This window comes from Caretta caretta, chromosome 1, assembly GCF_965140235.1.
Source record: "Caretta caretta isolate rCarCar2 chromosome 1, rCarCar1.hap1, whole genome shotgun sequence".
NCBI lineage: Eukaryota > Metazoa > Chordata > Testudines > Cheloniidae > Caretta > Caretta caretta.
In genome coordinates this window covers 308,387,782-308,676,139 of record NC_134206.1, presented here as the reverse complement: position 1 = coordinate 308,676,139, position 288,358 = coordinate 308,387,782, and the positions used below count along the sequence as shown (strand labels likewise).

At 42.8% G+C, this 288,358-nt stretch overlaps 2 protein-coding genes and 2 long non-coding RNA genes across 16 annotated transcripts; 1 reads left to right on the top strand and 3 right to left on the bottom strand.

Moving 5' to 3' along the window:
• Positions 1 to 82,391: 82,391 nt before the first annotated feature.
• ANKRD26 (ankyrin repeat domain containing 26) lies at positions 82,392 to 277,742 on the top strand. 11 transcript variants are annotated; one of them, XM_048836167.2, is made up of 41 exons: positions 82,392 to 82,935; positions 87,757 to 87,871; positions 88,111 to 88,284; positions 101,297 to 101,403; positions 102,979 to 103,116; positions 112,041 to 112,189; positions 119,576 to 119,626; positions 124,771 to 124,804; positions 124,895 to 124,967; positions 132,884 to 132,944; positions 133,355 to 134,334; positions 135,336 to 135,462; positions 136,888 to 136,937; positions 138,557 to 138,659; positions 142,097 to 142,125; positions 142,225 to 142,312; positions 142,406 to 142,450; positions 148,687 to 148,944; positions 162,727 to 162,806; positions 166,470 to 167,516; positions 168,393 to 168,625; positions 170,696 to 170,854; positions 185,720 to 185,753; positions 186,012 to 186,153; positions 187,731 to 187,947; positions 195,541 to 195,724; positions 198,640 to 198,786; positions 200,694 to 201,647; positions 204,379 to 204,531; positions 207,471 to 207,646; positions 207,902 to 207,995; positions 210,830 to 210,907; positions 223,560 to 223,694; positions 232,021 to 232,133; positions 232,559 to 232,700; positions 238,848 to 239,138; positions 240,178 to 240,413; positions 246,510 to 246,756; positions 270,928 to 270,985; positions 275,508 to 275,553; positions 276,319 to 276,498. In XM_048836167.2, the coding sequence occupies exons 1-40, from the start codon at positions 82,724 to 82,726 to the stop codon at positions 275,537 to 275,539; spliced, it is 7,746 nt and encodes a 2,581-aa protein (XP_048692124.2). In that variant the 5' UTR covers positions 82,392 to 82,723; the 3' UTR covers positions 275,540 to 275,553; positions 276,319 to 276,498. The 11 variants fall into 11 exon arrangements, with proteins under 11 accessions (XP_048692124.2, XP_048692122.2, XP_048692120.2 ...); XM_048836165.2 differs by lacking the exon at positions 270,928 to 270,985 and having other exon boundaries at positions 166,470 to 167,453; positions 276,319 to 277,742; XM_048836163.2 differs by lacking the exon at positions 270,928 to 270,985 and having other exon boundaries at positions 170,699 to 170,854; positions 187,734 to 187,947; positions 276,319 to 277,742.
• LOC142070621 (uncharacterized) lies at positions 174,040 to 175,935 on the bottom strand. Its single transcript, XM_075124443.1, has 2 exons — positions 175,221 to 175,935; positions 174,040 to 174,833 (listed from the first exon to the last, which is right to left on the bottom strand). The coding sequence occupies exons 1-2, from the start codon at positions 175,798 to 175,800 to the stop codon at positions 174,313 to 174,315; spliced, it is 1,101 nt and encodes a 366-aa protein (XP_074980544.1). The 5' UTR covers positions 175,801 to 175,935; the 3' UTR covers positions 174,040 to 174,312.
• LOC125630361 (uncharacterized) lies at positions 244,402 to 258,210 on the bottom strand. The gene is made up of 6 exons (XR_007354645.2): positions 257,727 to 258,210; positions 256,787 to 257,438; positions 256,342 to 256,464; positions 246,963 to 247,032; positions 245,175 to 245,305; positions 244,402 to 245,011 (listed from the first exon to the last, which is right to left on the bottom strand). It is a non-coding gene; the product is annotated as an uncharacterized LOC125630361 (long non-coding RNA).
• LOC142070622 (uncharacterized) lies at positions 270,014 to 286,370 on the bottom strand. 3 transcript variants are annotated; one of them, XR_012666532.1, is made up of 5 exons: positions 286,006 to 286,370; positions 278,865 to 278,941; positions 274,271 to 276,434; positions 274,090 to 274,150; positions 270,014 to 273,493 (listed from the first exon to the last, which is right to left on the bottom strand). It is a non-coding gene; the product is annotated as an uncharacterized LOC142070622 (long non-coding RNA). The 3 variants fall into 3 exon arrangements; XR_012666534.1 differs by having other exon boundaries at positions 274,271 to 274,408; positions 286,006 to 286,355; XR_012666533.1 differs by lacking the exon at positions 286,006 to 286,370 and adding an exon at positions 285,803 to 285,954.
• Between the last annotated feature and the right edge of the window lie 1,988 nt (positions 286,371 to 288,358).

Below are 288,358 nucleotides of genomic sequence, written 5' to 3'. Positions count from 1 at the left end.
ATAGAGATTATAAGAATAATTCATTCAATACGTTTAACTTTTCAGTAAAAATGGTTAAAAGCATTTAATCATATTTAAAATCTTTTAACCCCCCTATTCCACTCCACTGAAGATATCTAGAATCGGATTTGTAAACATTTGTGGAAAAGGGTTGCTCAGTTGCAAGCTGGCTAAGAGAGTAGACAACAATTTAAGTCACTTTTTTTTGGTCCTAGAAGTCATGGCTGTAACAAACATTCAGTCTTAATCATAACACTACAGAAACACCACTATCTTTCATTACCTCAGGAGTTGGACTGAGGATCTATTTGCATTATAATTCAATTGTGTTGTAGTTTTAAATGAATGTATCTGAAGCCCAAACAATGACCTGCAAAATTCGAGAATACTTTAAAGCAAAAACTATGACAGTAATAACCTTTCTATGACAGGTTTCAGAGGAACAGCCGTGTTAGTCTGTATTCGCAAAAAGAAAAGGAGTACTTGTGGCACCTTAGAGACTAACCAATTGATTATCAGGAAAGTATTGTACTCTAAGAAAACTTGAAACATTACTGAGGTGGATCAACAAAATCTATAAATCTAACAAAGACAACTGCATTAGTCCTTCCCCATGTAATAGTGACAAGACAAGTTGCAGCCTGCAGTTCTCATGAATTTAATTTGTGACAGTTTTCCTGTTAAGGTACATCAACTGGTAATAGTTGGCTTTAGGCCTTCTGATACAGGCAGCAATGAAAGAGAGGGCAGTGAATTCTCAGAATAAAAATAGAAGTGCCGGGATTGGAAGCATTGCAACAACTACACTATCTTCAAATCACTCAGAGCATGGGGGTGTGTAATATAATCAAAGTTGCTTTTATGATTCACTTCACAAGATTGGGATGCACTGCACTATATGGGATAAAGTAAATAGTAATCTCTGACTTCATTTCCAATAAATTTTAAATGCTTGAATCCCAATCTCTTGATTTAACAACTGAAGCTTAGACATCTTAGAATATTTAACCTTAAGTACCCTGGGGAGAGATTGTGAATACTAAACTTATTGCTCTTTCCTTGTTGCACACAAAGGACTGTACCAGAAGTAAATAATGTGACACTTGTAATTAAAAACATTATCACAAACACATTAAAGGACAAATTCAGTCATCAGATCTGGGAAGTAGATCTTAAATGAGCAGCTTAAGGCCTGATCCTGAAGTTTGTCGCAAGCATGCAAATCCTGCACCTCTGGAGCCCCATGGACTTCAGTGAGGTATGTCTACACAGCAAAGAAATATCAGTGTTTGGCCCATAACAGCTGATTTAGGCTCATGGGGGTTGGACTGCTGGGTTATTTCATCGCTGTGTAGACTTCTGGGCTCAGGCTGGAGCCTAAGCTCTGGGACCCTCCCACCTTGCAGGGTCCTAGAGCCCAGGCTCCAACCCGAGCCTGGAAGTCTACACAGCAATGAAACGACCCTGCAGCCCAAGTCCTACAGGCCAGCTGTGGGTTTTTCTTTCCTATGCAGACATACCCAAGGGGCTCTTCATGAGGAGCTGCCTGCAGCAGTAAGGGACAGGACTGTAGTCATATGGAGAACTGGGGAAGCTGAAACATGTCAGTGGGGATTCTCCAACATGTCAAACAGTATTGTATGTGAAATCTACATTGGGATGGAGCAATTCTTGGAAAGCAAGGTTTTTAGAAAAACAAGGGCATTTTTAGTTCAATGCTTTATTAAATCAAAGACTTGCTGTCCTGACAGTGTCTTCCACTGAACCTTTTTAAACAACGATTTATACTAGTGAAAATTTTCCAACCCTGCTCTTTGAGGTTAACCCTTCAGTTAACGTAACTGTCAGGATGAGTTAATCAGAAGCCCTCCACATTTGGGGAGGAAGAGGGAGGGGCAGAACACAAACTGAGAACAGAGAGGCAGAGGAGAAAAAGCAAGCAAGCCAAGCAGTAGCCTGCGAGACAGTGAGAGCCTAGGGAAAGCTTGCAAGAGCTTTTGGGACTGTTGGATGAAGAGACCTAGGGCTGTAAGCTAAGAAACTGCTCCCCCTGTTTTTGGTTCCTTCTCTGAAGGGGTGTTGGAACTAGGGGTGCTGAGGGTGCAGCAGCACCCCCTGGCTTGAAGTATTTTCCATCATATACAGGGTTTACAGTTTGTGCAATAGCTTTCAGCACCCCACTATAAGAACTGTTCCAACACCACTGCTTCTGTGTGCAGAGAAGCAGGACTTAGTACATTCCTCATAAATAAACAAAACTGCATCATATCCATTCACATAAGCAACTGCTCCTGGCTCCTGCTGGAGACAGGATACTGGATGAGATAGACCATGGTCTGAATCAGCCTGGCAATTCCTATGTTCCTACATTCCTAGAATGTTTATCTGAAATGTGAGCATGGCTCGCAATATTTTCTGACCTGAGACATTAAAATAAAGGCATGCTTGTCACCCCTAAAGAGCACTTGTGTGACATGCTATCTCATTGCTTCTGCTGCCCAGAAATTTCAACTGAAACAAATACTGATCAGTAAGATAGAGGCAGAGAGACATTTTGGGGCAAAAACAATATCTCCTTTTTTCCACTTGTCCCATCTGGTGCTCAGATATGGGAAAAGTATATATAATGAATCCATACTTCATAATCAAGGGTAGAGGCCCAGGCAGAGACAGATGCAGCCAGGCATTCACCTCCAGGATGTGAGGATGGTGTCACCAGGAGGGCTTCAGCTTCCTTGACCACGGGATATTGTTCCAGGAAGAAGGATGCTAAGCAGAGATGCGGTCCACCTATCAAAGAAGGGGAAGAGCATATTTGGATACAGACTGGCTAACCTAGTGAGGAGGGCTTTAAACTAGGTTCGATGGGGGCAGGAGACAAAAGCCTATAGGTAAGTAAAAAAACATGGGGACCTGAGAGAAGGATCAGAATCTGGGGGAGAGTATGGGTCATTATAAGAGGGATAAAGGAGAGATGAGAGAACATGCAGGGTGGGGGAACAAAGCAGTGTCTTAGATGTCTGTATATTAATGTGAGAAGTATGGGGAATAAGCAGGAAGAACTAGAAATGCTAGTTAATAAACACAACTATGACATAGTTGGCATCATGGGTGGGGATAATACACATGACTGGAATATTGGTATTGTTAGCACATGTGACTCCATTTTGGTTTGGGGCCCACCATTGTCTAAAAGCAAGCACATCGTGCACCAGGAGGAGTGTTCCTTAGATATTTCATTCCTGTGAAAATCCTCCTCCTTGTCTCCAGCCTGCCTTGACTCCCGGTATCTGTTCTTTGTCTGTCCCTAACTCCCTATCTCCTGGCCTTTGATGTGAGGCTTCCCATCCTGATAATAAAAGTTACTGATGCATTGCTTTAGGACCATGCTGTGTAATTAACATACTAGTTTAGCATGAGGAATGCACCAAGCAGGGATAGGTGGTAGATAAGAAAAGGGTTTGTTTATTGGCTAAGGTTTCCGATGCATGAGGGGCAACATGCTTTGCTAAGAGGTGTATAACCTTTGTATAATCTGTATTCGGGGTCCCCTCCTGGCTAGCATGGGGGCACCACGCTCGAGCGTAATAAACTTGGTGTTTTTTGGGAACTCTGCAGTTGTGGACTTTGTTCATGTGCCTCAGCCTAGATTCGAACTGTGCGTGACCTACCAGGTATAATTGGCAGCATTTGTGTGCGTGTCCTATCAGGTATAATTCGTAACAGTATAGAAGGTTACAGCTTGCTCAGGAAGGACAGATGGGGGGGAAAGGGAGGAGGTATTGTCTTGTATATCAAATATATACACTTGGACTGAGGTTGAGATGGAAATAGGAGATAGACTTGTTGAAAGCTCTGGGTAAGGATAAAAGGAGTGTTTAAAAAAACATAACAAAACAAGGTGATGTCATGGTAGGGGTCTACTACAGACCACCTAATCAGGAAGAAGAGGTGAATGAGGCTTTTTATAAACAACTAACAAAATCATACAAAGCACAGGATTTGGTGGTGATGGGGGACTTCAACTACCCAGACATCTGATGGGACAATAACACAGCAGGGCACAGATTATCCAAGAAGTTCTTGGAATGTATTGGAGACAATTTTTTATTTCAGAAGGTGGCGAAAGCTACTGGGGGAGGCTGTTCTGGATTTGATTTTGACAAATAGGGAGGAGCTGGTTGAGAATTTGAAAGTGGCAGGCAGCTTGGGTGAAAGTGATCATGAAATGACAGAGTTCATGATCCTAAGGAATGGTAGGAGGGAAAACAGCACAATAAAGATGATGATTTCAAGACAGCAGACTTCAGCAAACTAGGCAAGATCCCCTATGAAGAAAGTCTAAGGGGGAAAACAGTTCAAGGAAGTTGGCAATTTTTCCAGGAAACATTAAGGGCACAAGAGCAAACTATCCCATTGCATAGGAAAGACAGGAAGCATGGCAAGAGACCATCCTGGTTTAACAAAGATCTTCAATGATCTGAAACTCAAAAAAGAATCCTACAAAAAAGTGGAAACTAGGTCAAATTACAAAGGATGAATATAACACTAGTATGTAAAGACAAAATGAGATTAAACTAGCTAGAGACAAAGGGTAACAAGAAAATATTCTACAAATATATTAGAAGCAAGAGGAAGACCAAGGACAGGGTAGGCCCATTACCCAATAAGGGTGGAGGGAATAATAACAGAAAATGTGGAAATGGCAGAAGTGCTAAATGTGTGTTTCAGTTTTCACCTAAAAGGTTAGTAGCGATTGAACATCTAACTTAACAAATGCCAGTGAAAATGAGGTAGGATCAGAGATTAAAATAGGGAAAGAACAAGTTAAAAATTATTTAGACAAGTTAGATGTCTTCAAATCACCAGGGCCTGATGATATACATCTTAGAATACTCAAGGAGATGATAGAGGTGATATCTGAGTGATTAGCTTTCAAAAGTAATGGAAGATGGGGAAAGAATCCAGAGGACTGGAAAAGAGCAAATATAGTGCCAATCTATAAAAAGAGAAATAGACAACCCAGGGAATTACAGACCAGTCAGCTTAACTTCAGTACCCAGAAACGTAATGGAGCAAATAATTAACCAATCAATTTGTGAACAGCTAGAAGATAATGTGACAAGTAACAGTCGGCATGGATTTGTAAAGAACAAATCATGTCAAACCAACCTAACAGCTTTCTTTGACAAGCCTTGTGGATGGGGGGGGGGGGGGGGGGAAGCAGTAGATGTGGTATATCTTGACTTTAGTAAGGCTTTTGATACTGTTGCATGACCTTCTCATAAACTAGGGAAATTCAATCTAGATAGAGCTACTATAAGGTGGGTGCATAAATGGTTGGAAAACCATTCCCAGAGAGTAGTTCAGTGGTGCACAGTCAAGCTGGCAGGGCATATCAACTGGGGTCCCTAAGGGATCAGATCTTGGTCCAATTCTGTTCAATATCTTCATCAATGATTTAGATAATGGCATAGAGAGTACACTTATAAAGTTTGTGGATGATACCAAGGTGAGAGTGATTGCAAGTGCTTTGGAGGATAGGATTAAAATTCAAAATGATCTGGACAAACTGAAGAAATGGTCTGAAGTAAACAGGATGAAATTCAATAAGGACAAATGCAAAGTATTCCACTTGGGCAGGAACAATCAGTTGCACACATACAAAATGAGAAATGACTGCCTAGGAAGGAGTACTGCGGGAAGGGATCTGGGGGTCATAGTGGATCCTAAACTAAAAATGAGTCAACAGTGTAATGCTGTTGCAAAAAAAGCAAACAACATTCTGGAATGTATTAGCAGGAGTGTTAGCAAGACACAAGAAGTAATTCTTCCATTCTACTCAGCACTGATTAGGCCTCAACTGAAGTACTGTATCCAGTTCTGGGTGCCACATTTCAGGAAAGATGTGGACAAACTGGAGAAAGTCCTGAGTGACAAAAATGATTAAAGGTCTAGAAAATATGACCTATGAGAGATTGGAAAAAAAATGGGTTTGTTTATTCTAGAGAAGTGCAGACTGAGCGAGGACGTAAGTTTTCAAGTACATAAAAGGTGGTTAAAAAGAGGGAGAAAAATTCTTCTCTTTAACTTCTGAAGATAGGACAAGAAGCAATGGGCTTAAATTGCAGCAAGGGCAGTTTAGGTTGGACATTAGGAAAAACCTCCTGTCAGGGTAAAGCACTAAAATAAATTATCTAGGGAGGCTGTGGAATCTCCATCACTGGAGATTTTTAAGAGCAGGTTAGACAAACACCTGTCTACAGGGATGGTCTACATAATACTTAATCCTGCCTTGAGTGCAGGAGACTGAACAAGATTTCTCGAGGTCCCTTCCAGTGCTGCACTTCTCTGATTCTATGATAATAAACCGTACAAAAGGGAGGTGAGGCCAGTGTGATAGTAACATTTTTTTTCTCCAGGGTTTTCTTTTCCCTAGGAAAGGGCAAGTAAATTCTTTTTTTTTTTTTTTAACATATTGCTGCTTTGGAGACTTGTCCTTGTGCCTCACACACACTCTACTGCCTACTTCACTCCTAGTGCCTACTGCACTCCTCTTATAGATAGACTTTTATGCACAGCCATCTCTGCCACTACTACATTTGCAGCCTTATAAAAGCCATTTTTTCCTTTTGTTGTTCTGGTTGTACATTTCTCTTTTCCATTCTATGACTCCATGCTTCACTTTTTTCCCTATGTCCACTTCACCTTCCAGTCTTAATCTCAATCTCCATTTGGCTGCAATCGCTATCCTACTTATGTGGCTGAATTGCTCTGAGAAGAGCAGTCAGTCAGGCGATGCACCATCCAGTTACACAAACCTGTCACTAGAGCAACTAAGCATATCCTAGAATAGTTCCCCTCTCCTGGAATGGGAGGAGAGGAGGGTGAAAGAAGCTTTTACTTGAGCAACATAATACAAAACTGCAGAGGCAATGAGGATAGGATCCAGCATCGTTTTTCAACAGGATCTAGGGATAGGAAATAGTTTAGGTTTTAAAATGGATTGTTTGTTCACTCCTCCATTGCATATATTGAGGTCCATGAAACAATGCTTTGTCAAGGAAAGTGTTACAAATCCAGTGTAATATGTTGTGGATATTGCTCACATTACAACTAAAAATTATGACTGAGTGCTAAATAGGTATTGTGAAACTCAAACTCTCTGTGCATGTAGGCAAGAACCATTCATTAGTGGGTAAGAAGACAGAACTCAGAGTAATAAAGGGCTCGTGTAGATGGAGAGTTAGTGCATGGTAAGTTGGGGCATAAATATACAGCATGCTAGCATGCCGTGCACTGACTGACCATGTGGACCCTACTGCCCTTTGTGTACTCTGTGTCCTTTGTGCATACCTGGCAGGTTTGACTGGGTTTGCACTTGTGGTTCTTCCTTTTGGGATTCTGTGGCCAGTTGTGTATCAAAGCGTTGTTTGTTTTTTTTCGTTTAAAACAAATCAAAGTATTCTTTGTTTTAACAATAGGAACAAAGCATTTTTTGGGGGAAAAAAGGATTTGAAAACAACCTTCTATTCCAGAGATTGGCAACTTTTGGCATGCAGTCCGCCAGGTTAAGCCCCTTGGTGGGCCGGGCCGGTTTGTTTACCTGCTGTGTCCTCAGGTTTGGCTGGTCACAGCTCCCACTGGCCGGTTCACCACTCCAGGCCAATGGGGGCTGCCAGAGGGAAGCGGCAGCCAGCACAACCCTCAGCCCGCACCGCTTCCTGCAGCCCCATTGGCCTGGAGCAGTGAACCACAGCCAGTGGAGCTGCAATCGGCTAAACCTGCGGATGCAACAGGTAAACAAACCGGCCCAGCCCACCAGGGGGCTTACCCTGGTGGACCGCATGCCAAAGGTTGCCGGTCCCTGCTCTATTCACAAAATCTATCTCCTGATGGTTGACAACATAGACTTAACTTCAGACATTCCCAGTGGATATGTCTGCATATCATCTGGCTTCCTGAATAACTCCCCAAACTACTAACACCCACTGCCACAACTCGTCTTGAGAGAGCATCCTTATTAAATAGCTTCGGTCCGTTTGATTTTCTGGTTCCCAGGCCTTGGGCCTGCTCATCAAAACCAGTTCTGTGCATTACTGCAACCAAAACTAATAATTCAGGAATTGTCTCTTTACAGCCCTTAAGTGTTTACTGAGGGGTGACTTATCTTGAGCCATCATGTCCCTTCCCTCTTATTTTCCTTACAGTCCCTGTCACAGGTACAAGGCTAACTACGATATGTGTTTTAATATAGCCAATGAAAAGTCCTACATCTAGGACCAAAGAATGTAGGCCATACTTACAGGCTGGAGGACTCTAGCCTGGGAATCGGTAACATTGAAAAAGACTTAGGGGTCATGGTGGATAATCAGCTGAACATGAGCTCCCAGTGCAATGCTGTGGCTAAAAGGGCTAATGCGATCCTTGTATGCATAAACAGAGGAATCTCAAGTAGGAGCAGAGAGGTTATTTTATGTCTTTATTTGGCACTGGTGTGATTGCTACTGGAATATTGTCTCCAGTTCTGCTGCAGAGAAGAGCCACAAGAATGATTAAAGGCCTGGAAAGCATGCCTTATAGTGACAGACTCAAGCTCATCTATTTAGCTTAACAAAGAATGTTAAGAGTTACACCATAGACTGAAGAACTATTATAAAGTTTTTCCTATCAGACAAGAGTAGAACATGATCCCCTGGCTCAAAGTGGAAGTTAAATAAAGAAATAAGGCTTTTGGTTAAACAGTGAGGGTAATGAACCATTACAACTTATCTAAGGTCATGATGGATTCTCAATCACTGGAAATTTTTAAATCCTGATTGAGTGGTTTTTCTAACCGTTCAAACGGATTAATTTACAGAAGTTCTACAGCCTGCATTATGCAAAAGGTCAGGCTAGGTGATCACAGTGCTCCCTTCAGGCCTTATAATGTAACTGACCTTCTGATATCTCCTGGTCCCTTCAAGCACACCCACTCAGGTACCAGGGTGGAATCACATGATTCTCCCATCTCACACCAGACCTTAGGCTGCAGTCCCCTGGTACGGAGCATGATATTCTCAGCAGGCTTGACTTGTCTTCAGTGGCTGTGGTTCTGCTCACTCTGGGCAGCAATGACAGTGGTATCTAGTAACCAAACAACCTTCTTAAAGCAAAGTATTATTTAGAACAAAAAAGTTTGAGAAAGCAGATCTTCAAACAATAAAGCAAGCTATACACATGGCTAGCTTACCACATGCCCCATCATCTTCCATATAGGAATCCTGGTAGGTCAAAGCTTCTCATAGGCCCTTCAAGATGGCTAAGGGTGACAGTCTCTTCCTTTAACTCACAAACCAGTTCTCTCTCCAACTTCAGGGAGGGTGTCCTATGATAGCTTCTTTGTCCTTTTGTTCACCTTTCCTTTCCCTTAGACAAGTCACTTTTTAAATGTTTAAAGCCCTTTGATCTGCTAGTGGTCATTGCATTGGCAAAACAAAGCTTGCAACTTGTTGGAAACGAGATGTAAACTCCTCAAAGCTGATATTTTCCCCCCATTGTCTTTCAGGCATGTGCCAGAGGATGCTTACCTGGGGAGCCATTGCATTGCTTTCCAGCTTGTCCTTCCCACATCCCTCCATTAAGCTAGATCAATTTATTAATTCAGGAAATTCTAATAACACACCATTGCTATATTCTAACTTTATCTCACTGACCAGGTCACATACAGTGTTCATGGCATTTATTACATATCAGTATTCCTAAATTATTACATTGCAGATTCACTGCTAATACAGTCCCTCTTACTAAACCAATATAGTCATACAGTAAACGTCTCAAACAACCTGAGCAGCTCCACTTCTGTTACAACTAGTCCTACTGAAGTCAATGGGACTATACACATGGGTAAAACCTCCAAAATCAGGCCCAACGGCATTTAAGTGACCCTTCCTGCTAAATGCTATAATCCAATGTGCAACCACTCAAAAGTACAGAGGGCTATTTAACACCCAGTTCTCAGAGCACATCGGCACAACATTATTCAAATCAACACAGATGTTTGCGGGAGCTGTGATATATTAGGAAAATGTAAAAAGTCCAATGGCCCTTAAATCTACATTTCTGCATCTTTGGTAGGCTCACCCAAAGTTAGTCTGTAATATTAGTGCACAGCATAAACATTTTAATTGTGACTTGCTGCTGCTGAAGGGTTTTCTTCAGTCATATTTGCTTTTTGTTCCTTTAGGCACAGTCTATAACTTGGGGCTGTGAAGTGATAAAACAAGCCATTTGATCCCCCTCACTCATTTATTTTAATAGAATTTGTACTGGAAAGCTTTGGAAGCTGGCTTGAACTACTCAGTTGCTTTTATAGATGAGTTGAAACCATTAGATGTACTTCAAGTCTTTCTGAGGCTGGATGCACTCCTCTGAGTAAGCCAGTTATTTGCTTATCTGTCAATGCATCACATACTTACTACTGACAGGTTGAGTAGTTCACCCTCTTTCCAAAGTCAGTTCCAATACAAATCCCATTAAAATCAAGAGCTATTCATCTGAGAGTGTTTTTTATGACAGTTGAAAGTTCCTCCTTTACAACAAACGACAGTAGAACCTCAATTACCTAGAAGTCTCATGGGACAACTGAAACCTTTGAATAATTAGGGTTAATTAAGTAGAGCTGGTTTTATGCACTGAAGCCATTACAATCATAGCTGTAGGCTAAAATTCAGCCCTGTCTCCACCACTCAGTGACTATCCGAGAAGCAGAACCTGTGCAGTTTTAGTGCACAAGTAGTAAGCCTGATGCACTGGGGGCTGAGGACACCCCTTTGTGGGGCATGGAGCTCGTCTCTGCAAGGGCCTTCTTACACAAAGTGTGCCAGTGTCAGGACAGATGGGGCCACAGCCAGAGATTCCTCCGCTACACAGATCGTCATGTACTCTACCGGATGGGGAAATGATTTCTTCCCAACTGAATATCTGTCTGGATCCCAGACCAACTACTTCAGCTGGCGACTGCAGAGGATTTTAGCTACACAGCCATACGTGCATAAAACCTCTTTGTCTCCAGCTTCCTCTCCATGTAGCTAAATTTAAGGAAGCTGGCTAACAAAGCTAAGGAAAGTCCACTCCTCCTCCTCTCCCTCAAACTCTTTCAGCTGGTTGCACTGGCAGAAAACCTTGAGGGACTTATGTGGTTTCCAGAGAATTGGGAGTATTAGTTAAATAGGCTTTGGAAATCAAAGTTACTGGGTTTTAAAGATTTTTATTTCATGCCACTCTTCCCCAGTGATAGCACATTGCAGACTCTTAACAGCCTGTTAAATACTGAAACCCATAGGATTTATATCCATTAAGACTTGCATCTGTCATTGACAGCTACTGAAATCTACACAATTCTAACAATTTTTCTCCTAACGGTAGCATTTCCCTCCCAAAACATGGAAACAGACGATGATTTGCCAAAAAGGGGAGGAACAGTAATTATTTTGAGTCACCTTGGACACTGGTTCATTGAAATATAGTGGGGTTTTTTTGTTTTAAAATCATTCGTATCACATTCTTTTTCTGTCGAAGGAGGGAGCATCACCTGGCTTCCAGGAGCAGTGTCATTAGAACTTTGTTAAATTCAGAGGCTGTAGGCTTAGAGCTGCAGGTGTCATTTTCACAATGGCATGTGCAAATATTGGGTTCCAGGAAAAAGAAATTGGAAGGAAAACATCTTTAAGGGCATTCTCGGCTATATTTTTGACATTGTGATTCACGAGAGTAAGGTAGGTAACAACTCCTGAACTCTGTAGTTATATTGGATACTTCCACAGTCAGAACCCCCAGAGGCCAATCACACCCCTCCTTTCATCATGTCCATTTTGAATTTAACACTATTCAGCCAGATTATTAATATATTTATGTATAGCATCCCAAATGTGCTTGCTACTTCAGACCCAGAAAGATAGGGCCTTGCTTCAAAAAGCTTACACTCTATGGCCCCAATCCTGGCATGAGCTCCAGGAGGACAGAACTCTGTACCCTCAAATGGGCTCTGTGCAGGTGCAGGGTTCCGTCTGCACAGAGATCATTGCTGGATCAGGACCTGAGTAGGTAACACACAGAGAAAGAAGTAGGGAACAGAATGAAAACAAAATATTTATTTGGTGTAGAATTTGTATTTATTTTCACTCTGATTTTCCTATTTTTATCACTTAAATCAACCTTTCCTTATTCATTTCATGTTTTCCCCAGCTTTGTCAATATAATTTCTACCCATATTTCTCACTCACACTCACCCCTAAGCCTCTCTTCCCCATTAAACACTCCTTTCCTCTTGCCCTGTCCTTTCACACTATGACCTCAGATCCTCTCTCAGCCTCATCCCCCTACCTCTCTCTCGGCAGACAATCCTTCTCCTACATAGACACCTGATGTTGATACCATCATAAGGGCTTCAAAAGTAGTTGTGGTGAGCTCTTTTAGTAACTTTTTCCTGTCTGGGGAGTCACTGCCTCTGAGGGTCTGGCTCTCCTTCTGTGAGGTGGTACTGGTACGGAGCCCCATGTGGTATCTTTGGAGGAGAGCCACTGGATTCTTGGTGTCCTTAGTCAGTCCCTGTTGTGTCCAACGTCTGGAGAGGAGTAAAAATGGAGATCTGCCTAGTTCTCCGCTCCTTCTCCTGATTGAGAAGTCTTTGCCTTTCAGGGGTCTGGCTCTGCCCCCAGGTGGACAATCTGAGGCTCAACCTTATGTCATGTCTTCAAGTGGAGCTTCTGGAGGCCCATTTGTGCTCTCTTGTATTAGGGGTGGAGAAAATACTAGCTGGCCCTTAGTCTCAACCTCCAGTAGCAACCTCTCCTGGCTGTTGAGTTTCTGTCTCTGCCTCTGGGAGATGGAGATGGGGCTCCAGCCCATCATGAAGCCTGAGCATACTGGAGACTCAATAGAAAGTTAGGTGTTCAATGAAAATAGTTTATATTTTCACTGGTTTCAGAGGAACAGCCGTGTTAGTCTGTATTCGCAAAAAGAAAAGGAGTACTTGTGGCACCTTAGAGACTAACCAATTTATTTGAGCATGAGCTTTCGTGAGCTACAGCTCACTTCATCAGATGTTTACCGTGGAAACTGCAGCAGACTTTATATACACACAGAGAATATGAAACAATACCTCCTCCCACCCCACTGTCCTGCTGGTAATAGCTTATCTAAAGTGATCAACAGGTGGGCCATTTCCAGCACAAATCCAGGTTTTCTCACCCTCCACCCCCTACACAAATTCACTCTCCTGCTGGTGCTAGCCCATCCAAAGTGACAACTCTTTACATAATCAAGTCGGGCTATTTCCTGCATAGATCAAGGTTTTCTCACATCCCCCCCACCCCCATACACACACAAACTCACTCTCCTGCTGGTAATAGCTCATCTAAACTGACCACTCTCCAAGTTTAAATCCAAGTTAAACCAGAACATCTGGGGGGAGGGGGGGGGAGGAAAAAACAAGAAGACACAGGCTACCTTGCATAATGACTTAGCCACTCCCAGTCTCTATTTAAGCCTAAATTAATAGTATCCAATTTGCAAATGAATTCCAATTCAGCAGTTTCTCGCTGGAGTCTGGATTTGAAGTTTTTTTGTTTTAAGATAGCGACCTTCATGTCTGTGATTGCGTGACCAGAGAGATTGAGAAAACCTTGATCTATGCAGGAAATAGCCCGACTTGATTATGTAAAGAGTTGTCACTTTGGATGGGCTAGCACCAGCAGGAGAGTGAATTTGTGTGGGGGGTGGAGGGTGAGAACCTGGATTTGTGCTGGAAATGGCCCACCTGTTGATCACTTTAGATAAGCTATTACCAGCAGGACAGTGGGGTGGGAGGAGGTATTGTTTCATATTCTCTGTGTGTATATAAAGTCTGCTGCAGTTTCCACGGTAAACATCTGATGAAGTGAGCTGTAGCTCACGAAAGCTCATGCTCAAATAAATTGGTTAGTCTCTAAGGTGCCACAAGTACTCCTTATATTTTCACTGGTTGCAGCACAGTCACCTATGTCAACACTCCACTCACCAAGAGAAGTATTTATTTGTTTTTTAAATCTATATTAACTATACCTAGATGAACTCTACACTACAGCAGCCCTTTCACTACTGGGCTCTCTTGTTACTAATGTCCTGGATAATGCAATGCTGTAGAGCTTTGTGGTACAAAAGACTCAGTGTCATAATTATTGAAGAACGTTTCTTTGGTGCTAGGCAACTCAGACATATTAGCCATTTCAAATGCTGTGGATTGCTTGGTGCATGTTACTCTTGAGATTTGGGCCCAATTATGCAGAGCTAAGCAGCATAATTAATCCTGTTCCATGACTGGCTATGTCTTCGTAGAGTAATTATTTATATATCCCTGACTGTTTTTGGTTAGTAAAAAAAAATAGTCTTAATACATGAAAAACAGTGTTAGGGTAAGTATACAACACTGTTTGACAACTGTGCTTTCCACTATTGGCCCATCCTTTAGCTGCTTGATCCATCACCCACTGAGAATTACTGAATGTTAGGGATTAAGGCTCCTGTGGGGGAGGGAGACAAGATATGAGAGAGAACAGTGCTGAGCCCCAGCATGGCTGCTGAGCATGATGCAGTACTACGCACAATGCAATACCCTGATGTATCTTTCTAAGGTATTTATCTGTCCTTATTAGTATCTGAGCGCCTCACAATCTGCAAGCTTTAAGTTGTTTCTGCCCACAACACCCTTGTGAGATCAGCAAATGCTCTTAGCCCCATTTCACAGACAGGAAATGGAGACAGAGAAAAACTATGGGACTTTTCTAAGGTCACACACAGGAAGTCTCTGAAGTGCAAGGCTAGTGCCCTAATCGCTGGACCATTCTTCCTCTCAACAATGAATTGATAGGAGCTTGAGCTGCCAGAACCCTAGGTCCAACATACACTGCGCAACAGACAGGAAGAAACAATGCTCCCTGGAAACTTCAGCAGCTTTCACCCTCTCCTGAGGTTAACGTTATGTTCATGGTACATCCACCATATCTACCAAATTCACAGACATGAAAAATGCATCATGCACTCTGAAATCTGGTCTGCCCCCACATGAAATCTTGTCTCTTATATTTTTACCCTGTACTATACAGATTTCACAGGAGAGACCAGAATTTCTCCTGACCCAATGGGAGTTGCAGGGGGGGGGGTCACAAGGTTATTTTAGGAGGGATCGTGATATTGCCACCCTTATTTCTGTACTGCCTACAGAGCTGGGTGGCCAGAGAGTGGCAGCTATTGGCAGGCGCCCAGCTCCAAAGGCAGCGCCCCGCCAGCAGTAACACAGAGGTAAGGTTAGCAATAGCATACCATGCCATCCTTACTTCTGCGCTGCTGCTGCTAGCGGTGGCTCTGCCTTCAGAGCTTGGCTCCCAGCCAGCAGCCGCCACTCTCCAGCTGCCCAGCTCTGAAGGCAGCTGCTGCTTGCAGCAGTGCAGAAGTAAGGGTAACAGTACTGCAACCCTCCTCACAACTCCTTTTCGGGTCAGGACCCCAACAATTACAACACCATGACATTTCAGATTTAAATAGCTGAAATCATGAAATTTACTATTTTGAAAACCCTATGACCATGAAATTGATCAAAATGGACGGTGAGTTTGGTAGGGCCCTATATATACACAAAGAGTTAAAAACAAAAACATAAGACAACAATGCAACACTACTTTATTCGTGAGAATTCAGAACTCTAATACACATCCACCAGGTTTTGAGACACATAGCAGGCTGCTCCCTAAGGCAGAGGAGGAACAGCTCAGCGCACCTTGCTCCAGATTAGCAGACTGACTGCTGAAGCCCCAAATTTAGGGTTGCCATCCCTCCAGGACTGGCCTGGAATCCCACAGAATCAGCATCAATGTCCCAGTGACTACTGAAAGAAATCCAGGAGATTTTAATAGGCTATTTTAAGAAAATGACATGTCATGTTGAGGGAAAAAAATCTCCTGGAATAGCTTCAGTCAGAGTTGGCAACCCTCCCCAAATTGCATACTTCCTTCAAAGCCCCCAAGCCTGCAAGCGGGACCAAGAAATCCCTCAGAATTTAAAGTGATAGCTTGTAATTTTAACACAGATTTTAATACACCATAGTTAACTCAAATGACTACACAGGCAAAGCAGTATTGCAGGGTGGCAGGAGAAGTATAAACAATGACCACCCACATCACTTGCATGCACAGGACTGACATGCAGAAAGCACTGTGTGCTAACCCACCTTTTCTCTGCTTCCCAGAGTTAGGTTGACATATCTAACTCAGTAAGTGTCTACACTAAAATGTAACTCACCCAATGTAACTACACTGACTTAATAACTCCACCTCCACAAAAGGCGTAGCACTTAGGTCAAAGTAGTTAGGTTGACACTGCATTGCTTACATCGACTGTTGCTGCCTTTCAGAAGCTGTCCCACAATGTCTCATACTGACAGTTAAATCAGTGCAAGCGCTCCTGGTAAGGACACAAAGCATAGTGCAGACATGCAAAAGCAATTTAATTACTACGGTGGCTGTAAGTCAACATAACTTAGCTCAACTTAATTTTGTAGTGTAGACCTGCCACACTGTGAAATGACAGATTTAAAGGTCATGTAACTATTGAAATCTGGGTAATTACACAGGTATAGAACCAGAGTAATGCAGTGGAGAATCAATTTAAAGCCTTGCTCAATTTGCTGAGCACTGCACACGTTTCTTGGCGCAGTGCAGAAGCTTCTTTAAACAGAGGCTGAGTGAAATCTGAGTACTCGGCACTAGAATTTTGCCTCTTTGTGTCCCATTCATCATGATGAAGATGGTGCAGGGAGTCTGCATGGTGGTGCAGGGAGTCTGCATGGTTGAGCCGTGAGGGAATAAGCAAACAAGCCATTGTATAAAGCAATGATATTGCATCATAAAATGTGCTTTGCTTATATAGGATCAAATTCTGACACGCTTACTCACAATGAGTAGCACCTCATGCCATGTGTAGTCCCATTGAAGCAAGATATTTTTTATTCAATATGCATAAGGGAATAAGACTATGACCCTTACTTGACCAGTGTTTTGTTTTATTGTTGATATTTTACAGTGCACTAATAAAAAATGGTCTATATATGACTTGTAAAAGTAATGAAATATTGGTAATGTAAGGCCTCATTACAGCATCTGCTATTACCCCTCACTGAGAAGTGGGGAGAGGCCAGTGGTTTGTGTGTGTTTGATTAGTGAGGTTTTTCTGTATCCTGGAATATGCTTCTGTAGATCTAACCTGGTTCTGCTTTAGTTGAGCAAATAGGAACAGTTCATTCTTAACTAAATGCCCTCTTCCTGATTCTCTCCAAGCCCTCAAAAGACTTTGATGAGCAAGATGACTGTGATAGATTTGACAAACCTTTTGGCACCCTCTAGAGGGGATTTTCCCCACCCATAATTAAGGCTATGTCATGCAAGTCATGTAATGTTTGACCTCCAGAGACCTGTGTGACATTTTCTACTTCAGCCCCAGGGGACAAGGGACTGGAGCTAGCAGCCAGCAGGGCCCCAGGAGGGTTCCAGCAACAGGCGACAGCCTCCTGAGGGGGCGTCCTCAGGGATCCGGCAGCGGGCGACAGCCTCGGGAAGGGGGGCACCTTGGGTGAGCGTCTGGGGGTGTCCCGTTTTCTCTTTGGGAAATATGATCACCCTGCAGCTCCCAGTTGCTGTGGGTGGATGGGGGGGGGTAGGCACTGCAGCTTTCAGCTGCCGCTGACAGAGGGGGTACCCCACAGCTCCCAGCCACCATGGTGGCCGGGGAAATCATGGAGCCGCACTAGCAAAAGTCAGACAGGTCATGGCTTCCATGAATTTTTGCTTATTGCCCGTGACCTGTCTGTGACTTTTACTAAAAATAACCATGACAAAATCTTAGCCTTCCCTATCCCAGTGGAATCCCTATGTGCAGTTTAAATTCTAAACCACTAAAAAACCAGAACTTCTATAAACACAAACAGTATGAAACAAGCCAACAGAGGAACATGTCTTTGAGTTAAATCTCAGCACGGGGTTTCAGAGTCAGCTCAGGAAGATATTCCCAGCTGGGAAGTAATTGGGCTCAGCTGAGCCTTGTTACCCGAGTATCAGAACCTTAAAACCATGGCTGGGCATTCAGGTGAGAGAAAGGAGTTGCTGTTAAAGTCAGGACAGGGAGCTTTAGCAACAACACGGTCTTCTGTGTGTTGTTTTGTGCTGATAGATGGTTCTGGGTTTGGGTTTTTTGTTTTCAAGGATTTAAGCTGCATGAAGGGAATGTGGTCCCTGGCTCTGATTTGTGTATGTGTTTTTAGGTGCACAATGCTCTTGCAAAAATAAACCAGAAACTCCAAGGAGGGTTCCTATTGTTTCTCTCCCACTGCACAGATGCATGCCCTACCACAGTGATCAAAAATATCTGCCTATTCTTTAAAAGTAGTGTTTATTATAAAACTAATAATTCCTAACATTCCAGTCTCTGCTATACCTTGCTGATCTAATTCACTCCAGTTTGCTTAACAGCTGGCGGGGGAATGCTTCCCCACTCTCCAAGGTTTTTGCACTTGCTCAAAGCTCTACAGGCTACTGAGCAGGGATGGGAAGGGGGCATTGCTTGACCGCTTTTACACAATGTCCTCTGTAAATCAGTATGGCTGCTGCCAGAGCGGTCTGGAGAAAATTTGTCCACCCCCTCCATACAAAGGCACTGTGATCTGGCACACTGGGTCACAGTGCCACTCAAATTTCGCCCAGCCACTGCTCTGGCCAGATGGCGCGATGGCTGGCCCAATGGTGTTTTGACCTGGGGCATGGGGAGTCTGTTTCTGTATGGTGGAGCACAGCAAAGGTCACCAAGAACTTGACTCAGGGTGGCACTGGCTCATGCACTGTGTGGGTAAGAGAGAGGGGAGATTCCCCAGCTGAGGGAGACCCAGGGTCCCTACAAGAAAAGGAAGAGAGACAAATGGGGATAGGAACGGGGTCCCTTCAGCGGGGTGTGGGGACCGGATTTGTCCCGCCCGACAAGAAATATCTCAGTTGATGCCATGCTCAGTGTACAATCAACAAAGAAAAAAAATCATTTTAGGGGAACTCATTCAGTCTATTTCCTGTTCACATAATTTGATGAATGATGTTAGTTTCTTAACAGCCCATTTTGTTAATGGACAAACATTTTGCTGAATCCAGAGATTGTCACTAATATTTGATCTTCCATTCTGTTATTGTCATCAGCACATTTAGATATCTTATTCTTCATTCCCTTATTTCTGTCATTTATGATAGATAAGGCACTCTAATAGCCTTAAAACTGCTCCCTATGGGTCCCTCGCTAATGATTGTCTACCAGCTTGAATATACCCCATTAATAACACTGTTTGATATTCTCTAACTAATTTCAATTTACTGTTTCTTTTCTTCTTTCCCATTCTTCCCCCACCCCCCCTTTTTTTTTTTTTTTGCCAGTTCCAGGAACCACATTTCAGAACCAAACTGTTGATCTAATATCTTGTCAAATTTGTCCCATTTATGTCTCATAAACCCAAACGACTAATGCCATTTCACAGATCTTTACAATATCTTCAAAACAGGCTATCATTTTAGTCCCTGATCTTGTAATGGATTATGTGTGCACAGAGCTCTGGGCCTCTGTGGAATCCACTGCAGGACTGGTGCTGTAAACAAATGTAGCAAAACCAACAAATTTCCTAGTCAGTTGGACACATATATGGAAAATACTTGAATCATAAATTAAATCCATGTTAAATATGTCCCTAGCAAGATCATGAGCTATTCCTCACATCTAAGGTTAGGTTGTATGTACCTGCAGTATAGGACATGGTGGTTTGCAGCATACTTATTTCATACACAGCTGTATTAGCATTACATTACCGCATTTTGTAGTAAAACAATGCAGTTAACTTGTCGATGCTGTAGATATGTTAACTATATATCATGACATGACATATATCATAGATGTCATGACTGAGAAGTGTTGACCCTACATGCAAAACTGCTGAAATTTGGTGTATTTGAAATTATTAAATAATCGCTGCTGTTTTGAAGTTCGTGTTTAGAAATTTTACAGATTTACTTCACATTCTTTATTTTCAATTATTTGAACTCAGTCTGTTTTGTAGTTGTGTAACATGCAAATTATATTTGGTCAAATATTAGAAATAAATTTCTTCATATGAGCAAATATACTCCTATCAGTAGGGTCTGCAACCATACTCAAATGAGTAAACCTTGAGCTTCGATGGATCTGCTTGCATGAGTAAGAGTTGCAGGCCCAGGTCTGTTGAGTTTAGCAAAAGTATATGTTCAGTGTAGTCTACAGAGGCCTTGATCCTGCTCTAATTGACAATCAAGCAAAAACCCATTGACTCCAAAGAAAAGCACAATCAGGCTTTTATTCTTTTTATTCTTGTAAGAACAATTACTATTTTTTATTTTTCCTTTAAAAATGAAGGGCCATGTCCTACAGTCCTTATTCAATTCTTACACAATCAAAACTCCCTTTGGAAACAATGGGATCTTTATCTGATGAGGACTTTGAGATTTGCCTCAACTGAAGCCGTGCCAAAGAAAATAGTCCTTTATTCTATTTTACTGACTTATCTGCATGATATGAGAAAAACCGAAATAACTATTTGAACAATAAAGTGAATTCCCCAGAAATTTGTAGCTTATCTGAACCCATTTACTCTTCACACTTTAAATGCTCCGATTTGCTGTCTCTAGCCCCTTAATCAGTTCGAGTGGCACTTTACTTCTCAAGTGGTTCCACTGATATAAATTGGACAATAGGAAAGTAAGGACTACTCAACATGCGTATGAGTGGTAGATTAACACGCATAGTTCATATTCTATAAAAATATAACCAGAGAATTCTTTAGTGATCATAGGCAAGAGAAGAATTAAACAGCCACATTGTGGAGACAAACTTTTCCTTGTTTATGGTGGTTTTTTTGTATTCTAAATGTTGGAGGTTTTAAACTACTGTTCTTTTTGGCAGGGTAGGATGGGTTCAGATATAATTTCAGAACAAAAAAAAATGGCTGCCTTTTGCTTCCTAAATGAAAATAAACCTGTTTAATATAAGTTGATGGGTATTTTTTCTTGAACCTGCAGCACGATTAAAGTAGAACTTTATGCTTAGACTCTAGAGACTATAAATACAATAAGAAGAATTATGTGCGTGGATGAAAACTTAAGAACTACAGATTTCAAATTTATTAGCAAAGACCTGTGATCCTCAAAAAAATGAAAAAGATACATATTTTGCTCAGCATTACCAGAAGGTGATATAGAAAAAGCCAAAAGAACCAAGATGCTAAACAAATATCATGGATAATAGAAAGAGCAAAGCCATCTATCTAGTGATGAATCTTTCTTAAACTGCAAGAAAGCAGGGATAGGTGCTACAAAAATTAAATTGAGACACTTATGCTCACTTAGTGATCAGGGGTATCCCTCAGCTTGCCTAGCCTTGTATAGTCCTTTGGTAAGTAAGATGCATTTAGGCTTGCAGGAAATAGTTTGGGGGAGGATGGGCAGATTCAGCTATTAGCTCAAGTCCATCAACAATTGGATTAATATTATATAAAGCTATGAATGAGCATGCATAAATGTTTGTAGGATTCAAGGGGGGACGACTTAGTTTCTCTGGTATATGAAAAGTATGTGGACTTAAGTGCACCCCAGAGCTGCGTTTTTCCCCCACGTTTCCTGGGTAATATGTCACCATCGGTTGCGCAATCATATCATGTTCCATTATTTGGAGTGATGCACGGTAACTATGACAGTCAGTTGTAACATGTCCCTAAAGGAGACACAACCTGGGAAAATGGAAACAAAAGTCATTATTCTGAAACCCATGAGCGAAAAAATTTATTAAGATAGTGTGAAATGTGCTTGAATAACTACAAAAATTGGCAATGGGTAGAGGTACCTTAAATTATTTCTGAATCAAGTTTGAAAATTGTTAGATAACTAGCTGATAATGTCTGTTTAGTTACAGTGGGTGCTTCCAGGAACTCATTATTACATTAAATTTGATCTACCTTATTGTCATCAAACAGATTTTCACTGTGGTATCCAAATGCTGTGTCTTTAAATAAAAAGAGCAGTCCAGGGAGGCAATGCGTCCTTTCTTCTGTTCTAGATATAATTAGGGCCCCTAATTTAAGTGCAGGATCAGCCCTCTGCTTTGTTCCAGATCAAATCTTGGGATGTTACTTTCAAATACATCAACAAATAATTTATATCTGTTTTTCCATTAGGTTAGCACAGCTGAAATAGAAATACTTCACCCTATCAAGGAACAACAGTTGGTGTTCCTTGTGTTCCACCATTAGATATTTATGGAACTCTCTCTTTTTCCATTTGTTTGCTTACCAGGTACAGTAATGTGAACAAGCTGTAAGTTTTCCCTTGACAGCTCCCTTCAATAAATCATAAAAATCTTTTGGTAGTAGCCCACAGTGAAGAATATTTTTCTCTCTCCCTTAATCTTACTGGCTACTTTCTTACCCTCTTAAGTACCTGTTTGTGTTCTGCTTTCCTCTCATCAGCTGTTACATGTGTAGTTTTTATCATTCCTTTGTTGTCTGTATCTTTCTTACTAGGCTGTTTTTTTTTTTCAGCCTAGCTCTGAGTATATTATACCTCTCTCAAGTGTGGCAAAACATCTACAGAGAACAATGAAAATGCCATGATCATACTGCCCAGATAACTGATTAAATGTATACCATTCACTTGTCCCAAAATTCTCATAATTTTGATCAAATGGATAGTTTGTATAATTTTTGTTCACATGGTAATCTTAACACTTGATTTTGTTCTTTTATTCTCATTACAGTTTTTATCAGAAGAATGGAATTCTGAGCCATTTTCTGTTTTCATTAAAACTTGATTAGATTAATGGATTAATTGCGTGTTAGCGTCTGCTTTCATTACAATCTTTGCTGGGAAAATCAGCTCAAATCTTTCCACCAGGAGGAGGAGTTATTTTTAAAAAAATTTTTTTTTAAATTTTATTTCTGAAGAATGTCATGGGTTTCAGAATAATGACTTTTGTTTCCATTTTCCCAGGTTGTGTCTCCTTTAGGGACATGTTACAACTGACTGTCATAGTTACCGTGCATCACTCCAAATAATGGAACATGATATGATTGCGCAACCGATGGTGACATATTACCCAGGAAACGTGGGGGAAAAACCCAGCTCTGGGGTGCACTTAAGTAAAGCTCTCTCTATCCCTTAGTACTGAATAATATGCTCATTGAAATAAACAAGCTTGAAAGTTGCATTTTAAGATTCAAGCATAAAAACAATGAAAGCTTTGATGTGCAGTAACGTGCATCGAGGATGGTTTTATGAGATGGCTTTAAGATTCTAGGCAAATGGGACAGGAGTGAGGAAAATAAACCATTCAGCTTCTTTCATAGATTTTAAGGTCAGAAGGGACCATCACGATCATCTAGTCTGATCTCCTGCACAACACAGGCCAAAGAACCTCACCCACCCAGTCCTGTAATAGCCCTGAATCTCAAATCATGATTTACACTTTGAATTACAGTGAATCCACTGTTTACACTAGTTTAAATCTGCAAGTGACCTGGGCCCCATTCAGCAGAGGAAGGCAACCCCCTCTCCCCCCTCCCCCCCAGGATTTCTGCCAATTTGACCCAGGGGGAAATTCCTTCCTGGTCCCAAATATGGCGATCAGTTGGACCCTGAGTACATGGGCAAGACCCACCGGTCAGACACTTAAGAAAGAATTCTCTGTAGTAACTCAGAGCCCTCCCCATCTAGTGTCCCATCACCAGCCACTGGAGATATTTGCTGCTAGCAGTCACAGATCAGCTACATGCCATTGTAGACAGCCTCATCTTACCATCCCCTCCATAAACATATCAAGCTCAGTCTTAAAGCCAGTTGGGATTTTTGCCCCCACTGTTCTCCTTGGAAGGTGTTCCAGAACTTCACTCCTCTGGTGATTAGAAACGTTTGTCTAATTTCAAGCCTAAAGTTCTTGATGCCCAGTTTATATCCATTTGTTCTTACGTGCTCTCTAATTCAGGAAAATGACTAATCAGCAATACAATTTTATTTGTATGTATCCTTCTGCCAAAGGAGTGTCAGAAAATGTGTTCTCCCAAGTGAAGATTTGGGAAGCCTGATAAATAACCACATTAGGCCCTTTAGCCTGCAAACACAATCTAAGGCTAAGAATGTGGGTGTTTACAGTTTGGAGCCTTAGTCATTAAACTAGTGCTAAGTAATGTCTGAAATGCATCATGATGTCAGGGAAGGTACAGTGCTGAAACCAAGATCCTATTATGTGCTGGATCCAGTGCAGAAGTGAGGGGTGAAATTTTATCCTTGCTTACACCCATACAATCCATCGGCAAAATTTAGCCCCTTGTTCCTTCAATGGGTCCAGCACATAGAAAAATCCTGGTTTTAGTACACAGTCAATGGGAAGGTTTCAGAGTTACAGCCGTGTTAGTCTGTATTTGCAAAAAGAAAAGGAGTATTTGTGGCACCTTAGAGACTAACCAATTTATTTGAGCATGAGCTTTCGTGAGCTACAGCAGCTCACGAAAGCTCATGCTCAAATAAATTGGTTAGTCTCTAAGGTGCCACAAGTACTCCTTTTCTTTTTAGTCAATGGGAAATTTGCCAGAATAGGGAGAGAATTCTGGATGCAATGTCTGGAAAAAAAAAATCTGTTCTAATTGGGTCAAATCCTGCACTCCCTCATTAGGCAAAACTCCCACTGACTTGTGCCCATTATTATTTTTGAAAAGGTCAGTTGAGATTCAGTTGGAACCTATTCTTAAATATTGGAAAGCAAGGACTGCTTTGGATTTCTGTAAATTCTGGATTTAGGGACCTTAAGGGTATGTCTACACTACGGAATAAGGTCGAATTTATAGAAGTCGGTTTTTTAGAAATCTGTTTTATATATTCGAGTGTGTGTCCCCACAGAAAATGCTCTAAGTGCATTAAGTGCATTAACTCGGCGGAGCGCTTCCACAGTACCGAGGCAAGCGTCGACTTCCGGAGCGTTGCACTGTGGGTAGCTATCCCACAGTTCCCGCAGTCTCCGCTGCCCATTGGAATTCTGGGTTGAGATCCCAATGCCTGATGGGGCTAAAACATTGTCGCGGGTGGTTCTGGGTACATATCGTCAGCCCCCCGTTCCCTCCCTCCCCCCGTGAAAGCAAGGGCAGACAATCATTTCGCGCCTTTTTTCCTGAGTTACCTGTGCAGACGCCATACCATGGCAAGCATGGAGCCCGCTCAGGTAACCGTCACCCTATGTCTCCTGGGTGCTGGCAGACGCGGTACGGCATTGCTACACAGTAGCAGCAACCCCTTGCCTTGTGGCAGCAGACGGTACAGTACGACTGGTAGCCGTCATCGTCATGTCTGAGGTGCTCCTGCTCGCCTCTGTGAGGTCGATCAGGAGCGCCTGGGCAGACATGGGCACAGGGACTAAATTTGGAGTGACTTGACCAGGTCATTCTCTTTAGTCCTGCAGTCAGTCCTATTGAACCGTCTTATGGTGAGCGGGCAGGCGATACGGACTGCTTGCAGTCGTACTGTACCATCTTCTGCCGAGCAGCCATGAGATGTGGATGGCATGCAGTCCGTCTGCACCGTCTGCTGCCAGCCAAAGATGTAAAAGATAGATGGAGTGGGTCAAAACAAGAAATAGACCAGATTTGTTTTGTACTCATTTGCCTCCTCCCCTGTCTAGGGGACTCATTCCTCTAGGTCACACTGCAGTCACTCACAGAGAAGGTGCAGCGAGGTAAATCTAGCCATGTATCAATCAGAGGCCAGGCTAACCTCCTTGTTCCAATAACAACGATAACTTAGGTGCACCATTTCTTATTGGAACCCTCCGTGCAGTCCTGCCTGAAATACTCCTTGATGTACAGGCACCCCCTTTGTTGATTTTAGCTCCCTGAAGCCAACCCTGTAAGCCGTGTCGTCAGTCGCCCCTCCCTCCGTCAGAGCAATGGCAGACAATCGTTCCGCGCCTTTTTTCTGTGCGGACGCCATACCACGGCAAGCATGGAGCCCGCTCAGCTCACTTTGGCAATTAGGAGCACATTAACCACCACACGCATTATTCAGCGGTATATGCAGCACCAGAACATGGCAACGCGATACCGGGCGAGGAGGCGACGTCAGCGCGGTCCCGTGAGTGATCAGGACATGGACACAGATTTCTCTGAAAGCATGGGCCCTGACAATGCATGCATCATGGTGCTAATGGGGCAGGTTCATGCTGTGGAACGCCGATTCTGGGCTCGGGAAACAAGCACAGACTGGTGGGACCGCATAGTGTTGCAGGTCTGGGACGATTCCCAGTGGCTGCGAAACTTTTGCATGCGTAGGGGCACTTTCATGGAACTTTGTGACTTGCTTTCCCCTGCCCTGAACCGCATGAATACCAAGATGAGAGCAGCCCTCACAGTTGAGAAGCGAGTGGCGATAGCCCTGTGGAAGCTTGCAACGCCAGACAGCTACCGGTCAGTTGGGAATCAATTTGGAGTGGGCAAATCTACTGTGGGGGCTGCTGTGATGCAAGTAGCCCACGCAATCAAAGATCTGCTGATATCAAGGGTAGTGACCCTGGGAAATGTGCAGGTCATAGTGGATGGCTTTGCTGCAATGGGATTCCCTAACTGTGGTGGGGCTATAGACGGAACCCATATCCCTATATTGGCACCGGAGCACCAAGCCGCCGAGTACATAAACCGCAAGGGGTACTTTTCAATAGTGCTGCAAGCTCTGGTGGATCACAAGGGACGTTTCACCAACATCAACGTGGGATGGCCGGGAAAGGTGCATGATGCTCGCATCTTCAGGAACTCTGGTCTGTTTCAAAAGCTGCAGGAAGGGACTTTATTCCCAGACCAGAAAATAACTGTGGGGGATGTTGAAATGCCTATATGTATCCTTGGGGACCCAGCCTACCCCTTAATGCCATGGCTCATGAAGCCATACACAGGCAGCCTGGACAGTGGTCAGGAGCTGTTCAACTACAGGCTGAGCAAGTGCAGAATGGTGGTAGAATATGCATTTGGACGTTTAAAGGCGCGCTGGCGCAGTTTACTGACTCGCTTAGACCTCAGCGAAACCAATATTCCCACTGTTATTACTGCTTGCTGTGTGCTCCACAATATCTGTGAGAGTAAGGGGGAGACGTTTATGGCGGGGTGGGAGGTTGAGGCAAATCGCCTAGCTGCTGGTTACGCGCAGCCAGACACCAGGGCAGTTAGAAGAGCACAGGAGGGCGCGGTACGCATCAGAGAAGCTTTGAAAACCAGTTTCATGACTGGCCAGGCTACGGTGTGAAAGTTCTGTTTCTCCTTGATGAACCCCCCCGCCCCTTGGTTCACTCTACTTCCCTGTAAGCTAACCACCCGCCCCTCCTCCCTTTAATCATTGCTTGCAGAGCCAATAAAGTCATTGCTGCTTCACAGTCATGCATTCGTTATTCATTCATCACACAAATAGGGGGATGACTACCAAGGTATCCCAGGAGGGGTGGTGGAGGAGGGAAGGAAAATGCCACACAGCACTTTAAGCACAGCACTTTAAAAGTTTACAACTTTAAAATTTATTGAATGACAGCCTTCTTTTTTTTGGGCAATCCTCTGTGGTGGAGTGGCTGGTTGGCCGGAGGCCCCCCCACTGCGTTCTTGGGCGTCTGGGTGTGGAGGCTATGGAACTTGGGGAGGAGGGCGGTTGGTTACAGAGGGGCTGCAGTGGCAGTCTGTGCTCCAGCTGCCTTTGCTGCAGCTCAACCATACACTGGAGCATACTGGTTTGGTCCTGCAGCAGCCTCAGCATTGAATCCTGCCTCCTCTCATCACGCTGCCGCCACCTTTGAGCTTCAGCCCTGTCTTCAGCCCGCCACTTACTCTCTTCAGCCCTCCACCTCTCCTCCCGGTCATTTTGTGCTTTCCTGCACTCTGACATTATTTGCCTCCACGCATTCGTCTGTGCTCTGTCAGTGTGGGAGGACAGCATGAGCTCGGAGAACATTTCATCGCGAGTGCGTTTTTTTTTCTTTCTAAGCTTCACTAGCCTCTGGGAAGGAGAAGATCCTGTGATCATTGAAACACATGCAGCTGGTGGAGAAAAAAAAAAGGGACAGCGGTATTTAAAAAGACACATTTTATAAAACAGTCGCTACACTCTTTCAGGGTAAACCTTGCTGTTAACATTACATACATAGCACATGTGCTTTCATTACAAGGTCGCATTTTGCCTCCTCCCACCGCGTGAACGGATTTTGGTTGAATGCCAGCAAACATACACTGCAATGCTTTGTTCTACAGTGATTCCCGAGTACGTGTTACTGGCCTGGAGTGGTAAAGTGTCCTACCATGAAGGACGAAATAAGGCTGCCCTCCCCAGAAACCTTTTGCAAAGGCAGAACCGCAAATGCCAGGGCAAAGTAATCCTTTCACATGTTTGCTTTTAAACCATGTATAGCATTTTAAAAGGTACACTCACCAGAGGTCCCTTCTCCGCCTGCCAGGTCCAGGAGGCAGCCTTGGGTGGGTTCGGGGGGTACTGGCTCCAGGTCTAGGGTGAGAAACAGTTCCTGGCTGTCGGGAAAACCGGTTTCTCCGCTTGCTTGCTGTGAGCTATCTACAACCTCCTCATCATCATCTTCTTCGTCCCCAAAACCTACTTCCATATTGCCTCCATCTCCATTGAAGGAGTCAAACAACACGGCTGGGGTAGTGGTGGCTGAACCCCCTAAAATGGCATGCAGCTCATCATAGAAGCGGCATGTTTGGGGCTCTGACCCAGAGCGGGTGTTCGCCTCTCTGGTTTTCTGGTAGGCTTGCCTCAGCTCCTTCAGTTTCACGCGGCACTGCTTCGGGTCCCTGTTATGGCCTCTGTTCTTCATGCCCTGGGAGATTTTCAGAAAGGTTTTGGCATTTCGAAAACTGGAACGGAGTTCTGATAGCAAGGATTCCTCTCCCCAAACAGCGATCAGATCCCGTATCTCCCGTTCGGTCCATGCTGGAGCTCTTTTGCGATTCTGGGACTCCATCATGGTCACCTGTGCTGATGAGCTCTGCATGGTCACCTGCAGCTTGCCACGCTGGCCAAACAGGAAATGAGATTCAAAAGTTCGCGGTTCTTTTCCTGTCTACCTGGCCAGTGCATCTGAGTTGAGAGTGCTGTCCAGAGCGGTCATAATGGAGCACTCTGGGATAGCTCCCGGAGGCCAATACCATCGAATTGTGTCCACAGTACCCCAAATTCGAGCCGGCAACGTCGATTTAAGCGCTAATCCACTTGTCAGGGGTGGAGTAAGGAAATCGATTTTAAGAGCCCTTTAAGTCGAAATAAAGGGCTTCATTGTGTGGACGGGTGCAGGTTTAAATCGATTTAACGCTGCTAAATTCGACCTAAAGTCCTAGTGTAGACCAGGGCTAAGAGGAGTTTCTCACACAGCTGAGCAGAGCCAGGAAGTGACTTTCTGCAGTGCCCCACACCAGAGACATAATTCTGCAAGTGTTTTAATAACTGTGCAATATATGGTGCCCTCTCCTTTCTGTGTATTCCTGTTCATATCTATTGATTATTAAACAGACCCCTGCTTCATGTGCTTTTACTGAAAACTCCATCCATATTGTTTCTAAGATTGCACACCTACAAACCACAGCTTGTCTTCCTTTCCAAATGCCTTTTTCACACTGATTGCTTTCTCACACTGCTGTGTCAATATCCCTGTGAAGTATGGATAATCTCATTGTAAAACAAGGGTTCACCAAAGAGAAAATCTTCACAAATTATGCCTGTCCTCTACAATGTACTGGACAGAAACCATATATTAGGAAGGAAATGGAATTATATTCCTTTTTATTAATATTTTCTCCAGTGTTGTAGAATAGATAATAATTATCTGCAAAAATCTGCATTTATCTATTGATTAAGCTGAGATCTTAAGAACAGAAGAATGGCCATAATGGGTCAGACCAATGTTCCATCAACCCTAGTATCTTGTTTCTGACAGTGGCCAGTGCCAGATTCTTCAGAGAAAATTAACAGAACAGAGCAATTTTGAGTGATCCATCCCCTAAAATTCACAAATTCTTAGCAAAAGAAAATGGTCTTATTTGTGCCTCTGCTGAACCAGATAAAATTAATCAAGACAGAATATTTTACATTGTGACAAAGTTCCTCCTCTGCCTTGGTGGGTCCTGTGCACGTTGGCAGATTTGCTTGCCTCAGAGATTCACGGCAGCCCTCAGTTTGGCCACTTTTGCAAGTGGCTCAAACCTGCCGTTCACTCAGCTAACCTTAACGCTGGCCAGCATGGGAAAAAGGAAGGAGAACAATCCCTGCAGCCTCTGCTGATCCACCATGTGGGTTGGGGAACAGCCCAGAGACCTTCCCCTCTGGCCAACTCCTCCTGTGTCTGATAAGGAGTTGGGAGGTTTGGGGGGAACCTGGGCCCGTCCTCTACTCCGGGTTTCAGCCCAGGGCACTGTGGAATGCAGCTGTCTATAGCGCCTCCTGGAACAGCTGCGTGACAGCTACAACTCCCTGGGCTACTTCCCCATGGCCTCCTCCCAACACCTTCTTTATCCTCCTGGTGTCTGATAATGCTTGTACTCCTCAGTCCTCCAGCAGTACGCCTTCTCACTCTCAGCTCCTAGTGCCTCTTGCTCCCAGCTCCTCGCACGTACACCACAAACTGAAGTTTTTAAACCCAGGTGCCCTGATTAGCCAGCCTGCCCTAATTGATTCTAGCAGCTTCTTAATTAGCTCCAGGTATCCTAATTAGCTTGCCTGCCTGAATTTGTTCCAGCAAGTTCCTTCTTGTTCTGGAACTGCCCCTGTTACCTTACCCAGGGAAAATGGACCTGCTTAATCTGGGACTAATATATCTCCCTTCTAGCACTCTCCTGTAGCCATCTGGCCTGACCCTGTCACAACATGTAAAGAACAAAATACACTGACTAGAGCAGGAGATGAATAATTAGAATTACACAAATAACCTAATTTTGTATCATATGTCTTTTCCTCGTATTTTCCCTGTTTTTGAACAGCTTGTGATTTAGCTCTTGTTCACTGTCTTGGGTAATTGTTACTGTGTTTTATTTACTGTCAGTAACTACAGTGCCCATATCCATGTTACACTCCTGTAGCTTTAAATAAAATTATATTGTAGACTTCCATTACATTGTTGGATCATATTAAAGAAGTTCTGTATTAAAATCACAAATGAGTTTGATTCCCCAGAGTTTAAATTCCAGGGTATTACTAATTAAGAGGTCTCTTGGTTTTTGGTACTGTTTCTCTCCCTCTATGTGTGAAACTTGCAAGCTGCTAATTGTGTTAGTACATTCTAAGACAGAGTCTATTCTCAAAGCAATTCACACAGAGAGAGACTCAAAGCAATACTCTAACAACAGAAACAGCACCCAGAGACTCCCCGCCCTTTTGTTGTATTAACAGTTGTGATTAAAATAGAGATAGAGGATGTATGTGGATGGATGCTTGGTGTAGATAATAACTGAATGATCAGGGAGGTGCCAGCCTAAGAATCCAGTGTCCATCGGCTGAAGAAGGCATCAAGTGGAAATAACCAGAGGACCCCCCGGAGGGCAGACTGGAATCCACCCAACAGCCTCAAGAATGGGAGAACCAAAGAACAAGATAACATCTTGGAGCCGTCAGGAATGTGCTATCTGCTGATTGATTCAGCAACAGCATGATGAAGCAATTCCCATAGACTGGCATAGGAAGAAATTCCTATAAAAATAGACTCTAAAAAGTGAGAACTTTGGGGTCTGATTCTGCAAACCAACTTCCAGGAGCATCAGATGAGCATCTGACAAGGCCCTGCTCCCTCCTCATGTCCAGGCCACCTGGCCAGTGGCTTGGCATGAGCAACTCTAAGGCTGGTAACTATGATAACAACCTTGCAGAACCTGTGTGTGTGTGTTTGTATGAATGAATGTGTGAATAAATATGAGATTGAATGGCATGTTATAGCTATAACTAACTGCTTACTATGATTCTTTCTGTATTCACAATAAATGTGGTATTTTGCCTTTTTCCCTTTAATAAGATCCTGCTGGTTTTTATTTTATTGGTACAACAACATAAAACTTGCAATATTTAATTGCCTTCATGCAAGAAGCAGTTTGAATGTAGGGATTTTGTGTCTGAATGAATGTTCTGTATCATAGCCGATATCAACAAGACTTATAATGTTTCTAGTTCGCAATCAAATTAGTTTGTCACCCTGAAATGATATGATCTTTTGGAGAAAACCAATCAACCAACCAAAAACCTGAAAGCCAAATGCTCGTTTCTCCATAATTCTTAGCTGCCAATGTGTTCCTGTGTGCACCTCCGTGACCTTTTCCAAAGACATCTCCTGTACTCTATTCTCACTATGTCTGGTGTTAGCTCTCCCAGTTTTATATTTTGAATATCTGGTCACCATATTTACTCCTGTGTGAAGTAAATACAGTGCCACTTGAATCAGTCTCCATGCCTATTCAGCCCTTGATCTCTGTGCTGAAGGGCATTTTTTGTTGGCTGTGATAGTAGCTTTGTGATTGCTCCAACTGTTACTACCTGCACACAAACAGCATGCCTAATACAGTTGCCCTTTAGACACACTGCTCTGAAACTTAAGTGTGTCTGACTCCGTGTAGGCATGACCCTGGAATGCCCACTGTGCACAAACAAAAGCTAGTGTATCTATTTAGGCATGCCTAAATAGGCTAATCTGAAAATGTTGTGGACATGTAGGTTCCTTTTTGTACATATACAGTGAGAATTTAGAGATGCAAGCATCTCATGTCCTTTCCAGTATCTGGCCCCTACATATACCTATATACCTTCTCACTAGTGGGCAATCTTGGGCATTTTTACCATTGTTTGTTCAGCAAAAGTGCTGCACTATTAATTTGCACTAATTAATTATACCTGCAATTGCTTACTTACTGTAACTAGAAAGCAAATGTGTTATACGTGGGAGTAATGCTGTGAAGTTACAGAATAACCTCAATATTGTTACAACTGGCATTTGAGCATTAGAGGTGGTGTGTGGTGCACAAGGGGAGATAGCCTCTGACCCGTAGATATTCTGATACATGTCCTTTTGTGTATCCTTTGATGTGTTTTTATTGAATGCTTCTTGCTTTCCACCATTGAAAGACAATATATCCCAAAACTCTTTTTTTAAAACAAGTTGCCTTTATTTAAAATTACTATGAAGTTGTAATGAGATTTATAACTTTGGAAAAGACAAATGCTAAGCCCACATCTCTCTAGCATAATTACACTTTGGCTCCTGTCAGGCAGGACCAGCAATACTGACTGCCTAGAGCTGTAGAGTCATCACATTTGGCAGGTTGGTGGTACTATAATAATACTGATTGCTGATCCTGTGTGAGGTGTTTTAATACTCACACATCTTTTAGATACAGTACATACAATTATCCTTTTGCATGTTAGTGTGTAATTTAACCAAACAGGACTCTCAGAAAGATATCTGTGATTATCGCAAGTCCTAAGTAGAGACACACAAAATTTGCACTCATTTTGGTCCTGAACCAGCAAAGCATTTAAGCACATGTTTAACTTGGACCCATGAAAGTAGTCCCACTGATTTCAATACGACCACTTATCTTAAACACATGCATAATTATTTTGCTGGATTGGGGCCTCTAGCTACAGTACTAATGAAAGGACTTAATCATGTCCTTCCATGTAAAGATCTAGAGGAAAGCCAAAAATAGGGGGGAAACTTCTAGTCGTGGAGGCAGAGAACGTTGTCTTTCAACCACATAGAGGTACCTGGGGAAATCTGCAGATCTTAAAGCATCCACTGTGGGTTAGGGAATTTGTGCAGTATCCCAGCCCCTTCTTAATCTTTGGGAAATTTGACAGCTCATAGCATGAGCGACACCAAAGAGGAAAAACATTATCTCACCCAGGGAAATCTCTGCAAGCTTGAAGGAGTATGATGTCACAGAAAATGATTCATACCCAACTCCTGCCTTCCTCACCTAGCCATACGTACCTTTAAAACATGAAGCTCTAGACATGTAGAGCTAGGTCCTTAGCTGGTATAAACTGACATAGCTTGTCAAAGTAAAGTTGTGGGTAGCTGGCCTAGTGGCTAGAGCCACAGTCAGATGCCAAGAATCTGAGTCTATCTAAGGTCAGACACCAGGGGCCAGAGTCAGGTATCAAGGTCATGTTGGTGCTGGCAGGTAAGACCGAGGTCAGGAAGCTGAAGTCAGAAGCAGGGAAAACCAGATAACAGAGTCAAGAGGTAAAGCCACAGTCAGGAACGGGGCATCAGGAGCAGCACACGGAGTCTGTAGCACTAGCTAGCTGAGGTTTCATCTAGTTGCACAAACAAACTTCCTGTAGCCTCCTTGGGCTTAAAACGTACATCCGGGCCAATCAGGAATTGGGAATGTCCTGTCAGCCGGGCATTCTGCGGCTGGCACATCCTGTAGTGTATGCATCCCCGATACTCATGCCCCACCAAGCATTTCTACTGGTAGAACTGTTAGGTGAAGGTGGTCACTGACCAGGGAGTCTGCTGATCTAGGTTCTAAACCTGCTGCTCCACCCCCTCCCCCCCAGAGGAGTGACCCTTCAACATCATTGGGCTTGGTTTCTTGGGATACTTTTTGTGGAAAGTCTCCATGAGATTGGGGGTGCTTATGCGGTGGGCCAGTTCCTAGGACCATTCCTTGGGACCACACCCCTTAGAGTCCATAAGATACCATATTTGACTCTGCTTGATCCAGTATGGCCCAAACTAGGTATTCTTCATAGCCCTGGACCTGGATGGGTAGTGGAGGTGGTTGCATTCAGCCACAGGTTTTCCGTGAATGGCTTCAAAAGGGAGATATGGAAAACGGGGTATATTTTAAGCAACCTTGGCAGGTGGAGTTTAATGCTGATGGGGTTAACAAGTTGGAAAATCTGAAATGGTCTGAGATACCGTGATCTAGTTTATGGGACAGTTAACTGATTTCAAGAAGTTTGATTGATAGCCAAACCTTGATTTTTGGTCCTCTTGCCTCCAGTGAGCTGCATATTGCTTATAGACCTGCTTTGCCTCTGCTGGGTGTTCCTTGAGCTCTTCCCGGATATAGTGGATTTACTGGACCATAACGCAAGCTGCTGGATTCTTGGAGATGGTTGGGAACATGAGATGAAAACAGGGATGAAATCCATATTTGGTGAAAAAGGGACTTTGGCCTGTGGTGACATGGTCAGTGTTGTTATATGTGAACTAAGCATATGAGAGAAGAGTGGATCAGTTATCTTTATAGTACAGTAATTGGTGAAACACCACAGGTATTGTTCTAGTATTTATTTTACGCTTTCTGTTTGCCATTTGTCTGGGGGTGGTACATGGATGATACGCCGGTACAGATGTTTAAATAGCTGGCAAATCTCATGCCAAAATTGGGGATGAACAAACTGGGAAATGAACTGGGACTTTGTCAGATGTGATGCAGTTAGGGAGCCCATGGAGATAAAAGATGTGTGCAAACAGAAGTAGAGCAGTCACTGTGGCTCTGGGCAGTTGGACTCAAGGAATGAAATGCATCATCTGAGTCTGCTGATCTACTACTGTGAGTATGGTGCTGTATCCATTTGATTCTGGGAGTTCCATGATAAAGTCAAGGATGATTGCTGTCCAAGACTGAGATAGGTTTATAGGGTCATAAAGGTGCTAAGGAGTTTTGTGTACAGAACTTTGGTGTGAGCATATACATCACAGGAATTGACATAAGTCTAAATCTCTGTCTGCATCCTGGGACATCAAAAGAAGCAGGATGCCAGACCTGGGGGGCATCGTGGCATATACAGGGTATCTCTATCTGGGGGCACCCTGGTAGGACATAGATGTAACCATTCATGTATGTTATTCTATCACAGAATGTGGTCTCTTGGAACCACTACCAGGTTGCTCTGGGGAAGCTGCAGTTTCCTTGGTCAACAGGTCGCCTTGAGAAGCTGACCAAATCAATCAGAGTAAGGAGATTCCATTCCACCGCAGCATCAAGGAATTTGCAAGGTTTGAGGAGGAGGAGGGGCTTTTCTCAATTAGGGTTTTCTTGCTCCTTGAAGTATTCCCCCTTATGTGATACAGTATCAGCTTTACCATTCTTGGTTTCAGGTCAATACATAATGCCCAATGAAACTGTCTTTAGTTCAGGGCTTTGGCCTTGCATAAATACTCAAGGTTCTTGTGGTCTGTATATACCTTTGAGCTAGTAGCATTCTTTGTTGGGAATCTGAAAGGACAGCTTCTAAGAGCGCTAGGTACATGGATGCAGTAATTGTTGGGGTCCGTGTCTCTGCGAGACTATGGCCCCAATAGCCTCACTGGATGCATCAGCTTCTATTACAAATGCTTGGGTTGGATCCAGGTGTACCAGGATGGGAATGTCAATGAAAGCAGCTTTGAGTCTTTGCAGACATAGTCAATAAAAGAAATGCCAATGCCCTGCTCTCACATAGGCATTACGGCTGCCCCACCAATCTCTAGTCAAGGGCCAAAATCCCCTTTGGGTGAATTTATTCTTTGTCAGAACCTGAACTCAGGGCCTTATGGGAATACCTCAATGAAAATCTAGCAAAGAATTTTATCCATCCTTCTACATGTCCCCCTTAGATCTCAATCCTGTTTGTCAAGAAAAAGGATGGTACCCTGAGCCTTTGCATAGACTATCGACCTCTGAACAATATCACCATCAAGAATAAGTATCTCTTGCCATTGATCAACGAACTACTGGAGAGGGTAGGCGTGGATAAAATTTTCACTAATCTTGACCAATGCAGCACCTAGAACCTGGTGCACATCTGAGAAGGCAATGAATGGAAAACAGCCTTTCACACTCTGTATGGGCATTTTGAGTACCCAGTTATGTCTTTTGATTTCTGTAATGTCCCCAGCACATTCCAGCACTTAATGATATCTTCAGGAATGTTCTGGACCAGTTTGTTGTAATCTACCTCGATGACATTCTTTTTTTTTTTCCAGAGAATCAAACCCTACATGACCAGCATGAACAATTTCGAGCAAATGGTCAACCTGAACAGAAACCTGAGAATGCAAATTTGATCGCACCCTGGTGGTGTCTTGTGTTATGTCATCTCTCCAAATGGAGTAAGCATGGATCTAGGAAAAGTCTTGGCAGTTTTGACGTGGGCTACACCCAAGAGCATCTGGGATGTCCAGTGCTTTCTAAGATTTACCAATTTCTATAGATTCCTCCCCAGGCTTGAATAGTATTTCCAGGTATCATGGTTTGGAGGTTCAACCAGACCAAAAGACTGTGTACCCTGGCTCAGAGACCTGACACCAGCAGTCTGCTTACAGCATAGTTACCTCACCCTGGCTTCCACCAGTCTGGTTACTCCTTGCACGGTGACACCTACAGCACTTCCAATCCGGAGTTTCCCCAAAACCATCTCTGCAGTGCTCAGCCCCTTTGACTGTAGCACTTACAAAACCTTATCAAGTTTGCTGCTCCTTTAAAGAGATAGTACACAGCACCAGCCTATTAGTTTGGTTGAAGATTTTACTCTTCAGTTTGAAACATGGCACTGATACAGTTGTATAATGAAACAAGATTAATTAATTAACAAAGGATTGATATTTAAGTGAAACCAAGTAGAAGGAATTCGGATAGAAATGGTTACAAACAAACAGAAGGAAAAATATGCTTCCAAGTTCTAAGGCTAAAACCAAACTTAAGAAACTACCGTCTTCTTTTCAAAGTGATTTTTTCACCCTGGTCATTCTTCCAGCATGGCTGGCTACTTCTTAGCCAAGATCCAGCACAGAGCTCAAAGTGAAAGACACCTTTTAAATAAATATCATGACAACAATGTGTGAGGTGCACTGAGCTGATCAAGATTCATTGATACATACCAGAAGACCCTTGACCTTCTATCATCGGGGTGCTCTTATGGTCACACTGGGCCAGGCAGGAAGGTCCTGTCAGTCAGGCCCTCTGTGAATGGCACAGCATTTGATGTGTGGGCCCCCAAGGCTCATGATCTGGTCAGTCTTTCTACTGCCAGAGTTGTAAGATAGCAATATGAAGGCCTTGTCTGCCTAAGGAATCTGCAGACCTAGGTTCTAGACCTGCTGCCCCTTATGCTTAGATCTGTATCGCTTTATACTGTGCAAGGATCTGGCCTGGTGGGTGGCTTTCATGAGGTTGGAGGGAAGTGGGTATGATGCAGCAATAAGTGAAAGGAATGACATGGCCCCAAGCAAACAACAATGTAAATATTCTAATTCTGCATAACTAAAGGAAGAGCTATGGAATTTCCCCTTCAAACATGCTGGGAAAATTGATAGACAAATGTGTAGTAACAGAAACTGCGTGTGAACTAGGCAAAAAAGTAAGACAGACTAGGAGAAGGATAAAGCACTTGTCACATATTAAAATAACTTTGGGGGGCATTTGTGATGTTATTGAAAACAGTCTGATAGTCCCAAAATTTCCCTTTATTCACCTTCTGAAAACGATACCAAAAGTTTTAAAAATGGAACGTTGGAAAAAGTGTTCTTACATTTGCTGTTAAATTGGTTCCATGCCTGACCTGGGCACTCAATTTGCCAATAGCATCAGAAACACTAACATAAAAGAGTCCTAATTTTCATCTTCACTCCTATTCATTATCCAAAGGATAAGAATACCTTTTAATAGCCAAATGAACCATTTTGAGGAAAAGTATAAAATGCACATATTATAGCAGGGAGTGGCTAATATTCCAGCAGTTTAAGTAAAACAAGAGATGGAGCGACATCTGTTAGCCAATATAGGATAACCTCTTTCTTGTCCTCTGTTTTCTTCCGTTTCTCAAAACCCATCTATAAACTGTGCTTGAGTTATGAAATTGCTCTTCCTAATGATTCAACAGCCAGCAAAAAAAATTCAACTCCCACACGCTTCTTCCATGATAAAAGTCTACACAACTGGTGTCATTTTGTTTTGGTATATAAAGGAAAATGTATATCTTTATAATGAATGCTGCATTATGTATTAAAAGTGGATTTTCAGCATTGCTAAAAATGTACTGTAGCTGTTAGCCAACAAACTAAACTAAATATTGAAAATGTATCTCAGACATTCCTGAAAGTACATATCTATCTAATTTGCACTAATGACTGGAAGATTCAAATTAGAGAGTAACTGAACAAACACATTAAAAAAGCAAGGACAGTGAATCACCTAATTTTTTTTAATGGATTTGATAAGTACAGTTTCGTAGTAAAGATTATTAGGAGCTAGATGAAACCTTATTATGGGATTGAGACTGATATGTGTGAACTTACCCTTCAGTTAACATAACTGGAAGCATAAAACTCACCTAAAACAAAAGTTGTGAACTGGCCCAGGAGTTTTGCTGAGTATTGTTTTGCATAGGTGTGTCGGTAAGATTACATTTATGTAAACTAGGAACCGTTTTGGTTTCTGCCTCCAGCATCCACACAAGGGAGTTATAGCACAGCATTTTGGTACGCACTGCTATGCACATCCTCTTAGCCCAAACTGCAGGGCAGTGTAGACAAGCCCTGAGAGAAAGGGCCTAAAGGACCAGCAGAAAGCACAGTGGCTGATCCTGGAAGAAAACCTGGGGAGAGGTTCTCGGTTCAGGTGTGCACACTGAAAAGGGTGCTTTACGTGCTGTGAGCTAACAAAGCTGCTTCCTGCTATTTGATTCCTTCTGTGTTCAGTGACACGGGACTTTGTATGTTCTTTGTAAATAAGCAAAACTGCATCAGAGAAGTACCTATCACAAATTTCTGCTCCCAACTGGAACACCCATGGGGTCCTAAACTTTGACTAGCCACTCAGATCAAAAGAGGCCACAGTATTTATTTATGATAATAGCACATATAGCACACTAGTAAATGTTATTTAATGTATATTCAGATAAAAGTAATGGATTTTTGAATACAAGACCCAAAACCAGAACCTGGATGTTGCGGAGAATTATTATTAGTTATGATTTGTTTATGGTAGTGCTCACAATTTTCTAAATGCTTTCCAAGCAGACTAGTGTGCACCATCCCCACCTCATGGAGCTCACAGTCTAAGGACAGAAAGACAGACAAGTAGACAGAACTTAGGGAGAAGGAAAAGCAACATATAGTGAATGTACATTTTAGCTAGAATCATTGTCTACAGTACGGCAGAAGTGGGTCTAGATACATTTTGGCAGTACATTAGAATTGGGACATTACGGGCCTTACATTCATTGCAGGCCTTATGGACGAAGTGGGTGTAGATTCAACGTAGATGAAATGACACAAGTGGTTCTTCAAGACAGATTTGAATAGGTTAAGGGTTGTTGGAATCACAGAACAATAGGACTGGAAGGGACCTTGAGAGGTCATCTAGTCCAGTCCCCTGCACTCATAGCAGGACTAAGTATTATCTAGACCAGAGGTTCTCAAACTGTGGTCCGTGGAGGTTCTTAAACCAGTGGTCTGCGAGCTCCATTCAGGTGGTACATGGATAGTTCCCTCTAAGGTGTGCGCCTGGGCGGCTGCACATGAGACAATGAAGGGTCACACACCTAATTAGTGAAGCCACGCAGGCGTGGCTCCACTAATTAGGTGCCTGGACCCTGGAGAAGATGAACATGTAAGATGAGGTGGTGGCCTTGGGGGGGGGGGCAGTGGGGTGAGAAGAGGAGGTGGGGGGTGTGATGGGTTCAGTCACAGAGACTCCCTTGGGACTGTCACCTGATATGCTCAGACTACCTCTGAGCCCGTTTTCTCTGCCAGTTTGGGCCTTCAGAACCTTGTTGAGCTAGATATGCTAATCTGCTGCAACGCAGACCCAGGGTCTGACCCACGCCCCCAAAGCTGCAGACTTAACTGAAAACAGCTTAGCAAGTGCTCCTGTCTCTAGCACCAAGACATCCAGCTCCCAATGGGATCCAAACCCTGAATGAATCCATTTTACTCTGTATAAAGCTTATACAGGATAAACTCATAAATTGTCCGCCCTCTATAACACTGATAGAGAGACATGCACTGCTCTTTGCTCCCCCAGGTATTAGTCACTTACTTTGGGTTCAATAATAAGCAAAAGTGACTTTATTAAGTATAAAAAATAGGATTTAAGTGGTTCCAAGTAATAACAGACAGAACAAAATAAGTTACCAAGCAAAATAAAACAAAACATGCAAGTCTAAGCCTAATACAGTAGGAAACTGAATACAGGTAAATCTCACTCTCAGAGATGTCCCAATAAGCTTCTTTCACAGACTAGACTCCTCCTTAATCTGGGCCCAATCCTTTCCCCGGTACAGCTCTTGTTAGTTCCAGCTCAGGTGGTAACTATGGGATTTCTCATGACTGCAGCCCCCTTTTATAGCTTTGGCCCAAGACGGGAATCCTTTGGTCTCTCTGGGTTTCTACCCCTCTCTCTAAATGGAAAAGCACCAAGTATAAGATGGATTCCAGTATCAAGTGACATGGTCACATGTCACTGTAAGACCTCATTCTTCATTACCCACAGGCTGGCCCCCACATCCACAAGAAGGCTTGCAGGTAAATAAACCATCTACAGCCAATTGTCCTAGTCAATGGGTGCCATCAAGATTATAAACCACCATTAATGGCCCACACTTTGCATAATTACAATAGGACCTCAGGGTTAACTTCATATTTCTAGTTTTAGATACAAGAATGACACATTCATACAAATAGGATGAACACACTCAGTAGATCATAAGCTTTATAATGATACCTTACAAGAGACCTTTTGCATAAAGCATATTCCAGTTACATTATATTTACAGTCATAAGCATATTTCCATAAACATATGGAGTGCAACGTCACAGGCGGAATTTGGGACATGCAGGGCTGCGGTGGCCAGAGAAAGAAGTGATTTTCCCCAGCTCCAGGGCTGTGGCTGCCGGGGAGAGATGGCCCTCCTTCCCAGCCTCAGCTCTGTGGCTGCTGTGGCAGAGGAGAGACCCATCCCCCTCCTTCCCAGCCCCAGCTTGGGGGCTGCCGTGGTGGGGGAGAGACCCCCTCCTTCCCAGCCCGGGGCTACCATGGCGGGGGAGAGAAGGAGAGACCCCCCCGCTCCTTCCCGGCCCCAGCTCAGGGCCTGCTACGGTGGGGAAGAGAGGGCACATTAATCCCATTAGAAAGGTAAGACTACTGATATTAAAATATGAGTTGTGTGCTTTTATTTGTAGAACAAAAAATGTTAATTATTATTAAGGTTTTTTTTAATATAGTGCTTTTATCCAAAGTGCTTTACAATAGTTAGTAAAGGTACAAACAAAATTTGGAAAGATCATTAAGTGGTCCGCCGAAACCCTCAGCAATTTTCAAGTTGTCTGCAAAAAAAAAGTTTGAGAACCATTAATCTAGACTATCCCTGACAAGTGTTTGTCTAACCTGCTCTTAAAAATCCCCAATGATGGAGGTTCCACAACCCCCGTAAGCAATTTATTCCAGTGCTTAACCACCTGACAGTTAGGAAGTTTTTCCTAATGTCCAACCTATACCACCCTTGCTGCAATTTAAGCCCATTGCTTCTTGACCTATCCTCAAAGGTTAAGAAAAACAATTTTTCTCCCTTCTCCTTGTCACAAACTTTTATGTACTTGAAAACTGTTATCATGTCCCCTCTCAGTCTTCTCTTCTCCAGACTAAACAAACCCATTTTTTCTATAGTACCTCATCGGTCATGTTTTCTAGATCTTTAATCATTTTTGTTGCTCTTCTCTGGACTTTCTCCAATTTGTCCACATCTTTCCTGAAATGTGGCGCCTAGAACTGGACACAATACTCCAGCTGAGACCTAATCAGCACGGAGTACAGCGGAAGAATTACTTCTTGTGTCTTGCTACAACACTCCTGCCAATACACCCCAGAATGATGTTACACTGTTCACTCATATTTAGCTTGTGATCCACTATGATCCCCAGATCCCTTTCCACAGTACTACTTCATACGCAGTCACTTCAAGAAACCTCTCCTCTGTACAAATGACAATGTATACAGATTAACAGAGTGCAAAGTTCTTCTGTAACACTTCTTTCCAAGATCTGACTTCTAACCTGGTGCAATACTGAAACTGAAAGATAGAGAGTATTCCTATAATAATGTTGGGGCAAGGATGACAATTAAATGTAAATTATGAATTACTGATATGACTGAATACTTGCATGAAAACCTCCATGGAAAGGACAGAGGGACAGATTCTGCTGTAGGTTTTTCATACCCCGATCAACACAGCTATGTTAACGTAACTTTTAAATATATAGCATGCCCTAGCCTGAGCTGTTGTGTAGCTAGCTGAAAACAATTAGTGAGGGGACTCGAGGGGGGACCTAACACACCTAGATAATTGGGTAGCACAATGGCAGATTCTGTTCAGTTTTGACAAGTTTCAGGTAATGCATACTGGAAGAAATAATTTGAACTCATACACCTCACTGGCTTCTAAATCAACTGTACTCTTGTAGGGAAAAGACCAGAGTGTCAGTTTGGACAGATTATGGAAAACATCTGCTTGATGTACAGAGCTGCTCAAAAGAGAAAACAAAATATTAGGATGCATTCAACTGAATAGAAGTCAATAATGAAAATATTGTAATGCTATTGTACAAATGGTGGCACACCCTCAGCTGGAATTCTGTGTTGAATGCTGATCATCTTATCTCAAAAAAAGATATAGCAGAACTAGGAGAAATTCAACTATCAAGCTAAAATAAGTATCAGGATCAGAATAAGCTACGGTAAATGAAATGGAGGTGATGCTAATGTATGGGGAAGCAGCTAGAGGAAATGACAGGAATACTGAAGATTCATCTCTTGGCAGATTAATATTTATTGTTTTTATTACGGTTGTGCCTAGAGGCCCCATCTGAGAGCAGACCCCTATTGTGACAAAACTGAGTAAAGAGCCCAGGCCTCCTGGGTCCCATTCCCATGCCCCATCCATTGAGCCACTCCATGCCAAAGGGTTTACCATCTCAGATACATTTGAACTATGGAATGTCCATGAGATGCTAGGCAGCTCTCTAACTCCACATTCTATAGGCCATTATCCTCTGATCTTACTGAGGATTACCAAAGGAAACTACACCATCTGCTCAAGAAACACCCTGAAAAAGCACAGAAACAGATCTGTGCAGACACATGCCTAGAACCCCGACCAGGGGTATTCTATTTGCTACCTAAGATCCTGGAAATCCTGGACACCCCATCATCTCAGGCATTGGCACTCTAACAGCAGGATTGTCTGGCTATGTGGATTCTCTCCTCAGGCGCTACGCTACTAGCACTCCCACCTAACTTCGAGACACCACTGACTTCCTGAGGAAACTAGAATCCATCAGTGATCTTCCAGAAAACACCCTCCTGGCCACTATGGATGTAGAAGCCCTCTACACCAACATTCCACACAAAGATGGACTACAAGCTATCAGGAACGGTATCCCCGATAATGTCACGGCAAACCTGGTGGCTGACCTTTGTGACTTTGTACTCAACCACAACTATTTCACATTTGGGGACAATATATACCTTCCAGTCAGTGGCACTGCTATGGGTCCCTGCATGGCCCCACAGTATGCCAAGATTTTTATGGATGACTTAGAACGACGCTTCCTTAGCTCTCGTCCCCTAATGTCCCTATTCTACTTGCGCTACATTGATGACATCTTCATCATCTGGACCCATGGAAAAGAAGCCCTTGAGGAATTCCACCACGATTTCAACAATTTCCATCCCACTATCAACCTCGGCCTAGACCAATCCACACAAGCGGTCCATTTCCTGGACACTACTGTGCTAATAAACAATGGCCACATAAACACCACCCTATACCGGAAACCTACTGACCGCTATTCCTATCTGCATGCCTCCAGCTTTCACCCTGACCACACCACACGATCCATCGTCTACAGCCAAGCTCTGCGATACAACCGCATTTGCTCCAACCCCTCAGACAGAGACAAACACCTACAAGATCTCTACCAAGCATTCTTAAAACTACAGTACCCACCTGTTGAAGTGAAAAAACAGATTGAGAGAGCCAGAAGAGTACCCACAAGTCACCTACTACAGGACAGGCCCAACAAAGAAAATAACAGAACACCACTAGCTGTCACCTTCAGCCCCCAACTAAAACCTCTCCAACGCATCATCAAGGATGTACAACCTATCCTGAAAAATGATCCCTCACTCTCACAGATCTTGGGAGACAGACCAGTCCTCGCTTACAGACAGCCCCGCAACCTGAAGCTAATACTCTCTAGCAACCACACAACAAAAACACTAACCCAGGAACCTACCCTTGCAACAAAGCCCAATGCCAACTCTGTTCACATATTTATTCAAGTGACACCATCATAGGACCTAATCACATTAGCCACGCCATCAGGGGCTCACTCACTTGCACATCTACCAATGTGATATATGCCATCGTGTGCGAGCAATGCCCCTCTGCCATGTACATTGGCCAAACTGGATAGTCTCTACGCAAAAGAATAAATGGACACAAATCTGACATCAGGAATGATAACATTCAAAAACCAGTAGGAGAACACTTCAACCTCTCTGGCCACTCAGTAAAAGACTTAAGGGTGGCAATTCTGCAATAGAAAAGCTTCAAAAACAGACTCTAAAGAGAAACTGCTGAGCTTGAATTAATATGCAAACTAGATACCATGAACTTGGGTTTGAATAGAGACTCGGAGTGGCTGGGTCTTTACACATATTGAATCTATTTCCACGTTAATTATCCTCACACTTTCTTGTCAACTGTCTAAATGGGCCATCTTGATTAACACTACAAAAGTTTTTTTTCTCCTGCTGATAACAGCTCATCTTAATTAATTAGCCTCTTACAGTTTGTATGGCAACCTCCACCTTCTCTGTATGTATCTATATATCTTCTTACTATATGTTCCATTCTATGCATCCGATGAAGTGGGCTGTAGCCCACGAAAGCTTATGCTCTAATAAATTTGTTAGTCTCTAAGGTGCCACAAGTACTCCTGTTTTTTTTTTGCGGATACAGACTATCATGGTTGCTACTCTGAAATATGAGATACAGTTTGATACCTTTGAGAACACAGAGCAGGGTTTAACTCTGCAGGCAAGCCTTAACTGAGGCATTGGCTTTTCTAGCTAACAGTGTTCAGACTTCTGGGTTATAACTTATGTATGTTTGTTTTTATCTGTGATGTGCCCAAAGGCACATGATGGGCAAGTTAGTGAAATAAAACAAAGGTCCCCGCAAAAGGTGAAAAAACCCAGGCCCTGCAGTTCTGCATGAAGAATTGCAGAGCTGTAAGGAAAGAAGATCTCCCTTATGCTGGACTGGCCCTCTCCATCTCTGCTGGAATTTATGGAAGTTCCTACAGATGATAGGGCTGGAGTAACTCCCCTACAACCTGGCCCCAAGGTGTGAGAGTGACAGCTCCTAGGTTTGTCTTAAGGGCCAGTTGTTTCTGTTTAAAAAAATAATACCCTTAAAAATATTCCCTAGATAACAGCCAGAGAAGCACCCTTGTGAACTTTATGGTGAGGGTTACATGCTGAGTGGAGTCAGGCTCATGGGAATGACCTCAGGATTCAATGACTGCATTCTCTGTCAGCTTGACATGGCAGGTGCGGAGAGAGGGGGCTTGTCAGATGTGACTTTACCCTAAAATGGGAATGTTTTGAGTGAACTGACATTTTGTGTTCTTTATGTAGTGGGGAAGCACCCTCTTGAAATAGGAGCAAAGCTGAGACTATTGTATACCGGATTAGGCCCCTGGTCAGTTAATTGTAGTAATCACAATAGCAAATTTGATTTCTTTTCTATATGAACAAAGAAGTGAGGGATTTTCAAAAGCATGTACGTGATTAGGAGCATAACTCCCATTGGAAATAAATGGGACTTGTGCCCCTAGGCCACTGAGGTGCTTTTGAAAATCCTAGCCTAAACCATTTTGTTTTAAATATATGAATAAATCCTCAAACACTGCATTGCATACATAGCAAAAGACCATGAAGTCAGTTATTTGTGATTTGAAATTTATAGCAAAAGACAACCCAGACTCCAATTTCCCTATTGGTAGTGAGAAATTGATTCAAGTATGATAGCTCTTTTGTAAATCCATGCTAGTAGAAACTAATCATGCACAGAAGCAAATGCATGGCAAAACAGTGGTACCCACAGACAGAACAAAGAAGTGCACTCATATGAAAGTGTTTTCATATACCATTTCAAAAATTATACTTTTCTTAAAACACTTCATATTTTCATCCTTAAAAGAAACCTTTCCATTAACCCATGTAAATTGCATACTCTGTATTTTTTTCCCCACTGGCATAACATTATACTGGGGTATCCACAAATATATAAATCAATGTTTTTAAAACCCTGATGCTGAAGAAACGTTTAACCTACATTTTCCAGTGTGCATGTTGTGTGGGCGTATTTTTCTTAGCTGCCTTTCAATTTTGTGGATGAAATGCAGATGCTAATAGCACCACTACAACTTAGAAAGATGCTGACCAATATGTGTCCATGTAACTTAGTATTTATTACTTATTCTCCTTTTACTCTGGTTATTTCAGTGATAGTTATTCTTGTAGCAAATATTACTTGGTATGCAAAATTATGGGGATTTTTGGAGTGGGGGTTGTTTGTTTTACACAGTTAAAGATCAAATTCATTTGAAAAATTAAAAGCAGCCCAGATATGGGAAATTATTATTGTTGTATTGTTTGTATTGCCGCAATATCTCCACCCCATTGAGCCAGGCACTGTACAAACATAACAAAAAGACAGTTCTGCCCCTAATCTAAATATGAGAGGTGAAATGACAGGTGAATGCAACAACTAGACGGGGTGAGGAAGCATAAGGTAACAAAGAGACAATTATGAGCAGCATAATAAGCAATGACACAAAAACATAACTGCTTCTCTGTGAGCATACCAGATATTGCTATTTAAGCACCATCCACTCCTGGAGGACTAGTGGGGTATTTCCAACTCATTTTAATGAGTCCTTCTTTTACATGACAGTTTCTCAGTTTGTCTCACTAACAGTGACAAATGCATAGCTGGAAACCAGTCAGACTCACCTGTGTGTTCGCATTGTTAAAATAGATAAATTATAAGAATGTGTATAGAGTTTAGACTTTATGAAATGCTTGTAAGTTGCTGCATGCATTAACCTCACTTATAATATCTATATCCCATGTTATAAGGTAATATTTAAGTATTTGCTCTGTAACCATGAAAGTGTTTGCTAAAACTGCAAGACCCCACAGTCAGGAAAGAAGCTTTACCAAGTGTGCAATACTAGTTTACAACAAGAGGTGTCATCTCTTCCCCAACAAAAGAAGGCCGAAAGACACCAGACAAACCACTATGGAACATCAATGGACAAAAGACTTTGCTGATTGCTTCTCCAACACCCGTGAACAGGGCACATGCACAAGCTGTCATCCCATCACAGCTTGAACACTGAGGGGAGTGCATAAAAATCCTTGTCTAGGAGGAATTATCACTATGCTGCTTGGAATTTGGAGAGAGCAATATTTCTAAGCATGAGCAAGGGACCCCCAAGCTGCTTAGCTTGAGTTAGCCCAAAAGGACACACACAACTTGCATATTACAGAAGCTTCTATTATCTGTTGAAACCCAAGACTGTAACTCATTTGCGTATGTATGTTTACTGGCATTAATCTTGTAAATAACGCATTTCTTTTCTTAGTTAATAAATCTTTAGTTAGTTTACTATAGGATTGGCTACAAACATTGTCTTTGGTGTGAGATCTAGGGTACAAGTGACCCGGGGTAAGGGACTGGTCTTTTGGGACTGGACATAACCTGAATATTGCTGTGATTTTTGAGGTAAGTGACCATCTATCACAAAGGCAGGTTTGCCTGCGTGGCACTAAATACCAGAGTGCCCATAGGCACTGTCTTGTTAAGGCTGTTCCAGTGCTTTAGGAGTTCACGCTTGATACCTGATTGGTGAAATTATAGAACATACAACCAGTTTGGGGTTTGTGCCCTGTTCCTTGACAGTCTGCCCTGAGGTTGGCACTCACACTTGTGAACTACTCCAGTCAGCCTGAGAACCAGTACCACTTACAATCATGTCACTGGCTAAAAATAACCAAGATTCAAGCCTATAAAAGCTTTACAATTTGAGTCTTTAAGTTTTATTCTGTGGTGTTTTTTTAATTAAATTAAGGGTTTTGAGGGTTATTTGTTGGAAAAGTTCCTCTCTCTGTTAATGCTGATGCAAACTATTAGCTTGGAGAGAGGAAGAAACCAAAAGGGGAATGGGAATGAGGAACAAAAACACCAATTTCCATAAACACTAAGGATATCTAAAGATAATATCCTTAACCCAGCGAAATATTTAAGCAAGTGCCTATCTTCAAGAACATGAGTAGTTCCACTGTAATAAGTCTAATGCCCAGAAACAGGAAAAATATTGTATTCCCTGTATACATAATCTCAAAGGTACACAAAAGGCTGAATTTCCTGCTCAGAACAGCACTTAACCATGTAAGGCAGTTAGGGTGACCAGATAGAAAGTGTGAAAGTCGGGACAGGAGGTGGGGGGTAATAGGTGCCTATACAAGAAAAAAGACACAAATATCGGGACTGTCCCTATAAAATCGGGACATCTGGTCACCCTAAAGGAAGTACAAAGTGGACAGAACAGGGGCTGAAAATCTGGCCCAGCATGTGTGGCTTTCTGATTGGGTAGCCATCTTCCTTAGGATATTTATGTAGCCTTGGTACCCACTATCTGTTGTAACAGTTTGTTGGGCTCAGATTTCATTTTCACTTATTATGCAAGATACAGTATGCTCCTTACATATATACATCCTTGGCTCCAAGATGACGTGATTTGTGTGTGCGGGTTTTTTTTGTTTTTTTGCTGGCCTTTTAAAATTCTCTCCAAGTGTAATCCACATGCTGGTACTGCAGCAATTAATTCCCCCCATTCTCTGCCCCTTCCCAAAGGGGAGAGAAGAGGTGGGGAGGAGACATGGATTTCTTTGCCGGTATGTGTCTCTGCAGAAAGCAGGTGTCAAGGTTCCTCCCCCACTCTGAACTCTAGAGTACAGATGAGGGGACCTCCATAAAAATCTCCTAAGCTTACTTTGACCAGCTTAGGTTAAAACTTCCCCAAGGTACAAATTAATTTTATCCTTTGCCCTTGGAATAGCCACTGCCACCACCAAACTCTAACTGGGTTTACTGGGAAACGTAGTTTGGACACATCTTTCCTCCCAAAATCCTCCTAACCCTTGCACCCCACTTCCTGGGAAAGGTTTGGTAAAAATCCTCACCAATTTGCATAGGTGACCACAGACCCAAACCCTTGGATCTGAGAACAATGAAAAAGCATTCAGTTTTCTTACAAGAAGACTTTTAATAGAAATAGAAGTAAATAGAAGTAAAGGAATCACCTCTGTAAAATCAGGATGGTAGATACCTTACAGGCTAATTAGATTCAAAACATAGAGAATCCCTCTAGGCAAAACCTTAAGTTACAAAAAAGACACACAGACAGGAATAGTCATTCTATTCAGCACAGTTCTTTTTTCAGCCATTTAAAGAAATCATAATCTAACATATACCTAGCTAGATTACTTACTAAAAGTTCTAAGACTCCATTCCTGGTCTATCCCCGGCAAAAGCAGCATACCGACAGACACACAGACCCTTTGTTTCTTTCCCTCCTCCCAGCTTTTGAAAGTATCTTGTCTCCTCATTGGTCATTTTGGTCAGGTGCCAGCGAGGTTACCTTTAGCTTCTTAACCCTTTACAGGTGAGAGGATTTTTCCTCTGGCCAGGAGGGATTTTAAAGGGGTTTACCCTTCCCTTTATATTTATGACAGCAGGGTACAGCACTTAAAAGGGCTCAAAGGCATTAGAGGAGAGGGGATCTGATAGTTTCTGGGCTCGCTCAGTAGCTGTCTCTGAAGTATGCAGAGGGTTTCTATTAAGGCAAAGCTGTCTAGCAGGTTCCATACTTCATCCGCCATCTAAGAGCTGAGCCAACTGGAGCTCAGAGGGGAAAATGTTATAAATGGGGAGGTGGGTAGAGAAAGCCCTGGGGATTCAGCAGCTAAACAACACAGGACTAATGGTTTGTCATCACTGCCGTGTTAGCTCCAAGGTATAACTTAAATGTTGCCCCAACTTGATTTTTGTCCACACACACAAATCTCTAGCTCCAGTTAAGTTGTGCTTTTAATTTGAACTAGTTGGACCATCTGTGTATGGGTTGAAGTTCCAGTGAGGATGCAACTACACGGTACAGCTCCAGTTAGCACAACTCATCAGAGACTAATCCAGTCACTTGGTGCTAACCCAAACACCTTATGTTGTTTCCCAGTGTGGTTGCTTTCATATGTGCTAGATCGAGTGGAGTAACTACAGCTAGATGTTGCAGTGAAGACAAGTCCTAAGATGAGTCTGCTGTTAGGGCTACATCCCAAAGCCTGTGCCACTCTGGATCCAGGCTAGCGACTCCCTATCTCACTGGATACTGAGGAGATGTCCCACAATTGACTTTGGGACTGAAAATTGCTGCTGGCTGTAAGGATCTTCTTATAGTTTTTAGTGAGGAAATTCTGAGGAGTTTAGAGGGGAATATGGGGGTGCCATTCTTCTCTGGCTTTGAGAAGTCCAAGTGATACACAGACACCTTTGATACCACACTGAAAGATAAAAAGTCATCTGCATGAGACGGTTGGAGAGTAGTATGGATGTATGTGAATGTACTAAGGTACATCTGAAACTGAAACGTTTGTAACAGCAACACAGTGGGGGATTCTGTGTGGAACTACCAAGAGAATTAGTGCATAATAGTTTTGTTTAAAAAAATTATTTACTGATTTCCAAATGCCCGATTGCAACTGTTTGTAAGCGTGAAATTTTATTCTCGGGTTTAACTCCATCATTCCTTTTTTTTTTCCCCAGGTTTGAAAAAGACTGAGCTCTGGTGCATCAGCAGAGATGTAGACTGAGGCACATGAAAGGTGAGCATATTATTCACATATTACCTCAGCACTCCTCTACCCTGTTACACAAGCACATACTTAATTTCTCTATATTACAACAACCTATTATGATTTAGATATTTTAATTGCTGTAATGCCTCACAGAACAAAACACAGACATGCCAAATCCAACGGTTAAGGTAAATGCTGAGATCCATGGGACAAGTTACTCCAGATGAATTACTAATCAGTATAATTTTTTTTACAGATGGAAAAATATATGCACTTTGGAACAAAGAGAAACATGTTGACAAAAAGGCACCTGCCTATAGAAGTCTCACATACTATTGCAGAATATTCACCAAGAACTAAAAGATACTAGGATATCTTTGCATTTTTTAAATCAGAAATTAGGCATAGTATCTCAATATGAGCAGAAATTAAAACTGCAGGAATGCTCATAATCTGTACTTTTATGAGCCTATTTTTTATGTTGCTTTATTCGAGCAAGCTATTTGATCGAATGAATGCCCTGCTGCTAATTTGGAGCTGCATTTTGAAATGGTTATACAGATGCTCTGCGACTTACATCATCGTTTCGTTCCAGCACACCTTGTGTAACTCAAATTTTGTGTAAATTGGAAACGTATACCCGACCATTACGCTACAAAAACAAACCAAAAAAAAAACCCCACAAAAAACCCCTACTATTTCTGGTTTACGGAACTTTTTCCGTAAGTGCGGATTTGCGTAAATCGGGTCTTGTGTAACCTGTGGAGCATCTGTAGTGTAATAGTGCTTCTAGAATTTAAAGCTATATTTTGGCAAAGTACTGAATATTTTCAGTTATAGCTGGAAAACTTAATCTTTAGAGCTGGTAGAAAATTGGAATCTCCATCCCTTGGTAAATTTTGATACTCCTATTCCTAATTTCTGAATTAGGATGAAAAATCAGAGTATCAAAATTTTTCTTAGAACAGAAAGTTCTAAAACATTTTGATTCAGAAATGTCAAACCGTTTCATTTTGGCTCAGTCTGACATTGAACTGCATCCAACCGAGCTGCTGTGGTATCTTATAGGAGTGGTAGTTTAGATGCCTCTGTGATGCTGGCAGACCAGGTTCCAGCTCATGCCAGAGCCCCAGGCCAATTCGCTTCTTGTATTACTGTAGATCAAAGTGATTGTTAAATGTAGAAGAGTGTATTGGGTGTTTAAACTTAATGAAAACTAATGGGATATCACTTGCATTGTTTTCACTTATCTGTATCCTATTGTAATGTAGTAGCAAACATTTACATTGTGTATACCTCAGAACTAAATAATCCATCAAACGAGAAAGAAGCATTATGGAATGCAAATGAAGAATTCTAACAGTGTACCAGATGCAAAGCAGAGATCCCCAGAGACAATCTGGGTACCCTGAAAAGACTTCTGGGAAACTAGGAGTTTATTACATCACTGCCATCATTTGGAATTACAAACTGTGACTCACCTGTGCATATATTTTACCTGGTTTAACATCTCAATAATTCTCACTTCCTTTTCTTAGCTGATAAACCTTTAGTTAGTTTACTATAGAATTGGCTACCAGCGTTGTCTTTGGTGTAAGATCTAGAGTACCAGTTGATCTGGGGTAAGCGACTGGTCTTTTGAGTCTGTAAGCAACCTATATGTGATGTGATTTTTGGTGTAATAGCCATTTTATCACAAAATCCAGTTTGTCTGGGTGACAAGATAGACTGGAGTGTCTAAGGGGACTCTTTGTGACTCCAGGATAAGTCTGGTATAGTGATCCAAGAGTTCACCTTTGTTACTGGTTTGGTGAAATCTAATTAGAGAACAGACCACCAGTTTGGGGTGTCTGCCCTGTTTTCTGACAGTCTGTCCTGAGGTAGGCACTCACGGCTGCGAGCCAGTCTAGACAGTGTGACAGCCTCATCCTCCCATTATTCTCTGGAATACATTTTCCATGATACACCAAGGTCACAGTTCTCTCAGGGCAGTTCAACCAGAGGTGGGACTGTAGTTCAACCAAGAGCCATACGGGAGTGTCAGAAATGAGGGCCTGGAATCAGCTAGCTAACCGCAGCTGAAACCTTTAATTGGCCAGATTGTCTGACTGGCTGAGCAGCATTGTCAGGACTGCTCTTATGCCCAGCAGTAGCATTTGGCCAGTGGCTGCTCCACACTTATGACCACAGCTGCGATCACTCCTGTTTCTGGCTCTGACTCTTGGCTCCCAACCACCACTGCTCTAACCATTAGGCATGACCACCCATGCCCTAGTCCGTGACAGTTTTAGCTGCCTAACAAAAAAGGGAGGTAAAGAAGGGGAGTAGAAATGAGTCTATTACTGGAATGGATCTCACTAAGGCCAGCATCTCCCTGTTGTGGTAGTGGGCACCATACAGAAGCTATGGACTCAGGCAGACCTCCTGCAGGCACAGAATGCTACACTGCAGGCAAAGGCCATGTTACCCACAACTCCTCCCCCTCGGGAACCTAAAATCCTCCTGCCAGTTTATGAACCTGTGCTGGCTCCTATTCCTGCTGCTCCCAGTCTTTACCTGCTGATCGGTCATCGTGGCTGAGACTTATCATTAGCCTGCTGACCAGGGAGACGCTGGCTTGGGCCTCCCCACTCCTGGAAAAGTCTAGCCCTCTCCTGAACCAGTCTGAGAACTTTGTTCAAGCCATGGCAGTAATTTTTGATGACCTGAGCCATGTGCACACAGCTGAGGCCACACTCCAGACCCTCCAGCAGGCTCATTGGCCAGTTATGCTGCTAATCATAGAATCATAGAATATCAGGGTTGGAAGGGACCCCTGAAGGTCATCTAGTCCAACCCCCTGCTCAAAGCAGGGCCAATACCCAATTAAATCATCCCAGCCAGGGCTTTGTCAAGCCTGACCTTAAAAACTTCTAAGGAAGGAGATTCTACCACCTCCCTAGGTAACGCATTCCAGTGTTTCACCACCCTCGTAGTGAAAAAGCTTTTCCTAACATCCAACCTAAACCTCCCCCACTGCAACTTGAGACCATTACTCCTTGTCCTGTCCTCTTCTACCACTGAGAATAGTCTAGAACCATCCTCTCTGGAACCACCTCTCAGGTAGTTGAAAGCAGCTATCAAATCCCCCCTCATTCTTCTCTTCTGCAGACTAAACAATCCCAGTTCCCTCAGCCTCTCCTCATAAGTCACGTGTTCCAGTCCCCTAATCATTTTTGTTGCCCTCTGCTGGACTCTCTCCAATTTATCCACATCCTTCTTGTAGTGTGGGGCCCAAAACTGGACACAGTACTCCAGATGAGGCCTCACCAATGTCGAATAAAGGGGAACAATCACGTCTCTCGATCTGCTGGCAATGCCCCTACTTATACAGCCCAAAATGCCATTGGCCTTCTTGGCAACAAGGGCACACTGCTGACTCATATCCAGCTTCTCGTCCACTGTAACCCCTAGGTCCTTTTCCGCAGAACTGCTGCCTAGCCATTCGGTCCCTAGTCTGTAGCGGTGCATTGGGTTCTTCCGTCCTAAGTGCAGGACCCTGCACTTATCCTTATTGAACCTCATCAGATTTCTTTTGGCCCAATCCTCCAATTTGTCTAGGTCCCTCTGTATCCTATCCCTGTGCTCCAGAGTATCTACCACTCCTCCTAGTTTAATATCATCCGCAAATTTGCTGAGAGTGCAATCCACACCATCCTCCAGATCATTTATGAAGATATTGAACAAAACCGGCCCCAGGACTGACCCTTGGGGCACTCCACTTGACACCGGCTGCCAACTAGACATAGAGCCATTGATCACTACCCGTTGAGCCCGACAATCTAGCCAACTTTCTACCCACCTTATAGTGCATTCATCCCGCCCATACTTCTTTAACTTGCTGACAAGAATACTGTGGGAGACCGTGTCAAAAGCTTTGCTAAAGTCAAGAAACAATACATCCACTGCTTTCCCTTCATCCACAGAACCAGTAATCTCATCATAGAAGGCGATTAGATTAGTCAGGCATGACCTTTCCTTGGTGAATCCATGCTGACTGTTCCTGATCACTTTCCTCTCATATAAGTGCTTCAGGATTGATTCTTTGAGGACCTGCTCCATGATTTTTCCGGGGACTGAGGTGAGGCTGACTGGCCTGTAGTTCCCAGGATCCTCCTCCTTCCTTTTTTTAAAGATTGGCACTACATTAGCCTTTTTCCAGTCCTCTGGGACTTCCCCCGTTCGCCACGAGTTTTCAAAGATAATGGCCAATGGCTCTGCAATCACAGCCGCCAATTCCTTTAGCACTCTCGGATGCAACTCGTCCGGCCCCATGGACTTGTGCACGTCCAGCTTTTCTAAATAGTCCCTAACCACCTCTTTCTCCACAGAGGGCTGGCCATCTACTCCCCATGCTGTGATGCGCAGCGCAGCAGTCTGGGAGCAGACCTTGTTCGTGAAGACAGAGGCAAAAAAAGCATTGAGTACATTAGCTTTTTCCATATAATTTTTTTCATAATTATGCTAAGTATGCTAATTTGGTATCTGGTAGCTGACACTGCATGAAATGAGGCTGTGCAGTGCTGCCACCTCCGGCTCAGCCTCAAAAATGAGATGAAAGATGAGCTGGCATGAGCAGACCCACTGGCTGGTCTGGACATCTTGAATGAGCTAAGCGTTAAAAACTGCCTAATGGAATGCTGACTAAAAAGAAGGTTGAGATCCTGACCCCTGCCAGGCTCACCAGGTCCAGTCTGCCAATGTCTCGCACTCTTGTCCCAGCCCGAAGCCATGCAACTCAACCAAGGCCAGCCCAGTCTCTGATACAGAGAAAAACCAGGATTGAACATCGGGCCTATCCTGTACTGCGATAAACTGGGACATTTCACATCAAACTGCCCTGCGAAAGCCCAGTCTGCATTTCCAGTCAGGAAATGGGATACAGGGGTCCAGGGTCAGCTGGCATCTTTCCCGGTTCAGGTTCTCCCAAAACCTCTTCCACTGGGTTCTTCAAGAACTCCGTTCGACTCCAGTCTCAAGACTCAGGTTCCGTTATTTGGCATCCATCAAAGCTATGCTGAGTTGATCAGACTCAAGCATAGGGAGTGGGCATAGGGCATACCATATATTCAAAGTTATATAGCAAAACTTTACCTTATACACATTTTTACTAACTCTAATAACACATGCATTTTTACCTGTACATTGCATCATATGCTTTATGATTGGCTTGGTTACTTTCAAGGAACCAATACCTGTACAGCATGTTTTGTCCATGTAAAACCTGATTTTTACATTCCCGACTTATCTTGTCCATTGTCCCTAGCACCAGGGTGTTCCTGCTTATTTTAGCTAGTACAGATATCCTGACTCCAGCATGCTGCTTGTTAAGCCCCTATTTACAACTTAACCTTCCATTCACCTTCCCATTCATGTCCAGTAAGAAATGAGATCTTACTTATGCTTACTTATACAAGTTACTTATGCTCAGCCAGGCCTGCACTCCCTTGCTCCGATACCTCATGTCAGCATGGTCTGCCAGAACTTTGGCAGCAGCTAATCATAGTCTGACATGCCTCCAACTCATGCTTCTTCTCCAGCACTCCGTTATGTTGGAGGTTAGCCTAAAAGCCATAGTGAACTCTGGGGCTTCAGGCAATTTCACGGATTTGGAGTTTGCCCAAGCTCATAATACCCTGACCCAGTGCAAAATTCCCTCCTGACTTTACAGAGGCCATTGACAGATCACTGTTCTCTTCAGGCCTGGTCATCCACCACACAGCCCCCTTAGAAGTCGTTATCCTGGTCCTCTAGTTGTGGTTGATCTGCTCACTGAACTCTCCAGTCATTTTCAGCATCCTATGGCTCATCATTAAGGCTTCATGTTTGTCAGAGGTCCTCTGCAGCTCTACCTGCCCCCCAATGGACCCTGAGACCAAAGGAGTTAGTCTGGAAGAAACCCCGGCAGCCTCTGTTACTCTCCCAACTGCCTTGGGAATACCTGCTGTTATACCAATAAAATAAAAACCAGCAGGATCTTATTAAAGGAGAAAGGCAAAATGCCACATTTATTGTGAATAGAGAAAGAATCATAGTAAGCAGTTAGTTATAGCTATAACATTCCATTCAGTTTCATATTTATTCACACATTCATTCATTCATTCATTCATTCATTCACTCACACACACACACACACACACACACACACACAGGTTCTGCAAGGTTGTTATCATAGTTACCAGCCTTAGAGTTGCTCATGCCAAGCCACTGGCCAGGTGGCTTGGACACGAGGAGGGAGCAGGGCCTGGTCAGATGCACATCTGACACTCCTGGAAGCTGGTTTGCAGAATCAGACCCCAAAGTTCTCAGTTTCTAGAGTCCATTTTTATAGGAATTTCTTCCTATGCCAGTCTATGGGAATTGCTTCATCATGCTTTTGCTGAATCAATCAGCAGATGGCACATTCCTGATGGCTCCGTGTTGTTCTTCGGTTCTCCCATCCTTGAGGTTGTTGGATGGATTCAAGTCTGCCCTCCGGGGATCCTCTGGTTGTTTCCACTTGACACCTTCTTCGGCAGATGGACACTGGATTCTTAGGCTGGCACCTCCCTGATCATTCAGTTATTATCCACACCAAGCATCCATCCATATACATCCTCTATCTCTGTTTTAATCACAATTGTTAACAAAGCGAGATAAATACAACAAAAGGGCGGGGAGTCTCTGTGTGCTGTTTCTGTTGTTACAAAGTATTGCTTTGAGAATAGACTCTGTCTTAGGATGTACTAACACAATTAGTAGCTTGCAAGTTTCACACAGAGAGGAAGAGAAACAGTACCAAAAACCAAGAGACCTCTTAATTAGTAATACCCTGGAATTTAAACTATGGGGAATCAAACTCATTTGTGATTTTAATACAGAACTTCTTTAATATGAGCCAACACTGCCAAGTATAAGGCTTTCACAGACGTATTCAACTAAAAAAAAGGCTGACATCTTGCCATTGCATGGCAGATATGATGGCCCCATTGACCTCCAGTTTGGAATGGAGGTACCTTTCAGACAAATCTGTTCCCTCTCAGAGCCAGAGCTACAGGCTCTCCAGAGCTATCTTAAGGAAAACCTACAAAAGAGTTCATCCACTCCCTCCACATCCCTGGCTGGGGCGCCAATCTTTTTTGTGACTAAGAAGGATGGCTTCCTGCATCCATATGTCTGGATTATTGGACATTAAATAAGATTATGATCTGGAACTGGTACCCCATATCCCTTATAAGGGAGCTCTCTGAAAGACTGTGCTCTGCTCAGGTCTTCACCAAGCTGGACTTTCATGGAGCCTATAATCTAGTTCAGATTTCACAAGAAGAGTGGAAGATCACTTTCCATACCAGATATGGGCATTTTGAATAACTACACAGGCTGAAAGGCATGACCAACACACCACGGACCTTTCAGCACTTCATTAATGATATCTTCTGAGACATGTTGGACCAGTTTGTGGTCATTTACCTTGACAATACTCATTTTTTTGGAGGAGCAGGATCTCCTTATGCATCATGTCTTAGAAAGACTCTGGCAAAACCTATACACAAATGTTGAGAATTACAGGTTTGACACGGACATGGTTGAATTCCTAGGGTATAATGTCTCCCCTAAGAGACTAACTATGAACCCATGCAAAGTGGTAGCAATATCCAGCTAAGGGCCATTGAAAAACATACAAGGGCGATAGTGGTTCTTGAGTTTTGCCAGTTTCTACCAGCATTTCATCAAGCGATTTTCTAACCTGATTGCCCCTATGCAGACGCTTCTGTGAAAAGGAGCACGGTTCTTCTGGGTCCTTGGAAGTTCAGACTGCCATTGATCAACAGAAGAGGGCATTCACTACAGCATCCATCCTTATCCACCCAGACCATTTACTGTGGAAGCTGACATGTCAAACTTTCCATAGGTATGGTTTTGTCCTGTAATCAACTTCACCCCTGTGCCTGGGAGTTAGACTGGCTGGTCTATATTTCCCTGGTCTTTCTTTTTCCCCTTTGTTTGCCCTTCTCCAGTCCTCTGAGACCTCACCTGCCCTCCATGAGTTCTCGAAGGTAAGCACTACAGTTTAAGAGACTGCTTCAGCTAGTTCCTTAAATACTATAGGGTGAATTTTATCAGGCCATGTCAATTTGAATACATCTAACTTATCTAAATATTTTTAACCTGCTCCTCCCTTTCCTGACCCAAGATCCTCCCTCCTTTTTAATATTAATTATGTTAAGTATCTGGTATTAATTTAACTTTTTTAGTGAAGACTGAAATAAAAAAGGTTTTAACCATGTCAGCCTTCTGCGTATTATCCATTATTTGCTCTCCTTCTCCATTAAGTAGTGGATCTTCAGATACCCTTCATCATTCTTTTACTTCTAATGTATTTATAGAACCACTTCTCAATTCAGTTTTTGAGTGATCCATCCCCTGTTCAATAAAATGAAGTATTTCAATTTGAGTCAACCTGAAAATGAAATATTTTGTTTTGATTTCCCAATGAAAAATCTAAATAGTCTGGAAAAATCAAAAATTGTGTGTAGAAAATGTTGATTTGGGGGAAATTGTATTTTCAGTTGAAAAAAACTGATGGAAAATTCCCAATCAGCTTTACTAATTATTAAGGCTCCATGTCTGTCACGGAGGTCATGGATTTTGTGACTTTCTGTGACTTCTGCAGCAGCCGGTGCAGCTGGCTCCGGGCTACCCAAGCAGATCAGGCAGCCCCTGGGCCAGTCGTACCAGCCACTACTGAGCAGTTTAGCTGTGGGACGGGCTGGGGGTTAGGGTGTGGGGTGGCACTTACTTTGGGGGAGGCTCCCTGAAAGCATCTGACATGTCCCTCTAGCTCCTAGGCAGAGGGGTCAGGGGGCTCTGCGCACTGCCCCTGCCTGGAGGTACCATCCCTGCAGCTCCCATTGGCTGTGATTCCTGGCCAATGGGAGCTGTGCAGCCAACAGGAACTGTTCAGCCAGAGCTCATGGCAGGGGCACGGAGCCCCCTTGGCCTTCCCTCCCCCAGGAGCTGCAGGGACATACGGAGCCAGGTAGGGATCCTGCCAGTCCCACCAACCCTCCCCCCACACCACCAGCAGGGGTCCCGGGCCACACGCTGCCGCCCCACCTCCCCAGCTCCAGCAGAGGTCTCGGGCCACCCCCCCAGAACACCTGTGGCATCCCCAGTCCACCGCCCCCAGAGCACATCCAGCCCAAGTTTTAGGCAGGGATATAGTACAAGTCATAGACAGGTCACAGGCCATGAATTTTTGTTTACTGCCCGTGACCTGTCCATGACTTTTACTAAAAATACCAGTGACTTAAAATAAAAAGAAAAGGAGTACTTGTGGCACCTTAGAGACTAACCAGTGACTAAAATGTAGCCTTACTAATTATCTATAGAACAAAAAGAGACAGCATGCCTAAACTGAATGGAAATTATTACCTATGGAAATCAGTCAAGGAAAGATGTCATTTATAGTTACAGTATTCTAAGAAGTCATATATAACTTCAACTGTTCAACATTTTACTGTACTGCTTGTTAGAAAAAGTAAGATTGGATATGCTAAGCTGATACGCTAAGCTCTTCAGAGCTATGTATCAACACTGCAGAGAAGCTCATTGCATGACAACACTTCAGGGTAGTGAAACAATATGTTACTGCCACTAGATGGCAAGAACTACATACTCTAAAATAAATGCAGGAACATATACTTCAGACTTCAAAATGAGACGTATTACGTACTAAATCCTGCCCTGTGCTGCATGAGTTTGAAGAAAGTGAAAAAGTATAGATATTTTGTCAGAGGGTGGGCTGGCCCTTTAAGTGAATTGGGCTCAGCCCCACATTTTCACACTGTGCTCACCCCCACTCCACTCCTCACCCCGCCCCCCATTCCATCCTTTTCCCAAGGCCCCAACCCACCTCTTCCTGTCAGTTCTACCCCCTCCCCCCAGCACCTCCTGCATGCCACTGAACAGCTGATCGTGGCGGGCGGGAGGTGCTGGGAGGAAGGGGGAGGAGTTAATCAGCAGGGCCAGCTGGTGGATGGGAGGGCTGAGGGAGAGGGGAAAGAGCTGATCAGTGGGGCGGCTGGTGGGTGCTGAGCACCCACTAATTTTTTTTCCATGGGTGCTCCAGCCCCGGAGCATCTCCGGAGTCAGTCCTTACGCTGAGCCCTACCTGTGCCTTAAGAGATGGGTTTTGGGCCCCATGGTTGGGTCAAGTGACCAAGCATCACATGACAGTAACCTGGAGCCAGTGCTTCCTATAAAAGTAATTCTGGGCATTCAGATAGAGGGAAGTCTTCTTTGCCATTTAAAATAAAGAAAAAAGATGGAGAGAGACCTGCAGAGAGCAGGAAGTTGGTGCTTTAGTAAAGACAGGTGGGTGGTTTTTTAGAGTGAATCAGAAAGTCTGCAGCTGAAACTGTGATATCAGGGTAGTAGGGCAGCTTTGAGGAAGGGATCAGTTGAACTTAAGAAGTCATGATACAAGAAATGGGGGAGGCCTGGAGGGTAGATAAAGGGATGCGGGGAGCTCTGGGTTAAGAACAGAAGGGTTTGTTTTGTTTAAATTTTTCTTTACCTCTGGAAGGGTAGGTGGATGGAGAACATTGCATGATTTGTCCAGAGAGCTAAATAATATAGAAGCATTTGGCCCCTCCAAGAACAGGAGATGGAGAAATCTGGATCCAGAAGAAGGGAAATGGAGGCACAGAGACCCATGTAATAAGGTGATGATGTCATGGGGCTTCTTTCCCCCCAAAATACAGTCAGATGGTATCACACCACATGTACTCCTTTGAGCACAAGGCTGGGGAACTAAAAATTCTACTGGCTCTCCATGAACCCCAAAATGAGGCCCTCTGTATCCTGTACATATGCTGCACTCAGCAGAATGCACCACAGGAGGGCACCTGATACTCCTGAGGGCATTCTGTGCCAAAAACTTAAAAATTCTGAGCCAAAAAATTATAAATTCTGCACACAATATTTTAAAATTCTGCAAAATTCTGCAAATTTTATTTGTCAAATAAATATGGATACTCCAGCACGGCATTGGGGAACACAGGCCACTGGCTGCACAGAGGTGGGAGATCCCTGTGCAGCTCCCCCACACCCCCTGACACGGATTCAGCAGTGAGGCTGCACCCAACCCTGACACAGCACGAGGACTGGACCTGCCCAATAAACACCCCAGGGGGATTCTGAGTGCGGGGGGGGGGGGGGGGGGGGGTTGGGCAGATGTGGGAGCAGCTCACTGTAGAGTGATCCCTCTCCCTGCATCTGAAGAGTGATGGGTTCAGGAAGCATGGAGGGGGAGTTTGCAGTGCTTCCTACAGCTGGTGAAGAAATCTGGGGGTGGGTCTGACACGGCCCAGGATGCTGTGCAGGGGAAGGGAAATCCCATCCTCCCCAGCCCAGCCAGGACTAGCAGCTGAGCTTGGTGCAGAATAGGAGCAACCAGCCAGGTCTTCCGCAGTGCCACCCCCTGCTCCACAGTGATTTACCTCTCTGCCAGCCACCCTGGGCACCCAGAACATACTGCTGGGGAGATTCGCATTCCCCCAGGAGTAACCTGATACTTCTTCTATCAACTTGCATCAACTTTTCTTTTTCCCTATACTATAAAACAGTAGAACTCTGTTTCAGTACCTCACTAGCCTGACAGGCGATACAAGACTTTTCAAAGTGTAACAACAACAGCAACCTCAAGTCTTGATTAGAGGCAGATACAATAGACTGGATTCTTATTTATGCGAAGGCCATTTTATGCCATTCTGAAAGTGTAAAGGGGCCTTAAAGTGGATCATAGAAACACAGAATATCAGGGTTGGAAGGGACCTCAGGAGGTCATCTAGTCCAACCCCCTGCTCAAAGCAGGACCAATCCCCAACTAAATCATCCCAGCCACGGCTTTGTCAAGCCTGACCTGAAAAACTTCTAAGAAAGGAGATTCCACCACCTCCCTAGGTAATGCATTCCAGTGTTTCACCACCCTCGTAGTGAAAAAGTTTTTCCTAATATCCAACCTAAACCTCCCCCACTGCAACTTGAGACCATTACTCCTTGTTCTGACATCTGCTACCACTGAGAACAGTCTAGATCCATCCTCTTTGGAATCCCCTTTCAGGTAGTTGAAAGCAGCTATCAAATCCCCCCTCATTCTTCTCTTCCGCAGACTAAACAATCCCAGTTCTCTCAGCCTCTCCTCATTAGTCACGTGTTCCAGTCCCCTAATCATTTTTGTTGCCCTCTGCTGGACTCTATCCAATTTTTCCACATCCTTCTGGTAGTGTGGGGCCCAAAACTGGACACAGTACTCCAGATGAGGCCTCACCAATGTCGAATAAAGGGGAACGATCACGTCCCTCGATCTGCTAGCAATGCCCCTACTTATACAGCCCAAAATGCCATTGGCCTTCTTGGCAACAAGGGCACACTGCTGACTCATATCCAGCTTCTCGTCCACTGTAACCCCTAGGTTCTTTTCTGCAGAACTGCTGCCTAGCCATTCGGACCCCAGTCTGTAACGGTGCACTGGATTCTTCCGTCCTAAGTGCAGGACTCTGCACTTGTCCTTGTTGAACCTCATCAGATTTCTTTTGGCCCAATCCTCCAATTTGTCTAGGTCCCTCTGTATCCTATCCCTACCCTCTAGCGTATCTACCACTCCTCCTAGTTTAGTGTCATCTGCAAACTTGCAATCCACACCATCCTCCAGATCATTTATGAAGATATTGAACAAAACCGACCCCAGGACCGACCCTTGGGGCACTCCACTTGATACCGGCTGCCAACTACACTTGGAGCCATTGATCACTACCCGTTGAGCCCGACAATCTAGCCAACTTTCTACCCACCTTATATTGAGTGCATTCATCCTTCCCATACTTCTTTAACTTGCTGGCAAGAATACTGTGGGAGACCATGTCAAAAGCTTTGCTAAAGTCAAGGAACAACACGTCCACTGCTTTCCCTTCATCCACAGAGCCAGTTATCTCATCACAGAAGGCAATTAGATTAGTCAGGCATGACTTGCCCTTGGTGAATCCATGCTGACTGTTCCTGATCACTTTCCTCTCCTCTAAGTGATTCAGAATTGATTCCTTGAGGTCCTGCTCCATGATTTTTCCAGGGACTTAGGTGAGGCTGACTGGCCTGTAGTTCCCCGAATCCTCCTTCTTCCCTTTATTAAAGATGGGCACTACATTAGCCTTTTCCCAGTCATCCGGGACTCCCCCCGATCGCCATGGGTTTTCAAAGATAATGGCCAATGGCTCTGCAATCATATCCGCCAATTCCTTTAGCACTCTTGGATGCAATGCATCCGGCCTCATGGACTTGTGCTTGTCCAGCTTTTCTAAATAGTCCTGAACCACTTCTTTCTCCACAGAGGGCTGGTCACCTCCTCCCCATGCTGTGCTGCCCAGTGCAGGGAGCTGACCTTGTTCGTGAAGACAGAGGCAAAAAAAGCATTGAGTACATTAGCTTTTTCCACATCCTCTGTCACTAGGTTGCTTCCCTCATTCAGTAAGGGGCCCACACTTTCCTTGACTTTCTTCTTGTTGCTAACATACCTGAAGAAACCCTTCTTGTTACTCTTAACATCTCTTGCTAGCTGCAACTCCAGGTGTGATTTGGCCTTCCTGATTTCACTCCTGCATGCCCGAGCAATATTTTTATACTCTTCCCTGGTCATTTGTCCAATCTTCCACTTCTTGTAAGCTTCTTTTTTGTATTTAAGATCAGCAAGGATTTCACTGTTAAGCCAAGCTGGTCGCCTGCCATATTTACTATTCTTTCTACACATCGGGATGGTTTGTCCCTGTAACCTCAATAAGGATTCTTTAAAATACAGCCAGCTGTCCTGGACTCCTTTCCCCCTCATGTTATTCTCCCCCCTGGGGATCCTGCCCATCAGTTCCCTCGGGGAGTCAAAGTCTGCTTTTCTGAAGTCCAGTGTCTGTATTCTGCTGCTCTCCTTTCTTCCCTATGTCAGAATCCTGAACTCGACCATCTCATGGTCACTGCCTCCCAGGTTCCCATCCACTTTTGCTTCCCCTACTAATTCTTCCTGGTTTGTGAGCAGCAGGTGAAGAAGAGCTCTGCCCCTAGTTGGTTCCTCCAGCACTTGCACCAGGAACTTGTCCCCTACATTTCCCAAAAACTTCCTGGATTGTCTGTGCACTGCTGTATTGCTCTCCCAGCAGATATCAGGCTGATTGAAGTCTCCCATGAGAACTAGGGCCTGCGATCTAGTAACTTCCGTGAGTTGCCGGAAGAAAGATGTATCTTACAATAATTTTAAAACAGTTTTATGCGGCTACAGTTCTGTTAAGGGACTATGGTATAAATAAGGATCACTCTGCATATCTAAGTTTCTGCTAGAACAGTGATGATTAATATTTATTTGTGACTCAGTAGCATTCAAAGGTCCTAATCAGTATTAGGCCCTCATTATGCTGACTACTGTCAAACATAATAGAAAAGACAGAACCTGCCCCAAGACTCTTACAATCTAAATATGTGTTTTGAGTTGAATAGAAAGTAACCCATATGCAACTAGTGCTATTGCTATAGTACTGGTTTATTTTTCAAATGTATATAATCATTTAGCACACTAGATGGCATGCTGTGTAGCAAAGAGTGCTACTGGGGAGGGAAAGAACACTTTGGTGAGATTATTCATTCAGGACAACCTGCCAAGAATGCTCAGAGGATGTATAAAAGTGCCAAGCAAGCTTCTTTCCCATAGTGACATTTGGATGAAACTAACAAATGCCAATAAGAAGTATTGCTCACGCTGCTGTCTGGATAAAATAACAGTATGTCAAGAAGATCTATCCCTTACCAAGACATTTGGAGATAAACATCTCTCACACAGGCTTACTGAATACCCTGATGTCTGATCAAGTATGATGGGTAGACTTATCACTGACAATGAAGAGTGGAGACAAGAGGCAAATACTACCTGAACTCAGAACCTATCTAAGCTACTGAAACAACCAGCTCACGGGACTCAATTATAACACTGATGTCCCCAGACATGCTTAGACAGCTAGATACTGTCCATACCAGGTATTTTAATCATGTTGAAGCAGGTCAGGGAGCAAGTGTGTTGATAGGGATACTGTCAAGTACTGTTGTTTAGTCCCTGAATGAACTTAACAGTAATACTGATAGACATTTTTGGCCATGTGATATTTTTTCCATACTAGCAAAAGAAACTAAACTGCCTTGGCCATTTTTGACATATAGATTAACCAGAAAACATTTACAGCATAGTGTTAAAATGGAGCCGTGTTTCAAATAGGTTGTGGTCAAAATTTGCAAGAGAATTAATGTTTAGAGAAAAGCATTGCATCCGCTTTTGTGGTGAATGTCACCCCAATACAAAGTATAAAGTTGCACTTTGATTCCACAGGCAAAATTCATGCTGATGCAATGAGCTCACACAAGGCCTTAAGTACCATGTAAGCCTCATATTAAGAGTAAAATTTGTTTCACCTGCATAAAAAACAATAAATTGGGCTTTACAATATGTGAAAGAATGCCACAGAGACGTTAAAACCAGGGCTCAAGTCTGCCAATGTAGCTCTTCTTTCCTGTGTGTGTGTTACTCTAACCTGTGGGCTAGAAAGGTGACTGCAACTTTTCTGCACCTCCTGTAAGCATAGATCCTGTGGTCCCTCGCTTGCCAGCCACCAACCTCTAATTCTCCCTGGCCTATGTTTGTCCAAGAAAGTGACCCATTCTGCAGGTACATACGCTTCAATTCTCCACTAAATCTGAGTACCATGACAGTAGATCCCTGATCCTCAGTCACCAAGCCCTTTAGAAGTTAGAGTGGCAGATGGACTAACTTTTGCCAGAGGCAGAAGCTCTGTAATGGAGCTTACACCAGCAGAGTATAAAGTGTAGTGCAGTGCAGCTCCATGTCCCAACCTGCCCCCTCAATAGCCCCTTATGCAAGGGCTGGGATGACAACTGGTGGACTGGAGAAGCCAGCCCATAGTGCGTAGAGGAAGTCCTGGGTAGTTGCTTTACCAGTGCTTCATCCAGATACAGTTCCAGCAGGGACTTGCACTGGCCCTCACCCAAGGTGAACTTCATAACCCTGTGCAGAGGCCCCCTTCATTTAAGCTGTACTTAAACCCTGCATTAACATCTTAAGTGATGAATAAACTGCTGTGCCCTGAAGTGAATCTCACCTTTGATGAAAGGCTGCCAATCTAAAAATTGCACTTTTCTAAGAAAACATTTATCTCCTACTGTAACAACACAAGAGATTGGATAAAAATAGCATGCTCTATTTTTCACTTTGTGTATTCGATAGCACTCGCTATGTAATCAGTTTTACTGTTTCCTTCTGTAGAGTCAGCTAGTTAGACAATGTCCCCTGTTGTTTGCTTGAGTTGTTCACACAGCAACAGACAACAGAAAAACAATTTTTAAAATACAAAAATGTCATTGTCAAACTAAAAAATTGGCAGAGGGACTCAAGAGAGGTGTAATACCTGATATGACTTCTAAGTAGTTTTCTAAATTGGTTAAATTTCAAATTGATAATGTCCCTTTAATGCTGGGCTTAACTGGCCAGTAGAGACTTGTGCAGGCTGTCTGCACTGCGGTAATATTTCCCCCCTGGGAAAAGCCATGAAGTGAAATATAAATAAAATGTATCTTTGTAAATTCAGGACTGGGTAAGATGTGCAACTGGATCTGGGAGGCAGTGCCACATCTCAGAAATCTCAAGCAATTTGTCCCTACAGTAGAGAGACAAGCGGTCAATCAAATGTCTTTTTATATATTGTTGGGAGGCCACATGTGAATCATTTCCAGATTTGTTGTGACAGAACTGGAGCAGCTCTGTAATAATTTATGCATACTGTATGTTGTCCTGGTTATTGAGATGTTTACTTTATGAACATATAGGTTTACTTTAATGAGGAGATAAGCAGGTAGGGAAACAATGGCTCAAGAGAAACCACCCATTGGTAAGGGTTAGTAAGAGATAATTCCTGAACTATTAGCTCTGGAGATCCTATCTCCTGGCTCTGGCCGATTTACAGAAGTGGTTTGTAAAAGCGGCAAAGAGTCCTGTGGGACCTTATAGACTAACAGATGTATTGGAGCATAAGCTTTCGCCTTGGGAACCAGAAGATCAAAAGGACTCTTGTAGTTCAAAAAGAAACATCTCTCAAGGGATGGAGCAGATGCTGTTCAGGGGAACGGGACTGACACACGGACATCACTAGCGTGTCTGAAGAAATCAGGCCTGCCTTGATTGCCATCAGGGGATGATACGCCTTTAGATAAAACAGACGTTTGTGTACTTTGTTTTAAAATCCTCTCTCTTAGGCCCTGTCTACACCAGCAAGTTTGTGCGCAGTAAAGCAGCTTTGAGTGCTGTAACTCCCAAGGGGTATATACTGCCAAGCTACTTAGTGCATAGAAATTGCGCACATGCAGCGCTCCAAAAAAACCACCCTGACGAGAGGCGTAGAGCTTTCTGCACCAGGGCTATAGCCTTGTGGTGCCTTGTAGACACCGTGGGGATTACAGCGCTGCGATTGGCCTCCGGGAGGTGTCCCACAAGGCCTGTTTTCACCTCTCTGGCCATCGGTTTGAACTCTACTGCCCTGCCCCCAGGCGACTGTCAGCCCCATCCCATACATTCCTTTGCAAATTTGAAAGTCCCCTTCCTGTTTGCTCAGTGATGCGTGAAGTGGTCTCAGTGCATCTTTCCAGGTAGCCATGTCTGCTCCACACACCAGGCGATCCCCCGCTTGGAGCAATGCCGAGCTGCTGGACCTCACTGGCATTCGGGGAGAGGAGGCAGTACAGTCACAGCTGCGCACCAGATGTCAGAATTATGATACTTGCGGACAGATTTCTAGATGCATGACAGAAAGGGGCCATGACCGGGACACATTACAGTGCAGGGTCAAAGTGAAGGAGCTGCAAAATGCCTACCACAAGGCAAGGGAGGCAAACTGCTGCTCCAGCGCTGCGCCCACGAGCTGCCGGTTCTACAAAGAGCTGGACACGATACTTGGTGGTGACCCCACCTCCACTGCGAAGGATCCTGTGGATACTTCGTTGGCTTGTGTGCCAGTCGAGAGTGGACCTAGCCAGGAGGAGGTAATCTTGGACGAAGAGGGGGAGGGGGACCCAGAGGCAGAGATGCATGCAGTCAGGAGCTCTTTTCTACCCCGGAGGAGGCTAGCCAGTCACAGCAGTTGGATCTTGGCGAAGCGCAAACAGGAGAGGAGGCCCCTGGTAAGTGGACCTGATTTTGGGAATTGCTGAAGCAAGTTGTTGGGGGCAAGAGGGTTGTAGAAAACAGGCTTGTCACCCACCTCATGTCTAGTCTGAGCCTCAGAACAGGCTGCTGATACACTCCCTCACTTCACGGGAATTTCCCTCAGAGATCTCCAGGAAACTCTCATGGAGAAAAAAGAACTGAAGGAGTGGTGGGACAGTGAGGAGAGGGACTGAAAGGAGAACGCGACACACCAGAAAGAGTCCACGGAGCGGCTCTTAAGGGTTATGGAGAGCCAAGCAGACACGCTCCAGGCGATACTAGCTCTTCAAACAGAGCAGCTCCGCACCCGCCCTCCCCTGCAGCCGCTGTCACAAAACTCTTTCCCATGCGCCCGCCCCCCCACACCGCCAACACACTGTTATCAACCTACTGGCCCCACTCTCTACCCACAGCATTCCACTCCTCCCTCCTCACAGTCCAGCAATGTGGACTCCCATTACCCACTGCACTCAACACCCATCCCTCTGCAGTTTTGCCCTGCTGAAGTACAGCACCTCCTGCATCATACTCCAAAGGAGAAGGTTGGATATGATCCTCGGACATACACAAATCTGTAGCTGTCCCAGGACCCCTCCTCCTCTTGAGACCTTCCCTTTCCCAATCCCCATCCCTGCTGATGATTTTTTTTCGTTTGACTCTCTCCTCTGGTTGCTATCTTTCAAATAAAAAAATTGTGTTTGAAAGCAATCATTATTCTATTAAGGGAAAGCAAAAAGAGCACTGCAAAGCAACATGAAATTATGTTAAGGCCCCTTCTTGCATCATGTGCACCAATCACCTCCTAGCATAGCAAGAAATATTTGTGGCTTTCAGCTTCAAATTGCTGCCTCCAAGCATCCCTGATTCTTATGGCCCTGCGCTGTGCCCCTCTAATAGCCCTGGTCTCTGGCTCTTCAAACTCAGCCTCCAGGCGCTGAGCCTCTGCGGTCCAGCCCTGAGTGAAGCTTTCATCCTTCCCTTCACAAATATTATGGCACGTACAGCACTCGGCTATAAGCACAGGAATTTTGTCATCGACTGTGTCCAGCTTCCCATACAGGTATCGCCAGCGGGCTTTTAAATGGCCAAATGCACACCCCATAGTCGTACTGCACTTGCTCAGCCTGTTGCTGAACCACTCCTTGCTGCTGTCAAGTTGCCCCATATATGGCTTCATGAGCCGTGCCATTAAGGGGTAGGTGGGGTCTCTCAGGATCACAATGGGTATTTCAACTTCCCCCTACGGTGATCTTCTGCTCAGGGAAGAAAGTCCCTGCTTGCAGCTTCTTGAACAGGCCAGTGTTACGAAAGATGTGTGCGTCATGCACCTTTCTGGACGAGCCTGCGTTAATGTCTGTGAAACACCCACGGTGATCCACAAGCGCCTGGAGAACCATTGAGAAATACACCTTGCGATTAATGTACTCGGTGGCTAGAGGATCTGGTGCCAGAATTGGAATGTGCATGCCATTGATCGCCCCTCTGCAGTTAGGGAAGCCCATTTGTTCAAAGCCAAGGTCACGGTCTTTCGGAGCAGGATGTGATTAATGGCCCTGCACGTTTCCATCAACACGACTCCAACGGTCAACCAGATCGGAATGGGAAAGTCAGCAACCGATTGGAAGCAGTCTGGAGCAGCCAGCTTCCACAGTGCAATTGCCACACACTTCTCCAGTGACAGGGCAGCTCTCAGTCTCGTGTCCTTGCGCCGCAGGGCTGGGGCGAGCTCATCACACAGTCCCATGAATGTGGCTTTCCTCATGCGAAAGTCCTGCAGCCACTGCTCGTCATCCCAGATACGCATCATGATGTGATTCCCACCACTCAGTGCTGGTTTCCCAAGCCCAAAAGCGGCGTTCCACTGTGGTCAGCACCTCCATGAATGCCACAAACAATCTTGTGTCATAGCTACTACACATGGCGAGATCAACGTCGCACTCCTCTTGACTTTATAGTTTAAGGAATAACTCCACTGCCACTCGTGATGTGTTGGTCAGTGCAAGCAGCATATTGATCAACAGCTTGGGATCCATTCCTGCAGCCCGAAAGAGGCGGGGTAGGGTGCGCAGTACACAAACCATTGAAAGATGGCGCCAAATGCGGACAAAGCACAGGGATTGCTGGGATGCAAGGCAATGCATCACGGGGCATTGAGACAGGACCCAGGATGCCCTGCAACCCCTTCTGCCTTCCCACAAGTCTTAGTGACAAAAGAGAAAGATGTGCTCTGTGGGATAGCTGCCCAGAGTGCACTGCTCTGAATAGTACCACAAGTGCAGCAAGTGTGAACATGCTATTGCCAGGCAGCTGTCAGTGTGAACACACAACAGTAGCTTCCCTTCGGCGCTCTCTGAGCGGCGTTGTAACTGATGGCGCTATAACTTTGCAAGTGTAGACGTGCCCTTAGTCTAAATGCTTTGTTCACACTGTTGAAACAAACAGTACTTTGGTTTAAGCACACTGGTAGCTCTATGCACCAGTGATCACAAAGTCCCAAAGGGAAGAATAGCAGGTCTACAAACTCAGTTGGACTTACTGGGTAATCATGGTTGATACACAAAGTACTGTAGCTCAGGGCCAGGACAGAGGTGCAACAAGCCCCATAACCAGTACCCTGGTTACTGGGCAGGGAAGGTAGCTGTACCATATGCACTATAATGTTTACACTTTTATTGACTTGGAGGCCTTGTATTATCTTTCTTCTTTTTTCTGTTAACAGCCCTACTGCTCCAGTTTCAATTATATTTGCTTGAGACTGGCACTATTTGAAATGCATCCACATTTTCAGAAGGTTATGAATTTTGTATGCAAAATGCCTCCCTTTTTCTTTAAATGCAAGGAACCTGACTGAGCATTACAACTTTGACAAACATTCTGGCCATATACACAACTGCACATGTAGAGAAAACAATTGCAATAACACCCCTTCTCTCTGCCACGCTGATGGTCAATTCTGTTTATTATAGTTAATGAATGCATGGGTTGTTAAGCTAAAATTGCATTTGGAGTAGACTTCATACACTGGAACAATTATTAGTGTCTATTATGCCACATTACAAAGAAGGGGAGCCTAATGAGGTAATGAAAGTACAGTAAACTTGCAACAATGATCAATTATATATGCACTAGGAGAAAGCTGTGTAATGATTTGTAATTAGATGAAATCTGATTGCTTTGTAGTATAATCAAAGATTATGCAATACAAGAGCTGCACTATTTGCATATGCATATAGATTTGGCAATATTTTTATGCTATGCTTTTGAGATTTTAAATATTAAAGCTCTAAAGTAGCTTAAAATCCAAGGGGCATTAATTAACCAATTCTGATTTATTTTAAAAATAGCTATTTAAAATTGTATGTTTGCGTCAAAAGGAGAAACGTTTGCCTGCTGAAGCTTTTTTTGGGGGGGAGGGGGCTTCCAGCAGGAGCATTTTAAGGCTCTGTCCACACTAATATTTGCAAATCTTGTTTAAAACCTGTTCGAAACACAACTGCAACCAAGTGCTTTTTGGAACAGCTGGCATTCACACTTAGGACAATTACAGACCATGTCAGAACCAGATAGATGGATAACACAGACTACCACTTTTGCCAACAAAGTTGTTTGCAATATTGTTGTGCGTTAGTGAATAGGTACTCTGTTCTGTTAACGTGGTTTAATGTTGAGGCCCCACATCTGCAAGTTTCTGAACAGATGATCATGGTTCTGACTGAACACTGTTGAGTAGGGATACCCAATGCCTACCACACATCAACAATGTGGATCCACCAAACTATGTTGAACAGAACTATGCTTGACAACTGTTTTTAAACACAATTCTAGCTATGATATTGTAGGGTACACTGGGTCTAAACAACTAGGATGATGAAGGGCTCAATTGTGGCATTAAGCCACAGCCCATAATAATAATAGTAATATTGAGGCATGGCATCCCAGCAGGAGTTGCTGGACACATCAGAAGCTGCACCATACTTGGAGCTCCCTGACACTCCTGGGGAGGGAGTCAGGACCATGGCATCACCTTCAAGATAGTCTATGGCTAAAATAGGTGCTAAACTAGAGAAGCCTTGGATTTAGGGAACATGTGTTGTCAGTGTGCCCGGCTCCTTGTGTATCCTCCCTCCCCTTACACATCTGCTAAAACTGGGCACAATTAAAAGCTTAGGGCTCAATTCTACAATGTGCTATCTCTGATCCAACACTTAAGAATGTGACTAATCCCACTGACATCAACAGAATTACTCATGTGCTTAAAGTTATTTAAGGGTTTTGCTGGATTGGATTCAGAGTGCTCAGTACCATGCAGGCTTGAGCCCTTAGTTTGGAAGGGCAAATAATTTGGAAGAATACGAGATCTGACAGAGGTACATAAAACACCAAGTAGTCATTTTTACCTTATGCCTTAATACTAGAACAAGACAGCCCTCAAAGAAAGGAGATATTTGTAATGTGTAATTAACTTTAGGAGCTCACTACTACTGGATATAATTGTGACAACTAGTTTAGTGAGGAGGCGTGGGGGGTTGGGGAGGGAAGAGGGTGTTAAATGACCATGGTTACAATCAGGGTCCAGACTCCCCAAACGGAGAATAAAAGGTTTTAACCCCCAAAATAAGAAATTAAACCAACTGATTGCACACTATATTATTATACAATTAAATATATCAAACAAGGTCTTTTATGAAAGCTTGTAATGTTCTAAACTTACTAATCATGGTGAGATATGTATACAGGCTGTGGTTATGAAATTTCTGTATTTGTATATTTAGAAAACTATGCTTATAACCTGTGGTGCAGCTTCAGTTCCACCTCTCAGCAGGGAGGTGAGCAGTCAAGGAGGAAAGCTCCCACGGCAGCACTTTGAAGTGCGAGTCTGGTTGCGCACAAGCGCTGGGAGAAAGGTCTGGTAATCCACCTCCACGAGGGGATTAGCTCCGAGCTCTGGGAGCACAGCTCCCAGCGCTTGGAGCCTGTCCACACTAGCACTTTAAAGCACTCAGATGTGCTGCACTCAGGGGGGTGATTTTTCATACCCCTGAGCCAGCAAGTTAGAGTGCTATAAAATCATAGAATCATAGAATATCAGGGTTGGAAGGGACCTCAGGAGGTCATCTCGTCCAACCCCCTGCTCAAAGCAGGACCGATCCCCGACTAAATCATCCCAGCCAGGGCTTTGTCAAGCCTGACCTGAAAAACTTCTAGGGAAGGAGATTCCACCACCTTCCTAGGTAATGCATTCCAGTGTTTCACCACCCTCATAGTGAAAAGGTTTTTCCTAATATCCAACCTAAATCTCCCCCACTGCAACTTGAGACCATTACTCCTTGTTCTGACATCTGCTACCACTGAGAACAGTCTAGATCCATCCTTTTTGGAACCCCCTTTCAGGTAGTTGAAAGCAGCTATCAAATCCCCACTCATTCTTCCCTTCTGAAGACTAAACATCCCCAGTTCCCTCAGCCTCTCCTCATAAGTCACGTGTTCCAGTCCCCTAATCATTTTTGTTGCCCTCTGCTGGACTCTTTCCAATTTTTCCACATCCTTCTGGTAGTGTGGGGCCCAAAACTGGACACAGTACTCCAGATGAGGCCTCACCAATGTCGAATAAAGGGGAACGATCACGTCCCTCGATCTGCTGGCAATGCCCCTACTTATACAGCCCAAAATGCCATGGGCCTTCTTGGCAACAAGGGCACATTGTTGCCTCATATCCAGCTTCTCGTCCAATGTAACCCCTAAGTCCTTTTCTGCAGAACTGCTGCCGAGCCATTCGGTCCCTAGTCTGTAATGGTGCATTGGATTCTTCCGTCCTAAGTGCAGGACTCTGCACTTGTCCTTGTTGAACCTCATCAGATTTCTTTTGGCCCAATCCTCCAATTTGTCTAGGTCCCTCTGTATCCTATCCCTACCCTCCAGCGTATCTACCACTCCTCCCAGTTTAGTGTCATCTGCAAACTTGCTGAGGGTGCAATCCACACCATCCTCCAGATCATTTATGAAGATATTGAACAAAACCGGCCCCAGGACCGACCCCTGGGGCACTCCACTTGACACCGGCTGCCAACTAGACATGGAGCCATTGATCACTACCCGTTGAGCCCGACAATCTAGCCAGCTTTCTATCCACCTTATAGTCCATTCATCCAGCCCATACTACTTTAACTTGTTGGCAAGAATACTGTGGGAGACCATGTCAAAAGCTTTGCTAAAGTCAAGGAACAACACGTCCACTGCTTTCCCTTCATCCACAGAGCCAGTTATCTCGTCATAGAAGGCAATTAGATTAGTCAGGCATGACTTGCTGTCAAGGTTCCTGCCCCACTCTGAACTCTAGGGTACAGATGTGGGGACCTGCATGAAAAACCTCCTAAGCTTATCTTTACCAGCTTAGGTCAAAACTTCCCCAAGGTACAAAATATTACACCCTTTGTCCTTGGATTGGCCGCTACCACCACCAAACAAATACTGGTTACTGGGGAAGAGCTGTTTGGAAACGTCTTTCCCCACAAAATACTTCTCAAAACCTTGCACCCCACTTTCTGGACAAGGTTTGGTAAAAAAGCCTCACCAATTTGTCTAGGTGACTACAGACCCAGACCCTTGGATCTTAAGAATAATGAACAATCCTCCCAACACTTGCACCCCCCCTTTCCTGGGAAATGTTGGATAAAAAGCCTCACCAATTTGCATAGGTGACCACAGACCCAAACCCTTGGATCTGAGAACAATGAAAAAGCATTCAGTTTTCTTACAAGAAGTCTTTTAATAGAAATAGAAGTAAATAGAAGTAAAGAAATCACCTCTGTAAAATCAGGATGGTAGATACCTTACAGGGTAATTAGATTCAAAACACAGAGAATCCCTCTAGGCAAAACCTTAAGTTACAAAAAAGATACACAGACAGAAATAGTTATTCTATTCAGCACAATTCTTTTCTCAGCCATTTAAAGAAATCATAATCTAACACATACCTAGCTAGATTACTTACTAAAAGTTCTAAGACTCCATTCCTGGTCTATCCCCGGCAGAAACCAGCATATAGACAGACACACAGACCCTTTGTTTCTCTCCCTCCTCCCAGCTTTTGAAAGTATCTTGTCTCCTCATTGGTCATTTTAGTCAGGTGCCAGCGAGGTTACCTTTAGCTTCTTAACCCTTTACAGGTGAGAGGAGCTTTCCCCTGGCCAGGAGGGATTTCCAAGGGGTTTACCCTTCCCTTTATATTTATGACACTTGCCCTTGGTGAATCCATGCTGACTGTTCCTGATCACTTTCCTCTCCTCTAAGTGCTTCAGAATTGATTCCTTGAGGACCTGCTCCATGATTTTTCCAGGGACTGAGGTGAGGCTGACTGGCCTGTAGTTCCCAGGATCCTCCTTCTTCCCTTTTTTAAAGATGGGCACTACATTAGCCTTTTCCCAGTCACCTGGGACCTCCCCTGATCGCCATGAGTTTTCAGAGATAATGGCCAATGGCTCTGCAATCACATCCGCCAACTCCTTTAGCACTCTTGGATGCAACGCATCCGGCCCCATGGACTTGTGCTCGTCCAGCTTTTCTAAATAGTCCCGAACCACTTCTTTCTCCACAAAGGGCTGGTCACCTCCTCCCCATGCTGTGCTCCCCAGTGCAGTAGTCTGGGAGCTGACCTTGTTCGTGAAGACAGAGGCAAAAAAAGCATTGAGTACATTAGCTTTTTCCACATCCTCTGTCACTAGGTTGCTTCCCTCATTCAGTAAGGGGCCCACACTTTCCTTGACTTTCTTCTTGTTGCTAACATACCTGAAGAAACCCTTCTTATTACTCTTAACATCTCTTGCTAGCTGCAACTCCAGGAGTAATCTGGCCTTCCTGATTTCACTCCTGCATGCCCGAGCAATATTTTTATACTCATCCCTGGTCATTTGTCCAATCTTCCACTTCTTGTAAGCTTCTTTTTCGTATTTAAGATCAGCAAGGATTTCACTGTTAAGCTAAGCCAGTCGCCTGCCATATTTACTATTCTTTCTACACATCAGGATGGTTTGTCCCTATAACCTTAATAAGGATTCTTTAAAATACAGCCAGCTGTCCTGGACTCCTTTCCCCCTCATGTTATTCTCCCAGGGGATCTTGCCCATGATTCCTATGATTCTATTCTATTATTCTAATTGTGGAAGAGCTTGGTGACAGAATGGCCTGATGTGGTGAATCGCTGGAGTTTAACCACACAAACTGGGTATCATCCCACAAATAATATTTGGGTCCAGTGTGAAAACAGTAATTCATTGCCCTCAGCCAGTGCAACACTGGGAGGCAGCTTTCAGAGCCAGACAGCCTAAAATACAATGCCACCCAATGTAATTTTTCCCACTACTATTTCCTCTACTTCAGTGGATTTTACACTATTTTACCTGAGTGGTTTTCTTTTACACAATAAAAGCAGGCTACCCCCCAGACTGCAGTCAGAATGAGACAGGGTATGTGGTGTAGAGTCCATAGTTTGGGGAGGAAAACACCGGCAGGGCTTGGCTTTGAACTGTGCCATGTGGAGAACTGAGGGTAGAAGCACAAGGATGGAAGAGGTGACCAGGATGGGGAATGTTTCAGTGTTCATCCTTATATAGATGAGCACTCCACTACCTAGGAGGAAGGAGGCTTAAGAGAAGGACAGTGTAGCATCCCCTGTGCTACCTCTTACTCAGAAGTATCTGTTTGAAGAATTTGAGTGTAGTGAGAATAGAATCAACTTGTTAATTTTACATAAATAAAATGTAAATATGTATGTAGATAAATATTCGATGACTTCATAATTTTTTTGCAATATGTAATTCATACTTAGGCCCTTCCCTCCCGTTAGCCTTAGGCCCCTCAGAGCCTTAATCAGGCCCTGCAGGTATATATACCCAAGCTGGAAATTACACCTCCAGCTCCAGTGTAATCATGTTCTAAACAGTGTCATTATTGGGGTTCCTCAGGTCCCGAGTGTTTCATTCACATAGCATGAAGCTGAATGCAAGTTAAGTTGAGCAAGGAGAACCTTACTAAACCCTGTAGACTGCTATGTCACATGGCTGAGTTGCTTGCAGCCTATCTACCTATGTTCTCGGTTCTACTAGTGCCTGGTCAATAACAGTCCCTCCAGAGAAACACTGGCCCTAGTCGACTCTAGTACAACTCATCATGATACATCTCCCTATTTTATACGGCTGTCAATTAATCACAGTTAATGTCTGCAATTCACTGAAAACAAGATTAACGCTTTTAAAAAACAGCTTTAATCACATACTTCTGAGCAGGGAGGGAGGCATTGGCTGCAGAGGGACCTGACAGTGTCTGGTCAGGTGCAGTAACCCAATCCGCCTTTGGAGGGCGGGAAGAAAAGAGGAAGCATCTCCCATCCCAGCTCCGGCAGAGAGGTAGGGATCCTAACCCCTCCATGCCCCATTTCCCCCAGCTGGCCTCTCACTCCCAGGATAGATTCCCCCTCCCCCATACCTTGCCGCATTGCCCCTGGCTGGCCACTCACTCTGGGGACTGACTCCTACCTCATGCTGTGCCCCACTGTCTTGGTACAGATATTATGACAACACTAGTCAAAAATAAATGTAATCCTGTTAGAATGGAAGGGCAGGCCACCAATGAATACATTTTTCCAGTTGGATAGTCCAAATAAAATGGGATGTGCTACAAGCAAAGTAAGTCTTAGAAATTGAGAAATGGGTGATTTTTTCTGAACTTTCCCTAAAAATTCATAATAAATAATAATAGAAACAACATTTATGCGTTACATCCTAGAGTCCTGCCCGTTCCAGGCCTAGGCCCACACAGTCCTTAACTAAAGTAGAAAAGAAATGTAAACAAAACTAAACCTTCAGCCTGGTTAGGCTCAGTTAACAGCCACCTCAGGACAGGCATGCCTTCGCTGCCCCTGACTGTCCTCCTGTCCTGTCTAATCATAGGCTTCTGTGTCTTGATCAGCCCCACAACCCAGAGGCTAGCACACTCCTCCCCTCACTTGAGGGTTAGCACAAGCTACAGCTCCGGGGGGGGGGGGGGACGACACACACCTTATTCCAGCCCACACACCTCTAGCATCCTGTCTACTCTGCTTCTCAGCCTTCTTTGCTGCTACTTCCTAGAGCAAGAGAGTGAACCTTCTCTACCTCCTTTCTTCTAGATCTCCCCTCCCGCCAACTGGCCTCCCCCAGCTCTTTAGGGCAACAAGCCCTGCCCTTCCCCAGCTGGGCTTTATTTTTAATTAGGCTAGCCCAGCCTCCAAGTACAAGCAGGCAGATTAATTGGCCCCTCAGGCCCATATTAACCATTTCCCAGCATGTGGGGAGTGAACTCCATCACAGCTTCATTTCACTCACCACTGAAATGCAGCTATGTCTTAGGATAAAACCAAGCAACAGGTTCATGGTCCTGGAGCATAATGCAATAATTTTAGGAAGAAATGAAGACTGAGGGAGAATTGTGGTAATAATATTATATAAGTGCTAAGTATTATTACTATTGTCAAATTTTCAAAATACTATATAAATATTAATTATGGACTTTTACAAAAACTGTCAAGGGATCATTAATTATAAAGTGTCACATACTACCTGAAAGTGGCTCCTCTAGTCATGCAGTGGCCCCTCATACCATGTTGAAACACTTCTTCATTACTAATTTAGCAGTGCCACCTGCTATATTATCTACCCTCCCTGCAGTATGTAGGGGTTTGGAGATCTCCCAGTCACCTACTTTACCAAATCAACTGACTTTCAATGAGACTCGAGCACCCTAAGTCACTTCTGAAAATGAAACATAGGCTGTTACCTATTGACAAATTTGCTTTGCAAGTCATAATTGCCATAATGTTCTTGTTATAGAACAATGTTCTACCTGGTGGGTTTGAGAACCATCAAGACCCTGTATGTTCCCAGAAACCATTCCACATACCTGACTTTTAGCTAGAATCAGATGGTTTACATTGTTTCATATGCAGTTGTCAAATAATTTATACAGGCCGTCCAAGAATGACTTGGAAAACTTTTGGGGCAGTGAGGTGGCTAGATCTGCAGACTGGCACTCTAATTATTTACTGTTAAAGCAATGGAAGAGGTAAGTGATTTTTTTGCTATTATAGTGTCATCTAGGAGGCCAAAGCAAAATTAGGTTATACTAACTGTGTATTTGTACAGAAGAGACAATCCTTGCCCCAAAGAGCTTACAATATAAATATACAAGAGACAAAAGGTGGGTGGGGCATTATTATCCTCATTTTACAGGTGGGGAATTGAGGCACAGAGATTAAGTGACTTGCCCAAGGCCAGAAAAGAAGGCTGTGGGAGGGCTGGAAATTGAACTTAAGTCTCTGGCATCCCTGTACAGTGCTTGAACTAAAAGAACATACTAAGCAAAGCAGGCAAGTAGACAGCTAAATGTATGTAAATGAGGTCTTACATGGTTTTAACGGGTAGTGTACCTAGGAAGAACTAATTTGAAATTACAGGAGATGCAGATAGCCTTTAACAAAGTAACCCCATACAGAAAATGTCTGGGGCCACTGTGAATAGGTCGATAATCATGTGTGATCAAGTAGCTGTAGTCAGGGGTGAATGGTAAAGTAGGTTGTACAATGGCAAAAAACACGGAGATAAAACCTAACAGAAAGCATTAGGCCAGCTCCATATAAATCACCTGACCGTGTGCAGGAGAACGGCGGAGGGATACCGGGGTATCCAAGGTCTATCGGCGGAAGGGGAAGAGGACATGAGGCGCTACCGACCGAGGAGGGCAGAGGTGACAGCGACAGGACGTGCTGCTGGCGGCCGGCCTTGGCTCGCCTCAGGCCCTGGGGCTCGCCTCAGGCCGCGGGGCGGAGGTCGGGGCGGACCGCAATGAGAACAAGTAGGCAGGGCCGAGCAGCAAAGAGTCTTTCGCGTTTGCGCGTCGAGCCACCCCCACCAGCAACCGCGTGTCCTGCGCATGCGCGTTCGGGATTGGGACGCCGTTGCCGTGGCTGCTGCCGCCGCTGAATGAACCCCAGCCCCTAGGGGTCCCCCGCCCCACCGTGAGGGGGCGCGGCCCTTCAGCCCCCGCCGTTCTCAGCCGGACGCTCCCCGCAGTGAGCGCCCGGGCCCGGAGCCGCCTGAGCGCGCAGCTAATCCGGGCTTGGCCGCGGCGGCGGGCGGAAAGTTCCTGACCCTGCGGGGCCCGGACGCCCCTGAGGCCGGGGCCTGTGATGGGCGGGCGGAATCCCCGCGGTCCTGCCCCCTGCCGCCGCGACCCCTGAGCTGGGGGAGCCGGCCCGCCGGAGGATGAAGAAGATCTTCAGCTTCGGGAAGAAGAAGAAGGGGCAGTCGCCGTCTAGCCGCGCCTCGCTGCCCGGTGTCCCCGGCGGCGGCGGCGGCTACGAGCTGCGGGAGAAGGAGCTGGGCAAATTGCACCGAGCGGCCGCCGGCGGGGACCTGGGCAGGCTCCAGCAGCTGCTGAAGAAAAACGACATCAACCAGCTGGATAAAGAGAACAGGTAACGGGGGCGGGCGGGGCGCAGCGCTGTGGCCCTCCCCATCCCAGCCACGGCCGGGCAGCGCGACTCGGAGCAGCCCCTTCACCTCCCTGTTGCCGGGGATCGCCACGTGGGGCCAGAGACCCTCCTTCCCTAGCTCCCGAGAAGCAGCACTTGCATAGGCACCAAGTGTTACTGTTGTTTTATTGTAAACCCAACCGTCAGCGGCTCCAGACCAGTGGGTCTCCACCCGCGGGCAGCTTGTGGCCCAATCAGCATGCAGCCGTGGCCCATGTGACATCCTGAAGGATGCCACAGGTAGTATATACAGTGTGTGGATGTGGTCCACATAACCGATAGACAGCTGCATATGGGGTCCACAGTGGTAAACAGGTTGAGAAACGCTGTACCCTAATGATGCTGTAGCCTTCCTATGCAGTATGGGCATGGGTCAGTTGCAATTTAAATTACTGTAAATGGTGGATTCTCTCTCTCTCTCTCTCTCTGTAACTTTTGAAGTCTTTAAACGATGAGTTAAGGACTTCAGTAACTCAGCCAGAGGTGAGGGGGTTAATTATAGGAGTTGGGGGGTGAGGTTCTGTGACTGAAAAGGAGATCAGACATTAGATGATCACACTGGTCCCTTCTGACCTTAAAATTTATGAGTCTTATGGCTAGGGTGACCACATGTCCCACTTTTAAAGTCCCATATTTAAGCTCTCCTGCAAGTGTCCTGACTTTTTCTTAAAAACGGGCAAATTGTCCCGTATTTTCTGTCCACCCCCAGCCCCCATCGTTACTGGCGGTTCCTGCTGCTGGCTCAATCTCTACTTGCCAGCCACCTGCCCACCAGCAGTGTGTGGGGTCCAGTGGCTGATGATGGGGGTGGGTGTGCGAGGCTGGTGGCGGGGCAAAGCTGCAGCGTAAGGCTGACCACTTCCCCTGGTGGTCCATCAGCATAGCTTCCACTGGGTGCCTGCTCTTGGCCAGCAGGGCCCCAACCCCCGTCCTATTTCCATCCAGCACTGGCTGCGAGCTGCAGTGGCTGGTGCATGAGGGCAGGCGCCAGGCATCAGCTAGTTAAGTGTAGCCCATGCATCTGTTCCTTATGTGCTCCCCCTCTTGCTGTCCTCTCCTTGCTTTGCCCCTTCAGCCCCTCCAACCCTGTTGCTCCTTCATATCTCTCTCCACCACCACCACCCGCTGCTGGTGAGCTTGGCTCACCAGGCTCTTGGCCAGCAGGCTCCTTCCCCCACTGCCTCTGTCTGGGCTGGCACCCCAGGAAAGCCCAAGACCCTCCAGCCCGGGGCGCTGGCCAGGAAGAGCCAAGCACAGCGCTAGTGCAGGGAAGCCTCTCCGCCCCTTAGCTAAGCGCTATGCCCCCCCCCCCCCGCCACTCCAGATATTTCCAGTGTGTTTGCACTCCGACCTTGCAAGCTCTACAGCAGACCTCCGAGCAGGGTCTTAGCATCCTCTTCACACACACCCCCACCCAGGGTCCTGCCGCCAGGGAACACAGGGATGCTCTGTCCCCTGGGCACCCTCCCCTGCTGAGCCACCTCTCTGGCCGGGTTTGCTGAAGCCCGTGCAGTCAGGTTCCCTGGGCCCTAGTGCACAATGCATACTCGGGGCTTAACCCCTTCCTGCCCACGCCATAGTGAGGGGATAGGAGGTGGTTGTGTTGTGTTGGTGGCCAACAGAAGCCTGGAAGTGTTAGCTGTCGACACTGTGCAGTCAGAAAGGGACAAGCTGCTTCCAGACACAAGGATGGGGAGGAAGAGATGAGCTCTGCAAAGACAGGGGCCAGGTAATCCCTTCCCAGTCCCCTGCTGCTGAAAGCAGCTCCTGTCCCATCTGTCCCTCACAATGCTGGAAGGCTGCTACTGGCCACATTCTGATGTGAACCCTGGCAAAAATCTGGGCAGGGGGGTGGTATGTGACCCTGCATGCTGCCCCCATGTGTTGCCTCGAGAAGAGACGGTGCCAGGTACCAGGAGAGGCGGGTCTGTCCGGGGCGGGGGGGCCCAGCCAAGCCAAGCATGGAGGGCGGAGAGCGCCGGGCAGGGAGGGTTGGGTCAGGTCAGTCGGTCACCACCCCGTGTGAGAGAGGTGTATGGGAGTGTGTGTATGTCACCTCTCCCTGTGTGAACCCTAAAGCCTTAAAGATAAGAAGGTAAATAAAAATAATCTAACTACTCAGTATTTCTTTGTAAAACAGGCTTAGTCAACTTGATGCTAATTTGAAGTTAGTTCTGATTGATTACCATTGAGCTTACTTGAATATGAATAATTTTACCAGGTGTTCTGTATTCAGCATAGGGAAATATGGTCACCCTACTTATGGCAAAGCTATTTTCCCCCTTGAAACAGAAGTTGGGGAGCCAGAATGGCTCTGTAATATACCTTAAATGTTACCAAATGTAGACACACTTTTAGATGGTTTCGTGCTTTTGAAAACTGCCAGTTGCTTGCAGAGCTGTAACAAAGCATTTTAGCTCCTGTGGTGAGCAAGCATATTTGTGCCCCCTAGATGCGACCTGTGGGGGGCATGTAGGGTCACATTCTCTTCCCCCCCCCCAATTTCTGCCTTCCGTTTAGCACAGAGGTTTTCAAACTGTGGGGTACACTTCCATGGAGGGATGCACCCCATAGTTCGAAAACTGTTGCCTCCCTGCCAGGAGCCAGGGTGTAATGTCAAAAACCACTACTGACAGATTTTGCTACAAGAAGCAGTTACTGACACCTCCGAATGGTCTTTTCCTGCCTTGTCATAATTTGCTACCTCTCACCTTTGAAATTCTCTTTGCTACCTCTCATCTTTGAAATTTGAGCCAGGGTTAGCAAATTCTGACAGATGGGGTCACCTGTCACAGTTCGCTACTTCTCAACTTATCCATCCTCTGGTCCAGGAGTAGCAAATTGTAACAGAGCATCAACCATGCATCACAATTTGCTAACCTGGGCTCCGGCCAATGCAGCTGGGCCCAATCTTGCAAGTGGCTGGGGGCTGATGCTACTGGGCCCAATCCTGCACGCCACCACATTTTTGTACCCTTGCTGGCTCTGCACCATGGGTGGCTGCTCTGCTCACCCTGCCATAGCTACAGCCATGGTTGCTTGGTGCAAATTATTTTAAGACTGTTCTTTACCTTTTGCATCCATTCAAACTCCTGTCCTGACCCTCCATTGGATGCTTATTCTCTCCTCTGTCTTGGAAGAAGTTTGAATGGAAGGAAAATTGTAAGGCCACCTGTGGTGCTAACATCTCCAGTAATCAGGAAGGTAGCTTTCTTATAGTACCCTGGCAAGCGCAATTAATGGAGCCATGAGGCACATTGTCTGCCTTTAGTTTTTGGAGTAGAAGTACCATTGATAATCCATTGGTATATTAAGACTTAAAAGATGCAGAAAGTTGAAGTGATTGGCTTGTTTAGTACTAAAAGAAAATAATCTACAATGTTTCAAATGCAAAAGATTCAAGGCGCATATGTGCAGTGTAGACAAAAGGAGAATTACAGGCTGAAATAAATTAAATATATTTTATTTATTGACACACTGCAATGTTGACTGGGTTTTCTGTTTGGTGAAATTGTGGTAAGGTAATGAAAATAACTATACCCTCTAAGGATGGTAATTAGCCAATTGTGGTTTATGTTTTGGAACAAGTGATCAACTGATATTGGAATTTTTGGATTCACACAACAATTCATATGAGAGGTAATGCTTTTGAATGATATTTCTTGCAATCAGGAACAGAAGAGAAGTTTAAATTATGCAGCCACTAACTTTCAAGCAGGAAGTACAAATTGCAAAAATGATTTTGTTGTCCCATCCTGAGAAAATCTATGCTCAATATTTCAAGCATCACGTGAGGCCTTCAGCCATGCTATTCTCATTAGAATCAATGAGAGTTGAGGCCGGGGATAAAATGTTTTACAGTATTCTGAATGTAGGGGGGTTTATGTAATATTTTGGTAGATTTTTATAAACGAATACATTAAGTTACACATCCTTGAATATTCATACTACATATTTAGTTTTGGCCTTCTTTTCAAGAAAAATGTTTTGTTTTGTTACATGGGTCAACTATTATGAAAATTACTTTGCCAGTTAGGCCCTGATCCTGCAAGAAGTTCTGCCTTAGAGAGGACTCTTCTTATAGCAGGATTCAATGTTAGGACTATGAGAGTTGAGATTGGCACAAAGACAGGACACTTTTTTTGTGTTTTTTGCTTTGTTTTTTAGTGATTAAAAATTAAAGGTGATAATTTCCTTATCTTATTCTGCCAATCAGAAGTTTTATAAACCCACTCCAGTGAGCATAGGCTTACATTTGCTGCAGTAGCTAGAAAATGTAATATATATTTTATCTTTACAAAATTCAGAACTGTCTTGACATTTTGGTACAAAAGCCGATATCCTAACACTTTGGACAGTTTCGGCATTTTAATTATAAAGAAAAATTGCAGGTTTAGTTGTTATAGACTAAGATTCCAATCCTGCAATCTGTTCTGCATTGGCAGAACTCTGCTTTGCACTGGGGTCCCATTGAAGCACCCTATTTGGGCACAGGAGTCCACCTGTATGGTCCAGTTGCAGGATCAGCATCTAATAAGTGTATTCTTTCAAGGATATTTTAAATAGTTATTATTAGTTTCAGATTCTTAGTATTGTAATGTTTTAAAGTACAGAAATGTTTTCCATTGGTAATATGGTTTCATTTAAAGCTTATTTTTACAAAATCTAAAATTTGGGCCAAATTTAAATTGACATTATTCCTGTAACATAAACATCAAACTTTTATTTGGTTGTTGTTAATCTGATGTATCATCTTATTTTTAGGACACCTTTGCATCTTGCCTGTGCTAATGGACATTCAGATGTTGTTACTTACTTAGTGGACAACAAGTGCAAACTAAATCTGTGTGACAATGATAACAGATCCCCGTTGATGAAGGTATGCACAGTATTTAATGCAGTTATGTAAGATGTACTAATATTATTTTTCCATTTAACTATAAATTCTGTATTATGGAATGTATAAAGTTACGTTACTGTCAGTGGGTATTTAATATAGTATATAAACAAAATGTTAATGCAGTTTTTTATTTATTAATTTCATTAAGTTGTGGCAATTCTAATAAGATGGAATTTAACTTGCAGAATTTATTCTCTCTTTTTCTGTTATATTCACAGGCAGTACAATGCCAGCAGGAAAAATGTGCAACTATGCTGCTAGAGCATGGTGCAGACCCTAATCTTGTGGATGTTAACAGCAGCACTGCCCTTCACCTGGCTGCCCAGACTGCTAATATATCTCTAGCAGTACTATTGCTTGAGTACAATGCTCATATTGAAGCACAGAATAAGGTAACTGCTTATTTTTAGAAAAAGAGAACAAGAAAAATTGTAGATTTCAACTTCTAATTTAATGTGTGTTTTCTAAAAAAGAACAACGCTCATTTTTGTCTTAAAACAGTATTTTTAAATTTCCTTTTAAAATCTGTTTTAATCAGAATCTTGGTATATAAATCATCATCGGTAAAGCAGCACTTTTGGGGTGGGGGTGGCTAGCCAAATGTTCCCCCCAGGCCTCCTGCGGAGCCAGAACTTTGGGGACATGGCCTCAGCAGTCTCTGTGATCCCTCCCAGGAGTACTGTGTGGCCTGGAGCCCCACACATAATTTTCCTGAGGCCGTTGAAGAGGCTGAAGTTGGTTCCTTATTCCTGGTTACATTTTCCAAGTTTCTTATTTGTGCTACCAGCTCCTTATGTGGCTCCCAGTTCTTTATTCCAAGGCCAAAATTACTTAGAAATATATCAATATTAGATTAAATTTTTAGAAAGGTCATCAAATTAATGAGATTCTGATAAATTAAATTCCTATTTACTTGTTTATTAATTAATCAAGGAGCTAGGATTTGAGTGGCTGTACATGATGAAATAAGTTTCAGGTCACCCCAAGTGATACATCTCTCTGACTGTCAGACAGTTCTGAAGGATTTGGGACATGCCACTTGCTGACCTGAAACTATGTTCGTGTGCAATTTGCTGCTAAATTCATGCTTCCACCCCGCTTCCATATTGTACAGAGGACTTGAATAAGGAACTGGGTTTTGACAGACAGTATCTGACAAAATGCGTTTTGCTCGCCCCAAGTGAAGCATCCCTGTGATTGTCAGACTGTTTTTGAAGGATCTGTGACATGCCACTCCCTGACCTGAAGCTTTTATTCTTTTTTGCAATATGCTACTTAATATCCCATCCATATCCCACTTCCATATCGTAAATGGTGCTTGAATAAGGAGCTGGATTTTAACTGGCTGTATGAGATAAAATAAGTCTCTGGTCACCCCAAATGACTTGTCTATAAGGGTTATACACTTCTGAAGTAATAGGGGCTGTCTATGGCAAAATAATGTCTTGGGTCATCAAAATGATATGTTCCAGAGATTGTTACTTTGTTAGGAAGAGATAAGGATATGTCACTTTTAGAGGTGAACCTTTATTTCTGGTCTGACAAGTATATTATCCCAATTTTTATTTTGTGTTTTCTTTCTTAGTTAACATGTAATATGCGTGTGGGAAAAACAACAAAAAGCAATATTCAATCAATTTGTTGCAAATCCAACTGTAATGTTTTCACAGAAATTATATGATAGTTACAAGTGAAAATGCTGGTAGGAACTTAGGTTTATTGTGAGATAAATTAAAAATAGGAAAAATGGCTAAATTTATTTAATTTTTTTTTTATTTTAGAGGGTTTTTTTGATCTTTACACAACAAAACTAATATGAAAACCCTGCATGGGCACAGTTGGCTCCCAAATAATCGTGTTTATTAACTATATGCCTAGATTAATGCATACTACTGTCTTGAGTGGTTTCTAAAATATAGAAAACAGTGAACACCACTAGAATGCTCACAAACTACTTCAAGGAATACTACTTTATTGCTGAATACTACAATTAGTTGAACCAGCTAGTATCTTTAGTGTTGCTGTAAGACTCAGGCAGCAGCTATGTGACTTGGTACACTTCACTAGAATTTGGAGAATTCTACCTGTGGCTCGAATATCTCCACCCCTTCCATTTTAATTCTAAAATTCTGTCATAGAAATGCCAGCCCTGAGGTTGAGCAAGTTTGTGGGAACATACAAAATTATTCTCAGTGTTGTATGTTATCGCAACAATCTGTGATAACACCTTTCTTTAATGAACTTTACTGTTTACACAAATAATGTTGATGACTTCTGTTGAATTAATCAATATTTGAAACTTTTCAGAGTAACAGCCATGTTAGTCTGTATTCGCAAAAAGAAAAGGAGTACTTGTTGCACCTTAGAGACTACCCAATTTATTTGAGCATAAGCTTTCGTGAGCTACAGTTCATGCTCAAATAAATTGGTTAGTCTCTAAGGTGCCACAAGTACTCCTTTTCTTTTTGCGAATATTTGAAACATTATTTTAAATATTAATGCTATATGCAAGTTACCTTGTATAGTTCTACAGAGAGGGCAGATGAAGGTTTTTCTTCTGGACTAGGGGCATTTCATTTTTGTCTAAATAATCAGCGATTGGTATTTGAAAAGATGTAGATCACTACTTTGAGATATATCCTCCAAAATGCATCGTGTTTTCTTTCAGCTTACTTGCTATCATACTCAGAAATCTCTGAAGAAAGTAGGCAAGGGTTAAATTTTTAAATCTTTCTTGTGATCAGACTTACCTGCAAGTGTAATTAGTAAGATGCATGTTTCACCATTAATGAAATGACATAATTAATGTAATCAATTGCACTTGTTCGCTTTAATTCTGAAATTGTGAAATAAGTAAATAATTTGCTATATATTGTAATACAATATTTTAATTGAACAATTGTTGCTGCTGTTAGTGCTGATCAGTGGTGGCACCTGTACTTAAGCATTCCTAAGGATTTGTGTGATAAGACACTGATTTACACAGATGGGAAGTTTCTGCATGAATTTCTGCATAATTTGGTGCTCTCTGCTCTCCATAAGGAAGGTCTTATGGTCTGTAATCCTGACACAGCCAACTACTACACCAAACATCCACATGGAGTGGGAAACTCTGAAAAAAGATATGTGTGCAGAAGGTTTAGTAACAGGGTTTGATAGATAGAGACATTTTTAGGTCAGAGGGGACCATTAGATCATCTAATCTGATCTCTTGTATATCTCCATAAAATTTTATTCAGTTGCTTTTGTATTCAGCACTGTACCAATTTGTGTTTGACTAAAATATATGTTCTAGAATGACATCCACTCTTGATTTGCAGATATCAAGAGATGGAGAATTCATTACTTCTGTTGATAGTTTGTTCCAATGGTTGATCATCCTCTCTATTAAAAATTTGTGCCTAATTTCTAATTTGAATTTGTCTAGCTTTAGCTTCTAGCCATTATTTCTTATTCTGCCTTTGTCTTTAGTACCCAGTTTTTTGTACACATGAAGGTCCTTACATATCATAATTAATTCATGTCTCAGTCTTGGTTTTTGATAAGCTAAACAGATGTAGCTCTTTGACTCTCACTGTAAGGCATTTTCTCCAGCCCTTGAATCGTTTTTGAGGCTCTCTTCCGTGCCCTGTCCAGTATTTCCCTATTCTTTTTAAAATGGGGACACAACTGAATGCAATATTCTAGTATCAGTCTCCCCAATGCCATAAACTGCCGTAAAAATCACCTCCCTACTCCTTACTCAGTACTTCCATTTGTACGTACGAGGATGACATTAGCCCATTTTTCCACAGAATTGCATTGGGAGCTCATGTTCGGTTGTTTGTCTACATCATTAATGACTTGGATAATGAAGTGTAGAATACATTTATAACATTTGTGGATGACACCACCCTGGGAGGGATTGCAAACTTTTGGTGACAGAGTTAGAATTCAAGATGACCTTGACAAACTGGAAAATTGGTCTGAAATCAACAAGATGAAATTCAGTGAAGACAAATCAAAAGTACTACATTTAGGAAGTGTCATGGAGTCACCAGGTCAATGCTCTGGAACTACTCCATATGAAGCCAGTCAGGACTGTGAGGAGCATGCCTCCTCTCTCTGAGCATACTGTCTCCAGGGCAAGAAGTGTACACAGCTTCGACCTTCCTGGGTCTGACCTCGGAGCATTCAGCATCCCCTTCCACACCGTGCGCTTCCCACAGTGAGTCCATCCGAGTGGAGTTCCTGGGGAAGCCAGAGGGCCCTGCACCCCAACTCTGCAGTCAGATGTGACTCTCAGCCAGCCGGTAAAACAGAAGGTTTATTAGTCGACAGGAACACAGTGTAGGCCAGAACTTTTTAGCACAGAAATAAGTGACTTTCAGCAAGTCCATCCTGAGGGAAAGGGAGTCCAGAGCCAGGGGTCTGGACCTCCCCCTGCGCCCCACACCAGCCGAGACTGATTCACTTCCAGTTGCCTGGCTCCTACCCTTCCCATTGCTCCTCCTCCAGCCTTTGTCTCGCTCCCCGGGCCAAGAGTCACCTGGTCGCATCCCCCTCCTGGGTCACAGGTTACGAAGGGGCAGCTATGCACCACCTAGACATTGGTGCAATATACAGGGAAACTGAGGTGCACACAGCATTCATGCAAAACAGTAAGACTCACATAGGCTCACATACAACATAACAAGGGAAACTTCCCACTTCATCACAGGAAGGAAAGATCAAATGGGGAATAACTGGGTAGGTGACAGTACTACAGAAAAGGATGTGCAGGTTAGAGCAGATCACAAATTGAATATGAGCCAATAGTATCATGCAATGGCGAAAAAGGCAAACGTAATTCTGGGGTTCATTAACAGGCGTGTTGTAGGTCAGATATGGGAGGTAATTGTTCAGCTCTACTGGGCACTGGTGAGGCCTCTACTCAGCACTGGAGTTGTGTGGCCAGTTCTGGGCACCACACTTTTTAAAAAAGATGTGTAGAAATTGAAGAGAGTCCAGAGGAGAGGTACAAAAATGATGATAGGTTTAAAAAACCTAATCTCTGAGATAAGGTTTAAAAACACTAGGTTTGTTTAGACCTTGAGAAAAGAAGACTGAGGAGGGACCTGAAAAGTCTTCAAATATGTTAAGGACTGTAATAAAGAGTATGGTGATCAATTGTTCTCCATGTCCACTTATGGTAGGACAAGATATAATGTGTTTAATCTATGGCAGGGGAGATTCAGGTAAGATATTAAGGAAAACTTTCTAAATATAAGGATAGCTAAGCACTAGAATATGTTATCAAGGGAGGTTGTGGAATCCCTGTCATTGGAAGTTTGTAAGAGTGAGTTAGGCCTGATCTGCTGTAGGCGGTTATTTTGGAATTAGCTGAGTTAATTCGAAATAAAACTGATTCCGTCCACACGACCAAACCGTTTTTTTCTATTTAAAGGGCTCTTTAATCTGATTTATGTACTCCACCTCGGCAAGTGGAGTAGCGCTAAAATCGAGATCGCAGTTCCAGGTTACAGGTACTGTGGACGCAATTCAATGTTATTGGCCTTCAGGAGCTATCCCAGAATGCTCCGTTGTGACCGCTCTCGACAACACTCTCAACTCTGATGCACTAGCCAGGTAGGCAGAAAAGCCCCGAGAACTTTTGAATTTCATTTTCTGTTTGGTCACCATCAGCAGAGGTGACCATCAGCACAGTCCACCATCAAAGGCGACCATGCAGAGTCCACTATCACAAGAGACCACGCAGTCCCAGATTCGCAGACGAGCTCCAGCATGGTCTGAACGGGAGGTACTGGATCTCATCGCATGTTGGGGAGATGAATCTGTTATGGCAGAACTGCATTCCAAAAAAAGAAATGCAAATACGTATGCCAAAGTCTCCAGGGCCATGACAGAAAGAGGCTACTCCTAGGGACACAGAGCAGTGTCGTACAAAAATCAAGGAGCTCAGGCAAGCGTACCAAAAAACCAGGAAGGCGAATGGGCGCTCTGGGTCACAGCCCCATACATGCCGCTTCTACCGTGAGTTGAATGCAATTACGGGGAGTGACGCCACCACTACCCCACCACGAAGCTGGCATTTCCGAAATTTTGATTTGGTTTCTGGACTTGTCCTTCCCTCCTCCTCCACGCTCCTAACCCAATTCCCCACCCACCCCCCCCGCTACCTTCTGATTTCTCTCAGTGTGTTTTTAAACAATTGTGACTTTATTTCCTTTATATATATATAGGGGGCGGGTAACTTCAAGAGAAACAAACGCAACTGTCACACCGTACCCTGGCCAGTCATGAAACCGGCTTTCAAAGCTTCTCTGATGCACATCGCTCCCTGCTGCACTCTTCTAATGGCCCTGTTGTCTGGCTGTGTGAAACTGGCCGCCAGGCGAGTTGCCTCAACCTCCCACCCTGCCATAAACGTCTTCCCCCTTACTCTTACAGATATTGTGGAGCACACAACAAGCAGCAATTACAGTTGGAATATTGGTTGTGCTGAGATCTAACTGAATCAGTAAACTGAACCAGTGTGCTTTCAAACATCCAAAAGCACATTCTACCACCATTCTACACTTGCTCAGCCTATAGTTGAACTGCTCATACTACTGTCCAGGGTACCTGTGTACGGCTTCATGAGCCATGGCATTAAGGGGTACGCTGGGTCTCCGAGGATAACTATAGGCATTTCAACATCCCCAAAAGTAATTTTCTGGTCTGGGAAGTAAGTCCCTTCCTGCAGCTGTTCAAACAGATCAGAGTTTCTGAAGATGTGAGCGTCCGGCACCTTTCCCAGCCATCCCACGTTGATGTCGGTGAAATGTTCCTTGTGATCCACCAGTGCTTGCAGCACCATTAAAAAGTACCCTTTGCAGTTTACATACTGGCCGCCCTGCTGTTCCGGGGCCAAGATAGGGATATGTGTTCCGTCTATCGCACCGCCGCAGTTAGGGAACCCCATTGCATTAAAGCCATCCACAATGGTCTGCACATTTCCCAAAGTCACTACCCTTGATAGCAGCTGGTCAATGATTGCATTGGCTACTTGCAGCACAGCAGCTCCCACAGTAGATTTGCCCACTCTAAACTGATTCCCGAATGACAGGTTGCTGTCGGGCGTTGCAAGCTTCCACAGGGCTCTGGCCACTTGCTTCTCAGCTGTGAGGGCTGCTGTCATTTTGGTGTCTTTGCGCTTCAGGGCAGGGGACAGCAAGTCACAAAGTTCCATGGAAGTGACCCTACGCATATGAAAGTTTCGCAGCCACTGTGAATCATCCCATACCTGCAACACTATGCAGTCCCACCAGTCTGTGCTTGTTTCCCGGGCCCCAAATCAGCATTCCACGGCATGAACCTGGCCCAATGCCACCATGATCTCCCAGACACCACATGCCAAGCTTCTAGGAACGTCTGCGTCCATGTCCTCATCAGTATAGTAATAGTGCTGTCATTACTTCCTCGCCTGGTTTTGCAGGTACTGCACATACTGCTGGATAATGCGCGAGGTATTTAAAATGGTCAAAACTACAGCGGAGATCTGAGCGGGCTCCATGCTTGCCACACTATGGCACCTGCATGGGTAATCCTGGAAAAAGGGCGTGAAATGTAGGAGAGCAGAGTGGCAGCGGAAGAGGTGCTGTTTGGTTCATAATAGCTGAAAAAAGGCGGGAAATGGTTGTCTCCTGTAGCTTTCATGGAGGCGGGAGCTCCGTGAGGTGAGCACGGAGGCGGGAACGTGGAGAAGCTCGGTAACGCAGCAAGAGTGGGAGAGCAGAGTTGGGGGCGGAAGCTGCGCTGCTCAGTTCACGATGGCCTAGCAGAGTTGGCAGCGGAAGCGGTCAATGAGGAAGAGAAAGAGTAGATACTTATAGAGGTTACATAGAAAGACGAGAGGAAATGCGAGGTGGATTCATAGTACCAGGAGCATGCAGACCCTACTGCACCGTCCGCTGAAAGCAGTATGGCGTCTACATGCCAAAAAGGCACGAAACAATTGTCTGCCATGACTTTCATGGGGAGAGGAGCGACTGATGACACACACCCAGAAACACCCGTGAAAATGTTTTTTTCCCCATCATGCACTGGGAGCTTAACACAGAATTCCAGTGGGCAGCAGGGACTGCAGGAACTTTGGGATAGCTACCCACAGTGCACCGCTTCGACATTCAATGCTAGCCTCGTTACTGTGGACTCACTGCGCTGAATTCACGCGCTTTAGTGGGCATACGCAAGACTGAATGTATAAAATCGCTTCCAAAAATTCAAATAGAATAATTTTGAAATAATTTTGTACTGTAGATGTACCCTTAGAAAAGCACGTCAGGGATGGTTTAGATATACTTGGTCCTGCGCCGGGGACTGGACTGGATGATCTCTTAAGATCCCTTCAGGCTGTACATTTCTCTGATTCTGTGACCACTAAATCCTTTTCAGAATCATTGCTTTCCGGGATTCAGTCCCCCATTCGGTAAGTTGTCTGAATTCTTTGTTTTTAGATGTATTAAAATGTATTTTGTTTGAATCCAGATTGCTTTGTAGGACTGCTTTGTCCTCATCACTATTTACCTCTCTGCCAATCTTTGTCATCCACAAATTTTATCAACAATATCTTTATATTTACTTACTGTTGGTGAAAATGTTGAGTAGCATTGGGCGTAGTCTGCATCCTTGCAGAACCCCACTAAAAACACCCATATTCATTGATGACTCTCCACTGACAACTACGGTTTGAGACCTGTCAATTAACCATTTCTTAATCCATTTAATGTATGCTTAATTGGTATGTTATAGCTCTAATTCTTTAATCAGAATGTTGTGTGGAAATAAGTCGAAGTATATTATATTCTCTTCCATAGAGGTCCTTATACTGCACTCATCACCAACATCTTCTAGTAGTGCATTAAGCAATGTGACTACACGTCTGTCATATGCTGTTTGGTCTCTCATCCTCCCCAGGGATAGCAGCAGAGTGTCTTGTTTTGGCAGTTTTTTAAGTTTTGTTTTTTATTAAACATACCTGTTGCTATATGTTTATGTTAGAGAAGGCAAGATCAAAGAAATGAGCCTTGCAATTTGAGCAGAAAGTGGTGAGGTTTGTGATGGTTCTTAGTTCCTGGGGGAATTCATTCGACAGTGTGGGACTAGCCCCACCGAGAGTTCTGTCTACTACACAGACAAGCTCTACCCTTATTGTAGAGAGTTCCATTGTGCTTGAGGATCAGAGTTATTGACCAATGTCTTTGTTTTGGAATGATGGAAATGTTTTAGATATCCTGGGTCTAGGCCACTGAGCTCCCTGAAAATAAGGTTGACACCTTAAACTTGATTTGAAATTCTATGGGAAGCGAGCGTAAAGAGTGGAAGAGAGCTGTGATGTCTTCATGATAGCCTTTGTTGCCGAGGAGGTGCACTCCAGCATTCTGTACTAGATGAATTTTCAAAATGCTGAAGTCTTCATGCCCCAGTATATCATGTTGCTATAGTCCAGCTGAGGAGTGACAAAGGTATGGATAACTGAGGCCAAAACATTGTCTGCTAGGATGGGATGGAGTCTCCTAGCCATGTGGAGAGCTCAGAAAGCATTACTCAAAGCTGCTGCTATGTGAGAGCTTAGCATCAGCGAGGAATCCAGGAGTATTCCTAAACTATGACTCTAAAAGACGGACTGTGGATGTGCATCTTCAGCCAAAGGAGACTGAACTGTGGCTGCAAACCCTTTGTCTTGATCAATCACATTTATAATGTCATCATAGAATGAAATTTGACAAGACTTATTTTCCATAAAGCATGTTGATTGGAATTAATTATATTCCTGTTCTTTAATTCCTTAGCAACTGAATCCCATATAAGCATTTCCATTTTTTTTTTTTTTTTTGGTATTGATGTCCTGGGATTGATGTCCGGCTTACTGGCTTATAGTTACCCAGGTCATACCGCTTGCACTGTCTGAATATTGGCACAGCATTAGTACTCTTCCAGTCTTCTGGAATTTCCCTGGGACATAGATCTCCTGAGTCAACTCTTTCAGGACTCTTGGGTGCAAGTTGTTAGTGCCTGCTGATGGACTGGAAAGCAATTTATCAGCCTCATGTGATACAAATACATCATCCTGCTTCTTTTCAAATATAGAACAGAAATATTTATTGAACACTTTCTGCCTCATTATTAACAATTTTACCATCTCCATCTAGTAGTATGCCTTTTGCTCCTGGAGGAATTCTGCACCAAATAATTAAAAATTCTGTGCACAATGTTTTAAAATTCTGCATATTTTTCATCAATTATTTTGGCAATTTATTTAAACTACAATACAATGGATGGAGAATGGGAGTGGGGAGCACTGGAGGAAGTCACCAACCCCCCTCTGTGTATTAGTAATGTAGCTAATATTCACCCTTCATGTTATTAGTCAACAAATATATGCAGCCATATGCTCAGTGTTAAATCATAGGCAACTGAAGAGAAAGTGAGGGCTGGGGACTCAAACTCACAATTTATACTGCTACTGACCACCACCAAAAAGGTCAGTAGCAAACAGTTCATCAGTTTTTCAGTCCAAAAATTTATACTAGTTCTAATCACAAAAGCACCATAAGCATTTATAAGGCCATACTGTCCTTTACAATAACGCTCCTTTATACCACTCTGGCAATGTAAAGGAGCCTTAAAATTTTTATACCTGTTTTATATTCCGTGGGGGAATTCACTAAGAACAATGGGAACAATTCACTGAGCAGACAGGCTGCTACATTCTGCTCTGCCTGAAGGAACAGAGACTGCCCCATACCTGCCTCTTTAGAAACACCTCAAAGCCCTGCCTCTCCACACCAAGAGTGCTGCAAAGCAAGCAAGAGGGACAGTGTGTCTCTCTCTTTCTAGCATGCATGACTTCCCAGCTCTCCTGCCCCCCCAGCACCAGGGAACAGGGTAAAGAAGTAACACCATGCTAGGAAAGCTTTGCTGGTACACTATATTGGCAAAGGGCTGCTAGTGTGGACACACATTATACCAGCAAAGTTGTGCTTCTTTTCCATCCTCGAGCAAAATAAGCTGTACTGGCAAAAGCACAGTTCTGCTGGTATAACTGTGTCTACACTTGAAGCTTTTGCCTGCAAAGTTACTTCAGTCTGGGATCACAGCGCTAACTGATGTAGCTGTGCTGCTGAAAGTTTGCAGTATACACGTGGCCTAACAACTGAGACCTCTGCTTTTGTGGTCCTTCCACAGAGCCATATCCTTGGGGGCACATGGCCCCAGCAGGCCGCCTTCCCTTTTAGCAGCTGAAAGGTGCTGTCTTTACAACCTCAGGAACTTTGATGATATCAGCAGTTCCAGACTGTAATCTGCTTTATGAGGTTGGGAGACTGACTGTCTGGTGAGGGTGATGTTACAGTGGAGAGGGGAGGAATAGTGGAGAGGGTGTAATTTATGGACTGTCGTCAGTAGCCCTTTTTGCCATTCTGAATTGCAGAGTTATCAAAGTATGTGCTGCATATTAATCAAAGAACCTTTTCCTCTGCTGGTATGTTATAGCTGCCAGGACCCATCCCTAGCCCTGAACAGTAGTAGAGGGGATGGGAGAGCTCTTAAGCCTCAGTGCCGAAGGCATTCCAGAGGAAATAGGGCTTTATGTACATTGTCTAAAGGAGTTGTGGGGATAGTTTGTTAGTTCCTTTTCATGAAAGGAAACAAGTATGTTTGGTATAGAGGCAGTTGCAGATCATTTTTCCATGTTCTAGCTAGACCAACAAATAGTATAAACATAATAAGCAAGTCCAGGTCACTTTTATGGGGATAGAAGTGGGAAATGTTAAGTGAGCGCCAGGTGTTATGATTTGGTAGAAAAAAATTTAAATGATCATTTGCTTTTAAATAAAATCCAAAAACAAAAAAAGTTAAATTATATGGAACTATCAAACTGGGGCCTTGTTAATTTTTATACTGCTATACAGTAATAGTTATTCCCTCTCCCCCCCCCCCCCCATTGTTCATTACTGGCTGTATCTTGTTTTATCCTAGGTTGTAATTTTCAGAAGCATGGACTATGTCTGCCATTGTGTTTGTAAAACATCCAGTGTTGGGGCATTTGGGTACTATCATAATATAATAAAGGTGTTTTTAATATTTTTAGAGTTTTTATTAGTATCCAGTGAAAAGAAACAAGATGAATATATACATCTTTCAGATGGTTCATGTTTAGAGTTCATTGGACTAACTGTCTGCTCTAATTTAAACTGTTGTAAATCTGGAGTAAATCCATTGAAATTGATGGAGTTATAGCTCTGTAATAGCAGTGTAAATAAGGAAACAAGCTGACTACTCTTCTGAATAAAAGAGGGCACCTATTAAATCTTGAAATTGCAAAATAAGAACTGAATCTTTCCTCAGTTTCTCTGTCTGTGGTGTCATTGAGGAAAATACAAGCTTCAGCAAGATACTGTAAACTGAATTTGGCATAAAAAATAAAATAAAATGTCTGAGCATGAGGTTATATGCAGCAACTTGCAAACCAATTATTCTATCATATCGTACTTGGTCAAAGTTAGCGATAGGTGATTGGAGCTGGGACAGGGATGCTTGTCTCAAGAATCAAGTTATGTAAAGATTAGTGTCTTGCTATTCTGATGTCAGTACATTCTAAAGTAGTATAGAAATTTAGGATTTGTAGCTTCTGTGTTGTGTAAAGTTCCTCAGAATTCAACGTTTTAAAATAGACTTTTTTCACTACTTTGAATAAGATTTTAGCTATCAAATGTGTTACGTTACTACTGTGCAGTGGTGTATGTGAAATTTTAATTTTTGGTCTCTGTAAAGCTTTAAGTGGAAAGTATACATATCATAAAACCTGCCACTATTATTCTGTTGGCAGTCTCACCACATATATGAATTAGATCAGCTTGGAAAGTGAACCTGCCTACTAGCTTTACCCTCCTATCAAGGATGAGGAACTTCAGTGGATCAGTATGGGAATCTTGTGCCACTCTGGCCTGTGCTATGTGTGTTGTATAGATAAATATTGTTTTATTTCAGTGTACAGTGTTGTGTTAGCAGATTTTATGATTGCAACATTCTATTTTTTAAAAAAATCCTTCAGTTATTAGTAGTGGTGTTTTAGCTGTGTTGGTCCCAGGATATTAGAGACAAGGTGGGGAGATAATATCTTCTATTGGCTCAACTTCTGTTGGTGAAAGAGACAGGCTTTTGAGCTACACAGATCTCTTCTGAAGGTTGTCTGTTTCACCAACCAAAGAGCTCTTTGTAGCTCAAAAGCTTTTTTCTTTCACAAAAGATTTTACCTCACCCACATTGTCTCTTTTTAGTTATTAATCATATTAAATCTAATTTTTATTTTAAATAGAAAGTAGGAGTGTGTGCATGTGCATAATATATCTATGGGAAAAATAATTTATCTTTATTCCATAGGATGGGTATACACCGCTTACTATTGCTATAACTGAAAATCACCAAGAGATGGTAGAGTTTCTTCTTAGAAAAGGAGCTGATGTACATGCTAGAGACAAGTCTAAAAGGTAAAGTATAGGTCAAACTATTATTGACTAATCTACGAAATAAGCAGTAGCCCCAAATGGTGGATGCTACAAAAGTAATACAGAGGCAGGTCCTCTGGTGTAGCTGATCTTCACAAAGTACAGATCAAAGAAAGATGTGTGTAAAAAGGTACGTTAAAGCCTGCAATCTGCATGAGGGAAGTGCTGTGTTGTAAGAAAACCTATGCCATCTAAGCAAAATCTGGACTATTCTTGCTAGATGTCTACTTTTGAGAATAACCATGGTCGTGAATAACCAATACAAATACATTTTAAAATGTTTAATCCTCCAATTTTGTATGAATTAGCCCAGCAAGGTTTATTTTTAGCAGAAGGTGATTGCATGAATAAGGAATTCAGATTATACCAAATTCTGATCAGGGGATTAATTGACACTCATCTTAGATGCTTCCTTTTTCAAGCAAGTGGAAGAAACCCCAATTCTGGATGGTTAGGAGTTATTTTACTGCATAGTAAGGCCTAGGAGAGCAGGACTTCATTCTTGCAGCAACTTCCGTTCTTTAACAGCTTGCTGTTGTGTGCCCTGGATACATGTCGTGTATCCTAATGAAGACTTAGTAGAAGGAAAGATCCTAGCACGTACAGCTCACAGGTGATCATCTTCCCAATATGGATTTAATTTGCTAGTGCAAAATCATGTATATTTTGCTGCTGGCAGGTCTCCCTAACATCAGACTTGTGATTGACTATATCTCACTTCAAGTGCAAAAGAGAGTAAATCCTCTCTGAGAAATTATATTTCTGTGGGTTGGCTGCCTTTTTATTTGTGCCTGTGCAGTGATAAATACAGAAAGAGTCTGCAGTTTGCAGAATACATGCCATGTAAGAAGTGTATGTCTATGTGATTAAAAAGAATCGCGTCTTGGTTCCTTGTCAGAAAGTAGTCTACTTGGAAGCCATATTGAGTATGAGTGAAGAAAGATTTTTCCTTGGTGAAATTTCAGTTCCTATATCTGTTTCACTGCACATTCAAAAATGCTTTGGCTATAACACGTCCCCTTAATATTCTTACAATCTGCTTGATTACGGGTATGGGAGAGCGCTATAAATGTTGTTAATTAAACAGCTAAGTATGCAAACTCCTTTCATAGTGACTTCTGGAAACTGAACTACCGTTCTTATCTTGGGTTCATCATCTAATAAGTCCTCTTCCACTGACTTCTGCAGCCATTCTTTTTCTATAAAGAGACTTTTAGGAAAGAATTCCCACTGGTAATACCAGACTGGTGGGAGGCCTACTAGTGAGTTGAATTAGTGTTAGTACAGGTAAGAATTTTTTGAAAAATTCCCTAATTCAAACATACTTTCTGTATTGTTAGTGTTATACTAACTTGTAAGAAGACTGAGTGCAGTAGTTTATTTTCTCTTCTGTTTACACTTGAGTCTGAATTTTTTGGGTGTCTTGTTTGGATTTTGTTTAACTTGCACTAGGAAGAAAGAGATTAGTTATGTTTTGAGAACAATTAGGGATTAAAAAAATGAAGATGAAAGATCATATAAACTGATATGTTAAATGTCATCTTGTGGTTGTTTTAGAACACCTCTCATGATTGCTGCCTCTGGAGGAGAGCTTAGTTTAATAAAAGTTCTCCTTCAGTATGGTGCTGACGTTACCCATAAAGATATAAATGGATGGACATCTGAGGACTATGCTCTTATTGGTGGATACTCTGGGTAAGTGTTTACACCTCTTTCAAAACTGTAAAGTCAGAACTACAGATTTGATAATGGAGTCCTTGGTAGCAACTCCATAGTCCAACGATGTATTGAAATTTTAATTTCAAGTTTGAAAAAGAATTCCTCTATTTCACACCTTAGAGATTGAGTTTAGTCTTCAAATTTGGCATGATAACTTGTCAAAAGACAGTTGAAAGTTCCATGTTGATCGAACATACAGTATTGATATGTATCTATTTAAAATTTTTCAGAGATTCCCCCACAAAATTTTTTTTGTTAAATTGGCATTTAAGTTGCTAGACTGCATATTGTGCAATACAAAACCTAAAAAGCAAGGAAATGAGCAGTTAAATCATTCAGCATTATATCTGGATTTCATCTGTCAGTTCTCCTTCTCAACCTCAACAACTAACATAATTAACCTGTAGAACTCATTGCTACAGTAGATCATTGAGGCCAAGAGCTTAGTAAGATTAAAAAAGATTAGACGTGAATGAGAACACACATAGATTAGAAAAGATAAATATTTGAAAAGGTTGTATTGTTACGTTTCAGGACATAAGCCAACCAGTAGCTGATGAGTATTAGGAAGAAAATTTCCTTAAGAATGGCAATTCCATGGTTGTCTGCAAGAACTGGCCACTGTCCGAGACAGGGAACTGAAACACTGGTCTGATCTAGTATGGAAATTCCTATTTTCCTAGAAAAGAATAAATATGTCCATAAAGTTTTAATCATCTACCCCTATCAGAGGCTTTTGCAGGCTTCCTAAGATCCCTGGGGTATCTGGCTGCTCCAGGTAGAATTTACTGCCGGTACTGACATCAGTTCCCAGTGTTTTGTAGGGTTTCTTGCCATTTCAGAGTTAGGAATTCCTCAGGGCATTGAGAAGATAATACTTAAGTTTTTTTTTAAATGAAGTAAAAAGATTCGTTGACATTTTAACAGGTTTACAAATCCCTGCTGTGTAGATATCAGAGACTAAATTATTACTACATTTTAAGCCTCCTGATCATACATTTGTTAAAAAATGTCAACAAAATGGGGTTAAATCTCATTTCAGATGAACAGAAGGAGTAAACAGGGATTTCTGTTTTTTCCTTTACTTTTGTACTGGCTATCGATCCTTTTGCACAGAGAATAAGGATAAATAAATCTATCCTAAGAATTAAACTTGCAGGAACACATCAGAAAATAGCTTCGTATGCAGATGATGTAATATTATTTTATTTATTTAAACCAAATAGTTCCCTAAAATTAGTTTCTAAAGAAATCCATGACTTTGCAAAAGCGTCTGGATTTAAAGTAAATTATGCCAAATCTGAAATGCTAGCTAAAAATTTGCCAAATTCTGAAAAGCCATTCCTTTAGAAAACATTTTGATACACATGAGCAACAAGTTATATAAGATACCTGGAAATTTAGATCTCAAACAGCCTAGAAGAGCTCCAAGATTTAAATGTCAAACCACTACTTTAGCAAATGAAAAAGATCTGGAGTGCTGGTGAGAGCATGCAATTTCTTTTTTTGGGAAGAAAAACCCATTCAAAACGAACATTTTGCCAAGGATAGTGGAATCTGGTCAATTAAAAAACAAAAAATTATAACTAATTTATATTAGGGCTGTCAAGCGATAAAAAAGTTAAGCGCACGATTAAACAATAATAAAATACCATTTATTTAAATATTTTTGGATGTTTTCTACATTTTCAAATTAATAGATTCATAGATATTAAGGTCAGAAAGGACCATTATGATCATCTAGTCTGACCTCCTGCACAATGCAGGCCACCAAATCTCACCCACCCACTCCTGTAATAAACCTCTCACCTATTTCTGAGCTATTGAAGTCCTCAAATCATGGTTTAAAGACTTCAAGGTGCAGAGAATCCTCCAGCAAGTGACCCGTGCCCCTTGCTACAGAGGAAGATGAAAAACCCCGAGGCCCTCTTCCAATCTGCCCTGGAGGAAAATTCCTTCCCGATCCCAAATATGGCGATCAGCTGAACCCTGAGCATGTGGGCAAGATTCACCAGCCAGATACCCAGGAAAAAATTCTCTGTAGTAACTCAGATCCCATCCCATCTAACATCCCATCACAGGCCATTGGGCCTATTTACCATGAATAGTTAAAGATCAATTAATTGGCAAAATCATGTTATCCCATCATACCATCTTCTCCATAAACTTAACGAGTTTAATCTTGAAGCCAGATAGGTCTTTTGCCCCCACTGCTTCCCTGCTGTTCCAGAACTTCACTCCTCTGATGGTTAGAAACCTTCGTCTAATTTCAAGTCTAAACTTCCCAATGGCCAGTTTATATCCATTTGTTCTTGTGTCCACATTGGTACTGAGCTTAAATAATTCCTCTCCCTCCCTGGTATTTATCCCTCTGATATATTTATAGAGAGCAATCATATCTCCCCTCAGCCTTCTTTTGGTTAGGCTAAACAAGCCAAGCGCCTTAAGTCTCCTTTCATAAGACAGGTTTTCCATTCCTCGGATCATCCTAGTAGCCCTTCTCTGTACCTGTTCCAGTTTGAATTCATCCTTCTTAAACATGGGAGACCAGAACTGCACACAGTATTCCAGATGATGTCTCACCAGTGCCTTGTATAATGGTACTAACACCTCCTTATCTCTACTGGAAATTCCTCGCCTGATGCATCCCAAGACCACATTAGCTTTTTTCATGGCCATATCACATTGGCAGCTCATAGTCATCCTGTGGTCAATTATAACGCAGAATACAAAGTGTAAAGTACTCACTTTATATTTTTTATTACAAATATTTGCACTGTAAACCAAAACAAATAGTATTTTTCAATTCACCTAATACAAGTACTGAGTGCAATCTCTTTATAATAAAACTTGAACTTACAAATGTAGAATTATGTACCAAAAAAAACCCTGCATTAAAAAATAAAACAATGTAAAACTTCAGAGCCAACAATGCTGTGATGTTGCACTCCATATTCTTATCAAAATATGCTTATGTTATGAATATGATATAACTGAGATGTACTTTATGCTAGATGGGTCTTGTAAGGTATCATTGGAAAGGTTATAATTTACTGAATGTGTTTATCCAATTTGTATGCCTGTATCATTTCTGTATATGAAGTTAGGAATATTGACTATGTATCTGTATATCAACTATGCTACTTTGGGTGACACCCACTGCTAACACTTCAGGTATAGCAATGGAAAAGCCAGACAGGGCTGATGGCCCGTCAGCGTGGACAGTGGACTGTGAAAAGGCTTGGCCTTCCTGTGGACGCTCCCTACTGCCACTGACTCATGGACGCTGTGACACTACAGAGTCAGGTGACCTGGTCACCTGATACTAAACTCCATCTTGGACTGCTGAACGTTTCCACTGGGAGGTGGAGAAATCAAAGGATTCCTGCCTTATGGAAATCCTATATAAGGTGAGGGAGGAAAACAATCAAGGTCTTCAGTTCATTTCTCCTCTGCCTCCCTGCCCAAAGAGATACTTGAAAATGGCTGGAAACAAAAGGACTGGAATGAGAGGGGGGTGTATGTATAGAACTGCTTGACCCAGGCTGGAAAGATACATGGCCTGTGAAGGAATCTACCTAAGACAATATCTAGGGTGAGGAATTACTATTTGTAACCAGTTTCTTTAGTGCATCAAGCTTAGTTTGTGTGCTTTGTTTTATTTGCTTGGTAATCTGCTTTGTTCTGTTTGCTATCGCTTTACCACTTAAAATTCACCGATTGTAGTTAATAAACTTATTTCTTGTTTATAATATAACCCAGTTTATGTAATTTCTAATGGGGTGGGGGGAAGCAGTTGTGCATATCTCCCTCCACATTGAGGGAGAGGGCGAATTTCGTAAAACCTTTGGGTTTGTACCCCATTAAGGGAGTGGGCACCAGAGTGCTGGGGCAAGTCCCTAAGGCTGAATCTTTCTAGAGCAGATCTCTGTCTCTCTGTGCAGCTGGGTGTGGCCCTGCCTGTGTGCTTGGCTGGAAGAGGTTTGTGAGCCTAGCCCAGCAAGACCAGATAAAGGGGACCCAGGCTGGCAGAATAGGCTGACTCAGTGGCATCCCAACACATCTGGTGGCATGCGAGGGGGTAGGGGGGAGCAGGCATACTGTCACAAAGTCCACTCAGTCCTATTTCTTGTTCAGCCAATCGCTCAGACAAACAAGTTTGTTTACATTTACAGGAGATAATGCTGCCTGCTTCTTGTTCACAGTGTCACCTGAAAGTGAGAACAGGTGTTCTCATGGCCCTGTTGTAGCTGGTGTCACAAGATGTTTACATGCCAGATGGGCTTAAGATTCATATGTGCCTTCATGCTTTAATCACAATTCCAGAGGACATGGGTCCATGCTGATGACAGGTTCTGCTCGATAACAATCAAAAGCAGTGCGGACTGATGCATGTTCATTTTCATCATCTGAGTCAGATGCCACCAGCAGCAGGTTGATTTTTCTTTTTTAGTGGTTCGGGTTCTATAGTTTCCGCATCGGAGTGTTGCTCTTCTAAGACTTCTGAAAGCATACTCCACACCTCGTCCCTCTCAGATATCGAAAGACACTTCAGATTCTTAAACCTGGGGTTGAGTGCTGTATCTATATTTAGAAATCTCACGTTGGTACCTTCTTTGCGTTTTGTCAAATCTGCAGCGAAAGTGTTCTTAAAATGAATATGTGCTGAGTCATCATCTGAAACTACTGTAACATGAAATATATAGCAGAATTCGGGTAAAATAGAGCTGGAGTCATACAGTTCTCCCCCAAAGAGTTCAGTCACAAATTTAATTAATGCATTATTTTTTTAATGACCATCATCAGCATGGAAGTATGTCCTCTGGAATGGTGACAGAAGCATGGAGGGGCCTATGAACGTTTCACATACCTGGCATGTAAATACCTTGTAATGCCAGCTACAAAAGTCCCATGAGGATGCCTGTTCTCACTTTCTCGTGAAAATGTAAATAAGAAGTGGGCAGCATTATCTCCTGTAAATGTAATCAAACTTGTTTGTCTGAGCGATTGGCTGAATGAGAAGTAGGACTCAGTGGATTTGTAGGCTCTAAAGTTTTACATTGTTTTGTTTTTGAGTGCAGTTATGTAACCAAAAAAACCCTTCATTTGTAAGTTGCACTTTCATGATAAAGAGATTGCACTGTGGTACTTGTATGAGGTGAATTGAAAAATATGGTTTCTTTTGTTTATCATTTTTACAGTGCAAATATTTGTAAACAAAAATAATATAAAATGAGTAGTGTACGCTTTGTATTCTGTGTTGTAATTGAAGTCAATATATTTGAAAATGTAGAAAAACATCCAAAAATTTAATAAATTTTCAGTTGGTATTCTATTGTTTAACAATGCAATTAAAACTGTGATTAATCACGATTTATTTTTTCAGTTAATTGCGTGAGTTAACTGCGATTCATTGACAGCCCTAATTTATATCTTTGCAGACAGCTTTCCTTTAAAAAAAAAAAAAAAAGGAAAAAAAAAGTATATATATAACACACTAGAAAAAGGACTGGGGTAGGCAAATTACCCCAGAGGAATGGGGTTTGATCTGCAAAAGAGGATCAGCATCCTCAGTCTGAAGCACAATGAAAGAAATTTCCTTTGAATTACTGTTTCAGTGTTATCTCACACCAGTCAGATAAAAAATATAGAGAGATTGGGATAAAGTTGGATAAATTATGGTGAAAGAGGAGATTTTATGTATATATTGTGGACATGTCCAGTCATTAGAGAGTATAGGAATGCAATCTGTAAGCAAATATCACATATTGTTGGATATTTATTACCAAATGATACTTTGGTAGTCCTCCTGGAGATTCTTGCGGAAATGATCACACTGAAGGAAACGAACAATTAATCTCTCATCTGCTAGTAGCTGCTTGGCTACTGATAGTCTCTCCTTGGAAAAAACAAAAATAGTCCAACCATAGAGGAATGGTTCAAAAAATATGAGAGGTGGTTGTTATGAAAAATTAACACTAATTATGTACCCAGCAAAATAGAGAACAAATAGATACTTAGATATTTGTATACCTTTTTATTCAAGTACATTTATTCAGCTGCATAACACCCCCACCACACCTGTAATTTTTTTCAAATATTAAGATTTGGTAGACATGCCTGGTCCGTTAAATATGTGTCATCAGAGATTTCACTCAATTTAATAGTCATTAGGAACAGCATGTCATAGGTGTTGTAATGATACTCTGTAATATGGTAACACCATGTTAAATAGAGATATCTGATAACTACATTCCTGTATAATATATCTTTAAACAAAAGCTCACTATTGTAATGATTATTGTATTGTTTCTGATATTTACATGGAAAAGACTTGCAAACCTGTTAATACTTTCTAAATAAATAGTTTAGGTTTGTTTGACCTTTTTTTTTTTTAAACATTAGAAAGTCTTTATGCTTTAATTCCCTAAAGGTTTCAAAAGTGCCTAAATCCCAATAAAAATCAATTACATGCTCTGGAAAATTTTTATCCACATTCTCTCTTAACTCACACCAAGAAAATCCCATCACACCAAGATTATTATCCTGCAATTTGATCTGTATTTGAGGAGCTGCATTGACATCAGTGTAACTCCATGCATGTTTAACGGTCTGCCAATGCAGATCAGATTGCAGGTTAGGTATCTAGATTATTAAAATATATATTTAAAATGGTACAGTTTACAATTAAAAATTTAAAAATAGCCTCTAATACGGTGAAATATTGTACATTATCCTTTTAAAGGTTTTAGAGTAACAGCCGTGTTAGTCTGTATTCGCAAAAAGAAAAGGCGTACTTGTGGCACCTTAGAGACTAACCAATTTATTTGAGCATAAGCTTTCATGAGCTACAGCTCACTTCATCGGATGCATACTGTGGAAAGTATAGAAGATCTTTTATACACACAAAGCATGAAAAAATGGGTGTTTACCACTACAAAAGGTTTTCTCTCCCCCCACCCCACTGTCCTGCTGGTAATAGCTTATCTAAAGTGATCACTCTCCTTACAATGTGTATGATAATCAAGGTGGGCCATTTCCAGCACAAATCCAGGGTTTAACAAGAACGTCTGGGGGGGGGGGGGTGTTTGTAGGAAAAAACAAGGGGAAATAGGTTACCTTGCATAATGACTTAGCCATTCCCAGTCTCTATTCAAGCCTAATTTAATTGTATCCAATTTGCAAATGAATTCCAATTCAACAGTCTCTCGCTGGAGTCTGGTTTTGAAGTTTTTTTGTTGTAATATCGCAACTTTCATGTCTGTAATCGCGTGACCAGAGAGATTGAAGTGTTCTCCGACTGGTTTATGAATGTTATAATTCTTGACATCTGATTTGTGTCCATTTATTCTTTTACGTAGAGACTGTCCAGTCTGACCAGTGTACATGGCAGAGGGGCATTGCTGGCACATATCACATTGGTGGATGTGCAGGTGAATGAGCCTCTGATAGTGTGGCTGATGTGATTAGGCCCTGTGATGGTGTCCCCTGAATAGATATGTGGGCACAGTTGGCAACGGGCTTTGTTGCAAGGATAGGATCCTGGGTTAGTGGTTCTGTTGTGTGGTATGTGGTTGCTGGTGAGTATTCGCTTCAGGTTTGGGGGGCTGTCTGTAGGCAAGGACTGGCCTGTCTCCCAAGATTTGTGAGCGTGTTGGGTCATCCTTCAGGATAGGTTGTAGATCCTTAATAATGCGTTGGAGGAGTTTTAGTTGGGGGCTGAAGGTGACGGCTAGTGGCATTCTGTTATTTTCTTTGTTAGGCCTGTCCTGTAGTAGGTTACAGGACAGACCTAACAAAGAAAACAACAGAACGCCACTAGCCGTCACCTTCAGCCCCCAACTAAAACTCCTCCAACGCATTATTAAGGATCTATAACCTATCCTGAAGGATGACCCAACACGTTCACAAATCTTGGGAGACAGGCCAGTCCTTGCCTACAGACAGCCCCCCAAACCTGAAGCGAATACTCACCAGCAACCACATACCACACAACAGAACCACTAACCCAGGATCCTATCCTTGCAACAAAGCCCGTTGCCAACTGTGCCCACATATCTATTCAGGGGACACCATCACAGGGCCTAATCACATCAGCCACACTATCAGAGGCTCGTTCACCTGCACATCCACCAATGTGATATATGCCATCATGTGCCAGCAATGCCCCTCTGCCATGTACATTGGTCAAACTGGACAGTCTCTACGTAAAAGAATAAATGGACACAAATCAGATGTCAAGAATTATAACATTCATAAACCAGTCGGAGAACACTTCAATCTTTCTGGTCACGCGATTACAGACATGAAAGTTGCGATATTACAACAAAAAAACTTCAAAACCAGACTCCAGCGAGAAACTGTTAAATTGGAATTCATTTGCAAATTGGATACAATTAACTTAGCCACTCCCAGTCTCTATTCAAGCCTAAGTCATTATGCAAGGTAACCTATTTCCCCTTGTTTTTTCCTGCGCCTCCCTGCCCTCCTCAGACATTCTTGTTAAACCCTGGATTTGTGCTGGAAATGGCCCACCTTGATTATCATACACATTGTAAGGAGAGTGATCACTTTAGATAAGCTATTACCAGCAGGAGAGTGGGGTGGGGGGAGAGAAAACCTTTTGTAGTGGTAAACACCCATTTTTTCATGCTTTGTGTGTATAAAAGATCTTCTATACTTTCCACAGTATGCATCCTATGAAGTGAGCTGTAGCTCATGAAAGCTTATGCTCAAATAAATTGGTTAGTCTCTAAGGTGCCAGAAGTACTCCTTTTCTTTATCCTTTTAAACCTCACCATGAATAATTAATGGATGTTATTGTTATAGTAAATATGATATATTCAAATGTCACATTACTATTTCCCTAATGTGTTTTCTTTCTTTCTTTCTATGGGTAGTCTTAGTAAACAACTTTCTGAGTATGCCAACTGGAAAAATGTAGAAAAACCTTCTCCAAACAATACAAAAGGAATGTCTGTGTTTAGCAGTCCAGACAGGGTTGGAGATGTTGGTTTTGCTTTGGGTGCACCTGCTACAGATAAAGAAGGTAGGATTGTTAAAAAAATTCAATTAAATGAAGAGTCAATAACTATTTTACTCACACATGCCTTGTTAAAACTGTTTTTAATCATCCAGCGAAGGAAAGAGAGTGACCAACCTAGGAAGTTTTGTACTTCTCTCGTTAGTTGGCTATGGATCTCAGCAGATTCTTGTTGCATCTCCTGTGGCTGGTTGTGATCTGTCTGCCAAAGGATTCCAGCCTCCTCCCCACCAGATCTCACTAGGATATATACCTGTCATAAATATAAAGGGAAGGGTAAACCCCTTTGAAATCCCTCCTGGCCAGGGGAAAGCTCCTCTCACCTGTAAAGGGTTAAGAAGCTAAAGGTAACCTCGCTGGCACCTGACCAAAATGACCAATGAGGAGACAAGATACTTTCAAAAGCTGGGAGGAGGGAGAGAAACAAAGGGTCTGTCTCTGTCTGTATGCTGCTTCTTGCCAGGGACAGAACAGGAATGGAGTCTTAGAACTTTTAGTAAGTAATCTAGCTAGGTATGTGTTAGATTATGATTTCTTTAAATGGCTGAGAAAAGCATTGTGCTGAATAGAATAACTATTTCTGTCTGTGTATCTTTTTTGTAACTTAAGGTTTTGCCTAGAGGGGTTCTCTATGTTTTTGAATCTAATTACCCTGTAAGATATCTACCATCCTGATTTTACAGGGGGGATTTCTTTATTTCTATTTACTTCTATTTTTTATTAAAAGTCTTCTTGTAAAAAACTGAATGCTTTTTCATTGTTCTCAGATCCAAGGGTTTGGGTCTGTGGTCACCTATGCAAATTGGTGAGGCTTTTTATCCAACATTTCCCAGGAAAGGGGGGGTGCAAGTGTTGGGAGGATTGTTCATTGTTCTTAAGATCCAAGGGTCTGGGTCTGTAGTCACCTAGGCAAATTGGTGAGGCTTTTTATCAAACCTTATCCAGGAAGTGGGGTGCAAGGTTTTGGGAAGTATTTTGGGGGGAAGGACGTGTCCAAACAGCTCTTCCCCAGTAACCAGTATTAGTTTGGTGGTGGTAGCGGCCAGTCCAAGGACAACGGGTGGAATATTTTGTACCTTGGGGAAGTTTTGACCTAAGCTGGTAAAGATAAGCTTAGGAGGTTTTTCATGCAGGTCCCCACATCTGTACCCTAGAGTTCAGAGTGGGGGAGGAACCTTGACAATACCAAAAAATACTGCTGTTTAAAAAAAAATGCGAACTGAAATATTATATTTGTTCAGGCAAGTAATTTTTCCTGCTGCCTATTCACTTCTGATGTGGTGAATCCGCTTACAGGAAACTGCAGATTAATCCATACTTTAAGTCAAGCGATTTCTTCTTTCTGCAGTAAGGAAGTGATAAATAATTCAGTATAAGAACACATGGCTCTATATTTGGCTTCCACTGAATTTGTGTGTGCGTATATATGTGCAACCTTAAGTAGGATGTTTAAAATAGAAAGAGTGGGTTAACTTTTATTTGTCACCTTCAGTCACAGTTTTCTGTTTCTGTCATAACTAAGCTGTTGTGAGGTTTTTATGATATTGCAAAGTATTATGGCTTTGTGTAAACAAACTCATAAACAGCAAAAATACATTTTCTGTGTATACTTATGTCCTTTAAAATAATTAGGTACATTGTTGGATAGAGCTTTGCTTTGTTTTTGATTCTTACATATCATTTTGTAAACTAATGTTTAATTTAGTCAAGTAATGCACTGAGTAGAAACACAAATTATGAATAGTTACATGATCAGGAAATTATATTAAATATCTTTATATGGCAAAAGAATTTATTAAGGAATTTACAAAATCTAATCTACAGCTACAAGCCTCTCACGCACTAGAAATAGATTCCATAAACAAAACTTATTTTCCCACCTTGAAATCCTCCTTTTCCATGTAAAGTACAAGCAATATAAATCACTCAGGTTTATTATTTTAAATTAAGATTTCATATTGTTAATGATATTAATACATAATCTGTAAATGTAATAATGTGGTGAGTGGACAGAGCTGATATCATTCAAATGCAGCAAATCACACAATTTTTGAAAATTTTGAGGAAGTGTGTGAGCAAAGCAAAACACAACAGGGTCACCCTTGCTCTCCTTTTTCCTTCCCAAAAGACTAAACCAAATTTAGGGCCAAATCTTGTTCCAGGCCTGCTCAGTGGCATAGAGCTGAACTCCTTGATCCTGCCTGATTCTGTATGTGGAGTACTATGTGTGCTGGTATCTTGAAGAATTAAATCTTGTGTTTACGGGCTCCACACACCACCCACACACAAATCAAATTGTAGCTCCCTCCCAAAAGACTGTGACGTGGCTCCTGACCTTGAGGGTTTGACGGCAAAAAGCAGTGCACATGCCTACTGATCCTGTAGTGACAGGTCTCATGGCTGACAGTCACACATGGAGTTTGTGTGGCTCAAAGAACAGTACCATCTTATAGTTCGAAAATGGAGCTACTGGCTGGGAGGAAAGGGTGAACAATTGGGCCAAATAACACCTCCATCTCCTGGGCAATTATTGTCATCTGTGGAACCACCTGGTATTGCTGTTACAGATAAACAGAACATGAGTGAAGACTTATCGAACTGTACATACCTGAATAAAAACATTACAGCTGAGAGAAAAAGGCTCAGGGAAGAATATACCATCCCCCCAATTTCCTGAGCCCAGGTCTCAAAGGTTCTTTTTTCTTCTTTGGTTGTGATGGCACTTAAATAATCTCCCTGGACCACTTCTCTCCTAATGTTGGATCTCTGAAGTGGTTAGTGCAGGTGTGTGATGGCACTGACCTGTGCAGACGCAGAAGGGTTGTCTGGAGATGTGAAGTTTATTTGAGTTCTTGGGCTCCTGAGCAGCTCTGGCAATTGTGACTGGAAAACAGGCATGGATCCTGTTCTGCTTACTCAGGATCATTCACACTGTTGCAAAGCCAGAATAATCAGGAATTGGGATCTAACATGCTTCCTATAAGAGATTGGAATTTGGCTTTTGAAGTCTTTTCAATGAAAATAAAAGGAGGTAATTTCACCATTTGTCCTTAGTGGAGAATATGCTATTAGATCAGCAGTTTGTCATATTCTTGTATATGCAGGAAATCTCACGGTCCATTTTGGTCAATTTCACTGTCATAGGATTTAAAAAATCATAAATTTCATAATTTCAGCTATTTCAATCTGAAATTTCAAGGTGTGGTAAGTGTAGAGGTCCTGACCCAAAAAGGAGTTTTGGAGGAGTCGCAAGGTTATTATAGTTGGGGTTGCAGTACTGCTTCCCTTACTTCTGCACTGGCGGTGGTGCTGCCTTCAGAGCTGGGCAGCTGGAAACCGGTGGCTGCTGGCGGGTATCCTAGCTCTGAAGGTAGAGTTGCTGCCTGCAGCAGCAGTGCAGAGGTAAGAATGGCATGGTATGGTATTGCCACCCTTACTTCTGCGCTGCTGCCTGCAGAGCTGGGGCCTCAGTCAGCAGCCACCGCTCTCTGGCCACCCAGCTCTGAAGGCAGTGCAGAAGTAAGGGTGGCAATACTGCGACCTCCGTAAAATAACCTTGCGACCCTCCTGCAACTCCCTTTTGGATCTGGACTCCCAATTTGAGAAACACTGGTTTTCCCCCATGAAATCTGTATAGTATTGGGAAAAAGCACACAAACGACCGGATTTCACTGGAGGAGACCAGATTTCATGGTCTGTGATGCGTTTTTCATGGCCATGAATTTGTTAGGGCCTTACTCATTAGCCATTCTGAGGCTGCTGTGTTTCAAGCACCAAGTCTTTATTGTAGTGAAGGGCTGTGATTCTCTCTTCCTTGTTTCTTCTTTCTTTGCCTTTCTCTGTTTGCAAACAGTTGTTAGTAATGAATAAAGAAAGTTTCTTTAAAGAAACACTTTGCAGGATTCCTTATCTCAGGGCTGATAAACCTCCCCTTTCTCTTAAGGTTTTTTTGGCCTTTGTAGGTTGGATCAGGAGCTAGGTCCTTACTAGCTGTTGAGCACCACCCTCTACCTACTTTAAATAAAAGAAAAGGAATACTTGTGGCACCTTAGAGACTAACCAATTTATTTGAGCATAAGCTTTCGTGAGCTACAGCTCACTTCATCGGATGCACTATGTCGCAAGGTTATTTTAGGGCACTATGCATCCGATGAAGTGAGCTGTAGCTCACGAAAGCTTATGCTCAAATAAATTGGTTAGTCTCTAAGGTGCCACAAGTACTCCTTTTCTTTTTGCGAATACAGACTAACACGGCTGTTACTCTGAAACCTACTTTAAATACTGTTCTAAAAACAGCCATGTAGGTTTTTTTGACCAAGTTTGTCAGAGGAGCTCCCCACAGGAGTTTGCTTCATCAGCTGTTGTTCTGTCTCTTTTCTGGATCCCAATGATGCCTCATTGTTGTATCCCTTCTTATCTACACCCTGCTTTCCAGCTGGGTCTGGTCAGGTGTCTAGGTGGTGTTTCAACACCTACCTTTTTTAAGTGCCTGCTTTCTTGCATAGATGTCATTAGTCTTAAGACAAGGAGAGCTCTGAGCATACAATATACCTGAAAATCAACCATACGTATCTCAAGTTGGGCATTTAAGAACTGAAGTACCCCAAATTAGTGAACACTTAAAACAGTTTGGGCCTTAACTTTGTACATCATGGTCATTCTCATTTGTAAGGTAAGGGAAAATGATAATCAAAACATAAATTGGACAAAATGGTTAAAAAAAATTACATTTTTCCCCAACCAGCTCACACATTTTTAAACTTCTTTAAGGTCCAGAAACTGCACTATACTGGCAAGCCAGCACAAGTGGTTGTAGGATCAGAAAACTTCCTTTTTATTTTCCTGGACAGATGACCTTAATTAAAAGCAATAAAACGGAATGAGATTTTAATATTTCTCTTTAAGAGCTATACTCTGTAAAATATGTGGAAAGTAGAGTGGCTGTAGTTTAATTAAAAGATTTTGTGGGGGAAGAAAGCATATTAGGAATTAGAGAAAAAATTGATGAGGTTCAAAGACCAAAAAATGCCCTTGCATGCCACTTTATTTCCTTACATTCTTCTACCCTTTTGCCCTTCTTGTTGGAAAAGATGTTCAGAAAACTTGAAATTCTTTTTGCATTTTAACATGTCTGTTTTAATGTTTTAAATTTTTATCAAAACAGTTCTTAAATGTACTGTTTTGATTCATCATTGCCAGATTCAGTAAAAACTCCATTTGGGCAGAAAAATATTTGATTAGAATACAAACCGTGTACAGGTCATGACAAATTTTGCTAATTTTTAATATTTTGTAATGTAAATTAAGCTAATGTTTTACAAATTGTGATTGATTAGGCACTACTTTATCTCAGAGCCAGTAAACATTATTAATTTTGTTTATTTTTGGGATCCCTAATGTGTACCAAATTCACGGCTGTGAAAAATGCATCACAACTGTGAAATCTGGTCTCCCCTGTGAAATCTGGTCTTTATTATACAGATTTAATGGGGAAGACCAACGTTTCTCAAATTGGGGGTCCCAACCCAAAAGAGGGTCATGGGCGGTGTGGGTTGCAATGTTATTGTAGTGGGGATGCAGTATTGCCACCCTTCCTTCTGCACTGCCTTCAGAGCTGGGAGGCCAGAGAGTGGCTGCTGGCCAGGCATCCAGCTCTGAATGCTGCATGCTGCCAGCAGCAGCACAGAAGTAAAGAGTGGCAGGGTCATACCATGCTACCCTTTACTTCTGCGCTGCTGCCATCAGAGTTGGGTCAGCACTCCCACAGTTACAACACCGTGAAATTTCAGATTTAAATATCAGAAAACATGAAATTTATGATTTTTAAAATCCTATGACTGAAATTGACCAAAAGGGCTGTGTATTTGGTAGGGCCCTATTAATGTCCCTTATTTTTTCCTTATTTAACTGTTTAGTCTCTTTTAAAAAGTCTTTAAAAGACTGTCAAGTAGATTAGTCACAAGATAATTACCAGATTCTAAATTCAAAGTTCACTGCTCTGTCAAAGAAAAAATATAACTTTGAAAGGGCATCATGTTTATAGTGCTTGCCAAATAGCATGGTCATGTTCCCCTGCTATATCTGCAACTGCAGTTACGGTAATTGATGAAGTAACTAACGTTGGCCAGTTTTCCCTTTCCGTGGGAAAACCCACTGCAGAGGCATGGGGAAGAAAGGCCTGTGAGGGAACCTGGTGGTGTTTCTTCTGAATTTCATCTGCCCGCACCTCCCCACTCATGAGACGTTCAGTCCATGGTTTCCCCTCAGGTTTGCGTAGACCTTGGGGTTGTAGCAGAGTCATAGGGTCTTTTGTGTGGAAGTGCAGAGCCCCTGCGTTGGCTCTGGGATAGTTGCCTCATTCTGATTTCTGCTTATGGCTACCTCTGGAGTTTTTTCCACAGCATGGAGCATTCTCAGAAAACTAATATAGCTCCAGTATGAATTACTTTTTTCAGACTAATTCCTGTGAAATTGGAGGTCAATGTGTGTCCTGCCCCTGTCCCCACCACACCTCTCCACACACTGTTCACTCTTCCCACTTGTGGGTCTGGAGTAGGAGGAATTCTCTCACCATTTTCACATGGGTCATGGACCAATATATGTAAAGAGGATCCCCTCCAGGCCCAGATTTAGGACAATAGGTAGGTTTTTTTATTATTTCAGGAGTGCACAAATAAGAGACGCTATTTTAAGGTGAGCTGCCTTAAAGCTACAACTTTATTAGCAAGTATTAGAAACATACTTAACCATGCCTATGGGGAACTGGTCTCAAACCATGTCACAACTAGAGAATGTGCCCTGATCCAAAGTGCCGGAGACCTATGCATGGGATCCTCTGGACTATGGAGCTCACATATTTAGCTTGCTGGCACAGACACATCAGCAGCTTTGGAGCACAGTATTTGTGAAGGGAATTTAGGCCCTCCAGCAGGCAAACTTTATTGTACTGCACTGATGGTTTCCCTGCATTCCATGTATATGGTGAAAATAAACATACCTGCAGTACAAGGAATGGGTGCTTATAGAAACATAATAAAATAGTTTGTGACAGACTAGAATCACATGAGTTCAGGGAGGCAGGGATTAGAGATTGCCAGTAAAGTACAGATCCTGATAAGGAAATGTTTTTGTTTTAATATTGAATTGAGGGTATTTCAGATTATGGAGAATAAGATGAAAATTAAACTTATTGGCACGGTATTAAGAGTCTAAACAAGTAGCATTTCTTGTTTGTTTTCAGCACTATCATAATTGCTCAATAGATTAATAACAGTCAGTAGTTGTGTATTTCTTTGTTTCATCTTCATATATGTATGTTTCTGCTTTACAACTTTATTTTCTGATTTCATTGTTTCATCTGTCCTTTCCATGCCTTTCCCTAAATGGAAATAGAAATGCAACAGTCTCCCAGCCAGACATCAAGAACAAGAGATTCAGGGAAAGGTATTCCATACAATAAGACTTCCAATGTGAAAATACCAAATTCAAGTGTTTATACATGTTTGATGGTTATTATTTTTGTGTGAATTCAAAAGTCCTTTAATGGCTTGATTTTACTTTTTAAATTGTTTTTTGTGGTGGTGATGTTATAGCTTTTGTTGTTTTGCAAATATTTAAGAACTAATTAGTCAGTTCTGGCATTCGTCATGTAAGAGTGCAGAATGTTGTGTGTTAATGTGTGTTGTAGCGTGACATTAAGTAATAGGGTGTTCTTATTTACACCTATTAATTTGATATTACTACAAACTTGAGATGGGCCTGAGTCAAAACAGTGGATATGAGCAACCCTCAAATACAGTTTGGATTTAGATCAAACACTTTATGGCTGGTCCAAACCAAATGCAAGGGTGTCTGAAACACCCAAAACTTGCAGCATGAATTTGTTTCTTATCTTCTAAAGAAAAATCATAATTCATTATTGTTGTAAAATATGTAACAATTATAGGTAACCATCAAGAATTGAGAACATTTTCAATTTAAATAAATGGATTGCAACAATAATAATAGACTCCCAACAGAAGTGGAACCCATTAGTCAAGACTTTCTACTTCATAGCTGCCCTTTCTCCTTCAATAAAGAGACAAATTGGTTAAAAATACATAATTTATGGGAATTCGTGCAAAATCAGGATTTTTTGTTTGTGTGTACTATAATCTTTTGGAAAAAACAATCAAAAATTAAATTTTCTCTGTCATTTTAAAAAAATATTTTGTTTTTGAAGTCAACTTTTGTAAATAAAACTTCTGATTTTTTTAAAGGCATAATGTGACTAAAAGACTGATCAAAATTGCAGTGCAAAAAAGAAACATTTTTAAGAACAACCAACAAACTACATTATAGGTTTCAGGGTAGCAGCCGTGTTAGTCTGTATCCGCAAAAAAAACCAGGAGTCCTTGTGGCACCTTAGAGACTAACACATTTATTAGAGCATAAACTCTTTTGGGCTACAGCCCACTTCAGCAGATGCACTGAATGGAACATATAGTAAGAAGATAGATAGATAGATAGATATACACACACACACACACACACACATACAGAGAAGGTGGAAGTTACCATACAAACTGTGAGAGGCTAATTAATTAAGATGAGCTATTATCAGCAGGAGAAAAAAACTTTTGTAGTGATAATCAAGATGGCCCATTTAGACAGTTGACAAGAAGGTGTGAGGATACTTAACATGGGGAAATAGATTCAATATGTGTAATGACCCAGCCACTCCCAGTGTCTATTCAAACCCAAGTTCATGGTATCTAGTTTGCATATTAATTCAAGCTCAGCAGTTTCTCGTTGGAGTCTGTTTTTGAAGCTTTTCTGTTGCAGAATTGCCACCCTTAAGTCTTCTACTGAGTGGCCAGAGAGGTTGAAGTGTTCTTCTACTGGTTTTTGAATGTTATCGTTTCTGATGTCAGATTTGTGTCCATTTATTCTTTTGCGTAGAGACTGTCTGGTTTGGCCAATGTACATGGCAGAAAGGCATTGCTGGCACATGATGGCATATATCACATTGGTAGATGTGCAGGTGAACGAGTCCCTGATGGCGTGGCTAATGTGATTAGGTCCTATGATGGTGTCACTTGAATAAATATGTGGACAGAGTTGGCATCGGGCTTTGTTGCAAGGATAGGTTCCTGGGTTAGTGTTTTTGTTGTGTGGTGTGTGGTTGCTGGAGAGTATTTGCTTCAGGTTGGGGGGCTGTCTGTAAGCGAGGACTGGTCTGTCTCCCAAGATCTGTGAGAGTGAGGGATCATTTTACAGGATAGGTTGTAGATCTTTGATGAAGCGCTGGAGAGGTTTTAGTTGGGGGCTGAAGGTGACAGCTTGTGGCGTTCTGTTATTTTCTTTGTTGGGCCTGTCCTGTAGTAGGTGACTTCTGGGTACTCTTCTGGCTCTGTCAATCTGTTTTTTCACTTCAGCAGGTGGGTATTGTAGTTTTAAGAATGCTTGATAGAGATCTTTTAGGTATTTGTCTCTGTCTGAGGGATTGGAGCAAATGCGGTTGTATCTTAGAGCTTGGCTGTAGACAATGGATCGTGTGGTATGTCCTGGATGGAAGCTGGAGGCATGTAGATAAGTATAGCGGTCAGTAGGTTTCCAGTATAGGGTGGTGGTTATGTGACCATCGCTTATTAGCACAGTAGTGTCCAGGAAATGGACCGCTTGTGTGGATTGGTCTAGGCTGAGGTTGATGGTGGGATGGAAATTGTTGAAATCGTGGTGGAATTCCTCAAGGGCTTCTTTTCCATGGGTCCAGATGATGAAGATGTCATCAATGTAGTGCAAGTAGAGTAGGGGCATTAGGGGATGAGAGCTAAGGAAGCGTCGTTCTAAGTCATCCATAAAAATGTTGGCATACTGTGGGGCCATGCGGGTACCCATGGCAGTACCGCTGACTGGAAGGTATATATTGTCCCCAAATGTGAAATAGTTGTGGTTGAGTACAAAGTCACAAAGTTCAGCCACCAGGTTTACTGTGACATTATCGGGGATACCGTTCCTGATAGCTTGTAATCCATCTTTGTGTGGAATGTTGGCGTAGAGGGCTTCTACATCCATAGTGGCCAGGATGGTGTTTTCTGGAAGATCACCAATGGATTGTAGTTTCCTCAGGAAGTCAGTGGTGTCTCGAAGATAGCTGGGAGTGCTGGTAGTGTAGAGCCTGAGGAAAGAGTCCACTTAGCCAGACAATCCTGCTGTTAGAGTGCCAATGCCTGAGATGATGGGGCGTCCACGATTTCCAGGTTTATGGATCTTGGGTAGCAAATAGAATACCCCTGGTCGGGGTTCTAGGGGTGTGTATGTGCGGATTTGATCTTGTGCTTTTTCAGGGAGTTTCTTGAGCAGATGGTGTAGTTTCTTTTGGTAATCCTCAGTCGGATCAGAGGATAATGGTCTGTAGAATGTGGAGTTAGAGAGCTGCCTAGCAGCCTCTTGTTCATATTCCAACTTATTCATGATGACGACAGCACTTCCTTTGTCGGCCTTTTTGGTTATGATGTCAGAGTTGTTCCTGAGGCTGTGGATGGCATTGTGTTCAGCACGACTGAGGTTATGGGGCAAGTGATGCTGCTTTTCCACAATTTCAGCCTCTGCACGTCGACGGAAGCAATCTGTGTAGAAGTCCAGAATGTTGTTTCGACCTTCAGGAGGAGTCCACCTAGAATCCTTCTTTTTGTAGTGTTGGTAGGAAGGGGTTAGTGGGTTAGTATGTTGTTCAGAGGTGTGTTGGAAATATTCTTTGAGTCGGAGACGTCGAAAGTAGGATTCTAGGTCACCACAGAACTGTATCATGTTCGTGGGCCTGGAGGGACAAAAGGAGAGGCCCTGAGATAGGACAGACTCTTCTGCCGCGTTAAGAGTATAGTATTTTTATAATAAAAATATTTTTAAAATGGAAAAAAAAATTTGGGGAAATGATTGTTTTTGAGAGTTACTCTTTTGGAGAAAAGGTCAAAATTCATTAAAAATATTTGCACTTACCTCTTATTCTTATTCTTGCTAATCAGAATTTTTTCAGTGTTTCATCTATGCCCAGAGTTGAAGTTACAACCATTCAGGCCTGTCGAGCAAAAATGACACAGTAGGTGCAAAGAGTAAGGCAAAATATGAAACTTCTGCTCAGATTATGAAAAAATAATCATCAGTGTACCAGCATTCTGGAGTTATGAAGAATATAATTACTGTCCTAGTAAAACAAGTTTATTTGTATTTTGTTTGGTTGTTTGTAGAACAGAGGACATGTATGCCTTGAGATGAACTTGGCCTATGCTTAAGTAACTAACATGTTGCTGTTAATTTTCAGTTTCCTGACTTTATTATGTTTATATCAGTCTTTTGTTTAAGACTATTAATTGTGCTTTGCTATTTGATTTCCATGTTAAGAAGTTTAAAAAAAATTCTTCATGGAAAGTCACAAAAGGCATATTAATTTTGTCTTTTAAAATAAGAATTACATGAGTTAATGCACAATGATATATCAAAAATCAATTTTTCTGAACATAGAACTGTATTTATTTTCTGATCCTGGAAATTCCAGAGCTCCCTCAAATCTCATTAAAGTCAGTGGTGTTGGGGAATCTCAACCATTTTCATTCTAATTACAATGTCTTGGATATCACACTATGATAAAGTCCCAAATCCTGCACACATGTAACTATGTTCTTAGTTTTATGAACAGTGTGTAGTTCCATTTATTTCTATTCGACTACTTGCAATTTGTAAAGTTAAGCACGTCTAAAATCTTCAGAGAGTCATTGCTGACTAATCTGGGCCCAATCTTTGGGTGTGCTAGAGCTGGCCTCGGAATAGCTGGGAATGGGGACGCATAAGTGGTTTTCCACCATCTTTTGGCCTCCCCAGTCCTGGGGGAAACATGGATCTAGTTTGGCCACTGATACATGTTACTGCTCTTCCACTAGCGAAGTGTGGTTCAGTGCAGCATGCTCTACTCACATCCTTTCTGTCCCTGTAATGCTCCTTACTCAGAGGGGTCAAGAGTGGGTGATGTAGAGCAGGCCCAATCAGCTTTACACCACCTGGCAATTTCCCTACACAAGGGTACTGCTCTCCATTCCCTATGCATTACCAGAGTAATGCAGAGAAGAGAGTGGTGCTGCGGACATAGTCCAGCATATGTCAATGTATAGCCCATACTGTAAATATAAAAAAGATAAGTTTCTATTTATATGAATTGCCCACAATTCCAAATTTTATAATCTTAGCAGTTTTACTTCCCTTTCACCACATCATGCCCACCAAAAATGATTAACTATGTTCCAATTGTTTGGAACTTAGTTTCATTTTTAAATTGTATGTCATATTTTGAACATAAGTACAAAAGTGCTTACCAAACTGAAGACCTTATTTGTTTCATCCTTTGAACATACAGATTTTTTCAACTGATAATAGAAAATGTATTTACATTCATACTACCCTTGATTAACATGTCTATACTAAGTTTCAGCCTTGAATTACTTGTCGGTTTGCTCATGCTAAATATTTTTACTTACCTTTGGCAGCTTCCAAGTCTTTTGCTTTTAATGCTAAAATTATTAATTTCTTTTTTATTTTAATCAATATTTGAACAGTTATAGATGACCTTTCCCAAGGAGATTCAGTAAGGTAAGATTTAAAAAAAAATAACATATTTTAGCAAATCGTAGAGAGAGAGCGCGCACCACTTATTATTGTCTTATGTTTTTGTTATTTAAGAAGCTCTAAAAAAGATGAAGGGGATGACAGCTGGCTTACATCAGAGGAGGAAGAACTAGATTTTACGCCTAAGGTATCATACTCTTATGGAAAAATATTTCCTAGATATAAGAGGAAGCATATATCCTTTTTTTTTTTTTCTTTTAACATTTGGGAGATTTTAGCAAAGATTATTTTTTTGCTGTGATTGAGAGACTTTACTTCTAGTCAGCCATAGTGCAAGTTTTCCCAAAATACAAATGCAGCTGACCTGATCTTCACCCTTTCCATTCCCACCTTGAGCCCCTTCTAAAAAGACTTTTAGTTGTGGCAGAGTGTATGAAGATTTTATGATTTGGATAAATATTCAGTAGATGATGAGATAAAGACCACCTCATATACTGTACTTATTTCTGCTCATTTAAACCAGGGTTTCAAGAGAATAAAGGTAGTTCTTTAAACCATACAATTACCTCTACTCCCTTCCAGAATTAAGAATTTGATCTTGAACTGTAGTACTTTTATGACAGGGTAACAGTGCATTAAAATGAAATTATTTATTTGCCTGTTGTTCTTTCCATCAGACATTTCTTGTACACAGTTCCACTTAAATGCTTCACCATGTTGACTGGTTCCCATTTCCTCAGCAACAAATTAATTGTTCCTCAAGTGGGCTCTGTCGATTACTCACTGAAGTGGTTCTACCTTCTACTTTGTTGTTATATTGCTCATGCTAACCTCGGGGTACTTAAATGTCCTCTTTCCTGGTGCTCTGATCATGTTCTTCCACCCCACTCCTAAAATACTTTTACTGGCTTTCTGATGATTTATCAGCTTCAAACTCCATTACTTCAACTTTAAGCATTTACACAGCTCGCCTTGCTTGCTTCTCGGCTCTCATTTCCTCTATAGTCCCACTCTTCGCCTTACTCTCTGCACACTCCTGCTGCTTCCATATTGTCTTTGTTTCTCCCTCTGTGACTCCCACTGTTTTTCTCATTGTCTTCCAACTTGGAATAGCCTCTTTTCTATGTAGCTAGCTATTTTCAAATCTCATTCAAACTTCCAGTCCCTTCTAAAATCTAATTTCTTCTGGTTAGTCTCTAATTTATAATCTTGAGATTGGTTTTGTCTATTACAGGGGTGGGAAAACTATGGCCCGCGGGCCAAAATGTTTTTATCTGGCCCTTAAGGTCCAGCCAGGGAGTGGGGTCTGGGGCTTGCCCCACTCTGGCACTCCAGCCAGGGAGCAGGGTTGGGGGTTGGCTCCACGCGGCTCTGAGAAGCAGCGGCAATGCAGCATGTCCCCCCTCCGGCTCCTACACGTAGGGGCAGCCAGGGAGGTCAGTGCACTGCCACGGCCCCAAGTGCCACCCCCGCAGCTCCCATTGGCCGGGAACCACAGCCAATGGGAGCTGCAGGGGAGGCACCTGCAGACGGGGCAGTGCGCAGAGCCCCTGGCCACACCTCTGCGTAGGAGCCAGAGGAGGAACATACCACTGCTTCCGGGAGCTACTTGAGGTAAGTGCCGCCTAGAGACTGCGCCCCAACCTCCTCCCCCTGCCCCAGGCCTGATTCCCCTCCCACCTTCCGAACACCTCAGTCTCAGACCAGAGCACACTCCTGCACCCCAAACCTCTCATCCCCAGCCCCATCCCCCATATCTTAGCCCCCTGCCCCAGCCCGGAGCCCCCTCCCACACCTGAACTCTTCATTTCTGGCCCCAGCGCGGAGCCCTCACCACCTCCCGTACCCCAAACCCAATTTTGTGAGCACTCATGGCCCGCCATACAATTTCCATATCCAGATGTGGCCCTCAGGCCAAAAAGTTTGCCCACCCCTGGTCTATTACCACACACATACTTGGTGATTTTGTTTTTAAAAGGGAGAAAATATGAAAGTGAAACAACTAGTCAGTTGTCTTTGAAGAATGTTACTCATTCATAAGCAGTATTCTTTCCCCCCTTGTTTCCTATCTCTCTTCCTTTTCCTCACCTCAGAGGTCTGCTGTCACTTTGTCACAGAGACCCCCTTGGGACTGCCACCTGATGTGCTGAGACTACCTCTAAGCCCATTCTCCCTGCCAGTTTGAGACTTCAAAACCCTGCCTTGTTGAGCCAGACACGCTAGCATGCTGCAAACACAGGTCTGAAGCACGTCCCCCAAAGCCGCAGACTTAACTGAGAACGGCTTAGCAAATGCTCCCGTCTCTAGCACCCAGACACCCAGCTCCCAATGGGATCCAAACCCCAAAGAAATCTGTTTTACTCTGTATAAAGCTTATACAGGGTAAACTTATAAATTGTTCTCCTTCTATCACACTGATAAAGAGATATGCACAGCTGTTTGCTCCCCCAGGTATTGATTACTTACTCTGGGTTAATTAATAAGCAAAAGTGATTTTATTAAATATAAAAGTAGGATTTAAGTGGTTCCAAGTAATAACAGACAGAACAAGGTAAGTTACCATGCAAAATAAAACAAAAACACACAAGTCTAAGACTAATACAGAAGGAAACTCACCCTCAGAGATGTTCCAATAAGCTTCTTTCACAGACTGGACTCCTTCCTAGTCTGGGTCCAGCAATCACTTACACCCTGTAGTTGTCCTTTGTTCCAGTTTCTTTCAAGCATCAGTTTGGGGTGGAGAGGCCATCTGTTAAGCGAGCTGAAGACAAAATGGAGGGGTTTTCAGAGCCTTTTATATTCTCTCTCTTGTGGGCGGAAACCCCTTTGTTCTTCTGTGCAAAATCACAGCAACAAGATGGAGTTTGTCGCCACCTGGGCAAGTCACATGTCTATGAGTGATTCAGTTTTTTGTAGGCTGACACCATTGTTTACATGTTAGTTTGAACGTTCCCAGAAAAGCTCAGATGTGGACTGGCATCTCCCAAAGTCCATTGTCAGTTAAGTGTTTTTTGATAGGACTATTCTCAGTAAGTGCCCATTCTCAAGAAGCTGACCAAATGCTTCACTGAGGCTACTTAGAATCAAAAACATTGAGATAGAAGGACATAGCCAATATTCATAACATCAAATACAAAAATGATACACACATACAGAGAGCATAATTATAACCAGCAAACTACAACCTTTCCGTAGACACCACACTTGACCTCCTCTGTACAAGACCTGGTGCCACCATAGGACCCTGGTTGCAACAATGATCTATACCGTCACAGTTCATGTCATTAATGTCACACCTACATTCTCATTGCTGTTGATACAAGAGTCTTTTTCTCTGCAGTTCTCACTATGCGGAACAATTTTCCGATATCCTTCAGCCTCATTAACAATCCATTTCATTCCCCTATATGCTATAAAAAAGAAATTATAAATGCAGAGAAATTTTACTTAGTTTTAACTGAAAATATACTCTTCTGTTTTTTGATGAGCACTGAGATATTTGCCTAGGCTGAAATCATTCAGTCTAGGCAAAAATTCTGATTATAGCAGTCTAAAAATCTTTATTAATCTTGTATGGATCATACAATCTATTTTCATGAGGCAAGAAAGCACTTCCAGAAATATCCAAACTTAGCAAAAATTGTGGTCTTAGAGAATTTAATTTTACAGTACATGTTAAACAAAAAGGAAATAGTTCTTCCATTGACCAAGTCACATTTACATTGAGGTTTGGGTTGACTTACCAGTGGTGTTCAGGAGTGTGAATTTTACGCACCCAAAGTAGCTAGGTCGATCTACAGTTTAAGTGAAAACCAGGCATCATATTCCAATAAAGAAGGACTGGGAAAACTACACCATGGATTTTGAAATATATTTAATATTCATTTTTATAACTCTTCTGTGTTGTAGAAAATAGTTTATATTTGAACAAAACCTATTATCTGTCTCTTCCAATCTGGGATCCTTCTGTAAATTCAACATGCTGAATTTTTTGAGTCATATTTTTTTTTATGTCCAGTATCTAAAAGGTCATGAAGTTTGACTTAAGTATTCATTTATAGAGTTAGGCAGGAGGAGAAGATGGACTATTATTCAAACACAGAGTCTTCAAAAAGAGAAAAGGGGATATTGGGATTGTTTAGTCTGCGGAAGAGAAGAATGAGGGGGGATTTGATAGCTGCTTTCAACTACCTGAACGGGGGTTCCAAAGAGGATGGATCTAGACTGTTCTCAGTGGTAGCAGATGACAGAACAAGGAGTAATGGTCTCAAGTTGCAGTGGGGGAGGTTTAGGTTGGATATTAGGAAAAACTTTTTCACTCGGAGGGTGGTGAAACACTGGAATGCGTTACCGAGGGAGGTGGTGGAATCTCCTTTCTTAGAAGTTTTTAAGGTCAGGCTTGACAAAGCCCTGGCTGGGATGATTTAGTTGGGGCTTGGCCCTGCTTTGAGCAGGGGGTTGGACTAGATGACCTCCTGAGGTCCCTTCCAACTCTGATATTCTATGATTCTATGACCCAGAGTAGTGGGTGGGCCCAGGTTCCCACCCCCCTCCCCCGACCACCACCAATGAGGAATTGGCCAGACAGTGGGCTGCAGTTGCCACTGAGGGAAGTGGCTGGACAGTGCACTGCAGTTCCCCTGGAAGGGGGGAGAACAGAGCATGACACAGCCAGAGGGCTGTGCCATGAAGACAATGACATGGTTTGGGGAGTGACATGGGTCCTGGAGGAGAAGTGATGGCGGTGAGACACCACCAGAAAAGGGTGCACTGGCTAGCAGAGCTAATCCCCAAGACAGCCAGCCGGAGGCACCACAATGGTGAGTCGCACCCCATCACAGAGACTTAGGCTCCTAACTTAGGTATTACAATGTCGAGGGCAGCAGTGCCTAAATACCTTTAAAAATCTGAGCCAAAGTGCTTTGAAATTGCAGGGGCGGGGAGAGTATATGTGCAGCAACATTCTACGAAGTCTTTCTCTCCCTTAAAGTTATCACACAATTCACCTCTTAAGTTGCTTGTTTACAGACTCAAAAAATCTTCATGAGCTTATATACCGTATGAAACAAATCAGCTACTTGTGAAGAAGCCACATACATTTTCCTTCTCCTCAGATCATATGCCTACTAGCAATTTCCTGAAACAAGAAGTTGTTCTTTGAGTATTTTTCTACATGGACCCTGCTCTAGGTGGGCATGCGCTGTGTGTGTGATGATCAGATTATTTTGGCCAGCAGTGCTCATTGGGGCTGCCCCTTCAACCTGCATGTGCTCGCACCAATCCACATGAAGCCATAGTGGGTAAAGCAGGCCCAACCATCTCCTAGTTCCTCTTATCACCCATGGCAGCGAGACTGAATTCAGCAGTGTTGGTCTGCCAAACCATAACTCCCTCAATTAATGTTAGGATTAGTTTAGTACTTAACATTTTATTTGCCCATTGGGCCAAAAAATAAGTTAGAAACTATGAGGATACTTGGTATGAAAGCATTAATGTCATGGCCAAGACAAAGTCTTTAGACTTTAAGTCCTGCCCTTCTTGTGAGGTGGCCACTCCCAAAATGATGGCCATTCTAAATGACTTTTTGCCTTAGAGAAGGCCACCTACTTCACAAGTGCTCCATCTGTAGATCTTTCTCTGAATGGATGCAGAAAGCCTGAGATGCTGCCTGAAATTGATTATTCCAGTAGAAATTATGAAGAGAATCTCTGACTCAGAGAATTGTGAGTTGAAAAATGGTTTAATTGCTCTTAAACCACATTCAGCTAGTTCTCTGGTAAACTCAGACACTATCCCTAGCACCCAGGGGACGACAGCTACCAAAAGACCTCAGACCTCATCTAGAGTTCATGATCGATCAATTGAGGTTTCCACAGGTGAGTCAGTTGTTCCTGCTGACCATGGTCAAAAACAACAACTGTACCAATCACCTTCCCTGGTACAATCAAAGAGTAGGCTGAGGAGTCCTTCTGTTTCCGATTTGGCCACAGTTCCTCCTTCAAAGCCTGACCCCCCAATGCTGATCAAATCTACTGTCTGATGCATGCTCCTCGGCTCTGGCCTCATGTCAGTTGAGCTCCATAATCAGCCCATCTAATCTGTACAGATTATATTGGTTTCATCCATGCTGACAATGTCAGATCACAATTGAGGACCTTTCATGTGAAAGTCATGATCTAGATAAAGAGTTCCACTCTTTTTGAAAGGCTATAGAAAGACACTTTGGCCCCTACAGTATAGTCCAGAGGAGGAGGCATGTTACACCTCAAATTTTTTCCAGGCTAAGGTTAACTTCTCTTACTGTTATCAACAGGAGTCCTCAGAGCTTCCCAAGAAAAGATCTCACTGTCAGTGAAGGAGAAGCTCAACCTTATCTTCTGTTAGAACCCACACATCACCATCTCTGAGACAAGAAATAGATTCTACGGTCAAGAGTCCTGGACTGATCTATACAGATCTGTTCACCCTGTTACTCTCTCACACACACCCTGCCCCTGCACACCTGTCCCTTATCAACCTCCTTTATTTCTTTTTGTAGGATGGTACTGTACTAGAATTAAGGATTGCAGGATCCTGGAAGTTATCAAACAGGGTTATTTGGTCCAGTTTCAGGCCTTGCCCACCCATCCCCATTCATTTTTTAGAGATTCCTCTTACAAGAAACAAGAGAGAGTCATTCTCCTACTGCTCGGTGCAGAAGTTTGTATTGCCATTCTGAAAAGGAAAGGAGGATGACATCTCCAACTCAACAAATTCATTTATCACTTTGGGCTCAGGATGGTCACTCTGGCTTCTATAATTCCCTCCCTAAAACCTCAGGATTGGTTTATGACTTTTGATCAGCAAACTGCATATTTTTTATGTATGCCTTCCCCTGTATTGCAGCATTCTTTAGCTTGGGATTCGATATTGGTGAAAGGAATGAGAAGTGATTGAGTTTGCTCTACCCTTTATGTTCTTGGGTGGGGGACATGAGGATGTGAAGGGTGCAGCCGCAGTCCCAGTGGAGATTGCTGGCCAAAAGAATCTGATCTTTCATGCTCCTGTGGGATCTATGTGGACAAAACATCTTGAAACAACAGGCATTGAAATGTAAGTAACTGTTCTGTATTTTGATTTCTCTTTTTAAATACAAGTGCTTATAGTATTAACATACCATTGCTAAAATACACAATAGGCTGTTAAGGAGCACTAGATCTTTTTCTAAGCACCACCACTTGCTGAATAATTTGATTGAACATGGTAGACACTAGAATTATTTATTAGGCCTTTTCCATTCTCATTAAGCATGGAACGTGAATAATGGAAGCACTACCTGCTGAAGGTCCACTCTTTCAACTGTGGTTTTCATTAGACCTTCTGAAACCTCCTTAGAAGTTGTACATGAAAATTTAGGAGTATGTTTTAAAAGCATTGCATAGGGAATTTCCTATGTTACACCAGTGAAGAAACACATAGTTAAATCTTCATGAACTTCTTTGAAAACGTACCTTAAAATACAGTCATTAGATTATCTGTCTGGATCACGAATTTCTTTTTATCCAAATTCCTGCAAACTTCTGCATAAGTATTTTTTGTATCAATTTGATGACTTTTCCTCTTCCACTCAGATGATAAATTGCTGAATTTCCACTGTATTTCACGTGCATTGTGTGTTAAAATAGAAGCAGTAACATCTTCCCATCATGATGTAGGAATTTTGATGTCATCAGGCAGTGGACTGGGCCATTTTAAGTGACTAATCTGTTGACTAATCCTAGGGAACCAAGTATTTAAGACTCTTAGACATAAAATTTAAACAAAACATCCTAAATGCCAGTATTGCTAATGCCGACTGGATTAAAGAAAAGATTTTGTAGACTATAATTCACTTAGAAATATTTTATTTAATAATATATGGGCTAAATCTTTTGGGCAAAACTCTCATTGACTGACTTCAATGAGAGTGCTGGCTGAGTCAGGACTGCAGGATGGAGACCTCAACTGGCATTGTCAGTAAGAAAATGTTAATGAATTTAGTCTTCAATATTTGATAAAAAGAGAGGGGTGTTGCTTACTATTCATGTAAAAACTCAATGTGCTTAAAGTTAACTTTATTTACAGAAACCACAGAAACCAAGTTTGACTCTGCTAATGAACTCTTCCCAGCAATTCAAGAAAAACAGTAAGCAATTGGGGGCGGCAGGGGGAATCTCCTTTACTACATTATATGTTGATAGGAAATTGTAGATTTATTATGTATTTTACTTCCTCTTTTAAGTATATTTAATCTTTGGTTTTTTTACTGTAGTAGGTGAGAAAAGTAGCATTATGAGAACAGAACATATAGCCATTTCACAGCAAAATAAATCTGATTGTGAAGCTGAAGATGTCATTGAATCCCCTCCTAAGCCTTTTTCCCAAGTCAAGTCCTACCCTCGACCTGTCCATCCCTCACCTGGCTCCTTTTCAAAACCTTCCCAGATGACTCCTCCTCTCCTGGGGTTTAAAAAGGTAAATTTTTGTTTGTGCAATTAATTTGTTGGTTCCTATGTTGTGTTTTTCTTTTTCAAATTCATCTATGATTTTATGAAGATGGCGAGGATATTAGAATTGGAAGTCCTCAGTCATCAAGGCAAAACCTCAAACAAGTAACCAGAAATCACACAAATTTGAATAAAAAAGAATGTAAAGAACTGACAAATGAAGATATTTCAGAAGCAAGCGAACAGGAGAAAGGAGAATTAGAGGAAGAAGAAGAGGAGGAAGATGATGAGGAAGAATTTAGTCAGGAAGAAAAGGAGGATGAAGATACAGAAGATGAAGAAGGAAGTCAAGATGATTACACAGAAGATGAGGAAGAGGAATATGTTGGAAAATTGGAGCATAAGCGTGATCAAGAGTTAGAAATCTTTAACAATGCTGTTAAATCTGAAAGGGAAGTTAAAAGTGGAAGCAAAAATATACACTATGGTGGTAGTCATGAAACATGTGAAGAGAAAGATCAGGAAATGCAGGAATCTGTTGATATTCCTGTGTCTTTTATAGCTGGACATTATGAAGGTTTAAAGGAAAATATAACTGCCATATCATCTAAGATGGTAAATAATGAAGTACCTTATGATTCATCAAAAAAAGATGATGGTAGTGAACATGAAGAAATTAATGAATTTCAGAATACAAATGAATTGTTACATACCGATGGAAATGAGAAAATCAGATGTAAGAACTGCTCTTCTTTTGAAGGTTCTGAAATGACAGCCTGGAAAAAAGGTGCATCTCCATCTGTCTTAAATAGTTGTTATATTAAGGAGGAAAACCCAAATATAGTAGATGATATCTTTGAAAGTGATGATGATCCTTGGTCAGAGACAGAAAATCCAAGGTGTGAGAACAGAAGACAGGACTCAGAGAAGCTTAGATTTGTAGGTGATCAAAATGCTGGAAAGGAGCAATGCAAGAATTCCAAGGAATTGGGTAATACAGTCTGTGAAACACTGGAACCAGAAAGTGAGAATTTGCCTGTAAATAGCGGTGATGAAAATCTAAAAGAAGCGTTTCAACCAAGCATCAAAGTAAGTAAAAAGGGACAAACCCAATAACAAGGATTTTTACACAGGTAAAGCAGAAGATAAGACACAAGGTACTTGTATTGTAACTGAATGGTTTGAATATAGTTAAATGAAAAACCTTTATACAAGATTGATAACAAGAATCATGTAACTCAAATTTAATCTGATCTTCAGCATTGAATAAAGAAATGACTGACCATAAACTTGTTTCCAATAAAGCAGAGTTTTCATGCATTAGTTAGGATAGTAATGAGCAGCATTTTTTTTATTCCAAATGTGGTTATGATGCTATAGAAGGATGAATTTTAGACTCATTGTTCTGAAGTCAGTATAATTTGTGGCCTAAAGAATGATGCATAAAATAAATAGGGTATTATCTGCAAGAGTAATTGGGCTCTGACAAAATCCAAATGTGTTACGAAAAGTAAATTGAACTATAACAGCATAAACTGAATTTTTTTTAATTTACTTTTTTTTTTAATACAAAAAATGAGTAAAAGAAGGTGGTTGGAATATAAAGTCACATTTAGAATCAGAAGGTTAGTTGCGCACCTCTGGGACAATACAGATAAAGCCCATTGTTAAGTGTGTGAGATCTGGGAATAAAAGCATTCTTGGTTGAGGTGATCAAATAAGGAATGAAATTCCAGAGGAGATTAGGTGAATCTGACCATCTTTAGAAAATGCTGCAAGAACTTTTCACCATAGCAAAATGATACTCTCAACATTGATACCTTCATCCAAACAAATTTGTCCCCATCCAAAAAAACAAAACAAAACCCACCTAAAACAAATGAATCATCCACCCAACTAAACAAACCCCATACCCAAGCAGAGTTTTTTGCCTCAAAAAGTGACTCTGCTATTACTGTTGATTTAATGTAGCAGGCACTCAGACACTACAATGATGAGTGGGAGTATAACATCTTAAAATAGAAAATAATTTGGTTTTGTTTAGTATTTTTCTTTGGGAAGATATTTTTCATTCAATCTCTTTCCACTAGGAAGAATCATCAGAGGAGGAAGATGACATAGAACAACCACAAATTTCAAATGTTGGAGATAAAAATTTGATTTGTAGTGGCAACCGTGAAGCACAGAATCCCTCAGAAGATACTCCTATTAGGAAAGGTAAATTAGTAAATAGTAACCCAAATGTTTTTCTTAGATTAGTTTACTGTGTAAGAGTACTAAGAAAAGATCATAATTTGCTGCCTCTGGTATTGTGAACCATGAGATGTTTTTCACTTGCCCTGGTACACTTTCAGGGAATGACTCAGCTGATAAATCACTTTGTTCCTTTGTTTCTGAAGGACTCCAAGGAGTACAAGACATACATTACACTTGAAGCACTTACACCTGTCTTGAAGCATTTATAATCTAAAAAAGGCATAAAGTAGATTGGACATATTGTAAAGCACAGAAATAGGAATAATTCAGATTTTTTATAGCCTACATTTTTAAATTAAGTCACCTCACAGATATGTCTAAAATGACATTGGTGAGTTGACGACAACAATCAGAAGAGAGGGTGAATGTTACATCCAACCCTTTAGTTGAAGTTGTATTTCTACAAATTATCTAATTTCACAACCTTCAGTTGCTTTTAGATGATCAGATAGCAGCAGTGGCTAGTACTGATGTTATTTTTCTTCTGTGTCTGGCAGGTAGGGTTCAAATCTATTTTTTGATGGGATGTAGCTTCCATCACCGTGCCTTTGTAACTTTTGAGTACTGCAACACACTCCAAATCATGCTACACCTTAAAACCATTTGTAAACTGTGGCTAGTACAGAATACATTTAGGTGGAGCTACTCAGTGGCAGCATGTAACACCAGTGCTCTATAAAAATCCTTATTCAATTGAATCTTCTATACCAGTTCAGATATTTGTTAAAGTTCCTCCCAACCAGCAGATGCAGCCAGAACACTGAATTTTGAGGATGTCATCATGCCTTCACAAATAAGGATTTAGGTATTTCTCAGGGTATGTCTACACTACAGCTGCTCAGCTACAGCACTGCATGTGTGCCAGCGTAGCACCGTAGTATAGATGCTTCCTGTATCAGCGTAGGAGTTGTTTCATCAGTGTAGGTAACCAACCTCCGTGAGAGGCTGTAATGAAATCGATGGAAGAATTCTTCTGTTGATTTAGCCATATTTGCACCCGGGTTTAGGTCAATTTAAGGGCTGCACTTAAGTTGCAAAATACTTCACAGCCCTGAAGGACATAGCTAAGTCAATGTAAGTTTTAAGTCTAGACCAGGCCTTAGCCTTCAGTTTCTTTCTTCAGCGGGTATGGCAGGTGTTTAGCAGGCTCCCACTGGAGGAGGGAAGAAAGATGGAGTCCTAAAGAAAACAGAGTGACACACTGTGGTGTGCAGCTACCTTAGCAGCACATGTGAATTATCTGTATACAGATTGAGATAAATTATGTATGCCTATTGGCTATTTTATGAATACAGGGTTTATCAGATAGAGAACAAACTAATGTGAAATGTTTATAAGAGAAAAGTAAAATTTCATATTTGTTTTATTCTGTGGATACAATGTCAGTATTAGGATTGGAAGAGGAGGAGGATACAGAATCACCCTGGGATTCAGAGGTACTTTCCATTAATATGGCTATTATGATCCCACCAATTGTATTCGATTCACTACCTCTCAAGAGTTTACTTTTATTGCATTTCTGACTTCTTCGCTGCTTAATGGATCATAGGGCTTGATGCTGTGGTTTTGAAGTACTTATGCTATATTAGGGGCTGATTAGTTAAGACTGCTAATAACCTAGGTCTCCTGGCAGTGACCCCCTTCCCCCCCCCCCCCCCGATTCAATTAGTATTTCTAGCATCATATTGAATTATTAAAGAGTTTAGTTGTTTTAAATGTTTTTGAAAGTTAAAAATATTAGGTATTTAAATCTTTTTTTTATTTTATTTTAAAAAAGACAATGAAATCTTGGCCCCATTTAAGTCAACAGTAAAACTCTCATTGAATGGATTTGGGGCCAGGTTTTCACCCTTTATCTGATCTGCAAGCATTGCCTCTATAAATCCCCTCTTAAGCTGATGCACATTATGAAAAAGCTGTAACCATTGGAGCTGCACATAAACCCTAGCTATGGTCTCTTGCCTCTCCCATATCCAGAGGATAGCCCCAGTTGCTACTCAGTTCTTGCAGACTGCTTTAGGAAGAAAGGAGAATGTAGTGGTGTTTTATCACATTAGTCTCCTTTTGAGAGCATTTAACTTTTATCCTTTTAAAATGTTAATCTTAAAGTTTTAGGATAGTTAGTGTTAGTGTTTGTCAACTTTTTGGCCTTGTTGGACTTTGTTTCTGCAGTCCTCCTCATAGCATTCCCTGTGCAACTGTGGGCCTATTGATTATCGTAGGGTGTATGCACAATTCCTATAGACTTGTGTGCTGAGGACATGAACATCACCTGCACCTACAGTATAGAGATACAAACAAACAATCATTGTAAAGAACTGCAATTATTATTCAAGCAGTCGTTTTTTTTTTCATTTTCTTGATTTGTTATCTTATTTCCCTACTTCATGTTACCAGTTCTTCTGTGTTTATCAAGGCTGGTTCAGACATCTTAGTTGACAGAAATTTTAACTAGCATTATATTAACACTTTAATTGAAAATATTCATAAGTATTACGATTTTTAAATAGTCTATATTATGACATTCCTTTTCCAAAGCTTTTTCAGAGATATATGAGTACTATGTATAGTGGCAGGTTTCAGAGTAACAGCCGTGTTAGTCTGTATTCGCAAAAAGAAAAGGAGTACTTGTGGCACCTTAGAGACTAACCAATTTATTTGAGCATGAGCTTTCGTGAGCTACAGCTCACTTCATCAGATGCATACCGTGGAAACTGCAGCAGCCTTTATATATACACAGAGAATATGAAACAATACCTCCTCCCACCCCACTGTCCTGCTGGTAATAGCTTATATAAAGTCTGCTGCAGTTTCCACGGTATGCATCCGATGAAGTGAGCTGTAGCTCACGAAAGCTCATGCTCAAATAAATTGGTTAGTCTCTAAGGTGCCACAAGTACTCCTTTTCTTTTTATGTATAGTGGGTAGAACGCAAAAGTATTTGGTTGTAAATCATTGCTGATACCCAACAACTAAAAATATTTATACTTTTTCTGTAGAAAGCAATTAAAAATGAATTGTATCCAGGTTATCATGCATATTTTTAATTAACCAGTGTGCTTCTGAAAGCCCAAGAAAACTACCAGTCAACCTGTTAATTTCATCTGCTGTCAGAACTGAAACACACATGCAGAGTATTTTTGAGGAACCAAATGAAGGTAATTTTATCATTGTATTGTTATCCATACTTCATGAGCTTTTATAGAATAAGCTTAATTTTCTATGTATTCCTTAGGAATTCTTCAAAAAAAGGAGGGGGTGGTTCTCTCAGTGGCAATAGAAAACTGTTTGTTAATTGTCATTATTAATAGATTTGGGTTTTTTTATTCTTAATAGGAGCAGAAAATGCTTTGACATTAATTCAGGAGGTGATCCATTTCAGAGGAACTCTGGTAGTTTGTATGTCCTTGGCCATTGACTAGCAGCTAAAATGGATAGTAATTGGAATGATACTCTCCTTAGTAGTTCAAACTCTGTTTTCACTAGACTTGTAAATGTTCTTCAAAATCTTGACAAGGTTCATTCTTTTTATTTGTATAGAAAGTTTTTTCTGACAGAAAAGATGGTATGCAAGATTTTTTTATGATCAAAAAGTGTTATGATTTGCTGCTGTTATATTTATTTCCTCTCTGTAGTTTTATTGGCCCAGGAGGTTTAGCCTAGGAAAGTTATAAAGAGATGGGGAGGTTTTGGCTTGATAGAATGTCTGACTCTGAATGACCTGAGATCATCCTTTGTGAATTACTTCAGGACCTCATAATCTCCATCCTGAGAGTGAGAAACCTTAAGGGGGAAGGAAGATTTGGGTGAACTCCCAGAGGCAAAGACAGAGTATTTTATTTGCTTAGCATCTGTGTGTCTCATAAATGGTACTCTCAGTGCCCAGCTATTTTGGATCCATTACATTTATATTTTCAAATATTCCACTTTCCAGAGCTTAACAGATGGTTCTAGATAGAAAGGAGTGAATGAAGTAGATAATTTTCTTGGAAATATATGATTTTTTTCATTTTCTGAATTCAGACTTTATCTATGAATACTAATTTATTTTTGAGTCCAGAAAGGGTAGTACTTGGCATCTGAGAAGTCTAGTTTTCTTAACTGTTCAAATGGCAAATGGGAAGTCTGTAGTTGTATCCCTTTTGTGTGCCAAATAATCTTTCTATAAATCACTGTAAAAGATTATTGCTCTATTCAATATTAAAAAAGAATAACAATACGAACCTTGCACAAAATAATGGTTAATAGTTACAGATGTCTTTTGATTGTTCAAGACATTTGACACCTCACATCTTGATTAGCATATTTGTGCAATACTTAATGCTACCTTAGTGGCCACTTTGTTTCAGTTTATGCAGAATTTGGTAGTCTGCATGGTTAGTGGAGCAGGTCCAGCTGGACCCATCATCCTTATTCTTCATTCATTCCAGTGGTTTTGGCTGCAATTAATATTATGTGTCAGTATGTAAAGCCCTACCTGGCTTAGAGCTGGACAATTTTGGACATATCAGACCAGATTTTCTTGAGTGCTGGGGCCCTTTGGCACTGCTTAGGCACATAAAGGTGCTGTAATCTGGCCACAAATTCTCAACAGAGGGACCATGGGAGGAACTCTCTGTTGGGTGTAACTTTGCCAGATCCAGGTCTGTGCCTTTTCTCCGTGCCCCATCTGGTATAGAGTTCCAATCTGCTATGGCAGGGGTTCTCAAACTTTTGTATTGGTGACCCCTTTCACACAGAAAACCTGTGAATGCAACCCTCCTTATAAATTAAAAAAAAATTGATATATTTAACACTATTATAAATGCTGGAGGCGAAGCGGGATTTGGGGTGGAGGCTGACAGTTCATGACCCCCCATGTAGTAACCTCGCGACCTCCTGAGGGGTCATGACCCCCAGTTTGAGAACCCCTGTGCTCTGCCAATCCACTATTAAGAATCAAGCCTCTTCTCGTTCTCTGTGCACCAACAAAATGTCTGAGATACCTGATGCACTTTTGCTTCCTGTCCCCAGAAGCGTGCTCTTGACACCTGGAAGAAACTGTTCTCATTTGAAAGTTCTGGGCTATGGAACTTGCTACTTCTGCTGGTTAGCCAGAGTTCAAATCTGTTAGCCTGTAGAGCAAAGACTGACTCTTTTCAACCCAGCATCTGCCTGATTCTCTAAACTTTGTTGGCAGTATCTGTCCTCTTTTGAATTTCTTGACTTTTCCTGGTGGGTGAACGTTGAACACAAAAGGGTAATACTTCCTCCTTTTGTAGCTACTTTTATATTGATCTCTCTCTTTGTTTTGCCTGGTAATGGATAAAATGTTATTTAATAAAATAATACATAAACCTTAATATTTAAAATAATAAACTTTCTGCATGGTGCTCTGTGACTACGTGCTTATGAGGAGGGCAAGAACGTTCTACTGCTAAGACAGCATGTTTCTTCCTATTTTTGTCTTTAAAGAATTCACTCTTATTGGAACATGATGAACATATTGACACAATTAAATGAAAATTTCATATCATATGTCATTAAGTTGTAGCCAAAACTTTTCCATCTTTTTGAAGGCTTGAAATCCTGTACTGCAGGGTTGCTTTGGGGAAGTCTTGCATTCCCTTTACTTTGGTATGATTCTGCTAAACTAAATAAAATGTTTTTTAAAAAGATCAAAAGACAATTGTGGAAATACATGAGAAAGATTACCGTATCACTGGACAGCAGTTTTGTTGAGATGAAGTAATAGTTGCTTATAAGAACACTTGAATGTTGGTAGTATTAAAATTGTGCTGTACATGCTTTCTAACATTTTATATTCCTCGTTGCAAAAGAGAATCGAGAAACTATATGATGACTAAGGTAGAGGCTACAAGAAGTGTAGATAGGCCAGTAGATCACATGGGTATGGAAATGATTTTATGCTAGACAAAAGTTGAAGCTGTTATTGAGAATTGTATTAAAAGTGGACAATACAGCCAAACAGAAGAGTTGTTTCTGTAAGTTCCTGGTAATCAAAGCACACTGATCTGTAGATCACTAAACTGAGATAACATCATTTAGAGGTCTCTGTGTTGAGAATTTGTTGCCAGATAACTGAACTGAGATGACATCTGTACTTGCATATAACTCTCCTCTGACTCCTCCCATCTACAGAAAATAGAGATTCTTCAACACACAAACACTTGTGGGATAATCATAATAATTGTACTGTTGCACTGCTTTATAACATATTAAACTACTCCATTCCACTTTGGCTTTTGTAACTTTCCACTCAGGGAATGGATTATTGCCTTCTAAGAAAGAATAAAGGTTTTATTTTTGTACTGTTGATCAGCATGGCCTTATTACTTCACATGAATTACTCTAGCTTGGTCACTTGAAATCTGAGATGCATGATTGAACAATCTTGAGTTTCTATAATACTAACGTGCTGGTTGCTATGATATATTTAGCCTAACTAAAAATAAGTCTTGTGAAATTAAAACAATGGTTGCAAATAGTCAATACATAGTTGTCACACAAGGTACTAATTTTGCATGAAGTTGATAACTATTACACTTCAGGATTTTAAAAGACACTAGATAATACTTTTTCCTCCTCTTTTTAGGATTTTGTGAAAAAAATCTTGATTCACAGGTAAGTGTCATTTATGCTAAGAATTTGTCTTACTAATTAAAGAATATATCATTATTTTGAATTTTATTTAATTTTTGTGTGTTGGATTGTCTATAATAGCCAAAGACCACTCAAGCAATTTTAGAAACAAATGACACCTCTTCTTGTCCTGCAAAGGGAATCGAGATTGGCAAAAGGCAAAAGTCAGGTAATATTCACTACATCAAATTTTGATGTGGGATTGGGCATCTTCATTAACAAATATTTATCTTCAACATTGCTTATTTTTTTTCTTTTGAAGATTTAATGGAAGAACTTGGTTTAGATGATGCAGATGATATTGAAGGTATTTATATGTTTTTTGTCCTTTTTTTTTTACTAACATGTTTTAATTGCAATTTATACAAAAAATGATTTACAGTCAATGTATAAAACTTCCATATTTAATTTGTTAGTATTCTTTGCTTTTAACATGCCTTGTGACATTTGCTAATTCTTTCTTGAAGAACACACAATAACTGATCCAAAAATACAGCCCCAGTTTGAGATCCTAAATCTTGTATAGAGAAAATGTGGACTTAAAGGATTTTTAAGTTTGGTTTAATTTACATTGATTTGTAATGTGTCTTTTTTTCTTTTATTTATCAGCCAAGAGCTGAATTCAGGGTTCTGTGTTCCCGCTGCAAAAATTAGGTGTTAAGCATATCAACTGAAATGGGGGAATACAAAACCTTGGATTCAGTTCTAGGCAGGTCAGTAAAAGAGAGAACTTTCATGTATTTTGAAATGCATTGTAAATAAAGTGTATATAGCGTACATGTAGTCTGTTTATGATTTAGGATCTCAAATTCTTTTTGTTTTTAAAAAGGAAAGGTACTTCAGTTCTCCCCACTTCGAATTCAATGGAGACTAAGCTTCTTTTTAGAGAAATTTGTAAATGTATGCTTGTAGTTTGAAAGCAGAACATGTGTTAAAAGCATGAGCTTCCATTTTTCTCATCTTTTTGCAGCATGTGCTTTTTTGGAAGAAGCTGAAAGAGTTGGATATTTTATTATTTGTATTACAGTAGCACTAGTAATAGACCAGGATCCCATTATGTTACAAATGCAGAACAAACAGATAGGCAGTTAGAGGCATATTTTTGTTGGCTCTTACTGTTCATCTGCTCAATGTTTTCCAGTAAGTTCCATGACACCTTATTCTCTTCAGTTTAACATTATCTCAAGAGTCAGACTTGAGAGAAATATTCACAGATATTTCTTTGTTTCAAAGCAGCTTTAAGCAGAGTTCATGCACATGGAGATGGTCTCATGTCACTAGTGGCTAGATGTTTCCAGTGTCCAAGGGGCCTAGGAGCACCTATTTCATTACTCTGTAAATCTGTGGGGGAAGGGAAATGTACTGCATTTGCCAAGCCTGTAAAAGACAGAACAAAGAAGATACTGTGATGCATGAGGATTCACACAGGCCAGTAAAGAGTTCAGTAAGGAGTTGGATCTCTGGGTACCTTAAATGCTATGCTGTTGCGGCTCACAGCCCTGACACCAACAGCCAGTATACAAGCATGCAACTAGTTTCCACCACCCAGTTACGCTTTTCTGGGGATCCTCAACAACCCTTCCATACCTGAGTTCTTCCCCAAAAATGTCTGTCTGTCTTGTTTGACTTCTCATTTCTGGTATTCTTGTGCAGCTTTTTCAGCCTCTCATTTTAGGGCTTTTTGCTTCTTTTCCGATATAGCCAGCTCTAAATTTGCAGTTGTTTCACAGTTGCTAATTTTAAACTTCCTTTATTCTATTTCCACACTTGAGATAATAAACAGAAAATAATTAAGCTGTAATCTTTCTTTGATTGTTTCCAGCCTTTTGACTTGTGAATCACTTAAAACTATTTTATTGTTGCTTGAAGTGTAATTCTCAAATAGCAACCTGTATGTGAATCCTGCTGCCTATGCCAATGTGACACTTAGGGGTTCACCCTGGCCAGTTATGGTGTTCAGTCAACGTCTGCCATGGAACTCTGGGTGACTTAAATGCTATGCTGTTGTGGCTCACAGCTCTGACACCAACAGCTAGCATGCAAGTTGTACCCTGGCTTCCACTGCCCAATTTCTCTTTGCAGGGGGAACTCCACAACCCTTCCAGCCTTGAGTTCTGCCCCAAAATCATCTTTCTCTGCGGTGCACAGCCCCTCCTATTGTAGCATCCACAAAACCGTATCAAGTTCGCTGCTCCTTTAAAGTGACAGTACACAGCAGCTTATTAACTTAACTGGGATTGACAAACCTTCCACTTCAAATAAATCACTGAGTTGGTTTATTGTAAAAGTAAAACAAGTTTATTAACAAAAAGACATAGGTTTAAGTGTTACCAAGTATAAAGAATAAGGTAGAAATGGTTACAAACAAAACTAAAAATATGTTTCTAACACTAAAAATCTACTTAAAATATTAACTAGAGTAGTTTGTCTCATCACTGACATTCTTCCAACATGGCTGGCCCATTCTTGAACCAGGACCCAACACACAGAGCTCAAAGTGTTTGGTTTCTTTGACTATTTGAGTGAAGGATAACTATGGGGTTCTCTTCCTTTCTTTTCATAGTCCAGTAAACTTTTAAAATGTATTCTGTGAAACATGAGCCCAGATAAAGTTTCTTTCTCCTTCAGGGGTGTAAATTCTATGTTATCTTCTCCCCCACTTTTTTGCTTGATAGTTTTGTTTACCTTATATATATCGGGATCTTCATTGTCTCTGCCTGACGACCAGGCTGGTCAGACAAACAAATACATATTCCTTTGTCCTGGACAGACTGGGTTATGCATTGTTGGTCAAACACGTTTTAAGAACATAATTCTAGAATGTATTTATAACTCTTTGTACACACTATACATATACTACACAATGATTTGGGGGGCCAGGTGTTCCCAGTTGTATATTATTCCTTACATGTGATACCTTTTAGAGACAAATTATGACAACAGTGTGTAAGGTTTAGTGAGTATGTCAGGCCTGACAAAAGTTGCTGACACAGAGTAGTGAACCACCAATGGGCATTTTTGTCACACCTCCCCCCTGACATTGATGCAGTACAATTAGCCATTCCTTAGGCGTTGGTCCTAAATCCCCCTGAGCCCAGGTTACGGGTCACCTTTTCCCCTCCTTACCCATCCATATTTCCCCAGCAGTTGCTGCACACCCATCTGGGTCACTTCGGCCAAAGGATTCCAAGAGCATGAAACCAGATCTTACCACCCTGACTCTGCCATGCTCCCAGAGGAATCTTGGCCCACAGCTATTTACGTAGCTCTACTAGTGATTCACCACTCCCAGCAGAGTTTGGGTCACAACACCGTCCAGCTGTGGCTCAGTTTCCCTGCTCTCAGTGGAGTGCTGGCTCATAGCTATTATCCTATCTGTGCTAGGGTCCTACCACTTCTAGCAGAACTTGGGCCACAGCACCTTTTAGCTGTGCCACAGACACACATAACACTGACTCAATTTCCCCAGTGAGGGTTTATACCCCTAATCACTGAGTGTGGTCATGACAGGTTTGTACCTTAGCCCTTGGGCTCAACCTTGTTATATCATCACAGAAAGTAGCACATCAAGAAAAAAACACTTCCCATGTTCACACGGTCGGAATAACATTTAGTGTCCATAGTGACTCAGGCTACAAGCGGAGTAACGGGGTCCACAATACACCTGTCTGTGTGCTAGCACCTGATCAGGCACATCATTATGTCCTTCCTCCAAGTTTCATTTGTGTGATTTACCCCCCTCTTCTGTTCAAGCCACCTATGTTTGTCCTGGTCAGTAAGCTTCTGTTGCTCCAGCTCTGTCTCCTCACTCTGACACACTTTGAGGTCTGTGGTGAGAAACTTATTTGAAGAAAAGACTAGTTTAAGTTGAAATTCAGTTGTAGAAGCATATTTTTACTTGTTATTTTTTGTAGTCGTTTCTAACCTTGTTCCTTATACTTGGTATCACTTAAACCAGGGATCGGCAACCTTTGGCACGTGACGTGTCAGGGAAATCTGCTGGCGGGCCGGGGCGGTTTGTTTACCTGCAGTGTCTGCAGGTTCGGCCGATTGCAGCTCCCACTGGCCGCGGTTTGCAGCGGATTTCCCTGACGGGCCGCATGCCAAAGGTTGCCAATCCCTGACTTAAACCTATGTCTCTTTGTTAATAAGCTTGTTTTACATTTGCCATAAACCAGCTCAGTGCTTTGCTTGTTTGTCAACTCCAGTTAAGTTAATAAGTAGGGCTGTCGATTAATCGCAGTTAACTCACTCGATTAACTCAAAAAATTAGTCATGATTAATGCAAGTATTTGTAATAAAAATAAATATAAAGTGAGCACTGTACACTTTGTATTGTGTGCTGTAATTGAAATCAATATATTTGAAAATGTAGAAAACAGCCAAAAATATTTAAATAAATGGTATTCTACTACTGTTTAACAGCACGATTAATTTTTTTAATCACTTGACAGCCCTATTAATAAGCTGCTGTGTACTGTCTCTTTAAAGGAGCAGCAAACTTGATAAGATTTGTGAATGCCACAGTAAGAGGGTCTGAGCACTGTAGAGAAAGATGTTTTGGGGGCAGAACTCAGGGCTGAAAAGATTTTCGATGTCCCCTGTAAAGAGTAATTGGGCAGTAGAATCCAGGGTGTGACCTGCTTGCTTGTACGCTAGCTGTTGGTGTCAGGGCTGTGAGCCACAACAGCATAACATTTAAGGTACCCAGAGTTCCAAGGCAGGTGTTGACTGAACCCTTTACTGGCTTGGATGACCCCCAAATGATCACAGATATTACTTTTCCATATTGCTTCCCTAGATACTGATTTTCAAATCATATCTGTTTTTAGAATATGGGGCTTTCAGAGCATAGATAAATATTCCACCATGGATTCACCAAGGGAAGGTCATGCCTGACTAATCTAATCGCCTTCTATGATGAGGTTACTGGTTCTGTGGATGAAGGGAAAGCAGTGGATGTATTGTTTCTTGACTTTAGCAAAGCTTTTGACACGGTCTCCCACAGTATTCTTGTCAGCAAGTTAAAGAAGTATGGGCTGGATGAATGCACTATAAGGTGGGTAGAAAGTTGGCTAGATTGTCGGGCTCAACGGGTAGTGATCAATGGCTCCATGTCTAGTTGGCAGCCGGTGTCAAGTGGAGTGCCCCAGGGGTCGGTCCTGGGGCCGGTTTTGTTCAATATCTTCATAAATGATCTGGAGGAAGGTGTGGATTGCACTCTCAGCAAATTTGCGGATGATACTAAACTAGGAGGAGTGTTAGATACGCTGGAGGGCAGGGATAGGATACAGAGGGACCTAGACAAATTGGAGGATTGGGCCAAAAGAAATCTGATGAGGTTCAATAAGGATAAGTGCAGGGTCCTGCACTTAGGACGGAAGAACCCAATGCACCGCTACAGACTAGGGACCGAATGGCTAGGCAGCAGTTCTGCAGAAAAGGACCTAGGGGTGACAGTGGACGAGAAGCTGGATATGAGTCAGCAGTGTGCCCTTGTTGCCAAGAAGGCCAATGGCATTTTGGGATGTATAAGTAGGGGCATAGCGAGCAGATCGAGGGACGTGATCGTCCCCCTCTATTCGACATTGGTGAGGCCTCATCTGGAGTACTGTGTCCAGTTTTGGGCCCCACACTACAAGAAGGATGTGGATAAATTGGATAGAGTCCAGCGAAGGGCAACAAAAATGATTAGGGGTCTGGAACACATGACTTATGAGGAGAGGCTGAGGGAACTGGGATTGTTTAGTCTGCAGAAGAGAAGAATGAGGGGGGATTTGATAGCTGCTTTCAACTACCTGAGAGGTGGTTCCAGAGAGGATGGTTCTAGACTATTCTCAGTGGTAGAAGAGGACAGGACAAGGAGTAATTGTCTCAAGTTGCAGTGGGGGAGGTTTAGGTTGGATATTAGGAAAAACTTTTTTACTAGGAGGGTGGTGAAACACTGGAATGCGTTACCTAGGGAGGTGGTAGAATCTCCTTCCTTAGAAGTTTTTAAGGTCAGGCTTGACAAAGCCGTGGCTGGGATGATTTAATTGGGGATTGGTCCTGCTTTGAGCAGAGGGTTGGACTAGATGACCTCTTGAGGTCCCTTCCAACCCTGATATTCTATGATTCTATGATCCCTTTCCCATAGTGTTTTTATGCAAATAAAATAATCAGTTCTTTTTTCACTCTGGAGTCACTGCAAGAATCCCTCTGTAAAGAACCCTTATTTCTTAGGAAGGAAATCTCAGTTCAGAAAGGAAAAAAAATGATCTCTCCCCTTAATCATAAGATAGCATCAAAAATAATGTTTTGTGGCTTGCTAAGGTACACGCAAGCTATGTTCTGTTAGAGTAATAGTCGCTGGATGTGCACAGATTGCCTTGAGATGTGTCTAAGTGGTTTTGATACTGTTGGGATAACTCTGACCTGTACATGTGCATCTGAGGGTAGAAAGATGCAGTCTGCTATATGGTGGTCATGGATAACTGAGTATGCTACTAGAATTTAGCATTACTGTCTGCATTTTAATTCTTTTAAATCTGATATTCTTTTCAGATGTATCAGACTGGGATTCTACTAGCATTTCACTTAAAAATTTACCAGGTACTAAAAGCCCCAACGTTTTGACATTTGGGAATCCTTCATCTTTACTACCAATGTTAACAGCAAAGGATGATGCAGCAGCCACAGCTTCTGAAGTTATTCCTCCAAGATTAGAAGAAATGTCAAAACCTCAAACTGTGACTGCACCAGAAAATACCCATTTATATTCTCTCCAAAAACAACTCCTGCCAGTAATACTAAAAAGCAAAGGTATTTGTTTGTTTGATATAATCTGTTATAATTTTTTCTTAGTTACAATTACTGTGGAAGAACTTATTTGAAAACTAGAATTTGGGGAGTGGAAGACCTTTGTGATCCTTCTATCTTGTCCTTTCCACTCTCTCTGTACCTTAATTTGGCGTGAGGAAGTGTGCCTGCATCCCATTTTCAGACATCACAAAGTCCCATTTAAATTCAGTGGAACTTAAGGCTTGTCTTCACTACAGCTGCTGGTCGATCTAAGATACGCAATTTGAGTTAAGTTAGTAGCATAACTCAAGTCGACATAACTCAAGTCTACTTACCGCGGGGTCCACACTACGCTGTGTCAACGGGAGCCACTCTCCCACCGACATTGCTTCTGCCTCTCGTTGAAGTGGAGTATAGATATTGATGGGAGAGCGCTCTCCCATCAATTTAGCGCAGTGGTGGGCAACCTGTGGCCCATCAGGGTAATCAGATTGCGGGCTGTGAGACATTTTGCTGACATTGACCATCCACAGGCACGGCCCTCTGCAGCTCCCAGAGGCCGAGGTTCATCATTCCTGGCCAATGGGAGTTGCAAGAAGCAGCGGCCGGCACGTCCTTGCGGCCCGCCGCTTCCTGCAGCTCCCATTAGCCGGGAATGGTGAACCGCGGCCACTGGGAGCTGCAGGAGGCCATGCCTGTGGATGGTCAATGTCAGCAGAATATCTCGATAACCGCTGCATTTGTTGCAGCAGTGCTGATTTAGCTCCATAGTGAAGACAAGACTCCTAAGAATCCTAACTCTCCTAGGTGCTTTTGAAAATGTTTCTCTTAATCACTATACTCTTTTTATATTATTTTTCCCTTATATATGTCTTATTGTTGCACAGTTATTCCTGTAATTGTTTTGGTAAGCTGTTTCACATACTGATTGTCTTTGCATTGTTGATATGTTTTAAAAATTGTCTTTGACTCCGAGTTTCTCAGTTTATATTCGCAAAAAGAAAAGGAGTACTTGTGGCACCTTAGAGACTAACCAATTTATTTGAGCATAATCAAGGTGGGCCATTTCCAGCACAAATCCAGGTTTTCTCCCCACCCTCCCCAACAAACCCACTCTCCTGTTGGTAATAGCTTAGCTAAAGTGATCGCTCTCCTTACAATGTGTATGATAATCAAGGTGGGCCATTTCCAGCACAAATCCAGGGTTTAACAAGAATGTCTGAGGAACAGAGAGGTTGGGGGGGGGGTAGGAAAAAATGGACACAAATCAGATATCAAGAATTATAACATTTATAAACCAGTCGGAGAACACTTCAATCTCTCTGGTCACGCGATTACAGACATGAAAGTTGCGATATTACAACAGAAAAACTTCAAAACCAGACTCCAGCGAGAGACTGCTGAATTGGAATTCATTTGCAAATTGGATACAATTAACTTAGGCTTGAATAAAGACTGGGAGTGGCTAAGTCATTATGCAAGGTAACCTATTTCTCCTTGTTTTTTCCTACCCCTCCCCCCCGTTCCTCAGACGTTCTTGTTAAACCCTGGATTTGTGCTGGAAATGGCCCACCTTGATTATCACACACATTGTAAGGAGAGTGATCACTTTAGATAAGCTATTACCAGCAGGAGAGTGGGGTGGGGGGAAGAAAACCTTTTGTAGTGATAAACACCCATTTTTTCATGGTTTGTGTGTATAAAAACATCTTCTGTATTTTCCACAGTATGCATCCGATGAAGTGAGCTGTAGCTCACAAAAGCTTATGCTCAAATAAATTGGTTAGTCTCTAAGGTGCCACAAGTCCTCCTTTTCTTTTTGCGAATACAGACTAACACGGCTGTTACTCTGAAATCAGTTTATATTTGAGTCACATTATTCTAAAGTTTGACACCAACTCAAAAATATAGCTGCAAGTCATTCATAAATAAGAGGCTTTGGACATGAACCTTTCTTCTGGATGGTGATGATGAGGATAACATTCTGGGTTGGGAGTGGCGGAGGAGAAAACTCTGACACAAAGATGCATCAGACCTGATTCACCTCAGGAAAGAAGCCCAGCTACTTGAAACAGTGCCTGGGAGATGAGCATGATGTAGTTGTGTATTAGGTCTACTTGGAGAATTGTGACGCTTCATGGAAAGCACATAATGACCCCTGCTTTGAAGTTGCTGTTATTAAGCTGTAAACGAGCATGGAAAAAACTAAGATCTTCAAAGTCAGAATACTGTAAAAAAAATAACTTTACTGTTCCAGCAACAGGATCTCATTTCTCACTGGTAAGCAGTTGGTTTTCCAGTAACTTCATTACACAAAATGTAGAAAGACAGAAAAATATTGAAAAGAAACATACAAGACCATGAATATCAAAAGATGGTAATAGTGTTCCTAGCTATCCTCAAACGGAAGATACCCAGCATTTAACTTTTTTACTATTTTAGGACTATACACTGTCACCTTTCCACTTAAAATTGATAATAATAGTCAAGTCCCTACTAGACTTTGCAGTATGTCCGGCACTTCACCCTTTTCAGGATAAAACCTCTGCCTGGGGTAGAGTTCTTTTTAAAAAAAAAATTGGTTGATTTGTTTTTGTTGGGTTCTTTTCACTTAGAAGGGGGAGTCAGAGTTGTGGTTGCCATTATGATGGAAAAGTCTTTTTGAAGAGCAGGGTTTGCAGTGTTTCCTAAAAACAGTAAGGCATTGGATTCACTAAGGGCTTGTCTACATGGGAAGTTAGGGACCAGCAAGGTAGAGTTTAGATTTACTATACACTAGCTACTCTATACTAACTCTCCATCTGCCCTCTTACTGTGTACTGAAAATACCTTTGTGCACTTGAGCTTAGTCCACTTTAAAGTGTTCTAAGCTAAACTGCCTAAGGGCACTCTTAGACCCGATCTGCATTATGAAGTAGAGCTGTGATTCCCAGCAAGTGTACACATACTTGCGCTAGCTAACACAAAGTGTAGTTGTGGTAGCATGGGCAGTGGCAGCACAGCTTAGCCATGCCGACCGTATACCCACTGGTTTCAGGTGAAAGATTGTTCTGTAGCTGGATTCCCTGAACTGAGAATGTCCTGCCCCCAGTACTTACATGCTTAGTCCTGGGTTTTGTGATCTGCAATGTCCCACAGGAGTACAGCTGTCTGAGCAGTTGATGGATTGCAGTTTGGTCTTTCACGTAACTGGGGTTTGATCCATTAATCACTCTAAGGATTGGGACAAAAGCCACAAACTGTCGTTGGAGGCTGACTGAGAGGACTTGAACATGGGCCTGATGTTTTTACAGCAACCTAATAGAGAAGGTGCAACTTTATTTCCTGATGTGGAATAAATGGGGTTATTCTTTGAGGCACTTGAGAGAATCCTGTAAGGTTGATAAGATACCAGTCCAGAATACTTCTAAAGGATTTCTCCTTCAAGCAATTTCCTCACTACTATCTCTCCAGTGGATGCTGAGATTTGGTATTGGTTCAGTCCTAGCAGCCCTTCAGGCTCAGCAAATGTGCTTCACCAGTTATCTTGCAAAGATTTATGCCATTCACAAAGCAAGGCTTCAGCCTATTGTTGCACCAAATTGGTTACTTCGGGGGGAATTATGTACCAAAAAATTAAATATTCTGCACACAATATTTGAAAAATCTGCATATTTTATTTGTCAAAATAAATCATGACAGTTTGAACTATTTTGGTAATTTATTTCAAAATATCTGTCAAGTATGTCTGTAACAACAAAAGAAACAAAAAAAAGATTCTTGTAATTTTTTTTGACAAATAGATTCCTTACTAGGCATATTAATACAGAACTTTGTGTAATTCATTTAAATTACCATACAGAACTGTATTTCCTGCACCTGTCAGAAGAGTGCAAAGGCTTGGGGGAGTCAGGGGTAACAGAGGAGCTGAGGGAGAGGGAAGGAGCCTAGGAGTAAACCTGGAGGGTGCTGGATGTAGATGTGGTGTTTGACACCATCTGTGTAGGCACTGTCATTACTAAAACAACCATGTCTAAATACCTGTCTAATATTGTATTACTGCTGTGACTGGGCAGGTCTGCAGTCACATCATGAACATGGCCCTCATTGAGGCAGAATAGCTCTGATTGCCAACCTAAGATGAGTTGTACTAGCAGATATGTTCAAAGCAGTCACATGGTCATCTGTGAACACTTCTGCAAAGCACTGTTGATTAAGATCACTGGTTCTCAACCAGGGGTGTGTGTACCCCTGGGGGTACTTAGAAGTCTTCCAGCGGGGACATCAACTCATCTAGATATTTGCTTAGTTTTACAACGGGCTACATCAAAATCACTAGCGAAGTCTGTACAAACTAAAATTTCGTACAGACAACAATGACTTGTTTATACTGCTCTATATACTATATACGGAAATGTAAGTACAATAGTTATATTCCAATTGGTTTATTTTATAACTGTATGATAAAAATGAAAACATAAGCAATTTTTCAGTAATAGTGTGCTGTGACACTTTTGTATTTTATGTCTGAGTTTTTAAGCAAGTAGTTTTTTTTAAGTGAAGTGTAACTTCGGAGTGTGCAAGACAAATTAGACTCCTACAAGGGGTACAGTAGTCTGGAAAGGTTGAGGACCACTGGTTTAGATTCTGTTTAAGGAGAGGAATCACAGTACATCTTTCAGTCTTCAGAACCTGTTTTTGAAAAGGGTTCCAAAACATTCCTACAGAGATCTTTTTTTTCAGTTATCTCTTACTTGAATTGGCCATTTTTTGAAGTTCTTAGGAACATTGGAATTGCCATATGAGATGTGGCTAGTACCAGATGCTTGGGAGACTCCCAAAGTGGATAATTATTCTGTAAATAGAGTGGATTAATTTTAATCAAAGTAATTTTAAATATTTGATTTTAATCTTGTTTTGCATTTGTACTTTTTAGTTCTTCTTCCAGTGATTGCTCATGTGTATTCCACAATAGATGTGCGTGCTCGTCACATGCAAGTTTTTCCCCTAGCAGTACCCGTAGTGGGGGGGAGCGCCCTCCGCGACCCCCGGAGTGGCACCTGCCTGGCGCAGTATAAGGGGAGCTGCGTGCTCCCCCCACCCTCAGTTCTTTCTTGCCACCAGTGAAGGTGTGTCGGAACTGCTCAGCTCCAGCTTTGCTGTAGCTCATCCCCAGAACTGTTCGTTCATTCAGCGTTAGTATCTATAGTTAGTTAGCTGTTTAGTTAGCCAGTGAGCCCGGGCCGGGGCATGCCCCGTGCCCCGGGGTTTAAGTTGTGCGGCTCTTGTAGGCGTTCTATGCCAAGAAGTGACCTGTATGCAGACTGTTTGCACTGCTTGGGAGAAACCCATATTAGCGAAAGGTGCAAGATTTGCAAGTCGTTTAAGCCTCGGACCAAAAGAGAAAGGGACATTAGGCTCCGGGCCATTCTGATGGAGTCAGCGCTGACCCCAACCCCGGCACGCTGCTCCGAACCGGCACCGCGGTACGTGGTGACCCTCTGGTGCCATTGACCAGTCGGCACCGGTCCCCGTCCATGGGGCATGCCAAGCGGGCCAGGAAGACTCCCTCTTCGCAGTGGCACTGAGGGAAGTCTGGGACAGAGGCTAGGCCCATATTGGGCAGGCCTCGATCCCCACCGGGCCCCAGGCCTCCGACTCACGTTGAGCAGAGTAGCCCAGCCCCTTCGGAACTGGCCTCTCTGGATGTCCGGATGCCACCTGAAGCCCTCCAGGCAGCCTGGGAGATTATGTCCATGCTGGTGCCCGGAGCACCGCCGATGTTGGCCCTGCGCTCCAGAGGCAAGCCGCCGCTGGGATCTCTGCAGTCGCCTCCATTCCGGTACTGATCTCGGTCGAGGAAACATTCCTGACGCTGATCAGCGCCCAGTGATCGCTCGGGGCAGAGTCCATGTGGATTGCCCTCGACGCCGACCAGACTGTCTGGCTGGGTTCCGGCCGGCCGGGACTCGTGCCACTACTCATCCTCAAGGAGCGAATATCGGCGGGACCGTGGCAGGTGTCGCAATCGGTCCTTGTCTCGGAGAGGGTACCACAGTCGATCACGGCACAGTCGTCGACACCATTCCCGCTTGGAGTCCCGCTCCAAGTCTCCGCCAAGACATCGCAGGCCTGTGTGTCGATCGCTAGCGTTTCGCTGTCGCGGGTCTGCCCGTCAAGACCGTTCGCAGAGCAGTTGTTACCGCCGGTACCGGTCCTCCATGTCGAGATTGCGGTCCCGTGGCCGTCATAGATCCCAGCACCGCTGCTCCTCCCAGTCCAGAGACAGCAGCAGATCTTACACCAGCCCGGCCTCCATTTGTAGCTGTCCTTCGATGGGCCAGGCCGGCCAACCCGAACAGCCGGCCCCGCCGATGCCACAGCAGGTGCAGTGGCACCGAGCGTCGTGGCCAGCCCAATGGTACCAGTAGGCACTGTGGCCTCCAGCGCAGCTCCCAGTGGGAGCTCGCTTGGTGGCCGGAGCTTCGGAGGCACCGTCGGCCTCCCTCTCCAGACCCCCGAGAAAGGAGGCGGTGGGACATGCGTCCTCAGGACTGTGCCCGGAGTCCGACCACGTGGTGGATCCTCCGGTGCAGGCCTACACCCTGCACCGGCCTCTTCGCCCCACCCGGAGGAGGCGATTGCGGCCCCGCCCCGCTCCGTCCTGCAGGAGGACTTCAGCGCACAACAAGAACTCTTAGAGAGGGTGGCAGCAAGCCTCCACCTTCAGGCAGAGGAGATGGAGGAGCCCTCAGACTCCCTGTTTAACATGTTGTCCCTATCAGCACCAGGTAGGGTGGCCTTGCCTCTCCATGAAGGAGTGGCTAAGATTTCAAATGCCCTGTGGCAAACACCGGCCTCGTTGGCCTCCATCTCTAAAAAGGCAGAACGCAAGTACTTTGTACCCATTAAGGGGCATGAGTACTTGTATACCCACCGGGCGCCCAACTCCCTGGTGGTCGAGTCGGTCAACCACAGGGAACAGCAGGGTCAGCCAGCCCCGACCCCAAAGAACAAAGACTCTTAGAGACTAGACCCTTTCAGAAGGAAAGTTTATTCATCTTCGAGCTTCCAGTTACAAGTGGCAAACCATCAGGCTCTCCTGGGCCGGTACGAATTGAATCTATGGGGCTCCCTGCCCAAGTTTGAGGACTCCCTCCAGGAGTGTGATAGGAAGGAGTTCAAGGCGCTAGCGGAGGAAGGGGCAAAGGCCGCTAGGGCGGCCCTGCAGGCAGCCTAGGATGCTGCGGACACGGCCACACGATCAATGGCCTTTGTGGTGTCCATGAAACAGGCGTCATGGCTCCTGCTCTCTGGGCTGTCCAGGGAGGCACAGTCTTCCATGCAGGATTTCCCGTTCGATGGGAAAGCTCTCTTTGCAAAGGAAACAGATACAAGGCTGAATGGCATGAAAGACTCCTGCACGACCCTCCAGACTCTGGGCTTCTGGGTCCCGACTCCGGCAAAACCTAAGTTCAAGCCACAGCAGACTCCTGCCCAGGCCGCCCTCCCAAAGTACGAGGCCGCCCATAAGATACAGCAGGACTATAAGAGACGCCCTCAGAGGCAGTCCCGGCTGGCCCCCCAGCCTGAATCCTCCAAGGGCAGGCAGGTGGGGGAAAGGCTTTTTTGACAGGATGCTCTCCCCCCCCCCCCAGTCCTCATCAGGGATCCACCCCCAATAAAGCTTCCCTTCTCCAACCAGTTGGGTGCTTTCCTCCCAGAATGGTTGTGGCTAACCTCGGACCAATGGGTTCTCAACACCATCTCCTGGGGTTACACCCTCCAGTTTACTTCCTCCCTGCCCAACCACCCCCCGTCCCATTTGGGGGACCCCTCGCACAAAGCTCTGCTCGAGCAGGAGGTGGGGCGACTCCCAGGTCTAGGAGCGATAGAGGCGGTGCCCGAGGAGTTCATGGGCAAGGGGTATTACTCCTGTTATTTCCTTATCCCAAAGGCCAAAGGGAGGCTCAGGCCCATCTTGGACCTCCGAGGTCTGAACTGGTACATGGGTGAAGCTCAAGTTCCTCATGGTCTCCCTGGCCTCCGTCATCCCCTTCCTGGATCCCGGGGACTGGTACGCTGCCCTTGAGCGAGAGGTTGCGTACTTCCACATCCACATATTCAAGGGGCACAGGCGCTTCCTCCATTTCGTGGTGGGACAGAATCATTACCAATTCATGGTCCTCCCGTTTGGTCTGTCCACTGCCCCCAGGGTGTTTACAAAATGCATGTCGGTGGCAGCGGCCGACCTCAGACGGTGGGGGGGTCCAGATATTTTCCCTATCTGGATGATTGGCTTGTCAAGGGCACCTCCCGGTCGCAGGTGAGGGATCACGTGGCTCTCCTCCTGTCCACATGCACCGCTTTGGGCCTGTTGGTAAACAACACCAAATCCACGTTAGTCCCGGTCCAACGCATAAAGTTTATCGGGGCACTCCTGGACGCAGTGTCAGCCAGTGCCTCTCTCCCACCAGACAGATTCGAGACCTTGAAAGGTCTCATTGACTTGGTCACAGGGTTCCCGGTGACAACAGCCAGGGTTTGCCTACAACTCTTGGGTCACATGTCGGCGTGCACATACGTGGTCCATTATGCCAGACTCAGGATGAGGCCCCTCCAGCTCTGGTTGGCCTCTAAGTTCTCCCAGGCCACGGACAGGATGGTCAAGGTCCTCACAGTGCCAGACTCTGTGATCACCTCCCTGCGGTGGTGGTCCGCCCCAAACAACATGCTCCAAGGGGTCCTGTTAAGGGACAGGGCCCCATCATTGGAGCTGGTGTCTGATGCGTCGGACCTGGGTTTGGGGGCCCATGTGGGGAACTTCCAGACCCAAGGCCTGTGGTTGGCTCAAGACCTGACCTTACATATAAACGTCAAGGAGCTCAGGGCAGTGCGACTGACTTGTATGGCCTTCCGCTCGCACCTCAAGGGCAAGGTAGTCAGGGTCCTCACGGACAACACGGCCTCAATGTTCTATATCAACAGGCAAGGCGGGGCCTGATCCTCTGCTGCGAAGCCCTCAGGCTGTGGGACTTCTGTATAGCCCACGACATCCACCTGAAGGCCTTCCACCTGCCGGGAGCCTGGAACAAGAGGGCACATTGCTTGCGCAGGGACTTTTCCTCGCAACTCGAGAGGTCCCTCCACCTGGAAGTGGCCCACTGGCTCTTCTGAAGGTGGGGAACTCCCCAGGTGGACCTGTTCGTGACTCGGCAGAACGAGCGATGGCCCCAGTTCTGCTCCGGGGGGGCGCCTGGGGAGTGGCACTATCTCCAATGCCTTTCTCCTGTCCTGATCAGGCTGGTTTCTCTACGCCTTTTCCCCATTCTCTCTAATCATCAGGGTCCTGGAGAAGATAAAAACGGACAAGGCCCGGGTCCTCCTGATTGCCCCGGCGTGGCCCAGGCAGCATTGGTACGGGACCCTCACAGGCCTGACGGTAGCTCCACCGCTGGACCAACTCTCTCAGGACCAGGGCCGTCTCCTCCACCCCAACCTGGTGGCGCGTCACCTCACGGCGTGGCTGCTCAGTGGTTAGGTGGAGAGGAAAGAACATGCTCAGAACAGGTTCAGTGCGTCCTCCTCAAAAGTAGACAGCCTTCCACTTGCCGCGCTTATTTGGCAAAGTGGTCCCAGTTTTCTAGGTGGGCGGTGGACCAGGGTATCTCCCTAGCGACTGCCCCAATCCATCTTATCCTTGATTACCTCCTCCACCTCAGGGCCCAGGGCCTGGCACCCTCGCCAGTCAAGGTGCACTTGGCAGCCATATCAGCCTTCCATCTGCCGGTGCAAGGGCACATGGTATTTTCCCATGCTTTGACTGGCCAGTTCCTTAAGGGTTTGGACTGCCTTTTTCTGTATTCTACATCCCTGGTCCCACAGTGGGACCTAAACCTGGTGTTGGCTCGTCTCACGGGGCCCCCGTTTGAACCACTGGCCATGTGCTCCTGGTCTTATCTCTCATGAAAGGTGGCCTTCCTGGTTGCAATCACATCTGCCAGATGAGTCTCGGAGCTCAGGGCCCTGACCTCTGAGCCACCGTAGACAGTCTTTCATAAAAACCAGGTCCAGGTCCAGCTCCACCCACACCCCGCGTTCCTCCTGAAGGTGGTCTCTGCCTACCACATGGATCAGGATATTTTTCTACCGGTCCTCTGCTGCAAGCCTCACTCATCCAGTGAGGAGTGCCGTCTCCACACGCTCAATGTGTGGTGGGCTCTGGCTTTCTACCTTGAGCGGACCAAGCCATTCAGAAAGTCCTTGCAACTGTTTGTCGCCTCAGCTGAGCACGCGAGGGGTCAGCCGATTTCCACTCTGCAGCTTTCCAATCGGATCACTTCATGCATCCATTCCTGTTATGAGCTAGCAGGTGTCCCCCCGCCACCCATTGTGAGGACACACTTGACTCAGGCGCAGGCCTCGTCGGCTGCCTTCATGGCCCGCATCCCCATCCAGGACATTTGTAGGGCCGCCACGTGGTCTTTGGTTCACACGTTCACCTCGCACTATGCTATCGTCCCCCAAACCAGGGATGACGCCGGGTTGGGCAGGGCTGTCCTCCGTCTTGGGAATTTGTGAACTCCTACCCACCTCCAACATATATAGCTTGGAATCACCTATTGTGGAATACACATGAGCAATCACTCGAAGAAGAAAATACAGTTACCTTTTCTGTAACTGGTGTTCTTCGAGATGTGTTGCTCATGTCTATTCCACATCCCACCCTCCTTCCCCTCTGTCAGAGTTATCTGGCAAGAAGGAATTGAGGGTGGGGGGAGCGCGCAGCTCCCCTTATACCGCACCAGGCAGGCGCCACTCCAGGTGTCGTGGGGGGCACTCCCCACTATGGGTACTGTTAGGGGGAAAACTTCCGGCACCGGTGCACATGGCAAGCACACACACCTATTGTGGAATAGACATGAGCAACACATCTCGAAGAACACCAGTTACAGAAAAGGTAACTGTCTTTTCTTTTTCTAAAGAGCTATTGATTCTCATTAGTTGATAACCATTAAAACATGTTGATTTGCAACTAAATTATAGTCTTTTAGTTAAATTTGGTACCTCTTTTTGCTTACCAGACAGATGCACTGTATCTATACACATTTAAGCAATTACATTGCTTAACATTTATTAGATGCTTAATTTTTCCTTTTTTTTTTCCCTTATGGTAGGAAATGGTGATGTTTCTTATTTACTAGATTAATATTTTTACTCACAATTTGTTTCAATCTCTATTTGGATGGGAAATAGAATTCAATTAAAAATGCACAAACAATATTTAAATAATTACCTTCAATGTGCTGGATACATTTTATAAAAACTGAATCAAAACATTTTGGTTTAAAACATCAAACCAAGGAATATTGTCTGTACTTCGTGAATTGAACTGATTGTTTCTGGTCACCATATCCTTTAAGATTTTAGTACTAGTAGAGCTCATCCTCTCTCACCTAATTTTTATTCTTACATTGGAAGAAAACAAGCTTTCCTGGTTTTTCAACTCCCAAATGGTTACTTAACTTTAAATGAGCTAGTCATTGAAATGAACTGTTTGAATAATCTTAAATGAAGAAAATATTCTCTCTGTCCCTGCTGTCAGACACTAGTTTAGCACTTCAACAAACTCTTGTTCCATGTGCTTGACCAGTTCTATAGTTTAGCTTTCTTTAAAACTTCAGAGCAAAAATGTACTGTTTAATATTTTTTATTTAATTGAATTATTTTAATAGATTATAGTAAATTTAGGCCTTGACGTAGGTTGTCATAATTTCAAATTTATTTTAAATAGGTTTATTTTTAAAAAGAAAAATATATTTAGCTTAAACAATTTTATTTAAATAAAAACTTATTTTTTAAAATCCACTTTGTCTATAACATGTCTATAGGGGCAACTTCTCATTTACTCCAGACATCTTAGTTGTGGTGAACATTTGTGAGAGTGGAATTTTAACTGGTATGGTAAATTCCTCTCCACTGCCCTCCCTCTACTCCTGTATTTTCATATGAATTTTTATTTTAAATAGCATTCATTTTATTAATACAGCTGTTCACACACACACATGTATGCACCATTAAAGGATCATTAAAGTTGCAAAGTTAGATAATGCCAGAACTAAGGTTGTCCTGGTAACACTAATTCAGACTCCTTGTGCATATGTATTACGATACTTTCTGGAATTATGTGATGACATCATATTTTTTCCACAGGATGCCAGCCTCATTTAGTGCACACAGTGGTCAGTGTTCACGTAATGAGCAGCTATTCAATATTTTGTTTTCTCTTCACTGTTCATTGTGTGGCCCTAGGCATTATTTATTGTGCACTATTCAAATCTTGTTCTGAACACAGAATTATTAGTTGCCTCATAGGCTTTTCTATGGCTCTCATCACTATAATTATTTGTGAGCACTCATATTAATTGATCTTCATGACACTCTTGTGAGGTGAGGTGGTAGTATTATCCCTATTTTATGGACAGGGAACTGAGGCACAGAGAAATTAAGGTCAAAAGTATACACTAACTTTTGGATGCACGATTTGAAATGCCTAAGACCTGATTTTCAGTTTATTTCCGTTGCAGCTGTGAGGGCACAGCACTTCTGCAAATCAGGCTATAGGGTCTCAAGCTGGGGTCCAGAAAATGAGGAACATACAATTAATGGCCATCTGTGAAAAGTTTGATTTAAGTGACTTGACTAGCATCACAGAGGAAGTCTATAGCAGAGGCATGGAGAGAATTCACTTCTTCAGGACAGCACTCGGGTATCTTAGCCATGAGACTGTTCTCTTTCTGTAATCCTATGCCTCATTCATAGGTTTTGAAGGATTGGATTTTTGTCAATAAATTTCAATTTCACCATGTGTATGCAAAACAATGAAAAAATATTTCCATTGATGAGAATCAAATCAAAGAAAAATGCTGTTTGAAAACTTCTTAGAGTTTGATTTAAAGATATTTGCTTTGTATATTTTGACATATGATGTTGACAGTTTATTTTTTAATGATTATAAAGCTTTAACTTTTTGAATCTCAGTGTCTGTCATTAAATAATTGTTTGACTCTCTCCCACCTCCCATAATTTCTCCCAACTCTGGAAAATTTAAATGTATAAAAATTGGAAAAGATGCTTAAAACCCATAATTTTTTTGCAGCTGTGAAAATGTAAATCAATAATTGAAAAAATGCTTAAAGATAAATGTTGATGTTATCCACTGAAATTATAAAAAATTGAATTCTGATAAGCCTATTCCCAATTTCTGCAACAAATGAGGCAGGGGTCCTGTAAACAGCCTCCTTTAGTACTCAGCCTTGATTGACCCCCAAAGCAGGTCCATCCTGTGCACTGAATGAGGCAGGCATCCTGTGGAAAAATGTGATCATGTAATTAGACGGTGTCATAATACAGATATGCAACAGGATGAGTAAGGTGGCATGAGCAACATGACTGAGAAATTCTATGTCTAATTTTCTATTTCCACGAGAGAGAGGAGTGATATGTGTTTGGCGTCTATTATTATAATGATCTATAATAGATTTCTTTCATACATATATAAAAAGGCAATTAATTAGAAGAAAGATTCAAAACTAAACCAGCTCTATCTTAAATCTACTTTTGTGTCAGTTTCTGCTTCAAAATTGCATAAGTTTATGAGAAACTTGAATTTTCCATTGATGTTTGAAAACTTCCTTGTTGTTTAATGTATATATATTAGCTGTAAGAATTGACCTTTTGCAAAGTAATATAGGCAGAAGTAAATGCTAAAGGCTAATGCCTTTAAGTTACAATTACAAGCATTTTTATTCAATATTAATATAGATGAACTATCCGAACCTTCCTTTAATATGCCATCACCAGATGAAGAACAAGAAGATGCAGGTGAAAACTGCAAGAAGCAGGTATGTAAAGCAAATTTGTTTTAATTTAGATAAGACTATCTTGAAAATTGTTTCACGCTAATGTTATACCAAATAAAATTGACCTTAGCCAGTTCACATGCCGAATTAGTGGATGATAAATGTCACAAAGCCTTTGCTAAGTACTTTTAAAAAACTGTAAATAAGCTTTAGAGTCCATGAATCAAATCAGCACTGTAGACTAAAATCATTTTATAGGTGGGGCTCGTAGTGCCACCTTTTATTAAGGGTGCCCAGCACTTCCCAATAAAAGAGCCTGTTCTCAGTTGCTTATAACTTTGTCATACTTTAACCATTGGAGCTGAGATTTTCTTTGCTGGTTTTCTGCCTCAGGCTGATTTTGTTTGTTTGTTTGTTTGTTTGGAAAATTTCAGCCAAAATGTGTCTGCCATTTTTCAGAGTGAAGCTAGGGAGAAAAACCTTGATTGGCCCATGTTAAAAGATTCTGGCAACGATTTCTTTGAAAAGCTCTGTGCTTTGGAGAAAGAACTTGAATTTGCAGGGAAGGTGAAGGGAAGAGGAAGAATAAAGGAGATTCCTTTTGCTGTCCCCATAAAAATCTTTGCAAATTTCACCAAGTTACAGGCTTTCGAAAACTAGCAGTTCACACATTCACAGTAGAAAATTTAGATTTTTGTAGCTGAATTCCCCAAATATTCTGTCTGTACTGAGCATGTTCTAGCTTGGGGCTGAGCAGGACTTACTCTACAAATGCAGTGCTGGACTGCTGCAGTCTTTTCTGGGACTAGGCACCTGAACTCAGAGCAGGGAGACTGTCTCCTGTGCTTTCAATCACGCATCCGCTCCCACCCCCATTTTCTCTCTCTGCCGTGGGCCCAGGCAGTGTGGAGGAGGAAGCTGCCTGATTTGAATACAGAGGCAACAAGAACTGAGCCTGAGGGCAGTGGGGTAGGTAGATTGGGACAAGAAGCCTGGAGAGATGGGGAGACTGAGACTTGGGGCTGGGAGGGTTGAAAACTGAGAATGTGAGAGAGGGACTGGGAGCTAGTAGATGGCAGGGAAACTGAGATAAGATGAGAAGCCAAGGGGAAACTGGGACTGAGAACCTATGGGTTGGGAGGAATGATGTGATGAGGGAGAGGAGACAGATCTGCCAAGGAGTCAGATTGTGGGGAGAGAACTGGGACTGGCTGGTCAAAGAGACTGGTGTAAGGACCTGTTATGTGTCTGTCAGATTGAACTAGCAGTCTTGGAAGGAAAATAGGGCTTTGGAGCCAGAGGGGACGGGGGAGGATAGAGGTGACTGGAGGCCAGGTTGCAGGAGATAGACTGGATGAGGAGCCGAGAGAGGAATTGGGATCAGTGGGCAAGGAGACCGGGGAAAAGGAGCTGGGGACTTCGGGGGTGCGACTAGAACTGGCTGGGCAAGAAGACTGGGACTGGAATAAGAAGCCTGAGGAGTGGGGACTGGAACTGGAACAAGGAGCAAAGATGTCGGAAAAAGATGGACAGAGACAGACCATTTGGAGAAGCGGGGCAGAAAAGGCCCCACTTGGGGGAATGGACTGTGTGTATATTCAGTAGTGCACACTCCCCATGGAAGCTGGAATGGAACTCAAAATTCCTGAGTGGCACCATTCCTCAGCTGTCAGCAAATATTTATGAAACCTGCTGGTAAAGTGTCTCATCCCCTTTTTGTGTTTCTGCTCATCGAAGCTGACAAGCTACAACTGCTATCAATTACTACATTAGCTCAAGTGGCAGAGATCTATGGATCTAAAGGTTTCAACCCTATTAATGATCCATGGCCTAATATGATGCCACATGGGAGGGTTTTTTTTCAGTTTGCTTATTTAAAAACCAAGGAAATGACACACACACAAAATGAGATTGCAACTGTAATAATGTTCTTTTAAAGTCAAGCACTCAGACTTTTGGAAATGCTAGAATTAAGGGTGCCTATGTAGCCTTTGTCTGACCCCCATGCATTATGACACAGACTTTAAATGTTGTGTATTTCGCCTTTGCATATTTAGATTTGTTTTTCATGGCTGGTTTTTGATTGGCTGAAGCAAAGATTCATTAAACAAACCATAATACAAACCTGTAAATTTTTATTTGTTACAACAATAACCTTATTAAAATGTAAATTACAAAATTGCAATTTTGGGACAAACCAATCGGAGTTCATGCAAAACAAATATGGTTAAATGGAAGAAGAAAAATAAAGGAATCATACAAATGAAGGGCCAAGTTCTGTCTGCTTTATTATGTGTACAACCCTATTGGCTTCAGTAGGCGAGCTCTCTTCTTCAGCCTGCCTGTTTAAATTGCACAAGATTTTACTTAGGAGACAAGATCTTACTTTCCTTTTCAACAACTTTTTGTTAAAGGGACATGGGTACTCAATATAAGCTATTTTTAAAAACCCTGTAACTGGAAGAAAACACCTGTTCAATAATGGTGCAGTAATTATTAGTGTATCATTAAACTAGGTGATGATCGCCAAAACATTAATTATTTGTATTGTAAAAATAAAGCCAATGAAACAGAATATTGCACAAAAGTTAAAGCCCCCTGCATTTTGCATGGCATGGAAATCTTGTGTCAATGTTTAAACCCATTGGGCATATTATCATTAATTTGAATAATTTTGTAGGTTTTAAAACTTGAAAATCAAGGTATAGTGAATTACAAATGTGAAGGATACATGCACATCACTGGAGCAGAACCAGCCTCCACCCCATCTGGTGTTTTCAGCAAATAACTAGAAATAGATCTGAGTCCCTTCTTTGTTAGAAACTGTGGGCAGGGACTTCTTGTGAAGAAATCTCCGCAAGGATTCCCTCACAGAGATTATCCCAATTATCCCAGTGGGAGTTGGAGTTTGCCTCATCACCACAGAAAGTTTGCCCCCTCAAACCTGGAGGATTTCAGGGGATCTGTGAGAGACCAGGCTATCTATGCAGCTGCATGGCCCCGTGAGAGCTCCACATCTTTGGATCTGTGTTACTATGACCTCCCCTTGGGTGGGGCAGATCCTAGAATTTAGGGTGAGGGAAGATAATTAACACAATCTGTGTACAAACTTTTACAGATGACTTCTGTGTTGAAATTTTCTCTAATTTCAAATATTTGAAAGGAGACATAGGGCCAGCATGGCTCCCCTTAGGGAATAACATGAGCTCTAGCCTCTCTCTTCTTCCCCTTTCTTGCTTTCCCAGTGCAGTCTCTGGACCATTGAGAGAGGGGTCTAGGTAGAAAGCCCTTCTGCACAGAGAGAAGGAGATCTGTATATGGGTAAACTCTTTCTCCACATGGATTTCAAAGGCATAATCCATTCCAGTGTCTGTGTTTAATTTTTATATATTTGAAATTACAGAAAGTAGACGGGTTGAAAATTTAAAATGGTTTAAGAAACCAAATTGCTCAGATAAATCCAATCCAGCCAAAATAAGACTCTATAAAATAAAAAATAAAGACTCCTTTTATAAAAACAACATTCAATAAACCTTTTTAATGTTTAGGGATTTTTTACAAGATTTGGTTACAGACCAGTTATTTTCAAGATTTCTTTGGCTCAGATTTGTGGTAGTTGGACAAGTTTGCAACATAAGCTTACTAGACTAATTGTAACTGCTGATCTTTAACTAATTTTTCTTTCTCCATACCTGCCTTCTTAAGGATAAACACATATTAGGTACAACCAACTTGACAGAAAAAACAGCATCTGATAATCAGACTGACAAAACAGAAATTTCATTTCCACATACAAAAACTGAGCCACTAAAACAAAATGAGGACTCACATGGTGATGATGTGCAATTAAATCCAAAACTTTGGGAAGAAAGATATGAGAAAATGTGGGTTGAAAATGACAAAAGGGAAGTGAAAACAAATTTTAAAAGCATTACAGCAGAGCTAAAGAAAATGTTTGGTGAAATTAAGGAAGTTCAGCAAACTACACCCATGGAAGGGACATTACAAGATGGCTTCAGTGAAGAATTGGAGAGCATTCACAAAGCACCACATAATTTGACAAAACCCACCAGTAGAATAGAAGAAAGAAGTGAATTTATGGACCTATGCTCTGTGCTTGAACAAAAGGCATCTAGCAATGAAAACGTAATTTCCTATGCTTTAAATTCCAGTTCTCATGAGCATCCCAATCAGTATATTATCAGGCTATGTGAAAATGATAACAAATTGTGTACTGAACATGTATGGAATGTAAATGAAGAGGGTTTTACTAACAATGCAGAAAGTACAAAAGTAGCTGTAAACAAAGAGAGGGGAGACCAAATAGCTGCTATGGAAATAGAAGAAAATGTAGATGGAAATATTTCAGATTTAGAGAATAGTCCTGGTTGTTCACAAAAACATAGTTTGAAAGAAAGCATTTTGGACAAAAGAGCTAATATTCCAGATGATGTAAGACCTGTTTCTACAGATGATAAAAGCACACTTCTTGCTGTAGCAAAAAACAAACTTGGAAAAGACACATGCTATTTTAATGATATTCCCAAAGACTGCTTTGTTGGCAATCCTAAAACTAGTAATACTGAAATTGAAAGTAATTTGGGAAACTCTCGACAATCTTGTGATGAAACTTTGAAAAGACTATTGGATGAAGAACTGGAACAAGATATGGAAAGATTTAAGAATGAGGTAGGAATGCTGCAGATAGTATTCCTGGCTTTGGAGAAAGAGAAAGTACAACTACAAAAAGAGGTAGAGGTTCACCTGCTGCTGCTTCATTTTCATTGGTCTTTGCTCCACATCAACCATCCTGTTCACTTCAGCTATTCATCATTTCAGAAAGGTTTCTTGTGCAAATTGGCTTTTTGTGCAATGCAAATATATTTCATATCTCGAAAGAGGGCAGATGGAGAGAATCTTCCTTTCCTCCATTATGTGGTTTAGAAGATTTAAGAAATCTAAAATTTAGTTATTCTTAATAGTAGTCTACAATTCAAACGTAAAGGACCACATTCAGTTTTGGTGTAAGTAGTTGGCACTCCATTGACTTCAAAGGAAATGCACACATTTACATCAGTTCTCACTTTGAACCAAAGAATGAAAATAGCATCTGAACAGGGTATTGACTAATCTTTGCATCTGCTCTGTTCTGTGCATGTGTATCTTTCATTACCCTTTGCTGAAACTCTTCAGTTTTCAGTGAAACAATTCTCTGATTAGGTGTTTTTCATTCAAAAAGAATTGTGTACATATTTCTGTTAATCATATCTATTATGTCTACATAACAAACACTATTCATTCCTTCTAATTTACTGTCATTAATACAGTTACGCTCTTCATTGCTTCATGTTTTAAGATGTAAATTGTATTTCAGTTTTAAAGGGTATGTTTTTATTAAACTTTTTAGTAGGGAGTGAATTCATCTTTTTTCCCCCAGTGGTGAAAGTATTCCCACTCCCTTGCTAACCTGTGTAACGGAATATTATGTAAGTGTAGTTCTTTTAACTTTTTAGTTTCTTTATGTGAATCATAGGAGTACAATTTAGTGTACATTTTGGCAAGAGTACCTCTTTATTAATTCAAGAAAATGATGACAAAAATGTTAAGCATCAAACTTTCTTATCCTAGGTAGAAAAGGAAAAGAGAAAGCAAAAATGTGGGGAAAGAGAAGATGCTTATAAGTCATATATGCAAACATTGGCTGGAAATGGTATTAACCAGCAAATGAAACAGAAGGGAACTGTAAAAGGGAACCAATATTCTACAGTAGAAAGTGGAGAAACCACAGAAGAAGAAAAACACACGAAGAACAGTATTTCCTCCAAGGAAAGAGAGAAGTTAATTCAAATACCTTTGAAGGGGTAAGATAGTACAAATAAATAATGATCTTTATTTATTTACATGTAAACCTAATTGTCTGAAGTATTTTTTATTCTGTAGCTTAATGAAATAGTCTTCCACCTGTGAAAACTTGGGGTACACATTGTGTTTGCTTACAAGTAACACTAAATTTACCTTCCTTCCTAAAAATCATTAAGGACATAATAATTTGTGCACTACCCATTGAATAAATGAACACATTGACCAAGATTTTTTTAAAAGGTTGCCAAAAGTTAGGCGCCTAAAATAGACTTAGGACCCTAAATTAGCTGCTTTTCTAAAAATGTTGAACCACCTAAAAATTCTCCTTGACTTCAGTATCAATATTCAGGCCAAATACATTTTCAAAGCCAAATTAGACCTCCAAATATACGATGGCATTGTGGAAACTGGTTGCAGACTTAGCTATAGAGAGACAGTGGCTCACAGTTTAATTTTTTCCTTTTCTGGTTGGGTGCAAGTTGTCTCTTTTTTATAATCAATAAGATTATAGATTTAATTGTCATTCTATTCATGTGTGTTTCGCAGGAATAAGGGGAGAGATGATACTTTTAATGAGTTACGCAGAGTTGGAATAGCATGCAGGTGGACAAAGGTTGGCTTGCCATCACACATGACCATTTCTTTTTAATTTTGCTGCTTAGTGGCAGCAGGGTTTTCTTAACTGCAACCTAACCTTTTAGTAACTTTTTTTCTTATACTTCTGAACTCAGCTGAGAGTATAGGCAAACACTAGTTCTCATCACCTTTCTTCTTTTCTTCCTCTTTTAGGCACAGTCATACTTTTGCCCTGAGTACGTGGTAGCACGTTGTTGGGTTGCCTGTAGAGCAGACCAGAAGGAACACTGTGACTCAGTTGTTGCACGACCCCTGGAGCAGACAGGGAGGCACAGTGAGTCACAGTCTGCTTTTTGGGTTCCCCCTTGCTTCAATAAGTACCCTGTACCATCTTTGTGCTAGCTGGTTGTACCAGGATAGCTATGCTAGCTGGTTCATGGTGGGTGAAGCCAGTGCTCTGCCTGCTCCCCATTCTGTATCTCCTACTGTCTTTCATTTATGTGGGGTACAAAGGATGAGCACTGTGGAGGCTGTTTTCTCTACCTCTGCCTATAGGTGCAAGGGAATAAGGGGGCATTTATGCCTCCCTGTGTACTTGTGCATCCATGAAAGTCAGGCCACAGTGACAACTAACAAGGATCAGAGTCTATCCACCTCATATCCCATCTATCCGAAAATGTGGCCACCTCTGGCGTAAGGGTTGAGACAAGGCAGGATGTAGAATGACAATATAAAGTATTTTTGTTATATTACATATAATTAATAAGAGAATTAAAAATAACCACATGATAGATTGATTAAAAGAGTAATTAAAAGAAACTAAACACTGCTTATATTTGAATACAAAAGTGTATTCTAGTAATCTAAAAAATATTTACAAGGTGAATTTCTTTTCTATAAATAGACAGAAATTTACAGTTTTCAGATATCTATTTCAACTTAACTTTAGCTAAAGAAATGGATTAGTTAGAGTCACATTTATGTCTATAAAGAATTCCATCGCTATTGCTTGCCCATACAGAAATCTCAGAAAATTGTTACCAAGTTGATCAAATTGCAGATAAGTAGTTCTTGGAATTTCCCAAACGGTAAGTAAGACCACTTTGTGGGGTTTGAGCCTGCAAGCTGCTGAGTCTTTTCCAGCAAACTGTGCTTAATTTAAAGCATGTGAGTAGTCCCACTGAAGTCCCATTGGAACTACTCAAGTGCAGAAGAGTGACATTTGCTCCTGCTGGGCTGAATCTGGCCCAGGAATTCTAATATATGTTGCCACATGCATGTGTGGAGAAAAATTTGTGCTTAGACTGTTGATGTGTCCTTCACTGTTTGGTGGAATCAGCTTCAGTACTTTTTCATAGAAGACATGTTTCTTTTAAGTGCTTCAGTGTTCCTGGGTATTGTCTTCTGTATTATTTTTGTATTTGTCTATGTTACAAAGTATTTTATTTGAAGATACTTAAGTACTGGATTTTTTTCTTTCTTCATGTTTAAAGTAGTAATTCTGCCTTGAATGTGAAGGATGCAAAGAAAAATGAAAACAAAAAGCGTATTTCAAAACAGAGAGGTAATCAGCAGATGAATTCTACCAATGAAAATCAATTCCAAATACTGGATGATAGCACTTTAAGTGAAACATCTCAGGATGAAGGAAGGTACAGAATATAACAATGCTGTATTTCTAATTTAAGACGATTAGAACTATAACTTATTTAAGGTAGAAATTAGCTTGAGAACTGACACTAACAATAAGTACTACAGTAGAACTTCGGAGTTACGAACACCTCAGGAATGGAGGTGGTTCATAACTCTGAAATGTTCGTAACTCAACAAAATGTTATGGTGGTTCTTCCAAAAGTTTATAACTGAACATTGACTGAATACAGCTTTGAAACTTTACTATGCAGTAGAAAAATGTTGCTTTTAACCATCTTAATTGAAATGAAACAAGCACAGAAACAGTTTCCTTACCTTGTCAAATCTTTTTTTAAATTTTCCCTTTATATTTTTTGTAGTTTACATTTAACACAGTACTGTACAGTATTTGCTTTTTTTTTCCCCTTTGTTACCTGATTGCATACTTCTAGTCCCAAAAGAGGTGTGTGTTTGACTGGTCAGTTCACAACTCTGGTGTTTGTAACTCTGAGGTGCTACTGTATTTGTTTTAGAGAAACAAGGTGGGTGAGGTAATATCTTTTATTGGACCAGCGTCTGTTGGAGAGGGTGAGAAGTTTTTTCCTCAGGTGTCGGAAAGGTATTCACTGTCACAGCTAAATACTAAGGGTATGTCTACACTACGGAATAAGGTCGAATTTATAGAAGTTGGTTTTTTAGAAATCGGTTTTATAAATTCGAGTGTGTGTGTCCCCACAGAAAATGCTCTAAGTGCATTAAGTGCATTAACTCGGCGGAGCGCTTCCACAGTACCGAGGCAAGCGTCGACTTCCGGAGCGTTGCACTGTGGGTAGCTATCCCACAGTTCCCGCAGTCTCCGCTGCCCATTGGAATTCTGGGTTGAGATCCCAATGCCTGATGGGGCTAAAACATTGTCGCGGGTAGTTCTGGGTACGTGTCGTCAGGCCCCCGTTCCCTCCCTCCCTCCGTGAAAGCAAGGGCAGACAATCATTTCGCGCCTTTTTTCCTGAGTTACCTGTGCAGACGCCATACCACAGCAAGCATGGAGCCCGCTCAGGTAACCGTCACCCTATGTCTCCTGGGTGCTGGCAGACGCGGTACGGCTTTGCTGCACAGTAGCAGCAACCCCTTGCCTTCTGGCAGCAGACGGTGCAATACGATTGGTAGTCGTCCTCATCGTGTCCGAGGTGCTCCTGGCCGCGTCGGCTGGGAGCGCCTGGGCAGACATGGGCGCAGGGACTAAATTTGGAGTGACTTGACCAGGTCATTCTCTTTAGTCCTGCAGTCAGTCCTATTGAACCGTCTTATGGTGAGCGGGCAGGCGATACGGACTGCTAGCAGTCGTACTGTACCATCTTCTGCCAGGCAGGCAAGAGATGAGGATTGCTAGCAGTCGTATTGCACCATCTTCTGCCAGGCAGGCAAGAGATGGGGATGGCTAGCAGTCGTACTGTACCATCTTCTGCCGAGCAGCCATGAGATGTGGATGGCATGCAGTCCTTCTGCACCGTCTGCTGCCAGCCAAAGATGTAAAAGATAGATGGAGTGGGTCAAAACAAGAAATAGACCAGATTTATTTTGTACTCATTTGCCTCCTCCCCTGTCTAGGGGACTCATTCCTCTAGGTCACACTGCAGTCACTCACAGAGAAGGTGCAGCGAGGTAAATCTAGCCATGTATCAATCAGAGGCCAGGCTAACCTCCTTGTTCCAATAACAACGATAACTTAGGTGCACCATTTCTTATTGGAACCCTCCGTGCAGTCCTGCCTGAAATACTCCTTGATGTACAGGCACCCCCTTTGTTGATTTTAGCTCCCTGAAGCCAACCCTGTAAGCCGTGTCGTCAGTCGCCCCTCCCTCCGTCAGAGCAACGGCAGACAATCGTTCCGCGCCTTTTTTCTGTGCGGACGCCATACCACGGCAAGCATGGAGCCCGCTCAGCTCACTTTGGCAATTAGGAGCACATTAACCACCACACGCATTATTCAGCAGTATATGCAGCACCAGAACATGGCAACGCGATACCGGGCGAGGAGGCGACGTCAGCGCGGTCCCGTGAGTGATCAGGACATGGACACAGATTTCTCTGAAAGCATGGGCCCTGACAATGCATGCATCATGGTGCTAATGGGGCAGGTTCATGCTGTGGAACGCCGATTCTGGGCTCGGGAAACAAGCACAGACTGGTGGGACCGCATAGTGTTGCAGGTCTGGGACGATTCCCAGTGGCTACGAAACTTTCGCATGCGTAAGGGCACTTTCATGGAACTTTGTGACTTGCTTTCCCTGCCCTGAAGCGCATGAATACCAAGATGAGAGCAGCCCTCACAGTTGAGAAGCGAGTGGCGATAGCCCTGTGGAAGCTTGCAACGCCAGACAGCTACCGGTCAGTTGGGAATCAATTTGGAGTGGGCAAATCTACTGTGGGGGCTGCTGTGATGCAAGTAGCCCACGCAATCAAAGATCTGCTGATAACAAGGGTAGTGACCCTGGGAAATGTGCAGGTCATAGTGGATGGCTTTGCTGCAATGGGATTCCCTAACTGTGGTGGGGCTATAGACGGAACCATATCCCTATCTTGGCACCGGAGCACCAAGCCGCCGAGTACATAAACCGCAAGGGGTACTTTTCGATAGTGCTGCAAGCTCTGGTGGATCACAAGGGACGTTTCACCAACATCAACGTGGGATGGCCGGGAAAGGTGCATGATGCTCGCATCTTCAGGAACTCTGGTCTGTTTCAAAAGCTGCAGGAAGGGACTTTATTCCCAGACCAGAAAATAACTGTGGGGGATGTTGAAATGCCTATATGTATCCTTGGGGACCCAGCCTACCCCTTAATGCCATGGCTCATGAAGCCATACACAGGCAGCCTGGACAGTGGTCAGGAGCTGTTCAACTACAGGCTGAGCAAGTGCAGAATGGTGGTAGAATGTGCATTTGGACGTTTAAAGGCGCGCTGGCGCAGTTTACTGACTCGCTTAGACCTCAGCGAAACCAATATTCCCACTGTTATTACTGCTTGCTGTGTGCTCCACAATATCTGTGAGAGTAAGGGGGAGACGTTTATGGCGGGGTGGGAGGTTGAGGCAAATCGCCTGGCTGCTGGTTACGCGCAGCCAGACACCAGGGCGGTTAGAAGAGCACAGGAGGGCGCGGTACGCATCAGAGAAGCTTTGAAAAACAGTTTCATGACTGGCCAGGCTACGGTGTGAAAGTTCTGTTTGTTTCTCCTTGATGAACCCCCCCGCCCCTTGGTTCACTCTACTTCCCTGTAAGCTAACCACCCGCCCCTCCTCCCTTCAATCACCGCTTGCAGAGGCAATAAAGTCATTGTTGCTTCACATTCATGCATTCGTTATTCATTCATCACACAAATAGGGGGATGACTACCAAGGTATCCCAGGAGGGGTGGTGGAGGAGGGAAGGAAAATGCCACACAGCACTTTAAGCACAGCACTTTAAAAGTTTACAACTTTAAAATTTATTGAATGACAGCCTTCTTTTTTTTGGGCAATCCTCTGTGGTGGAGTGGCTGGTTGGCCGGAGGCCCCCCCACCGCGTTCTTGGGCGTCTGGGTGTGGAGGCTATGGAACTTGGGGAGGAGGGCGGTTGGTTACAGAGGGGCTGCAGTGGCAGTCTGTGCTCCAGCTGCCTTTGCTGCAGCTCAACCATACACTGGAGCATACTGGTTTGGTCCTGCAGCAGCCTCAGCATTGAATCCTGCCTCCTCTCATCACGCTGCCGCCACCTTTGAGCTTCAGCCCTGTCTTCAGCCCGCCACTTACTCTCTTCAGCCCTCCACCTCTCCTCCCGGTCATTTTGTGCTTTCCTGCACTCTGACATTATTTGCCTCCACGCATTCGTCTGTGCTCTGTCAGTGTGGGAGGACAGCATGAGCTCGGAGAACATTTCATCGCGAGTGCGTTTTTTTTTCTTTCTAAGCTTCACTAGCCTCTGGGAAGGAGAAGATCCTGTGATCATTGAAACACATGCAGCTGGTGGAGAAAAAAAAAGGGACAGTGGTATTTAAAAAGACACATTTTATAAAACAGTCGCTACACTCTTTCAGGGTAAACCTTGCTGTTAACATTACATACATAGCACATGTGCTTTCGTTACAAGGTCGCATTTTGCCTCCTCCCACCGCGTGAACGGATTTTGGTTGAATGCCAGCAAACATACACTGCAATGCTTTGTTCTACAGTGATTCCCCAGTACGTGTTGCTGGCCTGGAGTGGTAAAGTGTCCTACCGTGAAGGACGAAATAAGGCTGCCCTCCCCAGAAGCCTTTTGCAAAGGCAGAACCGCAAATGCCAGGGCAAAGTAATCCTTTCACATGCTTGCTTTTAAACCATGTATAGCATTTTAAAAGGTACACTCACCAGAGGTCCCTTCTCCGCCTGCTGAGTCCAGGAGGCAGCCTTGGGTGGGTTCGGGGGGTACTGGCTCCAGGTCTAGGGTGAGAAACAGTTTCTGGCTGTCGGGAAAACCGGTTTCTCCGCTTGCTTGCTGTGAGCTATCTACAACCTCCTCATCATCATCTTCTTCGTCCCCAAAACCTACTTCCGTATTGCCTCCATCTCCATTGAAGGAGTCAAACAACACGGCTGGGGTAGTGGTGGCTGAACCCCCTAAAATGGCATGCAGCTCATCATAGAAGCGGCATGTTTGGGGCTCTGACCCAGAGCGGCTGTTCGCCTCTCTGGTTTTCTGGTAGGCTTGCCTCAGCTCCTTCAGTTTCACGCGGCACTGCTTTGGGTCCCTGTTATGGCCTCTGTCCTTCATGCCCTGGGAGATTTTCAGAAAGGTTTTGGCATTTCGAAAACTGGAACGGAGTTCTGATAGCACGGATTCCTCTCCCCAAACAGCGATCAGATCCCGTACCTCCCGTTCGGTCCATGCTGGAGCTCTTTTGCGATTCTGGGACTCCATCATGGTCACCTGTGCTGATGAGCTCTGCATGGTCACCTGCAGCTTGCCACGCTGGCCAAACAGGAAATGAGATTCAAAAGTTCGCGGTTCTTTTCCTGTCTACCTGGCCAGTGCATCTGAGTTGAGAGCGCTGTCCAGAGCGGTCAGAATGGAGCACTCTGGGATAGCTCCCGGAGGCCAATACCATCGAATTGTGTCCACAGTACCCCAAATTCGACCCGGCAACGTCGATTTAAGCGCTAATCCACTTGTCAGGGGTGGAGTAAGGAAATCGATTTTAAGAGCCCTTTAAGTCGAAATAAAGGGCTTCATTGTGTGGACGGGTGCAGGTTTAAATCGATTTAACGCTGCTAAATTCGACCTAAAGTCCTAGTGTAGACCAGGGCTAGGACAGATAGTTCTGCGTAAGTAGTTAGCACATACCAGTGGTTCTTGAAGTCAATGCAAACCAAAATTTCATACAGGCAATGACTTGTTTATACAGCTCTATATACTATACACTGAAATTTAAGTACAATACTTACATTTCAATCTATTTTATAATTATATGGTAAAAATGAAAAAGTAAGCAAGTTTTCAGGAATAGTGTGCTCTCACACTTTTGTATTTTTATGTCTGATTTTTTTCAATTTTTATTGGGGCATTTAGTGTACGTCATCCAGTGCACTACTTGCCTCATAACTATGTGGGTGAAGCCAGACAATCACTATGTTCTCAAATGAACTCTCACAGGGAAATGATAAACGACAAAAACATTGTATCACCTGTGGGTGAACGCTTTTAACAAAGAGGTTAGCTATAGAGTGATTGATCAGTCCTCATCCTCAAAGGAAACCTGCAAAACATTTTTGAAAGATGAGCCTGGCAGCTTAAATTCATACCTTTGCTAGACACTAAAAATCATAGACTTAATAAAGACACTGGATTCATAACTTACAACAACAATCTGTAACCCAGTATCCGCCCCCTTTTTGTCCTATGACTTATAGGGGTGTTAACAGGCCACTTCACCTTGAATGGTCCCTTAGTACATATTCTCACTCCTTATGCTAAATTATCTATTCAACCTTGTATTTAGCTCTGACACTCTGAGTACCTTTCCCAGACCTGAGGAAGAGCTGTGTAGCTCAAAAGCTTCTCTCTCACCAACAGAATTTGGTCCAATAAAAGATATTGCTTCACCTACCGTGTTTCTCTAATATCCTGGGAGCGACACAGCTACAACACTGCATACTGCTATTTGTTTTGTTGTTCAGGTACTAAATCAGTGTTACTCAGTCTGTGGCTGTAAGCTTAGCACACTTCTCTTTGAAGTATTCTAGGATGATTTTTGCAGTATATGACTATTCTCCCATCCTATTTCAGACATTCAGAACAATTTAGTATTAGTGAGCTATCTAAAAAGTATAGGTTTCAGAGTAACAGCCGTGTTAGTCTGTATTTGCAAAAAGAAAAGGAGTACTTGTGGCACCTTAGAGACTAACCAATTTATTTGAGCATAAGCTTTCGTGAGCTACAGCTCACTTCATCAGATGCATACTGTGGAAGCTGCAGAAGACATTATATACACAGAGACTCCTTACAATGTGTATGATAATCAAGTTGGGCCATTTCCAGCACACATCCAGGTTTTCTCACCACCCCTCCCTCCACCACCACCACATACACAAACCCACTCTCCTGCTGGTAATAGCTTATCTAAAGTGACCACTCTCCTTACATGTGTATGATAATCAAGGTGGGCCATTTCCAGCACAAATCCAGGGTTTAACAAGAACGTCTGGGGGCGGGTAGGAAAAAACAAGGGGAAATAAGTTACCTTGCATAATGACTTAGCCACTCTCAGTCTCTATTCAAGCCTCAGTTAATTGTATCCAATTTGCAAATGAATTCCAATTCAACAGTTTCTCGCTGGAGTCTGGATTTGAAGTTTTTTTGTTGTAATATCACAACTTTCATGTCTGTAATCACGTGACCAGAGAGATTGAAGTGTTCTCCGACTGGTTTATGAATGTTATAATTCTTGACATCTGATTTGTGTCCATTTATTCTTTTACGTAGAGACTGTCCAGTTTGACCAATGTACATGGCAGAGGGGCATTGCTGGCACATGATGGCATTTATCACATTGGTGGATGTGCAGGTGAACAAGCCTCTGATAGTGTGGCTGATGTGATTAGGCCCTGTGATGGTGTCCCCTGAATAGATATGTGGGCACAGTTGGCAACGGGCTTTGTTGCAAGGATAGGTTCCTGGGTTAGTGGTTCTGTTGTGTGGTATGTGGTTGCTGGTGAGTATTTGCTTCAGGTTGGGGGGCTGTCTGTAGGCAAGGACTGGCCTGTCTCCCAAGATTTGTGAGAGTGTTGGGTCATCCTTCAGGATAGGTTGTAGATCCTTAATACTGCGTTGGAGGGGTTTTAGTTGGGGGCTGAAGGTGACGGCTAGTGGCGTTCTGTTATTTTCTTCGTTAGGCCTGTCCTGTAGTAGGAGACTTCTGGGAACTCTTCTGGCTCTATCAATCTGTTTCTTCACTTCTGCAGGTGGGTACTGTAGTTGTAAGAATGCTTGATAGAGCTCTTGTAGGTGTTTGTCTCTGTCTGAGGGGTTGGAGCAAATGCGGTTGTATCTTAGAGCTTGGCTGTAGACGATGGATCGTATGGTGTGGTCTGGGTGAAAGCTGGAGGCATGTAGGTAGGAATAGCGGTCCGTAGGTTTCCGGTATAGGGTGGTGTTTATGTGACCATCGTTTATTAGCACTGTAGTGTCCAGGAAGTGGATCTATTGTGTGGACTGGACCAGGCTGAGGTTGATGGTGGGATGGAAATTGTTGAAATCGTGGTGGAATTCTTCAAGGGCTTCTTTTCCTTGGGTCCAGATGATGAAGATGTCATCAATATAGCGCAAGTAGAGTAGCGGTGTTAGGGGACGAGAGCTGAGGAAGCGGTGTTCTAAGTCAGCCATAAAAATGTTGGCATACTGTGGGGCCATGCGGGTACCCATAGCAGTGCCGCTGATCTGAAGGTACACATTGTCCCCAAATGTAAAATAGTTATGGGTAAGGACAAAGTCACAAAGTTCAGCCACCAGGTTAGCCGTGACATTATCGGGGATAGTGTTCTTGACGGCTTGTAGTCCATCTTTGTGTGGAATGTTGGTGTAGAGGGCTTCTACATCCATAGTGGCCAGGATGGTGTTATCAGGAAGATCACCGATGGATTGTAGTTTCCTCAGGAAGTCAGTGGTGTCTCGAAGGTAGCTGGGAGTGCTGGTAGCGTAGGGCCTGAGGAGAGAGTCTACATAGCCAGACAATCCTGCTGTCAGGGTGCTAATGCCTGAGATGATGGGGCGCCCAGGATTTCCAGGTTTATGGATCTTGGGTAGTAGATAGAATATCCCAGGTCGGGGTTCTAGGGGTGTGTATGTGCGGATTTGATCTTGTGCTTTTTCAGGGAGTTTCTTGAGCAAATGCTGGAGTTTCTTTTGGTAACTCTCAGAGGGATCAGAGGGTAATGGCTTGTAGAAAGTGGTGTTGGAGAGCTGCTGAGCAGCCCCTTGTTCATATTCTGACCTATTCATGATGACAACAGCACCTCCTTTGTCAGCCTTTTTGATTATGATGTCAGAATTGTTTCTGAGGCTGTGAATGGCATTGTGTTCTGCACGGCTGAGGTTGAGGGGCAAGTGATGCTGCTTTTCCACAATTTCAGCCCGTGCACGTCGGCGGAAGCACTCTATGTAGAAGTCCAGTCTGCTGTTTTGACCTTCAGGAGGAGTCCACCTAGAATCCTTTTTTTTGTAGTGTTGGTAGGGAGGTCTCTGTGGATTAGTATGTTGTTCAGAGGTATGTTGGAAATATTCCTTGAGTCAGAGACATTGAAAATAGGATTCTAGGTCACCACAGAACTGTATCATGTTCGTGGAGGTGGAGGGGCAGAAGGAGAGGCCCCGAGACAGGACAGCTGCTTCTGCTGGGCTGAGAGTATAGTTGCATAGGTTAACAATATTGCTGGGTAGGTTGAGGGAACCATTGCTGTGGCCCCTTGTGGCATGTAGTAGTTTAGAAAGTTTAGTGTCCTTTTTCTTTTGTAGAGAAGCAAAGTGTGTGTTGTAAATGGCTTGTCTAGTTTTAGTAAAGTCCAAGTCACCTACAAGATCTCTATCAAGCATTCTTACAACTACAGTACCCACCTGCGGAAGTGAAGAAACAGATTGATAGAGCCAGAAGAGTTCCCAGAAGTCTCCTACTACAGGACAGGCCTAACGAAGAAAATAACAGAACGCCACTAGCCGTCACCTTCAGCCCCCAACTAAAACCCCTCCAACGCAGTATTAAGGATCTACAACCTATCCTGAAGGATGACCCAACACTCTCACAAATCTTGGGAGACAGGCCAGTCCTTGCCTACAGACAGCCCCCCAACCTGAAGCAAATATTCACCAGCAACCACATACCACACAACAGAACCACTAACCCAGGAACCTATCCTTGCAACAAAGCCCGTTGCCAACTGTGCCCACATATCTATTCAGGGGACACCATCACAGGGCCTAATCACATCAGCCACACTATCAGAGGCTCGTTCACCTGCACATCCACCAATGTGATATATGCCATCATGTGCCAGCAATGCCCCTCTGCCATGTACATTGGTCAAACTGGACAGTCTCTACGTAAAAGAATAAATGGACACAAATCAGATGTCAAGAATTATAACATTCATAAACCAGTCGGAGAACACTTCAATCTCTCTGGTCACGTGATTACAGACATGAAAGTTGTGATATTACAACAAAAAAACTTCAAATCCAGACTCCAGCGAGAAACTGTTGAATTGGAATTCATTTGCAAATTGGATACAATTAACTGAGGCTTGAATAGAGACTGAGAGTGGCTAAGTCATTATGCAAGGTAACCTATTTCCCCTTGTTTTTTCCTACGCCTCCCCCCCCCCGACGTTCCTGTTAAACCCTGGATTTGTGCTGGAAATGGCCCACCTTGATTATCATACACATTGTAAGGAGAGTGGTCACTTTAGATAAGCTATTACCAGCAGGAGAGTGGGGTGGGAGGAGGTATTTTTTCATGCTTTGTGTGTATATAAAAAGAACTTCTACACTTTCCACAGTATGCATCCGATGAAGTGAGCTGTAGCTCACGAAATCTTATGCTCAAATAAATTGGTTAGTCTCTAAGGTGCCACAAGTACTCCTTTTCTTTTTGCTAAAAAGTATAGTAAATCTATTTATTCATGTCTGAATATCAGTAACATTGTAGCAGAATTTTTGGTAGCCTTCACGATCCATCGCTAACTTGAGCTCTCAACAGCTGACCTTCCAGTGGTCTGACATGCCCCATCCATCCATCTTGCTGTTTGTCCACTAGTACCATGACCATATACCATCCCTTCCATAATAATTTTCTCAAAAAGTGTGTAGTATGCCAGGAAATAAAGAGGCAAATGAATTGAGAGCTCACTCTCTCTTATCTATAAAAACCTTCCTCCTCTCCAGGTTCTTTTGCTTCCTTTTATTCAGAAGTGTGTAGCCCTCATTTTAGTACTGCTCTGTTCCCCTTCTCTTCTTTTAATGCTTAGGGCTTGTCTTCATTACAGGGGTAAGTTGACCTAATTTATGCTACTCCAGCTACGTGAATAACATAGCTGGAGTCGACGTAACTTAGGTTGACTTACCGCAGTGACTTCACTGTGCTGTGTCATAGAATCATAGAATATCAGGGTTGGAAGGGACCTCAGGAGGTCATCTAGTCCAACCCCCTGCTCCAAGCAGGACCAATCCCCAGTTTTTGCCCCAGATCCCAAATGGCCCCCTCAAGGATTGAATTCACAACCCTGGGTTGAGCAGGCCAATGCTCAAACCACTGAGCTATCCCTCCCCCCCAGTGCTTTCCCGTCAACTTACCTGAATCTTCTCGGGGAGCTGGAGTACTGGGGTCGATTTGGAGAGCGCTCTGCTGTTGATTTAGTTGGTCTTCACCCGCCAAATTGATCCCTGCTTCATGGATGGGTGGTACACTCCAGAGAATGTTGGGTGGACCAGGTACACCCCAACTGCAGCACATACATATAAGGGTTGAAGCAACAATTTAGTTGGTGTGTGAGGGGATATACATGGAATTCCTGCAGAAGGAATCTGTGGGCAGTGGCGTTGATCTCCCCACAGTGAAGACCAGCCTGTAGTCTTTTTCTTTTAGGGAAAAAAGATAGGAGTATAGGAGGAAAAGCAAAATAAAAAAGGAAAGAACCCACCTAGCCTTCCTTTTTGGCATCTTCATGGGGGATTGGAGCATGGTTAGGGTACTACTTTTCCCCATTTAAAGAACTTCACATGGTGTTTGTGAATGTGGACATTAGCCTTTTTTGATAGCTGCAGTAGAGATGAATTGATAATGAAGACTACCATTGTTAGAAGGGTATGCACTTGTATCTTCTAGCTCAGGTGTTTCTCATCCTTTTAGATAGCAGGGACCAGCTTGCTACCTTCCTAAACTGTGTCAGGGAGATCTTAGGGACCAGCGCTGGTTCATGGACCAGTCATTGAGAAACACTGTCTAGCTTACAAGAAGGCTGGCCATTACTCACCATTAGGAGGTTCAGTGACATTCTGTTATAGGGGTTGTCACTTTATCTGCTTGGATGACTGCCAGACAGTAACCTTGTTGTCTCCACATTCCTTCATATAACAATATGAGTTGAACTCCTCTGCATCCCAGTGCTCTCTCATTGGGCCTGGGTCCTTCAAGTATCGCTGTTAAGTAAATGTTGGGTTCTTGTCTCAACATTCACTAAATATCCTGAATGCATATTAGACGAGGGCAGAAGAAAGACTTACGAAAAGGAAAAGTTACTCGCTAGCATTTGTTTGTGATAGTTTTTTTTTTTTTTTTTTACATCTTATCCATTTCCCTGCTGGGGTAGGGTGGTGCTGCTCTCCTGTTCTTCCTTTGCTCTCAACTTTGCTATTTAACTGGTGAGAAGGGGAAACAGATTGGTGCTTAAATAGATAAGTGACAGTATCTCACAAATATTTTTGCCTCCTTGCAGAGCCCCACATGAGAAGATCACTGATTTCCATTATTTCATTGTGATATTACCCATTGCAACACATTTTCATGACATAAAATTAACAGCATAGTGTCAAAGTCATTCTTAGCTTATTTTTGTTGCTCTTGTAATTTTATTCGGTGACAAAGTTATTCTTCAGCTGTGAGTAATACTATAGACACTTGTTTGTAGCAACACCTTATAAAAGCAACTGCCGCTATGAGAAACACTTTCCCAACTGTGTCCACTCGGTAACAGCAACATAGCCATCGCATAAGATCAATATTTGTGACATTGTGATATCATATCCAGTGGTGGAGATTGAGGGGGCATGTAGGGGCACTGCCTCCCCAAACTGCATACTTGCACTCCCCTTGCGACCCTGGCCCTTCAGCGAAGCTCCAGAGCACACATCCCTGTCCACTTGCCCTGCCTGACAGAACCTGTGTAGAGAGCATGTGTGGGGGAGAGTTTTGGGGGAAGATCTGGAAGAAAGGGATTTTGGGGGGCAGGGAGCTGGGGTTGACGGAGCATCAGAGGCACAGCTAGAGGGCTTTCTCCGTTCCTCAGCGTCTGGCTTGGTGGGGATGGGGAGGCCGCTATTTTGCAGTGGAGACCCCCCGTGCACTGAGCTGGCAGTGGGGTGTGGGTATCTCGATTGCTGGCAGTGGGGTGTGGGTATGCTGTTTTACAGTGAGGGGTCAGGGCACTGACCTGTCCAGGGTGGAGCATGAACCTGCCAGTGGGAGCATCCTCAGCCTGGCCCTGGCAGCCAGGCTTGCTCAGCCATTTTGCCAACTGGGGGTTCCCCTGCCAAACACAGGGTTCCGCTGCCCAATTCCCCCCAAACTTGAGGTCACACACACACATACACACACCCTAACTTCCCCCTCACAATGTGGCTGCCACATCCCTTCCAAAACCCTCTTAACTCTTCATATGCTTTTGGTCAGACACTCCCCATAACAGCAACCGCCACTTAAGAGCAGCATAGGGAAAGGGAAATAAGGACAATCCAGGGAATTACAGACAAATCAGCTTAACTTCAGTACCCAGAAAGATAATGGAGCAAATAATTAACCAATCAATTTGCAAACACCTAGAAGATAATTAGTTGATAAGTAACAGTCAGCATGGATTTGAAATCATGTCAGACCAACCTAAGGGCTTTCTTTGACAGGATAACAAGCGTTGTGGCTAGGGGGGAAGCAGTAGGTGTGGTATATCGTGACTTTATTAAGGCTTTTGATACTGTCTCGTGTAACCGTCTCATAAACAAACTAGGGGACTACAACCTAAATGGAGCTACTGTAAGGTGGGAGCATAACTGGTTGGAAAACCATTCCCAGAGAGTAGTTATCAGTGGTTCACAGTCCAGCTGGAAAGGCATATCAAATGGGGTCCCACAGGGAGCAGTTCTGGGTCTGGTTCTGTTCAATATCTTCATCAATGATTTAGATAATGGCGTAGACAGTACACTTATAAAGTTTGCAGATGATAACAAGATAGGAGGAGTTGCAAGTGCTTTGGAGGATAGGATTAAAATTCAAAAGGATCTGGACAAACTGGAGAAATGGCCTGAAGTAAATAGGGAAGGAACAATCTGTTGCACACAAATAAAATGGGAAATGACTGCCTAGGAAGGAGTACTGCAGAAAGGGATCTGGGGTTCAGAGTGGATCACAAGCTAAATATGAATCAACAGTGTAGCACTGTTCCAAAAAAAGCAGTTATCATTCTGGGATTTATTATCAGGAATGTTGTAAGACAGACACAAGAAGTAATTCTTCCTCTCTACTCTGTGCTGATTAGGGGTATTGTGTCCAGTTCTGGGTGCCACATTTCAGGAAAGATGTGGACAAATTGGAGAAGGTCCAGAGAAGAGCAACAAAAATGATTAAAGGTCTAGAAATCATGACCTATGAGGGAAGATTGAAAAAATTGGGTTTGTTTAGTCTGGAGAAGAGAAGACTGAGGGGATATAACAGTTTTCAAGTACGTAAAAGGTTATTACAAGCAGGAGGGAGAAAAATTGTTCTCTTTAACCTCTGAAGATAGGATAAGAAGCAATGGGCTTAAATTGCAGCAAGGGCGGTTTAGGTTGGACATTAGGAAAAACTTCCTAACTGTCAGGGTGGTTAAGCACTGAAATAAATTGCCCAGGGAGGTTATAGAATCTCCTTCATTAGAGATTTTTAAGAGCAGGTTAGATCAACACCTGTTATGGGTTCAGGGGACTGGACTAGATGACCTCTCAAGGTATCTTGCAGTCCTATGATTCCATGATAGCAAAAGGGCACTGATATGTTGCTACTGATGAGTGTCTACTGTAGTACCAGCAGAGCTTAGAATTTGTTTTGCGAGGGACTTCGCAAAACAAATTCTAATGTCTCTACCCAAAGAGTTTGTAATCTAAAATAACAGTTCTCAGTGTTTTTCATAGCTTGGAATATATTTTAATACAGAAAATCCTCAGGGACTGTCTGCTATCCTATTTACAGATGTTTAGAGCATCTCTTCCTTTGTACAGATGCCTGACACACTGATAATTGCAACAAATAAATGGCCTTACTGCGTGAGACCAATGGTCCATCTTAGCGCAGTATCCTGTCTTCTGACAGTGGCCAGTGCCAGATGTTTCAGGTGGAATGAATAGAACAGGGCCATTAATGAGTGATCCCTCCCCTGTCATAAAGTCCCAGCTTCTGACAGTCAGAAGTATAGGGACTCCCAGAGCATGGGGTTGCGTCCCTGACCATCTTGGCTAATAGCCATTAATAGATATATCTTCCATGAACTTATCTAATTCTTTTTTGAACCTGTGTATACTTTTGACCTTCACAAAAACATCAGTTTTCCAATATCAAAATTTTATTTTTGTCTTCTAGACCTGGAGCCAGAACAGTAGATGAAAGGAACAAGGTACTGTAAAATAGCTTACTAAACAAAAATATTGCTTTAAATGTTAAGCATTTATATAGCACTTTATGCACTCATAAATGGGATGGTGTTTCACCAGATATGTAAATCACTGTCCCTTCTCTGAAGAGTTAACAGTCTATTATGTTTGAGACCACAATGTGTGGGAAATAGTTGAGTAAATTAATAATAACCCTGCTTTTGTTATAACGTACGGTAATTTGCATTTTTTTTACTCATGAAATTATGTCTTGTTTGTAGATTGGCAAACAGATGGATGTTGCAGATGATTTTGATGAATTAACTCAGTCTTCTGACACTGCTACAGAGGACTTTGAGTTGTCTGCCTCAACCTACAGAGATGCTGTGTTGCTGATAGAGCAGCTTAGTATGGATGGCAAAGGTAAAAGAGTTATGTTTCCATAGCAACAGAAGACAAATGATTTCAATTTCTGGACAACATTAATGCTTTTCACCTGTGTGTCTTGGAATTCTCATTGTAAATTAAAGCACATATTTATTTTTAAATCCTTGGTATTTCTAGCTATTTGTTCCCAAACTTATTGTCTCCTTTGACCATAAAGAAGGATATATTCCCTGGGAGCTCTGGCTGTCTGAAGCACTGATTCAGGGTAGTAAGCCAGAATAACCCTCATAGACTGGGTAAAAGGGCCTGTTCCACCTCCTAAAAGGTCTCTAAAAGCCCCAGAGCCAGCCACACAACAGGGGGAGGAAAATCCCCAGCAAAGGTATTAAGGGAGATAGCCTCTTAGAGTATGTCTGCACTGCAATTAAAAACCTGCAACTGGCCCATGCCAGTTGACTCAGACTCAGGACTCAAGGAGATGCTTAATTGCAGTTTAGACATTCGGGCTCAGGCTGCAGCCCTGAGGCTCTGTGACCCTCCTACCTTTCAGGTCCCTAAAGTCTGGGCTCTGACCCAAGCCTGAATGTCTACACTGCAATTAAACTGCCTGTTACCCCACGCTCCGCAAGCCTGAATCAGCTGCCATGGGCCAGTCGCAGGGTTTTAATTGCAGTGGAGACAAAGCTATAGAGATGCCACAGAATCTCCTCCCCATTCTCTGTAGATTTGCTGAGCTTTAGCTAGATATTTTCCTTCCCCCCTTCCCCTCCCCCCATTATTTGTCTAGCTTCCACAAGCAGCAGCCAGACACTACAGAATCTATTAGCATTGGCATTTAAAGAGACTATGGTATCCGGTATTGCAGCTGCAAAGGGCTCCTTTATCCCACCCCCAGAGCTAGGTATGTGGCCTCTGTAATACCTTTGTCAGGGGAAGTAGAGATCAAACTTAATATCTGTCTCCATTTTGTACAGAAGTGATGTAGCTTTACTGTATAATCTTTACTCTACAGTATCTTTACTTAGAACAAGCGATGACCACTTAACATGCCACAAAATTTCTTTATCAGGTATTGCAAGCGGAGATTCTCAAAGACATAAAAGACAGTTAGGTGCCCAATTCCTCTTTATGCCTTTGAAAATTGCCTCCTCACTGTAGAAGCATGCATTTTGTAGTATATAGAAGTTACTGAATTGGACATGCATTCACAATCACTGGAGGTATAAAATGTTTTATGTTCACACACGCACACAGAATATGTGTGTGTATAATCTGGTTTGTACTTCGCATAATGAAATAAAAATAAAAATAAAATTTTAACATTGCACTTCTAATGTAAATGATAGTTTATGTATTTTACATAAATTATACAGTGAACAGAAGTATTTTTAGAAAATATTTCTTCTTCGACAGAGATGCAAAAGAAATCTGCAAGCAAGTACTATGCAAGCATTTGTTATGTTTGTTATATTGGATTTTGAATAGTACTGAAAGAGACATTTACATTTGTTTCCAGATACAGTATAGAAAATTAAAGCAATCTGAAGTGCTTTTGGTTTTTTTGCAAATTGAAATCTGCACATATCTTTACATTGTTGATTTTCTTCACAAAGCAGATTCTATTAGTCTCTTGAAAATTCAGAACTTACTTCATGGATATGAACGATTAATAGAACGTGAAAAGGGCCGCTATACACAGCTTTTGGGAAAAGTAAGAAAGCTGGAGAATGAAAAGAAAGAGCTACAAGCAGTATTGGAAGAGACCAGAGAATTGAAATCCATGCTGGATCACCAAAAAGTGGAATGGGAAAGCGATGTCAGCAGTCTCAAGTACGGAATCTTAAATTCTAATAAGCATTTTACCAGGTTACTTTGTCTGAATGCAAATAACAAAAGGGATGCTGGAATTAAAGTCAATTGGCCGATTAACATGCTTTTCAGTGTTAAGTACATTCTTAAGTACTTTGCTGGATTGGGCTAGTTCTCAGCACTTTACAGCATCAAGCTCAAAATTGTTTGGTCAAAAGCTTACTGTTCGATAGTAGTTTTGCCTGGAAAGTCTACCTGCCAGATATTTTTCATGCAATCTTTTTTTCAGCTAATTGTTGTAACATGGAAAGGGAGGGAGTGATTTACTTGGGGATAAAGTAAGGAATAGAGCACAGCTGCCCTTTTGCTGCCTTTTGCTATCTCTTGCTCAGGTAAATCTCGCTCCATACAGTTTCCCCCTTCTTGGCTGCCATGGTGAGAACTACCCTTGTAACCTCTGTCACACTAACCATAAACAATCCAGTGTACACCTTATATGAAAGAGACTGTGTGGTGATATGCTGTTGGTAGAGTCTCTAAGTAAGATCTGTTCCAGGCTGTTGTTTTTCCAATCTTCAGAAACAAGTTGCTTATTTACAAAATTAGGACTTTCTAGACATTTTTTACATAGGATCATGAGTACACACAGTGCTTTACAGACAAATAATGTGACAAATCCGTGCCCCAAAGAATGATGGCAAACAAAAAGGAGATGGAGAGAGTATGGAAAAATGAGGGTTCTTTGAGTAGCTCTGCTATTTCCACTTATGGGTATTGCACTGCCTAGTGGAGCCTAATGGCAGAACTTTCTCAAAGCAGTGCCTGTTAGAGTCCTTGCACACCATCTCCTAGTCTTCCCCTCAGTGTTTCCAAACATTCTGAGGGTGAGGCTTTATAAGGGGGCACAGGTGCCCCCTACCACCTCAGTTCCTTCCAATTGCTGTGGCAGACAAAAATGAATCACTCCAGTCTGTTCAGGCCTGGGTTTTCTCCAGTTCTTAGTGTCTTGATAATTGTTTAGTGATAACCATAAGCAGGGATTTTGTGGGAGGGGGAAGCATTGCCCCCCCCCAACTGAATATGTCGCAGAGGGGATGCATGGGGGGAGCATACAGATTTCTTCCTTAGCCCTGCTTCCTCCCCGCGAAAGAACATTGGGGGGCAGGGGGTGAGCGGCGACACAAGGCACTCTGTGTTTGCCAGTCAGTTTGCCCATGTAGGTTGTATAAGGGGAGGGCAGGGATATAAGGGAGCAGCTCCTGTTGACTTACTGCACAGCCCACGTGGGGAAATTGACCAGCAGGCACAGAGCGCCTGGCATTGCTGCTTGTCCCCCCTCTCCCTCATCCCCTTAAGGGGGCACAGAGGAATGTTGAGGGAGTTCAGCCACGTGTTCTCTGCTAGCAGGTAAGTTTCGCCTTCATGATCTGTGTAAGGGGAGGTCAGGAAAGCAGTGACCCAGGAGAACCAGGTGTCTCAGCTGCTTTCACAGTGTACAGCCCAGGTGAGTGACAGAGTGAATTACTCTTGGGAGAATTGGAATTCTGCACCTGGCTCAGCTGCTGGGGGCGGGGGGACTGGAACTTTCTCTTCCTCTGGAGCAGCTGGGGCCAAATCAGACCCACCCCAGGAAAGGCCATTCCTCCCGCACTTCCTGACCACATTACTCCTCGGTCACAAGGAGAAGGGGTCACTGTATGGGGAGCTGCTCCCATGTCTGCACAATCCCCTTGCATTCAGACTCACACACACAGAGAACCTATTCCACTGAGCCCCCCGCCCCATCGAGCCACCCTCCCTGCACTTGAATCCCTAACCCACCAAGGCTCACCCCCTGCATCCAGAACTAGAGCCCCCCGCCGAGCCCCACCCATCCAATCCCCTGTTGTGTCCCCCCCACCCCTCCATATAGAAGTATAGTTAGTTAATATTTCAGTTCTGGATTGTGGTGGAACCGAAGAGAAAGAAGCTGGGTTTCAAGCCCAGCTGTCTTCCCAGCATCAGATGACCACATTCGGTGCCTGAAATGCTTGTGAGACAACTTTTTTCCTTCTGGGTGTTCCATCTGCTGAACTTCATGCCCAGAGTGCACGATGAGAGGCACAACAGATTACAACTGCTTCTCCTTAAGGAGCCTCCTGAGGCCAAACCATCCAGTTGCAAAATCTTGTTGGATCCAAGGTCTAAGAGGCCAGTCTTGGCTTCCATGACTTCCTCCAGCAAACTGAAGAACCTTAAGGGCTCCAGGAACTCTGTTCCGGCTGTGTCAGTTGTAAGGAAGAAAGCAAGGGTGAAGACAAGCACAGTTAGCAGTGACAGATCTCTTGTGTCATTTTTATCGGATCCATCTGATTCTGACAGGGCCTCTATGGCTACGGCTCTGAAACCCAGGCCAGTTCTAGCTTCAGCTTCAAGGACCAATGGAGTAGACCTGAGTGTTTCACTGGATCCTGTGCTGCTCAGATCTTCAGCTCTGGCTTTGACATGTGCTCTGGTTCCAAGTCCATCTTCGGATCCAAAGAAGACTTTTACTTTTGTGGCTGATGTATACCATTCAACTTCCAAGCGTTCCTCAGATCTAGATGTGAGAGTCTTCAAGAAGAGACAGGCTTCGTCGATTCCAAGGTCTGCATTGTCTTCACTTAAAAAAAAAGGGAAGAACAGAGGAGATTGTTGGTCTTTCTCCTGATTCACCTACACCTCCTCCTCCTAAGATTCTTACAGAATCTCCACAAACAGTTTTCTCTCCATCCTCCAGGTCTGTTGCTGTCTCTGGTGCACTCCGTTCTGTATCTGAGGCCAAATCTGTGTTTACAGGAGGATAGAGGAAGAATAAAGAGACTTGTTTCTTCCTGGCTCCTCCTCTTACAAGTATATTCTTGGAACCCAGTTGCTGGAGAAACGACAGTCCTGGGCTCCAGGGCCTTATTGGGTGAGGCTGCAGAAATTTTTCAGTTGTCTTCTTTATGAATGGAGAGATGATGTTTCCTTTGTAAAGAATTTGGTGGTGGAGAAATCCTCAGATCTGGTTCCACCGGATCTGTCTGCATCACAGACAGTGGTACCTGAAATTCTGTCTGAAGAAGATGAGGAAATAGCTCCTCTTTTTGAACATGAGCATGCTGACACAGACTATGATCCTGATTTATCACCAGATGAGTTTGTGGGAATAGCTTTCGCCACTTCCCTTTCTGAGGACTCTGCAGTTCATGGCCTGGTGGATCGCATGGCATCCACTTTGACGTTACCTTCAGTAGCTGTGGAGGAAACATTCCATCCAGTGTTCAACATTTTTGTGCCTATCTCCAAAAGTGGCATGTCATTGCCAGTTCTTCATTGTCTGCTGCAGCTGGCTAAGACTATTTGGTCCATTCCTGCCTCTTGCCAGCCTGTTTACAAGAAGGCAGACAAATTATATCAGATACCCTTAGAAAGATTTTCATATTTTAACACACATCCTATACCTAAATCACTGGTGGTGGCTGCTGTTAGTAGCAGGTTGAGGTCTGGACAAGCATATTCCACTCCTAATGATAGAGTCTCTACGGAGAAAGGTGTTGTTCTCTTCCTCTCTTGGTAGTAGGATGGCAAATTATCAAGCAGTTATGACCAGCTATTAATTCCACCTGCTGGAAAAGATGGCATTGTTTGTGAAGGGTTTGTCAGATGACAAAAGGAGATTGGCAAATGCAATCCTAATGGAAGATCAGAATGTGTCAAAGTACTCTCTCCTGGCTTTCGTCCTCTTCTCTGGTTCTGGATACTGGAATTAAGATGGAAGATCTCCCCTTCGAATGGGATGGTCTTTTCAGTAAACCTGACAAAATATATTTGTGAGTTTTGGTTCTTCTGTATGTTAACTCTGGCCTCCATAATCCCTTCACTTTCAACTATGGATTGGTTTGCAAGTCTAGATTTAAAAGATGCATACTTTCATATTTCTATCAGACACAGTCATAGAAAGTATCTGTTTCATGGCAGCGGGACAGCATTTTCAGTACAAGGTGGTCCCATTTGACCAAGAGTATATGTACAAAGTGTCTCTAGGCTCATTTGAGAAAGCAAGGTATTTTTGTTTACCCATATTGGGATGATTGGCTGTTGAAGGCTGCTATTTCATGTGGTGAAAATCTGATTCCCTTGTTTCAGCTTCTGTTCCTTGTATTTCAGAATATTTAATGTACTTAAAGACTAAGGGGTTATATTTAAAAGTTCAGTTGGCAGCTATCTCAGCTTACCATTTGAGATCACTGTTTGTGCATAATATGGTTAAAAAGTTAAGAAGGGATTATCTAAAATGTATCCCACTTTGAGGTATCCTGTCCCTCCTTGGGATCTTAATTTGGTTTTATCTACACTCGGAACCCTTGGCTGAGTGGTTTTTGTATCATCTGTCTCTAAAGATGGCATTCATTATTTCCATAATGTCAGCCAGAAGGGTAAGTGAATTAAATGCCTTGATGGCTGATTTACCATTTATGTCTTTTCATAAAGACAAAGTGTTTCTTAGACGTGATCCTAGGTTTTTGCTAAAAGTAGTTTTCTGAATTTCACACCAATCAGACAATTACTGTGCTGCTATTTCTTCCAAGACTGCGTACAAATAAGGGGAAATCTGTTTTAAATACGTTAGATGCAAGAAGAGTTCTTGAATATTATTTAGATAGAACTAAAAGTTTTCAAAAACCATTTAGATTGTTCATCCCTTGTGGTAAAAATCACATGGGTCATACTGTGTCTCACCAGACTATTTCTAGATGGACTAACCAATGTATTGCTGAATGTTACACATTAGCAAAAACTCCTGTACCTGTGATCTCATTCCAGTAGATCTGTGGCAGTGTTTTTTGCTTATCTTAAATAATTCCCTTTTGCTGAGATTTGCAGGACTGCAACCTGGAGTTCTATGCACACTTTACAAAACATTATGCTCTATATTTGGCTTCAGGGAATGATGCTAGATTTAATAGAACAGTGCTTCATTCTCTATTCAATTAGGACTATGTTTCCCGGCTTCATGTTATTTTCAGCACTGCTTAACAAATTATTCATAAATTGGAATATCCACAGCCACTCAAAGAAGAAATGAAGGTTACTTACTTGTAACCAGAGTGCTTCAAAATGGCTCTATATATTCAAATTTATTTGAGCATAAGCTTTCGTGAGCTACAGCTCACTTCATCGGAAGCATCTGATGAGGTGAGCTGTAGCTCACGAAAGCTTATGCTCAAATAAATTTGTTAGTCTCTAAGGTGCCACAAGTACTCCTTTTCTTTTTGCGAATACAGAGTAACACGGCTGCTACTCTGAAATCTATATATTTACACTTCTCACCCTCTTTCTCACAGTTGTTTTGTTCTTTTCTCTGTGTCGGTGGTGAAAGGAACTGAGTTGATAGAGGACTCTGTGCACCTTATATAGCCTCACTCTCAGACCATTTGGAGATGCTGAGGGGCACATGAGCACTCTAACAGATGCCATTTGGCAAAGGTTCTCCCATTAAGCACCTCTAGGTGGCTCAATACCTTAAGTGGGAATGTGCAGAGCCATCTCAAAGAACTCCGGTTACAAGAAAGTAACCTTCATTTATAATGATGAAAGCTCATGAGTTGTTCTTAATGTTAATGTTAGTGATCTTTGCAACTTTTTAGTTTAATATATGGTATTAGGAACTGTGGGTAATGTCTAGAATGAAGGCCAGGGTTGGGTTCAGTGCTGAAAGGCTGATGGAAACAAGCAAGTTTTGAGACAGAGGGCAGATACTCCTTTTTTAGATGGACCCCACCGTTAAGGAAGATCAAACTTTGGGCTTCCACCTGAGCAGTATCTCTTGACTATACATCTCAATAGTATGGTGTTTTTTGTTTTTGTTTTTGTTTTTTTTTTGGGGGGGTAGTAATTTTGTTTTGTTACTGTTTACATTAATAGACTGTTTTTAGAAGTTGATTTTTGTGTAACAAATAAGTATTAGTATTTAAAAGGAAACTTCAGTTTGATCCCAAATTTGGCATACTTTTTTTTTTTTTCTATTTACCAAATCCTTACACGCTGTTTATTTTCATAACAAATATTTGAATGTTATTTTTTTTTAAATAAAATTACAACTAAATGAATATCAGCTCTGCACTCATGAGCAGCTGTAATCTTGCAGAGTTACAGTAAGTATGGCATTGAACCCTTTATCTTTGAAGTTCAGATTCATATGTTACATGTCAGTGTTTTTCATAATGGGACACTTGGTCTTCCTTACTATTCGTAAAGTTTGGAGTTCAGACTCTGAAATATGAATCACTCGTATATTAGTAGTTACAAATACTTGGAAAATGTTTAGCAGGATTTTAAACCAGCCATTTCCTCGTATACAATCAGATTTTCCTTGTTGTCTATATGATCTGTGATATTGGTTAAAATATCTAAAAGGTCACCCAATACTCAAATGCTTTATTATTCATGTCATGGGAACAAGGAAACATACATGCATTGTGTTTTTCATTGTTCACTGTCTCTACACTTATAGATAATTGGATTCAATTATCAGAAAAGAAAAAAATAAAATTGCTAAACTCTCCTTAAGGCCTTCATTCTCTGTTAACCTAAAAATTAAATCGATGTTATACCTTAAGGTTCAGTTTCATGCATTTAAAAAAATGCTTGAAGCTTATGCTGATTAACTAGCAAGACTTTTCTAAACTTATTTTAGATTATTGGCTTCATTCTTTAAGTACACTCCATTATGGAAAAAAACCCTTGCAGAGGAGAAAACATTCTGCTTAATTACTACAAGGTGTTCAGTCAGTTTATTTGTACAAAAGCCATGTTTAAAATCTTGCCAGTTTTGCCTTAGACACTTACTTTACTGGTAGTATTACCTATACTTATTATTTGGAATTACTAGTGAATATTACAGGTTCAGAGTAAAGATATTTAGTTTAAAGTAGCTGCCAAGTTTTACCTTATTTAGATTCATTGGCCCATATCTTCAACTATAGTAAATTGTCATAGCACCACTGATTTACACTAGCTTGAGAATCTGGCCATATGTTTTATTTCTATGTTAATTGCTCTGTTTTAATATGCTTTGTTCCATATTACTGTAGAATGACTCAACATTTTGGATAGTACCTTTTTGGAAGGGGGCAGGGAAAAGCCCTTCCTTTCCCACTTCCATGGTTTGGGATAAGATATAGGATTTGGCCCTTATGGCATTGAAGATAATCAAAGTATGTATTTAATTTTAAGTAAGGCATTGTGTTCATTATGTAAGGAAATGTGTTTTACAACTTTGCCTTTTATAACTTTATAACCAAATATTGTGTTGTTTTAGTGAGTTTGTGTGTTATGTATCTTCATCAAAACTTTTGTACAGCTGGCACCTCTGAATGAGGTTACAATTTGCTTTAAAAGTCCGTTTCAGAGCCACACGATAAGAATTGAAGGTGGTAGGGATTTTAAAAATGTGCTTCTTCTGTTTGTTTGGTCTTCAGGCTACATACTGTGGAAAATTTCTCTTTACCAATTTTTTAAGTGGGCTGAAATATCAACAGTTGAAAATCATGATGGGTGCAAGCATGTTCCAGGGGTTTGGTTTTAAAATAATGTTGTGTTAAATACCAGGTTTACTTTGAAACAAGAAGAAGAAAAGAGATTGAGTATAGAAATGCTGTATGACAAAAACAGAGAACTTCTTAGAAAGAAAGAAGATCAGTACTGTAAAGAGATGGAGGAAAAACAACAGCTTGAGCTAACCCAAAGGAGTCTAGAAATGGAGTTGAGAACATTGAGAAATCACTTGAAACAGGTTATTATTTATTAAATCTTAAAATATGTAATTCAACACAATTTTCTTGTATATTTTTTTCCAATTTGTTTTAATTCAGATGTGTTGTTCTAATATGTTTTTAAAAATGGGTTTTAAAAAATTGTCAAACATACAATGGCAGTATATAATTCTCTACATACATGCTCATGAAACTATAATTGTCTTTCAAGAGCTGGCTCTGCAGATTCCAGCAATCTCAGAATATGCTGCTTCTACAGATATACCCCATGTTGTTTTTTATTTTTCTCAGACTGATCATATTGTTTGTTGAATATAGGCATAAAAGGGATTGTAGTCCCAGCAACCCTCAGTTTCTGTTATCTGACAACAACAATCCTGATCTGTGGGGAGGCTTATTCAGACCCCTAATGATCACTGCTTTCCAGATGCTATTGAGCTTGTGGCACTAAGCCATGTTCAAAAATGTGGATATGCCAGGGTGGTAAACTCGAAGAACTTCTTCATCTTCTTATGGACTCTCTAAAGTGAAGAAGATAAATGTCTGATAATTGTTCTTTTTAGGTTCTTGACAAAAAATATTTGTCATTTCACCCTGCTTCATTGAATTTAGAGGAATGACAAATGTGTATCTTGTTCCTTTGTAACCTTATGATTGAGAACAAACAAGAAATTGAGTAATAAAGATAGGCAGGTGTGGAGAAAATTTTAGTGACATCATAATTAGCCATGAAAGCAAAGCTCTAGTGTTTTGTGATGTCAGATGAACACAGCAAGAGAGATGGATGCAGATATGGATGTATCGTTATTTTTATGTTTCCATAATAAATTGATTACAAATTGGTAAAATTAAGTAGAGGAACATTGTTAGTTTACTGATTTTATTTTAAATTTGCCATATTTGCCTGTCTGAGTTCAATTTTAAGAATAGATAAAATACCTGCCTATTTTTCATCGCTCTCATACTGTCAGTATGAGAGGTAGAACTTATGAACAAACATCAAGAAATTAAGGAAGGTTTTTGTCTCACTCCAGGACACTCTGCCAAGTTCCCCGGGCCTTGTATTTTCTTTTATAAATCCTGGAATCCTGTTATCTCCAGCTTAGTATTTTGTTCGGGAATTTGGAATAGAAGATCTTTAACAAGCTGAAAAAAATGTGGATTTAAGAAATATTTGTGCAGACTGCAATTGTGTTGCTCGAAAGTGGATATTTTCAGAGTGTAGCGTGCTAGGAAATTTTCTTTTGACTTCTGTCTGTGTGGATTGTAGCAAATGGTCTGGCAGATCTAGAATTAGTAGAATGAAGAAAGTTATTCAGCCTCATCAGGAGCCCATCTCTTCTTTCTCTAGTCCTCCTCTTAGAGGCTCTGTTGCCTCTACTCCTTTGTGTAGAGCACATGTTCCCAGCAGACTTGAAAGCAGATTTCCTTCCCCTCTTCTATCATTTTCTATTCCTCCGGTGAGAGAGAACGCTCTTAAAGGGATTAATTTTCCTTCAACTACATTAGACCCGGGGTTCAAGAGGAAAACACCTCAGGAAATACAAGGCCTTGTGAATATGGTTCGAAAAATGGTAAGAACTTTGTGTCCCTTGGTAACATCCTAGCTGTGAGAACTGTGTGTGTTATTTATAGAGCCCCGTAAATCTCCAGGTATCTGCTTTATATCCGCAGACCATGTCTGCGGATCATGGATGGATGTGGACTCAAATTTTGTATCTCTGCAGGGCTCTAGTTATTTAAACTTTTAAAATGGAAGCAGGGTGTCCATTCTTGCAAAATGATTGTTTATTCAATACCAAACACTGGAAAATTCATTTACCCATATTTGATATTAGGTAATACTAGGTGATCAAATTGTTGAATTGAAGATTCCGTACATTTTCAGTACCAAATTAGTTTTCCATGAAAAGTAACCTGCTCATCAGAGAGGACTGTTTTTTTGGTACAGCTTCAGAAATAGTCTAAAATTGTCCAATTAGTTCAGCTTAAGAAGTCTGTGACAAAGAATATTGAGAATATCACTTTAAGTTGAAAAGATCATTTGATTTTTTTTTCTCGTATTTTCAGAAAACACACAGAATTTTTGTGTGTTTCTGACTTGCATTTTAGTGTCAGTCTTCACTTAATGTTGACTGCTTTTTTTTAAAAAAAGCAAAACATCGTAAAGCTATGAATTCATGGTCTCTATTTCTAACAGATAGTTTTTATTGGGCTTATGTAGGTAGTTGATACTCAGTGAGGCACTGACTATAAAATAAGGATCATGATTTCTATCGTAAAGGATTGGGTATCTCAAATCCGATGATTAAGCTATTTAAATAGTCATGTTTATGCAGTGTGTACCATTCAGCTGTCTGCACATGATCTCATGGATCTTTTCACTAACCTTGACCTACTTATAACCTTCATTGTTGAAATGTATTTAACATTAAGGCTGCTTTATCATTGAACATTCTTAAGTTCAGCCTGCATACAAACTTATCCTCAAAACATGATAGCAATTCCTCATTGTGACTTTTAGGCCTTGTCTTCTCTAGAGAAACTTACTATGTTAAGAATAGCATGGTCCTTCTACCACACTTGTAGAACACATCCTATTTTTACACATACAAGATCCAAATTGTTTTCATTGGTACCAACTACCATTTAGATTAGACTTGCTTTCAGTAGGAATAAATACTAGATTAGTCTGAACAGTTTCAACTTCTACAGATTTCGTGCAAATGTATGTGGAACTAATATGGGTCAGAATAAAATGGCTTCCATCCTATATACATCCTAAGGAAGCAGACATATCTTAAAGAGGTGTTCTTTAGGCAAATGTGCAGAACCTCTTCATGTATGGGTGAAGAAGCCAGGATGAAAAGGACAATGATTACTATATCTAGTATATTTTTCTAATATTAAAATATTTAAAATGTGTTTGTGTTAGGTTGAAGAAGAACGTAATGAAACCCAGAGACAGCTCTCTCAAGAGCAGAGTGCCAGAGCTCTACAAGAGGGTATTTTGAACAACCATCTTTGGAGACAGAAAGAAATAGAAGAAGAAACTAAAATAACTGCAGCTAAAAGTTCAGAAGTAAGCAGTGTTCTGTCCAGTTCAAGGAAAAATTACACAGTGTTCATTATTAAGTGTAAACAAAGGATGTTTTGTAATTGCATTACTTAACATGCCACCCTTTGCCAGAATATTTACAATATTGAAAATAATATAGTTTTGTAAACATTCCTATCTTTGTTTGTTTCACTTCCAGATTTAAAATTGGTATGTTGTGGATGGCAGTATCCACCAAATACTCTTAGAAAATTTGTAAAGTAGAAATGACACTTTTCTCAACTTCAGTCATCTGCTTATTTTTCTGACAATATTCTCAAATGTTTTCTGTTGTTTTTTTAATTACTTTTAACTCCTGCGAGCAGTGCAGAGCCAGTGAAGCCGCAGGAGATTGATCTGGATCTTTTTCTGGCTCAAATACTATGATATACTAGATAACAAAGTTCCCATTTGAGTTCCTTACTACTAGCAGTGATGGACAAAGCAGAAAGAACACATCTATTAAAAATAGCTGTTTATTTGTAAATTGAGCAAATTTGAGACAAACGTGGACTCCAAGAACCCCATTTTTACAGTCACTTTTGAGAGTGTAACTTCATCTTCAAAGTAATGTGATTACATTTAACATGCCTGAAGCTGACACAGTGAGAAGCTGTTTGACAGGAACACTCCAACTTTTGGTCGTACTTCTTCCTCACCACACTACCCAAAATTCTTGGTACAGTGGATGAATTATCCGTCTCCAGAGCAAAAGAGATTACATATGCATCTCCTATTTGATTATTATCTGAGTACATTATGCTGTTTGGATGATTGGAAGACTATATACCTAAGCTTCAGCAATATGGGAAAAAAGAGAGAGGGAAAGAAAATGAAGGATACGTGGGGAAAAAACCACACTTTAATGCCAAGATAATACATAAAGTTAAAATATGTAGGATATATATTCAAATAGAAGTCAGAGAAGGAGATAATAAATAGGGAAGTTAAAACACAATGAATCAGGAGAGCTAGGTTCTGTTGCTGATTCTGCAAATGGGATAACAAGCCTAAACCATATTTTTAAAGGAATATAAAAACACCCCCATATCATAGAATATCAGAGTTGGAAGGGACCTCAGGAGGTCATCTAGTCCAGCCCCCTGCTCAAAGCAGGACCAATCCCCAACTAAATCATCCCAGCCAGAGCTTTGTCAAGCCTGACCTTAAAAAGTTCAAAGGAAGGAGATTCCACCACCTCCCTAGGTAATGCATTCCAGTGCTTCACCACCCTCCTAGTGAAAAAGTTTTTCCTGATATCCAACATAAACCTCCCCCACCGCAACTTGAGACCATTACTCCTCATTCTGTCATCTGCTACCACTGAGAACAGTGTAGATCCATTCTCTTTGGAACCCCCTTTCAGATAGTTGAAAGCAGCTATCAAATCCCACTTCATCTCTTCCGCAGACTAAACAATCCAAGTTCCCTCAGTCTCTCTTCATAAATCATGTGTTCCAGTCCCCTAATCATTTTTGTTGCCCTCCACTGGATTCTTTCCAATTTTTCCACATCCTTCTTTAGTGTAGGGCCTATAGTGTGGTGCCTGTACTAAAGTGTACATGTATGGTAATGTATTTGAAAGGATTTAGATTTAAAATATTTAAAGGCTTTGTTTATATTATTGATGTAAAAAAGAAACTTAAATGTGGCTTACTGATTTGGTTACTGAATAGTATCTTATAGTTCCAGTGAGTTCATTCACTAAAAGATAACGTGTTCAGAGCCTTTTCAGCCAATTAGATTGTAGTTTATAAAGCTATTTTAAGTAAGTCAAGCTTGATTATTAGAAAACATCAAAATGCATGTTTGTTATCATTTTTTTTAAATGTAACTCTTCTCCCTTCCTTCCCCCCTCTCACCTCTATGTTTATATGTTCTCAATTACTCAGGTACCTGATAATCTGAGAGAAAAGGATCTTTTACACAAAAATCAGAAACTGCAAGATGAAATTGCTATACTAAGACTAGAGCTTGATCAAATAAGAATTCGGCACCAGGAGGAAGAAACCAAATATTTAGAAGAAAATGAGGTCTTGAAAGAAAAAAATGAAGATCTTAGGAAGGAGCTAAAACTAAATGAGGAGGCTTTGACACAAACAGTTTTTCAGTACAATGGACAGCTGAATGTATTAAAGACAGAATCTGCAATGTTAACTTCCAAAATAGAGCATGCAAAAGAAAATAAAGATCGACTGGAGACAGAGATGGAATCATTCCGTTCCCGTTTGAACTCTGCTGTTCAAGAACTTGAATGCTGTCGGAAATCAAAAACTGATGTTGAGCGAACACTACAAAGAGAGCGTGATGAATGGCTTCGTTTGCAAGACAAGCTCAATCACGACCTGTCCAATCTGCGAGACACCAATAATATCTTGTCTCAACAGCTTACTAAAGTCGAAACTAAAGCTAACAGTCTAGAAAATGAACTTCATCATGTAACACACACATTTAGAGAAAAAACTTTGCTTTTAGAAAGTACTCAAAGAGATCTAAGTTATGCACAATGTCAGGCAAAGGAACTTGATTATGCTCGACAAACTGAGAAGGATCAAATGAGCAAATATATTGTAAAACAGGAATCTATGCAAGAACGATTGGCACAGCTTCAAAGTGAAAACGTCTTACTCCGGCAGCAATTGGAAGATATGCAAAACAAGGGGATCATCAAAGAAAAAGTAGTGAGTGATGTCCAAGACAGATTTAGTGATATATTCAGTAAACTTAGAGCTGATACTGAAAAGCAAATTCATATGATGGAAGAGAGAAATAAGGAACTAATCACAAAATGTAATAATTTAAGGGAGCAAGTCTTTAAATATGAAACAGAGAAAGTAGAAAGAGAGGTAAGTATAAAAACTTCAAACAGTGATTTGAGTTTTATCATTTATTCACTGAAGGTCCCATAACAAAGTTTAAAATTTATCCTTGTAAAATATCCAGTTGGAAAAAATAATTGTGTAATTTACTTACAGGGGAATGCACTTATCTGTTTCGTACTCGGAATAGTAATAGCTTGCGGCAAATAAATCCATCTCTGCTTTTCCTCACCTATGTATTCTGCTCGGAAGATTTGAGCAATGACTTTCGAATTCAGACTATTCAAGGATAAACTACTTTGTCTACAAGTGTGATCTCCTTTCAGTTTTTACCTAGTAGTATTTGTGCATCATGGAATGGAAAGTAAAACTTTCCAAACAGTTCAAGAAATTCCAGGTGGCATTAGACTGGAGTGCCATGGAACAAAGGAAAGCCACAGAGGCAAAAGATTAGAAGAGAGGAAGTAGGAAATAAGTGAGGCAATAGGACTGTGATAAATGAAGGGATAGCTCCATTTTATGGACACCCAGCCAGCCAGTAGCTATAAAATTGCTCTTAGTAGCTGTTCTCTAAGTGCTCTACTTCTAAAGGGTTAAAAAGTCTCACTGCTATGCATAGGTAAAAGGAAGTGAGTGGGCACCTGGCCAAAAGAGCCAATGTGGGAAGGCTAGAACTTTTTAAAATTGAAACAAGACTCCCTTTTTGTCTGTTTGTCTGTTGTTCTTGGGGAGAGTCAGTTATGCTGTGAGAAGCTTGGGCCAGGTATGAAAAATCATCAATATCATACCTAGAAACTACTCATCTAAAACCCCAAATATGTAAGTAGATCAGGAAATTTCTAGGAAAACGCGATTAGGTTTATCTCTTTATTTCTTTATGGCTTGTGGACTCCTCTGTGCTAGCCCCAGATGCTTTTGTTTTGCTTCTGACCTTTAAGCTAGACCTCAGGAAACCTATTCTTGATACTTAATCCTTGTAGTTGTTTGTTTGTTTTAAATCTAGCAAAAGCCTAAGTTCCAAGATGTATTTTCTTTTCTTTTTTTATTAATAAAATTTACCTTTTTTAAGAACAGAATTGGATTTTTGTGTCCTAAGAGGTTTATGCACATGTTGTTTTTCTTTCTCAGCTCTTCCCCAGAAGGGGGTGGGGTGTAAGGGCTTGAGGGTACCCCACAGGAAGAAATTCCCAAATGTGCCTTCCTGGGATCTCAAAGGGGTTCTGCACTTGGGTGGTAGCAGCAACTACCTATCCAAGGTCAGAGAAAAGCTGTAACCTTGGGAGTTTAATACAAGCCTAGAGTGGCAAGTATTAATTTTTAGAGTCCTTGTGGGCCCCCACTTTCTGTACTCGAAGTGCCAGAGTGGGGAATCAGCCTTGACAAGGACAAAGAAGAATACTGGAGAAAACTAAGAAAAGCAACAGATTAAGAAAGGGAGGCTGAACATAAGAGAGAGTAAATTAGATTTGGGCATAGGTGGAAATCAATTGAAGAATCAATTCGGAAGGGTGGACAATTGGTAAGAGACAGATGAGTGGAGAAGAGGATATGCTGGCAATTTGAAATCTAGTCACCACCTTCAAAAATGAGTTAGTTTCAGGTACTACAATAGCTCCAAGCTTCCCCTACTTAGGCTTTTCAGTGAGATTTAAGCATGTTTTTGCTCCTCTGATGCTGTATGAGAGACCACACAAAAAAATGGAAAGGGAGTGAGTGACTGAACAGGAAAACAGCTAAAATGAACTATAGCTAAAGTGCTTGCAAACGCACAAGAGTGAAAATCACCTATGTGTAGGGGCCAGCACAAGTCTATGTACCTCTGAGATCTCATTTAAGCCCTCAGAATTGAAATTTGAGTGATGCAGAGGCCATGTGCTAGCCAACCGCAATGGGTTGAACTACACCCAAAGTAAACAAACAAGCTTGGAGGGAACTATTTTTTTCCTGTCATCTCTTTCTGTTGTTGTCTTTTTATGTGCTACTTGTAAGAAGATCAGAAACAAAATTTTCAGACAGAGTTATGATTTTTAAGTTGGCAGTGTTCTTTCAGACATTTTCTCCTGTCTCTTTTCTTTTTGGAAATAAACCCTGAATGTCAGCAATTCTTCGGTAGATCTCATTCTTCGGTAGATCTCTGCCTTAAGTTTAGTGTTGCTGGGAAATTATTGATACTCTGAAATTGCATTTACCTTTATGTATTATGATTCCAGAAACTCTGAGAAGGTCAGATATGTTAAGATGTTGAAGGCCTAGCTAATGACTACATTCTTAAATGCTAAATGTCCCAACTATACACTCAATCAAATTGTGGCTTTTATGCCTAAATGGTTAAATCTGTATTCTGGTATATCTTAAAAAAATAAAACAAAACCAGACTTAACAATGAAAACTCTCTGTAAAAGGCCTTTCCTACATCACTGGAATGACCAAGACCCTTTCTTTTTAATGACCGTGAGCAGAAGATAACACACATCCTAAACAGTCTAAAACATTTAACCTCTCTAGAAATAGCAATCCGCATTCATTGGCACCAGCTGTCCAACTGGCTTTGATTAACAGTGGTCAGGTGAGAGGGAGCCTGCAGCTATTTAGGCATATCACTGGCAGTCATGATTGTTTACCATTTTATGCCCTTCTGAATGTATTAGTTGACATATATAACCTGACAAATCAAAAAATATATTTTAGATCCTAATCTGGACTCTTCATACTAATTTTTGTAAGCTTTATTAATACTAACTTGAAAATATTTCATTAGGGTACAGTAAGACAACTGCAACAAGAACTTGCTGATGCTCTTAAAAAGCAATCAATGTCAGAAGCTTCACTTGAAGTTACAACACGTTATCGCAATGACCTGGAAGAGGACAAACTACATTTGCAAAAGGAAATAGACAAGATTAAAACCAAGGTATACAATATAGTATACATTACTATTCATATAGTAGTAAATCCGTAGTTGGTTCATTGATTTTACAAATAGTGAAAAACATAACATGTTCTGCTTATTTTGAGAATAATATCAAATACAGTTGTATTCATGAATTAATTTCATTTACTTTGTTATAAATGGCAAGATATTACGAAATGTCACAATTCATAAAACTAAATGGAATCTTTCTAATAGGAGTCTATTTTAAAGATTATGATAGTATGACATTTCAAATACAAGTATATCTAGTGTCTTATTTTGTCAGATAAAATCAGAAGGTAATTTCTGTTGCTAGTGTTTTACTGATGTTTTGTCACAACAGTCACCTTGTGGTTAAACTTGTACACTTTCCTTTGACTTCAATGTTATGAAGGGAGGGAGTCCTTTGTCGTCTAATAGTAGCTTTACTTTAACTATTATGGTCACGCTAAAGTCTTGAAGCGGGGTGAGGAAACGCAAAATTGGCCTTTTAAAATTTTCATTTTTTTCTTTAAGTGTAAATTAATTGAATAGTTTAATTGGGTTCTAGTTTATAACATGAGTTTTGCTTCTCTAAGCATTCAAGAAAAATGTTCTGCATGATGTCAGCCCTCATTAACTATAGGTAAAAACAGTTGTTTCTCATTACTATATTTTTCTTCTAAACATTGCAGAAAGTCTAATCTCCATTTTAAGCAGAATTGGGACAACATATTTTATTGGCAGCAGCAAGAAGATCTGTGCACGTGCACTAGAAAGACTAGAGTAGGGCATTTAATGTGAGAGTATTAGGACAGATACAGTGCAAAACACAAGATAAATAATTTTAACTAATCAATTAAACATGCATTAATTTCTGATTAATTCACTGAATTTTGGAGCAGCAGCAGTTCTCCAACTGATCAGTTCAGAATACCTGCAAATAACTGATTCTGTCCTCCTCGCTCCTAGAATTTATCAATCCTCTCTTCTTTCTCCATTTTTCCTCTAACAATTCAATTTTCAGCCCCCTCCTACAAAGCATTTCATCCTCTCTGCCATCCCAAGCATTTTATTTTCTCTCCACCCTCTTTATTTTTAGGAAAACACTTAACTCTTCACCCCCTCTTCTGAGGACTGAGGCAGGGAGCAGGATCAGAAACTCCTTTACTCTGTGCTTCTGCCTCAGGCTGTGGTGGTGCAGAATGGGGCAGGATTGGAAGTGTAGTTTCAATCCTTTTTGTCACCCTTCTAGTCTTGGAAGTGTACGTAGAGCTGGAAGCCAGAAAGAGTTGTGTATTGGTACTAAAATCGAGCTTCTCTCCAGCCAATTCCAAAGACTTCTTTGCAGGCGAGGAGGATAGGACCAGTGGTGGTTGCAGTTGCCCTTTTTGGAGGAAGTAGGCTATTCCTCAGGCACATGTTGTAACTCTGATTAGCAGCCTTCCCCCAGGAGACGGGGGAATGTGATTAACTATTCAAATGAGGAGTTTTGCCATAGAGCCTGAAAACTTTATTGTCTGCATTTGACATATCTGAAGACTTTGTGTTATCAGAATAGAATTTAAAAAAAATAAGTTTACAGAAAGCAAACTAAAAATATTTATAGGATAGTGTTTACAAGGTTTAAGTGAATTGCTTTGACATAGGATGCTACACTTGTTGAAGTAATACATCAAATCACAGTAACTGAAAGGTACAAAATTTTATCACTCAGTGATAAAACTTTTTGTGTATTGTGGAAATAATTTGGTATCACTATGGAAACTTAATACAAGTCTTTTGCCAAATTGCCAGACAAGCTTTATACAAATCAAATACTGTACAATTATCAAAACAGTTCAATCAAAAAAATTCTAAAGTTAGAAATTTAAATTGCTTTAACTACTGAAATGTCAATTCAATTTAAAATCATCTTACCACATAATTCTAAGCTAAACCTATTCTTGAATGCTTAGAGAAGCAAAACTCATGTTATAAACTAGAACCCAATTAAACCTATTCTTTTTCCACACACACACACACCTACTAACATCAAGTGTGCACTTGATGATTCAAAGCCACTTCTCATTTTATTGTTATTCACCAGTACATATAACTACGGGTAACTTGTAACTTTAATAATGGTTTACCTCTTACATTAGAAACAATAAACTCTTCAATTCACACTTTTCTCTATTATCTAAGGAGCTGTCCATTTTGTGACATCACAAACCATGTGTTCTGAAAAATGTATACGCTCCAGTTGCTGTATTCATTATCTCTTTTTCAGCACCTACATACAATTTATGTTTAGAGTAGTACAATGAGTAGTTTTCGTCGTCTCAGCACTTTAAACACTTATTGACTTAACATTATTTCTAGGCATCTAAAACACAGTGACATTTAAGTAATTTACATTCTTTTATAACTGTGGTACATACCTGATAACAATTTGTCTTAGAGTAACTAAGCTCACTAACTCACTTGGACAAAGCGATGCATGTATATATCTTTTACTTAACATATTATCTAGTTCAGCGGTTCTCAAACTGTGGGTCAGGACCCCAAAGTGGATCACAACCCCATTTTAATGGGGTAGCTGGGGCTGGCTTATACTTGCTGGAGCCAAATTTTAAACAAGATATAGTGGGCAAGGAGGAGCAAGTGAAGACATTCAAAGAGTGATGTGGTCTTATAAGATGAGGAGAAATCATTTTTGCAGCTCTGTTTTGGACAAATTGGAGAGGAGCAATATGGGACTAGTGAGGCCAGTATGGAGGGTATTGCAGTAATTGAGGAAGAAGATAAGGCATGGACAAGGCTTTCATACATCTGGACGGAAAGGAAAGGAAATGGACTAGGGATTTATTTAAAACAAATGTGTATGTACAGGAAGTTGAATTTTCATCTGAAATTCAATAATGATTTAAATACTTGCACTTCATACGTCAGTTACCTTAAATTTGATTTGTTTACAGCTGCAAGAATCGGAAGATCAATATATTCAGTCTGAACGACGTGTTCATGATTTGAAGAATGCATTAGATAGTAAGGAACGAGAAGTGAATGCTTCTTCCCAGAAATTGCAAGACCTTCTAATAGCATCATCTGGAACAAATAATGCTATAAAACAACTGGAAGAACATATACAAAGGTAAGAAAATTGCCAATATGTTGAAACCAGGTTTTATTGTTAAAATATGGCCAGAAATAAAAGGACTTTTGCTAATACACAATTAAATATTACAGAATTAAATACTAGATACAATTTTAAAATGAGTTTTAGATTATGAAATTCATATGTAAATGATTATTTCAAAACTATTTCAAGTTTTGTGCTATTGTGGATTTAGAGACTTGTCCAGAAAAATTATATTGTTACATATTAAAAAGTATATTTGCTTTTAAGACTAGAAATTGAAAATGCCAGATTGGAAGCTACAACCAAACAGCAAACAATCAGAATTGAGGTACTTCAGAAAGACCTGCAGGATTCTGCTTCTGTAAGTCACCCACAGGCTTAACTTTCTTGTGAGTTTATTGCATCTATGCATTAAGGCTGGGATTTTCAAAGGAGCCTAAAGGAAATAGATTCTCAGATCTGATGGAGTTACGCTCTTATGAAAATCCCAGTCTAATATATCCAAATACTTGGTTTCTGAGAACTTTTAAATGGGCGTTATATGTATTATTATTATACATCTGACATTATATATTAAATCAGTTTCAGTATGATATATTTTATTATTAATACTAATGTGAATGACAGGTTTCAGAGTAACAGCCGTGTTAGTCTGTATTCGCAAAAAGAAAAGGAGTACTTGTGGCACCTTAGAGACTAACCAATTTATTTGAGCATGAGCTTTCGTGAGCTACAGCTCATGCTCAAATAAATTGGTTAGTCTTTAAGGTGCCACAAGTACTCCTTTTCTTTTTACTAATGTGAATGTTTGACTTTAAATCAGACAAGTTTTCAAACATTCATTAGAGATGCAAATTGTTAAAAATATGTATGTAACCAGCTAATAAATGGAAATTCCCTTGGGATTTTGGTGACAAAATACTTCCGCACTAGTCTGCTGATGCTAAATGACATCATCAGAACATCTGAATAGAATTACATCCCTTGTATTATATGTCGGCTTCTCAGTTTTAACAACTGATTTCATGGCTAGAATTTCTTTAACATAATCTAAATGAAAGAACTCTAAAGGTTTAAATATGCAATGAATAGGGGAAGAACACATGTATAGAAGGAAAAAATCATTTTTAGGTTGTCAGCTGATGAGATTTTTCTATAAGCAGAGGTTGGTTTTGCTATGTATAGTTGCTTTTTTCCTTTGCTTCCTAATACTATGTTTAGTGATGTGCAATAAACAACAAAGTTGGATCCCTGTGGTAGGTACCTTTTGTGAGATGTTTCAGAGTAACAGTCGTGTTAGTCTGTATTCGCAAAAAGAAAAGGAGTACTTGTGGCACCTTAGAGACTAACCAATTTATTTGAGCATAAGCTTTCGTGAGCTACAGCTCACTTCAAGTGAGCTGTAGCTCACGAAAGCTTATGCTCAAATAAATTGGTTAGTCTCTAAGGTGCCACAAGTACTCCTTTTCTTTTTGTGAGATGTTGACTTTTTGTTTAAGATCCGTTTTTCTTCTGTGATGGCTAGCTTTTCATTTAAATAAGGTCCACATCAGAGAAATCACCACAACAGTTGTCACTAATTGACACCCTTGTAGGCAGTGCCATAGAGAAATCAAATATGAATGGGCACAGATATTGAACTGTCCACTCCACCCAACTGGCAAAGCAATATGGGGAGCATCATTAGTTTTCATCTTTCCCAATTAGCTATGAAGGCCATTGTTTTCAGGTCTAATATAGACTCATCTTACTGTACACCTCTTTCTCAAAGATAGACCTTTTGTCACATAGTCCTGTAGCTCTCTGAGTTGGACTGTGTGAAAACTGAGGAGAAATGCTAGCAGAAGCAAGTTGTTCTGAGAGGAATTATTCTTGGTATCCACAGTCTATTTCAATCACGGGAGAAGATTCTATCACTGAAGTAAGTGGGAAGTAGTTTTGGGGTCGGGAGAAGAAGATGCTATTAGGCTTTTTCTAGGCATGCTGTGGAAGAGATTTTATATGTAATGAATTACCACCGTATACCCTAAGGTACTGAGACACCTGCAGTATAATAACAGGCCTGGATTTAGAGATTAATTGAATGGATCTGAACATAGGCTCCTCTATGTTTCTCTCTATATATGGCAAATAACATAGGAGACTTGTATGTTGACTCTGAAGATCCACACTTCTTCTAAGTTCTCTGCTAGATGATGAGCCACAGTAAAAAACGGGGGTTATTTAGGCTGTGAACTTTATTATAATTTTTGCCTTGAATATTTGATTCTGAGAATAGGGTATGCATGCTTTCACAACAGTTACTGCATTTTACATAGTTCATAGACGTGTGACACATAGAATTGTTGAGTCAAAATACTCTGTGAAGGCAAATTATTGGTAATTTGTCATCCTCTCTGGATTGACAGTCCTTTTTTAATCTTGTGGGGGCCATCACATAAATTATCCTTTCTATAAAGCACAGGTTTTTTTTCTTTTTTTGACTGATTTCAAGCATTCACTCATTGCTCTGAGCACCTTACAAAAAGTAGAAAACACAATATAAACATTGAAACTATTATACATACAAAGCTATTTTTACATTTTCTTCTATATTCATTTTATCTACCATAATAGCTTAAAACCCTAACTACGCACAACGTATAACTTGCCCCTTTCAGTCCATCCTCTCCCTGAACACCTGAGAAAAATCTAAACCATTTCTTTATAAAGGTGATGGCCATAATGCTTCTGATGTTTCCAAATTCCACTAGTCTATTGGAATTGGAATCTCTCAGTGGTTCCTGAACCTGCACCTCCTGCATTGCAACACATTGCACACGGCTTCCAAAATCAAATAGGATCTCAAATATAGATAATATTTGTGGTTTTTTAATTTAGAAAAGAATGTGGATTTTCATTTAGCAGATGAACGACGACTTCTCAGTTTTATTAGCACGTTTTCAGAAGCCCTTTGAAAATCTGTCCCATAATGTCTGGAATGTTAGGGGAAATAATCAGTTGACGTAGACATCAAAACAGATATGATTGGTATGTATAATACAAAAAGGGAAATATTCTTTGAATATGTCTGACTGCCCTTAGAAATTTTCACAATACTTGTTTGTTTCTTTGCATCACTTTTGTTCTATAACTGTATATGAACTTGAGTGTGGAAAGTTACAAATGTGATATATTTTTTTAATGCTTGTATAGGTTCATAATCGCCTTGAAGACTTGATAACAGGCTTACAGACAGCAAAAATCAATTTAGAAGAACAGCTAAATCAGCAGGTAAATTAAAAGACACAATTCTTCGAGTGCTTGTTCATGTCAATTCCAATCAGGTGTGTGTGCGCGTAAGTGCACGTTGGCCGGAAGATTTTCCCTTAGCAGCATCCATCGGGTTGTCCTGGGCCCCCCCTGGAGTCGCGCCCTCATGGCGCCTAATATATAGCCCTGCTGACCCGCCACCCCTTCAATTCCTTCTTACCGCCAGTGACGGTGGCTGGAACTTCCCTTGGCTTTTGCTCAGCAAGTTTTCTTCTCTATTCCGTGTATATGGTTAGTTTGTTTTTAGTAGTACACCAGTTAATAGTATAGCATAGTATAGTAGTTGGGGTTCCCCCCCGCAACTTCAGCCCCGGTGCCATGGCATGCCGCGGTCCCTGGGCTTCAAGAACTGCATGGCCTGTGCCAAGCACGTGCAGAAGACTGACCCGCACTCGTATCTTCAGTGCCTGGGGGAGACCCATCAGAAAGATTGTTGTAAGATCTGCTGCGACTTCCGCCCGAGAACACTTAAAGAAAGGGAACAGCGGCTGAAGGTGATCCTCATGGATGCAGACCTATGCCCCCACTCCGACCCAGGCTCAGTTGACCCGACCTGTACGGCGTCGTCCTCAACGTGGAGCGCCCCGGCGCCGGCAGCAACTTCGATGACGAGGAAGGACTCCTTCAAGGACGCTTGGCACCGCCACAGCTCCTCGCGGGGCCCATCTGATAGTAGGCACTGCTCCCATTCTCCAGTGCCTCAAAACAAGAAAAAGCCAGACAACCGTTCTCCTCTGGCTAAGCCTCGAGATGTGTGACCCCAGGCGGGACACTCCTCAGCGTCTCCTTCCGGGGCCGTGTCGACTCCTGTCCAGGTGAGGCAGTCGATTCCAGCCCCACCTCGATCACCAGCACCTACACAGCAGCTGCAGCTCCCATCCACGCCGGAAGCATACGCGGCCGCCAGAGATCTCCTCCACCTGACAGCACTGTTCTCGCCTGCCATGGAGGAACCCTTAGCGCCGACGGAGCTCCGTCCTCCAGTGCGAAGGGAAAGCTGGCTATGATGTCGAGGCACTCCCCTTCGCCTTGTCCATCGGCACCTACACGCACCGACAGAGCGCCTTCCCACTCCCTGAGCTCTTGACATTCGAGGCACTGAGGATCAGCTCCTCTGTGGTCTTCGGTGTCTGAGACCCCGGAGTCGGAGCCCGACTCCTACCGCTCGAGTAGGAGCAGAAGCCTTAGAGCGAGGTTGGGCAGAGACAGAAGGGAGCATCAGACGTGGCCTCTGCAGTGGCAGTATCCACCTAAGTGGCCCTTAAGGGTTCCCTGGGCTTATCACCAGGGGCGCACACTCAGTGACATCTTCAGTGGCCTCCGCCACTTTCGTGCCGCCTTCCACTGTGCATCCACTCCGGCACCTACGGTCCCGACGCCTTTGCCTCCGGCCCCGTCATCAACTCCGGCACCGTGCTCAGCTCTGACTTCGGCATCGGCCTTCACGACATTGACGCACCTGTCTCCCACACCTGCACCGTTGTCTGTGTCAACCTCGATGCAGGCACCTCGCCCCCCTCCCTGACCCCGGCAGCTCCTGTGAGCATGCTGACTCAGCTGTCTCCGGTGAGACTGATGCTGATGCCGACGTTTGCTACGACACCTATGGCCCTGGCACCACTTCCTCCAACGCTGCCCTGGGAGTCACGTGACCCTCCAGGGCAGATGGCAGAGAGCTTCCACTACTGGCACACGCTTCCTCCTCCTCGTCGCCAGACAAAGCGTTGGCAGGGACGACTATAGCTGCTGCGTTAGAGGATAACAGAGTCCTACAGAAGTTGCTCCGCAGGGCTGCCCAAGGTCTGGGCATCAAGGCCGAGGAGGTGATAGAAGACACGGATCCCATGGTGGACATCCTAGCACCCTCGGGGCCTTCATGGGTAGCGTTACCCTCATAAAGACGGTGGTGGACACCACTAAGACCCTGTGGCAGACACCGGCATCCCTGTCACCCACTGCCAAACGTAATGAGCGGCAGTACTTCGTCCCCTTCAGAGGTTTTGAGCATCTCTACTCCCATCCACCTCCGGACTCGCTAGTGGTCGATGCAGCTAACCAACGGGAAAGACAAGGTTTCCAAGGTCCTTACCCAAAGAATAGGGACGCTAAATGCCTGGACCTCGTGGGTAGAAAAGTCTATTCCACTGGTGGGTTACAACTCCGTATTGCTAACCAGCAGGCCATTGTGAGCAGGTACTCTTATAGCACCTGTGCTTCAATGGCAAAGTTCATGGAGCTCGTCCCTTTGGACTCTCGGTCAGAGTTCACTGCCTTGGTGGAAGAAGGGAAATTAGTCTCCCACGCTTCATTGCACATAGCTTTAGAAGTTGCCGACGCTGCCACAAGAGTCATGGTAACAGGGGTGGCTATGCGGCGGGGGGCCTGGTTGCAAGTCTCAGCGTTGCCCTACAAAGTCCAACAGACAGTTCAGGACCTCCTGTTTGAGGGTGAGACTCTTTTCAGAAAAGATGGACAAACGGCTTCAGAGCCTAAAAGGTTCCCAAGCCACCCTCAGATCCTTGGGCTTGCATGCCCCCACCCCACAGTGGAGACACTTCCGCCCACAACCTACTCAAGGTTCCAGCAGCAGAACCGCCAGGACAATTCTAGGAGGAGGAACCAGAGCGGTAGGAGAAGGCAACATTCCTCCACTAATCAAGGCCAGCCCAAACCACCCTCTGGCCCTAAACCGGCCTTTTGAAGGTGTGATCGAGGACGGCATGCCAGACCAGAGACAGGATCTACCCCGCCTTACCGATTCCTTCTGACTATCCCCTTTCTATGGTGCATGATCCCGTATAACTTTGGACTGCTGGGTGCTTCGCACAGTAGAGCCTGGGATACTCCATCCAATTCTGTGTCCTCCTGCCCTTCCACCCCTCTTCCCCGTCCCTCTTCAGGGACCCTTCTCATGAGCAACTTCTCATTCAGGAGGTGTAATCGCTCGTAGCACTGGGGCCGGTAGAGGAGGTTCCACTGGAGCACAGGGGCAAGGGTTTCTATTCCTGCTATTTCCTAATACCGAAGGCCAGAGGCGGCCTCAGGCCTATCCTGGGCCTGCGCGACCTCAACAAGTTTGTGAGGAAACTCAGGTTCCACATGGTCTCCCTGACCTCCATTATCCCTTCACTGGATCCAGCAGACTGGTATGCCCCCCTCAACTTGAAGGATGCATATTTTCACATAGCAATCACTCACAACCACAGAAAGTTCCTCAGGTTTGTGGTCAATGGTTCCCATTACCAATTTACTGCCCTCCCTTTCGGCCTGTCAGCAGCACCTCTAGTCTTCACCAAGTGCATGGCAGTCGTTGTCACTTTTCTGCAGAGACATCAGGTACAGATGTTCCCATACCTTGATGACTGGCTGATCAAAGGCCGATCCAGGGCTCAGGTGAAAGCTCAGGTGGCATTCATCAGAGCCACCTTCGAGAATCTGGGCCTGCTTCTGAATGAGGCGAAATTGACTCTGTCCCCAGTCCAGAGGATGGAGTTCATAGGGGGGGGTTCTGGACTCAACCCAAGCCAGAGCATTCCTCCCGCAGGCGAGATTCCAGGCCCTCGACGCCATGATCCAGGGACTCAGGCAGTTCCCCACCACCACCACAAGAAATTGTCTCAAACTTTTTGGCCGCATGGCGGCCTGTATGTATGTGGTTCAGCACGCCAGACTCAGGCTTCAACCGCTGCAGTCGTGGCTTGCGTCAGTGTACAGACCTGCCAGGGACAGCTTGGACAGGATCATGACCCTGCCTCGCCCTATCGCTCCTGTGGTCAATGGATGCTCAGCAGGTGTGCTCAGGACTTCCCTTAGCTGCTCCACAACCATCCCTAGTGCTAGTGACGGACGTATCAGATTTGGGGTGGGGAGCTCATCTTGGGGGCCACAGGATTCAGGACCTCTGGTCACAGACAGATCTCCATCTTCATATCAATGTCAGGGAGCTCAGGGCGGTACGCCTAGCGTGCCAGTCATTCCACCCATATCTGGCAAGTCGATGTGAATTGGTCATGACGGACAATACGACCGCGATGTTCTATATCAACAAACAGGTGGGTGCACGCTCCTCTTCCCTGTGCCAGGAAGCCCTCAGGTTATGGGACTTTTGTATAGAGTATTCAGTTGATCTACAGGCGTTGTATCTTCCAGGGGTTCAGAACGAGTTGGCGGACCACCTCAGCAGTCTTTTCACATCCACGAGTGGTCCCTTTGCCCTTTCCAGAAGTGGGGCTGTCCCCTGATTGACCTCTTTGCTATGCAATGCAACAGGAAGTGTCAGCAGTTCTGCTCCTTCCAGAATCACAGTCTGGGCTTCACAGCAGATGCGTTCCTCCTCCATTGTGGGGGTCCACTCCTAAATGCCTTCCCACCCCTACCGCTTGTACACAAGGTCCTGCTCAAGATCCTCATAGCACCAGCCTGGCCCCACCAACATTGGTACATGTCTCTCCTAGACATGTCAGTGGGAGCCCCGATTACCTTACCACTCTTCCTGGACCTTCTCATACAGGATCACGTGTGGCTCCTGCACCTGAACCTGCGGTCGCAACATCTCACAGCATGGAGGCTCCATGGCTGAATCTGTTTGAGCTCTCCTGTTCAGAACAAGTCAGACAGGTTTTCCTGGGCAGTAGGAAACCCTCCACTAGGGCCACGTACCTGGCCAAGTGGAAGAGATTTTCAATCTGGTGAGCTCAGCGCGAATTTCCCCCGGCGCTAGCCTCAGTGCCCCAGATTTTGGATTATCTTTTCCACCTAAAGCAGGAAGGTCTCTCCTTGTCTTCTAGAAGAGTACACCTGGCTGCCATTTCGGCTTTCCATCCGGGGGTACAGGGCCGCTCGGTTTTTGCTAACCCCCTGGTCAGTTGCTTCCTGAAGGGCCTCGATGGGTTGTACCCGCCCATCTGCCAACCGGTTCCTGCTTGGGACATTAACTTGATCCTCTCTAGGCTCATAGGGCATTCCTTTGAGCCTCTAGCAACATGCTCCCTGTTCTACCTTTCCTATAAGGTCGCGTTCCTCGTGGCAATAACATCAGCCCGGAGGGTGTCTGAGCTCAGGGCTGTAATGTACGAGTCGCCCTACACCCTATATTTTAAGGACAAAGTTCAGCTCAGGCCCCATCCGGCCTTCCTCCCGAAGGTTGTATCGCAGTTCCACGTCAACCAGGACATTTTCCTCCCCGTTTTCTACCCCAAGCCTCATGTGAGTAGCCGGGCACAGAGACTCCACGCTCTCGATGTCCGTAGAGCGCTTTTACATCGAGAGGACGAAACCGTTCAGGAAGTCGGTACAACTCTTTGTCTCAGTAGCGGACGGAATGAAGGGCCAGCCTGTTTCGACACAGCACATTTCATCATGGATTGTGGCCTGCATTACTGAGTGCTACAATCTAGCAGGGATCCCAGCGCCCCAGATAACAGCACACTCTACAAGGGCGCAAGCTTCATCAACAGCTTTCCTGGCTCAAATCCCCACCCAGGAAATCTGCAGGGCGGCAACGTGGTCATCAATACACAGCTTCACCGCACACTATGCGATTATTAGGCAAGCCAGAGATGACGCAGCCTTTGGTAGAGCAGTACTCCGGTCAGTGGACAGCTCTGACCCCACCTCCTAATTTTGCTTGTAAGTCACCTGATTGGAATCGACATGAACAAACACTCGAAGAAGAAAAAACGGTTGCTTACCTTCTCGTAACTGTTGTTCTTCGAGATGTGTTGTTCACGTCCATTCCGATACCCACCCCCCTACCCCTCTGTCGGAGTAGCTGGCAAGAAGGAACTGAAGGGGTGGCGGGTCAGCAGGACTATATATTAGACGCCATGAGGGCGCGACTCCAGGGGGCGCCCACGCCGACCCGACGGATGCTGCTAAGGAAAAAATCTTCCGGCCAACGTGCATTTACGCGTGCACACACCTGATTGGAATGGACATGAACAACACATCTTGAGGAACAACAGTTACGAGAAGGTGAGTAACCTTTTTTTCACATGGCCATGAATTTTTATCTTCTCTGAAAACTGTCATAAGTGATCATGGTTGTGGGGCAGGAATGAAATAACTGTTTTTGGATTGGGAGCTTTGTATGAAGGGGGGAAATTGCACAATACCCAGAGGAGTTGCATTCAAGACCCTATTATAGAACAAGGTGTCTTAGTAAGGACTTGTTAATATGTTTCCTAAGAGCCATATTATGGGTTTAACAGTTCCTTTTTCTGAGGTGGGGGGTGAGGTTATGTGTGGTGGTCAGACTGGATGATCATGATGGTCCCTTCTGACATTAAAGTATATGAGGCCCCTGTAAACATGTGATGTTTTCATCAACATGAGCAGTTTCATGCATAATGTGTTCTGTGGCCTATAGGGAAGAAATGCTTATGTAGTTAAGGCACAGGAGTGGAATGTGGGAAACTTTCTGTTCTTGTCTCAGCTGTGGATTGCCATGTCATCTTGAACATATTAGAATGTGCTTCATTTTCTCCATATGCAAAATGGGGATAGTACTTTCATACCTCACAGAGGGTTGAGACCAAAATAATTGCTTATAAAGTATTTTGAAAACATTCAATGAAAGGCAAAATAGTATAAAATATTTATCATTATTTTTATCTATTATATAATTTGAGAGTATGGAAGTGGGAGATTAAGAACAGCAGAAGGGCTCAACAGATTATGCCAATATTTGAAATCAAATTAAATTGGCATAAACAAGTTAGATCACAAGTATTTTCAGCCAGGAGCATGACCATCACCATTGAAAGGATTTACAAGTGCTTAAGAAGGGACCAACATGCAACAGTTTCAATCTTCTTGGGAGCATTCCAAGAGCTTCTAAAGGAGAAAGAAGGCAGAAACACAGACTGAGCAATCCTAGGACCAAGTCCAGAAAATAATATCAACTTGTATTCACTTGCTTCTTTTCAGAATACTCTTCTTCCTTACCCATATCCACTTGTGAGGAAGGCAAAATTAAAATCTGTTCCAAATAAACAGAAGGAGGCACATATTCCTTTATTCCCTTCTGAATTGTTTAAGACACCTGTTCTCAAACTGTGGGTCAGGACCCCAAAGTGGGTCGCGACCCCGTTTTAATGGGGTCGTTGGGGCTGGCTTACACTTGCGAGGGCCTGGGGCCAAAGCCCAGGCCCGAAGGCTTCAACCCTGAGCGGCAGGGCTCACATTACAGCTGAAGCCTTGGGACCATTCCACGTGTCCCCGCCTCAGTGGCACCATTCATCAGCACCATTCCCTATCACGGGAGATGTCCCACCAGCGCTCGCCTGCATGGAGCCGTCATGCCTCGGAAGTAGGGAGGCAGGTTCAGAGAAGCCCTCTTCGGTCTCCGAACCCTGGGCACCAACAGCTGGATTCAAGGCGAGGCTCGCCGGTAATCTGGCGCAGACTTTCAGAGGCATGCACCCCCTGACATGAGCATCAAGACCAACCCTTCGCATCTCCAATGCCTCGGCACCGATCATGCGACCAATCGGTTGAATGGAGCCACTGGTCACCCGCCCGCTGGCACCTGTCACTGAGATGCAAATTCCCACAGTCGGGGAGATCCTCCTGATGACCGGCCCACTCCGGCTCCTGGGCCTGCTCTAGGTCCTGACACCAGACGAGCAGCATGAGGCGTAGATCGCTGGTCTACCAACACCGATCACCGAAGATCCCAAAGGGCCCACGCGGGGGACTCGTCTCAATTGAACAGGTCGACGTTGAGGCACAGTGGCAATCCGGGCGATCCTCGAATAGGGCACGATGGCGGCCAGAGCGGCCCTCCAAGCAGCTTCAGATGCAGCAGACTCTGTGGTTTGCACCAGGGCCTCGGCCATTTCCATGCAGAGGGCATCCTGGCTGCTCCTCTCAGGTCTGTCACCTGAGGCTCAGCAGTCGATGCAGCACCTCCCCTTCGACAGCCAGGTCCTGTTTGCAGAACAGATGGACAGTAAGCTGCAAGGACTGAAAGACTCCCACTCTACACTGCAAACTCTAGGGCTGTATGTCGCCGGTCCAGCCCATAAACGGTTCACACTGCAGCCATCTCAGGGTCAAAGGAGTCAACCCTGGCAGGAGCCGCCCCATAAGAAGAGTAGGGGCTACAAGCACTGCCCGAGCCACCCTCCTCCACCATCTGCCCAATCAGGCCTGACCCGCAATAAGCAGAGGGACAAGCAAGCATTTTGAGGGTGCACTCAAGGGCGACCTACCAGACTATACCCTGGATCCATCTTTCCCACTGTTTTCCAACTGCCTTTCTTTTTTCCTCCCTGCATGGACCACTATAACTTCGGACCGCTGGGTCCTCAATACTGTGTCCCAGGGTTACACCCTCCAGTTTCTTTCTTTCTCCCATCCCCCTTCCCTCTTCAGGGACCCCCTCACAAGAGTCTTCTCGCACAGGAGGTAGAAGGGTTGCTGCAGCTGGGTGTGGTGGAAAAGGTTCCTCGTGAGTACAGGAACAAGGGGTTCTATTCCCGGTACTTTTTAATCCCGAAGGCCAAGAGTGGTCTACAGGCCATCCTGGACCTGCAAGACCTCAACAAATACCTAAAGAAGCTGAAGTTCCGCATGGTCTCCCTGGCCTCCATCATCCCCTCCCTGGATCCAGGAGACTGGTATGCCACCCTTGATTTGAAGGACGCATATTTCCACATAATGATATTTCAAGGTCACAGACACTTCCTACGTTTCACTGTGGGACCTGACCACTATCAGTTCGCGGTCCTCCCATTCAACCTGGTGACAGCACTGAGGGTATTCACCAAGTGCATGTCGGTAGTAGCCACTTACCTCAGACGTCAAAGTATCCAGATTTACCTATACCTCGATGACTGGCTCATCAAAGGCTGCTCCAGGTCCCAAGTTCAGAGGGATGTCATCATGGTTGCAGTGTGTGGCCATGCCAACATTGGTTTGGTACGCTGATGGACCTGGCGGTGGCCGCTCTCTGGCCCCATCCCGACCAGATCTGCTCTCACAGGCATCTCCTACACCCCAACCTCGCCCCCCTTCACCTCACGGTGTGGATTCTGCGTGGTTGAACTTGGAGGAGCGGGCTTGCTCTAACGAGGTCCAGAAAATGCTTTTGGAAAGCAGGAAGACTTTCACTAGAGCAGTGGTTCTTAACCGGGGGTGTACGCACCACCTGGGGGTGTGAGATGCCCTTTCTGGGGGTGCGAGACAGGCCAGATTTTTTTAGAAGGTGAAACATCAAAAAGACAAATTAAGCACAGGCACATAAGTACACTCAAAATGCTTTAATCAAACCTATGTATTTATTAACATTATACATTTTTTAACGATTACTGTAATATACAAACAAAAAATATATCTAGGTTTAAAGAACTGACCTACTTCAACGATTTTGGATAAGGGGTGCGAGAACATATTTTGATTTTTGATAAGGGGTGTAAGAACATATTTTGAGAACCAAAGGGACGCAGGCTGCAGTAAAAGTTAAGAACCACTACACTAGAGCAGCCTACCTGGCTAAATGGACGAGGTTCTCCCACTGGGCGTTGGAGCATACCATCTCTCCAATGCGCTCCTCTTTAAGTCTATCTTAGATTATCTGCTCCATCTTAAGTACCAGGGGCTGGCCCTCTCTTCCATCAGAGTACACCTTGCAGCTATCTCCGCTTTTCACTCACCAATCCAAGGTCAGACATTGTTTTGACATGACATGTTGGTCCGATTCCTGAGAGGCCTTGAGAGACTCTTCCCACTGGCCCAGGCACCTGTCCCACAGTGGGACCTTAACTTGGTTCTTTCTAGGCTCATGGGCCAGTCCTTGGAGCCTGTGGGCTCCTGCTCCATCTCCCACCTGTCATTGAAGGTCGCATTCCCTATGGCGATAACATGAGATGAGTGTCAGAGCTTAAAGCCCTGACATTGGAGCCATTGTATACGGTGTTCTACAAGAACAAAGTTCAACTGCGACCCCATCCTGCCTTTCTGCTGAAGGTGGTGTCTTCCTTCCATTCTAACCAGGACTTCTTCCTCCCAGTGTTTTGTCTGAAACCACACACCACTAGGGAGGAAAGGAGGCTGCATGCCCTGGACATCAGACATGCCCTGGCGTTTTACCTGGAGCGTACCAAGCCTTTTTGCAGGTTGACCCAGCTCTTTGTCATGACAGCGGACTGCATGAAGGGCCTTCTGGTGTCATCGCAGAGGATTTCCAACTGGATCACCTCCTGCATCCAGACCTGTTATGAGCTGGCACAGGTCCCACCACCACTGCTGATTGCGAGGGCCCACTCAACCAGAGTTCAGGTGTCTTCGGCGGCCTTCCTGGCACAGGTTCCCATCCAGTACTTTTGCAGAGCTGCGACGTGGTCTTCAGTTCACACATTCACGGCGCACTGCACCATCGCTCAGCAAGTCAGAGATGATGTTGGGTTTGGCAGAGGTGTGTTGCAATCTACACGTCTGTGAACTCCTGCCTGCTTCCATTGGCATTGCTTGGGAGTCACCTAATATGGAATGGACATGAGCAAGCACTCAAAGAAGAAAAGACAGTTACCTTTTCCATAACTGGTGGTATTTGAGATGTGTTGCTCATGTCCATTCCATAACCCGCCCTCCTTCCCCACTGTCGGAGTTTCCGGCAAGGAGGAAGGGAGGTGGGGGGAGCTGGTGGCGCCCGTTGTACCGCAGCATTTGCACACCACTCGAGGGGGCACCAGAGCTGGTCCCCTGTGGATACCACTGAGGGAAAAACTTCTGGCACTGGTGCATGTGGCGAGCACACACACCTAATATGGAATGGACATGAGCAACACATCTCAAAGAACACCAGTTACGGAAAAGGTAACTGTCTGTCTTTTTTCTATTTCTAAGTGGATCAGGAATTGTTGGGGAAGCCTACAATATAAGGAGTTTCTCCTTGCCAAAAAGCAGAGGCATTATTACCATTCAGTCAGTCTACAAGAACTTCGTAAGTAAGTGTAAGGGACCCATGCAAGAAATTTGCAAGTTTACATCATGATCGAGCATCAACAGTTTTACCAGGCTGTCTAAGTTTGACTTCTTTTGATGCAGTCTTTTAGCAGAAGTCTTGTAGGTTGGTGTAGGGCTGACAGGAAATCTGTACATAATATTAAAATTTCTGAGAGTGGTTGGAGTGAATGTTTATATATTTTTGCTTCTAATCATCTAATGCCTGCCTTCTATTAGACATAGAGAAATTTCACCTGCTGATTTTTCTGGAGATATATAATACAGCATGCAATTTCTGTCCACCAGTTCTCCCAGTGTTGCTCTTAGTTTTGTTTCTTGAGTTAACTTTATACTTCATTCTGGAGAGTTGAGTTGGAGTGGGCCGTATTGGTTTGTTCCTCTAATTTATTTGTTACTGTCTCCCAGTCATAAGTAACAAGACCGCGCTCTTGTTATAAATTGTTGGATGGGCTTCTTAAGAGAGAAATTAGCAGATAAAAAGACCAGTACAGTAACTCCTCACTTAATGTCATCTCGGTTAACATTGTTACGTAGCTGACGAATTAGAGAACATGCTCGTTTAAAGTTGCGCAATGCTCCCTTATAATGTTGTTTGGCAGCCACCTGCTTTGTCCACTGCTTGCAGAAAGAGCAGCCTGTTGGAGCTAGCTGGTGGGGGCTTGGAACCAGGGTGGACCAGCAGATCCCCTATCATCTCCCCTAAGTTCCCTGTGCAGCAACCACCCAGCAGTCTATCAATTGCCAGGCAGTTCAGGTGTCCCTCCCCCTACTGCCGTGTGCTGCTCCTGCTCTCTGCCTTGGAGCTGCTGTGCTGGGAGGGGGAAAGAGGTGTGCTGATGTCAGGGTGGCCCCTTCCTCCCACTCCTGCACCCCACTCCTTTTCCCCATCTCAGCAGAGCGGGGGGGGGCACAACAGGGCTCAGGATGGAGGGAGCTTGCTGGCAGCAGCTGCTGTCTCAGCTTGCTGATCTACTTAAAAAGGCAATGTACTTAGAGTGGCGTCAGCGTACTTAAAGGGGTAATGTGCGTCTCTCTCACACACGGTCTCTCTCTCTCTCATACATACACGCACACACACACGGTGCGTGTCTCTGTCTCTCTCTGCCATGCTGTGTCTCCTCCCTCCATTCCTGCTGCCTTGTAGCATGTGAGGCTACATTAACAACATGTTAACACTTGAGGGCTCAGCCGAGTTCTAGTTCATCATTTAGCAGCAAGGCATTCCCTGGGAAATATCCCACCCTCTGACTCCACTACCTCAACCAAGCTTCACAATCATCATTGCTGTGTACGGTATTAAATTGTTTGTTTAAAACTTATACTGTGTGTGTATATGTGTGTGTGTGTATATATGTGTGTGTGTGTGTGTGCGCGTGTGTATATATAGTCTTTTTTCTGGGGAAAAATATTTCCCTGGAACCTAACCCCCGCGTTTACATTCATTCTTATGGGGAAATTGGATTCACTTAACATCGTTTCGCTTAAAGTATCATTTTTCAGGAACATAACTACAACATAAGTGAGGAGTTACTGTACTGATAATTAGGGCTTCATATGTGACTAAAATTTCTATAACTTCCAGCCTGACAATAATCTTGACATTTCTTTGTTACATTTTTGTTCTGTGCAAATGCTTACTCTGTAGGTCCAAAAGCAAACCATGCTGTCAATGACTGCAAAAGATACACATAATCTGTGGGAGGAGGAGTTGAAGTCCAGATCCAAACTTGGAGTTCGTCTATCTCAACTTGATAGGGAAAAGGCTGAGATGTTGGAACAAGTAAGTAAAAAAAAAAATACCCAAATAATTTGTCAGTTTTAGGCTGTATCTGTATTTTAAATAGTTACATTTTCATTTTATGTCACCCTTAGTATCCTGTGAAACTCAAGCTTACGGTGACATACGAATTCTGGGAAGTCAGCTGGCAGGTTTATAACAGAAGGCGGAGAGCCTCTTAAAAATCTGGAAGATTTTGTGTCTCTTGAGGGGTGATGTGGTATATTATATGATGATATGATAGCCAGTAACTGTCAGATTCTCTAAAGCTACAACATATAATAGATCCACCTTCTTGGGTGTATGCTCTTTGTGTTTGCCAAGAAAGTCACATAGCTCTGTAGTTCTACAACCATTGACTTCACTAGTGTGTTTTGTGCACCACTTCTGGAGAGAAACCACAGCAATCCCTTATATATCATCAGCTTTCAGTTTCACTGTATGCAGGAAGACTGGAGGAGCTCCCAGAAAATCTTGATGGCTGTCTCAGCTATACTTTTTAGTTTAAAATAAATAAAAACAAGTTTTCCATTATTAGTACTTTCTGTGCAGGTAAATTTATTAAAAATTACCATAAAAAAATTTCATTTTCCAAAAGTCACTAAACCTTCGAATAACATCAGCCTTGATCCTGGCCAAAACTCAGAAGGTAGCACCTTTATCAACTGGGGTTCCTGTATTTTCTGACTTACCCCGTTCCAGATGCCTTTGTCTTGCCAGTTGCCTGTGAAGCAATAAAAATTGTTACAGCGGTTTTATTGTTCTCAATAAGCATTAAAATGTTTCTTCAACATGACACGCACACTGTTCCAAATCCTTAGCTGTCCATCTAAATTGGGACAATTCCATTTTTGTTCCTACCTAAGATTATCCTTCATAGAGTCATCCTAGACTTGGTTCTGGCCAAAATCTTTCTTTCAGGAAAGAGATTCAAGGACATTCACCAATCTGTTTCACTGATTTTAGAACAGCCTCTGTCTCAGTGGGATTCTTCTTGAGATTAATGAGGCTTATGTCCTCTTCCACATATTTACCTATAGCTCATCTGTAAATGAGACCACTGAAATGTTGGTTTATAGCCAAATTCCCTCCAAATGTGTTTTATATGGGAACGTTGTGTATTTTTATGGAAGCCCTCAGGAGTCTCTTTTCAGAGTTGTCAGGCAATGTGCTGCAGTAGCCAGGTAGTAAGATTAGCTTCTGCCTGGGCGGAGACTTCCACCCTCCCTCCTGGTCCTGCCATGGGGTTTTGGGTAACCAGACTCAGGGCTTCAGCCCTCCATTGCTTCAGCCAGGGCGCCCAGGCTCAGGGCTTCCACCCGGTGGCTGCAGCTGGGGTTCAAGGCTACAGCCCCCACGGCTACAGCCAGGACTTATGCACCCAGGCTTGGGGGTTCTGCTCCACAGCTCCAACCACGGTGCCTGGGCTTCAGGCTTCTGCCTCCCACTCTTGCCGGGGCTCTAGGCGCCTGGGTTCGGAGCTTCCACCCCCACACCCCACTGCTGCCTGGGCTCAGGACACCAGGCTCGGGGCTTCACCCAGCAGCTCCTGCCAAGGCTTGGGCACCCATTTTTCGGTGGGCCCACAAATTGGGAATCATAGAATCATAGAATATCAGAGTTGGAAGGGACATCAGGAGATCATCTAGTCCAACCCCCTGCTCAAAGCAGGCACAATCCCCAATTTTTTTTATTTTTTTTTTTGCCCCAGATCCCTAAATGGCCCTGTCAAGGTTCCTCCCCCACTCTGAACTCTAGGGTACAGATGTGGGGACCTGCATGAAAAAACCCCCTAAGCTTATCTTTACCAGCTTAGGTCAAAACTTCCCCAAGGTACAAAATATTACACCCGTTATCCTTGGAATGGCCGCTACCACCACCAAACTAATACTGGTTACTGGGGAAGAGCTGTTTGGACGCGTCTTTCCCCCCAAAATACTTCCCAAAACCTTGCACCCCACTTCCTGGACAAGGTTTGGTAAAAAGCCTCACCAATTTGCCTAGGTGACTACAGACCCAGACCCTTGGATCTTAAGAACAATGCACAATCCTCCCAACACTTGCACCCCCCCTTTCCTGGGAAATGTTGGATAAAAAGCCTCACCAATTTGCATAGGTGACCACAGACCCAAACCCTTGGATCTGAGAACAATGAAAAAGCATTCAGTTTTTACAAGAAGACTTTTAATAAAAAATAGAAGTAAATAGAAATAAAGAAATCCCCCCTGTAAAATCAGGATGGTAGATATCTTACAGGGTAATTAGATTAAAAAACATAGAGAACCCCTCTAGGCAAAACCTTAAGTTACAAAAAAGATGCACAGACAGAAATAGTTATTCTATTCAGCACAATTCTTTTCTCAGCCATTTAAAGAAATCATAATCTAACACGTACCTAGCTAGATTACTTACTAAAAGTTCTAAGACTCCATTCCTGTTCTGTCCCTGGCAAAGAGCAGCACACAGACAGACAGACCCTTTGTTCCTCTCCCTCCTCCCAGCTTTTGAAAGTATCTTGTCTCCTCATTGGTCATTTTGGTCAGGTGCCAGCGAGGTTACCTTTAGCTTCTTAACCCTTTACAGGTGAGAGGAGCTTTCCCCTGGCCAGGAGGGATTTCAAAGGGGTTTACCCTTCCCTTTATATTTATGACAGGCCCCTTCAAGGATTGAACTCACAACCGTGGGTTTAGCAGGCCAATGCTCAAACCACCCAGGACTCTTACACATAGGTCCGTTGTAGGCAGGGGGGCACTGAAAATGCTATGCCTAGGGGTGCCTAATCTGGCCCTGTGTGTGTGTGTGTGTGCCTGGTGCATAGGAGCCAGACTGTTTTCTGCAGCAGTACCTGTTGAGGTGGTGCATGTGCCCTACGCCAACTCATAGCCCCTCCTGAAGCTATGTTGGGAGAGTGGGGATGCCATCACACCCATAATCAGTTCCTTCTCACTGCTCGTGGCCTGAGTCAGAGCGCCTTTTGTAGTTTACCACATGTTTTTTTCTCTGCATAGTCAGTGAGCAGATCTCTGCCTTTTTTGTAAATAGTTACTTAGCAGTTAGTATCCTGTAGTTAGGCTTCCTTTATGATTTTATTTTTGTTTTTAAAGTGTGTAGTACTTGGCTTTCAGTGTTAGGCATCGATGGCATGCAGCACTCACTGAGCTTAAAGCACTGCCTTTCGGGGGTGTCTGTCTCAAATAGTGCCCTCTACATGTGTTGGCTTTTGTGTTTTTGTGAGGGATACGTTAAAGAAAGGTGCAGTATCAGCCATTTTTTCAAGAGAACACAGTTTTCCAGAGATCTATGCCTCAAGCAACACTTAATGGAACAGGCAGTGAGACTCTTCTCTCCCCAGGGCCCTTATTTGAATACCCTGCCACCTGTACACAGTTCACTACCAAGGCTATAGTGGTTTTTGACAGACCCCTGGACTTGGACTTTCTCCTGGGAGAAAGTGGGGTTGGTCTTCCTCTCTAGGTCTTCCCCAAAAACAAACTCATAAGATATACTGGAACCATTCAAAGAAGGACATGGCTGTAATCACCGTTACGTTGCAGGAGTCCATGGTGAGTCCTGCGAGGGATACGACATAACCCAGAAACTCCACCATGTTCTTGTCACATTCACATTTTTCTGACTTGGCACAGAGGTGGTTCTGACTAAGCCAGTCTAGAATGATACAGATACAGAGCTCTTGATTTTCAGAGAAAATGAGAATGTCAGCTAAATAGGTGACCATGAACTGATCTGGAATATCCCTAAATACTTCATTCATAAAATGCTAGAAAGTAGCGGGAGCATTACAGAGGCCAAACAGCATAGCCAAATATTCAAAATGGCTGTTTTTCACTCCACGCAGGTCTAATTTTGTAAGGATCCGAGCTAAGTGGAGTCTCTCCAGGAGCTCATTAATAATCCGCTCTGATTAGGCCACAACTGGAGTATTGTGTCCAGTTCTGGGCGCCACACTTCAGGAAGGATGTGGACAAATTGGAGAGAGTCCAGAGAAGAGCAACAAAAATGATTAAAGGTCTAGAAAACATGACCTATGAGGGAAGATTGAAAAAATTTGGTTTGTTTAATCTGGAAAAGAGAAGACAGCGCGGGGACATAACAGTTTTCAAGTATGTAAAAGATTGTTATAAGGAGGAGGAAGAAAAATTGTTTTTCTTAACCTCTGAGGATAGGGCAAGAAGCAATGGCCTTAAATTGCAGCAAGGGAGGTTTAGGTTGGACATTAGGAAAAACTTCCTAACTGTCACGGTGGTTAAGCACTGGAATAAATTGCCTAGGGAGGTTGTGAAGATCACTGGAGATTTTTAAGAACAGGTTAGACAAACACCTGTCAGGAATGGTCTAGATAATTAGTCTTGCCACGAGTGCAGGAGACTGGACTAGATGGCCTCTCGAGGTCCCTTCCAGTTCTATGATTCTGTGTTTAATGGCTCTGATGTTTCAGGTTGTCCCCTTGGCTTGGCTCTTTGTTTTGTATTCTGACAGAGTGAGAGGCCAACCTGTTTCAGCATGGACACTTTCTAGATGGGTTACTTCCTGTATCATAATGACGTACAGTTTAGCAAATACACCTCCTCCACAGGGACTATTGGCCCATTCAGCAAGAGTTCAAGCTACCTCGGTAACTTTTCTGAGAAACACTTCTATATTGGATATCTGTAGGGCTGCTACTTGGTCCTCTGTGGAAGCGTATCTTCACTCATAATTATGCCATCACAACTGCTTCAAGAGCTGCTGCAACTTTAGGAAAGCAACATTGCAGTCATTATTTAAGTAGACTCCAAGTCTCACCTCCTAAGAGTACTGTTTACGAGTCATCTGAGTGAAATATGTGTGTGCAACCACGCAAAAAAGAAAAAAGTTACATACCTGTATTCTAAGGGTTGTCCTTTAGAGATATGGTTGCACACATGTATGCCAGGACCCGCCTTCTATCACATCTGCATTGGAGTCCTGACCCCCCTGTTAGGGGGCTTATTCCTTCACCCACTTACTGCCCTGGTCCTTCTCACATGAACAGAGAGCAACAATACCCGAAGTCCAAAGGTGCAAACAATTTGATGTTTATTGGGGTGAACTTCCAGCAAGCATGATTCCAGTTTCCTTCCTGAGTGTCCCCCTTCCCAGCTCTGACACCACAGAGCCTTACCTGTGTCCCTGTTCCCATTCCCCAAGTTAGCAAAACATGATTCCAATTTCCCCACCCCTATTCCCTGTTCCCATTTCCCCCTTACTTCCTGATTGCAGACTATATAGTAAAACTTGAGTTCGGCTTAGCTATACCTTAACTAATCATTTTACTGAAATTTAACTAACCAATCGTAACATACTGTAACATGATTATGTAACCAATTATATCCCACCACCTTAATTAGTTTGCACCCAGCAAAATTAATTATACAGCAGACAGAAACAATCACAGAACCAGACAGAGATTATACAGACAAACAATAGCAAAGTGGGAACTATAATGACAAAACAATACAGAAGTGAGGATTTCACATCCCAGCTATTGATAAGTGAGTTCTTACCAGACAGGATGCTATCAAACTAAGTTTCCTTTTACATCTTCTAGGCACTTCCCTTTCTCTGGAGGTGACAGGCATTATCAGGACAGGATTGTATTCCTAACAGCCCAATAGCACCTTATTTCAATGTGACTAGTTTGGAATGTGAGGAGGTGACCGGTCGCTTCTCAGCTTATGGCTGCCTCTGTTGCTTAGCCAAAGATCTTTGCCTAAGCACAGGGCCTCAGACTGTCACAGTAAGAGAAGGACCTTACACAGGCAGACAGTGATTTTGATTCTTTCTTTTATACCTCTATAACTAGCCAAGTGATAAGAATACAATTAAATTCTTAAAGTATAGGCCTTTACAGACAGGCCTGAATATCGATATCCTAACACCCCCCATATTCAATTGTAAAGGAACTGAGGGGGTGTTGAGGTGGCACTGCACTTACGTAGCTTCTGGAAGGGTCATGGGGAGATACAGGACATATGCACTGCCCTGATGGCTACTGCTGCAGAAAACTCTGGGTCCAGCTTGTTGGGCAAGCGAATACCTCAGTGGAATACATATGTGCAACCACATCTGGAAGAACAACAGTTACAACACAGGTATCCATTCTTTCTATTGCCTTGCCATAATTCCAGATGCTGATTTCCTTCAGAAACCTAATTTGCTGAGTTTGCCACTTGCATAGGAAACTGCCTGTCTCACATGGGCTACTATGAGTACAAAATGTGGAGCAAGTCTTGCCACATCATATATTCTTTCCTTGAAGAACAGAAAGAATTCAGAAATGTTATCAAGGCAGTTGGAAAGTTGCTTGATATTGCAGATACCACAGTAAGAGCAACTGCCTCTGGAACCAGATGCCTATAGTTATGGATTGCTGCGGCAAGTGTCTGGCCTTCGGAAGTAGGTACAACAGACGCTTAAGGGCCTGCTGCCTCATGATGGAAATCATATTAGGGAGACAATTAAGGCTAATCACACTAATGCCAAGAAAACAAAAGTGACCTGTAGTTCCCTCAAGTCAAGCTTTCCCTTCCTCCATCCATCAGGAAAGTCACAAGTACCACATCAGACTCAAGCAGCACAGTTTTCCAGCTCTCCAAGAGCCTGGCTGGATGAAGAGTAGCAGCTGACTGAATCTGAATCCAGAAGGACAGAGATGGGGCTGATGTCAGAGAGGGACAGAAACTGTTAAGAACTTGCCATCTCCATAACATCACGCTTCTTTGAGGGTGTCTGCCCTCAGATCGTGGAAATGGTGTACATGTTCATCTGGTCTCCTCATTGCACTGGATACCTCATTAGCCACAACTATTTTTATTTTTATTTTTTTACCAAAAAAAAATCCTTTTCTCACCTACTGCTGGCCAAAACCTGTTACATTCAGACTAAGCATTTATGCTCTCCAGGCTTGATTACTGGAATATACTTAACTAGGAATGAAACTATTTAAAAAAAGAAAACACAACATTGATTAGTTCAGAACATAGCAGCCTGCTTACAGATCCACAGGCCTCCAAGAGTACATCACCATAATGCTCCCCTCTCACTAACTCATTGTAACTACTGGGGACAAACTTAAAATTTCAGCCCTCATCTTCAAAAACCTCCAGGGGATTGACCCATGTTACCTAAGGTACCATCTACATGATCATGACCTCCCCCAATAGTTGTATCCCAGCAGGACCCTGAAAATCTCAACCATGAGTGAGATTAACGTAACAAATGCTAAACTGAGCCCACAAGTATGGGGTAAATTCCTGGAGAGGGCAGCCAATTTCTTGTTCCACTCTAGCTAAGTGACTGTAAACTTACATTGAGAAACCTTATTTGCTTAAGTCTTTTGCCCCTTGGAGGGGCAAAGGATGTTTAGTGAGACTCATAGTAGCTTCTTGATCCAAACAGGAGTCTACTTTGGTGCTAGAGATCTTCCAGAAAGCAACATAGTGCTCAGTCCACACTCGTCCACTAGGCATCACCATTTTGATGGAAGGGACTCCTTGTGCTACATTTTGAAGATTTCAGTGTGGTAATCCCAGAAAATACGTATTTCTGTCACATGATAGTGCCTTCTCTGAGTCTACTGGGTTACTGTTAGATGAAATCCATTAGTCTCTGATGTGGTGAAGTTAAACATAAAATGGCAACTTTTCCCCATGTATTTCCTGAAATACGGATTTCTGTGAAGATCTTCCCTACTCTGGAAAGCCCACTCTATAATCAAGATTTGAGGCTGATAGTCTTGATCTCTTGCTACAGCAGGAGGTGCCAAAATTCCACTGTGACAATTTGATCCCATGTCCTAAGTGAGAACAGAGAAGAAAGTAGCCTATTCATTTCAGCCCATATTGAAGGGATGCAAGACAAAATCTAAATTTGAGATGAGATGAAATATACTTTCTACATCTGGAAGAATAGCAGCTAATGAAAACCCCAGAGTTTTAATATGAGATAATTGGTGATGCAAAAATGTGTCTTAATATGTACATGGACAGCACCTATCACGATGTGAGCAACACTGAAATAAATAATATTTAATAGTAATGAACAGTGAATTAATAAGGTTAACAAGACTTAGCATCAGTTGTATCTGCTTCTTAATTGGCCACGAATGTATGTTTAATAGAGTTTTATGTTAAAAGATCAACATTTTAAAACAAAGATGTATTCCAGCTTCTCTGTAAAGAATGTGAAGGTCTGCTTCCTGTATGTATCATATATAGCAAGTGAAAACTTCCATTAATACTATATGTAGTAATGTGTATATGTTTGTTTGTTTGTTTTTTCATTTTGAAAGTTCGAGAGTGAAAGGAAAAAAGTGAAGAAGCTAGTAGAGTTAAAACGATCAGTGGAAGCCCGGCTGGATCAAGAAATGAAGAGAAACAGTGAATTACAAAAAGAATGTAATGGGTACAGTTTTCTCAGCACTTTCAAGAAAATATCAAGTAAACTAAAACGTGACTTTGTTCTGTTTACAAAATTAAACTTTAACTGAAAAATGATTGCACAACTGACCTCACAAATTGCTTGTATAATGCTGAACTTTTAATGTTGTTCACTTTTGTAATTGAGCACCTGTTGCAAAGTGCAGTGAGCAGGTATGTTAAGCCAGGCTGCCATGCAACTCTTCAGGCAGGGAAGGAGAAAAAAGGACCTACACCTACATCCTCATGGGGCAGCCAGAAGTTTGCCCTAAAAATGATTTCTGAGACTGACAGGATGATTCCTCAGATTTGTCTATCAAATATACTTAAAATGGGTTTGAGGGGCTTGGCTATGGTTTCTAAAAATACATAAACAAGTCTGTTTGTCTTTCTACTGTACTTACTATGCAGAATGAAGAAACTTCTAAAAACAGCTAAGAAGAAACTAAAGGAATATGAGAATGGAGAGAGTGTGTCCCAGTTTAGTTTCCAGGGAGAACTGAAGAACAGATATTCTGAAATGGACAATGAAGTTAGTAGATTAAGGACAAAGGTAGGTTCTAATATTTGAAACTCACATAATTCATTCTTCATATATTCCTCTCAGAATTGCTATAAATGTGGTGGCTACATTTTGAGTGGGATTTTTGTTGTTTTTATTCTGGTTAAAGATTGTAAAGAAATAACCATTCTCAGCTCCCCACCCAAAGAGCCTCATGAGATCCTGATGCATCTCACAGGCTCTAAAAAGCACGCAGGAGAAGGATGGGAACACCCACTAAGATAAATGGACTAGTTCACACATCTCAGAGTATTGTTTCAGGTTGTAGTCATCAGATGTTCTCATTCTGCTCAAAAGAACACATTGAAATGAGAGGGCCACTTCAGACCTTTCAGAGACTCCTGTGCTGAAGGAGGATGCGTAGAGAAGCCTTTTCCCTCCATCGTCCCTCTATCCTTCCTGCTTAATGAACTGCGCTTCACAGTGCTCTAAAATTTGCATGCTTGCACTGATTTTCTTGAAATTCGCATTGCTTTGCAGGAATACGTTGTAGGGCTAGTGACCACATTCGGGATCATTTGAGACAGTAGTTCCAGAGATATAAGTTCTGAAAAAGATAGCAGTTTTTCAAAAAATTACTAGGTAGGCTTTTTTGCGCAGAGCCAGAGATAAAACTGTTGCTGGGATGCAGCTCAAAATGTTCTTAATTGATCGTTATTACCCACGGTAATGGACGGCATCCACTAGATCTTTGGGGAATTTAAGAAAGTGTTTGTTTTTCTTCAATTGCGTACTTGTGCAGTCTGGAAGGATTACAATGTACAGGCCCCAGTAAAGAAGAAACCGTGAAAGGGTTTCAATGCAAGCACTTTATGCTTACCTGGGTAGTTTGAGGGAATGTGCCAATATCATTACACCAGTGAACAGCCCTCCACTGATGTTTCTAGTTCTAATCTTTGTACACCTGTGCAATAAAGATCTAATAACTCACGCTGCTTGCTGCAAGTTGTCTGTTATAATATCGTGTGCTCGTATTTTATGGGGAGGTTTATTGTGAACACAGCTGTCAAGGTTCCCTCCCCACTCTGAACTCTAGGGTACAGATGTGGGGACCCGCATGAAAGACCCCCTAAGCTTATTTCTACCAGCTTCGGGTAAAACTTCCCCAAGGCACAAACTCTTTGTGCTTGGAGGGTACGCTGCCACCACCAAGTGATTTAACAAAGAATTAGGGAAAGGACCAATATCCTCCCAAGCCTTACACCCCCTTTCCTGGGGAGGCTTGAGAATAAACAAGATGAGCACAGACCAGCCTTGGGTTTTTAGGATCCTAAAAACCCGATCAGATTCTTAAAAAACATAACTTTCTTAGAATAACAAAACAAAGATAAAAGAACAACTCTGTAAGATTAGAATGGAAGATAATCTCACAAGCAGTCAGATTCAAAACACAGAGAATTCCTCGAGGCAAAACCTTAAGTTACAGAAAGAAGAAAAAAAAACAGGAATACACATTTCCTCTAGCACAGCAAATTTCACAAGCCAAAAACAAAAGAAAATCTAACACATTTTCTAGCTAGATTACATACTAACTCTATAGGAGTTGGATTGCTTGCTTTCTTGATCTGTCCCCAGCAGAGGCAACACACAGACAGACGGACAAAGCCTTTTCCCCCGCCTCAGATTTGAAAGTAACTTGTCCCCTTATTGGTTCTTTTGGTCAGGTGCCAGCCAGGTTACTGGAGTTTCTTAACCCCTTACAAGTAAGAGGATTTTATAGTACTGTATCAGAGCTTCTTAACCCCTTCCCTTTATATTTATGACAACAGCAGAATAGTCAGTAGCTGATTTAAGCAAAATGTTTATTTTGGGTTGGGAGGAGCTGATGACAGAGGACTTGTGGGTTGGCAAGAAGGACAGACAAGGAGAGGGGTTGCAGTTGCAGAAGGGGTGGGCAGTAGCGTAGCTAGTGGGGGAGCGGGGCAGCAGCTGCTCCTCCACCGAGCAGAAGTGGCGCCTTTTTAATTACTTGGTGCCTTTAAAATTTTTACTCACCTGGCGGCGCTCTGGGTCTTCAGTGGCGGGTCAGGGGGAGCGGAGATTAAAAAAAGGTGCCACCCCCTGGTATTGACCTGGCGGTGCTCCGGGTCTTCAGCAGCACTTCGGCGTCAGGTCCTTCACTCGCTCCGGTCTTCGGCGGCATTGCAGTGGCTAGGGGGTTGGGGGGGGTCCTCCAGTGCCGAAGACTGGAGTGAGTGAAAGACCCGACGCTGAAATGCTGCTGAAGACCTGGAGCACTGCCGGGTCAGTACCAGGGGTTGGCGCCTTTTTTTATCTCCGCTCCCCCTGTTTTTTCCACCTGGCTACGCCACCGTAGGCGAGCCTTGCATTGGTTGTTTACAGATTTTTTTTCATTTTACTAGCCTCTGGGGAAGTTAGGGCAAAGGGCTATTTCCTGATCTTGGAGTAGATTAATGTGGTGTTTCCTAAAACACATAGAGCAGAAGTACAGGACTGACAGCACAGGTGACTTGACTGCTAAGGGAAGAGCAATATGTGTTCTGCCAGGGTGCCAATATGTCGATTCTGGGTGATTCCTCATCCACAAGGTTGGGGAAGTTTGTGACACAGTATGGAGTACACCACAGTATAGGGATTGCTGATTTGACTGAGTATGCAAACTGCAGGACGGGATATGAACAACTGTCTACATGACTATTAACTCCTATCAACAATGTATCTTTTCCTATTAAAAAACCTGGGAAATCAATTGGCAAAAAACTGTTAATGGAGTTAAGCTTTGCTTGGTGATATGTTGTCCCCTTGCAGAATGTTGAGTTGAGCAAAACTCAAACTTCTGAAAACCAGGAAATGCACAGTTAAGCCAATGCAATATTTCTGTTCCCTCATTCAGCAATGCCCAATATGTCCCATAAACACACATACCTTTACTCTTCCAACCCAGTAGTTGCTGAAATGTACAAGCTGTTCACTTCTTTTACAACCCCTTCACTCTCACCCACATGATTTTCATCGAACACTACTGAAAAACAAAAAGGAGAAAAAAAAAAGGTTGCCCACGCCACCTTCCCTCTACACTCTTTGAGCAATGCTTCAATATGCGTATACTCACTCTGGCCCTTGGCACAATAAGATTGAGGAGGTCCCGGATCCTGGCATATGCTCACACACTTAGCCAACTCCCCATAAAGAATACCACTGTGCAATATAAGAACTATGGTTTTGTCCTCACTAGCCCTTTTGTCAGTCAGGGGTGTGAAAAAAAACACAACCCAGACTGACATAAGTTTCACCGACAAAAGCGCCAGTGTGGACTGTGGTATGTCTCTCTTCTGCTGACAGGTACTATGGCTCGTTGGGGGTGGTTTAATTATGCCGGCGGGAGAGCTCTCACCCATCAGCAAAGAGCCGCTACACAGGAGACCTTACAGCAGCGCAGCTGCACCAGTACAGCTGTAAGATCCATAGTGTAGACATAGCCTATTTCACAGCCTTTTACAACTCCCTTGCACTTACTCACACTGTCACAAGATGGCTGCCCCCTCGCCCCCTCCCCCCCGGGGGTCCCCTGTGTAAATACCAGCCTCATATGTTGCGAATATTTTTGTATGTATTGGAAAGAATGTTGGGAAGGGTTAAAGGTATAAATGCGGAACAAAAGGTTTCTTTACAGGCGGCGAAAAGACAGAAGGCGGGGGGGTGGGAAACGGGTTAACTTGATGTTCCAGCTAAACCCGAAAATAAGGAGCTGACACCAGCCCAAGGCCACTACCCACACTCACTCTGCTACCTGCCAAGACAGAAGGGGGGGGAAGTCCACCCCCCACTTCCCCGACCAGCCGTAAGAAAGAAGAGTTGTTGAACGAAATGCAGGGGCTGCAAAAAAGACCAAGACAGCAAAGGCCAACAAGGAAAAAACATAACTGTCTCAAGGCCCTGAAACCGGTGTGTTTTGGGAAAGCTGAAGAAACCACAGAAGGCCGGTTTAGACTGGTACACAGAGCATGGGGAACAAAGGTCTCTGAAGGAGACGCCCCCAAGAGACCCCAGGACTTAAAAACCTGCCCGGGAGCTGAGGCAAATCGGAGATCAACAGCGGACCCTGGACAACCCGTGCACGGGACAAGAACTGCCATCCACCCCTCCCCCTCTTCTTCTTATGTTACACCCAGGCTTGGCCAGCCTCGGGTAGTGCGGGTGTGAGTATGAAAGTGGGTTAGGGCTTGGGGCACTAATGCTTTCTTCCTTTCTCCAAGTGATGTGGGGAACCCACCCACCCCCCCCAGCACTCTCTGCTGTTATTTTATTATTTTATCAATAAAGCTTTAAAAACTCAGTTACTTGGTGTGTTCTGTAATCTCCTCCCCAGACAATCCTGTGGCCTCAGCCTGATCACCTGATGCCTCAGGCAGATTGGTAACAGAAATCTGTCACAACACGATATCATCTCAGCCATCACTTTCACTTAAACATAATTAAAGCATTAGAATCCTCTCATATTGCCCCTCACCACTGACAATGGTCTTTGTAAAAAATGCCCTATGCCTTCCACCATTTAGTGTAGATATGCCTAACACCGTCTGCATGCAAATAGTTCCCATTGGTTGCTGCCATCTCCAGGGGAACAGAGCAGAGGTGATGTGGGCAACCTTCCTCCCCACCCATAGTATTGGATGGAATTCTGTGGGTGAGAGTGAATATCTTGTAAAAGGAGGTGAAGAGTTGTACATTTCAGCACCTGGGGAGTGGCAGAGTAAAGGTATGTGTGTTAACAGGGTGTATTGGGGCATTGCTGAAAGAAAGCAGAGTTAAGGTTGCATGGACAACCTTAACTGCATTTCCTGGTTTTCAGAAGTTTTGAGATTTGCTCAACTCAACGTTCTGCATGGGGACCACACACCCCAAGCAACCTTAAATCTGCATTAACGTAGGTTTTTGCCATTGAATATACTTGGTTTTTCCAGACCATCTTCTTGAGTCTTATTATATGTTAAGGCTCTGATGTCACCTGCCTTTTAGGGATTCCACCATCATATTTTAGGTAAGCAGGCAATGAGGTAGGTCTGTAGGGAGTGGAACTTTTTTCCCCTTGTCAGCTGTCTCAGCCCATCCTACCCTATTGTTAAAAACCTGAAAATGTGTCCTAGAAGTAGCTTTTATTATCCTTATCTGGCTTATATTTAGAAACATTTCCACCATTCCTAGGTAGGGCCTAACTTACTGCAGTCTGTTCCCATCATTTTATGAGTGTAACTTTATTGCTAGTGCACTATATTTTAGAAATTAAGTAACTTTTTTAATTATGTGTTTAGTGCTTTGAGTGCCTTCACATCAGAGCATTTTTATAAATAAAATTAATAGTATTTGTATGACTTTGTTGCAGTTAAAATGTAAAAATTATATTTGAACATCAAGGAAGAGGATTTGTATATATTCCCTTCCTTGCAGTTATGTTTATACATATCAGTACAGTTGGAATAAGAAGGTCTGTTTGATACTGTCTACATATTTTTACACAGTATTTATTTTATTTACTTTCCTATTTTCCTTTTTTATGTTAAAAAGGACAAGGAAACCATAAAATATGCAGTAATGACAGAAACGATTAACAGTTTTTTTTCCAGTGAATTTTATTCAGGTTTCAGATCCTACTGAAAGATCTCACATTGTCTTTTAAATTCTTAAAAGCAAACTACCTTTTGATTTACCACAAATATATTTTATTTCTCTGCTAACATAAAAGGTTTCCTACAATCCAATTTTGCAAGTTTTAAAGGGTTGCATAGCATTTTTGATACATAACAAGGCCCCCTCTCTTATGCTCCTGTTTACTTTAGAGCATATGAATAGTCCCGTGACTTCATTGGGACTACTTACGCATTTAAAGCCAAATACATGGGTAAAATGCTTGTAGGTTTGGGGCCTAAATGATTTTATTTTTTAAAGTATTTCTGGAAACTACTGTATATAGGCTGATAAAGAAGAGAACTTAAGCTGTTCTATGAAAAATAATTTAAAAGATCTGCTTTTAGTAAGTTTAGAATGATTTATAATTTTAAATGCAAAATTATGAACTTGTAAAATTATTGTGATTTTTTTCACTGACTTTCATTGAATTTAGAGAAATTTTGAACTCCCTGTTTGATAACTGAGTTTAAACTTTTTCAATGTGTACAGATAGATGAACTTTCCAAAAAGCTGGATATAGAGTCAAAAAAATCTACGCAGTTAGAATCTACAAATCGTGATCTACGAGAACAGTTGTCTTCTATGAAGATACTGCATAAGAATCATGAAAAGCTGGAGAAGAGCAAATGGCAGCTGGAAGGAGAAGTAGCTACTCTCAAACATCAAGTAGAGACTAATATGATGGACCACAGTCAACTAGAACAGTATAAAAGAGAGATTGAAGAACGAGCTAGACAAGAAATAAGACAAAAACTAGAAGAAGTCAATCTATTTTTGCAGGTTAATTTATTTGCTACTTACTGTATGCTGTAAATTGGTACTTTAAGCTTTATATTCCATATTCATTTCCATGTTGAAATTTATATTTTAGGTACTTTGTTTTCTTCATAAAAGCTAAATGTATAGTATTTCCATATGTTTCCAGTTTGGTAGTTAGGGAACTAGAGATACAGTAGAAGGAAGAAAAAAAAATATAAAGAAAAGTAAAATTGAGTACAATCCCTTACAGTAGCACCTGCAGGTCATTCTATCCCAAAGACTGCCCCAGACTGATTTTCCCTCATGACTCATTTTTTACCCTGGAGGGGATGCTCAACTTGCTTACTCTTAGAGGGATTGTATCCTATCACACTGACCAAAGTAGCTTTTGTTCTTTGTATTTCTTTTCAGAGCTACACTGATTTTCCCTCCTCCCCTCTTCTTTGGAATTCAGTTCATGAGCTTCTATAGATAAAGATGAACTGAGGGAAGACTAAAGGGATGGATTATTTATATTCTCGGCCAGTAGACTATTTGGGCTCAAAAGATGTGTGTCTACCACCTCACCTACACCACCCCTTCCCTTCCCCTCACCCCCTCGAGTTTTTACTGATGGTTCCATGGTCAGTGACCAGGCATGTTAACTGCTACAGTGTGGTTCTGAACACAGTATGTTGAGAGAACAAAAGTTACAAAATAACCTCCTCTTTTTGACTCCACATTTATTATTTCAGTGCTGGAAGTATTATTTACGTGTGTATAGATCACATGGGATTCTGGCTCCAGCAAGGGGATCAGTTTCAATTAGACTATTGTCCGATGAGGCTGAAAGTTGTGTAGTGCTAACTTTAATGTAATAGATCCTTAATAAGGGACAGTTTCTTTCTAAGCTGAAATCTTTCTATTGCGTAGTGACTTCAAATGTCTCCCTGTATCGTTGATGGCGCTAAGGAAGAGTAGTTCCCTATCAGAATAAAGTGTACTTATATTGAATATGAGTAACTGTTGGGAAAAAAATCCTCTTTCTTCCAATTTATTAAAGTTGTATTATTTGCTTTAGACGCAGGCAGCCTCCCAAGAGACATTAGAACAAATAAGAACTACTAATAATACTTCACTGAGAAACCAGTTGGAGCACAGAATTAGAGATCTAGAATCTGAACTGGCTAGAATAAAAAACACACAAGAAGACAGTGTCTTTCAAAAACAGTCTACGCAGACAGAACTGGAAAGATACAAAGAACTTTATTTGGAAGAGTTAAAAATTAGAAAATCGCTAGCAAGTAAACTGGATAGGTAAGTCAAAATCTTTATTTTAAAACAAACAGTAAAATAGTATTTTTCCCTTCATTAACTTTCGTCTTAAAATGCCTCACTCCTGGACCTGCTCACCATAATATGCATCAATCCAAGAGCAGTTATCTGTGGATGCAGTAGACTTTCACAAATAACTGGAAGGCTGAGAAACATGAATTCCTGTCAATATTTTATAAGTAGCAGAAATATCATTCGTTTTTATAGAGTATATTATAAAGTTATTTTGATTTTTAACAGGCATGTCTTCTGGCTGGTCTGTAATAATCTGTACTTACAGTAGGCAAGAGAAATTGCAGTTCTTTGAGTAGTGTTCTGTGGGTGCTTCACTTCAGGTGCACTTACATTCCACATGTCTTTGATCAAAGATTTTCATCAGCAATGTCCATTTGGCCAGTACATGCACTGCTGATATCCTCGTGCTCTGCACTGAGGCTATATGAGGCTGCACAGGCAACTGCCTCAGCCTGAGATGGAACTTAGCATGTCTACATTGTGCCTGCCTCGGGTTCTTGCTGAGTTCATTCTACTGAGTTTATTTAGTTTAGTTAATTTGTAGTAGTAGTACAGTAGTTAGTAACTGGTTATTGAAAGATTATTTTATTGCTTCTGGGAAAATCCTTTCTTTGAGGGGCCTGCCCGGTTCACCGGGGTTCAAATGTTGCCTCACATGGAGAGAAGCTATCCTGATCAGCAATGGATAGTCTAAGTGGGTTCACTGCCGGGGAGAGTTGCATGGTCCACAGAAGTGTAACTTCCGGTTAGCCCTCAAATCCAGGGCACAGAAGAACCGGGAACTCAAGCTGTGACTGTTAATGAAGGAGTGCTCCCTTCTTCCCACTTCGGAGCCAAGTCAGGAGAACCCCCGCACCCCGTACATCAGTCCCTCTAGTGCCCCTTTGACTTTGGTGCAACACTCTCCTGCAAAGGGGAAAGCCTCAGAGACCTCCTCTAAAGATGCTAAAAAGAGAAGCTCTAATTCCCCTCTGAAGAGATCCATCTCAAAAATCCTCGCTCTGAGACCAGGCCAGTAGCCTCAAAGACTTCATCCTCAAGGCTTGGTACCATAAAAGTGAAGGGCTCCTCCAGTACCAGTGAGTCAGGAAAATCCAGCAGCTTGAAGAGTAAACCTGGCTCTGAGAAGGCTCCAATACCACCTAGTGGAGATGATCAGAGAAAACACAGAAGAATATAGGTACCATCAGACCTAACCCCTCTCCTGGTACCTATGTCAAGCTTTTCAATATCATGTAAAACTAAGCCTCCATCTACATCAGCGCTGCCTGTGAATCACTCAAAACCATCATCACCATTCTGCAGGGACAAGCATTCCAGTCTGTCGGCGCTGCAACAGCACTCAGTGCCACAGCTCCACTCAGTACTGCAAGATATTAGGTATCCAAAGGACTTATCAGTGACTGCTGAACCAGAGTCTCCACTGCTGGCAAGTACCAAGCATCTCTAGGTACCGAGAACCTCTCAATCTCCAGACCCTTATATATCCCCAGTACAGTCACTTCCCTTTTTGGTCAGAGCTCCTCCATTAGAGGAGGAAGATAATGATGATGGAGACCTATCTTCAGTATCATGGATCTCTGTTTAGGTCTCTCCTACATATCCATATATAAACTCCCTTTCTCAAAGAGACAGATGATGTCCGGGGACCTCATGACTCCTGATGAGAGCAACCCTGGATACCACCCACCTCCCCCTTATGGTCTTCAATGGCCATATTAGGATTCCTGGGCACCTTTTGGCAGCAGTTCTCCAGAGCCCTGATAGGTTCCAAGATTGTTGTCAAAGGTTCTGTCAGTGGTGGCTGCCTACCTGTGTCATCAGGCAATTACAATATTCCCATACCTTGACGATTGATTGCTCAAGGTTCAGTCATACCAAGACATGTTGTCTGCCAAACAGAAAGCACTTTTTGTTCTTGGACTTGGGTTTTCAATTGAAAGTGGGACAATCCACACTGACTCCTGTTCAGAACATAAAATTTATAGGGGTATCCCTGTATTCCTTGGCATCCAGGGCCTTCCTTCCCTTGGACAGATCCACAACACTATCAAACCTTGTCAGACATATTCAAAGGAAACCCAGACTTCTGTTAGAAACAGTCTTCAACTTCTAGGTCACATGGTAGCTTGCACTTTTGTGACAGAACATGCAAGATTGTGCCTTTGCTGTTTCCAGTGGTGGCTCAGACCAGTTTACTTACCAAACAGATACAGCATAGACAAACAGGTGTCAGTTTCTCAACAAGTCAGGTACTCCCTAGATTGGTGGAATGTTCATCACAATGTAGGGGTATGGATTCCCTTCCTTCAACCAATGCCAATGGTAACCATAACCCCAGTTGCATCTCTGTTAGGCTGGAGGAGGGCACACCTCAGTGCTCTAATGTTACAGTGCAGATGGTCACCCTAAGAATCCACCCCCCCATCAACCTGTTGGAGCTCAGAGCGGTCAGAAATGCCTGCGTTCATTTTCTCCCTCTCATCGGACACAGGTATATCCAAGTTATGATAGGCAATGTGGCCTGCATGTTATATATGCCTGCAGTCGGCAAGAAGGAGTGAGATCCCCTTCCCTCTGCGCTGAAGCAATAAGGTTATGGAACTGCTATATAAAACATTGCATAAGAATTTCAATAATGAATGTCACAGCTGACACTCTCAGCAAGTGTTTTTCTCAAGACTACAAATCGGGGTTGGATTCCCAGGTTCTTGTCGGCATATTTCAGACTCCGGGATTTCCAGAAGTGGTCCTCTTTGCCACAGCTATAAACAAAAAATGCTATCTATTCTATTCAAGGAGGGGCTTAGTTCATAAATTATTAGGGGACACCTTCCCCCTCACTTGAACGAAGAAACTGTTTTATGCGTTTCCCCCAACACATCTGATTCTCAAAGTGGTGAACAAAATCAGACAGGATAAGAGCAGAGTTATCCTAATAGCCCCAACACAATCAAGGCAGGCCTGATTTCCTACCTGTTTTGCCTAGCTCTTTGTCCAGTGATAAATCTTCTAATCATTCCTCTCCCAGGGTGCCAGTCAACTGCTGCATCGTAATCTGAGCATTCTCCGCCTGAAGGCGTGGCTACTTGATGGTTCGTGGGGTTAGAGTTGGTCTGCTTTGCAGAAGTACAATAGATAAAATAGGAAAGATTCTACCAGAAATACCTTCAAAAAGTGGAGAAGATTTAGTCACTGGTTTGAATTCCAGAATCCTGTCCCCAAATCTGCTTTGCTTCCTCTTGTTCTGGTATACCTGCTACAACTAAAGCAAAGGGGTCTATTACTTAGTTCTCTCAAGATTCAATTGGGTGCCTTAAACAGCTTTTCATACCATTATTGCAGGTTCTCACTGTTTGCTCACTCTACAACCATAACATTCATGAAAGGTCTGGGTAATCCCCATCCCAGTTTGGGACCTTAATTTGTCTCTTAAAAGACTCATGAAATCTCCTTTTGAACCGATGGTGACACGCTCCTTACTGAATTTGTCTATGAAAACAGCCTTCTTAGTGGCTATTACCTCAGCGCATAGAGTCGGGGAGATGGGGCCTTCATGGTAGACCCTCTGTCAGAGTTCCCTCCCCACTCTGAACTCTAGGGTACAGATGTGGGGACCTGCATGAAAGACCCCCTACGCTTATTTCTACCAGCTTAGGTTAAAACTTCCCCAAGGCACAAAGTTTTTGCTCTTGGATTAGGGAGAATGCTGCCACCATCAAGTGATTTATCAAACAGTCAGGGAAAGGACCACCACTTGGAGTTCCTGTTTCCCCAAAATATCCCCCACGCCCTTACACCCCCTTTCCTGGGGAGGCTTGAGAATAAACAAGACGAGCACAAACCAGCCTTGGATATTTAAGACTCAAAAAACCCAATCAGATTCTTAAAAAACAGAACTTTATTAGAAGAACAAAAAAAGATAAGAGAGCAACTCTGTAAGATCAGAATGGAAGATAATCTTGCAGGCAGTCAGATTCAAAACAAATGAGAATCCGTCTAGGCAAAACCATAAGTTACAAAAAGACACAAAACAGGAACTCACATTTCCTCCAGCACAGCGAATTTCACAAGCCAAAACAAAGAAAACCTAACTCATTTTCTAGCTAGAATACTTACTAGCTTTACAGGAGTTGGAGGGCTTGCATCCTCGATCTGTTCCCGGCAAAGGTATCACACAGACAGACAAAAGCCTTTTCCCCCCTCCAGATTTGAAAGTATCTTGTCCCCTCATTGGTCATTTTGGGTCAGGTGCCAGCCAGGTTACCTGCCCTTCTTAACCCTTTACAGGTAAAAGGACTTTGCCTCTGGCCAGGAGGGATTTTATAGCACTGTATACAGAAAGGTGGTTACCCTTCCCTTTATATTTATGACACCCTCCTTTCACAGTATTCTGCAAGGACAAAGTTACTTTACGACCACACACCAGGTTTCTTCCTAAAGTGTCTTCTGAGTTTCATGTGAGTCAAGTCATTTACCTGCCAGTGTTCTTTCCAAAACCACATAATTCCAATCTGGAGACTGTGTTCCATGCTGAAGATGTCAAGAAGGTGTTATCCTTCTACCTAGATAGGATTAAATCATTTTGTAAATCTCCTAGACTGCTCATTTTGTTTGTAGACAGATCTAAAGGTTCTCAATGAAGTCACAATCTATATCTATAGCTCAACCTAAAAATTCCCCAGTATCTGAGATCTGCAGAGCTGCTACATGGTCTTTGGTACATACCTTCTCCAGGCACTACGCCTTAGTCAGTGCCTCTAGAGTTGATGTAGCAGTTGGCAATGCAGTTCTTTCTTCTGTGCTGGACTTGACTCTGGGGCTTCCTCCTCCTTATGGGGATACTGCTCGGGAGTTACCTGAAGTGAAGCACCCATAGGGACATTATTCAAAGAAGAAAGAGAGGTTACTCACCCTGTGCATTAGCTGTAATTCTTCTAAATGTGTTCCTCTTTGGGTGCTACACTACCCGCCCTCCTTCCCCTTTGCTTCAGAGTTTTCTTCTGAGATGCAGCGGTGAAGAAGGAACTGAGGGCAGTTTGCTCATGCAGCCTAATATAGCCTTGCTGCAGGGCATAAGGATATCAGCAGCACATGCATGCGCCAAATGCAGACTGCTCATGAAAATCTCAGATTAAATATGTGTGGGGCGCATGCACATCTGAAGTGGAGCACCCATAGGAGGACACATCTCAAAGAACTGCAGTTACTGCCCAGGATGAGTAGTCTCTTTTTTCCTTACCCTATCAGCCTCAATCCATGCTTGAATAAGAATAGGGCTCTCTAGAAAAAGAGCCTGATCTGGTGGTGGGTTTAGGGTCAGTTCAGCTCCCATTATAACAGTACTTCTCAGGATTGGAACTACATTGAGAGGAAGGACAGTCCAGTTATTAGGGTACTAGTCTAGGATTTGGGAGACCTGGGTTTAGTTCCCACCTCTGCCAAAGATTTCCTCTGTGATCTTGGGCAAGTTGCTTACTCTCTCTGGGCCTCAGTTTCCCCCTTATGTAATATGGAGATAATATTACTTTCTGTTCTCACAGGGTATTATGAGATAATATAAATACATTAAAGATTATAGTAATCGGGACTTATAACTATCTAAGATAAATTGTCTTGAGGTCAAATTCTGAGAACTGCTGAGCATCTCTAACTCCCATTCGTTCCCAAGAGGCACTCAGAATCTTTCAGGATTGGGTTCTCAGAAAACTCCAGAGGGAATTGACAAAAACGAGGAGTCCAGTGGCACCTGAAAGACTAACAGATTGATTTGGGCATAAGCTTTTGTGGGACTCCATGCATCTGAAGAAGTGGGATTTTTACCCACTAAAGCTTGTGCCCAAATAAATCCGTTAGTCTTTAAGGTGCCACCAGACTCCTCGTTATTTTTGTGGATACAGACTAACATGGCTACCTCTCTGATAGAGGGAATTGAGTAATTCCTCATTTCTAATATTCTTAATCATTTACAGTTATAGAAATATAATAAAAATAGCTTGAAATTTGGATGATAACATTTAGTTGTGAAAGTGTGAGTAAAAACTACATCTGTATTTTTCACAGAGCTAATGAAAGGATAGCAGAGGCCAATGCAAAACTCCTTCATGAGCGCCATAGGAGCAAATCTTTAATTGCTAACAGCATTGTAAATGGAGGTCTTTCTGCAAGTCCAGTCCTGGATACAACTCAACTTGGCAATCTCGGCAATAATTTAACACTAAATAGAAGTCTTGGTCTTGGAGGAAGTTTCATAAACCCAACTGGAAATGCATTATCTTCAAAAAACAGAGTGGAAGCTTATCTTGCTAAGGTGAGTAATTACAGATATCATTCTAAATTATTTTTATATAATTTAGGTTAAAGCATAGTCTGTCTTAGTCTTATTAATGAGCGTTCATTTTAAATGCAAAATATATATCCCAATGCTTGTAACCTAATAGTGTAAAAACCACAATAATTAATCATGAAAATAAATATATATATAATTTTAGAGGGAAAAGAGACTATAGTACTTACATACAGTGGGTAGTATGGGCCTGTGTGCAAATAAGCATGCACACAAGACAGAATATCTGGCAATTAACATCTAACAAGAAGAAGAAAAAAATCTTAAGAATTTTTGTCTTAGGTTGCAGGAAACTCCTAACACAGGTGCATATTATTTATTTGCATAGAAAGATCATTTGTATTATGAAAGGGTAAAGATAAAAAGCTCATGATGTTGTAATTCTTGCTAGCTTTAATTTAAAAGAGGGGTACAAAAATTCTGAAGAACAAGTATTAGTTAACGGTACTTTTGCCTTCCTCTGTTACCTTCCTAATGTTTATGCTATATACATGTGTCATAGGGCTCCACTCTTTGGCAAGTGACTTGGCACATGAATATTGGCCACTTGGGCCCCGTTAAAAAAAGAATGCTGTACAATGGGGTTGTCTGTATTTAGTATACATCCTGTGGTGAGGAATTTATGCCATGCACAGTAAATATTTACTTTTTAATAGCTCCTTAGCTTAGTCTCTTTGGGCTGTCTCAGGTTGAAGAGTAGCATAATATGGCAAGATAAATGATACCATATATGTACTGTATTATTGCCTGGTTTCCTCCTCTGCTGAAATATGAATGGTAAATAATAATTAAAAGGTAAAACTAATTGCTCTTCAAGTTACTGTCAACACAAATTCTACCTTGAGTGTGCATGTATGTAAGGTTGGATTGTTTTTCAATAGCAGTGTCTATTGGGGCCATGCCTGTAGCCTGGGAGCCCTTGCAACCACCATAGCTGAGTTTAAAATGGGCTGGGCAGCCTCAACCACCTCTCAATTTCTTCTTACTCCTCTGGCATTGACCCAGGAGAAGGGACCATAAGGAGCACTGCTCCTCGGACCAAGGAACATACAAATCTTTCTTCCCAGTCAGAAGACTTAAGTCCTCACCTGAGGCTCTGACACTCCAGTCCCTTGAGGCTGAGCCTCACACAGGTACATCAAAGCCAATGTTGGCATTGACAATCACTTCACACAGTAAGCACTTTGCCGCTTCTGATACCACTCAGACAGCAGACTCCTCTCTGGCGCTGGATAGGTCCATACCAATGGCAGCAGCACCAAGAAAACCCGTGATGCATACATAATGATGGCGCCCCTAAGAGGCACCCACAAGTTCTGAATTGATAAGGGAACTTCTAAACTGGTACTCTCCCATCCCATGTGTCATCCTCCCCCTCAACACTCCTACGAACACTGGCTTCATTGGTCTCCATGCAGTATCAACCCTTATGTTGGGAAACCAGCTTCCTCAGTGGTCTTCAGACCAAGATCACCTCTTGCCTACACAGCAGATTGAGCCAGTCCTAGTACCCACTCCCAGACATCATCAGTTTCTGAAAGGAGAGGAAGACCTCAGTGGAGATGATCTCTCCTCTGACCACTCACAGTCTCTAGCTATTTCCTCCTCGCCTGCTGATGAAACGACCAACCCTCCTCCTACATCCTCTTCAGGGTGGTTAAAAGTTTTTCAGGAAATGATGAGACTAGCAGAAATATTGGATATCCTATTAGAGATAATCCAAGAAAAGCAACATAAGATATTAGCCCTTCTCCACCCATCATCTTTAAGCAAAATGACTTCACCTATTAATTTAGGGCTTTTGGAACCAACAAAGGTCATCTGGGACACTCCTGCATCCATTCCCCCCACAACTTCCAAGTGCACAAACAAGAGATGTTTGTGCTAGCTAATGGGCACAAATACTTTTTAGAATCCCAGCCTCAGTACCCTGATTGTCCAGGCTGTTCATGAGAAATCTAAACAGCCCAAATCCATTCCCAGAAAAAGACAAAGAAATTCGATCTTTTCAGACAAAAAAATATACTTCTCAGCGAATCGTCAACTAGGAGTTGCCAGTTATCAAGCACTTCTTTTTAAGTATGATGTCCGCTTTTGGGACAGGTTCTTTACCTTAACATAGAAGCTCCCCTGTGAATACTAGGAAGAGTTAAGGTCAACCATGACAGATGGACAGCTCACTGCTAGAACATTGCTCGAAACAATGCATCAGAACCACAGCTATGGCTGTGACAATGAGAAGGTTGTCCTGGCTATAGACATCTGCTGCCCCTCATGAAGTCTAAGTGACCATACAGGATCTACCCTTCCCAGGTAATTAACTGTTCAGTAGTGACACTGATGAGGCATTGCACTTTCTTAAAGATACAGAGAACAACCCTCCAGTCACTGAGGCTTATGTGATCCAGCTCTTAGAGGTAAACAACAATGTTGTCAGCAGTCCTTGTATAAATACAGCAGCAATGCTATCCTCAACAACGCATTTCATAGCCACCAAGGAAGAGGCAGTGTTTTCACCAATGACATTCCTTGAGCTCTTCCTTGGCACCCCTGCAACAGGGACAGTTGGTCACAAAACATCTCTGAAAGCAATGTCGAGAGCCCAGCTGGACCACCTGTGTATCGACTCCCTTCTATTCATGTTGGCAACCACCTATTTTATTTTAGAGAAGTTTGGGCTGGGATTACTTCAGACCAGTCAGTCCTCAAGATAATGAACAAGGGGTATCCCATCCAGTTTCAAGCTGTTACAATCTCCTCCCCATTCTTCCCGCTCCTCCTCAGAGATCCCTCTCACGAGACACTTCTAAGACAATAAATTTAACACTGGGAATAGTGGAGGAAGTTCCTTAAGGATTCAAAGGAAAAGGGCTCTACTCCCACTACTTCTTGATCCGAAAGAAGAAGGGGGCATGGAGACCCCACCTGAATCTTCAACATCTCAGTCTTTTTGCTCAGTGTTTCAAATTCAGGATGGTCACCTTAGCCTGTGTTATCCCCTCTTTGGATCCCATGGACTTGTTCACAGCTACTTTCACATTGTGCTGGGAGTATCACAGAAAATATACCTTAGTCACTCTTAGGCTTCATCTGATTTCCACATTAATCAGTCCCCTCAACAAGTCATCTACTCCATACAAAAAACTCTAGCTCTCTTCAGCCCTCTGGGACTCAATGGTTAACAGAAACAAATCCACACTAACTCCAACACAATGCATTGAACTCATAGGGGCAATGTTTAGATTCCAGGTTAGCAAAGACATACCAACAGCAACAGAGATCAGACATCATATAGCAGTTCCAGGTGCATTTCATAACGCAAGTGAGAACTTCTCTAAAGATTTTGCCACACTTCACTTTTGTCCACTTGAAGTGTGGTTGAAATCAGTGTATCTGCCCAGTGCAGCATGGACAAGAAGGGGCACACAGAAGTCCTGTGATCATTTGATTGGTGGGCACAACCAAAATAAGTGTGTTGGAAAGTTCCATTTTCCACATCCCTTCCAAGGTAGTCTTAGACTTCCACATTAATGAGTCTCTTTATCTGCCAGTCTTTTTCTCCAAACCTCATTCTTTACCTGCCGAAGCAAACCTTTACACACTGGATGTAGTTAGAGCAGTCTTTTTATTTGGACAGGACTAGATTGATTGATTGATTAGAGCTTCACTGAGACTGCTTAGTACTTTTGTAGGACAGATGAGGGGACAACGGATATCCTTGCAGAGATTGTCTAAATGGATTTTGAACAATATACATACTTGGTATGTATTATTAAAGAATGATATTACCCTAGACACATCTGGTCTCATTTGATTCGAATCCACTGGGTCTACACTGCCTCTTTTAATGGACCCATTGACTGAGATATGTAGAAGAGCTATATGGAGTTCGGTCGATACTTTTATCATTCAAGCCTCTAGATCAGATGCAAGCTTTGGTCAGGAGATTCTTCAATCAGTACTTAAATATGACTCCTTTACATAATCTGGGCACAGGATACTGCTTGCTTATCACTAGGGCTGTCAAGCGATTAAATAAATTAATCGTGATTTATCGTGCTATTAAACAATAATAGAATACCATTTATTTAAATATTTTGGATGCTTTCTACATTTTCAAATACTGTATATTGATTTCAGTGACAACACAGAGTACAAAGTGTACAGCGCTCACTTTATGTTTATTTTTATTACAAATATTTGCATGTAAAAATCAAAAGAAATAGTATTTTTCAATTCACCTAATACAAGTACTGTAGTGTAATCTCTTTATCATGAAAGTTGAATTTACACATATAGAATTATGTACCAAAAAAAACCTGCATTCGAAAATAAAACAATATAAAACTTTAGAGCCTACAAGCCCACTCAGTCTTGTTCAGCCAATCGCTCAGACAGAGAAGTTTGTTTACATTTGCAGGAGATAATGTTTCCCGCTTCTAGTTTACAATGTCACCTGAAAATGAGAACAGGTGTTCACATGGCACTGTTGTAGCCGGTGTCGCAAGATATTTAGGAGCCAGATGCGGTAAAGATTCATATGTCCCTTCATGCTTTTACCACCATTCTAGAGGATATGCATCCATGCTGATGACAGGTTCTGCTCGATAATGATCCAAAGCAGTGCGGACAAAAGGTGTTCATTTTCAACGTCTGTGTCAGATGCTACCAGCAGGAGGTTAATTTTCTTTTTTGGTGGTTTGGGTTCTATAGTTTCCACATCAGAGTGTTGCTCTTTTAAGACTTCTGAAAAGCATGCTCCACATCTCATCCCTCTCAGATTTTGGAAGGCACTTCAGATTCTTAAACCTTGGGTCAAGTGCTGTAGCTATCTTTAGAAATCTCACATTGGTACCTTCTTTGTGTTTTGTCAAATCTGCTGTGAAAGTCTTCTTAAAACGAACAACATCTGCTGGGTTATCATCCAAGACTGCTAAAACAAGAAATATATGGCAGAATGCGAGTGAAACAGCAGGAGGCATACAGTTCTCCCCCTGAGGAGTTCAGTCACTATTTAATGAATTAATTCATTATTTTTTTAACAAGCATCATCAGCATAGAAGAATGTCCTTTGGAATGGTGGCCGAAGCATGAAGGGGCATACGAATGTTTAGCATATCTCGCATGTAAATAGCTTGCAATAGCAGCTACAAAAGTGTCATGTGAACACCTGTTCTCACTGTCACGTGATATTGTAAATAAGAAATGGGCAGCATTATCTCCCGTAAATGTAAACAAACTTGTTTGTCTTAGTGATTGGCTGAACAAGTAGCACTGAGTGGACTTGTAGGCTCTAAAGTTTTACATTGTTTTGTTTTTGAGTGCAGTTATGTAGCAAAAAAATCTACATTTCTAAGTTGCACTTTCATGATAGAGATTGCACTACAGTACTTGTATGAGCTGAACTGAAAAATACTATTTCTTTTATTTATCCTTTTTACAGTGCAACTATTTGTCATCAAAAATGATAACATAAAGTGAGCGCTGTACACTTTGTGGTCTGTGTTAGTAGTAATTGAAAACAATATATTTGAAAATGTAGAAGAACATCCACAAATATTTAATAAATTTCAATTGGCATTCTATTGTTTAACACTGTGATAAAAACTGCGATTAATCACGATTCATTTTTTTAATTACAATTAATTTTTTGAGTTAATTGCATGAGTTAACTGCGATTAATTGACAGCCCTACTTATCACCAACAGTGAAATCTGTGTGGACAGTTACTCAAAAAAGAAAGGTTACTTACCTTTACAGTCAGTGAGTGAGGTTCTTCAAGATGTATTGTCCACACAGATTCCACAGCCTGCCCTCTGTCCTTGCTAATTCAAAGTACCGTCACATGGGATTCCTTATCAGTGAAGAAACTGAAAAGTGGTTGAGGCCGTCCCATCCCTTATATCCTTGGCTATGGTGGTTTTGAGAGCTCCCAGGACTCAGGAGCAGCTCCAATGGATATTGATATTTTAAAAGAATCTGATATTGTGCACATGGGGCACATGCATGTTCAAGGTGGAATTTGTGCAAACAACGCATCACAAAAAACCACAGTTACATTAAGGTAAGTAACTACTCTTTCTTCTTCAAGTGCTTGCTCAGGTCCATTCCATATTAAGTATGTGTGCTTGCCACATGCACTGATGATGGAAGTTTTTTCCCTCAGCAGTATCCGTAGGGCACTGGCCCTGGTGCCCACATGGTGCAGTATAAGGGGCACCGCCAGTTACCCTCACCCTTAGTTCCTTCTTGCCACCAGTGATGGTGTTGGAACATCAGCTGCTTCAGCTAGCGTTGTTTCATGCGAACTTCGAAAACCTGTAATATAGTTAGTAGTTTCTTAGTTACCCTTAGTAGTAGTACTCAAACTCATCGTTAGTCCCAACGGCAGTCAGCCAGGGGATGGGGCATGCTCTGGTCCCCAGGCTTTAAGCCCTGTGACCACTGCAAAGGTCCTATGGCCACCAGCGATCCACATACCAGCTGCCTAAGGTGCTTAGGCGAAGGACACATAAGTGACAAGTGTCAGATCTGTAAGTCCTTTAAACCTAGGATGAAGAAGGAGCATGATATCTGTCTGAAAAAGCTGTTAATGGAGTCGGCATTTACTCCGGCACTGGAGCAATGGTCTGACTCCACAACCAGCACCGCGGACTCCATGCGCAGCGCTCGGCTGGCACCATCTACAAGCCAGCACTGATCCCCCTCCATGGCTCCAGTCAAGAAGCCGAAAAAGACTGTGAGGGGAAGATCTCCTACCTGTAAGGGAAAGGAGAGGGCTGGGGGTGAGCCACGACCCATGCCATGCAGCTCAATGCCCCCTTCAGGAAGTCGGGCCCCAGCTCAAGTCAAGCAGTGTAGCCCATCCCTCGCCTATGACTCCGATAGCGGTGCAGGCCCCAGCCAGCTTCAGCTGCCATTGACACCCGAAGCCCTTCAAGCAGCTCAGGAGAGCCTTATGTTCCCGGTGCTGCCCACACCGGCTCCAGCAGTACCCCGGTCTCGGGGAAAACCCATGCTGGGACCTATGCGGGTGTCCCCACTTCAGCGGCACTGTTCCCCATCGAGAGGGACGTCCCATCATTGTGCACCCACCAGAAGCCGTCATGCCTCAGGACTAGAGAGGCAGGCTCAGCAGAGCCCTCTTTGGTCTCCGCACAGGGGTCACCGATGGAGGGACTCAAGGCGTACCTCGCCGGTAGATTGGCACAGTCCCTCTGAGGCACGCGCTACGTGGCAAGAACTCCTGGACCGGCCCCGACTGTCTCCAAGGACCCGGTACCAATCATGGTGACCGATCGAGGATCAGAGATTGCAGATCACCAGGTCATCATCGCCCATCTCCTAGCAATAGGTCACCTTACCCAGGAAGATCCTCCCGGCAACCAGCCCCTATTAGCTCCCGGTCCCGTTTGACGTCCCAGTACTGGTCGAGAAGAGTGAGGCGTGAATTGCCAGGTCTCCAACGCAGATCCGCCAAATGCTATCGGTCCCCGAGATCCCAACCAAGATGCCTGTCTCATTCGGACAGGCTGGCTTCGGGACACAGTGATGGGCACCGGTCAGACAAGAGCCACCATTCCACCTGATCCTGGTCACCCGGTACCAACCGCTCCGTTTATACCTCCGGCACTAAGCGAGGTTCCCTGACCGCGGGGCTAGCCCCAATACCTGCAGTGCCGCCTACATCATCAGCACTGAAACCTGTCCCATGGCTCCAGGTGCAGTGGCCAGTGCCATTGTACCTGTGGAACCCTTGTTATCACCCAACCCTCCCAGGCTGCCCGGTTGGCATTGAGAGCCTCGGAGAGGCCAGCGGCCTCAGTATCTCGTCCCCCTCTGTTGGTCGAGGCTTTGGGGGGTAAGACCCCCAGGTCCAGGAGGACCCAGGGGAGCAAGCTACTGGACCACCAATGGAAGTAGAGGTCCCTGTGGCATTGTCCTCATCGCACGGGGCCCCCTCACCCAGTTTCTCAAGATGACACCAAAATGCACCACGAACTTTTGAAAATGATCGCGTCCATCCTGGGGCTTCAGGCAGAGGAACTGGAAGAGCCCTCGGACTCCCTGTTTGATGTCCTCTGCTCCTCGGTTCCTGCCAGGGTGGCCATACCCCTTCATGAAGGGGTATCCAAAATCACTAATGTCCTGTGGCAAACCACCTCTTCCCTGGCCCCTATCTCTAAGAGGGCTGAATGCAAGTACTTTGTGCCAACCAAGAGACATGAGTACTTCTACTCCTATTCGGCCCCCAATTCCCTCGTGGTAGAGGTGGTTAACCACAAAGAGAGTCAAGGACAACCCAGGGCCACCCCCAAAATAAAGATTAGAGGAGGTTGGATCTCTTTGGGCGTAAGATTTATTCATCTTCCAGCCTTCAGCTGAGAGTGGCAACCACCAAGCCCTCTTTGGCCGATATGACTTTAATATGTGGCAAGCCACGGCCAAGTTCGAAGGGTCGCTCCCCAAGGCTTCCAAGAAGGAGTTCGAGCAATCCTCGATGAGGGCACAACCATGGCCAGGGCAGCCCTCCAGGCGGCGTTGGATACCGCTGATGCTGCTGCCCGCACCATGGCTTCCACTATCTCCATGCAGAGCCGCCTGGCTGCTCCTCTCTGAGTTGCCCTCTGAGGCTCAGCAGTCAATGAAGGACTGCCCTTCGATGGCTGAGCCCTATTTGCAGAGCAAACAGACAGCAAGTTCCATGGCCTCAAGGACTCCCACTCCGCCCTGAAAACCCTGGGTCTTTATGTCCTAACCCCGGCACGTAAGCAGTTCAAACCGCAGCAGCCTCAGGGCCAGGGGAGCCAGCCTTGGCAGGACCAGCCTCACAAACGAGCCAAGGGCTACAAGCACCATCAGAGCCACCCGCCTCCACCCTCTACCCAGTCAGGCTTGACCTGTGCCAAGCAAGGGGCCAAACAGTCATTTTGTGGGTGTGCCCGAGGGCAACCTACCAGACTATTCCCCAGATCCATCTGTCCCAGTGTTCTCCAACCGCCTTTCCCTTTTCCTACCTTCTTGGACCACTATAACCTTGGACCGATGGGTCGTCAGCATGGTGGAGCAGGGTTATACCCTCCAGTTCCTTTCTACCCCCCCCATCTGCCTTCCCTGTCCCTCTTCAGGGACCCCCCTCACAGAAGTCTCCTCACACAGGAGGTAAAGGGGTTGCTACAGCTGGGAGTGGTGGAGGAAGTTTCTCTTGACTACAGGAACAAGGGGTTCTGTTCCTGGTACTTTTTAATCCCAAAGGCCAAGGGCAGTCTACGGCCCATCCTGGACCTGTGAGACCTCAACAAGTACCTAAAGAAGTTAAAGTTCCACATGGTTTCCCTGGCTTCTATTATCCCCTCCCTGGATCCGGGAGACTTGTATGCCACCCTCAACTTGAAGGATGCATACTTCCACATAGCAATCTTTCAAGGACACAGACGCTTCCTCCGGTTTACAGTGGGGCCCCACCACTACCAGTTTGCGGTTCTCCCATTTGGGTTGGCGACAGCACCGAGAGTGTTTACCAAGTGCATGTTGGTGGTAGTAGCTTACCTCAGGTGACATGGTATCCAGATCTACCCATACCTCGATGACTGGCTCGTCAAGGGCAGCTCCAGGTCTCAAGTCCAAAGGGATGTCCCGGTGCTTCAAGCCGCATGCTGCTCCCTGGGCCTACTGGTGAATAACAAAAAGTCAACGTTAGTGCCGGTGCAGAGGATAGAGTTCATTGGAACAGTCCTCGACTCGACCTGCACCAGGGTGTTCCTGCCACTGAAAAGGTTCCACGCATTGACAAACCTCAGCGCGGAAGTCTCCACATTCCCTTTGACTACAACCAGGGTCCGTATGCACCTGCTGGGTCACATGGCAGCCTGCACTTACGTGATCCACTATGCCAGGCTCTGGATGCAGCCCCTGCGACTATTGCTGGGACAGTCTATTCCCAGTCCCGGCACCCCTTAGAAACTATCATTACCATTCCCCAGGCAATACTTACCTTGCTGCAATGGTGGACCAACTGAGGGCAAGTCCTGGATGGCGTTCCATTCAACAAACCCCTTCACTCCATCGAGTTGGTGTCGGACGCCTCAGACCTTGGCTGGCGTGCGCACCTCGGCAACGGCCAGACACAGGGGATGTGGTCCCCAAAGGAGGTGAGGTTGCATATAAACATCAAAGAGTTCTGAGCAGTCCGGCTGGCTTGCAGTCTTCCTGTCCCACCTCTGGGGCAAGGTGGTACAAGTCCTGACGGACAACACAGCCTCGATGTTCTACATCAACAGGCAAGGGGGAGCGTGCTCATCGGCTCTCTGTCAAAAGGCAGTCCATCTATGGGACTTCTACATCAGCCACGAAATCCACCTGGAAGCTTGTCACTTTCCCGGTGTCAAGAATATGCTGGCGGACCACGTTAGGAGGGACTTCTCCTCTCACCACGAGTGGTCGCTCCATCTAGAAGTAGCCTGCATGATCTTCCAAAGGTGGGGAACTCCCCAAGTGGACCTGTTCACTACCAGACAGAACAGGAAATGCACCGGTTTTATTCTTGGCAAGGTCTGAGCAAGGGCTCCCTCTCCGATGCCTTCCTCCTGTTGTGGTCAGGGAGCCTGATGTATGCATTCCCTCTGATTCCACTCATCAGCAGGATCCTGGCAAAGATCAAGAGAGACAATGTGCAGGTTGTCATGATCGCCCCGGTGTGGCCTCGCCAGCATTGGTTCGGCATGCTCATGAACTTGTCAGTGGCCCCACCCTGGCCCCTGCCCAACTGTCTGGACCTGCTGTCACAGGACCATGGTCAGCTCCTACACCCCAACCTCGAGTCCCTCCACCTCAGCATGTATGCTGTGTGGCTGAACCCAGAGGAACGGACCTGTTCAAAAGGAGTCCAACAGGTCCTCCTGGGGAGTAGAAAGCCTTCAACCAGACTGACTTACCTGGCTAAATGGATGAGGTTTTCCCGCTGGGCATCTGAACGTGGCATCTCTCCCATACGTTCTTCCATACAGACTGTCCTGGACTACCTGCTCCATTTGAGGAACCAGGGCCTGGCACACTCTTCCATTAGAGTGCATCTCGGGGCCATCTCTGCTTTTCACCAACTGATCCAAGGACGACAATGTTTTCCCATGACATGACGATCCGATTCTTGAGAGGGCTCAAGAGACTCTTCCTGCAGGTGCGGGCTCCTGTCCCATAGTCCTCTTAACTTGGTCCTCTCTAGGCTCACTAGCCCGCCCTTTGAGCTGCTGGGTTCTTGCTCCATTTCTCACCTGTCATGGAAGGTCGTGTTCCTAGTGGCAGTGACGTTGGGAAGATGGGTCTCTGAAATCAAAGCCTTGACCTCAGAACTTCTTCTACAAAGACACGGCTCAGCTGCAGCCCCACCAGGCCTTCCTGATGAAGGTGGTATCCATATGAACCAGGACATCTTCCTCCCGGTGTTCTGTCCCAAACCGCACAAGACCAGTGAAGAGAAGCATCTTCACGTGCTGGACGGCCAAAGAGCATTGGCTTTTTATTTAGAACATACCAAGCCTTTCCGTAAATCAACTCAGCTCTTCATCGCTACAGCAGATAGAATGAAAGGCCTTCCCGTGTTTCTCCTAGAGGATTGCCAACTGGATCACCTTGTCCATAAGGACATGTTACAACCTGGCGGGGGTTCCGCCGTTGCCAATTGTCAGAGCCCACATGACAAGAGCACAGGCGTCTTCGGCAGCCTTCCTGGTGCACATCCCTATCCAGGACATTTGTAGAGCTGCAACGTGGTCCTCTGTCCACATGTTCATGGCTCATTATGCCATCACTCGCCAGGCCAGAGATGATGCTGGATTTGGCAGAGCTATGTTGCAATCCACATATCCATGAACTCCTACCCACCTCTGGGGTACTGCTTTGGAGTCACCTAATATGGAATGGACATGAGCAAGCATTCAAAGAAGAAAAGACAGTTACCTTTTCTGCAGCTGGTGTTCTTCGAGATGTGTTGCTCATGTCCATTCCACAACCCGCCCTCCTTCCCCACTGTCAGAGTTTCCAGCAAGAAGGAACTGAGGGTGAGGGGAGCCAGTGGCACCCCTTATACCGTGCCATGCGGGCGCCACTCCAGAGGGCACCAGAGCCGGTTCCCTACGGATACTGCTGAGGGAAAAACTTCTGGCACCCGTGCATGTGGTAAGCACACACACCTAATATGGAATGGACATGAGCAACACATCTCGAAGAACAACAGTTACGGAAAAGGTAACTGTCTTTTCTTCATTAAATGGGTTCACAGAATCTCTTGAACTGCTCAGCATTTACCCTAACAGGGATCACATGTTCAATGCATGATCTTCACTCTATGAAGAATGCATTGGCCTCCTACTATGAGGCTCAGGAAGCACCAAACTATATTTAGATCACTTGAGTACAGGATTCTTCACAAAATACCTCTCAGTTCCCTTCTGTGAATAAGACTTTGCTTTCAGCTCAGACTTACTTTCTCTCTTTTTTCCCCCCATTCACTCCACCGTTGGTAGGAACTGAGAAATATTTTTTGTCACTTCAGTGACAAGTTTTTCAGTTTAGTTCTACAGTAGAATCCATTTAATCAGCATCCTGTTAAAAATGTGTCTGCTTACTGTACCTGAGAAAATGGCTTCAGGACAAACCAATATGAATTAATGAGTAGCAGTGGCAAATCTAAAGAGGGCAACGTTCTCTTGATAATTACGAGCATATATTTAGGACAGAATATGGACATGTTGTCTGTTGAAGAACTAACCCATGGCAAAAAAGGCAAGAAGCAGGGAATAGGTAATCCAGAAAGAAGGAAGTAAGAAAGGATTTAGGAAGGCAAAGATTAGAAATGGGAGACAGAAAAGTTGAAGGGCAAAAAGGGGAGGAAGCAGCCGAACAAGGAAGAATAGGAGTTGGGATAGGAGTAGAATGGAGGGAATGAAGAGCAGCAGGGAGAAAATGGAACAGAATAAATAACAGGAAGAACAAGGGGAAGGGAGGAATCTGTTCTATATAGATAAAAGAAAGAATGCTGTTCCAGCTTAAACAAAAAGGGGTAAGAGTTGTGTTTTTTTAAAGAAGCAGAAAAAGAAAGACAGAGAAGGGAAAGAAAGTGGAAATGGAAGTAGAGAAAATCAGAATAAAGAAATGTAAGCAGGAAAAGAAGATACAGGCAACTTTTAGGTTAGTGATTTTTTATGTCTTACTAGATTTTATAGTGTGTGTGTATATAAGATACAGAAAAGGGGAGCACCAGGAATATACCTCTACACCCCTCTTGACAGTGCACACATGTGCATGTGTGCTCATAATACACCTACTTTCTTTCCTGCTTTGACCTGCATGAGGACATTAATTCCTTGTCCTACCTCTTGGTGCATCACATCACCACCAGATAATGCAATCTCAAAGCAACACGAGACAGAGATCTTTGACAACAGCCACCAAAATTGGTGAGCTGCTCACTGCTGGTTTACTTTAATCTCTGCTTACCTTAAGGGTTTTTATAATAGTGTATTTAAATGCTTTGGTCATAACTTATTTTAGAAGAATTAAATTAAACCAATTATAGGAATTTTTTCTCCATTAACTAACTCATTACTGGCTGAAATGAGGCTATGACAAATCAACTAGTTTCTATTATTTCCCCTTTCAGCGGGTACTGAGATCTGAGAACACTGTTAACAATAGGCAGTTAATAAGATCAACAGACAATAATTTCTCCACTAAGAATTGTCTTGACAGAGCTCCACTCTTGGGCTACAAATCCCAAAATCATCAAGAATACAAGAACAGCAACTCACTGATCTGTTTGTTACCATATATTGGGGACCCAGGGCTGCTTCCACCATAGTCAGTAGTTTTCAAAATGATCACTTGCTTCAGCTGTACTGCAGTATGGTGAATTATATCAGGTCAGTTTGTAGGTTAGCTGTAGTTTCAATTAAAATATTTTAAAAACCTTAAGTAGTGTTAATACTGTTTTAAGTTGGTTAGTTCTAATCAGTTTCCTGATTTAAAGTTGACTAATCTCATATCAGATCCAGATAAAATATCTACCATTAAACAGTATGTGCCATGTGGTAATAAAGTATCTATAAAAGACCAGCACACCAGTTTCCTTGAGTTTCTGGGAGAAGACCACTTCTTGAGGGGGTGCTCAGTTTGCCCTGGACAATGCTGTTACCAAAAGGATGCGGTCTAGATGGCTGTCAGATTGTATTCCTCATTTCTGTGATCCAGCTGGCCCAAAGGCTTTGTCAAGGCTTACTTGATCCAAGGTGAGACTGCTACCACATTTTACCTCACAGACATCTTCATCTATCCAGACAAATGCAGCTACTTGGCACACTCTCCACATTATTGCTTGGATTTGGCCTCTAGGAAAACATCCTGTTTCAGACTCTCCATCTTCAAGAACTTGTTTTCAAAGAAGGGAGGGCAAACTCTGTGTTAAATAAACTCCCTCTTCTCAAGACATTGACCTTGTTCCTGCTGCTTGGTGTAATTGTGATCTCATTTTCTTCTGGGGCTTCCCTGGAGCATCTTACTCTTTAAAAAAAAAAAAAAATTAATAGCAGTGTCCATCTGGGCCACACATGCACCCTGTGCTGCCTCATGCTCCCGTGTAAGGACATAAAGGGCAGAGCAGCCCATTGCCCTTCCTCGGTTCTCTCTTATTGCACATGGAAGTGAGATGGGATTTAGCAAGTGTCTGACTTGTTAACTTTCCTCTAGTTTCAAATTAATCTTTTGGAATTAGTTTGGTGAAGAAGTATTACCTTTGATTAATTTTCCAATTTGGACGTTTTAAAAAACAACGGAAAGATAGCATGCTGTACAGTGAGGCAAGGTGCCTCATGCCATCTGCCATGGTGGACTCAGGATTTAAGCCCTGCCCAACCTGCGATGGACTTACTCCCCTGGTTGATCAACACAGTCAGTGCCTTTTCTGTCTGCGGGGAGACCTCATTCCTGATAAGTTTGAAATCCTTCTTGTTGTGGACTCACAAGTTGAGGGATGGTGTTGCTGAAACTACTGGTACTTGTGCAATTGGTGCATGTCACCTTAGACCCAATGGAGAAATCCACCTGAAAGGAACCCAAAGGCTTATCCTCAGTGAGTGCCACTCCAAGCAGACACAATACCCCAGGGCCTAGCAGTGAAACAAAGGCTGAGAATAAAACTGTTGAAACAGACACTGGTGACATTGATGCCAATTGCCCGGTGCATTTTGGCATCACTGCCAATTCTGTATCATCATCAACAGACTTGGCACTGGCCTTAGGACAAGCTCCACCAACACCAACAATGACTTCATCAGAGCCAGCACCAGTGTCCCAACTCCAGGATGACGCTGAAAGGAAGGGCCGTGTAGAGATCAGACATGGCTGCAAGCATAGAGGCACTGCCTCTCAGAGAACAGAAATTATTCCATCAAGGGAAGGGCACTTCAGTTCTGTGCCAAGGGAGTGGCACTAAGTAAGCCAGCATCAGCACAGAAAAAGGTGCCAGAACTAGCCATGGTGCCAATTACAAGACTGAGATATGCCCTCATGGAACCCTGTTAATCCCTTCAGGGGCATCATTGGTACCAATGTAATTAAGCCTCCTTTATTTCATAGAAGGCTGTCAAGCCCTCTGAGAGACTAAATAGAAGCCAATCTGAGCCTGTACACTGGACTTAAATTGTATTCCTTTCACGCTCCAATTTTGACTCTGGCAGATGATGACTTCTTGTTGTTATTCATTGACTTCACCTAGGAATTTTGGAGTATTTTTGTTCATGCATTCTGGAATATAAAATATTGACTAGAAACATGTCAGTCATTGGCTTTCTTTGCACCATTAATTTGATCTATTAAGAATGATGTTCCAGACCTATCTGTACAAATGATAATACAGCACTAACCCTTTTGTCATCATATACTCTGATTTTAGGTGGAAAGTTTTCGGAAAGAAGGAACATCCCTTTTGAAGATTTGAAGTTTTGAAGATCCCTTATGCAAACTTCTTTGGCGATTAACTTCCTTTCAGTGTGTGTTTCACAAAATGGCAAAGGTCTTGAACATTCACAGCATTCTAACTATTCATGAGATTTCCTCCCAGAGCATTTTCTAATGGGTAATCCTTTTCAATAGGATTCATCAATTGCCAGCCTTCCTAAAAATGTGAGATTTGCGAAATCGCAGTGAGCATCTTCAGTGCTGCTTAATTATTGCATGGCACTTGTAAGACCTCATCTTTGTGATAGGCTCTTTACATACCTGAATATCTCTCTTCATTCTACTTCAGCAACACCACCTATTTGTTTAAAAAAAGAAAGAATCTGTCACTTTCAGTCCCTTTTAGTTTCAGGTGCTAAAGCCAGGTCTAACGTTTAATTAGTAGTACACTAGACCAAGTTCTATAATTGTGTGGCAGTCATGTTCCAGCATCTTTGATGGAAGCTCTTACATTGCATTAATTACAGTGAAATTATCTAAACAATTATTTCCTTTAAGTTTTAAAAACAGTTTGGTATTTTCCAGGCATCTCTTAGGGTTGCATGAATGTAACTAATTCTGCTGCTGAGTTAATAATGTCAAACATTTTCTAAATGTTCTCATTCTTAATTTTGGATTTTTTCTTTACAATTAAAGATAAATGCCTACTTTTAGGTCATTTGTTGTATCTAGCTGGCAGTGGAGGATTGTTCTTCACTATATATTTGCAAGTGCCTTTATGTGGTTTACTTTTGAAATATCTTAAATAGTTTTGAAAACAAAATTCAATAATCTTATTAGGAAAAAGATTTGAGGTGAATATCAGGAAGAGTCTTACTGTCAGGAAGGTTTTCCTGTTACTCAGCCTAGGAGAGAGATGTTCCCTCTCCTAATTTCATCCTATAACTCCAAATTAAATTCCCTTTTACCATCCTAAAAAGTTACTCTCTAGCCTTGTTTATTGATTACATCCTACAAATATTTGTAGATAGTTCAAACATACTTTTACATACTACATATCCATAGTAAAATCTGAAATTTACCTTTTCAGGGCAGGATTATTTTTTTATTCTAATAGAGATGATTTCCTTCTGTAGATGAAAGTAAGCAGAACTACTATTAGATTCATGGGTAATTTACCATTCCCCTCTCTTCCCATAAGAACACAGGATTGGGAGGGACTTCCTGCATTATCGAGTACAGTTCCCAGCTATTGCAGGCAACCTCGTCATATAGTCCTGTTTATAAATTTATGAAGCTCCATCTTAAAATTAGTTGGGTTGTTTGCCCCACTGTTCTCTTGGAAGGCTGTTCCAGAACCTCACTTCCTTTCTGACTGTTAGAAACCTTCCTCTAATTTCTAGCCCAAATTTATTCATTGCCAGTTTATACCCATTTGTTCTTTTGCCAACATGGTCCTTTAGCTTCAATAGCTCTTCTGTCTCCCTGGTGTTTGCTCCCCGATGTACTTATAGAGAGCAGTCATATTCCCTCTCAGCCTTTCTTTTGTTAGGCTAAACAAGTCAAGCTCTTTTAGTCTCCTCTTATAAGATAGGCTGTCCATTTCCTGATCATCTCAGTAGCCCTTCTCTGCACCTATTCCAGTTTAAATTAATCTTTCTTGAACACAGGTAACCAGAATTGTACACGATATTCTAGATGAGGTCTTACCAGTGCCTTGTACAATGATATTAGTACTTCCCTGTCTCTATTGGAAATATTTTTCCCGATATATTGTAGGATCACATTTGCCTTTTTTATAGCACATTATATTGGTGGGCCACAGTCATCCAGTGATTGACTAATAGACCCTAATCTTTCTCCTCCTTTGTCATTTCCAGCTAATGCGTCCCTAGTTTATAGGATAAATTCTTATTTGTCCCTAAGTGCAAGACCATGCACTTTGTACTATAAAATCTGATCCCATTTCAATTATTCCAGTCCTCCAGGTCATCCAGTTCTTCCATTTTGATACTTTCATCCGCCTCTGTAGTGATGCTGCCTCCCAAGTTTTCCCATTTTACTCAGCTCTTTTAAGGTAGATTCTCTACTTTCTTCTTTGTTGGATTTTCAGCTGCCATGTATTCTAACAAAACAGGAGTCTGATCTTAGGAGCTTAAACCTTCAGTGTCTATCAGTCTTCTCTTTCATTAACTTTTTCATTAAGCTGCAGAACTTTTAGCGAGATTCTTTTAATCTATTCACTGGTCAGGGAACAACTTTGACTCCACTTTAATGTCAACATCGATCATCTCAGATCACTGAATAGTTAGTTTTTTTCCAAAGGGTTATACCTCTTAGTTTCTTCTTTCAAACATGCTTCAGAAAAATAAACAGAACTATCAGCAATAAGTACAGTCATTGCTGGAGAACAGTTGAGTAAAATACATATTTCACATAGCTGTGCAGACCTGAGGGTATCTATTCATAGCCCAGTATTTCAGCATCGTATTTGAAGCCATATTCTTCTTCTGCACCCATTTCTGAAGAAGTAAAAGTACAAGATATCTATTTCATACGAACAATGATGTTAAGAGATTAAAGTTTCAGAGTAAAGGGTTCAAGTCAGAAATACCAAAGAAAAGACTGCATATGTTTGTTACTGTATGTGTAGTACTATAGAACTTGAGCTTGCTTCCCTTTAAATCAGTGGCAAAACGAGGCTAGAATTAGGGCCCCAGGATCTCGTACTGTTATGTTTTCTTTGAGTGCTGTCCCTGTGGGTGCTCCACTACAGGTGTTGGTGCATCCCGGCGCCGTTGATCGGAGATCTTCAGTAGCAGTGTCTGGGCAGGGGGTGCGTGTGCAATAGTAGTCTTGCGGCACCGCTGGTGCCTCATCTTGCACGCGCACACCCCAACCCCTTCAGTTCCTTCTCAGCCATCCTCGGCTTGAGATGGAGCTACAAGCTCACTTAGAGTTCATCTCGCCGCCTCACGACCTTCCACAACAGGTAGACAGGACTTTGATATTCACTCACCCGATTACTAAGCAATTTTTAATGGGCATACAGAACATGTACCCAGACATCCTAGAACCCACACCAGCCTGAGACTTAAATCTGGTGCTCAGAAATCTAACCAGGGCCCCATTCGAACCTTTAGCCACATGCTCATTACTATCTATGAAAGTGGCATTCCTGGTTGCCATTACATTGGTGCGAAGAGTCAGCGAGATAAGGGCTCTCATGGCTCACCCCCCCATACACAATATTCTTCTAAGATAAAGTGACACTTAGAACACATCCTAAGTTTATGCCCAAAATATCTTCCTCGTTCCACCTCAACCAACCAATTCACTTACCTACATTTCATCCAAAACCATGCAGTAACACTCAAGAAGTGGTCCTGCACACACTGGATGTGTGCCGTGCCTTAGCATTTTGTCTGGACAGAATGAAGCCCTTCTGAAAATCACCTTGACTTTTTGTGTCAATAACAGAACGATCGAAGGGCTCTGCCATATCTACGCAAAGAATATCTAAATGGATATCCAGCTGTATCCATATGTGCTATTCACTACACAACACTGAAGCCCTTCCAGGCATCAGAACCGACTCGACAAGAGCTTTATCTACCTCCACAGAATTCCTACACAATGTGCCCGTTCTAGACATCTGCAGGGCAGCCGCCTGGGCCTCTGAACAGACATTCATGAACCAGTACGCAATTACTCTCAGCTTAAGTTCAGACACAAGACAAGGTCTCACGGTACTAGCTTCAGCAACGAACTCAACTCCAAAGCCCCTTCCATCCTCATGAGGGCACTGTTCTACATTCACCTGAAGTGGAGCACCCACAGGGACAGCACTCAAAGAGAGGGTTACTCACCTTGTGCAGTAACTGAAGTTTTTCAAGATGTGTGTCCCTGGGGGTGCTCCACTACCCACTCTCCTCCCCTCTACTTTGGAGTACAACTAAACACTCCATGGTAGAGAAGGAACTGAAGGGGTCAGGCCATGTGCGTGCTAGATGAGGCACCAGCGGCACCGTGAGACTGCTACTGCACATGCGGACCCCGAACAGACACTGCTACCGAAAATCTCCAATCAACGGCGCTGTGATGCACCGACACCTGAAGTGGAGCACCCAGAGGGACACACATCTCAAAGAACTTCAGTTACTGCACAAGGTGAGTAACCTTCTCTTCTGCCTGACTCCTGCCTTATTCACTATAAAGAATGAATGGTGTACAATAAACAAGACACAAGTTCTCAGATTCTCTGCATCATTTGAAGCCGTTTTTGTATTTTCAGCAGTCAGTCTGAAGTAATTCAGAAATCTTGATTTACAGGTTAACAGAAAACAAAAACATTTTTCTCCCTCTGCATCAAAAACCACTTGTTATTAACTCTTCAAACTTTCCCAGTTGTTAAATCTCTGTGAAAAGTCATATGCTGCCTATGTTTGGAGATAAGGCAAAGTTCTTAACAATTTTTATTGTGGAGCATCATGGGCAGCGGGTATAATAGGACAGGGAATTCTAAGCCTTCCCTGGCTCAGCTGCCACTGACCTGCTGCTGGACACCTGGGCCATGGTGGCCCTGTCCCTTCCCCTTTCCCAAGGCCCCCAACTTCTGCTGCTGCCTGCCTGCTGCTGCTCGCCACATCCCTACTACTCGGGGGTGGGGGAGTGAGGAGGGAACGCAGTTAGCCGGCAGTGGGCAGGAAGGTATGGTGGAGGAGTGAGGCGGCTCGCTTCGCTGGACACGGGGGGGACCAGCAGCTTGGCCCAGCCAGCGTGGCTGGGGCCGGCCTGGTGCTCAGCATGGTTGTGGGCGGCTGCTTGGCCTGGCATCCTGACTTGAGGGGACCTGGGGTCCGTCCTGTCGGGGGGGTGGCTCAGCCGGGTGCTTGACCTGTCTGGAGGTGCGGGGGCTCGGTCCAGCCTGGCTGGGGCCGGACTGGCGCTCAGGGGGGTGAGTGGCGTGGTGTGGCTGGGGTGGGCAGGCCACAGAGCTCCTCCAGTCGCGGGGATGGGCCTCAGGAGGGCTTCTCCTGTTATGTGGGGAGGTTGGAGCTCCAGCATGCAGAGGGGGCAGGGCCTCGGGCAGAAGCGGGCACCGCCAGCACACTAGCCACTCCAAAGCAGAGGTTCACCCACCACCCACGTGGTGCGTTATGGACCCAATCATCCTTTTACTGCTATCAATGTGAGTTCTTTCATGTAGACTAAAGTGGAAACAGACTTGGGTACTGTCCTGTGGAGTAAAGCATGTTGCATTTTTTTTTTTCTGGTTGTAGCTTAAAACATAATGGTATTTCTCTAGATGGCAGCAAACTGATATTTTCCTTAGCTCAAGTGTTAGATCCTGTGTTTCTGTAGCCAAGCAGAATTCCAGTCTGAGCTCCACAAGTGTTCATTATTCTTTTGAAGTGATAGCCTCCTCATGGTTTAGAGATTACAACCACAGTCCCATTCTGATTGATTTTTAATCCCTTTTCTAATGCAAAGAAGAGAATTTTCCATACTTAAAGATTTTTTAAGATTAAGTTCCATTTTCAGCTAGAACTTTTTCTGACGGTTTTGATTGTTTTAATCTCAAGAAATTTAAAATGTCTTAACAATGCCCTTCTGAAACTTCAGAAAAGTGTTTTTCTTTGTATATGTCTACATTACCTCACAAAAATTGAAACTTAAGTAGATTTTGACATTGGTTTATGCAAGAAATAGCATTCAAGGACAAGAATGATAAAATGTTTTAAAAAGTGGTGCTATTTGAAAATCAGATATGAATTCTCTATCAGCTGTGCTGTTTTGAGCCAGCAGTGAGTGGCAATAGAAGATATTTTTTGTCAACATCCTTGGGTGATTTTTCAAAAGTGGAAAGAGACTTTGGGATGTGGTAAAATAGTTGGTTTCTTCTAACACTAAATAAGGAAAATTGGACTAATCTTACAGCTACCCTGTGTTTGTCTTCTTTTCTGTTGAGCTTCTTCCTACAATCCTCCCCAAATTCTGACCTTCCAAGATTCCTCCACAGATTTAAAGAAACGGTACACATTCTTACATGCCTCTCATACACACAGTTCCAAAAGTGGTTGCTCAGGTCACCAGTAAATTGGAGATGATGATTAAGACTCCTGTCATGGAGGTCACGGAAGTCAGAGATGCCGTGACCTCCATGACTTCTGCATCAGCCCCATGTGGCTAGGGATTGGGGTGTGGGGCAGTACTTACCTGGTGGAGGTTCTCTGGAAGGCCGACAGGAACTCCTCTCCCTCAGCTCCTAGCTTCATGTGCTGCCTCCACCCACAGCTCCCATTGGCCGTGGTTCCCAGCCAATGGGAGCTGCAGAACCGGGGCTTGGGGTGGAGTAGAGGCAGCATGTGGAGCTAGGAGCTGGAGGTCACCACTTCCCAGGAGCTGGGTAGGGAACCTGCCCTAGCCCTACCAAACCCCACCTCTGCCAAGCACCCGCGGCACCTGCCCCCTCAAGTACCTGTGGCGCCCCCCAGGCTGCGCCCCCTTGAGTACCTGCGGCACACACCCCAGCACCTGCATTGCCCCCATGGTCGCTTGTCCCCACAAGGTTTAGTTAGGACTATACAGTAAAATGAATTTTTGTTTAGTGCCCATGACCGCTCCATGATTTTACTAAAAATACCTCTGACTAAAATGTAGCCTTAACGATAATGCTCAATCAGCTATGTGTAAAGAGCTTTGAGATGTATGGATGAACAAGTGTTGTATGTACATACAAAGCATTATTAAACACATTTTTAAGATGGGGCAACTAAAGCACAACAGAGAGATTCAGTGACTTGGCAGGGAAGAAGAGTCTCCTAATGTGTTAGGCATTGATTCTTTAATGAAGATACCTAGGTTTCAGCCTTGAAATTGATACTTAATGTGTCAACTTTTTGGCACTTTTTACGAACATTCAGTGAAGGTAGGCTATGCTGTGCATGCATCCGTGACTATCTCAGCAATATACAGAATGGAAATATACTGCCAGATGCAACTGAATGAGACATTATTCTTCAGAAGCCATTATTAGTTTGCTCAGCGCTAGCCACTCCTTTAATAATTTGGTGACCTTGTCCAGCGCACTAAATAAAAAAAAATGTAAATGGTCTTTTCATTTACCTACACAAAAGAAAAGATAACAAGATAGTTACCTGTCACATCATCTAAAAACCGAAGCACTTAAAACCAAAGAAATTATTAATTAAGAACCTCATAAATCTGATGCTGGGTATAGAAGAAATATAAACTCATTATTCATATCAAGTATTTTTAAAAGCATATTTAATCAAATCACAGCCCCCTTAACACTGACCCAGAATAAATACTATATTCATCAGTAACCTCAAAATGTAAACACTGCATATAAAACCTTTTTGAAAAGGAAACAAAAAAATATGTACACATTGGTCGGCCTTAAATAGAAAATTACAGATAAATAACATACAGTTTTCATATTAAAAATACAACATTATTCTGAAGAAACAGCAACTATAAGTACTTGGGAAATCCACTGCAAACTGCATCTGTAGTAACTTAGATAACTTACAATGTTATGAAGGGAGGGAGGTTTAAACTCGCTAGCCCACCTCAACTCCTCCTAACTCTCTGGATCTCCAACAGCAGAGCTTCTGTGTAGCCAGGAGGAAGTGAGGAGTATGCGTTGCCCTCCCTTGTGCAGGGGCAGAGGGAGATCTGTGTATGGAGTGCTATACCTGCACACTGTTCACTAGGATAGGTTCTAGCCAATAGGCCCCAATCTTTCAGGGAGCTCTGATGACTTTAGGGGAGATCTGCCCACGTGGAGTTCTTTGCAGGATTGAGGCCTTAGTAAACATTAAACAAAGAGCTATGCATAAAACTAATAGATGAATATTTTAAAATATAGTTAATAAAAATAAACAGTGTACGTCGGAAAACAATAGTGATCTCTATTGCCAACTACACTAAGCATGAATCAGTATAGTTATAAAGCACATCTTTTAATCTGTGGAAGTAGGTGGAATCTCCTTTATCTCTAAATTTCAGTTCTGTTTCCAGTCTTTTTCCATCTGCACTCTCTTGTAGTATAGTATTCAAAAATCCTAAGTAATTTTATTTTCTTCATTTATTTATGGGTCATTTTTCAGTTCTGACTTCCAAGACCTATAAACTTATTGGCTTTTGTTCTTACTTCTTCAGCTCCTTGATCAAAAGTCTGTTTCTTCCTTCTCTTCTCTGCAACCAGATACATGGCAAGGTGTGTAGTCAGTATTGCTTAATACAATGTAGTTGTTTTTACTGGGCACGTTTGTCTGTTTGTATTGTTTAAATTTTAATTTCAATTAAGAACAGATTTTGTCTGGATTGTCATCACATTGCAATTTTAAAACTTAGTTTATACTTTTGTTATACTTTACAAAAGTGAATAGCATAATTATTTAAATTAGCAAGACAGTACTGCTGTGTTTTATGTATTTGTGTGTAACAGTGAAACATCTAAAATGATACTATTGAACAGTATTGAAGAATGGAATGTGCAGAATCATATTTATTGTATTTGAATCATGGCTGTCTTTAAACAGCAGGGGTTGGTGGATATATTTTTTTTATCTTTTAGGTAAAAAGTTGTTTTCCAACTTAGTCTTTCTTCTGTAAAATCCACTCTTGGCGTTCCTCATAAGGACTGCCTTATAGTTATCTAATCCACTGAATCCAGGAAAAGTCCATCAGTCATGCATTTACTGTGTATGGACTAGTGTCATGCTACTGTACTGTATATATTGTATATGATGACCCTTTCATTTCCTTTTTGCCTATCAGTCTAGACCTCAATACTTACTTTATCATTTAAGTTTGTATTTTTTATAGTTTAGTTTTTCATTTTTTCTTGATGTTAATAGTTTTCTCACTTCCTTTTCATCCTCCACTCCTCTTTCCTGGGGAAAAATAAGAAATTCCCAACCGAAGACAAAAAAAGCTGTCAACAAACCCTGGAGTTTCATAGGATCTTAAAAGCCAAAGGTTCTTTATTCTCCCTAAAGCTGATTAACAGAAACTCCCCAAGTAAAAATTTGTGCTAATCTTACCAACCATTATATCTTCCCAAAAAACATTGCAGATAAGAAGATGGACGCTACCCTTAGATAGGACTTGGAAATTTCATCAGTGATCCATAGAGTATGTCTACACTGCAGTTAGACACCCAAGGGTGGCCTGTGCCAGCTGACTCAGGCTCAAAAGGCTCAGGCTGAGGGGATGTTTAATTACGGTGTGGATCTTCAGGCTCAGGCTGCAGCCCAAGCTCTGAGACCCTCCCACTTGGCAGGTTTTTAATTGCTGTGTAGATAAACCCATAGACACTCATTCGCAAGCATATTCTTCACTAGACCCATGATGTCCTGGTGCAGTGAGTTGAAAAGCTTGGACCACCAGAAGCCCATGACAAGGTCGAGTCAACACTGAAGAAACTATCCCTAGCAACTACATTTCTGGCAGATGGATCCATGGACTCCATGAAGCTGGCAGCAAAAGGCTGTGCAAAACTATTCAAAGCAAATCCCTCTGCCTCAAAGGTCTCAGGTGGGAATCCTGTTTAGGTAGACACTGGGATAAGGTGGAAGTGAAAGTATTTATTCTCTACACCAGAAAAGATAAAATGACTACAGTCCTTATACAAAGGCTCCTTTCATTGCTACCCACAACACAGGCCACCAGATAAGGGACTTCTCTTATTCCAGGGTAAACAGTTAACCAGTAACCCACAGACAAGTCCTGATCAGGGAACAAGTTTAGCCCTTGTTTCCAATCCAAACAGTCAGTATGGATGCAACTGTGCCTGATTCCACCCAGAAATACTCCTGGAGGGCACTTAGACACATGGTTCCAGTCAACATTAGAGTACAATACTGATAATCTCTGGTGCTCCAGGCTCTTCTACATCTTTATCCATTCTACAGCCTTAAGACACAGCAAGCCATCCTGAAGTAAATCTCTCATCTCCCAGAGCTATGAGTAGTAGAGCCTCTCTCTCAAGAGCAAATGTTTTCAGGGTTCTAGTCCATATTCTTCATAATAAGGGAAAGATCAGGAAGAATCCAAGCCATCTTAGACCTCAAGAGGCTGAACAGGTCAACGAAGAATTAAATTCAGGATCAGATTTTAGCTTCCATTATTTTTTACAATCTCTCCAGCAGGCCTGACAGAAGCTTAGCTGCATATTCCACTCTGCTCCCATCACTAACAATTTCTTCAATTTTTTTGTTCCCTTCCTACAGAAGTAGTCACTAAAAATACAAAGTATTACTCCTTTTATCTGTCATCTGTCTCTACTCAGGTTCATAAAGGTACTGACACTGATAATAAATCATGTGAGTTTAGGGACTCATCTGTAATAATTCTTAAATGACATGCTCATTAGAGGATCATCCCCAGGAACCTCATCGGAAGTGACCCAGGTGACTCTCTCGATACTTCAGTCACACAGGTTCATGATAAAGTTAAAAAAGAGTTCCCTGATCTCGCTTGAGGACAGTCCACAATAGGAGCTGAGAAAGGCACAAGAGAATCAGAGTCTTCCTGACAGAGGAGAGGTGAATCAAAAATAATGCCCAAGATATATGTAGGTTGACTCCTGACCACCCTAGTATTCTTTGCTTCCTTTTCTGGAAGTGTGAAACACAACTCTTAGCCATCTCTTCTCAGCTTTTTCTTTCCATTTGGTCCCTCTTTGACAGATATGGATGAGAATAAGAGGGATGACTTCAGGCTTTGGGAGAAGAAAAAGAAGAGGTATAAATAGGATGAAATGGGTCAAGGGAAGGCCAAGGAGGATCCTGACTGATGATTCTATACCAGTAGAGCAGATACTCAGTAATCTGTGTACGCCATGCACCTGTTTGTGCAGGCTCCAGAAACAGATTGTGGATGTACTTTTTCAGACTGCATAACTTCTCCTTTCCCAGGGATCCTGGCTAGTCTCCTCCCATGGTGAGCTGTTTGACTCCCCACTTCTTGCTGTCTTCTGCTCCTTCAGCTTCTCCCCGTCAACCCTAATAGCCTTTTCCTTCCCAGGGCTTTGCTGCTGTTTTTCCTGGCCATACATAATTTGGAGCTTTGGGATTTAGGGGCTCCTTTTCTCCTGTTCCCTTCTTTACCCATTAAGGTACAGAATTTTCAGAATTTCCCCCACCTTGGCTTCCTGATGGTTCTTTCCATTGGCATGCTTCTTAATTTGATTCCAGTTATCCCGTAAATCCAACAGAAGGCACCCATGTGCACTCTAAACAGTTTGCCTTGCCACTCAGTACCAGTCAGACTCTGTGCTCTCTTTCTGTTCTTACGCTTTCCCCAATTGTGTCTTACCTTACTCCTTTACTGAAGCAGTTTCTTCATCCCAAAATGCCGAACTGGTGAGTAAATTAACCTTGTAAAGAAAAAAAGGATATTAACCAGTATTTAAATTCTTCGATTTGTTTCTCAGTATACTGAACAGGTAAAACTCATCATTTGTAAAAGTATTAATTACTGTTCATGAGGTACTCACCACTGTTATATCTGTGTGCTAGCTCCATATATTTAGAAATTATGCTTTCTTATATGCTGGCTGTTGTTGTGTCTTGTCTGTTTAGATTTTAAATTCTTCAGGTCATTGACTGTCTTAATGAAAAGTCTATTGTGGACACTACAGAAATACAAGTTATAAATAACAATAACTTACACAGTACCATGGGTATGAATAAACAAAATGCTTAGAAAGAGCTTGCAATCAGAACTGTAAAAGTGACAGTAACTAATTCCCTTGAGAGAGGAACACACCTTTCCGTTTCTCCTAGTCAATTTAAGCCACTTAATACAAAGGTGCAGAACTTGTTCTCTGATCCCATAACCATCATTTCACCATCCTTAGGAGAAGGATGACAAAAAGAGATGAGTGCTGCATCTTTCCACAAAGATAGAGAGAAGGTCCTCAGTGTGATCTGAGGGCCTTGCAGTAAACTGATATTGTACATTTTTATAGCAGCTAAATTAAATACTGATACTTTATTTTTATACACAATTTAAGGACTCAATCTTGCAAAACTTATTCATGCAACAGTAACTTCATTGGGTTGCAGGACTGGGCCTCATATTTTTAACAGGTCAAACTTAGAATTAGATACATATATCCACCGCTGAATTTAATTGTGGTTTTATTCACATATCTGAAGATAGAATTTAGCCCTCCATTATTAATTGATTGTGCTTGTTTGTATGTGTTTAACTACTAAATTATGAATCATTTATCATTAGTTAAATACATTAATAAGCCAACAACTAGTAAGGACGGTTTATTAAGCAGCATGTACATGAAGGGGAGTAAAAGCCAAGAGTCCAACACTCTTCTGAGCTATAGAGTAGTGAATTATAGTTTGTAAAAATACTTCACAGGGACAAAAGAGGCTAATTAGTAACTGTCTAGTCAGTTGAGATGGTCTAGTTTATTTGGTCCTGACTCACTGCAGGAGGCTGGACTTGATGACCTCTTGAGGTCCCTTCCAGCCCTACATTTCTATGATGTCTATGAAGGTATAGATTGTTTTACGATGCTGCTGATATTGTTCAACCATCAGAATATGAAGACTCAGCTAATCAAGATTTTCTCCAAAACAAAACTAAATCTCTGTTCAGGATTTCAGTTTCACTTTTAGTTACACTCTGTTTTTAAATATATAGCAATATTTTTGTGACACTAACTACCCTAAACTGTTTCTATGTAAAATATTGTTAATATTTAATTTCAGATGCAGCAGGAACTAGAAAAAAGTATCACTAAAGAACTTGACCAAGGTAATTTGTTAGAGCATGTTAACATTTTTTTTTCAAAAACTGTGTGTTACTAAATATAATTTATGATATAGTTATAATTCAAAAATAGTATTAAGCTATTATGTCATACACCATTGCTGTTTCTACTAATTTTCAAATTTGGTAAAAAAAAATTTGCAAGGACTGCCCACTTACCAAAGTGCTGTACAGAATATTATGTAATTCCCCCACAAAAAAAAGTCTTAATCTGACGTCAGTTTTGCAGGAATTCCCAAATACCATACACATAGGATTAACACAAATACAGTAAATCCTCTTTTAAGATTTTTCACAAACTTTAAAAATCACTTCTCCTCTCACACATATTTTAATCAGTATTATTGTATATAATTCATATTCTTCCAAATGTATCACTAGAATAAGCAATTGTCATTCCGTTGTCTTTATTGGAATTTGGTGTGCTTAGAGCATCTATGGATTTGACCTATGATTTTCAATAGCCCTTGAAATACTAACAGTTATTTACTGATTAGCAAAAAGGCTAATGTATTGCTTATATAATTAAAAAATCTGGTCCCTTCCATTGTGAATATCCCTTTTATGTAATTTTCATCGTGTTTCCATTGTATTGATTTAAAATGTATATCTGCTGTCTCTGGACCTGACACAATGTCCACCGCTGTCAGTGGAAAAAATTCAATGGGTTTATGACAAAGCCTACGGTAAAACTATCACACAACATAACACAGAACATATATGGTCATTTGTTTTTCTTGTTCTTTCTAGCCACAGCTGAACTTGAAAATGGGTCTGTAAGAGTCTCTCCTGTAGGATCTACTGATGGATCTTCAAAAAATCTAAATGTGGATCAGGATCCGGTTTCCAGGGCAACACAGCAGTATCTAGATGTATTAAAGAAAAATTATATGATTTGAACAAAACATTAAAGCAAGTTTGTGAAAATGACTTTGTTTACATAACATTTTAATGGTTTCCCATTAAATGGGGTCAGATGTGAAAAATCTTAATTACAATTTAAATATAAACTATAAAGGTATTTTATAAATATCAGGCACATTGCACTTCTCTCTGGAGAAACAGCACATAGTTATATAGTCTCCTTTTAAATTAAATATATAAGCCATACCTTGTTTTCATTTGTAACTAGCAAAGGAAATACAGAGCAGTGTTCTTGAGTTTGACAGAACTGCCAGAATGTTAGTTGTTACAATAGCTGTTCTGAGTCTTGTCCCATTCATTTTCTCTGATGTATTTTAACCAAAGCATTTCCTGAATTTTGTTTTGTTTTCTCTTTTACATGTATTTTATGTTTTTAAATGTTCTCTTAAGTAGCCCATTAGCCTGTTCAGATCTGATGCATCTGTTTTGTGCCCAGTTCTGTAGTCCTGACACAGGGAAAACTTCTGTTGATTCACTGTAAGATTTGCCTATATTAGGTTTGCAGAATTAGGCACTTGCCTAATTTGTTTTTGCTTTTATTCCATTGTGTTTGAGTTTAAAAAATACTACATATCTGTAATAGTGCCAAGAGATTTGTAGTGTGTGTTTTATATGGTAGAGGAACTTATCAATACAATGCACTGAATTTTTAATTGAATAATACAGCAACTTGGGGCATTCTGAGTTGTTAGTAGATCACTGCTATGTTATAAGTACAACTCTTCTGTAGATGAATAGAGTAAAACTATATATATTTTGTGTGTGCCTACCTCCAATTTTCTTGATATTTTCCAAAGTTGGTGCACGGAAAAGCTAAGTTTTGCATTATTACTAAAATCAGAAGACCCCTTGATCATAAATCTAGTAGACTGGACTTACAGCGAGTCTGTTTCAATGATCAAGACAGTTTTACTTATTCCAGCGATTCATCCATTGTTACTGAAGACCCATATTTCTGCCATTAAATATCTTTAAAGGTCACTAATGTTGTGGTTCAAGATGGTGAAATGGAGGAAGAAATCCCCACTAGAGAAAACATGAACAATGATTATACTGAGATGAGCAGGACATGAAAAATTTGTCCTGTACCCACTATTCCAAGAACTAAGCTAACTAGCCTGGGTGGAAAAAACCTGTGCCGCCATGTCTCTTAACAGTTTTAAAGGAATAAAACAGTTTTGTACAGTTGGTATATTGTCTTTACTTGTAAAATACTCCATATCAGCTGTTCAATAAATTTTTAAATGTAACATGTCTCACATTTTGTTTTACATTGCTTCTCTTCTTGACTATACTTGTGCGCATCATTCTCTGTGTTGGTTTCAGTGTCTGCTCTTTCTTTCCGTCCTTCTCCTACCATCCCTTTATTCCCTCTCCTGTCTTCTGCCCAACCCTCACAACTGATCTCATTCCTAATACTTCTGTCTCTCCTGTCTCCCCACAAAATGTCAGTCCCGTGCCTCTCTTTCCTACACACCCATATCCATGCTTATCCACATACTCCTTTCTCTCTGGTCTTCTCCTTCCTTCTGATTGAAGGAACAGCAGCTCAGTGGGCCAGAGAGAATGGTTCCTATTGAGTTCAATATCCCATATAAAACTTCCACTCACCCTGAGCAAGTTGCCTTTTAAAACCTCATACAGTTTAGGGGAGGTATTGCAGCAGATCCTTTGCTGGTGTCGTTCAGCACTGTCCTATTGACTTTAATGGAACTATACTGATTTACAGCAGCTGAGGATCCAGCTCATTATCTACCACCTCTAGATACCCCAGCCAAGACTCAAAAATGGGTGCCCCGAAAATTAGACTTCTAAATAAATGACCTGATTTTTTCCAAAGTATTCAGCACTCCCAGCAGCTCTCACTGAAATTACATCCCTTCCCCCAACAACACATCTTTAAGGGAAAGCACTAGGAACCCAACCTCAAACTACAACTCAAAAATCAAAATCATTTTTGGCTCTGGAGTCTTCCCTAAATGCCCCTAATATGAAACTGAGTATCCTAAATTGGTAATCTCTTAGCAATCAGCCATCAAACCCTTCAGCTAACCAGAGCCATTTGTATTCCATGACACAATGGGACAAAATTCCACAGCAGCAACTCCTAAATTCCACTGTAACATTAATTTCTTGTGTGTCAACATCAGTTGTTATGATCTGCACCGTCATGAAAACATACACCACTGTGACTTCTAGTAGAAAATAATCATTGGCATAAAACTTCATTATACTTTTCAACCATGATTAGTTTAGACTAGAGCATTTGTTCTGGTATGCTCTCTTGGTGGTTGGGCTTCAGCTCCCATGGCAACCCAGCTCACAACCTCCTTCTCCCGTATATGCTACTGAAGAGAGAAGCTTGTACTCACCAGATCCCCAGACCTCAGCTGCTACGCTAGGTCCACAGAATATTGTAATGAGCATGCACTGTAATCCAGTTAATTCCCTGTGATATGGAAAGATGCAGAGCAAGAGGTTGGTACAAACAAGGTACAGGGTAACAAAACAAAATGTCAGGTGTCTTGAGTGCAGCAACAGGTGATGCTAAAACAGAAACAGTTAATTTTGTGACATCTTGAGGAAACTGCCAAATTACCAGTTACAGAATTGCAGTCCGTGTGGCTGTGATTCAGATGAATGGGGCAAGTGACCCTTCTCAGAGCTATTAATCAGCCTCTCTTCAGACACAGGCAGATGACACTGCATCCATTTACACTTGATTAAGGGTTTTGAGGTTTTCTTTGCAACCACAAGGGCTACAAGGTGTTTTGCTTTTAAAATGAAAGCTAACATGCTGAAGTCCAACTCTGTGGCAAGGGGACGAATAGCACAATACACAGGATCCTTTAATATCTACTGGGATCCAAATCTCTTCCTGTTCCACACTGACCATCATTCTCCAGACATAGAATTAAATGCAAATGGAAATCCATTCATATTTTGCTCTTGTGTAAACAGAGAACATCATAGTATGGAAACCAACCTACTCCTATCTGCGTCAGGCTGCAGCGTAATGGGAATTGTGCCTATCTGGCTTTCAGCCCACAAAACCATGCCCTACCAGCAAACGGGGCTCAGAGTCTTAACAATGGGATAAGGGGGCCTCTCTCTTCAGGCTGGCCCCACACTAAAATGTAAGTAGTACTTCAGGCAGATTATGACCAGATCAAAGGCACATGAGGACTCCATTCCCCATAGGGTTGCACCATCATGGGATTATAGAGAGATAAGTGAGATATCTCTTCCCATGTTCAGAATTACTCGATTTACTGAATAAAGCCTCGAGTGGTACTAAATGACTCCTGCCGAACAGTCATGGTGCTAGACAAACCGAGGAGGAGACAGGCATCCTTCCAGGCTTCTGAGGCCATCTAGCAGGCTAGTCCCATACACAAGGTATTTGTACCAGCACCTCGCCTCAATTGAGTGGTGTCCAGGCCAGGATCAATAGTGTGCTATCTTCTTCTTGTAAACAGCCTATTCACAAAAAACGTGCCAGGAGAGGATGCCAGTGGCTTGAAAGGAATTTATTAAATGTTAATAAAATATCTTCCCCTTCAAGCATTACAGTGGTGCAGCAGCACCACTACAGTAAAGTTGCACCACAGCTTATGTTTAAAGCTTGACCTTCCTAGATCCTCTAAAATCAACATTCTTAGTCCGTGTCCTTTTGAAATTTGGTGTGCTTCAGGAAGGTGACAGGTAGAGTTAGTCACCCAAAGTTGGAGGCTTTTGGACTAAGGTGGTGGAGATATAAGCCCTGAAAAAATAAGTCATTTTTTTAAAGTTTCCAGGTGTTTGGGGTTTTTTGTTTGGTTGGTTTTTGACCATATCTAGAGATCAAATCATTGCTGTGATCCATTGGTCTCAATCTGTTGAGTTTCACCCAAGGTCATGCATGGCTCCCACTAAATCTGAATGGTGACTCCGATTGCTTTGAAATTTGCCTCATGGAGGTTCCCAGTAGCATTAGTGATCCAAAATTGGGGTCATCTGACCATGGGGTTCCCAAGAAAACACTGCATTTCTTTTTGCTGCATTTTAAAGCTAAAGGTACTAGTGACTGGATGAATCACAGACCTTATTGAGATTGATTACTGTGAGATCACCTTTCACTTAGCATAACTAAGGATAAGTTTGAAGTCGCTGAGTGGTTGATTGCTCCTTAGTGGATGAGGGGCAGGGCTGAGCTGCACTAAGCAGGAAAGACTTAGTATAAAAAGTCACTTACTAAGCAAACTCAAGAGTCACAGAGGAAGCTAACTGCAGTTTCAGAGAGAGTGTGAACAGCTGTCCTTCCAGCTTCAGCACTACATGTAATATCAAGATAGTCAGAGTGGCATTGTAGGTGCCTGGAGACAGATGAAGATGGGCAGGCTGTGGCCACCAGAGGGAAGAGGACCAGGGGGGATTCCACACAGGTAGAACTTTCAAATTGATACCAATTCATCAATATGGAAACTCTGGAAGATATCCCCTAAATCAAGCAGGTCCAAGGGAATGGAAAGATGCGTAGGACACGTGTGGATGGTAACTCAGTCTAACCTGCAAGAAAATCTAGCTTTCTCACAAAGAGTTTTTCAGCTTTCCAAGGAAGACAGACTATCCTTGTTGCAGATTCAATACTCTGAAGAATTGAAAGAACATTCTACAAGGGACAGACAGAAAACAGGACAGTACGCTGCCTTCCTGGAGCCAAGACACAAGAAGTCACAACAAGATTGGCTAGCCTTCTGAAGTAGACGGGCAGGGATCCATTGATGATGGTTCATATTGGTGCTAATGACACTGTGTTGTGAGATATTTCATAGAGAGTAGATGACTTCAGGGAACTTGGAAGCATGCTGAAGAAGAAAAATATCCAAGCGATCTTCTTTGAGATGGTTCCTGTCCCATGAGGGAAGGAAGGTAGAAGTCAGAAGATTTTGGAAGTGAACTGCAGGCTAGAGAAGTGGTATAGGGTGGAGAGGTTTGGTTTTGTGGAACAATGGTCCACCACCTACTGGGGCCATTTGGATGGCCTCCACCTTAATAGAAGGGAGACCAATCTTGGCAGGGACAGGCTGGCTACAGTAGTCAGGAGGGTGTTACACTAATAGCAAAAGGGCAGGGTAAAGAGAGGGAAGATAGGAGCAGTCGGCACAAAATCAAGATGTTGAGAACAAAATTAATCAAGAAACCAAAGGACATGAAGAGAAGAAATGTCTGAATTGCCTATACACCAATGCTAGGAGCCTGGGTAGTAAATGAGGAACTGAAATTGCTAATTTGAGCATAAATTTGATCTAGTTGGTATTACTGAATCTTGTGCGAAGATTCACATGACTGGACTGTTAAAATCAATGGTTACAACTTATTTAGGAAGGATCAAATGGGCGGAAGGGGAATGGCATTCACTGTCAAAAAATGGCATTATGCGTTTCCAAGTCACTAATAACTTAGAGGAAAATCATCTTGAATGCTTATGGATCAATGCCCTATCAAATAAGCACAAGCTGAGCTATTAGTGTTTAGACTGATGTCACCCAATCACACTAGGGAACAGAATGACCACCTCCTTATGCACCACCTCCCTATCTATAATGTGTAGGAAAAAAATCTGTGTGACTTGGGGGGATTTCAGTTTGAGTAACATATGCTGGAGGTCTCATTCTGCCTGTCCTAAAACATTCTAACTTATTGGAATTGTTAAACATCATATAAGACAATTTCATAACTCAAAAAGTGTTGCTGCCAACACAGGGGAATTCTTTATTAGACTTTGTCCTAAAAGATAAAAACGAACTGATCACAGAACTAAAAGATAATAGTAGCTTAAATGTGACTTGATCACATTTATAATGTACAAAGAGAATAAAGTCCATACCAGTGTAGATATATACTTGGGGCTTTAATAGGGCCAACTTCATAAAGCTGAAAACAATTCTGAGCTAAATCAGCTGTAAGAAAGAATTTAATCAGAAAAAATATGATATATGGTGTATAGGAATGATTTAAGAACATCTTACTAGAAGCCCCAAAAGCCACAATCAAAGAAGAAGGCCACAATGGTTAAAAAACTGACTTTGTTGAGGGGGAAAGTGAAGGCAGCCATAAAAAGTAAAAAAAAAATATAACACATGGAAGAAAGGGGAAATTGATAGTGATTACTATAAAGCAAAAGTTAGGAATAGTAGAAGGGAAGCCAAGAGACAGAAGGAGAAATTTATGGCCAGCGGAATTAAGGAAAGTAAAGAGTTTTTTTAAAATATATTATGAACAAAAGCAATCTTGAACATGGTATTATCCATTACTAGATGGAAATAGGAGAACTATCAATAATAATGCAGAAAAGACAGAAGTGTTCAATAAATATTTTTGTTCTGTATTTGGGGAAAGAATACATGATATCTCATCAGCTGGTGTGAACACCCTTTCTATTCCATTTTTAAATCAGTAGGTCCACATAACTTACATCCAAGAGTTTTAAAAGAGCTGGCTGAGGAGCTCTCTGGACTGTTACAATTGATTTTCAATAAATTGTGGAGCACTGAGGAAGTTCCAGAAGACTGGAGAAAGCTAATGTTGTGCCAATTTTTAAAAAGGGTAAATGGCCTGTATCAGCCTGACATCAATCCCAGCCAAGATAATGGAGCAGCTGATAAGAGTCTCAATTAATAAAGAATTAAATTAAATGCAAATTAATATGGGTTTATGGAAAATAGATCCTGTCAAACTAACTTGATTTTTTTTTTTTTTTTTTTTGGTGGTGAGTGTACAAGTTTCGTTGATAAAGGTAACAGTACTGATGTAATATATTTAGATTTCTGTAAGACGTTTGCCACGGTATCAGAAGATATTTTGATTAAAAAAACTAGAATATACAATTTAGATGGCAACCACTAAATGAATAAAAACTGGCTAACAGAGGTCTCAAAATGTAACTGTAAATGGGGAACTGTCATCAAGCAGGTGTGTTCCCAATGGGGTCCTCCATGGATTGATTCTTGGGGCCCTACACAATTTAACATGTATCAGTGACCTGGAAGAAAACATATAATAAGCACTGATAAAGTTGCAGATGATACAAAAATTGGGAGAGTAGTAAACAATGAAGAGAACAAGTCACTGATTCAGAGCAATCTGGATTACTTAGTAAACTGGATGTAAGCAATATGCATTTTAACAAAAAAGGTCCCCCATTCTATAAGTTTGGCCTACTGTATCCTGGGAATCAATGACTGAAAAGGTTTTGGGGGTCATGCTGGATAATCAGCTGAACATGAGCTCCCAGTGTGGTGATGTGACCAAAATAGCTAATGCGACCCTGGGACGCATAAATAGGGGAACTTGAGTAGGAGTAGAGAAGTTATTTCACCTCTGTACTTAGCACTGGTGCGATCACTGTATCCTGTTCTGGTGCCACAACTCAAGAAGGAGTTTGATAAATTGGAGAGGGTTCAGAGAAGAGCCACAAGAATGATTAAAGGATTAGAAAACATGTTATAGTGATAGATTCCCGGAGCTCAATCTATTTAGCGTAACAGATAGAAGGTTAAGGAGTGACTTGATTGCAGTCTTTACGTATATGGGGAACAAATATTTAATATGGGCTCTTCGATCTAGCAGAGAAAGGTATAACACAAATAATGGCTGAAAGTTGAAGCAAGACAAATTCAGATTGGAAATAAGATGTAATGAGGGTAATTAACTATAGCAACAGTTTTCCAACACTCATGATTGATTCTTCAGCACTGATGATTTTCCATCACGATTGGATTTCTTTTCTAAGATATAGTCTAGGAATCATTTGGGGAAAGTTCTCTGGCCTGTGTTATACAGTAGTTCAGACTAGATGGTCACAATGGTCCCTTCTGGCCTTGGACTCTATGAAGTTAATCACAAGCAGCCCTCACCTAAGACAAAAGGAGTTTTGGAGTGAGTGGGTGGAGGTTGCAGCGATTTGTGGGTAAGGTTGCCAACTTCCTAGTTGCACAAAACCAAACACCCTAGCCCCACCCCTGCCCAGAGGCCCCCTCCTGCCCAGAGGCCCTGCCCCCCATTCACTACATTCCCCCTCCATCGGTGGCTTGCTCTCCCCCACCCTCACTCACTTTCGCTGAGCAGGGGCAGGGGGTTGGGTTGCAGGAGTGGGTGAGGGATCTGGCTGGGGGTGCAGGCTCGGGGTGGGGGCTGGGGATGAAGGGTTTAGGGTGCAGGAGGGGGCTCCACACTGGGGGACGGGGCGGAGGGATTTGGAGTGCGGGACAGGGCTGCAGGTTGAGCCAGGGGGTTGGGGTGCAGGAGAGGATGGGGGGTTCAGCGTGTGGGAGGGAGCTCTGGGCTGGGGCAAAGGGTTGGGGTGCAGGGGGGATGAGGGCTCTGAGCTGGGGGTGTGGGCTCTGAGCTATGGCCGGGGATGAGGGGTTTGTAGTGCAGGAAGGTGCTCCAGCCTTGGAGGCAGAGCTCAGAGCTGGGGCAGAGGGTTGGGGCACGGCTTATCTTGGGCAGCTCCCGGTCAGTGGCGCAGCAGGGCGGAGTGTTAAGGCAGGCTGCCTGCCTGTCCTGGCACTGTGCTACACATGCCCTGGAATCAGCCAGCAGGTCTGGGTCCTAGGCGGGGGGGGGCACGAGGCTCCACATGCTGCTTTTGCCCACACGCACTGCCCCCCTCCCCAGCTCTCATTGGCCAGTTCCCAGCCAATGGGAGTGCAGAGCCAGTGCTCGGGGTGGGGCCAGCGCATGGAGCCCTATGCCGCCTCCCCCCACCCTCGCCCCCAGGAGCCAGACCTGCTGGCCGCTTCTGGAGCGCAGCGCGGTGCCAGCCAGGACCGGTAGGAACTAGCCTGCCTTAGCATCGCAGCATCGCCAACGGGGCTTTTAACAGCCCCGTCAGACGCGCTGATCAGAGCCGCCAGGGTCCCTTTTCGACCAGGTGTTCCAGTCGAAAACCGGACACCTGGGCACCCTATTTGTGGGTCATGGGTGGCAATTTTATTTACGGGGAATGTAATCCAAGTCTTCGTGCGGGGGAGGGGGATTAGATGTGACTGCTTCCTGGAGAGGGGGGCATTATGAGGTAGAGGACTGGGGGAACAGGAGCTTGGGGTTGTAGCAACAGGCAGGGGGTTATGGGGAGAAGGATACATGGGGATGGGTGATAGGGAGAGATGATGGGGGTTTCAAGTGAGGGACATGCCAGCTTTGCCAGTGCACCCCAACATACCCCGCATCCTCTAGCTCTGCTGGTGCACCCCAACCCCCCCCGCACCCCAAATCCATCTGCGCCCACGGCTCGCCCACTGCACCCACCCGCCCCGCCCCTTACGCTGTGAGCTCGACCCCTCTGAGTCCCCTGAAAGCCGCGCGCTCAGTCCGGTTCCTCTGAGGGCGCAGGGCCAGGGTCAGCGGTGGCTCTGACCGGGGCCCACGGGTGTAGCTGCACCCACCCCCATCACGGGCGGACACAAAAGCAGCCCTCGCCACCACCGCCCCGCCCCTGACCCCGATTCTCTTGCGCTCCCGCCTTGCCTGTGCAAAGTCCCGGCGCTGGTCACTCCGCCTAGCAACAGCTTTCTCCGGCCAATCAAAAATCCAGACTGGCATCACGGCAGCCAATCGAAAACAAAATCACATTTCTCTGGCCAATCATAAAGCTCCAAGGTCAACCTCCGCTGCCGAACACAGCACCAAGGGAAGAGTGGTTTCTCTACCCGGCAACACGGCGTGACGCACGGCCAATCAGAACATCAGGCAGGCAGAGCCCGCCCTCCTGCTATCCTGCCCAGCACTAGTGGCTAAGGCGCCGTAAAATCGGAACAGAGTTAACCAATCAGGAAGGAAAATAGGGTGATTGACAGTTCACCCCTTGGAGAGCTCGCGCTGTTGCTGGTTTGAGGTCTTTTCCCTGGCTCCTGGATCCAGGCTAGCCCCACGGAGAGCTGCAGTGAATGCGAGGGCCCCTGAACCTGTCACGGAGCAGGTCACATTCAAATATGCAAGTCCTTTCACGTCATTGTTGCAGTATTTTCTGAAATTAATGCTGTGTTTTCTTCCTTTAATAAAAGGGTTTTTTGGTTATACACAGGACTTGCGCATGGTGAAGTATTGCCTCTTCGCGGCGGCCAGGGGTGGTGTTCAGTTTTCCCAGTTTACCAGGCTCAAGACAGTTCTATTTTGCACTTTTAAGAGGACCCCCCACACACACCCCCTCCCAAATCAAGGGTGGGCAAACTTTTTGGCTTGAGCGCCACATCTCAGTTTGGATATTGTATGGAGGGCCGGCTGGGGCAGGGGATTGGGGCACACACGGGGGATAAAGGCTCCGGCTGTGGTTGCAGACTCTGGGGTGGGGCTGAGGGGTTTGGGGTGCAGAAGGGTGCTCTGGGCTGGGATCAAAGGGTTTGGAGGGCGATCAGGGCTGGGGAAGGGGGTTAGGGCCTGGTGGGGCTCGAGGGTGCAGGATCCAGATGGTGCTTACCTGAAGCGGCTCCTGGAAACAGCGGCCCGTCCCCCATCCGGAGGCAGGGCCACACCGCACTGTGCACTGCCCCATCCGCAGGCACCGTCCGCGCAGCTCCCATTGGTCACGGTTCCTGGCCAATGAGAGCTACAGAGCCAGTGCTTGGGGCGGGGGCAGTGTGCGGAGCCCCCTGGCTGCTCCTGCTTCCAGGAGCTGCACGGAGCTGTTGCATGCGCGATGAGGAGCAAGGCACGCCCCCCAACCCTGCTCCCCAGCCAAAGCACCAGAGCAGGGAAAGCTCCCAACCCCACTTCTCGGTGGGAGCTCGAGGACTGGATTAAAAGGTCCGACGGTCCAGATGCAGCCCGCGGGCCGTAGTTTGACCACCCCTGTCCTATATATTGAACCCAGCCCTCGTTGCTGCCTTCAGCACATGGCAGAAGGGTTACATAGCTAACTTCACCCCTCTCCTTGTTTCCCAATATATCTTAGATCTGTGTGATACAAGTACAGAATTGGAGGAAAAGATTGTCCAAGTTATTTCTGGCATAATAAACTTCTCTGACATTTCAAAAATTCTGCAAGCTTCCAGTGGCCATGTGGCCTCCCTGGGCCCCTGCTGGGCTCCCCCCATCAAAATCTGAAATGGCGCTCCTGCCCAAACCTGCGGCATTTGGGTGGATGGGAGGGACAGTGCATGCATTGAATTGGGAGGATACATCAGCCTATGGCAGAGACCAAAAATTGGGGTTATTTGAGCTGAGGGGGGTGCAAAAATATAAGCCCCCAAAATAGGCGTTTTTTCAAAGAGTTTTTGGTATTTTGTTTTATTTTTACACAGATCTAGAGATCAAACTATTGCTGTGATGTGGGTCAAAATGGTCTCACTCTGACAAGTTTTATCACAGATAGGGCATGATACCCACTAAATCTTTGGGGGATGCAAATTGAGAATGATATTTAAGAATGTGTTCTCGTTTCTTTGCATGTGTAGTCTGGAAGGATTACTGTGCACATGCCCCAGTAAAGAAAAAAAAACATGAGCAATTGTCTATGCAGCCAGATAATGTTTGCCTGGGTAGTTTGAGGAAATGAGCCAAGAACATTGCCCCGGTGAACACCACATCACTGAAGTTTTTCGTTTCAATCTTTGTGTAGCACTTGTCCCAGTACAGATCCTTGAGGGACCCTGCTAGTTACCTCTCTCAAGTGTGAAAAACTGATTGTTTATTCCTACCCTTTATTTCCTATCTTTTAACCAGTTACTGATTCATGAGTGGACCTACCCTCCTATCCCATCAATGATTTTTCTGAAAGTCCAAGTACACTATATCCACTGGATCACCTTTGTCCACATGTTTGTTGATACCCTCAAAGAAATCTAACAGATGGCTGCAGCATGATTTCATATCCCCTGGAAGG

Bases quoted from the DNA above. Each gene is read 5' to 3' on its own strand.
- LOC142070621 (XM_075124443.1), bottom strand. From the start codon at position 175,800: ATGCAGAGCTCATCAGCACAGGTGACCATGATGGAGTCCCAGAATCGC. The intron at 174,834-175,220 runs GTGAGTGTACCT...TTTCTCCACCAG, and splicing joins AGGCGGAGAAGGGACCTCTG to CTGCATGTGTTTCAATGATC.
- ANKRD26 (XM_048836160.2), top strand. From the start codon at position 82,724: ATGAAGAAGATCTTCAGCTTCGGGAAGAAGAAGAAGGGGCAGTCGCCG. The intron at 124,805-124,894 runs GTAAGATTTAAA...TTGTTATTTAAG, and splicing joins TCCCAAGGAGATTCAGTAAG to AAGCTCTAAAAAAGATGAAG. The intron at 210,908-223,559 runs GTAAATTAAAAG...CTTACTCTGTAG, and splicing joins AAGAACAGCTAAATCAGCAG to GTCCAAAAGCAAACCATGCT.